This window comes from Saccoglossus kowalevskii, chromosome 1 (assembly GCF_978046115.1).
Source record: "Saccoglossus kowalevskii chromosome 1, keSacKowa6.1, whole genome shotgun sequence".
In the NCBI taxonomy this organism is placed as follows: Eukaryota; Metazoa; Hemichordata; class Enteropneusta; family Harrimaniidae; genus Saccoglossus; species Saccoglossus kowalevskii.
In genome coordinates this window covers 32,918,252-33,206,609 of record NC_140641.1, presented here as the reverse complement: position 1 = coordinate 33,206,609, position 288,358 = coordinate 32,918,252, and the positions used below count along the sequence as shown (strand labels likewise).

The window sequence follows — 288,358 nt, the reverse complement described above, 5'->3', positions numbered from 1 at the left end:
TAGCGAACTTCTTTATGTGGGGTTCGGTCAAACCCTGAGGGCTGCCATGTTTGTTTTTATGTTTGGAGGACGCTTACGCGTGTAATCGTTTCATAATTGGAATTCACATTTCCTAATATGGTAGGATGAAAAAAGCCCGTAAAATACCGCAAAATTACGGCACGCTGTATAATAATATAATATCTCCACCACTTAAAGCAGGGGAGTCGTCAACTGCGCATGCGCATGCAGACAATCGTATATCGCAGCGACGCTCGCAATGGAGAGCCTTTGCGTTTTTAGCGTGTGCTGTTACCGTAGCTTGGGACTCAATTTCCGCGCATGCGCAGGTGACCCTCTCGCTTTAAGTGTTCTCCCGGAAAATAAAAAGTTATTGTCTATCTTTCGAGAAAGTGGTGATTCTATTTAAGTGAAAGGCGATCATTTTGCCAGGATTAAAATATTTATACTACTGGCTTAAAGCGGGAGGTCGATCGTCACCTCCGCACGCACGGTAATTGAGTCCCAAGCGGTGATAACAACACACACTAAAAACGCAAAGGCTCTCCATTGCGAGCGTCGCTGCGAGTTCGCAATAGCGAAAAAAAAATAAGAGTTAGCAATGGCGAAAAAAAAAACAGGCGATTGCGAGTTCGCAATGGCAAAAGACTGACGATTGAGAGTCGCAATGGAAAAAAAAACCCTGACGATTGAGAGTTCTCTGGCAAGGACGTTTCATTTGGTGAATTATTTGAGGAAAAAACGTTGTAACAGGATGTAATTCACAGCGTTCCGCAAAGCCATTGTATTCATAGTTCTAATGACAAAACGACCTAGAACGTGACGTGCAATCTGAATCATTACAAATATAAAAACCTGGGCGTAATTTTATTTTTGTTTTCCTGTTGGTCCATGGTCTAACCATGGAGGTAGAAAAATGGAGTCAATTAAGTTCCCCGGGACAGTTGTTTATTGGAGGTGTTACTAATCACTTGCATTTGTTTGCAGAAACCCCCGTAGTTTATTTACAAGCTAACACCATATAACTTATAACGGAGCTAATACGTAACCTGTTACATGTCATATCAGTGTGTATATTTGCCATCCTCATATCGTTGAACTACGATGCCTCGGCGATGACCAGTAATATATGCACGCTCTTCACTCTCGGTCGCAGCAAAATTGTAACATTACTGACTGGCGACATAAACGCTACTACTGATGCGTAGAAATAGTAAAGATAATATATTTGAGACGATGTTTCGTGAAATTCCGTTCTATAGTAAAACGCGGTTAGAAAGCCACACATCAAAAGATCAAATTGAGTTCATCGCCTGTTACGTGAATTCACGTCTGCGATTGGACAGTCACTTGACGCGTTGGTAAGATCCAATGCCCTGTTGATAAGTTTTATTTTTAGCATATACTAGTAGTTTTTTTCCAACGATTGTTTTCTGCATATAGCCCGCGATCGATGAGATAGTTGTTGGGTGTTTACTAACTACATACTTCAAACTGAACAGGAAACATCGAAGCTACTTTTGGAATTGACCTACATTTATCTCCCGTGGTATGGGCGGAGCTTAGTTTTTTAATTCGACTGATTATTCAAGTACAGCAAATGTCAAACGTTCTTTGTGCACAGATAGTCAGCATGCGCGTTTATTGTTTATATGTACAGTTAAACTGTGTAAAGTAAAATAAAAAAGTCATTTCTGGCGACAAGGCAACTTGTGAGAATCCGAATTCAAGTCGGTTATATTCACAGTGCCATCTAGAGTGACGTGTTCTACGCTGCTGTATTCCATAGTTCAGTTTTAGGACCTGACCTCTTTATTAGTGAGCCGACACTCTCCTAAATTTGTTACACCAGTTGTCTTAATATTTACAGTAGTTCATTTACAGTTCGTTCGGATTAGATACTCTCTGGGTAAGCTGGTGAAAATCTCCCTCTGCATGTCAAAATAGAGTTTTATCATCTCTACTGAGCTATAAAATGGCTGCTTGAACATATTTTCACAAATGCTCAAATTCATATTCGGCAATGTTAAAATAGTGTGAGTATGTTATTGGTTTATTTATATTATCGCGAACTGGAACATTGTTGCCTGGCCCATTTATTTTGATTTCTATTACATTACAAACTGCAAGCTCAAGTGAAAGTGGCTGTAGCTAGTTCATGTAGCTGAAATAAGCTCACGTGGACTAGTTAACGTGTACCGCTAATTACGGGTGTACTCAGGCTGGTGTTAATCATCGAACGCGGGTTATCACCTAAAGAAAAACAAGTTACATGTCCTGTGAACATCTAAACTGTTTACATATTTCATGCAAAAATTACGGTTTGTCATGCCATAATTTTGTTGTGCAGTTTTTATTAGATACTGTTATTATGGTTCAATTCTTTTCTAGTACATATACATTGTATCAAAACTGACCAGAGGGTAAACTTGCGGAGACATACAGCGACGTCACGTTTCCGCTTGCGTTCGCAAATGAATTTAACCGCTTTGGGAATCTCATTTCTGCATCAAGCTCGAGACTGCTTAAAATTATCAATTTCGTAAAAAAGATGCATCGGAGATGAATGTCGTATATTTGAGTACTTAGTAATTTAAAATTAAATTTAAAATTAAAATTATGTGTGATCTGAGGAATACAATACAGGTCCCTTCCTGATGAAACAAACATCTCGTTATCTGGGAAATATGTACAAATTATTTATTTCTAACACAGGGAGCCCAGGAACTGTAAAAGTCAATTTGAGCGGGGGGGGGTATCGGCTGGTATCTCGTGTAAGAAATAGAAAAGAGATGAAGGCTCCAGCGAGCTCATATTTTTTAAACTGGAAAAAAAAAACAGGCGAACAGAATGAAAAATAATCATTAAATCTCTAAAAAATACCAGGTTAAAGAATATCAGTTACTCTTTCACATTTCGCCAAAGCCTGTTCAGAACTTGTCAAGAACCAATCCCAAGACTGGTTACGAACCAGTTGAGCGCGGCTAACCGAGTCGTAAACTCGGTGTGGTTAACCAGTCTTATGATAATGGTCGTTGACACATTCTGAATAGGCCACGCCTCCAACTGTGCCGTGCGTTCGGGCCAACCGTTAATTATTCATAAATGGAGTCAATTTGTGTAGTTTTCAGATGGCAGTGCAGTTTGCCGATGAAACGTACCGCTGTCTGCAGACTGCACGCCACGTTCTGGGCCGTTTTGTCATTAGAACTAGGAATACAATGGCTCTGCGGAACGCTGTGAATTACATCGTGTCACAAGGCTTTCCCCTAAAATAATTCACCAAATGAAACGTCCTAGCGAAAGCGTTTGACTTTTATTATGCCGAGTCAAATCTCTCCCCTTCATGTTTGGTACAATCACAGTCCCTCTCGCAATGGCTGTTTTACCGTACATTTACATACCTCCACGCTATGGCCATCTGACGCATGCGCAGGCGACGACTCCTCCGCTTTAATGCAAAATAAATATATTCCGCGTATAGTTAAAATTAGGATTAGGCCTATATTTTAACCTCATGTAAATTGAAATGCATTTTCCCCACAGCGAATAAATAGGGTGTTTATAGTGGTATATTAAAATACATAGTTTTCTCAGTATTTATTCAATGCTCGGCTTAGATGGTTCACAAAATAAACTATTAAACGGTAACTATTTATAACGGCGACCCAGCCTGAGAGAGCTTCAACTAGCAGTAGTATACCAGCATATTTAATAATCGTGTCCTAATATAGCCTAATATCACATAAATCAACCACGCAAAACTCCTATAAGAAGAACACGAATGCAAAATATTACATCCAACTAAACATTGAAATAATATTAATTTTCTGTATTGTATAAATCATTGACAATATTAGCTCACCATTTTGCATCATACACATCAAGGTATTCCTCTAAACTCAAGTTTGTTCTTCTGTCTATCTTATCTATGGAATGAGTTACGTTATAATATTTCAAAATTTCCTCCAAATTATCACCTGTGAATTTTGGTACTAGGTGATGGACGTCATTAATAACATCATCATCGCCGTCTTCATTATATTTGCAGACCGTAACAGCACCCATGGCGACGACACATATCACACCGAGCCATACCAAATAGTTACCCCTCGATTCTGATACAACGTGTGATTTTCGCTCCTCCCCACCAGTGTCAATACGAGGAGGCTTCTGTTTTGTTTGCCTACGTTTAACTCCCATATTGGTATTACAACTACATCAGCTTTGTTAAGTTGGTAATGGATTAGAAGCCTGGCAGTACGGCGTCAGGTGATATAGTTACTAACAGATGGCGTTTTGCAAGAGACAAATCAGCTGAGAGCGATAAAAAAATGAATATTCAAATCAGGTGATCGTTTAACATACACAAGCCATGCATGGCACAGTCCCCGTTAGTTATCGAACTTAAGATATATAGTTTTGTTTATAGTAGTATAGCTGAATTACAGCCATGTCAGGAATATGATTATGATGATTGTTTAACATTAAAATGATTGACATTTGTATCTGATCGTCAAACGAGTACTTGCCCGCATTGAGAGATATTGCTCTGGAACAGCATTAATTAAAACAAAATCATCCATTTTGAATACATGTATATATCTATAACATGATGTATAATGAATATTAAAAATTTGAACATAATCAGTCAAAGCATGTCAGAGATATGGCTCTAGAAGCCCATTCATTAAAACAAAATGGCCGTCAGTCAGCCATTTTGAATCCGATCTGAAAAATAAAATGACGTGCATCAGGAACTCGTAATGTCTAATCCACCAGAAACGCTTGATATTTGATGATTTTTTTAGCACTAAAATGGCCACTTTGAATAAGATCGTCAAACCAATATATCTGTAAATCTATGACATGATATATAATGAATATTAAAAATTTGAACATAATCAGTCGCAGCAACCGTGATAATGTTTGATTGTGATAGGTCCAGGCACGGAACCACGGACACACGGACGCACGGAGGTCAAAACATAAGTCCCCGAACGAGCACTAAATATTATTTATATCACATATATTGATATATGAAATTATGGCTAAAAAAATGTTGCACCCCCCCCCCCACAAATGCCCTGAAAATCTATTAAACATTATTGGAAATGGTGAAAAACAATCGAAACGTTATCAACAAAACTACTTAGTCATTAGAAATGAAATGACGTGTAAAGGAAATTTCGAGGTCTGATGCACTTATAACCAAAATATCATGGGTGAATGGTTCAAAGATAAAATAACTAAACGTTATAAATCATGATGAAAAAAAACAACACATAGTTCTTCTCAGGGCGTTATTAAAATATTTCATAAGTTAACTAGTAGCTTCGCGGTAAGTGGCTTTCTCAGTAAGTGGGTTTCTTATTGGATGGGTCTCACGGGGAGTAGGGCTTTGTGGCAGCAATTGGTCCTTCCATCGTTGTTGAGAATTAAAGTTTTATGTTTCTTTAACAACTTGCGCTATTCTGGGAATACCATCCTTAGAAGCTATTAATTTGGCCTTATGATTTGTGCAGTTGCTCTGGCAGGAGTTCCAAAATAAGACCCATGCTTTGATAATGCCCATAGTTCAAAGACCAAAAAACATTATCATTATGATCTTATTGGTGTCGCAAATTCATAATCCCCATAACCGTATACAGATAAATTATAGTACGTAACAAATGTATAACATTATTACTAATGCATTGCAAAACAACTAATTAAAATTGAAAGAAATTGCAATATAAAATATTCCGTCAGTAACACTTCTCAAGGTCAGTGTTATTTACAAAAATATTTGTTTAAACATTGTATAAAGTGGCTTGGCAATTCCCACCCCAATTAGATATAATGTGTACATATTTTAATAAATGAAATTAAAGATACACTAACAAAAATATTAATTATTTTATTATATAACCTGCACAAATGTAATCAATATTTTTCCTTGCTAGAATGATGTGTAACTTCATATGGGAATCCTGATAAAGTACACAGCTGACGATTTAACAATACCAGTATCAGGGATAGTCAACTTCTTGTGAATGTTATTACCTAACGTTTTTAGGTTCATGTGCTGCAAATTACAGAGCACGTACCTATATAAGCGACCGTTCCTTAGCAAAAAATTAAGCCAAGGCATTATCGATGTCGAAATCGCGAAATTCACCGTTTTTACGCAATCTGGGAAGTTTGAATTACTAAATGAAGTACAGGACGACGAAGATGAAATATCCAAGAACCAACACATACCAACAATTATATCTCAAAAGTGAACATTCGTGGTGTGTGGGAATTTGTTATTACTATAATAATAAAAACGCACGCTTTCAGTTAAAATTTGTAAAAACACACGAGTACTACGATTTGTAAGGAGGTTATGTGGCCCTCAAGCTTGTAAGAAAATACACGGTACTCTGGTTTAAAAGAAGGTTTCGTGGCTCTCTCACTTCGAGACTCCTTCCCAGGATTCCATGCGTTTATTTCATGCCTTGAAAAACAGCGTGAAGTTGGCCTCTTATTGGCATCGAAATTAGCATAGGGCTAGCATCGGCGTTTGACATAATTCAAGAACCAACGGCGACTGTGAACCTTTATAGAGTTAACCTAGACTGTCGACAGTTCTCGGGCCTAATAAAGAGTCACTTATTTTCAAACGCCGTAGACGTTTTAACGAAATGCTAAATACATTTCAAGCGAGGGCCGTAATTTCACCAGTCTACCCTTCTGCCTAGAAATTTAATTGAATGTTAGGAAGCTAACCTGGGAGATATTTGTAAATAGTAGCAGTCCCTACAGTCTGTGGTATTTCACATGGTAATTATATATTGAGAAGTGTATAGAATAAAACATGTGGTCCCAAGATACAGATTACAGCAATATTGACAGACATTCAAGTATGTTCAGTGGGGAAGTGAAAATATTATATTAATCTTAAATTAATCACCAACAATTTTTATTGACCGAGTCACAGGTGGGCATAGAATGTAAATTTGTTTGTACTTTGTACACAAATACCCTACACAACTTTATGTTAAATCAGAATTTAGTTTACAGATTAAATCTTGGCAGCAACAAATTAATCATGAACTATTTAGACGATCAATCATGCTGAGAAGAGACCAAGGAAACAGCATTGCATTTGTCTCTACCCCTGATAAAATCCTTGGTAAACAAGCCTCGATTGACAGTTTAAAGCTAACCAAATTCATGTAGCAGGCTGACATGATGCTGAAAACAGTTAGTGATAGTATTGAGCAGATAATAAACAACCTGAGTTCTTAAATTAGCAACTTCATTTACAGCCCCACATTTAGATTACTACAGACTGGGATAATCTATATTCCACTGCCACGTTGCGCCTGCATCCTCTCAGTCATTCAACTTGATTTTGGCCCAAGACACCTGTTCATTCATCACCCATCCAGAGAAGACAAGGCGGAACATCTGGGGCACATAACACAAACTACATTCAAATACCTGTTTGTGTAGCGTCAAATGAACCTAACTGTTGGCTATGAAACTTATTTCTGATTACGGGCCATTTTCAGTTTATACTATGATAATTAATTAGTAAATAATAACATATTTTTGTTTTCAAAAAGTAATTTCGTTTCTTGCAATACGATATAGATGCCTCACGACATATCCCCACACTAAGATGTAATCACACCATGAAAAATGGGTACATCAACAGTATTGTCATGAGTCAGGAAAACTGCAGCAAGAAATATCAACAAGTCAAAGAAAATCTATTACCATCCATTACTATATATTACATGCTGCAAGATGCAGTTTACGATTTTTTAGATAGTTTATTGGAAGGTGATAGTGATATTTTGGTACAAAAAACTAATGAACTGTTTTATAAAGTTGCGAAGCCTAAATTTCCATTTCATGATAATGCATGCATTTAAGGAATATCGCAATCTCTTACGCGAGAAGAAAGCTAATTTGAAAACTAAAATTCTACAAGAAATTGGACAAGCTTTAAAGGAAATCGACTCCAGAAAGTGTTTGTCTTTTTTTAAAAATAGGAGAGACCCTCAATTTAAAGGAATTAAAAACCAGGATTATTAGATCGTAGCCAATTTGAGGATTTCTGGAATGAAATTCAGGGGGGCCTTGGGTATTTATAATGAGGATATTATCATAGAGGTATTGGACCAGCCAATCACAGAAGATGAAGTTATTGCTAGTATTAATTGCCTGAAAAACAATAAATCCCCCGGTATTGATGGGATACCGCCAGAATTTTATAAGATATGTGGCCATTTATTTATTTCCTTGCTATGTCAACTTTTCAATGTAATTTTTAACACAAGCATATTTCCTGTGTCCTGGTCTGATGGGATTATTTTCCCTATTTTTAAAAAGGGTAAACAAAATGAACCAAACAATTACAATCACATTACTGCCCATCAGTAAGATCTTTACTAGAATTTTATACAGGTTGCTCTTCTGGGAAGACAATTGTGCCCCACTTAGAGAGGAACAAGCTGGGTTTATGACTGGATACACTACTGTTGATAATATTTTTTTCATACATACTCTTATCCAAAAATATCGGAGTAAACAGGGAGGTAGGTTGTACTGCGCATTTATCGACTTTGAAAACGCATTCGAACGTGTGGATAGAACAGCCATGCTTTATAAATTGGGAATTGCGAGTCTTCGGGGAAAAATGTTTAAAATATTATCCTCTATATAGCGGTTGTTCTGTTGGGCAATTAGAAATACCTTTTTTTTTGCAGACGATTTAGTTTTGACAGCAGACTACTGTTAAACTACAAAGAGTATTAAATCAATTAGAAACTTATTGTGCAAAGTACAAACTCAAAGTTAATTTTGAAAAAGACAAATATAATGGTGTTTAGAAAGGGGGGAAACACTGCTCAGCTACAAAAAGTGGCACTATAAAGGCAATCCCGTTAAAAAGCCCAGTCAGTTCTTGCAGAACAAGCCAAGAAAGCAATGTTCACAGTTATTGCCAAACTAAAAGCCCACGGAGACGTCCCTGTTCAAAAATTGTTGACTCCAAAACACTGCCCATTCTTAGCTATGGTGGAGACATATGGGGCTAAATGTGCACTAACTTTTTTCGTGTGTCCAGCCACACTCTAAATATTGAACAGGAAAGACGTTTAAATCTTCCACGGGAAAATAGGTTATGCCACAGTTGTCATGACAACATAGAAAACGAGTATCATTTTCTTTTGATATGTACTTTGAGGGAAAAGTATATTCCTAGACAATATTTTATTAACCCAAATATAGAGAAGTTTGTTCAGCTTATGTCCTCATCCAGTGTGGACACTGTGAGAAATTTTATTTTTTGCTTTCAAACAGAGAGAATACATCAGAGAATAATACTTTTTATACAGATACATTTATGTATTTATATTTAAGGTCACTAAATTGTTGTAATTTCCTTTAGCACAAAGGGCCGAAGGCCTAGGGGGTGCATACTGAATAAATTATTATTACATATCTTTTATAATCATATATTGGTTAGTTGTTATTTTGAACCTCATTTCTACTTAAATAATCTGCCCCTAGATTATGGCTACCCTTATATGCTGGTTATTCAATAGGAAAACGATTACAGGTATATAGCACATTGCATAATTCGACTAATGGGAAGTTTGGCAGTTTTCATATGGACTAGAGGCTTGTGATTGGTCTCAATACAAAGTTAATGGAGGTATAAATAGGCCTAGAATATTTTTTATTCCCCAAACTCACTCCTTTCTAATTACTGCATAATGTGACTATGCATGGCTAACCGTCTGGCTAGCCTATGCCACTGGGAATGCAACATCATGGTAATATAGCAAGCAGACCACCTCAAGACTGTTTTCAGAGGCATCTGTTCGCAACACGAAAGTTCACTCAAAATCAGCTTAAGATATTTTTGAGTTTTTCAAATGCCAGCAGATGGCAAGGCTCCCGATTTACTTTTCTAGGTTTACCCTGTCAATCCACTTGATAAAAATGTGTGTTGAAAACAGGTAATTAGTGAGTGAATAAGCGAATCAGATTATTAATGTGAATATATTGATTAAAAAATAGGGTTGGATGTTCAATACAGCATAAAAAAACAGAAAATATTCAATACGCTAATTAATACACAGCTTAATTTCAATAAAATCAAAAGTATGCAAGTACTAAAGTTTCGATCAATTTGAGTAAGCAGTTAGGATACTAGCAAAATATAGTGAAAACAGTTAATTATTATTTAAAATAGCTAAATAAAATTGATAGACAAACCAGAAACAAGCATTAACTCTGTTATGATCCAAAGTAAACAAGCTGAAATCAGTTATCTAGTATGCAAATTATTTAATCAATATGCACAGATTTATTAAAAGCAGTTATCATGTAATGATCAACACAAACATCAATCATGTACCAAGTTTCAAAGCATTTGTGTAAGCAGATGCAAAGATAAACAATGAAAATCCTAAAATTGATAATCATGCAAATTAACATGATTAATACTAAAATCTAATTAAGTCTAGTGTTCATTGAATAGTGGATGTGTGTCAAACTTAGTCAGTGGCTCTTGGGATAAAGGTGGAACAATATTTGACGGTTGGACAGACATACGGTTGGACAGACAAATGGACGGGTCTATTTGTACTTTGCACAGGAGCTAATAAAGTATGAATTACTATTTATATATATATAGTAAAAATAATCTGTATGTTAGATATTCAACAAAATAGTGACTTGTGACTGATGCTTCTGGACATATGGTTATCATTTTTTAATATTAAGGTAATGACAGACATTATCATTAAAACTGCATGTTTTTATTACAAAACTTTATTTAAGAGCTCCAGCATTTCAATCAAACTTGTTTGACAATTTGTGACAAGAGCAAAAGCTTGTTAAATGGCCTAATGTCAGCAAGTGACTGAGATTTATAGTAAATAGTTTTAAATATGACAAAATGGCTTCCACTAGAAAATAGAACTATAAATTATAAAGAATGTACACTGGCCAGAACAAGCATGTTCATTTAGTACCATTTCAGTGAAATTGTTTCAAATTCAAGGCCATTTTCTCCATTATTCCAAATGGATAAGACATCAGTTGATTATTTTTGTTTCTGACGCGTTGCTCTCAAAAGTAGTTCCTGTTGTTCCATCTCTTGTTTTCTCCTCAAATCCTGTGACTGCAACCATCGATCACATATATTCTTGACAGCAGATTGACCCGCTTTCTGGGCAGCACTAGATATCCTCTGGACATCTTCGACTCGTTCAGCCTTCACTGCTATCAGATACGCTGATTTCAGTTTACCACACAAAATAAAATTGTTGATCTGTAATAAATAAGATATAATACTTTAGAGGGGTTGGTCCAGTTATAACAAGCCATGCATGGCACAGTCCCTGTTAGTTATCAAATTTAAGATATACAGTTTTGTTTATAGTAATATAGTTGGAATATAAACATGTCAGGAATATAATTATGATTTTTTAACATTAAAATGATTGACATCTTGTACCTGATCGTCAAAAGAGCATTAATTAGAACAAAATCGGCCATTTTGAATACATCTATATATCTATAACATAATGTATAATGATTATATAAAATTTGAACATAATCAGTCAAAGCATGGCAGAGATACATTGTGTATGGCACTAGAACTGCATTCATAAAAACTAAATGGCCACCAGTCTGCCATTTTAAATTTGATCTGAAAAATAAAATGACCTGCATCAGGAACCCATAATGTCTAATGTATATAGCAAATGCCAGAAATGCTTGATATTTGATGATTTTTTTAGCACAGGTGTTGAGTGGACAGGCCGAGAGATTGATTGACTGTTCCAGCCAAAGATTGAGCAGTTATATGAATTTGTATCTGAATTTGTGATAGTGTGTCAGCTATGGTGTTGTGAACCATTCTAATGTGTTCATTCCTCTGTCAAACTTTTCCAGGGTTGTCATTACATGCTCCTCTCATATGGGCAGGAAGATTCAGAGGGCTGTCTTCAACTCCTTCAGTTGGCTAATTGAGTAGTGTTCCAGAGACCCTGGATGTGGAGATCCATTATGTGTGTCTAAGTCAGCTTCTGAGATGTCGGTCAAATGGGCACTGTATGAAAAGGGTTGTATGAACAGCATTCTGAGCATGAGGTGATCAGCTAAGGTCAACCAAACGAGCACATCCCATCACCTGACTGGTAGGCGGAATGAGAAGTCTAGGTACTAGGCTCTCTTGCAGAATTTGTGCGGTGCGTAATGAGGCCTGAGAAGCCAGAGACATCATGCAACCCTTTTCTAATGAAGTTTTCAAAGTGTGGTCATTGGCTGAAAAAACATAAAGGTTATGCCCACCCTGGAAGGAAGTACACCCATCCCAAAGCATGTCAAATTCCTAATGCGACCTGCCCAAATTGGTTATAAACCCCAACAATGTTACTGCTTTGCACATCCTTGTAAACACCTACTAGTATGGTGATGAGCAGAGTACTTAAGACTGGTATGTCATCCTTCTACTCCAAACCTCAACTGAGGTTTGCTTGCTGGGTGCATTGTTACTTGTAGGTATGCATCCTTGAGGTTCATGTCCACAAAATATTGTTTTGCAATACTGCCTGATAGCGCATGCAGTAACCATCTTGCTCCACTTGACTAGGATGACTGAGGGGTTCATAGGAAACAAATCTACTACTGGAATTGTTGGTACTAGAAACATGTTCGCATAAAAATACAGGCTCGGTTACAAGGGAATATGATTCCTTTGATTAGTAGGTTGATACCTCAGCCTGTATCGCCTTTGCCGCCTTTGCTTTGAGGGGACATTGTTGTCATGAGTTTGGTTAGTGCAGGGGTATACATTCCCTCAACGCAGGGTGTTGTTTGTTAGAGTTATACAAATGTATCACTATACTTGCTGTCATCTCTCATCCAGTACAGGGTGAGAGTTTACCACATGTGTGGCCGACTGTATGAATCCCAGAAAAGTCAGCACCGATTCCATGTGAGATGCATGGAAACTTGAGAAATAAATGTGGCTTATTTGAATTGTCTGAGTCCATTCTAATATACATGTATCACGATTAAATTGTTTATGTGATGATTTCGCAGGACACAAAGATATCATTATAGAAACATAAACTTCCAGAAAGGTCACTCGTAAGTACAGTCTCTTTATTTATTTATTTGTTTGTTTGTTTGTTTGTATGTTTGTTTGTTTGTTTGTTTTTTGTTTATTTGTTTTTTGTTTGTTTATTTATTTATTTGTTTATTTATTTATTTACCATTTGGACTGGCGATGTGTTGATCCAACAGTAGTAAACTGGATCAGCTTAGCTAGAACTGACTTGTAATGACTTTCATGTGGTGGATAAAGGCCTCTTAAGCCAGAATAACTGATAATGGTCCTCTGATACAGACCTGGGAGCAGGCATTTCAAAGCCAAAATCATACTTGGGTAATTGGTAATCTTCGCTGTTCCACCAGGATCTCCCTTTATTTAACTACGGCACCTTCTTTCTAATCGAGCAGTCAGATGAGCATAATGGCAGACTAGCTCTGCGACAATGACAATGTGTCGGAGACCCCAAAAACACAAATTACACAACAGGAGAAACTCTCACACACACAACCACATGAATGACACACAGGATGTAGGTTGTCATTATACAGATTGTGTTGACAATTTGAACATCGACATAGTGTCTTGGTGATTTCACTGGAACCATCTTGAAATTGAGAATTGACCAATGTAAACAGGTAAGTAAACTTCTTACTAAACTTTGCCACTGAATTGGTTAATGAAACAGGCACAGCTACACAGATTCTTAACAACTAAATTATTGGCACACAAATGAAAGCATTAACTGACTAGCAACTTCAAAATTTTCAGTCTTGGTTCAGACATTACCCACAATGCACCTGGTGAGTGATTGATGCCATTATTTTTTAGTTCCAGGGGTCAACTGGATGGCAGTAGAAATATCCAGATTAACATTAACTATGGTCAAAACACTTAATTGATCCAACCCTAAGTATTTAGGAGTATTAAGTTTTTCTAAAAAAAACTATGTAAAAACATGTCAGTGATTTTTCAGCAAACAAATTATGGTAGTATGTCAAATTTTGTAATACATGAGCAACTAAAATCCAGTGATTGATCAAGCACACATAGAGATAAACATTCTATATGCAGGGTTTATTTGGATTGGGAAAGTAGATTAAAAAGGAGTTAACATACATTTGTATTTGAGTGTTTTTTTAATTATGTCAAGGATTTCTTGCAAAATACTGTATATTCAGTAATTTTATGCTTACTTATGTTAACGTAATGAGTCTTACAACAATAAGGCATAATTGGAAAGGGGAAAAGTGGCAATTTGTAGTTATTTTTTATGTACCCGGTCATATCCTTATTACAAAGTTACGAGCTGGGATATTGAGGAATTTGAAAGTGTAAGCCTCACCTTACTGGAGTCACTTTTCAATAGCTTGATAAAATTCTCAGCTTCCTTGCTTTGGCTAGTATCATCAGAAATAACACGAATACAAGCGGAAATAATATCATCACATGTCTGATCATCAGAAAGACCGGATTCTCGAATACATTGTACAAGTTGTTTTATTTCTTTGTAACTATGTTGCTTTGCAAGATGCTTGGCTGTGTGTGTATACACTAACGTTGCAGGAAGTCGAAAATCCTTTGAAAGAATGACACAACATCATTTTTTAAGAACAAATTGTCTAGTACATGTAAGTGAACACATAATTATTATATTATTACAATACTATTATACCCGCGGTATAATTATAGGCACTGGAAGAAATAACATCATAAATACAATTTACCTGTATTATTCGGAAAGCAATTTTGAACCCTTCAGATATACTACTCGCTGATAGTAATATCTGAAAACAAACAGAAAATGACAGTATTTAAAATATGCTGGTTAACTGAACAGGTTAGAAGTGGCGGCTGCGAAAGTTGATCTTGTCTGGTAGTGCAATTATTAGTTGTGTGACCATAAAAACTGTTGAGGTTGAGGAAAATATTGAGGTTTAAGGTTGATAATTGTGGAATTAATTTCAGGAGTGATGCTGTGTATTCCGCACCTGTATTGTTATATGCAAAGCAGCACAGCGTGGATACACTGCATCATATGAGTCACAATCGCATCATTTAAAAAGTGTAATTCACACAGATCAATGACAGAAAATCATAAATTTATTAATACCTACCAAACTGACTAATTCAGCTTTAGTTTTATTATTACCAAACAATGTTGGTAATTGTTTTGTTGGCGATGTGACTGGACAACTTGCTCCTCCTTTACTGGACATACACTGATGAAGGTACTTGGTTACTTCAATTTGAAGACTCAAGGTATTTATATGTCTGTAGGATCAAGAAACCAACCAACAAGTAAGGTAGTATATTCAAAGACTTACACTGTTATTATCATTTAATTCCATTTACTGTAGAATGTTTTTCAGACCACAAATTATTCAGCACAATACAGAATACAAAACAAACTTAATTTAAGAAATTAATATCAAGTTGTTTTCAGCACAATATCTTACTTTGTCAGTTCAGATGGTGATAGGACCAATCTAATTGCTGTTTCACCACTAGAAGATGCCCATTCTGGAGTGGAATCACTCTTTTTCACAGGTTTCTTTATCATCACCCATTTACTGTTATCTAATACATCTTTCAAATGAGTTTTTGCATTATTCAAGTGGTTTAAACGATCAAATAAACTTGAATAATTAGTAGCACCAGTCTGGAAAAACTGTATACAAGTCATAGCAGCACGAATGTAATCCTGGACAAAGTAAACAATAAGAAGTATTATTATACATCTGTCATCGTGGCGTCATAAAGTTACAGCATGTCGTAATTTTGATTTTGTTCCAAACATTTCTGCATTCCCATGATGTATCCTTGGAAGAAAAATATGTATAATAATAAGTTTATCATGAGAATACCTCAAAGTATGCACTCAGACAGAACGCCATTGCATCGACCTCCGCTGCGTGTCGGTCGATACTCTCGCTGTACTCGCTTTGAGGTATCCTGGTAGCAACCTCTATTATCATATGAGCGACTATTATATCTGTGGCGTCCTATTGTTTTAGTGCCAGCAATAATTGATCCACATCATGCTATATTTGTTGACCCAGGCACATACAGCAAAACTCTGAATCCTTTTTTTCTGTAACCTTGTGAATTTGAAGTATAAACTTCGGGATCTTTGTCATTACTGACAAAAAAATTATGATTCAAAATATTTGATTTGTTTACGACAATAAACCAATGCTAAAAGTTGAATTTGTAACATGGCATCTTGTTTATTTTAGAATGTGCTATGGTAACGCCTAAAGGCCATTTCATTCCCAAATGAATGTAGATTCAATATTGTTTGATTTAATCCTCTCTGCTGAGGGTATTTAGAGGCATATAAACTGAAATAGGGAATATTTTAAATTAGCTTTTTAAACAAGGAGTCTAGCAAATATTACAGATCTGAACTTTGATAAGCACAATGTGAAAGCAATCAAATCTATAGTATTGAAGTTTACAATACTAAAGAAAAATTGTAAAAGCAAAATGAATAAACTGCGTGCTTTAGACACTAGAGTCAAAAACTTTTTAATTGATCAAGAACATTCTAGTTGTCACGATGAATATGAATTAAATGTTTTTAATGAAATCATCTGAATATTAATTGCTGATATAACAGTTTTCAAGACAAAAAATTGTTGATAATCAGTCACATGGGATTGCCTCAAAAAATCACCAAATACAACAGAAATGAAATCACATATCTTTGCACTGTAAAAGGAAGAGAACAATTCAGAAATTGGTCAAATTGTTTCACAGGAGCATTTTGTGCATGACTTACCTGCATAAATAGCTGGAATTGGTACAACACATGTATATATTTTCTTTTATTTAGATATCTACATGATGCATTAAGATAACTTTTCCATCTCTCTAATGTTGGATCATACATCTTCATTTCGTGTTGTAATTCAGCTAAAGAACCATTCTCCATACATGGCAGTAAAAGACCTTCTATGAACACCTCTGTTGAACAATGCTGTAAATATACAGTACACCACATAGTGAAATATGCACAGAATATTATGCACACACATCTAGATCACAGTATGATAATCTAAAGTTTGTTAATTATTTTGTTCTTGACTGTCACCGCTGTCTTTCTTGCCTTAATAAATGAACATAACAATATACTTCATTGCCTTTGTGTTTATCCATTATTCACAACTAAGCCAACCACAATATATACATGTACATCTGAGCCATTAATAGTTTCTATGATAAAAAAGATTTCATTTTATCTCAAAATTGTGCTTGGGTACATGTACATCGCATGTAAAGGGTGGTTATAAAGATGGGCCTTTCATGGTTTTCCATGAATTGGTTTTAACATGAATTGCTTTAGAAATAGTTCCAAAATAATCCATTTTTGCATGTTTTCTAATGGGTAAAATAAACCAGAAGTTGATGACTTGTTTCTATGTCAACAACAATGAAACACTTTCGAGAGGAGAGAATGAAAGCTCACAGTTTAATAGTATATTGAATATGAGGAGGCAGGTAATTAAAACCTAAATCTCAATTTTGCAAAACTTAATTTAGTACAAATATAAATCAATGATATAATACTAACCATTTCTATTATGTAGTTTACAGATTTTGTTAAATATCCATGTTTTTTATAGAATTCTACCAATCTGATATGTGTACCATAGGTTTTAAGATAATAAAGACATTCTTCCAATCGAACTCCTTCCAGTCTGGCATAGACGGTCATTCCCTGTCAAGACAAATTATGTGTAGAAATAAATGCATAATAATGTGATGCCAATGCATTATCTGTTAATTAGATTGCAGTAGGGCAAATAGTTTATCTTCCAGGACATATCATAATGGTCAAATAAGTTTATCATATTGTAATGTGTTATTTAGTATATGATAAATAGCTTATAACAAGTGATTGTCAATGACATGGTCCCTATTCAGTTTTTAGTGACTGTGTCAATTATACACAATTAAAGATGGACAGAGATTAACAGAAAAGTTGGGAAAGTATTCAGCATGTTAAAATATGGTGTTACTTCAAATGGCACCTTATCTAGAATTTAGTCAGCCAAAGTGACTCGCTCCTAGGAATAAAATCATTCTCATATTGTACAAAATTGTATAATCCATAAATAAACCAGTTGAACATTTTGAATCAGTAACCCATCATGTGTGATTTTCTTACCAAGTTTAAAAGAAATTGTCATAGGGATGCCTAAGAAATTACATTTTTTGTTTGGTGTTTCAAGGGATGAAAATAGTCATCAGTCTTAATAAGGATACAGGAAAATAACACCAACATGGTCACCAGTTGACATTTTGAATCAGATCACAAACCCATCATGGTTGATGTCGATACCATGTTTGAATGAAATCAGTAGAAGCCTGCCTAAGAAACAATTTATAACCTGTTCAAAGTATGTGGTTTTTTTTGACAAAAATGGCTGCCAGTCAACTAAATTTCCTCGAAATCTAAAAATAACTAAAAACAACATTCAACCCGTTATGTCATGTTTTTGTACAAAATTGAAATCAATTCTGTAAAAATATCTGAGAAACAGTACAATATTGTGAAAAAAACAAGCCATGCATGGCACAGAGTAATATAGTACAAGTACGTGTTCATATTGAGAGATACATGTATTGCTCTTGAACAGCATTAATTATAACAAAATGGTCACTGGTCTGTCATTTTGAATCAGATCGGCAAACCAATACATCATCATGTATAATGAATATATAAAATTTGAACATAATCCGTCAAAGCATGGCAGAGCATGCTCTAGAACCACATTCAGTAAAACAAAATGGCCACAAGTCAGCTATTTTGAATTCAATCTGAAAAACAAAATGATGTGCATCAGAAACCCATAGTGTCAATATAATACCAAGTTTGAATGCAATCCATTCATAAACAACAAGATACATGTACCGTATGTTTAAATGAGTATTTTGGCCGCCAGTTGGTAAAAGGTCAATCAAACGAAAAACAAAACATAGGTCCTTGTTTTGAAATTCATCTGACAGGGACTAATTAATAGTTACTGAGATGATAATATATTATATACAATAAATAAAGAATATTACTACTCACTTTAGTAGGATCACTGATTAATTCTCTTGCTGAAGCTAATGGTGCAAGGAGAGATTGCATCTGTATGACAAAAAAAAAACATTAACCACTGTCAAAACCACCATAATCACTACATGAGATAAACCAACCATAACCAGCTAAACTATGTGTTTTGCAATCTGTTAGCACTGATTTCGACTAATAACAGTGATTTTTTTCCATAAAAACTAGTGATTTGCAATTTTTAAAAGGCAACCCAAGTGTGGAGGAAATATTTAGACACCTTTCATGATCACACCCTATTCATGATAGTCTTGGATAAGAAAAACGATCTTCAATGACCAGGTTTAACAAACCAAACTAACATACTAATCATGATTTTTATGCAATGAAACACACTTTTTACACGCATATTGTCATATGCATGTTGTCGAAGCCTGGTAAAAACACCCTGGGCTTATAATCAAGGATGCCCTCAACTTGTTAAATATCTAAAAGTAGAAGGGTGGGCTTAATACTCGGAGAGGGATTATAATCAGAAAAGTGTGATAGATTAGGGTTACATGAGTTAGGTAGGTTATTAATAAGTAAAACATAATCATTAAATATTAAAATAAATGTTCAGTTTTATTTATATTTTATTGTGAATGGTGTTAATAAAAAGACTTACAGCACTGATGTTTGATTTAGGTGACTGCTCCAATATATGTATAATATCAACCAGTAATGGAGAAGAAGGGACGATAAGGTTTTTGTCTGCTGGCACCTACAGAATACATGTAACAATTGAATAGGATATGTGTTATCTTGTCTCAACAGCAGTTGTATGTCAAGCATGAAATCAAAATTAATTTGACTAAATTTGATTGACTTTCATGCTGTTTCTCTTTCATATCATATCATATCATCACAAATCATTTCTTGTTTGATTATCAGGTCATCTTTATTTATCAACATTTACCGTTGCCCTTTTTTCCCCTTTTGGGGAGGGATGGGAGATTTGTAGAAGGGTTTGAAAGATGTGAGAGGGAGTGATATATATTTTTTGTCACTATAATGTGAATTGTGTTAATTTTCATTTTCAACAACTGACTACATGTAAGTAAGTTTTTTTCAGAAAAGACATTCAGAAATTTGTTTTCGAATTGGCCAAGTCCTCCCCATGCTTCCAACAATTTTCCCCTCATAAAGTGAATGACTTTATAGCTTATTATTTGCATTCTTCTTAAGATTTCATGTGTGTGTTATCAGAACAAAGCTAAACAAAGGAATTAAGTATTGGTATGCTTGTAATAAACATCAAATGGATCACATGCATTTTATATGCTACATGTATTACATACTTTCAAACATCTGCTAAACTTGTCTCTAGCCTGATGATACTCTCCAGCTTTCAGATGTGCCATACCCCAAGCTAACCACACGGCTACAATGTCTAATCCACACTTAGTACTCATTTCCATTGCCAATTGTAACCGTTCATTTTCAATTAGACGATCACGAATACGCCTAGAAACAAATAATGTAGCTCATTAGAACAGTGGGAATTCACATATTAAAAATAAAAACTTATTGAAATGAAAGTACCGTATTACTAAACATTCAAGTATAACATTATGCATGCTAGGAAGTTTAATATATACATGTGATATCAGTGAGAAAGTCCATATTGTGCAGTTATAACTTTCAACATATCGGTAATCAAAGAAGGTTAAATCAGCATATGACTATGGTATACTTTGAGTGAAGAGTTTGAAAATATATTTTATCAGCTTAAATATACAACTTGATGGTAAAAATATACTCATTTCCATTATATCATGTTTAAGGTAGCAGCATATGACCTATATCTAAGCTTTCAGATCATATATATATACCTTAATAATGCTTATCTCTACTTTTGAAAACTTCCTAATGGAAAAGAATCTCAAGCACCCATGTGTGTTTGGCTTAATCATTACCTTTTTTTTAAAATTCAGTTTCACTCAAAAAAAAAACATTTTTTAGGTTTTTTCATTTAATGAAACTAAAGTGGTATAGACTAATACAGAAATTTAGTACTATACCTTGCAGAATCAGCTTTTGTAATTTCTTCAATGGTAGGAATATCTTGGTAGTTGGATGATAACATCATAGTCAATATATCCACTCTACTGAGATATGTATCACACATTGCAACACCAGAACTCTCACCACTCTTCATAAATTTTAGTTTAGCATTCATCAGCAGTGTCTGAATCATACTGAAACCAAAAATCAAGGTGTTAATTAGATTAAGTGACATCTAGGACACATTGCATACATCCAATGTACAATATTAATTAAACTATGACAATTTCAACAATACATTCAAAAATAAAAATAATGAAAAAGAAGATTCAATCAGCTGCTGCAGAGCATGGTAGTAAATTTCAAAACAATGCCAGAAAATGAAAATACATAATGTGACAGCTAAACAAAAGCTAATGTGAGCAGAACAAAATAAACTGAACAACATCGAAAACAAAATGATGAATAATTACAAAATAAAACGATAACTTTTAAAAATGTTTGTGGATTTCAAAGACAAATTCAACAAAATTTATCTAACATGAAAAGAAACACATTTATTACCTGATAACAAGATTATAATCCACTTCAGGATTGGGTATACCAGGCTTGATAGGTTTTAAATATTCAGAAACATCATGACAAAATACAAGAATTTGTTGAGCACATGCCAAAGGGTTGCTATGGAGATCCAATATGGACATACAAAGAGAAGTACTTGGTGCCTGAAAAAATATATATATTATACATTTTCTAATATTTTATACTTCCTCAGCTGACACATGCTGCATTTCTGAAGATTGAATGCAATGTTTCAGTAAAGTGATGACTCACTATGCTAATACATGTATACATTTTTTTTATTGAAAATAGTTTCTATCAAAATGTTTTCTAATTTTTGTCACCATGTAAAAAGGCAAAAACCATTTATTTTGTTTATTTTAAGAACTCTAACTTAGTAGAAATAGTTCAATCTTGATATAGTAAGAGAGACTGGAGAATAAAAGCTGTATTTTATGTTCATGACGCAAGGAATAATTTGGCTTGTGCATGTAATAATAGTATGTATGTAGGACGAGGTGGAAGCATGCATGCATGCATACAAACAAACGCTAGTATATTAGCACAAGATAACAGTCACTGTTACCACATACATGGTACATTGTAAATGCATAGAATATGTTTTGGCACAGACACAATATACATATCAGGAAATTTTAATGCTAGTGTAATGTGAAAATACCTGTTCATAATAAAAATCATCTCTGATAGTAGCATTGTACATTTCATCAGTTGTTAGTTTCAATATTTCCATATTTCCATACGGTACAGAGTCTTGTGGTTCTGGTAATTCCATTATTGTCTCAATCGGGGGTGTTATACTACTATCATGGCTGGAAATATTGGATGGTGTTTTAGGACTATGAGCATGCTGTGAAACATCTATAAAGTAAATTCATTTATTTATTTATCAGTAATCAATAAAACTGAATCATGAATTGATAACATAATATATTAAAGTGAGAGGGTCGTCACCTGTCCACACGCGTGAATTTAGTCCCAAGTGATGATAACAACACGTGCTAAAAACGCAAAGGTTCATGGGTAAACGTTTGTTTGTAAACAATAACATGCTATGGCTATCTGACGCATGCGCAGGTGATGACTCCCCCACTTTAAACACAGTACATAAAGATAATAAATTATTATTAAAATCAGAATACCTGATAATCTTTCCTTCAGTTTCCGATCCAATAAATGTGCTGCCACTCCATGTTCAGACCTAATAAAAACACCATGCCATATTGTAAACCATTTTTTTATGATTTAGTGGTGTTCATGAGAACAACATTTTGTAAAAGTTACGTTGACTTCATCACTTTAGGACTAAAGTGAAATTTGCATGGGTACACAAATTGGCCAATTTTTACTTATTTATGTATCACTGTTGTACAATGAAATATTGATTTAACAAGTTGGGGTTGAAATATTAATTTTGAGAAAATGTTGGCTCAATGTCAACTGGTACATTGGTACATGTACTCTCATCTCAAATATGTGTGCAGTCAGTGACATGCCAGTAGTACATATAGGGAAAACGCTTTATATAGCAATTGTGACAGAGTAATTTTCATTAAATTTAATCTTTTCTAAAACATAAAACATGGTCAATTTGATTTCATAATTTAGACTGATATAAAGTGGTCCAAGTTCAAATTTTCCATGAAGAGAAAACACAACTAAACATTTGAAAATTGATGTGATAAAAGCATATCATATTGATATAAACATTGCATGACTTAATAGTTGTACTTACTTATTAGTGACAAAGGCATTATAACAATCATCACATATTCTAACAGGTATATCACCATAACCGAGAACAATTGAACGTCTTTCAGAACACGTGGCACAAACAACTCTGCCACATCGTCGACAGTGATGGCGTCGATTAAACTGAAAAAGACATAAAACTGACAATTATCTGCATTAATACTTCTGAAACGAATATCATATCTACGTTGGATGAATGTGGGTGTTCGCCTTAAAGACGCTTTTATATTTCAGTAGATCTGATTTATACAAAAATATTGTGTGAATATTGTTTTGCTTTTAATTTATTTTACTTAATATTTTTCAAAACAGATACACTGCAACAAAATCAAAAAAAGACATAATTTTAAAGTAGTTTCACATGTACAAAAGGTAAATTACTGGGAAACACTATACTACACCAAAACATAAATTTTTGCTATGAATTTTGATAATGCTCCTTGAAGTTTGTTGATACAGATTACTGGGATAACAAATACAATGTATTGACAGGACAGAGATTTACTTCTAATATGTTTGGCATATCGGATAGACCCAATTGCGTTCATGCACAGGAGGAAACAGCGGTTAGCACGGGCTAAGGAACACCTAAACTTGTTAAGAATATAGAAAAATCTTTAGTCATTTTCACTATGATTACTAGCACAGTAACTAGGAAGGTATACATAACAGTGTTATGGTTATAAAACAATAGCACTTCTTAGCCTGTGCTAAGCGTTCACACACATTTTCTTAGCACAGGGCTAAGGTATTTGACCTTTTAGCCCGTGCTAAGGAGCTGTGCGTGAACGCTACTATAATTGTGCTGTATATGCAAAATAGTGTAAAATTTACTTACCATACTAAACTTCTCTACCTTACAAGCCATACAGTGAATAACAGCACTGTCAGACACCCACTCATCTCTTTTTGGTGGAACCATTGGTAGGGACAATACAGACTTTTGTGGTTTACCAGCAGAATGTGGCACACATGTTGATTTCTTCACATTTGTAGGACTATTACCCCCACTGCTCTGTCTACTCATTGATCCCGTAGGACTAAGTCTGCCATCAATGGAACCTGGAGGACTCCTTGCTGTAACCAACGTAATGCTGATATTTTAAGGGACATAATTTCCCGTTTTAAATCAGATATTTTAGTATAAAAAGAAATGCCTCATCTCAGAAAAAAAGTGCTGCATTTAGACCTGAACAGAATCAGTAAAAATGCAAAATAACAGAAAATCTTATCTGGATTTTGCCCATTTGTGCAATGACTGTATTATTTGAAAAGTAAAAAACGCCCTCTAGGAATAACTAACATGTTGCAAGCTCTGCTTTGTATGCTAATCAATTCAGCCTTGAAGTATGTACTATGTTTCTAAAGATAGTTGGTGTTCATTGGAAAAAGAAGTCAACAGTACTCTTTGCCTTCTAAAAATTTACATCTCTAAACACTGCAATCTTTGTCTTTGAAGTGTGTATTATTTCTGTGAATTTTAATTTTTAAAATTTATATACTTCAAAAAAAAAAGTTTTGTCGAATGAACTGCATGTCAAAAACAGAATCACTATTTTGAGTAAAATTTTTCTTTCAAAATATGGATGCAATGTTTTGCCTGTTACCCGGTATGTATTTTTGCCTTATATTTGTTTTCATAACTTTGGACTAAAAAGACATAAATTTCTACTGGTTTTAGATCTTGATCAAAAGTTTGGCACTCAAACGGTTATCCATAGAAGTGCTTATATCAATTATCTGACATCTTGTTTGTTTGTGTATTTTATTGGTACATGTATGTTTGCAAATGTGTATTAGACTGTGCAATTCTCTGTGTGAGTTGACATTGAAACCCAGTCTAGACATTAAAACCCAGTCTAGTATTCCCATGGGATTTGAGAGATAGATTACCAATGATATTATTACAAGATAAATGAATTACTTCACTGAACACATACAGCAATGCATATTCCCTCTGGGACCAATAACCTCTGAATGTGTATCACCAGTAATCAGTCAAATTGAAAAAGTTAAATTTTTTTTTCAAATTTTGACTGATGTTTTTACACAGGACATCTGTCATTCGCACTAAAGGAAGATTTTATACTGAAGAATTAGGTGACCAAGTTTAATAAAGTTTGGAAATGAATTAGTCAAGTAATTGTGTACACATTAACAATAAATAATGATGACAACGATGAAAGACTTTTTCTTTAATACACATTTCCTTTCATCTTGGATGATACAGGCATGGTAACAAAATGGGCACCGATCAGCCATTTTGAATATATCTATATATCTATAACATGATGTATAATAAATATATAAAATTTGAAGCATGTCAGAGATATGGCTCTAGAACTGCATTCATTAATTTAAAAAAAAAAAAAAAATTATCACCATTTGTGGTCTGCATCCAAATGTGGACTAATTAGACAATGTTTAATGTGAATATAGTGACTTTATCTTACCATATTTTACATTACAATGACTCTAAACTGTGAATGTTATGCGTAGACATCTTTGCTGTTTATAATTTCTCTATAATGAGGGTATAAATTTAACCTGTCAACAATACTAAGATTGCACCATGAAAATATGAAACACAATTGATTGTATGGTAAATGATCTATATTTTGTTTCCCATTGTAAAGTTATTCCAGTGAGTAAATTTGCATATATGAGTATTCCCATTAAATCAATAGATGCAATGATGGTTTACCTTTATCAGAAGTTTGACTTCCTTTCCTTATTGGCTTAGGCGTAGATACATTTATAATAGGTGTAGATGATAAGCTTGGTGGTGGTGAGGATGGTGTACATGATATGGCCATGGATTGCTCTAATGTACTCATACCAGACAATGATGTTGCCGTTGCACTCCGATTCAGACCACTATCTTGCTCTGAGAACAGCAAAATGTCATTAGTTACATAAACGTAATTTGTACTGTTTTTGTTACTAAACTATTCCTGTCAATTAAAAAGCCATTTATAATAAAGTCAGACTGATATAATAATTGGCTATTGGGAATTGAGATAGACGTCCTGGATGCTGACTGCAATGTTATTCAAATTGGAAATTATGTGTGTTGATTGGTTATTAAAATTGGTGATTTCATAATTGGTTATTTGCGACTGAATTGTCACATTTTGTATGCTGATTGGTTATTAGAACTGCTTGGAAAATAAAATTGTATGCTGATTGATTATCAGTATTGGTAATCCTGTATGCTGATTGGTCATCAAATTCTATATACTGATTGAATACTGTAATTGATTGAGGATTAAGAGAATGATTAATAATTTTTTCACAATTTGACAATTTTATAATCAGAGCATGAACCTTTACAAAACACCACAAAAAATATGAATATCTTACACAATAAGTGCAATACAAAATGGTAATAAAACTCATCGTTACTATTACATACATTTAGAGAACTGAGTATATGATATTTATCACAACATTTTTAATATTACATTTAGCAATTCTAGTATGGCAAATTATCCTAATTTTGAAACATGGCATGATTTTAGAAAGATACATCATTAATGCGGTCCACATATGCATATAGATGACATCAATTGGTAACAATTTAAAAAATATATAATACTATATATTTATATATGTGTGTGCAGATACCTTCTTGTTGTTGCTTGATAGCTGGTATTTCCAACGCTTTGGCTGCATATTTGGATATTAACTTATCCAATGAGTCAATTGTACATTCCAAAGACATACAGTGAGGACCAGATATATCATGATGTAAACTCTCCAACACTCGCCCAGCACACTCAATCTGACAATAAATATAATAGAAATTCAAATACATACAACAAATACAATAGGAAACACATACTGTAAAATGACTAATTTTCACTGGGTTTAAATTTCACTGATTTACCATTTCGGGCATATTCAGTGGATTTTAAATTCACGGTTTCGTCATTTAGATAATGTGTTCTATGCTAAATTTTACATATTCACTGTGTTTTAATTTAGCGCATTTTTCCAGTCAGCGAAATAAGCTAAATTAAAACCCAGTGAATAATTACCCCCTTTACAGTATTGATTTTAACAATGGTATTATTTGTCAAATAGTTCTGCATTCTATTGATTGTTTGGTATAGGAGACAACAAATAAACTCACTATAAAGAGAGAGTAATTCTGAGTTGACAAATTCGGGACAATGTTTAGTTAAATGTAATCTATTACACTAAATGTTTTATTTCATCATGCAATATTGTACAATTTACAATCATATTTGTGTGTTTCTTGTTTTTAGAAAAATATTCGGCAAATAAAAGTATTTGAAAATGTTATTATACATAAATGCCACAAAATGATTTCATGCCAACCTTGAAATGCTGTGTTGAATCCGATATTCAATATTTATATGCCACACAATTTGATTCATTCATTGAATTCAATGTTACAGTAGTGAATGGCTGAGAGCATTTTGACATACCTTCATGTTCATTAACAGTTGTTCTATCACAAGATGAGGTTTTGAAAATAGATCTTCATAGTTCATCATCAAGTCTTTGGGAAGACACAGAAGGGCCTACAGAATGCAATAGATTCAACTCAATCAGTTTATACCATTTGTAACTACATGTGACCAACCGTATTCCTGCACGGCCAGGAAAATGAATAATATGACGGCAAACATGCAGTTGTATTAGCAGCCATTCGTGCATACATTGTCATTTGAACATCATATTTTCTTATCATTGATGATACAGTATTGGATGTAAAATGGAATTCAATGAAGTGGCCAAGACTCATGAAGTGATGGAAGCATTTGCTAATGGAAGGAATATGTACTCACCTTAGCACCCATATTAATACATTGTAGTTCTTCTATTTGTTCAGCATTTAATTGTGTTGACAGATTTGATAACATGTACTGAGATAAGAACACTGTAGAGTGGCAGTTATTAGTCAAAGTTGGTAAAACCGCCTCACAAATTCTCTTGCACTCACTCTGCTCAGTAATAGCTTCAAGAATCTGTATATCAGAGAACAAAAATATTAATAACTTGTGACATAGATTAATGGATTATACTAGCTCACAGGTAACCTCAAGGGATTCACAAACCACTTAGGATTAGGGGAATTTATGTTGATTCATGACCCAATTTTAATGCATTATGAGATTATGTCATCTCATAGTTATATTGTCAGTAAGGGATCCATAAACCACTTATAATGGATTAAAGGAGATTATGTTGATTCACAGAAAAACATAATAAATGCATGACCCAATTTTAATGCATTACGAGATTATGTCAGCTCATAGGTATATTATCAGTAGGGGATTCATAAACCACTTATAATGGATTAAGAGCTAGATTATGATATCACTCGAAAAGTATTATAATTATGATATTAGTTTTCACTACATATAACACAATCATGCATTACATGGCATGGAATGTGCTTAAAATCCTGTAAAAACTACACATTTTAATTGTAAATCTTTAATTCCATTAATAGTCTCAATTTTCAAGACATAAGTGAACACAAACATACACATACAATAGCAACATGAATGATATCACAAAATGTTCAAATGTCTAAATATGGATTTGAGTATGCTGAGAAGTACCTTACCTGAAAGGCTTGCATAATGTTCTTGTGATCTCTCAGAATATGTGAAATGTACTTTTCTTCAATTGTCTATAAAGCAAAGTACATAAAATAATAATAATATCGTAATACTTTAACTGATAATAATACATGATTACTGTAAAGTTGTATACTAATTGATGATGCAATCCCATATTGCCTGCATGCAAACTTTGCAGTGTTCTCATGATAACTTTATTTTTAATACTTTTCCCCTTGTATTAATAATTTAATGTCAAAATGTTTGCTTGTGTGTGTGTTCAGTGATGGATTCTATTTCCATCAGGAGCTGTATTGTTGCCATTTTTAATGCATAAACAGTTTTTGGAATGTGATGCAAATATTATGGAAGGCAGATATTCTGGAATGTCAAATTAAGGAAAGTGGAATGGGTACATATGTCTTGGACATATAATGTGTGAAATATAGTGTATTTGGCAAAATGTGTGAACAATGAAATATGCCATACAAAGTATGAAATATGATATATACTGTCCAATGTGTCAATAGTGGCATATGCCATAGAATGTGTGAACTATGATGTATGTTAATTATTCAAGCACATTAACATGTCTGTATATTCCCTGAAAAACATAATCATTGCATAATATGGTGAACTATGGTGTATGCCATAAAATGTGTGAGCTACAGTGTGTATCATACAATGTGTGAACTATCATGGTTTATGCCATACAATGTGTGACCTATGGTGTATACCATACAATGTGTGAACTATGGTGTACAACATGTGAACCATGTTATTTGCCGTAAAATGTGTGAACTATGGTTGTATGCTATACAATGTGTGAACTATGGTGTTCAACATGTGAACCATGTATGCTATACAATGTGTGAACTATGGTGTTCAACATGTGAACCATGTTTGCCATACAATGTATACTATAGTATAAGCCATACAGTGTGTGAACTATAGTATAAGCCATACAATGTGTGAAACTATAGTATAAGCCATACTATGTGTGAACTATAGTATAAGCCATACAATGTGTGAACTATAGTATAAGCCATACAATGTGTGAATTATGGTATAAGCCATACAATGTGTGAACTATAGTATAAGCCATACAATGTGTGAACTATAGTATAAGCCATACAATGTGTGAACTATGGTATAAGCCATACAATGTGTGAACTATGGTATAAGCCATACAATGTGTGAAACTATAGTATAAGCCATACAATGTGTGAATTATGGTATAAGCCATACAATGTGTGAACTATAGTATAAGCCATACAGTGTGTGAACTATAGTATAAGCCATACAATGTGTGAACTATAGTATAAGCCATACAATGTGTGAACTATAGTATAAGCCATACAGTGTGTGAACTATAGTATAAGCCATACAATGTGTGAACTATAGTATAAGCCATACAATGTGTGAACTATAGTATAAGCCATACAATGTGTGAACTATAGTATAAGCCATACAATGTGTGAACTATGGTATATGCCATACAAAGTGTAAGCTACAGAGCGTGCCATATATGTGAGCTACAGTGTTTGCCATACAATGTGTGAACTATAGTATAAGCCATACAATGTGTGAACTATAGTATAAGCCATATAATGTGTGAACTATAGTATAAGCCATACAATGTGTGAACTATAGTATAAGCCATACAATGTGTGAACTATAGTATAAGCCATACAATGTGTGAAATATAGTATAAGCCATACAATGTGTGAACTATGGTATATGCCATACACAGTGTGAGCTACAGTGCGTGCCATATTTGTGAGTTACAGTGTTTGCCATACAATGTGTGAACTATAGTATAAGCCATACAATGTGTGAACTATAGTATAAACCATACAATGTGTGAACTATAGTATAAGCCATACAATGTGTGAACTATAGTATAAGCCATACAATGTGTGAACTATAGTATAAGCCATACAATGTGTGAACTATGGTATATGCAATACAAAGTGTGAGCTACAGTGCATGCCATATATGTGAGCTACAGTGTTTGCCATACAATGTGTGAACTATTGTATATGCCATACAATGTGTGAACTATAGTATAAGCCATACAATGTGTGAACTATAGTATAAGCCATACAATGTGTGAACTATAGTATATGCCATACAAAGTGTGAGCTACAGTGCATGCCATACAATGTGTGAACTATTGTATAAGCCATACAATGTGTGAATTAGGCGAGGGTTCTCCGAACCCGTCTATTCACATAGTTCATACCCACCATAGACTCCAGTCTACAGGTAGAAAGCGTGTAAGTGATACCTGCTGGGCTTGTTGGTAGTGCGCCGTCTGGTTGGGACATCATGTCCAGTAAGTCCGGAAGCACTGCTGGTGCTTCGACTAGCATTTCCAACAGAAGTGGAAACTAGGCCTTGCTTGGCCAATTAGGTGCAACCCATGATAATATGCGGGTGTGCACCTGTCGAAGCTTCTCCGGTGCCCGGTGAACTAGCGGGAAGGGAGGAAAGGCGTACACAACTATGAGGGTCCACGGGGCTAGCAAAGCGACCCTGGCCCAGGCTCCTGGAGTCAGCAGGAGTGTTACGTACGTCGGGAGCTTGGCGTTTCGGGTTGCGGCAAAACTGTCCAACCTTGGACCGTCCCACAGCCGAAACAGCCTGGAGGCTACCCACTGGGGTATCAGCCACTCCGTGTTCTGGAGACGGAGCCGCCCTGAAAGGGCGTCGCCAGACTGTTCCTCACCCCTGGAAGGTGGTGTGCGGTTAGCTCCACATTGTATTCCAGGCAGCAAAGGAGGATTTTGCTCCGCTAGGACTGACAACGATGGGGAATGCGTCCCCCCTCCTTCTTGAAGGAGACCACCGCTGCGTTGCCTGTGCGGAGCAGGACTCTGTGGTTTTGAACTACAGGTAGAAAGCGTGGTAGTGCTAAGTACACTGCTCTCAGTTCGGGCCGATTGATCTGGTAGTCCCGAAACTGATGCTGGGGCCATATCCTTGGGCTTGTTGGCCCAATAGATGCGCTCCCCAACCCTGGGGGAGGTATCTGTTACCAGAGTCATACCTGCGGCGAGCGGGCCCAAGGGGCTCCCCTGTCCGAGGTTGGCCAGTGACGACCACCAGGGCAGGGCTTCCTTCACTTGGTCCGAGATCGAAACCCGCCTATCTAGTTCCCATAGGAGAGCTCGGCGTTATAAGAAGCGTTATACCGGGCGGCTGCATAGTGCGGCCTGGGGAACGACCCTTCGAACCGAGGTCATCATTTCGATGACCCGCATTAGTTCACAGAGGGACACCGAGGGAACGCTGACTAGGCATTTGGCTAGGCTGCTTAGCGCTAAGCAATACGCTTGAAATAGCTAAGCCAAGCTTACCTCTGTGTCAAAACTCCATGCCCAGAGACACCAACTGCGTGTTGGGTCGAGGTGGGACTTGTCGATTTACTAACGAGCCCAACTGGTGAAGTAAATCCCGTGTTAGCCTGACGCGTTTGGCTATTACCCCTTGCCCGGGTTGTTGGTAACCGGAAGTCTGGGTACGGATTGAGGTGTACCGACATCTGGTGAAGCAGCAGCACTACCTCTGGTGAACACGTAGGGCGCTGTGCCTAACCCGAATGGAGGGGGGCACCCGAAATTCGAATACTTGGCCCAGCTGGGCGATTCGAAAGGAGTGGCAACTCGCTGGGTGCATCGGTACGTGCAGGTAGGCCCCGCTTAAGTCTAGCGGGGCTAGCCAGTCGAAACGTTAGATGGAGAATAGAACCCTGAATGGTGTCTCCATGTGGAACCGATCGAGGAGCACGTACTGATTCAGTCTGCCTAGGTCCAAAACTGGCCGCCTGCCACTTGTAGATTTGGTACTACGAACACATTTGGGTAGAAGCCTGGCCTTAGTTCCAGCTGATGTACCCTGTGTATGATTGCTTCCGCCTTGCGGGAGTCCCCTGGCAGTGCCCAACAGGGGAGACACTGACGGGGGGAAATGGAGATTTCAGCGGTATCTCGTAAACGAATGTCACCACCTGGAAAGGTCCAGGGATCGGTCACAGGGATCGGTCACAGGGATCGGTCACCCGCCGTCTCCAAACCGGACTACACCGGCGCAATCTGTGTACGACAGGGATATGTGGCCATGTGTTCGGTAGTTGCGAGGGGGGGTGTTCCCTTCCCCCATGAGGTGAGTTCCCCAAGGCCTGAAGTAGTCACTAAGTTGTGACCTGGCCATTCACCGAACACGTGCCCCCCATTCCCTGAACAAAGAGGGTGGAGGATTTCCAGTCTGCATCACTGAGGTGGTCCCACACGGGCACAGTGTTCCCCATAAAAGGTACAGTCCCGGTACACTCAAGCAAAACACGCAACTCACTTTAACCGATTTGTTTACTGGACGCGCGACCTTGCTGTGACGCGGTCAGTCTCAGCGATATTGATGGCTCTGAAAGAAAATCTCAGGCCTCGGATGCGGGTTCTATGCTGGTAAATTCTGAATATAACCACTGCACAGTCGACTCGAAACACGAGGAGACCAGAAAGAAAACGGCAGCGAGCCCTGGTGCTGTCATTACATCTATATATTGCTAAATACATTGAAAATAAAAGACGACATGCATGAGGGAAACGAATTACAGTTGTAAAAGGTGCTGCCATGAAAACCAACTAGTTACGTAGTGGCGCCGGATTTTAGTTTCTTTGTTGTGAAAAACACTACACACAAAGGGGAAAACGACAGAAGGGTAAAAATGACAAGGAAAACTTATCCTACCAGCTACAATGTCGGATGTCGTGCAGCGGCAACAACCCAAGCTATAAATCCGGACAGAAAAAAAAAGCAGGCGATCCAGCAGAGCTCGCTAGATTTCATCTCCACTCGAGGCGGAGAGAAAATCAGAGTGATGGATGGCTACCTGGGGCGCTGCCAGGTGGCCTCGGTCACGTGGGTTCGTGACGTAAGGGGTAAAAGAATCTTGAGGTCATGGGGCTTCCCCTGACCTGGATTCTATCTCTCCGTCACCGGCAGAATCGTTGATTAATGCCTACAGTTCAAAGCAGTCATTTTGACTGACAGGAGTCTATGGTGGGTAATTGAACGTAGTGAATTTATTGTATATGCCATACAATGTGTGAACTACTGTATATGCCATACAATGTGTGAGCTACTGCACAGTGTATGCCATACAATATGTGAACTATGGTGTATGCCATACAATGTGTGAACTATTGTATATGCCATACGATGTGTGAACTACTGTATATGCCATACAATGTGTGAGCTACTGTACAGTGTATGCCATACAATATGTGAACTATGGTGTATGCCATACAATGTGTGAACTATTGTATATGCCATACAATGTGTGAACTATAGTATAAGCCATACAATGTGTGAACTATGGTGTATGCCATACAATGTGTGAACTACTGTATATGCCATACAATGTGTGAACTATAGTATAAGCCATACAATGTGTGAACTATGGTGTATGCCATACAATGTGTGAACTATGGTGTATGCTATACAATGTGTGAGCTACTGTACAGTGTATGCCATACAATATGTGAACTATGGTGTATGCCATACAATGTGTGAACTATTGTATATGCCATACAATGTGTGAACTATAGTATAAGCCATACAATGTGTGAACTATGGTGTATGCCATACAATGTGTGAACTATGATGTATGTTGATAAATTAAGCACATTAACATGTCTGTATATTCCCATAAAAACACAATCATTGCATAATAATAATGTACCTGTTTCAAACTGTTTGGTACTGGATAATACTGTGTCCATTTTCTAGCATCATCAAATTCTTCAGCATTTAGTAGAACATCTATGATCCTGTCTGGATTATTCTTGATCTCCATAGCAACAAATTGCCACTCTGTACATGGACTGTTTGTTTCTATTCTTCCAGCACATTCTGTAACCTTAACATTTAAAGTAAATACACAGTTAGGCATTATATACACCTTCAGTCACCTGAGTCACAATGAGCAGTGAACAGTTCGGATTCACCACCAGACTTTCTTGTTCAAATTGTTCTGCACTTTTTTTTCTCATATTCTTCTTGGAGCCAACAGACAAAATTTGAGTCAATCTTTAGTTTTTACTCAAAAAATTTGGCTACGTTGTCCCAATCTTTTGAAGGAAATGCAGACTATAAACAGGACTATTTTGTGAATTTATGATGAAAAGAAGGAACTGGTGGTGAAAACGTTAGGACAGTGAGTCATTAGGATCTTTAGGAAAGTGAGTCACAATGACTTTTGTAGCAGCAAATATTTAATTGGGAACTTTAGGACAGTGAGTCACAGTGACTATTGTAGCAGTGGACATTTCATTTTGAATTTGACAAATTCTTTTAAATTAAAACAAAACTTTTGGAAGATGAGAAATAAATTAATTGCATATACCTTTTGATAAATTTTCATCTCTTTCAATTTGTTGTCAACAACCACCTCCAAAGATTTATTCACTGGTGGATATGCTAAAGCCTTTTCTAGCAACTCAATACATACATCGATCGGCCACTGTTTTAAACACACCAATACAAGACGAGAATACAGGTCCCTATCAGTAATTCTCAATAAATATTTCCATGGTGTCTCTTTATTGGTTGAATCATCTGTACCAGCACAGCACAGAAACAAGTCTCTCATGAGGGTTGTATCAGCAGAATGATGTAAATTATCAGAGTACAGAGAGTCTAACAGGTTGACTGCATCCTCCCAATTTTTATTACACATTATAGTATTTAATGTGTAGTGTACCAATGATTGCATCTCACGGCTATCCATACCAGACAATATACACTTCCCTAAATCTCTCTTTCGAACCTCTGAAAACATTTTAGACCTTTCCCCATCCTTCAACACAGCTAGATTTCTCTGTACATATCGTTGTAATACGGGGTACCTCTCTAGCTTGGCTAGCACCTTCTCAAGATTATATTGCACTTTTGAGTCTTTCGATTTGTCTTTACTTGGACTTTCATTCCCCAGCTCAACTGGGGACAGCAGAAAAACCAGTGATGCAAAGAGATCTGATTTGTTTTTCAAATAGTTGAAAGCATGTTCCGTCATGGCATAGATTGCACTAGATGAGCTGTTACTGGCAGGTACTGTGAATGGTGATAGATTCCTTGGGAGTGATGAATGCCTCCTGTGACCACTCTGGTTGAATGGTTTATCATTTTCATTCTCACTGAATGAGTACCCATACTGGTAGTTATACGGTGATATCTTTACTTGGAATGACATGGGCTTTTCAGACTTAGCTGGAAGTGTACCTAAGAACAGAAATATTAAATTAATACAGATATTCAAAATGAAAACTTAGACTGTATATCAAGGAGTTATATGACAAGGGTATGTAACTTTCATAACCATGTATGGTGATATTAGGTGAAGATCTCATGAAAAGCAAATTCTTGCGATTTGAAAGCTTCCGAAAGTGATCACATTCAGTGTGCATCAATCAAACACAGAGCTAACCAATCATAACACAAAATGTAGTGGGTACTTATAAATATTTGATTGTGTAAAAAGAATTGAGTGGGATTATCGTTCAATTAAAAAAATGCAAAACATACCTATTACACATTTTGTAAATAAGCAAGAACACTTATTATCAAAATGATGTGAGATGAACACGACTCAGTTCTTTCAAAGACTCAATAATTTGTATTATGATTTTTAGAAATGTAGCTTTTTCTTGGGATTCTGTGACCATCTTGCAATTTGTATGACTTCTTCAATTTGTATGAGAGCTTCATCACGTATCACAGCCTACTTGCATACCCTCATCTTATAAATCCTTGGTGTTAATACTAATTGCTTATTTGTCTTACTCTAAAATTGCAACAACTTTGCATCAGTTTTAGTATGCAACACAAGTATATCTATGGTTAGAGTACAGTGTTTCCACTCAGGGTATACATGTAAGTGGTCCTGCAAAGGGTACAGTGATCCCAAACACAATACAGCAGACCCACACAGGGCACAGTGCCAATAAAGGGTACAGTGGTCCCACACAGGGCACAGTGTCCCCATAATAGGTATAGTGGTCCCACACAGGGCACAGTGTTTCCATAAAGGGTATAGTGGTCCAACACATGGCACAGTGTTCCAATAAAGGGTACAGTTATCCCACACAAGGCACAGTGTCCCCATAAAGGGTATAGTGGTCCCACACGGGCACAGTGTTCCCCATAAAGGGTATAGTGGTCCCACACAGGGCAGTGTTCCAATAAAGGGTACAGTGGTCCCACACGGGCACAGTGTTCCCATAAAGGGTATAGTGGTCCCACACGGGCACAGTGTTCCCCATAAAGGGTATAGTGGTCCCACACAGGGCACAGTGTTCCCATAAAGGGTATAGTGGTCCCACACAGGCACAGTGTTCCCCATAAAGGGTACAGTGGTCCCACACAGGGCACAGTGTTCCAATAAAGGGTACAGTGGTCCCACACAGGGCACAGTGTTCCAATAAAGGGTACAGTGGTCCCACACAAGGCACAGTGTCCCCATAAAGGGTATAGTGGTCCCACACGGGCACAGTGTTCCCCATAAAGGGTATAGTGGTCCCACACAGGGCACAGTGTTCCAATAAAGGGTACAGTGGTCCCACATGGGCAGTGTTCCCCATAAAGGGTACAATGGTCCCACACAGGGCACAGTGTTCCCATAAAGGGTACAGTGGTCCCACACGGGCACAGTGTTCCCCATAAAGGGTATAGTGGTCCCACACAGGGCACAGTGTTCCCATAAAGGGTATAGTGGTCCCACACAAGGCACAGTGTTCCCCATAAAGGGTATAGTGGTCCCACACAGGGCACAGTGTTCCAATAAAGGGTACAGTGGTCCCACACAAGGCACAGTGTCCCCATAAAGGGTATAGTGGTCCCACACGGGCACAGTGTTCCCCATAAAGGGTATAGTGGTCCCACACAGGGCACAGTGTTCCAATAAAGGGTACAGTGGTCCCACATGGGCACAGTGTTCCCCATAAAGGGTACAATGGTCCCACACAGGGCACAGTGTTCCCCATAAAGGGTACAGTGGTCCCACACGGGCACAGTGTTCCCCATAAAGGGTATAGTGATCCCACACAGGGCACAGTGTTCCCATAAAGGGTATAGTGGTCCCACACAAGGCACAGTGTTCCCCATAAAGGGTATAGTGGTCCCACACAGGGCACAGTGTTCCCATAAAGGGTATAGTGGTCTCACACGGGCACAGTGTTCCCCATAAAAGGTATAGTGGTCCCACACAGGGCACAGTGTTCCCCATAAAGGGTATAGTGGTCCCACACAGGGCACAGTGTTCCCCATAAAGGGTATAGTGGTCCCACACAGGGCACAGTGTTCCCATAAAGGGTATAGTGGTCTCACACGGGCACAGTGTTCCCATAAAGGGTATAGTGGTCCCGCACAGGGCACAGTGTTCCCCATAAAGGGTATAGTGGTCCCACACAGGGCACAGTGTTCCAATAAAGGGTACAGTGGTCCCACACAAGGCAGTGTTCCCCATAAAGGGTATAGTGGTCCCACACAGGGCAGTGTTCCAATAACGGGTACAGTGGTCTCACACGGGCACAGTGTTCCCCATAAAGGGTATAGTGGTCCCACACAGGGCACAGTGTTCCAATAAAGGGTACAGTGGTCCCACACGGGCACAGTGTTCCCCATAAAGGGTATAGTGGTCCTGCACAGGGCTCCCCATAAAGGGTATAGTGGTCCCACACAGGGCACAGTGTTCCAATAAAGGGTACAGTGGTCCCACACAAGGCACAGTGTCCCCATAAAGGGTATAGTGGTTCCACACGGGCACAGTGTTCCCCATAAAGGGTATAGTGATTCCACACAAGGCACAGTGTTCCCATAAAGGGTATAGTGGTCCCATAAAGGGTATAGTGGTCTCACGCACACAGGGCACAGTGTTCCAATAAAGGGTGCAGTGGTCCCACATACACAGGGCACAGTGTTCCAATAAAAGGTACAGTGGTCCCACAAAGGGCAGTGTTCCCTTATAGGGTACAGTTGTCCCATACAAGGTACAGTGATTTCACACATGGCAGTGTTCAGGCCAATATATGAATATTCTGGTTACTTACCAGAAGAGAATAGACTACTTTTAGGTAACTTTGGACTCCATTTATACTCAAACTGTCTAGCAGTACTACTGTGTATCAAATTCCTTAATTTGTCACTCAGTTCCTCTGATGTGTATGGTAATATGAAAGTCAGCAGTCCTTCGTAGTTTGCACTATCCTCATTTTCATCAATAGTAACAAAATCTCTACTATACATATCTAGAAGTTGTGGAATAGTAACCTGAGAGAACATAGAGAAGCAATTATTTATTATCTTTGCAATGTTTATCTAATTATTTAGATTTTTGTTGGCATACATTAACAGTTTAAGCATGATATGGGTGAAAATCTGGTTTCCATTCGAAATATCTGACTGGGGAAGATAACAATGTGCTTTCGCTGTGTACAAAACTACTGAATACGCGAAAGACTATCTTGATTATCAGTTATATTTTAATAATAATAACTATTATAATAATAACAAAACAAAGCTATTTCTCATTTCTTTGCTTGAAAGCCAGAAACAAAAATTTGCTAACACTATGCAAAATATTTTTTTACTGGAGAACAATTATTAATATCTTATATTATTTGGATGTATTTTTTCCGTAGTTCATCATACAAAAAACACCAATACAAAATCAAGTTCATCCTCTACAGATGTATTGTCACACCTGCACAATCTTAATTCCCTAATTAAACCACTGTATCTTTAATATACAAAAGTAGACTGATCACAAATACATGTAATATACATTACCTCATATTTACTAATATCCACTGATATATTAGAATTAAGATATGTGAGCATTGCATTAGATAACTGCTCATTTAGATTCTCAGGATTCAATACCTACAATGTAAATATACATGGATGTGTTATGTCAAGACGTCAGGTCTGACAATATTGATGCACTGTATGTCAATTGAATGTGATCAACAGAATGATTGATTCCCTGTGTGATTTGATCTATATTTTTATATTATAAGTTTACAATTCCCACAAAAATAGAAGTTATTGTTACTGTTACCTGAACATGTGGAGAGGATAATGTACCGGTATTGATGACAAACAATAGTCTAGGATCTGGTGATGGTGCATATTTACACCATGGATCTGCATCACTTATACCTACATTCATATAGAAGCAAAATTAAATTAAAAAAACATGGTGGTATGCGGTTATTTATCAGAGAAGTGTGATAAACAAAATATGGACAAAAACATGTATTTACATGACTGTATATAATATTGCTGTTTGATATGGCATGTTAAGGACAAATTTGATTATTACCGTCAACTAAAAATAATGCTTATAGTAGGCATGAGCAGTGATCGTCATTGTATGTATCAAAACATTCAGTACACATATATTAGAGATGAAGATTTTTGTGGTTCATATCAGAGTTAGCATGTTATAAGAACAATGTTTTATTTCATTCAGCAACATGCAGTGTCAAACAGCAGTATTAAAATATTATGTCTCACCCATATTGCATCTTTGATGAATTAAAACTAAAAGAATAATTGATTCTATGCACATTTACAATGGTAATTATGATTAAAAATATTTTCCTTATTAAAACAATGGAGTAGATACAAAGTTAACTTACTCCATTTACCGAGGGTAATACTATTTAAAGCTTAAATGGCAGTAGTCACCATACATGTATATGCTGTGATATGGGACTCTAGTCACCATACATGTATATGCTGTGATATGGGACTCGTATAAACAAAGATGGTGACTTTGACTGTCACGTAAACCAATGAGTACAAACTGAGATAAAACTTTAACTATGTAATTTCTTTGGTGATTGGAAGGTATTGAAGAAGTCACCAGTGGTAATTGGTGTATGTTGTAGATTGGTCAAACTTGTACTCATTAGAAGAGTGCATTAGATTATGGGAAAATCAATGTTTATTAATACAAATGCCGCACATGAGCGGCACAATGACCACCTCCCTTTAAAGATTATTACTAGAATACTGCATCAGTATTGTGATCTTACTGATGTGTAAGTCTACTAAGAATGTGATCCAGTATTACCAGGGTGCAAACATTGCAGCATTCTCACTCTCAATATTTTTATTTTGGTATATGTAGACATAATGGGGTCATGTGACTAAAAGAAAGTGTTTGAATGAAGCATAAATGTAAAGCATATCACCATAGCTCATCTGTTATACAAGAATATTGTGGTAGCCAAGCCAAGCAATGCACACTCATAAGACAAAATGCAGAAAACCCACAAAAAGGTTTCAATTGGTAGTTTGGTCCCGGCTGATTAGAACATGCCAACTTAACTTCACACCAAAGAAACAGAACGATAAACCCTCCCATATGAACAGCTTCACTCTGTCATCTTCAAAGACAGCAGAGCTAAAAAAGTGAAGAAGCTTGTAGCAGATTTAACAATTATACAATTTTGCCATAAGTAAGATACATATTAAAAAGCAGGTATAGGTAGTAATTAAACCATACCCTGTACTCTGCATTGTAAGACGTAATCCAATGCACTTGGAGGTTGCCATCTATGTCTCAAAATTATATACCTCAGATCCAATACACTGTAAAATATAATAGACAAGAGTAAGCAAAACTGATTAATATATATATATAATAATATGTGTGACATGATGTATAATTCAGTTGTAAAGTTTGATTGCAATCCGTCAATGCATATGTCAGATATGTGGGTCTAGAACAGTATTTGTTAATTCGAATTGTCAAAAAAAACATATATACATGTATATATTATCTATTTGACCATGTATTAACTAACTAGTATGTACGTTTGGAAATGAAACAGTCCATGTATTTCTAAGAAAATTTGAAGGATGAATGAATAAAAGGACAGACATAGCAAACGCTGGGAGAGCTACATGTAGTACCTGTACATGTATATATACCTGTAGGCTATAATGTCACTTTGGAATCTCAGTACTATAGTTGTAAATATCAATATTTATTAAAATGAATGAAAAAAATGGCATCAGTTGTGAAAAGTTTAAACTACAGTAATTGTGCTGCTTACCTGATAATTCCAAGTTGTCCAACAGAATACGCTGTCTTTGACATCTGTATCACTTTTTCCAAAGATGTAGCAGTTACATCATACGGGGACGATAACCATTGACAATGTTCTAGCTCCAACTCACTGTTATTACCAATTGAGGCATGCTTACTATGACCTTTAGTAGTATCCTGAAATCACCACAGAATAGGTAATATAAAAGTACTTCAAAAGCCACACACATTATCTAAGTTACCTTCTATTCTTACCAAAGTCTACAAATCAGTACATCATACTCTTCCTAACAGAATGAATTAATCTGTTTATTTGATGTGGTTAATTACCTAATTATATTATAATATTTTCTTATTAATTCATAATGTCATGGCTAAAACAATAAACCAATAACAGATACATTTGTCGTCCAGATTTGATCAAAACTGCTGCATAAAGAAAAATCACTCTTGCATTTAAAACACGGTGTGAAATGAATTTAACCTTGCCATACACTTTAGTTCTAATCATCATCAGTGCATTATTGATGGATCTCTCTTCAAATTTGGCGTTTTTGTCAGAAAACCTAGCTTTGCCATTGAAGTACATCTATGATGATATGAACAACCTGTACTTTGGACCATAAATTGTGTATTAACTAGTACTCTTAGGGTATTTAAATGTCATTCACAATCCCCCATCCTCTAATACTACTTCACTAGTGACTACTTTCTGCTCAAGATGTGTTAGCTATACTTTTACATTTACTCCTTCAAACAGTTTTCACACTTGAATCCATTTAACTTGAGTACACCTCTATTACAAGACAATTGACTTATGTAAATGAGTATCTTGTATATATATATATATGTATAAAACTTACTGAAATGCTACAACGATGTACGTTGACATAGTTCAACATTGCATGTATAAACATCAAATTTAACAGGTTGGTATAAAAACATATCTTGTCATCTTTTGTGATTAGCTTTGTAAGATCAACTTCAGTAAACTGCTGTGTCTTGAACACAATGTCTTTATACTCATCTGTAGTCGAGGCATTTTGTGCAGCTCTCATGTCAAACATGTCATTATTCTTGGCATACTGGGCATGTGCTAAACATATGAAACATAAAATGTATTATTCATATTTTCTTGAATTCCACAAAGTGTGCAAAGACTAATACAGTAACATGTACAATGCAATTATTTTGTTCATCAATTGCCACACTTTCAAAAGCCAGGTACATGAAGAAAACCCCCTAAAGAAAAACAGACAGACTGGAGATGTCCAAGTTTGCATCATGAAATCATTATAGCTTTATTGGGGTCAAATGAGTAATAAATGTGTGACATATGTTATGAATAATTGCAAATTATGAAAATGTGTTGATCGCCATACATCAGTTACTCATATCAAGAGCATTTTATTTCCCACAATTCATGCTAACTCAGCCCATCAAATATTTCCCACAATTCATGCTAATTCAGGCTATCAAATATTTCCCACAATTCATGCTAATTCAGCTCATCAAATATTTCCCATAATGCATGCTAATTCAGCCCATCAAATTTTTCTCATAATGCATGCAAATTTGGCCCATCAAATATTTCCCACAATTCATGCTAATTCAGCCCATCAAATATTTCCCACAATTCACGCTAATTCAGCCCATCAAATATTTCCTACTATTCATGCTAATTCAGCCTATCAAATCATTCCCACAATTCACGCTAATTCAGCCCATCAAATATTTCCCACAATTCATGCTAATTCAGCCCATCAAATATTTCCCACAATCCATGCTAATTCAGCCCATCAAATATTTCCCACAATTCACGCTAATTTAGTCCATCAAATATTTCCCAAAATCCATGCTAATTCAGCCCATCAAATATTTCCCACAATTCACGCTAATTCAGCCCATCAAATATTTCCCACAATCCATGCTGATTCAGCCCATCAAATATTCTCCACAATCAATGCTAATTCAGCCCATTAAATATACCCCACAAACAACGTTAATTCAGCCCAAGGAATATATCCCACAATTCATGCTAATTCAGCCCATCAAATATACCCCACAATTCATACTAATTCAGCCCATCAAATATTTCCCACAATCCATGCTAACTCAGCCCATCAAATATTTCCCACAATTCATGCTAATTCAGCCCATCAAATATTTCCCACAATTCATGCTAATTCAGCCCATCAAATATTTCCCATAATTCACCCTAATTCAGCCCATCAAATATTTCCCACACTTCACGCTAATTCAGCCCATCAAATATTTCCCATAATTCACCCTAATTCAGCCCATCAAATATTTCTCACAATCCATGCTAATTCAGCCCATTACATATTTCTCACAATCCATGCTAATTCAGCCCATCAAATATTTCTCATAATCCATGCTAATTCAGCCCATTAAATATTTCCCACAATTCATGCTAATTCAGCCCATCAAATACATTGTATTCTCCACAATTCATGCTAATTCAGCCTATCAAATATTTCCCACAATTCACCCTAATTCAACCCATCAAATATTTCCCACAATTCATGCTAATTCAGCCCATCGAAATTTCACATCCCAAATCCCACACTGGATTCATAATGCAACAGTTTGTTTTTACCTTTCATGAGAGAGAGCATCCTTGTCAGCAAATCAGCAGCAATGTCCAGTGGATGCTTATTTGTATCAGTAAACTGAGAACCCGCCTTGTTAACATTCAATACGATTCTACCAGTATAATCAATGCAGGGCTGTGGTACACTGAGTGGTAAGGACAGTGGCTTTATATCGATATTTGGACAACAACTTTGGACTATTATATGTACTAAGTTTAATTTCAATTGACCAGCAACTCTTTCCAGTCTGAAACAAAAATTGTAAATATTGTAAATGTATGATTTCATATTTTAAGACATGCAAAGTAATGATAACATCATGTCGCTTTTTTAATAGTCAATGTTCTCACTACAGGTTTTAATGCATCATCTCTAAAAAATGAAAAGGATGTGATAGACAATAAATGCAGCACATTTAATATGATTATGGTTAGTTTGGTGGTGAATACTAAGAAAATAATGGCTAAAATGCTGTTAGTATTTTTTGTTTCATGATCGGACGAAGAATGGCATTCAATTTTATCCAATATTATAATAGGAAATTGCATTTTAAATTTTTTTTATTAAAAATGTTACTAGTTTTAATTTCTACTAGTCCGATTGTAAAATTACCGATCTTGGGTATACACACTAGCAATAAATAAGTTCAAACACTGGAATTACACAATATACCCCTGGTAGGTAATATATTTGTGGATTGCTCTAGTGCAGTTTAATATTCATAATTAAAAACACATGGTTTTCTCTGGTAAATATACAAACCTGGATGGAGGAATATGCTGTTCAAACATCAGTTTGCCAAGAGTGGATGTTGGTCCTTCTTCAAGGACTGTAAATGGATTTGGAGACTTCATACTTGATGAACCTAAAAAACAAACAACATTGAATGCTGGATTTAAGAAACTGACATTATACATGTACATGTACATGTACTTGGTATTAATCTATAAAATGGTGAAAACAAGCAGCCTGTCGGCTGAGATAGCTCCGCTGTTAGCAATGCACATGGCAATTAAAGAACAGAAGATATCATTAGAAAATGAACAAATCTGAGAGAGGTCCACATGTAGTACCTATATGTATAATATATCAAAGCAATTGGACTTGCGGTTTTCAACAAGAAGTCGAAAATATCACTTTTTACCAAAAATTACAAAAATATTCATCAAAATTAGAGAATTAAAGATATCATTATGAAATGAACAAATCTGAGAGAGGTCCACATGTAGTACCTATATATGTAATATCAAAGCAATTGGACTTGCGGTTTTCAACAAGAAGTCGAAAATATCACTTTTTACCAAAAATTACAAAAATATTCACCGAAATTAGAGAATTAAAGATATCATTACAAAATGAACAAATCTGAGAGAGGTCCACATGTAGTACCTATATATGTAATATCAAAGCAATTGGACTTGCGGTTTTCAACAAGAAGTCGAAAATATCACTTTTTACCAAAAATTACAAAAATATTCACCGAAATTAGAGAATTGAAGATATCATTACAAAATGAACAAATCTGAGAGAGGTCCACATGTAGTACCTATATATGTAATATCAAAGCAATTGGACTTGCGGTTTTCAACAAGAAGTCGAAAATATCACTTTTTACCAAAAATTACAAAAATATTCACCGAAATTAGAGAATTGAAGATATCATTACAAAATGAACAAATCTGAGAGAGGTCCACATGTAGTACCTATATATGTAATATCAAAGCAATTGGACTTGCGGTTTTCAACAAGAAGTCGAAAATATCACTTTTTACCAAAAATGACAAAAATATTCACCAAAATTAGAAAATTAAAGATATCATTACAAAATGAACAAATCTGAGAGAGGTCCACATGTAGTACCTATATATGTAATATCAAAGCAATTGCACTTGCGGTTTTCAACAAGAAGTCGAAAATATCACTTTTTACTAAAAATGACAAAAATATTCACCAAAATTAGAGAATTGAAGATATCATCATGAAATGAACAAATCTGAGAGAGGTCTACCCAAGGTACATATACACCAAGTATCAAAGCATTCAGGCTTGTAGTTTTCAAGAAGAAGTCGAAAAAGTAAAACATTGACACGGACGACGACGACGACGACGGACGACGACGGACAATCACTCATATGATAAGCTCCGCTCGACAAAGTCGACAGCGGAGCTAAAAAACTAAACTTACCAGACATGAGGTTATTACCATCCAATAATAAAGAAGCAAATATATCCAGGTGTTGATATAAACTTCTCAAGTATTCAGCTCTACTAGCACCATCATTGGTTTGACATTTCATCGCCATGATATGTTCGAAAGTTTGGTTGTTATCGTAAGTCTGTAAAAGTTGTTTCATGGTTTGCCTGACAAGTGAACGATTTACTGACTGAGCTGCTACTGCTATGGCACTTTTTTGGGATTTGTCCTTTTCAGGTGAATCTTCAGCTTTCCTGGGGTTCACGTCACTGTCTTCCGAGGCTCTGTATTCAGTAAGGACACTTTCCAGTTTACTAATCACTCTTTCCTGCTCTACAACACTGTTAACATGTGCTTTTATGCTAACAGACTCTATTGGAAGCACTCCAGTTATCAATACATCTTTGGCACTTCTTTCACTATACTTCTGAAAGAGGACTGGCTTAAGTAGTATGTTAGTATCACCTTTGGATAGATTCACCAGGTACCATATTTGTTTCATAAAGCTCAATGGACCCCTTAGTGAAGTTAGAACTTGCTCATTAGACTGACCAGCAGCTGATCTTGGCATTGGTGGCTGATGTAGATTACCAGCTTCAACTGCCTGGAGCTTATTATTTGCCATCTGAAGTAGATCTCTGCTGACATCCCAAGCATTGCTGCTTGTACAAGCCAAGTCCAGAATAACCAAAGCAGGCACATGTTCATTACTGGCAAATCTTCTAAGAATTGCTAGAATGCCTGCAGAATCTGTTTCTTGATCAATGAAGACCGGCAATTCAGTTGTGCTTAACATCTCATCTACCATACCAGATACTGACAGTGATGACATCCCGGCTGCAGCAACACTTGCAATACTACTGATAGGGGAACTTTTATGTGTCATTCTATTCACTGGCTTTTCATATTGCTTCTTTGGTTCAAGACTCTGTAAATTACGTACTGTTAATTCAAGGCTCTCTGCAAAGGACACCTCCTTGGCTTCTGCCTTACCTTCCATCTTGAATAATTTTACAACCTGAGAAATTATAAAAATAATTTAGAGAGAGCAAATTACAAGAAACAAGGTGCATTTGTATACATTAATGCTGTGTCAAAATGGTTTACTCAAAGCCACACACTCCACAGGGTCAGTGCTTGTTATAGATTAATTCAGAGTTAATTTCATGATATCTTAGATTTAGGCGAAGGTTCTCCGAACCCGCCTATTCACATAGTTCATACCCACCATAGACTCCGGTCAGTCAAAATGACTATTTTGAACTGTAGGAATTAATCAGCAATTCTGCTGGTGACGGAGAGATAGAATCCATGTCAGGGGAAGCCTCATGACCTCAAGATTCTTTTACCCCTTACGTCACGAACCCACGTGACCGAGGCCACCTGGCAGCGCCACAGGTAGCTGTCCATCACTCTGGTTCTTTTCTCTCCGCCTCGAGGACTTAGACCAACACGTCGGAAAGAGTGGGGAGGTTGGGGGGACCCGGAGTCTATGGTGGGTATGAACTATGTGAATAGGCGGGTTCGGAGAACCCTCGCCTAAATTCACTACGTTCAATTACCCACCATAGACTCCGGTCAGTCAAAATGACTATTTTGAATTGTAGGCAGAGTCAGAAACCGATAGGTGGCGGGTTTTTCCGAGCAAACAGAAAAAAAAAAGAAGAATGATGAAAGACTTTTCCCCAGTCCGGGATGAAAACAAACCCAAAAACCTAAGTTAAGACCCAAGAAGAGTGGTGTCTTTATAATACCTTGCCTGCGCTGTCCCCGAAGCAAGAAGCCAAAGCTGCTGTGGTGACAGGGTTCGGTGTGCCCGAAAAAGCTAGACCCAAGCCGAATTCGGGGGTGATAAGCTTGAAGTAGGACCGAAACAGTTTGCATGAGGGCGTAGGTCGACAGAAGCGAAACCTGGGAGCTTCCAGGAAGTGCTAGTGGAACAGACAATCTGCCCGCAAAAATGCCGAGACTGACTTATCGCCTATGCGCAGAGGCCCCTGCGGTCGTTCAGGCTGGGTCAGCAAACAAGGCCTGACCCGCTACGACAGGACCTAACCTGAAGAGACCCTGCTCAATAGATTGGGTGTCTCTTAGGTAGTAGTTGATGAAGACGTTCTGCGTTCTCCAGAAGCCTGCCCTCAGAATGTGTTTGAGGGGGGCACCTGAAGCTAGCGCTAGTGAGTTAGCAATCGCACGGACCTCATGTTCTCATACTTGGTGTCTCTGCAAGGTCTCTGTTGAAGAGGATAGTGTATTATAGACCTCCAGTACAGTCGCAGTAATCCACCTGGAGATGGAAGTCGGGGAAGCCGGCTTATCCTGTTTGCTAGGGCCGTAACACAAAAACATGTGTTTGGTTCCCCGTCTGGAAAACCTGGTACGGTTCACGTAGCAACTCAGCGCTCGGACCGGGCAGAGAAGCAATTCCACCTGATCCTCCGGACCGACAATATTTGCCAGCCGGGGGATGACGACCGGTTGAGGATCATGTCCTGGGATTTGGTTCTTGGCGAGAAACCCGATTCGTGTGATTAGTACAAATGTACAACTTGATCGCCCATAAAAGCGGCACAACCGTCCGAGAAGTGCACCTAGCTCTGACCGGCGCCTACCTGAGGCGAGGGCCAGTAGTAAGACTATTTTCCACATCAAAAATTTTAGTGGTGCTGATTGGAGAGGCTCAAAGGGCGGTCTGCTTAGAGCAGACAACACAGCCGACGAGTCCCAGTTGGGTGGCTCCCTTGTATGGGGTCTTGGCGTCTGGAAAGCAGTAAATAGTCTCCTAATAATAGGACAATTGGCTAGTCTTGTTCCCGTACGTTCTGAGTGGTGGGGGACAGTAGCCAACGCTCGCTGCGTAGGACAAACCCACTTCGTCAAACAGGTGGACGAAAGAGCCTGCTATCTGGCCAATAGAGGGATGGTATGAATCAATCTCCCTTCCGCTACACCAATCAGTGTATGCTTGCAGCCTAGAAATATAGGTCGCGTAGGTGGAATCCCTGTTCGCCCTGGCCAGGACGTTGGCAGTCCACTCAGATAAGGTTTTCGTATGTGCGGGTCTATTGAGAGCCTCTATGCGTGTAAGTGATACCTGCTGGGCTCGTTGGTAGTGCACCGTCTGGTTGGGACGGCAGGTCCGGTAAGTCCGGAAGCACTGCTGGCGCTTTGACTAGCATTTCCAACAAAAGTGGAAACTAGGCCTTGCTTGGCCAATTGGGTGCAACCCATGATAATATGCGGGTGTGCACCTGTTGAAGTTTTCTCCGGTGCCCGGTGAACTAGCGGGAAGGGAAGAAAGGCGTACACAACTAAGTGGGTCCACGGGGCTAGCAAAGCGATCCTGGCCCAGGCTCCTGGAGTCAGCAGGAGTGTTACGTACGTCGGGAGCTTGGCGTTCCGGGGTGCGGCAAAACGGTCCAACCTTGGACCATCCCACGGCCGAAACAGCCTGGAGGCTACTGGGGTATCAGCCACTCCGTGTTCTGGAGATGGAGCCGCCCTGAAAAGGCGTAGCCAGACTGTTCCTCACCCCTAGAAAGTGGTGTGTGGTTAGCTCCACATTGTATTCCAGACACTAAAGGAGGATTTTGCTCCGCTAGGACTGTCAACGATGGGGGATGCCTAGGTCCAAAACTGGACGCCTGCCACTTGTAGATTTGGTACTACGAACACATTTGGGTAGAAGCCTGGCCTTAGTTCCAGCTGATGTACCCTGTGTATGGCGTCTTTCCCCAGCAAACTGCTACTTCCTGTCTGATTGCTTCCGCCTTGCGGGAGTCCCCTGGCAGTGCCCAACAGGGGAGACACTGACGGGGGAAATGGAGATTTCAGCGGTATCCCGTAAACGGATGTCACCACCTGGAAAGGTCCAGGGATCGGTCACCCGCCGTCTCCAAACCGGACTACACCGGCGCAATCTGTGTACGACAGGGATATGTGGCCATGTGTTCGGCAGTTGCGAGGGGGGTGCTCCCTTCCCCCATGAGGTGAGTTCCCCAAGGCCTGAAGTAGTCACTAAGTTGTGACCTGGCCATTCACCGAACACGTGCCCCCCACCCCCACCCCCTGTTGCAGAGGTGAGCGTCAAACATGCCTCCCCTGCTGCCGGGTAGACGTCCGCCCAAAGAGGGTGAGGAGCCACCACCTGGCTCTTACCTCCCTGGGGGTGCGCCACTACCCCTCCCTCCCATGGGTATAAGCGCTTGCCTCCTGGCTGACTCTGGCTAGCGGACGACGCCCTATGGCGTTGTGTTTTCTGTGCTTGGGGTGCTCTCCGCTTGCCCATGGCAGGACCAACTGGCTAGCGGATTCGATCTGAACCCTTTGGTTCATTACACTCCGAAGCTTCGAGACTGTACCCTACATTCCCTGAACAAAGAGGGTGGAGGATGTCCAGTCTGCGTCACTGAGGTGGGGACGTACCCCGGCTCAGCTTGTCAGAGAAAACATGTGCGTCTAAGGCCGCGTCTCGTAGCACGGTAGTGGCCCTGGCCAAGAGAGCCAGGCGACACTAGGGGGTGTCGCATGTAGATGTGCGGTGGCTCACCAGTAAAAATGTTGCCTGGTCTAGGAGACTGGTGTGTTCTGCCTCCAAGGTATCCAGAGTGCTGGTCACGCATAATAATGTGCTCAAGCAACTCTGCCCTCAGGGCTGGATGGGTTGTCTTCAATTGGCAAAGACACCCATGGAACGCGGCTATCACCCTTTGCCCGGTTTGCCAAATTCGTGGTAATGGGGTCTAGGGAAGAAGCCTTGAAATCCAGTTGGGGGCGTTTTGGTCTCATCCCAAGCTATGGGGTCTGACCCCGAAACCACACGACCGGGTAGCGTTTGGTCCAGTGGGAAGTGTTGCCTAATGTTATCCCCACCCGGGGGCCTTAAGAATTACATCCTCCGCGGCTGACCAACGCCGCCCATCAACACCGTTTGTGTGCTCTGCGCCCCACTTCACACTCAGGCAGACAGGGAGAGACGTGCCAACGGGGTTGCTTTGGATCCCGACGCCTGTGATCCCATAAGCGTTGAAGCAACTTTAGGTGGTCGCTTTAGGATCAAGGGTGGGGGTATATACATCGTATCACTGGGATCGATGATACTCCGCCTCACCCCAAAAGCGTGGCTCACCGAGTCATACAGATGGAAGACTCTGAGGGACCGCCCGGAGTACCGGCTGTATCCGACGCGAGCAAACTGCATCTCCTTTCACTTTAAATAGCGTGTTCAACTGTGCATCTCATGACAGGGTCGGTTCCCTCTGGGGACGCTCGTGGGTCGGTAAGAAAGGAGTCAAAACCCACAGCGGGGACCGGACACAAGGATAAATTCGTTACCATTGTACCGTTACCGCGTGACGAACCCTAGCTGGCTGAAAGTGTGGGGGGGTCAACGTATGCCCTGCCCTGAAAGCCCTGCCCCGAGATCGAAGACTTGGCTGCCAGCACTGCATTGGCATTCAGTGCCTGAGGATCCAGAGAAGGATCGGTGCAAATAGCCTGAGCCTCGGCCACCCCCCAAAATAGTGGGAGAGCCGTGACTGGGAACGGGGGTTCCCTGGAAGAGACGTGTTTGAATGCAAACATGCTTTCGTGTCTCTTCCTGCTTGCCCACCGAGGGGACACAGTGGAGACGGCTCGCTCCGATGCGTCTAATCTACCCGGCCTGCCAGGGACGCAATTGCCCCGACAGTCCTACGACCAAAGCCCTCAACTCGGAGGCAAACCCAGCGCCGTGCGAGGAAGGGTCCACAAAGAGACCCGCAACGGGCCCCATAGGAGGAAAGCCTCCAGGGGCACAGCCTCGCTGTAGTCGGTAAAATCTGGTAAAACACCGCCTGAAAAAACAGACTGTGAGGATGCCCTCCGATCAGCGGGGGAGACCGAGAAAAATATCGGTACCTCCACCATCGGGCCTTTTACTCGACGTCCCGGTACATGAAGTGCCGGTAGCCGAGCGTGAGGACTTTCCACTCAAGCAAAACACGCAACTCACTTTAACCGATTTGTTTACTGGACGCGCGACCTTGCTGTGACGTGGTCAGTCTCAGCGATTTGGATGGCTCTGAAAGAAAATCTCAGGCCTCAGAACTCCAGTGAAAAAAACATGCTTTCACGCAAAAACCCGAAACCTGCACGTAGCTATGACAAAGTATCTCGGATGCGGGTTCTATGCTGGTAAATTCTGAATATAACCACTGCACGGTCGACTCGAAACACGAGGAGACCGGAAAGAAAACGGCAGCGAGCCCGGGCGCTGTCATTACATCTATATATTGCTAAATACATTGAAAATAAAAGACGACATGCATGAGGGAAAAAGAATTACAGTTGTAAAAGGTGCCGCCATGAAAACCAACTGGTTACGTAGTGGCGCCGGATTTTAATTTCTTTGTTGTGAAAAATACTACACACAAAGGGGAAAACGACACAAGGGTAAAAATGACAAGGAAAACTTATCCTACCAGCTACAATGTCGGATGCCGTGCAGCGGCAACAACCCAGGCTGTAAATCCGGATAGGAAAAAAAAAGCAGGCGATCCAGCAGAGCTTGCTAGATTTCATCTCCACTCGAGATGAAGAGTAAATCAGAGTGATGGACGGCTACCTGGGGCGCTGCCAGGTGGCCTCGGTCACGTGGGTTCGTGACGTAAGAGATAAAAGAATCTTGAGGTCATGGGGCTTCCCCTGACCTGGATTCTATCTCTCCGTCACCGGCAGAATCGCTGATTAATGCCTACAGTTCAAAATAGTCATTTTGACTGACCAGAGTCTATGGTGGGTAATTGAACGTAGTGAATTGCACTAATGCGTAACATGAAAACAGACAACATAATTAATCTAGTGACTGCTTGTTTTAACTTTTTCAAATTCCTGTACTTGATGAGAGTTTTGAAAAGTTATAAATGCACTTTACTTAATTTTAAACATTTCCTGGATATGAGCAGATACAGCGCATATACTGATTTTTAATTAAATAATGATGCTGTTAAATATAAATTTTTGTAAATATTTATAAATGTAGATTAAATCCAGAAACAAGAGGCTGAGATTTGTTATCAGGGTACTCTTTTGTACCACTCTCTTTGTGTAAGACTGATTGCTGATTGTACAATGCTAAGGATATTAAACAGTGTATTTCGAAATTATAATATTCATCCACACTAGTGATGTCCAAATCACAGTTGCTGTGATTGGTCAAATAGTTTACAATTGCCACTTTGAGTTTTTAAACGTTATTTAAATATTTACAAATTAACCCTAAACCACAGCCATCGGTAATCCATGAGTGTACAGTGTACATTTACCTGGTTAGCTTGCGTATAGTTAGATTTCCTTAGACAAATTCTAAGTAATGTAATAGGAGACGCTAACATTTTTGATATTATACCATTATTCTTTTTAGTAAGAAAACTAGTATTACTTCTTTTTCTCAATCTCCGCTTCTTCTTTCGTCTTTTATCTCTACTTCCAACACTTGTATCTAAATGATAAAATATTTAATTTGTTCAGGATTAAAATGTAATAGGTCATAGAAAGTGGCACATTCCTTTTTCAAAAATATCTCTTATGAGCTAAACAGCTGACATCCCAAAGAACTGGGATTATAGATTATGTGCGAGGGAACAATTTCACATAGAGGAAAATAATGCGTCAATTGAAGTTGGTGTGGTTAGTATGATGGTAGATTACATTTGTACAGTGTTTTACAGTGGTACAAGACATTATGATGATCGATATAAGACATTATGTTTTTATTATCTATTATGACTTACACTTGTATGACAGTCATGATGCAAATTGGAGTCACACAGTTTATTTGTTTGTTTTTATTGTGTATTTGTGGCATGCAAAGATATTGCTATGGAACAGTATTAGTTAAAACACAGTTTTTGTATCTGATCTGGTAAACAAAATGTGCATCAAGGACCCAATCTAAGTTCAATGAGCTTGACTTTTGAATGAAATATGTCCATGTATGACTGAGATCTGGAATGCTGTATTTTGATGAATATTTGGCCATTCTGAATTGAATCATGAAACAACTGTATATGTAAAGTTTAAATGTGACTTGGAAAGTCAGGTTAGAAATATGGCATAGCATTCATTAACAAATAAAATGACCACCATTCAGCTAGAATAGGATCATAAAAAAAAATGCATTATGCATATGCATGATGTAAAGCGTGTGTAAAATCAGAATGTAACAGAATGGATAGATAGATGGATAGATAGATAGATGGACTGAGGTGAAGTCCTTGTTGTTGTAAGATGACTAACAAAGACTTTACATTGCTTTAAATAGTACAATACAAGTCAACGAGGGAAGACATTTTCCTTTCATATATCTTCACCTTCATCTATGATGATAAATACAGGGTAAAATAAAACGTAAATGACCCAAGGTCTGTGAAATTGAGAAACAGTTTACAGCGTTGGGAAAAGGAAAAATTATGATAAAAACAAACATTATTCTTCCCCCAAACTCTGTGCAAAATTTGTATATCTTGGATTCGTCAATTTCCTTTGCTACACTTTGGCACACCTGAACATCAACAATTTATAGATATAACGTTTACCCAAAGGACAGAAGACCAATATTGATGAGAAAGAAGATGAACATATGAAAATCAACATGAGTTATGAATGGAGTTAGTGCATGATTACCAGATTGTGAGGGTTCCAGACTTTTTTGTGATCCAGTTGTGTATGAACCACTCTCGACTCCGGAATAGTTTTCCATTACTGAAATCCATGTAAGAGATTATATATTAACAAAGATTGAAACTACACATGCCGAATGCTTAAAGAAGCTACACCCATTTTCTTTTTAACAAATAAGAACAGAAAATTCTCCATGTCATTCACAAAATACATTACTCTACTGTACACCACTGTAATAGATTTTGCTAGTCAGGGAAACCATGACATTTTGTAGAAATTGTTAATGATTGAAATTGTCCTCATAAAGTTATTTAATTATCAAATTACGAAAATTAATATTCAGTGGTTTATATTATGTCTTAACAGAAAAGGTATCACCACATAATTGTGTACAGGAAACACAAATTACAGGAATATGTTAATCATCTGTACAAGACATACCTGACGATGATCTCATTCTCCTATCTGAACATAATTTTCTCTTTCTCCTTGAAATTTGTTCATCTCCCTGTGCGTAGTAAGTAATATCATCATCATCATCATCATCTCCAGAGTAGCTATCATAATTATCATTCAATGTTGGTAATACTTTCTGACTCTGTGTGACCAACTGATATCTCCACTGTGCTTCATTGATATACTGATTGAGTCTAGAGCTTCGTTGCTGCAATGTGTTTGTGGGCACTGAGCACCGGATATACTGAGACAAGCACTTGCTCGTTGCAGAAGATTTAGTTTCCCTCTCTGTGGAAGACTGTCCCAGAATGTATTTAGCTGTACTTAAATCAATCATACATTCCTTGAGCACTTTGAGGATATCTCCAACCACATTTCCTGAAATTAAAAACCCTGCCCTGTTTTCTGTAATTAGACTAGTACTACTGGTATTTGGGGATTTGGATGATTTGGTTGACTCCGACATGTATGAGTGTAATGGTAATTTGTCACCTCTCAAATCAGCAAAGACCTCTGGTGACTTCAAGTCAATTCGGTTTTGATCTTCAACAGTTATATGACAGTGTGCAGACTTATCAGTATGTGAAGTATCTTGTTTCCATGTTGTATTTCTAGCATTATCAGGTGTTGCTAATTCAAAGCTTATTTCAATGGAACGCTCTAAAACAGGAGTCGTAGGACTATCAATACTAGTAGATCTTCTCATCTCCTCATCTACAAGTCCTTCCTCGTGCTCACTACCACTGTCATTCAACACAGAATCATTAAATACATCACTGTGCCGAGAAAAAAGTAATGAAAAAATATTCTCTAAGGTTTCTATCCTATAAACAAGTGGATATATTTCTGTAAGGTGATTTTTGGCAATTTCTAACTTTTTCGTAATGTAACACTGGCAATCATTTGTGGTATCAGTTTCACATGTCTGAGCTTGTAACAGGTCAAATTTGTCCGTGTTTTGTTTACAGTATTGAATGATATCCATGAATGATTTGAGGGCACAGTAACTCCTGTACACCATAGTGTCTCTTTCTTGTTCTATACTTAGTTGATGGTCATCATCCTGGGCAGCAAATCTTACTGATTTCTTGTCAGTCCACAAACCTCTAGTAGATGATCCTGAAATTATGAAATATATACATACATGTATGGTATGATCAACTAAGCGTTGACTGAACACAACTGACATAGATCAAATATGTTCATATCACCTGTGGTAAAGTAAGACACACAAACAACTTTTAAAGTGTGTGATCGGATATAATCACTATGAACAGTGCTCCCAGTTTTGATTCAGTAAGATATTTGAGCCAGTTTATTCAGTTCTATACAGAATTACAGGTCTTTCAGTGCCAGATATAAAACCATGCTTCAGCCATGCAATCAGACTAAGTATACTTAAATAAGCCATTTACCGGTACTTTGTGTTTTTAAACATATAATAAATAGTCAACATTTTCCTAATTCTCACCTTGTACAGTAGGTAAGACTGGTCTTTCACTTAATATATCTAATATTATCTTTTCCTCAATACTTGCTAGATGCATTGACTGATGTAACACATATAGTACTGAGTGGGACTCCAAACCATGAAACATTTCACTGGCTCTTTGCAGCTCTTCTGTACTGGATATGTCAGTCTCACTTCTATCAAGAAATGGCCTACAGAGACAAAAAACACTGTCTGAGTGCATACATTGAGGTATACTCGTAATAACCTTATTATTATACATCTTTCTTCCAAGGATATACCATGGGAATGCCGAAATCCAAAATGTTCAGAACAGCATCAGCGAACTTCTTTGTGTGGAGTCCGGTCAAACTCTGGTGGCAGCCATGTTTGTTTTTACTATTAGAGAATGCTTACGCGCATAATCATTCCATATTTGGAAATCACATTTCCTGATATGGTATGATGAAAATAACCCTTAAAATACCGCAAAATTACAGCATGCTGTAACTTATGGCGTTACGATGACAAATGTATAATAATATACAATACTAGTATGTGAAGAGAATAACATTTCAGGTTGTTTCACTGGAGAAATTTACATGTATATTTATACTTAAAAATACACTAAATATAATTTTAAAACATGCAAGTGGATGGGCAAGGCAGGAACTTTCCTCTATTCTGCAAACCTCTAGCATGAGAATAAGACAGGCAATGATGATATACGTTTTGTGGACAGTATCCTAGCTTACCACCATCTACAGTTTTATTAATTCCTCTGTTGAATACGGGAAGTCACTGCATAAGCTCATAATTATGTTACTGTCATTTGAGCTTATAAATATTTAAATTTTTAAATGAATTATAACATACATGTACCAATGGCTTCATTGACCTCAGTGTATAGAAAAAAATCTATGATACATGTATGGCATTGACTAGAAAGAATAGAATTCTTATAAAAGTAACATGTACATACTGTGCCCTTTGTATACACCACTGTACAAGATGTACTTGATATGCAAGTCTGTTACATGCTTGTTCCAATACAGGTTGCGTTTTGACATCCTGAAAAACAGTACAATATATTAAATGTGCAACAAATTGTCACATGCAATAAAACTGGCATACCAATTTGTCATATTGGTTATTACTGATACTTTTAATTCATATATCAACGCTATGCACACAAATACAGGGAGATCCTGAAGTACAACTTTAATTAAGATTATTAGGATTACAAAATTAATGTACATGAGAATTGGCCATAACAAGTGATAAGTTAATGTCTGATTAAATCATACTGTGTAACCTTTGGTAATCTTAATGTCAATTTCATATACAAAGATCGAGCCAATAGGCATAGGTCATTCTGAGGGCTCAGCCCAAGAGGTGAAAGGAGAAAGCATATTAAACAACATGTACCTTGTGAGTCCACAATGCTTCAAGTAGTTTAGATGCCGTGATACAGCTATAACAATAACTCCAACCTAGCAATAAAATGAGTGGCTTCAATGGTTCATACTCGGTGGGTGATAGTAATGATGATAATTCATCAAACAAACTCTCCTTTATTAGTTCAAGAGCAGAATCCTGAAAAATATGGTACTTAACAATTAAATGCATGATGTATTGGGTTTAATTGCAAAATATATGCTATCTAGAATAAGTATGGTAATCATAGTTCCACACAAATATTTCAACAATAGCATTGATACAGCTCATCTTCTTGTTGTCATATACCTTGTATTACACGGCCTTGTGGAAAGCGTGCCCTCACATCAAGCACTAATTCCCAATATCATGCCTGGCTCGGCAAGACATATCATTTGATAAAAATTGTACATGTAATTACACCTATAAGGTACATGTACATGTATATGATAAAACCTTTATGAACTGAATAAAGCTTTTGCTGCCTTTGGTCATATATATGGCTTATGTGCCCTCATAAGCTACTGCTGCACGACCTTGGGCCGCGTATCCAGTTCATAAGGATTATTATGCCTTATTCTTACTAGTAAATATGAAACATACTTCCATTCAATAATCACAACAAGTATACAATTAAGAATAACTAGAAAGGTGAATGCAATTCAGGAGATAAGTGTGTGGCATAAGACAGCAGACCTTCCACTAATACCAAAAGATTTAGTAACTTCGCCAACAAGGACAATTTACCATTATGAAAAATTACACAAATGTTTGAATTCTTTTAGCAAAATGAAATATGCTAATACATTTTCTGTACATACATATTGATGAGTAATGTGTTTTTTGAGTTTACTCTCTGTCATTTAAATAGTGAATAATTCATTTACTACATTTACATTACATTTGGTGGTAAAAATGACACAATTGTGGTTGCCTAAATGTAATTTGACATTGGAAAATTGTTACTGGAAGCCCAGAGACTTGCAGCATTACTGACTTGGTGAATGGTTAGTGGAAGCCCAGACACAAGCAGCATTAATGACAAAGAAAGGGTTTTGATATTGCTTTTTGTTCTACAACTGAACTAAAACAAGCCATGCATGGCATAGTCCTTGTTAATTCTCAAATTTAAGATATATAGTTTTGTTTATAGCAATATAGTTGAAAGATATACACGTCAGTGATATGGATCCTGAAGTTGATGCTTGATTATGATGATTTTTTAACATTAAAATGATTGACATTCAGTCATCTTGTACATGTATACATCTGCATATTTATGACATGATTTATAATGAATTCATTGTATACTAGTATATAAAGGTTGAACATAATCAGTCAAAGCATATGTCAGAGACATGGCTCTAGAACCACATTTATTAAAACAAATGGCTGCTAGTTAGCCATTTTGAATCCAATTTGAAAAACAATGTCTAATGTATGTACCAAGTTTGAACAAGCAGCCTATCGGCTGAGATAGCTCCGCTGTTAGCAATGCACATTTCAATTAAAGAACTGAAGACATCATTAGACAAGACATGAAATGTCACAGTCCCCGTTATTTGATTATAAAGTAGTACAAGAGCATCTGCAAACAGGTGAATGAATATGTACTCTATGTGGGTACAACTCATCATAAAGTGATTTCCCATAATCTAGTTTTGTACTGACAACTAAAAACTTCCACTGACCCATGTTCAGAATCTCAGAGTACACAAGTGCAACAAAACTATTTGTCATACATGTATATTTGCTCAAGAAACTGCATTCATAAATCTGAGTGAACCTTGATGTACATGACTTCTTTGTTAATCAGGTCTTAGTATATTACCAGGACCTGGGTTTGTTTCAACATCACCACTGGGCATCAGAATCATTCTCATGTTGTCAAATACAATTTTTTTATTAATACAGTAAGGTTTATTATTTAAAATGTATTCATTGTACATAGAACAACATCTGTTAATTTAAACAATTGTAAAAGCTATGTTTTCAGAGCAAGTACATGTAATAATTAAGGAAGCCAGTAAAGGTTGGTCTGCTAATAACCTTCAATGGAGAAGTAACAATAATTGTTTGAAGTCTTTTTAGTGCAGTGATATTATTGCATTTCATCATTATTAATGGGTATAAAATACTGTAAACCATTTAATTTTCACTTCTAGATATATTCAGGATTCTATGAAATTTCAATAAAGTTCCTGACACTCCATGTTGTAGGAACCCAGAAAAAATTGCCTTGCAAAATTGAAGCAGTTTACAGCACCACTGTAAAAAAAAAAAAGTTTAAAATGAGTATTGTTAAAGATATACACATGTGGGTTCATAAGACATATGTACCAATCTGAGCGGTTCTAGAGATTAGTATCACAAGATTTTACTCTCTGTGATTCAATATCAGCCCTATGTATAACGCTGTGTTGATCAGGCGAACTAATTGACAATGGCCCTACAGGTATCGCTATGCAATCACAGTAGTTTTGTATTCTTCTTGCATTTCGACCATGGAAAAATATTTGTTTTTGAGAGTGGCCGAATTATTAGAAGAAAAACAGAAACTATTTTTTTTTAGTATAAATTCTAGTAACTGAAATGCAGGATTGGTAAAGAACAAGACAATAAGCAAGATTGATAAACCTTCAGCGAGCACTCCTGAAATTTCAGATCATTGGTACCATGTTTTTGGATACATTCAATAAAATTGGGTTATTTATTTGATGTAACGAAACATGCATTCACAGCAGACGGAAATTCGTTTGAGATGTTACTGGATTTTTGTATTCAGTTTTCCATTTCAACCACCATCATCACTTAGTATAAAGCTGAGATCATGCATAAATGCACAGTGTAGTGCCACCAGAAAACCAATTGCTTGAGAATATTTTGCACCATTACACCATTTCAAATATTATATTAATTCACAGACAACAAAATAAAGATTTCAATAACATATAAGTTTTCCCACAGTTGATGATTGTATGGCAATTACATGGCTTCACCAGTTTTACTCTGGAAGAAGTTGGAAACAGATAACAGGAAGGGGCTACATGGCTACATCTTTTTTTTTTTGAATTTGAATCAAGCATGATTTTAAAATTCTTTTTTTTTTACAAATGTCTATTTCAGGGCAACAGAAACAAAAACAATAAATGTGTAGGTAGGCATTTTAACAATTGCACAATTAATATTGGATGAAAACATCATTACCGATATAAATCATGATTCTGTTCAAATTAAAAATAAGATCACATTTAATTTAGTCAGTTTTCATAATTAAATACATAATAACATGTACTTATAAATTTGAATAAGGTTCAACGGCTTTTTCATTTAGTGCCAGTTTATACACCATAAAACTTCTGGTTTAGGTGTCACACTCAAAGAGTGAAAGGCCTTTGGTTTGGCGTCGCGAAATGTTGGAATTGAATCCCCCCAAAAATTCAGTAAAGTTTACGAAAAGTAAAGTATTTTCTAAAAGAAGTTTCGAATAAATACAAACACGAATACATTGCTTAGTTGTTACATGGAGGGGTTTATAGTTCCATGGTTGTTAGTACCGGTAACAAATGATCACGGTAGCACAATCTGGTCATTCTGTGTTTCGCAAGTGAATAACTTACTTGTTTTCGAAGTATTGCAATTGTTTATTATTATTCAGTAATGATTATAATACGCACAAAAAAATAATTCGTTGAATTTTTATGAATTGGAAGTAATATTCAACTTAGTTTCATCGTAAACGAATGATTTCGGTCGAATGTAAATGCGATGCGATATCCGCCATGTTATTTCAGTACACGTGGTCATTTAAATATGTTAATGACGGCTCAGTGACCTCGTGGTGAACGCAACAGGGGATTCACCGATGTTTAGCAAGATCTTTATGCTTTGATTTTGACGGGGAAAACGGCATGATTTTTTTTAAATCGAAAAATTAGTTGTTTTCAAAAAATAAACTGAGCATTCAAAGAATAATTTAACATTGTTCACAGAAATAACAGCCCATTGTCGAAACGAAGCTTACCCATTCACGCTATTCACAATAAACATGATACTCTTGAATATGTGTCAATGACTACGGTAAAATATAAATTAGACTCTTTTAGGCATCAGGAGTGAATGAAATATCCAAAACATTAAAAAAAAAACTGCCGAAAAAACGGGCGATTAAACGGTCCGTTCACAGACTGTGGTCCGTTGCAGACTGCTCGACCGACCGTCCATACACGTGTTGTCACTGTACATCCGCCATGTTGAATCGCACAAGATCGCCAAAATCTTCATTGCAACTAACAGTTCAATGCTCACAACATAAAAAATACGAATATAATCATAGGCAACCTGCTATTATATCATAGGGAAATTCTCCCCCCCCCCCCCGAGTTGTGAATATTTCGGAAATCGCTACACAAGCAAAAGACCGGAAAACGATTTACTGGTACTTGAAAACTATGTCCTCGTGAATTAATCGTTCGTGTACAATAATTTGACAGGGTATACAATTCACAAACTAGTTTCGTAGATTAGAGACAATTGTTTGCTTTTTTTGGTTTTTCACAAGAATATAAAGCTGGCAATCATCATAATATTCACGTCCGTACATCACGAAATGTACACCAATCGTACCCCAATAAACTGGAAAACTTACCTTTGCAAACACGTCTCTTATGCCGCCTTCTTGAAGTTCTTGAAATCAAATAAAGTTACTAGTTCTTCTAGTAACGAGTGAATGAGACCACTGAGCCGAACAGAATACATGTATAAACAGTACTATAATAAATTGCACGCAATGGAGAAATCACGTGCCGTAATAACAGCAGCCTTACTCACAGATCTAATCTACTGTAAAATATTTTATTTCAGCTGGAATTATCATTCGCTGAAAAGACTTTTTTGGGGTGTTTTGTATTGAATTTATTTTCATTGATTTTTGACAAGTTGACTGTAAAATATAAGAAAAGGGTATATTCGCTGGATTTTATTTTAACTGAAACATTCCTTCAGCGAAAATAGCAAAAAAATGTTGCAAGCAAAAATAAAGTATTTTACAGTAATTAATTTATTCTGAGCATGCGCAGACGTTTTGTCAATGTTGCCGGGAGAGGCAATTTTTGATAAAATCATGAAAAAGACCCACTTGGGATTTTCAGATCTGGAAAAAAAATTACGTGCATACTCGGAGGGGACATGTTCATCAACCTGCCAAGTTTCACTGATATCTGCTGTAGAATTTCTGAGAAAATGTTGGAGACGGAATTATGGACATAACCTGAATTATTAGTCCCCTTTTCAGGCTGCGCCTGAACGGGGACTAAAAATGAACAATATGAATAGTATCAAAGCAATCGGACTTACAGTTTTTAACAAGAAGTCGAAAATATCACTTTCTACCAAAAATGACAAAAATATTCACCAAAATAAATTAATTAGAGAATTGAAGACATCATCACAAAACGAACAAATCTGAGAGAGGTCCACATGTAGTACCTATATATGTAATATCAAAGCAATCGGACTTACAGTTTTCAACAAGAAGTCGAAAATATCACTTTTTACCAAAAATGACAAAAATATTCACCAAAATTAGAGAATTGAAGATATCATCACAAAATGAACAAATCTGAGAGAGGTCCACATGTAGTACCTATATATGTAATATCAAAGCAATTGCACTTGTGGTTTTTAACAAGAAGTCGAAAATATCAGTTTTTACCAAAAATGACAAAAATATTCACCAAAATTAGAGAATTAAAGATATCATTACAAAATGAACAAATCTGAGAGAGGTCCACATGTAGTACCTATATATGTAATATCAAAGCAATTGCACTTGCGGTTTTTAACAAGAAGTCGAAAATATCAGTTTTTACCAAAAATGACAAAAATATTCATGAAAATTAGAGAATTAAAGATATCATCACGAAATGAACAAAACTGAGAGAGGACCACATGTAGTACCTATATATGTAATATCAAAGCAATTGCACTTGCGGTTTTTAACAAGAAGTCGAAAATATCAGTTTTTACCAAAAATGACAAAAATATTCACCAAAATTAGAGAATTAAAGATATCAACATGAAATGAACAAACCTAAGAGTGGTCTACCCAAGGTACATATACACCAAGTATCAAAGCATTTAGGCTTGTAGTTTTCAAGAAGAAGTCGAAAAAGTAAAACATTGACACGAACGACGACAACGACAACGACGACGGACAATCACTCATATGATAAGCTCCGCTCGACAAAGTCGACAGCGGAGCTAACAAAATCCATTCATGAACAACCAAGATCAGGTTCCGGAATGCAAGAAATGCTTAATTTTAATGAATTTTAACACAAACATAGCCACCATTCCGCTTTTTTTAAATCGGATCGTCAAACCAATACAGCTGTATATCTATGACATGATATATTAATAATATTACTTAATCAGTCATAACCTGATAGAGATATGTCTGAAGAACCACATTCATTAAAACAAAATGGCTACCAGTTGGACACACACAGAGTTCAATCCATAAGTCCCTATTTCTCTAACGGGAACTAAAAAAATAAGCAATTAATAAACTCACCACAATCGTCTCCAGTAAATGCCTATCAGTTTGCAAACACCTGAAAAACAAATCCATCCATGCTTTCTTCTTGTCTTTCAGACATGAAATGTGTAGCCATACTCTAGTGTCATTGTCAAGCGCATCACAGTTACATGCTTCCAAATCAAATCTCAATTTCTTCTCAGCAAGTGTAAATTGTTGAAGTAAATAGATGGTGTTTCTACCAAGTAGACTGGAGTATATATCACTATGACATAGGACGGATGGATTCTTCTCAGCAAATGACAACAGTTCACAGAATAGATCACACAGTGCAAGATCTATCATGTCCCATGTTGGATCTAAGAATGACAGCATATGGCGGAGATGTTTGACTGTCATGTCCAGCTTGTTTTTGTCACCCACACATTTCAGAACCTTCAGATCATTCTGTATACTCTCTATATAAATTTGTTGAAGCCTTTGGTTATTTTCTAAATATTCTAAATTAAATTTCACACTTAAATATTCTATTATCAAATGTGCTAGAACTGGATCAGTGTTCAGAATTGTTGCTAGAAATGTTAGAGAATCTGTACATAATGACGGGATTGAATCACAGAATGTCTGCCCTTTTTCGCGTGTAGTAAGAATATGATTGTGGTAGTTGTAGAGTACCTACAATAAATGAGACATATGGTTACTACCAGACATGTATCTATTCAAGGTCAATCTTGCTTGTGGATAGCTGGAGGAGAAAAATATGAGAAATACAAGTTTAATTGGCATTAGGTCATCTCCACCAATTACTACATGTAATTTAAAAGCATATATTTTTAATGGTGTACATTGTCAACTCATATATGTATAGATCATCTTTGTACCATGAATACCACATAAATCAATGAACCTAACAAATCGAGGCTGAATGCCTTTACAGGTTAGCACTTCATGCATCATATTTTTTTGCAAAATAGCAAAAACATGTACATGTGGGTTTCTAACTTCATTATATATTTTTTTCAATTACATGTGTGGAGTGCAAATATCTAGACACCAAGGATATCACAAGATTAATATTACCTTTATAGGAAAAGTGGACACATTTTCCTGGTAAGAACATGCTGTAAAGAGGAGAAGTTTAAATTCTGTATCGCGACAAATAGTTCTTGTATGTTCCTCCTAAAATCAGAAAAACAATGAAAACAGCAGTTCAGATTTCCTGTTATATACATGTATAATGTAAAAATTAACTTACCTACTGTTTCTGCTATTCAGATACATGTAATAGAACTATAATACAAATTCACCAAAGTACCATCTATAAGAATACATAAGTGGAAAACCCACTACTTTTCCATGAACTATTCCCAAAACTGATTTAACTGTATAACAAGTTTTGACCAGGAGGCAAGCAGGGTGTAATACTAACTGTAAAATACTTTTAGCTGGAATTAATTTTTGTTGAAAAGAATTTTTGGGTGTTGTATATGGAATTTATTTTCACTGATTTTTGATAAGTTGAATGTATAATATAGGAAATAAGGTATATTCGCTGGATTTTATTTTCTCTGAATCATACCTTGAGTGAAAACAAAATTGCAAGCGAAAATAAAGTATTTCACAGTACCATAGATCCTCTATTAGAAGTGATTGCACTATTTTAGCTACATGTATTGGGTCCCAGCATCTTACCTCATTAGGAAATGTAAATTTCAAACACGGATACACTACTAAAAGAATTAAAAACCTTTATTTATCACAACTATGCCAGCTCCATATACCAAGTGGTCAGTAAATATAAATACATAATAATGTTATCTAGCAGACACAGAAAAAATAGTCACTCAGCAGTACACAGTCACGGTACAGAATAGCAATTGATACTGTACATGATTGTACTTTGTTTGCAGTAACTTCATATTATCATACTTTACCTCAGATTCATAAATCTGATTATATTCCTGTAAACACAGCCAAGACAAATTACTGGGTAGAGGGATGCTTTCTGAACCATAACTGTAAACAAATATAAGAGAAACAAATTTATATTCACATTATGATTTACCATGCATTTAAGTGTTGGATTGTTTCAGCTTCACATTGGATGATTTTAAGGAGTATTCAGAGACAAGTAGATTCATATTTAGGTATTCAGTTCCAAAGTGAAGAGTCGTAATCTTACTTTATACACTGTACAAGCTTTGAACTACTCTGTGATCAAATAACTAACCACTGACATTTTTTGTATTTAGCTTTCATATTACCCACCACAACATTTGAAGAGCTCGTTTATTTTCATAACAAAATGACATCATTCAACACTGCCCTCTTGATAATGATGGCTAACTGTTCTGCAAGTTCCTTAGGGCCACCTCACCCATAACTCTAATCCTAAACCTGACCCTCCAGTACCATGCCTGGCATAGTCACTGTTAGTTATCAAATTTAAGATATATAGTTTTGATTAAAGCACAGTCCCTCCACATTTGTGGACGAACTGTGTTTATGGTAATATATTTGGAACATAAACATGTCAGTGATATGGATCCAGAAGCTGATGCTTGATTATGATGATTTTTTAACATTAAAATGATTGACATTCAGTCATCTTGTATCTAATCATCAAACAAGTACTTGTCCATATTGAGATAATGTTCTGAAACAGCGTTACTGGTAGTTAAAACAAAATGGCTAGTGATCAGCCATTTTGAATACATCTGATATACAATGTATCTATGATACATGTATGATGTATAATGAATATATAAAACAAAAATAAAACATAAACAGTCAAAGCATGCCAGTCAGCAATTTTGATTTGAAAAACGTGCGTCAAGGAACAATAATGTGTAATGTATGTACCAAGTTTGAACGAAATCCATCTATAAACAACCAAGATCTGGTTCTGGAATGCCAGAAAAGCTTAATTTTCGATGATTTTTTAGCACAAAAATGGCCATGTGTTACCATTTCGCCATTTTTAATCGGATCATCAAACCAATACATCTGTATATCTTCATCTCTATATATAGTTAATTCGAGGGGCATATTGAATTACATTGGAGGCTGGATTGTTAAGGTTAGGATTCAGGTTAGGGGTATGGGGTCATTAAGAAACTCTTTCCAACTGTTCTGCACTGCAGGGTTTTCGTTCTGCATGGACTTGATGGCTAAATTTAGAAAGTAGGAGGTCAAAATATGACACTTTTCTATAGGCTGCCAGTCATATATATAAATACGGTAAATAATTGTTGACATGATGGCTCAATCATAGCACGAATGGCGAGCATAGCATCATCATGTATAATCATACACCATGAAATAGATCTCATCAATAAATGAAGTAGATTACACTTACCTAAATTCATAAGGACAGTCTGTAACGGTTGCAAGAATATTTTCTGTGACATTTTGATTTCCGTGGTGTTTATGCAAACCTCTCAACTGAGCTCGAGCCAACTCCCACTGACCGAGTCGCAAATTGTTGCAGAATCCCAGAAAAAGGTATTCAAGAGACGATTCTTCGTCTCCAAGATGGCGAGACATTACTGGTTTTTCTAAATGCGTTGATGGGTAAAGCGTTGTATAGATAGTTGTACGTCAAACACTTAAAATGTACAGAATGCGGAACTACAGGACACAACACATTCATTTGGTCGCCATTTTTTTGATCACCTCTCGTCGATCACATGACTGTGTTTTGTTGACCCTTGACATGGAGTGAAAAATATAAAAAAAACGGCAAAAAATAACTAGTATGATTATGCTAATTGTAAACAATAGCGTTGCGCACCACAATATTTTTTTTTATTTTGCTCATATTACTGCACTCGAGGTATTTTAATTACTATTGTATTTGAACTTTGACCTCTCCATCCGACCAACGAAGCACAATACAAGTAATGTTATTTCTTGCGGTACGAAGTAAAGCCAGAAATAAATGTTTTGGTGGCACCCGTTAGAGGGCGCATTTGGCATACCGCATTGGCTTGTAGGAGTGCATTGTGTGAGTTGGTCAGTCTTGGCGTTGCCACGTCACAGCCAGCAGCTCGTCAAGTGTATTTATTTTTTAATTATTTTCTAGCATTTCAAGAGCTCTTGGGTAGCATGCATTATTTTTTCTTTTGTTCCGCTTAGAATATATAAGGATGAAACCCGCCACCCTCCCCCAGGCGCATTCAGCATGTGGCGGGGGTAGATTTCCAGGCTTATTTTTTCCCCTTCATTACGTGGGTTTTTTAGCCTTGGTTTTTTCTACACAGCTTTTTGCGCCGGTTACAGGGCACTTGGTGTAGTTATTTATACATTATATTATTGTATTGTAAATAATGATCATTAATAAATGGCGATTAGCTCGTGGCAGCGTGAAAACACTCTGAATATTCGGCTGTGCCTACTTTTTTGTTAACCTCTGTTGTAAAAACAAAACATCGTATTTGTATGCAATTGAGTGTTGTTCGGCGCAAAATCAAATCGTTTTTTTTTTTTTTTTTTTTTTTGTATCGTTTTAGTCCGAAAAGGGCATATAATAATTATGTTACACACACAAAATACAGGAATTTGTATTATTTTGTGAATAACCGAATACATGTATTAATAATTAACTGAGACACGTTACAAATAATGTCTTTGTATATTATCTTTTTGTGATCAACAATTCACTACCATCATATCGGGATCGTATTTATTTGTTACGTGTGTATTACTAAAGTTACTATTAGCATATTAAACATATTCCACCAGAAAAAACAAAAAAAACAACAACATATAATATATTTACATTCCCTTTCCCGAAATATTCAAGTTCAGGTGTATTTTTTTGTTTTGTAATACTGCAATTGCTACAAAAGAATAACATAACCTAATACAACATAAAATTCTATATACCGACGAATAGAGTCATTGGCAGTAAACGTTTTCTATTTTAAGTATCGCCTGCTACGATGTATCTTTCCTAAATCTGAACATCTTGATTGCAATTGGCTAGTTTGATTAATGGAGAGCGGGGGTCGATAGTTACAGTCGTAGATACGGTCACCATGGTTATGGCGCAAGAATCCACGAGGGAAACAATATATTGCCACCAAGCGTCAAAATACTGAACGCCCCAGTATGCAGTATGCATGATATACGTAGTCTATTGAGCATTCACGTGGTAGCTGTCATGAAGCATTTCATTTCGAATTCAAGTAAAAATTAGATATTGTAGGAATTGGAGCAATATTCGCCCTGATTTATGACGAAAGTGACATTTCCAATAAAGCACCTGTGTTAGTTTTTTAAAACCAATATTTCATAACAAAACGTACACCATCGGGCATGATGATATTTAATTTTTCCCCTTACACCTTAAGCCTACAATTTGAGATATTGGCGCGATAATACTGACAAAATGGCCGTCATTCACTGAAAAACAGCCATAATTTTCAAAAATTAAGTCGTAATCTAACTTCGTTATGTCAATATTCTTATATTGGCCGGAAGTACTGAAATAAGATAAATTCTGCATTTTTTTCATTCAAGAGTTGATTTACCTTAACATAACCAATCAGAAGATAGCGACTAGATAGTCAATGACGCATTCCCCACTTTCTCATAATTCGTCGGCATCTGTCGTTAATAATACTTCCCCGGTTGCATACTAATAATTTCCTCGCCCACTCGGCTTATACCCAATAGCTTGCTGTGCAAACACGTCTACGTCGGCCTCTCGTGGATTGTAAATGGGACAATGCGTATCGTGCCAACCACGTTGTAGTAATAAATGAACCATTATGATAGCTTACGGCACTATTTCTTACGCAAATAAGTCAGATTGATATTTCACGATCTGGGGGTCGTTACTCTGAATTAGTCTTAGGATTATCATAGGTTCCCACTGTTCCACTCAGGGCCACTTCCTAGGATTATTACATGCCTTATTCATTAAGGAAATGAAGAAAATTAAAAAATAACGGAAATAATTTTTTTCTTATATTTTTTTTTTCCTAAATGAACGTATGTAAACTCTGATTAACGTGACATATATGATTTTCACCGCCACGACGGTGTGAGTCATATTCAGTCGGCCATGGCGTGCAAATTTCCATACATTCTTTGTAATTCAATATTGATTGATATTATTCATCATAGGTAAAAAATAAAATAACCATGTAACCGATAATATAATCACTGACTGACTTCCCCGAAAACAATTGAAGATATTTTCAAGAAACCAACTGTGAAAAAAAGTTGTTGTTTCTCTTGCACAGCGTGCGTGGCTTTGATGAAGGGTTCGATACAACAAAATAGGTTTATTTAGCACACATAGCGATCATCATGCATTGAGTTATTGCAGGGCTTTGTATACAACAAAATAGCGATCATTGAATTACTCCAGGGCTCACATATACAATAAAATAGGACTGTTTGGCACACAGCGCACATGATTTTTTTGCAGGGCTCAATGCAACAAAATAAAGTTATGACACACACAGAGGACATAGTTTTATTGCAGGGTCAAATGCAACAAAATAAGTTGGATTGTTACTCAGCGAACATGACATTATCATAAATTACAACAAAATATCAAATGAACGATTGTATTGATTGGCCAAATAGTTTTCTATAGTCGTTTACAGTTAACCGTCGACGTGCACGTCAGAAAACGATAATACTTTTGACATTTCACTATTCAATGCAAAACAAATTTCAACAGATCGCGAAACAAACACTTTTACCACTTCAAGTTCTACACCCACATATTCACTTAGTGATTGGCATTTAGCACACTTACGTGTAATGTCCTGAGTATGGAAATAGTAGAGTGCCATGAAAGCCCGACTATCTATTGTGACATTAATTTATTGTTTATGCTAGAACCCCACAGGTTGAATGAAGTTCACGTGAAATAATGGTCCACACGTCGTCATGACGATCTGGTTTATTACTCTAGCAAAGACATTATACATAAAGGTCATCGTCTTGTAACTGTAAATTGAATTTAATATGTGTAGTTATCTATCAGTATAGCCTTGTCCACGCAAAATTACAATCTCACGGACTAACAATGATTCTATCTGATACGATGTTAATGTAAGCCATATAGGACGTGCAGGAATTCTAACCGATATCGTGTGTGTGTGTCAAACTATAACATTAAAATCATATCAATACCATGCGAATGACGTAGATTCAGTCTGAATTGCGGGAAATGGTCTATGCGTGCACATGTACCCTTACAGATCACAGGATAGCAGGTCAAATAGTACGTTACAATTTTAATTAGATAGTTTGAATAAGTGATATAAAATATATACATATATTGCGTGTGGGTGTTTACATGCCTGATTAACACCGGTAAAATATATATTGATAGAATGATAATACAATTCAAGACCAATAAGGATTCAGTGTAACGCTCAATAACGAGAGTTTAATCTGGTAGTGACGTCACTGCTACTATGGATTACTAATAAAATTACAAAGAAAGTTTTTGCTAAGCATATAATTGGCAACTTCACTTTTCAGAATGTTTTATTGCATGCCAACACGACTACGCCGCCACTTTTGCGTCAATCATAATAGTTTTATTTATTTTTTGCTCATTAATCAATATGCATTAGTTTATTATTAACTTAATATTCATTATATGAGGTTATTTATTTATTTTACTTAACTATTAATAATCATAATGTATTGGTTTACTTTTTATACAATTCATTATGATTGTTGTTTATCTATATTAATTCTAATAATTAAGCATTAGTTGTATTCAACTGCAACTCCCGCTAATGCTTAGATCGAGCTAAGCGCCCAAAACAACTTTGTATTCATTGCCCAGTTGAAATATTTACTATTAAATTCATAACTATTATTTACGGCATGCCAATTGGTACATGAAATCGATGGGAACACATCCTGAGACATAATTCTCAAGAAATAAATGGTATGACGACGAAACTCTGTACTACTTTCTACTACTCTGTAACCTGAACTTTTATAATTTGTATTGTTATTCTTTTATAACCATTTAACTAACATTTATACATTATTATTGGAAACTGTATGAAACTGATTTGTAAATTTGTATATTCTCGTGCTAACTGTTTTTATGGCAATTAGATACTGGCCGATATGCCGTGACGTGACTATTATGAATCGGTTTGTTTATCGTTTTACTATTTACTTGTTTATATTTATTTATTAATTTATTAGTTTTTACTTATATTCATTGTGAGTTGTTATTTAATAATTTTCTATTTACTAGTATATATATATATATACCAAATATGAACAGCGCCCTCGTCAGTTCAATGTATTCTATCAAAATGGTTGATTGGGGATCGATCGATCACGGCCTAGGTATATGGGCAGTTTTTGGTTCTTTTTGATCAATTTATAATGTAAATAATAATAAGGAGAAATTGTGTCAGTCAATCGTGCTTGGTAACCTCCCAAGGCACCCTAGCAGAGCTGAATGCATGTATGCATACAAATATACAAGTTATAAATGTTTAAATTATCATTGACAAATTCTCATGCTACATACAAGATTAGCTTAAATCGTAGCCCATACTTAGCCCGGTATAGCCGGAACCCGACCCGACCCATTCCCTTTAGATGCCAAAGTAAACTCTCTTTAATTAATCTCAAATTAATCCTTTATAAAACAAAATGCTAAAAAGTGACACCGAATATTTGGCGAGAAAAACTTCAAACGCTAACACGCATACTCAACCCTCTGACATACACGTCACAGTAATGTACAACCCGTTCCTACAAATTAAACATATTGACCAACTCGCCTCCGTCTCAGTCATTTCAATTTGATTTGAATATAAATACGTACAGCGTAACATAAGAGTCAGAAATGCTTAAAAACATGCCATGTAACCGATAACATTACCATTGGCAATCTAATGAATGAATAAGTATTAAAATAATACACAAATATTACCCGGAACTTGTGTGTATTCTAAAGCAGTAGGCAGAAGTCTCTGGATACACACTACGATTTGTGCTCACGTATTTCATGTCATCGATAGTATGCAAATCATCACAATAACATTTTTGTCTTTAATAGGAATGACCTTTCACAAATTGTGGTAATGTTGCTCCTTTCACTCGCAAAAAAAACGTAAAAAATACTCCCGCTAGGAAAAGCAGTATCTATTATTTATACTTTGCAAATAGTTTGCCCCAGACCTTGACAATCCACAAGTCAATTGAGTTTTAACAAGACATGCTTCCATGCGTGTTATAACCCATATTAAAGTCAAGTCACGGATTGTTGGGATCACGGTAAATTAAAAACAGATGCCTGTTGGTTCTTGGCAGACAGTTTTAGACCAATTGCTAACACGCCATACACCCGCTGGGAGTGAACATAGACAAAAGATGATCTCATTGAACCTTTAGTTACGTTACAGTTAACTCAGGTTATGGAAACCCCACAATTCCAACAAAATGTAAAAACAAGTTACTGACGATGAAGATTCGGGAATATATTATGTGTGGCGTGTGATGCAACGATATCTTACATAGATAACGATTATAGCGTGGGATCTGTATTTATTAGATACATAGTATCGACTCGGTTAAAGGGCCGTACAGACCACTGAAAAACAAAATCAAAATCATTTCCTCCCAATTTAGAATATTTTTCCTGAATTCTTTCAAAAATGCAATATGAACAAAACATATTTTGTTTAATATTGTTGTTTGATACTCAATAACGTAGACCATATTAACTATGATTAACCCTAAGTAAAAATGTTACGGTTGCAATGAAACACCCCAGTATTCGTTAGAAACATTGCAACCACGTACGCATCAAAACAACTAGTGCACATGCGCATTATATAATTGCATTGTTACATAGAATAAATGTATTTCAATTTCAAGTATTGGTGAGTATTATAAATGGTCATCTAATGAGGCCACGTGACCAGCTATTAGTATATCCAAACTTCTTTATTCATTTAATATATAGTTGGTGGTAACTGCAGGGTTTAATAATCTATCAAATAACCACAAAGCAACCCGTCGAAACAAAAGGGCTCCCCGAAGAAAGTTGTGTACGTACGCGAACGTAATCCGAAGAATCGGCGTCACGTGATTGTACTGGTTAGTTGCTGTGCAAGTGAACGTATAACAATTATTTAATGTTCAAGAAAATTAACAAAGCAACAATTTACTCATCCCATGCCCCCTGCACTGTCTGGACACTCGACAGAAATTTTAATTATAAATGAAATCCTCACAATCAGGATTAGAAATATGCCATCAATATGCATAGATTAATATGCACGTATTGTCAAAGATATGTTAGTTTCACTAAAGTGTGTTGAATCTCAGACCACTTCAATTCTTTAGTGGTCCCATGTTGCATGTTGGAAATGGAAAAAACACTACTGATTATACAAATTAGGTAAATAATATTTATTGGTTATATCTCATATACCAATCCGGTCTGCACCATATTACAGGGGATATATGTTTCAAGTTTATATTTAGTGGAGATTGCAGCAAAAGAAATTAAAAAACATCCCACATAATTATGCTAATTACGTTATTAAATAAGGTTTAAAAGTTGGCCTTAATAACTAAGAAGATATTCATCTTCAGTCCACTAATGGTCTTCAGAAGGGCGAATATTGTACATTTCTGGTGGATGACTCAGGTATTACCAAACGATTACTAACGTGTTCTAGATAAATATACTCATCGTGCAGTAACCTACATCTTGAAACAATGCCCCAGGGATACCAAATGAGCTAAGAAATGTACACTGTAAATATTGCGAGCACTTTGTGGTAATTAAGCACATTGTAAACACACAAAAGTACTTCTTTCAAAAAACACAAAAATACACTTTTTCAAAATAAATCACTGTGTTTTATAGGGACATAAAATGTGTCATTAAAGTGTTTATTGATTGAAAATTTATGGATTAAAGCAACCGACTTTTGTGCAAACAGTACTAACAAACTATAGTCTAGGACTCGAACTGAGAACTCGTAAGTAAGCATTATGGTATATATGTCATTGACCTAACTAGACGACTACTAATTCTACGCATAATGAGTTTGTCATGACATTACTTTGTAGAAATAATTTTATGCTTTATGATGTTACGAGTAAGCACCAGGTTGTGGAAATGTTAATTGTAGCTACTCTGCATGGTTTTACAACTGGAAATCAAGAAGTACCTCGTAGCCGTTAATGGATTTGACACTCTGCATTTGGTGAACGGCGGTGAATGAATGAATGAATGAATGAATGAATTTATTTCACAAAAAGAATGAGTTTATTTCACAACAAATAAACAAATAAAAATCAGTGTTACATTACTAATAGAATATAAGAAATTTGTGGTGGAGATCACTGAAATAGTTCTATTGATGGTGGTTCCACTCACATGTGATTTAAACATTTTTCTCCCAAACTGTTTATTTTGAAGCACTTCAGAAAGCAAAATCACCAACGATGATTCAACCCAAAACACCAGACTTTATGTTTCACAAAGTTCTAATGTATAAAACACATTTGCGTTCATGGGAGTAAATAAAACACTTTTCTTCCAAACTGTTCTTTGAAGTACTTTAGAAAACAGACACTCATTTATTCTCAATCTAAAACACCACACACTACATGTTTCATAAGTGTTTTCTGTATGCGACATGTACACGTTCGTAAGCTGGATGACGCAGCGCTAGATAGACGTTAATTCCATGTGATCTAATTAATAAATTCATATTCTTCTTAGCAATTATTCTATTGGCGGAGCCCCAATGGATTCCATTGGATCCATCTAATATCGTGATTACCACACACCCGTGCGAATTTGCATATGATCTAAATGAGCCACTCTGAGGCTTTTAATACATTTTTTTCACTGTTATTTAGAGATGTTATAAACAAAATACAATGTGAAAACTAATATTCAACAATAATTTGGGCTGCCAATTCTTTTTGAGATACCTTTCGTAAACGACAGTATTTCCGATGAATACTATTATATGTTGCGTGTCCAAGTAGCTGTTAACTTGCGCCGTTCATTCAACCATGGAATTATACCGTTAGGCGCATGTGGACAGGTGGCATATTGATTACAAAAGCAACAACAACTTGAACCGAATGTTATTTAGAAGGGAACCGCAAGTCTTCCTAAATAAACTTGAAGGTATGGTGACATTGTTATTCTCTTACGAAATGTATGGAAAGTGTAATTGATAGAACCAGCGTCGGCAGCTGTAAACTGTATTATCATTTGTAGTGGACACCATTCATTTCACAATGTTTGGGTTGGTAAGATAACTCATTTAACTCAAGTTCATGCATTTACAAACCAGAGAATTCCATACTGCATAACTTCCTTGCCAACATTCCTCAAAGATATGATCTGAGTTATCAAATAATATTATAGAAATTATAAGCAAAATATAACAGGATCATACAGTTCAAATTGTGTCAGTGTTGAGTGGTCTTATTTTCGTTTCCACTTTACATGTGCGTTCTATTAACATTTACTTTATAACAAATTTAATGTTTCACATCACATATTTCTGATTATTTAATTAATTAAACATTACTCACTGGATTTTGATAATATTGTATTTTTCATATTAAAAAAATGCAGCGGAAGAGACAAATATGTCTTTCAATATAGATAATTGTTGGTTCAGTGTCATTGTCCTCTGTGCCAGGCGAACTCTTTTTAGATAAATAAATGCTATACTGCCCGTTTAAGGGGGTGATTTTAAAGTGGTGGAAATTAGCAATTAAACAATTAGACGGATAGAAAGTGGAAGGTGTATGGAATAGATTGAATGTAGAGCATATATGCAGATTCGTGAATTAAGTGAGGATAGGATTGGGATAGAGTAAATTTGTTTCTAGTGAGCATGTTTCTCTGAAATTAGTGATTTTTTATTTGCCCTTCTATTTTTTGTTTTTTTCCCCCAGGAATTTGGTGTCTACTTGGAGAGACTAAAGATACATGTCTAGTGAAATCACTTATAAAAGTGTTGTGACACTGAACACTTTTCAGCACATACTCCTGATGGAAATGTTTATCTAGTAAAACACTTTTAAAAAGCGTTGTAATAATAAACACTTTTCAATACATGTTCCTGGTGGGAATACTTTACAAAATGTATGTTTTGTAAAAGCACTTTTAACAGCGCTGTTACTATAAGCACTTTATAATAATGAGTTATATGCAAAAACATTCCCAGCATTTCCAATACACTGACTAGTGTTTTCATCATATATACTTTTCTTAATTTTCATGTCTTTTATTCGAAAACAGTAGTGTTTTGAATAAACTAATTTGCGTTTTTAAGTGATTTTGAGTGAAGGTGGGACAAAAATGTGTCATATTTAAAAACAATACAGTACAGTGTACACCCCATAGGTAGATGAGAGTGGGATACATTTGTAAAGGTGAGAAAAATTGAAATAATTCCTTACGTTATATATTCTGCTAAACCAGCCGTGACTGTCACACGCAACGTAATATTACCGTAATTGGTATAGTACAGGTGTGATGGTTCAAATACCAAAATGGCAACAGTAACAGAAAGACTTCCCTGGCGGCGATGAAAAAATACGAACACGGAGCCAACAGATGAGGTTTCAACCGGTACTGGTATTATTATACTCTGCAAACATCAAGTACAATAACGCGGTAAAACTCCACTACTCCAATAACTAGATACTTAAACTCCAATACAATTCAACGAGATCTCCGATCAGAACTCAGTGCTGAACAACTCCCCTATATATACCCACACTGTCTATAAATAGACCATTACATCAGCATACATAATGAGTCTGGAACTTACTACCAATTTCTAGAATGTTCCATTACCTTCAATTGCCTCCTACAATGTTCTATTACCTATTCAACCAGTTTCTAAACAAAATCTAGAATATTCCACGCAGACACAGTACGGTTCTAGAACATTCTCAGTGACACGGAAGTGGTACATAAGTCGTATGCGACATGCCTCCCCTCTCAAGAATATTATAAGATATAATATTACATGACTAGCAACGACGTCAATAATACGAATACGATAACAATTTCAAATAAAACAACAATACAACATATCAAATCGAACTGAATAAAGCTCTGAATACATAAATTCGAAAATCACATACAGTAGAATATAATAAAATATGAAATACAGTCATAAACGAATAACATTCTACTATACTGTTCAAAAGTTCCTCAGTCCATCAATCTACCCAGGTAGTCCGCTACCACATTGTCCCGTCCAGGAATATCCTCAACACGATAATTATATTCTTGCAGAGTCATCGCCCATCTCATCACTCGGTCATTTGCAAACTTGGCTTTATCCAGGTAAGACAATGGTTTATGATCCGTCTGCAAAATGAACTCCACACCGGCTAAATATAGGCGAAATTTATTCACGCCCCATACAATGGCTAAACATTTCCTTTCTACAGTTGAATATTTCTTTTCTGCATCGGATAACTTCTTACTTGCATACGCAACTGGATGAAGCTTCTCACCATGATTCTGCATAAGTACTGCTCCAATTCCTACCTGAGACGCGTCCGTTCGCAACACAAATGGTTTCTGTGGGTCTGGCAACTTCAAAATTGGTTTGCCCAATAAGTATTCCCGCAAAGTGTTATATGCTTTCTCCTGGGCCTCTCCCCATACAACTTTGTTGGGTTGTCCTTTCCTTAGTAGATCACTCAGGGGTGCTGCAATAGTTGCGAATAAGGGGATGTGGTCTCTGTAGTAATTGACCAGCGAAAAGAACGATCGGACACCTTTCTTGGTCGCTGGTCTTTGCGCTTCTCGAATTTTTTCCATGTTGTCGTGACTCGGACTCACCCAATTGTGTCCAATTTCATGACTCAGGAGTTCTACTGATATTGCACCCAGAACACACTTGGATGGTCTAGCTGTTATGTCCGCTGCCCTTAGTCTTCGTAACAACTCAGATAATACTTGAACATGCTCATCCCAGCAGCTTGAATAAACTATCAAGTCATCTATATAGCTTCCAACCCCCTCCATACCTGACAATAATTTCCTGATTCCCCGCACCAGAGTAGCTCCCGAATTCTTAATTCCAAATGGCATCCTTAAAAATTCACAAGTTCCATCGGGAGTAACAAATGCTGTCTTTGATATATCTTCTTCAGCTACTGGTATCTGCCAATAACCCTTAAATCATTTTTTGACAGGAACTTACTATTATGTAGCCTCTGAAATATGTCCCCTGTTATTACCATTGGCTCAGGGTCGGTTACAGTGACCTTATTTAATTTCCTATAGTCTACACATATGCGATTCGATCCATCTTTCTTCTTTACAATCACCACCGGTGATGCATAGGGTGATGTAGACTTCCTGATTACTCCCATTTTTAACATATCTTCAATATCTTGCCCAAGGCTCTCCCTTATTGCATATAGTAGTGAGTATGGCTTAGATCGTATTGGTGTATCATTTGTCAGGTCAATATTATGACTGATTATCTTGGTCTTTCCTGGCAAGTCAGTAAACACCTTATCATAAGTATTGATTAAACCCACCAGTTCTTTTCTCTGGTGTTCTGTCAGGTCTGTACCAATTTGAACATCTTTACCTGACTCCTTTGGTTCACAAGTTCCTAACTCTAGAAGATCATCTTCGTCTACAGCATTCTCTCCATCTGACTCGTTGCACCCCGCTGTAGCTGCGCGCACAGCATTCATCAAGTCTATGGCCGTATTTGGTGAGTAACTTGTCTCACTTCCATCTGGTTGAGGTGACGTCTCCCGCTCAACATACAACTTTAACATATTTACATGATACGTCTTCACTTTGTCACCTACCCTCACTCGATAATCGTTTTCGCCTATTACCTGCTCCACCACATAAGAACCCTTCCACTGCATCAATAGCTTGTTGTTGTCAGTTGGCAGCAAAATTAACACCTTATCTCCTTCCTTATCGGTTCTGTGCCTTTTGTAATTCCTCTCGAGCAATCTCTAAAGTCTGTTCTAACCGATCTCTCAACTCAAACACATACTGATAAGTATTAACTATCTCAGGAGTATCGCTCTCTTCGGTCCATAACTCTTTAAGGATCTTCATTGGGCCTCTAACCGTTCGACCATATAATAGCTCAAATGGGGAAAAACCAGTTGACTCCTGTGGTACCTCTCTATATGCGAAGAGTAAAGCACTAATATACCGATGCCATTGCCTTGGTTGTTCATGGCACAACCGCTTTAACATTTTCTTCAAAGTACCATTAAACTTTTCCACCAGTCCATTACAAATGGGGTGATAGGGCGTAGACATCAGTCTCTTAATGCTGAGCAATCTTGATACTTCTTGCATACATTCTGACACAAACTGAGTCCCCATGTCACTTAGTACTTCTTCTGGAACCCCCAATCGGCTATAAAAGTCAATCAACGCCTTGGCTACAGTCTCCGTATCTATATTTTTAAGTGGAACCGCCTCTGGATACCGAGTAGCATAGTCCACCATAGTTAAGATGTATCGATGACCCACGTCACTTGCTGGCGTAATTGGTCCAATCAAATCTATAGCCACACGCTTGAATGGCATATCAATTAAAGGCATCTTACCTAAAGGGGCCTTCACAACTGATCCCTTTGATACAGTCTTCTGGCACACATCACACGACTTACAAAAACTGGTAACATCTTGATGTAGCCCAGGCCAATAAAAGCTAGTCACAATCCGGTCTTCTGTCTTCTTTATCCCCATGTGTCCACCAAATATTGAATCATGGGCAATCTCCATAAAACGAGTCCTCAACAGTTTCGGCACAACCACTTGACGTACCGTCTTGCCTCCTGAAACTGAACGATCCCGAAACACACGATATAGCAAGCCTCCATATACCTGGAACTCGGTTGTATGGTGCCCTCTCACTTCTGGTTCTCTCTTATTATAATATTTCTTCAATGATGTGTCTGCTTGCTGCATCTCGATTAATTTGTCTTTTGTTACATGTGCTCCAGTCTTTACATCACACACTTTGAGCGGCTTCACCAGATTTCTTCACTTGCGCTCTGGTTGTTACTGCTCCACTCACATTCCACACTGGATCCGGGTCATCTGGTGGTCTTGCTCCGGGGACATTCCCAACAATTAACTCATAGATTGGGTCCTGCACACATAATGCTTCAACCATGCCTCTCAAATATGGCGTATCAATTCCCACCATGGCGACTGGAACCCTTCTTAAAGTACGATCAACCATCAATATATGACCCATCTTTTTTGTATACTGGTCATCTAGTACCAAGCTCTTCTTGACTATAATGCCATTACACCCAGTGTCTCTCAACATGGTCAAAACTGTGTCACCAACCTTCCCTTGACCCACAGGCAAAGTCCTGCCCTCCACAACGCCACCCTGTTCCATACATGCACCATTCACAACCTTTAACTGCTTCCCCGATGCTAACAACAAATGGTCCTTCTCAATCGTTTTAGGCACATCACTGTCAATTTGAACAGCACAGCTAGCACTGATATTAGACTCCTCTTTAACCACTGCAGCTGCACCAGTAGTAGTGCTGGGTTTGACACTCTTTCTTTCTTGACCCTTGTGTTGTCCACTACGGCAGAACTTAGCCACATGTCCTATGTCACCACACTGAGGGCACTATTTACCTTTGTCATGGTTGACATCAGTAACGCGGGATGGACATTGTGCTGCTCGATGACCAACACCCTGACATACATAACACCAGATACTACTACCCTGTCCCACATCAGTATTTCTAATGGCAGTCTTATCGTTACGCTTCACCTGGTCCTTCGTGGATAACTGTCGACCATGTGCCACTAGGTACTGCTTTGCTATTACTGCCAACTCATCTAAATCTGTGGTTGCTCTTTCTTTAAGATAAACTGCAAGATCTCTTGTACAGGCACCAATAAACTGCTCCTTCACCATCAAGTCGATAACACCATCATATGTGGCTGCAGTGCCTGACAACTCAACCCATTTAGCAAAATAATTCTTAAGCCGCACAATTAACTGGTCAGGACTCTCGGAACTTTCAGGTTTAATTTCACGGAATCGCTTCCTGTACCCATCCTCTGTGAAATCGTATCTTGTCAATAGCGCCACCTTCACACGATCATAGTCAACTGCATCAATGTCGGACATCCTGGAATATACTTCCAGTGCTCTACCAGTCAACAGCGCACTCAATTTTGTGGCCCATCCATCTCTATGCCAACTCGCATTCGTTGCAAACCTCTCAAACCGCAATAAATAACTATCAAATTTCGTCCTTACCATCAACAAATGCAGGCAACTTTGGTGACTGTGCATCACTGACCACATTTCATTGACCGCCAAAATCAGCCTGTTGGAACCGCGGCATTGCTGCTTGAAGCTCTAATCTCCTCAACTCAAATTCTCTTTCCTTTTCTCTCTTTTCTGCTTCCGCTTCCAGTCTTTTCCTTTTTTCCTCAATCTCCATCTTCCTTACCTCTGCTTCTCTTTCCTTTTCTCGCTATTCTGCTTCCGCTTCCAGCCGTAACTTCTCCTTTCTTTCCTCAATCTCCATTTTCCTCACCTCTACCTCTATTTCCATTTTTGCCTTTCTCTCTTCCCTCGCCGCTTGTCTGTCAGCCCGCTGAGAACTCAGTTGCTCGAAAATAAATTTCCTTTTGTCTTCTCCAGTCATTCCCAGTTCATCCGCCCATTCCATCAACTCTTGTTTCGACATATCTTTTATCTCGCTGGCCATGTTGTCTTCTATATGCCTCCACTGTTCCCGGACGAGCCTCCAGATGTCACACGCAACGTAATATTACCGTAATTGGTATAGTACAGGTGTGATGGTTCAAATACCAAAATGGCAACAGTAATAGAAAGACTTCCCTGGCGGCGATGATAAAATACGAACACGGAGCCAACAGATGAGGTTTCAACTGGTACTGGTATTATTATACTCTGCAAACATCAAGTACAATAACGCGGTAAAACTCCACTACTCCAATAACTAGATACTTAAACTCCAATACAATTCAACGAGATCTCCGATCAGAACTCAGTGCTGAACAACTCCCCTATATATACCCACACTGTCTATAAATAGACCATTACATCAGCATACATAATGAGTCTGGAACTTACTACCAATTTCTAGAATGTTCCATTACCTTCTATTGCCTCTTACAGTGTTCTATTACCTATTCAACCAGTTTCTAAACAAAATCTAGAATATTCCAACCAGACACAGTGACACGGAAGTGGTACATAAGTCGTATGCGACAGTGACTAATCGCGGCCATCGCGAGAATATTCGATGTTCGAGAATATTCGATCTCACATAATACACACTAACCCATTTGAGTGTTCACGGTTTTATCAATGTAAAAGCGAATGCGCTCCTTTCGCCTATTTGACATATAACGAATAATTTCGTTGCATGCATGCATTTAGCCAAGCAGTCACGAATAGCGCCCACCAAATATGAACCACGAATATATGATATTACGCATCCTTTTGACCATGTTGATGTTTGATTTATTCAAACAGAGATTTACCATTAAAACTAGAAAAAAAGGCAGGGAAAATTTCATTATAGAAATTGAAAAAAGTAACACATTTCTTAAAAGAAAAGCATTATCAACTTGAAAGGAAATCAAACTCAAAACTGCAGCACAACTTGTTGTTGGTGAAACCAATATTTTCTTCATAAGGCCGGCGTACTTCACATTGAACCGCACAAAATGTTACGAACAGTCTCTAAATACGCCTATTTTGTTTTCTATGTCAGTACATTTGTAGTTTCTTGCGTGACTATAATTAACAAGAACTATATTATTATATCTCGGATTGATACAGCAGGTAACACACGTACGTAAGCTGGATGTGCTTTTCTCCAAACAGATTATCCCCATCCTTCGGCTTTATGTCTTGATTACTATATATCGTTCTGTCGCGTAATATAAATTTGTTATCATATGATTCGTATCACTTTACACAACACGGGAATTCCAATTCAAATGTGCGGATTAATCGTTAAATATGTATGATGGTATTATCCATAAATAATAATAAGGTAAAAAAGAAGCTAAAAGCTGCATTCTGTTAATACAGCATTGTATCAGATATTCTCGACAATTCTTGGAATATTTGATTCATATCTGTGATTGTGCTGCGTAAGGAGTTCTTGCAATTATATTATGAAAACAAAAGCCTTCTCAAAACAGTGACGAGTTTAAGTTTTGTGATTATGTCTGATGCTTCCGGCGTAGGCTATCGCGACCATAATATTCGGTTTTTTAATGCTCTAATGCGAATTCTTAAATGGGCACTTACAGAAAATAATTGTAGTATGGTTCATCAAATTGGAGTAGAAAATATTTGTCGTCGCCGAGTGTTCACACCCTACTTAGAGCAGAAATAATTCATTTGCTCTGTATCTGTATTCAGATTTGAATTGGACATTATAAAAACACAAACCTGCCTCAAAGCCCCGCTTCATCCATCCCATTCATAACAGGAAAAAAATGATCACGAGTTACATTTTTAGAATGGTCACTAATTAAAACGTTTCTTGCAATTAGAATGAACTCCTCACCTTTCCTCCAACCCATCCCACTTATGACTGAAATAATGTTTACAAGTTACTTAGTGATATGATTTGAATTGTAACAAGACATGCTATTTCAGAGATGCTAAATACAGTTGTCGATTTCACTACTATGGCTGCGAGACATGTCAACTCGTTAATTTGGTAATGCTGGGAATACACTTGTACATATGCTCCCTTGTTTTTTTGACAGCGTATTAATTAGGATAATATTCTATGGACGGTCAACCAGAATTTGAACACTGATTCTTCACTATGTCGTTATTACTTTAATTTCTGTCAAATCCCTACTACAGTATTATCAGCAAAAATCCAAGAAATGAATCCATCGTCATAGTAAACCATTGCAATACGCTACGATAATTTAATTTTCGATTAAGTAAATATTTTGCCACACATTAAAAAGATTATATGAGTGCCTTATATAACATCAGACAAATTGTCTATCAAAGGACACAAAGATATAGACCTGGGATTGTTAATAATACTTATATTTGAGATTTAAACTTTAATTATAGCTCATTTACAAATACAATTGACGAAAAAGACAAGAAACACAACAATGTATTACAACTTCCGCTTTAAATTAAGCCCTACAACATGGCAGCACTAATTTAGTACGTTAAACTAAATATTCTGACGTTAACGATTGTGTCGCACTGTACAAATGCATTCCGTGCGTGTGAATCTAATTTTGAATATACATAACGTCAAACACTTAAACTCTCATTTAAGAGAAAAGCACACTAGCAATTATTTCGCAATTACAGCATTAACATGGTGGGGGACAAACTCACTTAGCAAAACTCAATTGTAACAACTACAACTCAATAATTATAATGACTGAAATACACTCAGTGAATATTACAATTCTTTATGCGACTAATACAACTCAATGCACACAGTGACAATTATAGTTCTTTTTGCAACAAATACAAGTCAATAATTATTAACTGAAATACACAAAGTGCCGATTACAATTCTTGTTAAGACAACTACAGGTCAATAATTAATAACTGAAATACACTCAATGACGATTACAAGTCTTTTTGCGACAACTATAACTCAAATATTAATAACTGAACATTCATTGATAATTACAAATCATTATGAGACAACTACAACTCAATCATTAATAGCTGAAATACACTCAGTAACGATTAATAACTGAACATTCATTTACGATTACAAGTCTGTTTGCGACAACTACAACTCAAATATTAATAACTGAACATTCATTGATGATTACAAATCTTTTTGAGACAACTACAACTCAATAATTAATAACTGAAATACACTCAGTAACGATTACAAGTCTTTTTGCGACAACTACAACTTAAATATTAATAACTGAAGATTCATTTACGATTACAAGTCTTTTTGCGACAACTAAAACTCAAATATTAATAACTGAACATTCATTGATGATTACAAATCATTTTGAGACAACTACAACTCAATAATTAATAGCTGAAATACACTCAGTAACGATTACAAGTCTTTTTGCGACGACTACAACTCAAATATTAATAACTGAACATTCATTGATGATTACAAATCTTTTTGAGACAACTACAACTCAATATTTAATAACTGAAATACACTCAGTAACGATTACAAGTCTTTTTGCGACAACTAAAACTCAAATATTAATAACTGAACATTCATTGATGATTACAAATCATTTTGAGACAACTACAACTCAATGATAAATAACTGAAATACACTCAGTAACGATTACAAGTCTTTTTGCGACAACTACAACTCAAATATTAATAACATAACATTCATTGACGATTCCAATTCGTTTTAGCTCAATAATTAATAACTGAAATAAACTCAGTGACGATTACAATTATTTTGGCATCAACGACGACTCAATAATGAATAGCTGAAATACACTCAGTGACGATCACAACTCGTTTTGCAACAACTACAAGTCAATACATAATAACTGAAATACATTCATTGCCCATTACAATTCTTTTTTTCTCAACTAAAACCAAATAATAACTGAAATACACTAGCTGACGATAACAATTATTTTATGACAACTACAAGTCAATAATTGATAACTGAAATGCACTCTGTGACGATTACAATTCTTTTTTTCTCTACTAAAACTCAATAATTAATAACTGAAATGCACTAGCTGACGATTACAATTCTTTTTAGACAACTATAACTCAATAGTAATTAACTGAAATACTTTCAGTGACGATTACAATTCTTTTCGAGACAACTACAATTCAATAATTAATAGCTGAAATACACTCAGTGACGATCACAATTCTTTTTGCAACAACTACGAGTCAATACATAATGAGTGAAATACATTTATTGCCAATTACAATTCTTTTTTTCTCAACTAAAACAAAATAATTAATAACTGAAATACACTAGCTGACGATTACAATTCTTTTATGACAACTACAAGTCAAAAATTGATAACTGAAATGCACTCTGTGACGATTACAATTCTTTTTTCTCTACTAAAACTCAATAATTAATAACTGAAATACACTGAGCTGACGATTGCAATTCTTTTATGGCAACTACAACTCAATAATTAATAACTGAAATACACTCAGTAACGACGATAATTCTTTTTGCATTAACGACGACTCAATAATTAATAACTGAAATACACTAGCCGACGATTACAATTCTTTTATGATAACTACAACTCAATAATTTAGAATGTAAATACACACAGTAACGACTAGAATTCTTTTTGCAACAACTACAAGTCAATACATAATAAGTGAAATACATTCATTGCCGATTACAATTCTTTTTTTCTTAACTAAAACCAAATAATAACTGAAATACACTAGCTGGCGATTACAATTCTTTTATGACAACTACAAGTCAATAATTGATAACTGAAATGCACTCTGTGACAATTACAATTCATTTTTCTCTACTAAAACCCAATAATTAATAACTGAAATGCACTAGCTGACGATTACAATTTTTTTGTGATAACCACAATTCAATAATTAATAACTGAAATACACTCAGTGACGATGACAATTCTTTTTGCATGAACTCGAACTCACTAAGTAATAACTGAAATACACTCAGCGACGGTTACTATGCATTTTGGAACAACTACAAATCAATAATTAATAGCAGAACATTCAGTGAAAAACTACAAATCTTTTTTCAACAACTACAACTCAATAATTAATAACTGAAATACACTCAGCGAGCGTTACTATGTATTTTGTAACAACTACAAGTCAAACATTAATTGTATATTCTGGAATAAATGGCCAAAGCCTGATATATTTCTTATCTAAGAAAATGTTATGTGATTTGTCGCATAGAGACATGGGGTACTACTAATGACACATTTTCCCTTGATGGGTATAAATCCTTATGTAGTATTCGACCCAAATATTGTCACCTTGGCAGGTACTGTAGTGGAATTCTATTGTTATACAAAACGCATGGTCGTCAGTCAGTAAATCAACTGTATAGCAAGTCTGCGGATATAATGTGAGTGAAAATGAAAAACTAATGATAATTTATTACTTGTCATTGATATTGTATATTTAAATTTGTATATTTAAATATGTATATTTAAATATGTATCGGTTTTGGTTTTGTTTGGTTAAAGCAAGGCATAGAAGTTAATTGTTCGTTTTTGTCACTATTCACTCAAAGAGTCCAAGATATGTATAAACAAACTCGATTTACAGATCTCAGCAACTATCCTAAACTTGATAAATACAGAGATTTTTAGATCGATTTTGGGTGTGAAAAATATTTGCATTTAATTAAGGATAACAAGTTACGTTCTGCGCTATGTCAGCTTAGAACCTCATCCCACAATATTGAATCTGATAGTAAATTAAAAATAGTGAGAAATATGTAAATTATGTAATTTATGATTGGTAGAGGATGAATACCATTTTTGCATTGTATGCCCACGTTATGAAAATCTTAAGAAAAATATTTACCTCTATTTTATCAGTCAAATCAGATTTATAAAAACAATCTTCGTTAAATGCAGTTTGACAACTTATCTGTATTCGAAATTTGTATTCTACGCTTCTAAACACAGAGAAAATCTACTTAACCAGTTGTGACTTGTAGATTCAATGTTTATTTAAAGGACTCCCTCTATGTGTATTTTTCTATTTTTTGATTTTTTGTACGATAGGCCCAAGGTCATTGTACTGAATGGATTCATATCATATCATAACATATCAGATCAGAAACAAGTACAATTATTTTACTCAATAATAAACAAGTGAAATACGATTACAATTATTTCATGAAAACTCATAGCACTATCACTGTGGTCTAATGTGCTAAATGTGCTTCAAAACAAAGCTGACATTATACAACAAACAAGAATACAAATGGCTATGATATTGAAATACAAATTATTTATGTTCGAGCAGATAGGGCAGACCTACTCACAGTTGCACTCAAACCTATAAGAAATAGTGTTACTATAATTCTTTGTTAGCATGAACACAAATAATTGGAATCTGGGAAGTGAGTAAACGAAAAACGACTATTTAATGTGTTGAAATATAAACTGTGAAAGTTTATAAAAAATAATAGTATTTGTATTTGCCTAAAACGCTGGATCACTCTTGACTATGTACCCCTACAATTTGTTACACACCGTACATTGTCGTGGACGTCACCAAATCACACTCAAGTTGTAAAAGTAGTGACTGTTTACCATTCGAATAACCAACAAGACAACAAAATGTCCTTTCCCCAGAAAGTGAGGACCACAATCCACGGGAAGATATGCGGCTCGTTGTTAAGCTACAGTTAAAGTATATTGTTATTTTTAAATAGTGATGACGTCTTATATAATAACTATGTAGCACAACGTACATGAACTACCCTCATGTTATTACCAGAATCACACTAAGCCTAATCGCTTTATTGCAAATCAATGGAATTTAACTGCACTGTCCATGGATCAATAATTTGTGCGTTTCTGCTTAAGGTCAATATAAAGTTCACGTTTACAGACTCACATTGATCGAGCAGCAGGGTGTTTCAGGTATTTTTATCAATGACTCACGGGAACATTGTAATGGTCAGTTAATTGACTGTTTTTATTAGCGATCTAGTATTTTATTCGTCATACTATTGTCATTCGTTTTATGAGCTAATGTCTATTAGAAGTGAGCACTACTAGATAAGATCAGACTACATATTTGTAAGACATACTGCTCATCGGGGATTCATTCAAGAATGTTCTCAGTTTACGCACTAATATTTGAAGTATATTTTTAGTGGGACACGCTCAACAACTGATTGAGAATACTTCTTTTTCTTGAAATGATGATTTTTAAGATTTTATATTCATGCACCCATCTATATGAAGTATGTACCTATTGCATTGCATTGCATCTATTGCATTGCATCTATTGCATTGTATTGTATTGTTTTGCAGTGCAGTGCAGTGCAGTGCAGTGCAGTGTTTATAAAAATTGACTTGACATTGAAATATTAATTAAGCGTTAAATACCATCTGGCAATTCAGATACATAGGGAGGGTCATTATGCAAATTACCAAACATTTGCTGTAATTTGTTTCAAACAAATCGAAATTTTGATTGACTGTTGAATCAAAAACAAGCAAATTTCCCCGACAACGTCTTTATCTTCGTGAAAAAAATATTTTGAATAATACCAGTTATATGAAATTCGCAATAAAATAGTTTAGAATAATTCAGTCATTATTTTGGCCAATAATATCAACATTTCTTTCCTGGATTCAGTTGCAATGTATTAGCCAGGCAAAATATATTCCCTACATTAAATTTGTTTGATGCAGTGCTCGATCACTGTGCAGTTCATAATTTTATTCGTTGGTTATTGCACTGCCCAGTGAGTGTGTGGGATTTATTCATGAAGGATTTAATGTTTTATGATAATTATGATAGCTGAATATAATATTCTGCATTCTAATAACCGGCTCTGCCCAACGGGGTTGTTAGTTCAGTATTTTTCGAATGTATTGCATATTATTAAATGTATAATTACATTTCCTAACTCACTCGCATAATCCTGTAATAAATATGCAATCTCAACGCGAGCCAGTAGAACAGCAGTGTGAAACTCATTTACTAGCTAAATTATATAACAGGGGTCAAATAATACATCAACAGATCACACATCACAATCTCGTGCTTTTTGGTTCGGGAATGATGTGATTTTTTTCTAAGTATGGTCGAATGTCCAATGCAGTGTCAGTAGAGATCTGTGGTAAATACAAATAGCTGTAATGATCTATTGTCTCTTAGAAGATCCATAATGAATATATATGTGATATGCACATTCCTTAGTTACATATGTAATATGAAGTTTAGTATACCAACTAATTTTATCATGACAAGGTTATTTACAATCTTCTCAAAATTCGATGGACATGATGCGTTTTTCTTTATTTCCAATTAATAGTATCTACTGTAATTTTAAGTTAATTAGCTATTGGTCTGTAGACTACTACAACTTTTGCAGATATTCAACTAGTCGTGTCCATGTAGTTTTATGATATAACCACCTAGAACATGCCCAAAAGAGTTTAGTATGAAACATAAAGCTAATGCCAATTACATTGAGATGTTTATTTGACATTTAACTACCCAAGTAATATGCGTATACCAAGTTCCAATCAACAATGTTATGATACACAGGAAAAAATGATCCTGTTAATTTGTATTCAAACAATTTCTGAGAAAATGTTAAAAGAAGATACTTTGCCCGAGTTAGTCGTTGAAGACCAAGAATGTAAGTAGTCGCGCTGTATTACTAAATAGCTAAATCTAAATCTTGAATGGTTGGGAACTTGAGACTATTTCGATTTCCGGCGTGTGTACGGTGCAGCATATTTCATCTTCCTGAGCGCCCTCCCGTAACAACGTGTGCTAACCTGCTCTTTTATAGATATACCCAACATGTGAAAACGAAGGGAGCATAAGTTCCACAATCCGTAGAGGAGAGTTGTTACTAATATAATAAAAAGCACAGGGCATAAAGTTTGTGACTCGCATATTGTCAACTGCTGACACTACAAAAGCTAATAGAACTTCAGCTGGAACTCACTAATAGCATCATACTTTAGCGACTAACCACGCATGTCGTCTAATGACCAAGTCAGTCATCCGATTATTTCAATACAACTGAAAATTGGGCGTAAAACTAAATATGACGATGTACCGGAAAGATTATAACTAAATAATTACAAATAAGACATGTTGAAAAGGTAGAAAATAATTAATGGAGGCTATGATAAATGCTGACGACTAATCTGCGACGGTCATTAAAAGATGGCGACAATGGATCATGATTACATTCACAGATTAACATTATCAATCTTAACAGTCATTATAAATTTAAAGATTTATCCCATGCAAATACTATAGTTGCTGGCAAATAAGTTGATGTTGTTAAAATTATGTTTAATAAATCCGGACATATTTTACTCATAATAACTACTACTACAGCTGCCTTATATATTAATAAATGACATTGCGTAAAATATACATGTAGCTAGTATAATAATGTATAACAATGGGTGTGGGAATAATGACTGTATATCACAAACACAAATAAATTTCAGTTGGGAGTGAAAGCACATGACGGGGTGCACCATGTTTTTCATTATTTCTGCTGTTGGCAGGGTGGCTGGGTTAGAATAGAAAAACAAATCTGCGGGTGATATCAAAATAATTTAACGTACGAGACCTCCTGGTGTGGAATGAAATTAACACAATGTGACTCTTCAAAAACATAATGACCCATTCCTACTGTGATATGCGTTACGATCTGATCCAATGTGTAACCATGGCGACACCAATATATTTTACAGTTTCACTGTAGCTATAGAGAATATTCTCTGCCGACCGATGAGAGTAGCACACATATATCATTATAACAGCAATCTGAAATGTACATTTGTTTCTACTGATTACTGGATAACCTAATATGTCTGGCCGGTCTTGTCTACTTCGCCGTGAGTTAGAGTGCAAGGCACGTCCGGCAACATATCAAGTGTGATTTACACAGTATGCATAATATGGTGTTAAGAGAGTATTACTTCAGTAAACGTGTTTGCGATGATCTAAACATAAAAGTAGTCCCACGTGTACCATGTGTTTCAGAATTACGAGTGGATGGTTAACACCAATAGAAATTAGTCACATGCCAATTACTATTCATGTAAAATGAATCAGTTTCTTTCATATCAATGCGCGTACCGAAATTTTAAATGTCGCATACACTCCGTGTATTTGATATTCGCTTGCCCGTCTCAAATTATTCGTAATTTGTTGAATCATTAATCAAAACAGTGAAATTACCATCTGTGTGCTTGCTATCAAATATCACTGACGTAGGTTTAATTCAATATTCAGATACTCGGAATGACGTAAACCAGTGGAAGTTTGTTATCTCAGGTAATCGAGTTACGTAGGCCAATGACCAACTATTATACTCTTATGTATCCAAATTATATACTGAGATGAATTTATAACAATATTGAGACACTACGTCATAAGTATAGATCTAACTCATTAATAAAATTTACATCTTTATATGTTTAAATGTATTCAAACGAATAAATGAATATGTAATAATATTGCATTTACTGATCTCTATACACTCATATACATAATATATTAAATAGTACCGTGTGGATTACAGATATATTAATATATTTCAGATAAGACGGTTCATTACAACAACAAATTGGGAGTAATTAATTTCCATCCATTTTTCTGGTAATATTAAAAGTTTCGCAGAGAATGCAATACAGTGCAGTAATAGAACTTAACCTTTAGATACTTATGCGTCATAGTAACGATCAGTACGAGATTATCTGAGAGCTCGAGGAACCGACAATTTTGTAATAATAATAAAATAGCTCTGAATTAGCTCAAAAATGGTGTAAAAATCATTCTGTTAAGTTCATTTTAACAATATTGAATAGCTCGAAGTCAGACGTATGTCTAGCCTGTCTAGGAGGGAGTGTATTACATGATTCTTATGTAAGGAATTATTAATGTAGGTCACAATATCAGGTTTTCGAATTACTAATATAAGGTAATGGTTGTCTACAGTATTGAATATGTCCCTTGAGTCACATAGTAATGCATACATATATATGTATGCAGTGTTGATGTGCATGTACTAGGTTTATAAAACTTTAAAGAAAGGTTTTATTATACCTAATAACATGTATTACAATTGACCATTATTTTAATATTGAGAATATCTCCCAGTTCTCGAGATAACAAAAATACGAGTGAGACCAGAAACGAGTGCCCCCTTAAACTTATCTCTCAGCCCGACCGCATGGGGTCGTTCACGTCTTTAAAGTGTATATATATATATATATATATATATATATATATATATATATGTATATATATATATATACACAACATACTACTAACTGCATAGTATTTTAATATTGTAAAATTTTGTAATACTGTCCTACTTGATAGAAAAGACGCGATCCCATATTTATAGGCGGCTGGAGGAATACAAACATGACAACTCTCAGATAATCATCATGGCAAACATTTAATCATAATAACATACATATGATATTAAAGGGCGGTAGTCGCGCGAGATGTATGGTCTCATATAAACAAAAAAGGCGATTTGACTGTTGCGTAGATCAACAAGTACAAACTAAGACGTTACCAACCTTTAATTAGGTAATTTTAAGGGATTTGAAGGTATCTAAGGAGTCACCGGCGGTAATCAGTGCAAATCGCGCACATGTCAAACCTCATACTTGTGATTTTCATTTGAAGAGCGCATTGGATTGTAGGAAAATCAATGTTTATCAACACAAATGTCGCACATGCGCAGCGCGACGACAACCACCGCGCTTTAACATTGTGATGCACATTTTACATAATTCCGACGCTCACACATAAGCACACGATACTGGATAGAAATGATCATACGGTATCCCATGCGACTAGATACAGATGTTCATGTATTATCCCATATTAATAGATTCAAATGCTCACATTTTCACATGTTGCTAGATACAGATGTTTATACATACGAGACCAGTTGCATGTGCCCATACTTTATGACATTATGTATGGAACACATACATTGTTAATAGCAGAACCCTATGGGCATTTGGTTCTGATCATAACAGGTACTGTGTTGCCTGAATCCTGGTACTAATGGTGTTTTTTTAAAATCGACTTTGCCGTGAACTTCACACAAATTAAAATATTTTGAAGAATATTTTTACTTTTTCACAGTGATGGCTATCTGGTTCTGAGACTGTGGATTAAGTTATTTATTTGATATTGTCATTACCAGGTACCAACATAACCATAGGCGATCAAAAATTATTGATGAGAACCTGCAAGACTGGGATGTAAACTCATTGGCTGTGGGTTCTTGACACTTGTATCTATTTATAGACATTGGCGTTGTGCCTGGCGAATTACACAGCTTACTCAGTAATCTATATGCAGTTATTCTGTACCCCAGGTAACTCGAGTTTATGTGATTAACTTCTTGTCTTACCGATGGCGTTATTGTGTCTATTTGCATATTTATCTCCACTCGGCATTATCAAGTTACATTGAATTTGGGCATATTCGTGTTTTACTGGTCTAGTTACCTGTCACAGTGCAAACTCATAAATAATTCTCTTTATCTGTGGCGTACACCGCGTTCACTATGGTTCTTTCATTGCTACTTTGATTCACCAAAGTTATATATTGAGCAATATATATTTCATGTCTTTTTTTTTATAAATCTCAGATTTGATTTTAAATCTCTAAGCACCGGCACTTTGTTCCCACACACATCAGTCGTATCCATAGCCGCACCAATAATACATAATATAATTTACTAGAACATTGAACAATAGAAGCCAGGAAGTTACTCCTACATGGTTCATCGCTTTTTATTTTGTTATCGCTGCAAAGCCACATTAATTTTGAAAACTAATAACTGAGTTGTTTTCTATGTGTTTAAGTCATATAAATAACTCACAAAATATACAGATTGGTGGTTTTATTACAAATTACAAATAAAATAAGAGGCATCACATCAAGACCGCAGCACTTTTCTATGACATTAGTAGTAGTATTAGTAGTATTAGTTCATGCATTGTCCCTGATTGCCGGGTTTGCATATTTTAACAGTCGATCAAATTGATTTGGTTTCATCTTCAATTATCCTTTACTGTAATTTACTTAAAAGCCACACGTGCCAATGGGGCGAGTCGAGATTAAATTATCTCTGTATCGCAAATTTGAATATTCTATACACGACATGAGAAATGAAGTTTCTTATTTTTCTGTTTGCTGTGCTTAAGCTTTGGGGCTAACTAACTATAAAATCAACTACCTACATATATAGTATTTACCATTATATAGCAACCCATTACGTCATCGACTGGGTAATGTCTTTATGGCACGTTCTTATCAAGGAAGAGATGAATAATTTACCTTTCTTCAGTAAATACGTAAATTATATAATACCTTCAACACCTTACAGTGCTACACTGAATCTTTCCATTACAAATGTTTGATGTTATACATTTGCAGTGATACAAATTACAAAAATGCTGTAAAATCAAGACAATCAACTGTTACATCATTAGACTTGAATACTGCATAATTTACGTTCTTTTAAAGTATAGTTTTGGTTTTTGTCATAATGATATACATTTAATATTAAACGTGTTCTTTATTGATTACATTTTCCTGGAACGCCATTGCCGGAGATCTAGCGAATGAGAAGCAAAGTCAATTATTGATTGCCATTGTTTTATGTAGCCATAAGTCAGTTATATTCTCCGTTGGGGGTAGTTACAAATGTAATCTCCAACACACAGATACATGTTACACTCACGGAAAACTACTAAATATACTGGAATACAAATGCTGTAACGATTTTATCATAGACTCCTTAGGAGAATGATAAGAAACACTCATGAAATAGAAATCATGATGTATTCTGTAAAATGTAAGTTTGTACTTTCTTTAATTTATAATTGGATTTTCAGATTATAGAAGAGAGTCAACATGTGCGCATGTACAGTGGTGCTAACAATCACATCGTATACCCACTTTCAATAAAACAAGAAATAAGTCATGCGTTTCTCAAGATCATTGACATCAATTAGCAGTAAATTATTATAAAGGATTACAAGCGATATTAGAATAGAATCGTTCAGATGATGATGATTGCCTTGAGCCTACGTACACTATGGTCTCATTCCTAGTAAATAGAGTCGGCGTACGTAGTACTCTGTATAGTATGTATAATTAGTTATGTAATATACACATCAATATGTAGAACTTTTATTTGAATCAATTTTTTCAAATTATAACTGTTATTCTAACATGCTAGATGCTCCATATGTGTGTGGACACCCTAATCCACCGACAACAAAAAGTAGACCTCGCGGAAAGATTTAATGATGTAATGCAAATCTACTCACTTACAAGCATATATAGTGTTAATACGGGTTCGATTACGTCAGTGTGTAAATTACATTATTGTAGAATTTCTTATACAAGGCAAACCTTTCGCGATGTCACGGATTATTCTACAATAGTTAAAACAAATCGTTGTGTATAGGCATAAATCATGTTTATGTTCACATGAACCCAATCACCACTCATTTAAATAAAATAACTATGCGCTTGGGAATTATTGTAAATGCGAATCGCAGTTTTATCCGCTGTTGACGAATCCATTCTCCCCTCTAGCAGCTATTTCTCTAGAAGCTTTTATCAGCGGGCAGTTTATATCCATAAACTACCTTATTATTGAGAGCTCGGCGGATATATTCATGCAAACGTATCGATGTTGGTATAACTTATGTTGAGTTTATTGTATGTGCACATACCTTTGGGGGTTAATACTACATATCGTGCCAAATAATCCATGATTATGACGTTTCCACAGCATTATATAAATATTTCACATGAACTAAGCTCTTTCGCATTCATGTCGGTGACTCAAAAGTACACTAATTGAATTACTGCAAAATATTCCCATTTAATCTGCTGTCACAAATAATTATCCTTAAGATGTATTATTAGTTATATATTTATATACATATTCGACCTGATTAAAAAAAATACAAGATGCAAATTGATCAAACGTGATCCGAATCATCTAAAATTTACATTTGTACTTAAAGGATTAGGTAGCATTTTGTTGATGATGTACCCATCTATTCATGGTTTCAGTAGTATTGGTGTCACACAGTATTAACATATATTAAAACATATCAGTCAATCACAGTTTCAGTAAAGATACGGACAAATATTATATCGATCTACAATGGGAGACTAAACATCTGGAAGGGGTATTAATGTTTTCCGAAATTGTTTTAATGGTATATTCATTTTTCACATTCTTATGTCTGTTAGGGGTTGGCATCTTTGATCACTGGCGACGCACCCTAATTATTCTTCCAGGGCACCAGGGCTTCATGTATAGGGAGTCTGTTTCAGCAGGGCCACAGACAGTTAAGTTCATTGCACATTGCAAATAAACCTGCCAAATAAAATCCGCTACATTACATTTATCTTACATATTAGTAGTGTGTTAGGTTGTGAACCCCACATGTATTTGAGGTAAAATCTGAAAACATTTTAGTAAACATTTATTTTGATCAATTTAACCAACAATCACTTGTTGCAATTTTTTTCCCATAAACCTAAGAGCGGCCATTTTGAATTTCAAACTTTCCGCCAGCTACTATTTGTTTGCGATATATGAATTTCTAAACACTGCTTTATAGCAATGCTATGCACCTATATCAATGAATTTCAAAATGGCCGCGAAATAATTTACCGTGTCAGTATATTTTGCTTTATATACCCACTAGATTTCTGATTCTGATATCATAAATAAATCTGTTAGTCATTTCTCTAGTGGTTTTAGAATAATCAATTTAGTCATGAAATTAAGGATGTGTTTGATATGATAATATATTGCATGGTCTAAGTACTCTAGTCAGGTCAGGTCAGGCCAGGTGTGTGTGCTCTTTTCATTTGATGCATCTCACCCCTCTTATACAGGTCACATCAAACTTCCATCGTATACAAGTCACATAACACATTCATTTTCACATACCTCTTATGCAAGTCACATACAGACTTGAATCTCGCATCTATCCTATACAAGTCACATAAAACCTTGATTTCCACATTGTCAAAATGCAAGGCCTGCTTATCGCAATTGAGAGGGCCACCCACAGAACTCTGGACAGGGGATTGTTTCACAGCTAGAAATGAAATACACATACACCAAAATATCAAGTTCATGCTCTTGGCTTTAATACCTCTCAAAATAATTACAAAAAATAAAGCACAGACAAATACAAAGAATAAAATCACTAAAATAGGGGATTGCTTAGGGAAGTGTGCATTGGTGATAACTCACAGTTCCAGGATGTATTAATGGATGACAGTCAATGGCTTCTGCAACACAACGACGAAATACAGGAGTCTTGCTTGCGGAGGAACGCTGGTATTCTGGAGGGCACCGCTGAAAACAGGAGATCACAGAGCAGTTCATACAAGTCTCACAGAATGGTGGTTGTAGCCTGTATCGCTTGTCAAACAATATCGTAGCAGAACACACGGGGAAGCAAGTTGAATTCACGGACACTAAGTTGAAATGATCGACCCAAACTGTCCTGAGTCTGTCCAATTTATAGACATGATTCAGTGTCACCGCCTGGGGTTTCACATAAGCCAATCAGAATGTAATCTTGCTAGCAGCTGTGTCACGTAAGCATCCTTTGTTATTCAAATAACAGCACACCCGGTAGATTCTAATTCCTTCCAAAGTAGTAAACACCCTTTGTTATGTAAACTACAAGCACACCTGTTAGAACCCACTGTCCTTCCAAAGTTGAAAATAAGTATGACCTGTCAATCACCTTTATGACAGTTATCACAAAACACCGCTTCTTCCCATGATTCCACTTGCAGGGTTTGAGGTAATGTGACAAAAACATGAAATAAAGGATGCTGACACACATCATTCCTATACAAGTCACATAAAAACCTTGATTTCCGCATCACTCCTATACAAGTCACATAAAACCTTGATTTCCGCATCACTCCTATACAAGTCACATAAAACCTTGATTTCCGCATCACTCCTATACAAGTCACATAATACCTTGATTTCCACATCACTCCTATACAAGTCACATAAAATCTTGATTTCCACATCACTCCTATACAAGTCACATAAAAACCTTGATTTCTGCATCACTCCTATACAAGTCACATAAAACCTTGATTTCCGCATCACTCCTATACAAGTCACATAAAACCTTGATTTCCGCATCACTCCTATACAAGTCACATAAAACCTTGATTTCCGCATCACTCCTATACAAGTCACATAAAACCTTGATTTCCGCATCACTCCTATACAAGTCACATAAAATCTTGATTTCCACATCACTCCTATACAAGTCACATAAAACCTTGATTTCCGCATCACTCCTATACAAGTCACATAAAACCTTGATTTCCGCATTACTCCTATACAAGTCACATAAAACCTTGATTTCCACATCACTCCTATACAAGTGCCATAAAACCTTGATTTCCGCACCACTCCTATACAAGTCACATACCTTGATTTTCACATCACTTCTATACAAGTCACATAAAACCTTGATTTCCGCATCACTCCTATACAAGTCACATAAAACCTTGATTTCCACATTACTCCTATACAAGTCCCATAAAACCTTGATTTCCGCATCACTCCTATACAAGTCACATACCTTGATTTTCACATCACTTCTATACAAGTCACATAAAACCTTGATTTCCGCATCACTCCTATACAAGTCACATACCTTGATTTTCACATCACTTCTATACAAATCACGTAAAACCTTGATTTCCACAGCACTCCTATAAAAGTCACATAAAATCTTGATTTCTACATCACTTCTATACAAGTCACATAAAACCTTGAATTCCACATCATTCCTGTACAAGTCCCATTAAATCTTAATTTCCGCATCACTTCTATACAAGTCACATAAAACCTTGATTTTCACATCACTCCTATACAAGTCCACGTCCTTTGTGTACAAGAATACACACATATAAATCCAAGAGTAAAATCTCTCGGCCAGCATGGTCAGAATTTGAGACATATTTTCACTGTACAAGGAGCATTGGCAATGTACTGTGGTGTTTAAGTAAATGTGTATGTTAAATATATTATAGAAAACAGCATTTACCGATCAAATTGAATATTCATATAAAAAATGCCGAAGATATTTTGGGATATTTTGCGCTAAATCAAGAACAGTTAAAAGGAATCATTGGTTATCGTCTGCATAGTCGACTAGAGCTGGCATACTTTCATCATCATGTGCGATAAAATTCCAATCTTTACGACGGATATTCGCCTTATCGAACATCATTTGGTGTAGTGTGTAGATAAAGTGACCGCGAATTCTACCAGTTGAAAGAAGTACTTTTTGACTACCGACTACCTTAACGACGCCGACTAAAAGGAAGCCAAGCTCGGCTGATGGATTATGCTTTTCCGCTAATTATGTGAACTGTACAGTTGCTAAACGATTCACACAGAAAGCATGTCCGATCCATACTGTGTTCATAATATATGTATAGGGAGCATGGATGAACTTGCTGAAGGTCCCGTAAAACTGAACACTGTAATCAGAAAGCGTGGTCTTATAGTTTCACTTATGTGCGTCCATCCACACCTGTATCTAAGACATGCCTGGGATTCATATGCTACTTTACTCATGATTCAAAGGGATACTGCATGTTACATGCTAGGGTTGCATTTCCAATAGTGTAGTAAAATGTAGTATTATCGTACTATAATAAAGAATTTAAAAGTGAAAATTCATTTCAATAAATTGCACACTAAACTTGGACAGAAACATATTTATTACTAGTTTCGTACCAACTCCATCCGGGTACCAAAGTGCACATATGTGCGAAAACTGTAAATGTGTCTACTCTTGGTGGAAAGGAGAGAAAATATTCAAAGATCAAAAGTAAAGCGTGTTTTTCATGTTTGTGAGTACACTGCAATCATGTGTAGTAGTGTAAATGATATGGGTCGCCATGATTGTGTCATAAGCGTCAACTCTCTGGTAAAATAGAGTCCTCGACCATTAATTACATCCACTTCGATCGGTAGTTTATTTCACACATGGGTTTAGTGGCCTCATTGTGGCAGTACAGCGTCTGGGAGTCGCCAATTTGAGATTTGTAAAGTTATTTATATTTTATAACTTCTTAAAATATCATGATTATATATGCTTAAATATGGGTCGTTAATGATTCTTCTTTTCTTGTATTATTTTTGATATGGTTTTTAATTGTGCAACTTGCCAATCAATGTCAAGAAATTAAAAATGTCCTGTGCGATTTTGCAAATATCCTGCTATATATCCATGTTAATGTTCAAAATTCATAAAATCTACAAGCATTTTTGTATATCTGGAACGTTTATGTTATTCAAATTTAATACGTACATTGAATTTACAGGAACCTTTAATTCATGCAATATTTTCTCCCAGATCTGGGATTCAAAATTGTTTTTAGGACAATGCGCGAAAATCGTTCTGTCCACAGGAAGCACCACATTCACGCGCTTTCAACATAGAACTAGTGATATTATTTACAATGGACAGGTAAAAGCGATGTCAATGTGTCAAAGTATTCAAACATTTTGAAACCATCATCACCAAAATGACGTATATTATAAACCAACTGATTTTGTTAATTAACCTTAATTTATTGCCCAAAATAATATGTAAAAATAGACTGTAAATAGACACTGTCATGTTTTTGTTTGGCCATGTGGTTTATGTTATCATCATACTAGTATATACTCAATCTATTTTATAGATACTGTTTTTTGCCTTTGCATAGTGCTGTATAATGAATGCATGGAAGATTCAAATGTTCATGTAAAACCTGAAAAAACATGTATCGCGTTGTTAACACGTTGCGCTTGAGACCACTAAGATTGGGACTACACGCCGATTTTAGATTTGCATTTAATTATTGAATCTATTATTAAGATGAAAAGGCCTAATTGTTAAAATTCTCAGATTTTGAGAATTATATAATGACTGCGTGTCGCACACTGCTACAAAATACATCTGATTTGCATTTAACATGCTCGATTATTATCATTACTCCCAGCATGCAACGTACTAAATGGCGTTTACTTGAGACCACTCTGTCACTCCCACTGTTTTCTAAATTCAATCGCTGAGTAATACTCAAGTAATACGATATGACACCATATACATGTATTCACACTTTCGTAAATTGAAAATGGTAAATAGTTCTTGTCGCATAATGATAGAGGGTGAGGACAATCTGTGTTCACGCGGTCTGATCATGTTAATTGTGTGAACAGGGACCCTGTATCTATTAGGGTTAACAATATAATAGTTTAAATATAATAATTTTTAAGTGGTTTTCAAAATTCTTCATTATATTACAAAAACTCGTCGACAAAATAATACAATACAGAATGAGACCATCGGTGGAATGACGGATTGTATTCGAGTATGCTTTAGCGCTGCAGTCTTATGAACAAAAACAGTTTACACATTGTGAATTCGTCACAGAGGACTAGACGTGTTGAGAAGAGTTGAGATGAGTCGGAGCGTGTCCAGTCGGGCAGTGTGGCTTTAGGAACATGTACTCCACTATTACTCAGCCATTGAAAGTTGGTTCCGGCTACATCACTATTACCCAGACAATGTAAGTTGGTTTAGTCACGCCTTCTTTACATATACCCAGCCAGTTTAGATTGGTTCAGGTACTTCTGCTATACACGGCCGGTCAATAAATTGTAAATTGTTTATCGACATTTACTTTCGATTTATATGAGCAGCTGTATTGTTTCAGTTATTTTGTAAATGTCACAACAATGAACTGACAACAGCCAAATAAATACGGAAACTATTGCACCATTGAATGCCGAGAAATGTATTCATTTGTATACAGATATATTTAGTCAGTCCATTAATCAATCAATGTGCAGTGGATGTATATGATTTTCATTGTCGATGCAAAGTTTAGAATTCAATTTCGGTAAAAACTTGTCAATAGTTTGGGGAGAAATCTAATTTCTTTTTAATCCAAACTGATGTTAATCTGCATGAAAACTAATTATATAATATGCTAAGTTACTATAATACGTACAGGAAAGACAGTGGCTCACATGACCAAGAGTAATATTAATACCTCATAGCTTATAACCAGAATCAATTCCTTCAACACATCACGCGTGTTTCTAATTTCTAGCACATTGGGACATTGTATTAGTAATCTATAATTATAGAGATGCATTAACAAATTTACGATTAGGATTTCAACAGATTCTAAAATACTGATATAACACAAGAGTGGGTTTCTATTTATGCATATACCTCTTACAAACAAACAGAAATAATTTGTTTTAAAAACTGAAAACAATTGAATGATAGAAACCCTGATGTTATAAATTACTGAATACATAGTATTATCTTATGTTTGCTATTGCGTTTATTCGATTATTCCATTCTTGATATACTACATTTTGTTTTAAGCATGAATGAGCACACACGTCACTTAATCTTGGTATTTTCATTATAAGTACACAATTCGCAAGAAATTAATTGTCCTATTCAATTTAATTATACCCCAATAATATCAAATAACCGCTTCAAACAAATTAGATGACGTTGAGTTTAAATTAGATCCCAAATAACCTTGCAACATTTGACCCCTCCTAATTACTGTAACAAGACATCTGATGCCATATTACTGTACTTCATAACATAAATTAATATCTGAACGAAATCATAATTAATGACAGGCGAGAAATGTGGATGTGAAATGTGATACAAGCATATATCTTGAAATGTACAATTCTGCTCTAGTATGTTTTACAGACAATGTGTTTAACTCGGGATTCGCAATTCGGCAAAATACCACAAACAATTGCATTGTGTCAAGCAGAACAAATGTTCGTCTCCACATTTTTCACGAAAATGTATTCTGTAGTTACTGTATACTGTGAAAACGACTCACAAGACACTCATTCAACACTCTTCTTAACACAGAGTAAGAGTCGGTCCATTCCTGGCTTTTTCTCTAGTCACTCAGCATGGCCGCTCAAATTGTCCGTTGTACTGTGCGATATACCCTGGCATGACGATGTCCTCGTAAATTGCAGATGGTTTTCAGGTTGGTGTTTCTATTTAGATTTTAGATTATATGTTTCGGCATTCTAGTCGAGACTTCTCCTTACCGTATGTGGTCAACTAGTCCTTATCGTCGGACGATACGTCATGATCAGGTTTTCCTGCATAATAGAATATTGCAATGAGACTTGACCTGCCATTGCCTGTGACCCCTGTTTGATTGAAAGATGTTGGTTAACAACATGTCTCTCCATATCGCTAGAAATACGATATAGTTCACTCAGTTACTTCTGATTTGTTATTACTGCAATATTACTACTAATTTAATAACTGACTGATAGTCACTTTGGTTAAGTATCTGCTATTAATTATACATATACAGACATATATATTCAATATCTGGCCAGACCAAACAGTTCGTCTTTAAGCCATCAATCAATCATTCATATAATTCAGTTCCAAATGAAATAATTGCGTGTTCTGTGTAAAATAATATTGGACAAATGTTCCACGGTTTATACACACGCCATATATCACATGTATATTATCTAGATAGATGATTTACATACTACCAGGATCACAGTATCTTTTGAGGTTAAACGTGATACTTCCAGACGAGATCACACAATATAAACTACAATTAAATGTATACATCATTATTGTAATCTTAAGAAATAGAGTGAAACGTGTTAAGAATTGCTCTGTGATTTAGACATTCTCTAAAAGACACTAAGCATGCTAATACCTATACATCACATGAAAGCTTAGTTATAGGCGAATAAGGCAGTGCACATGTGCTACTAATGATGTTCAAGGGATGAAGCTATTCGTTTGTTGGCTATTCCGACAAATTAACAATTTTAATCATGCGAACAACCTGTAAATTGCACAGAGGCACTGAAGGCTAGAGGATTACGTCTCGACCCACAACTACAGCAAATAACTAACAACTAATTTTCCGGTAGTATTTTTGTAGTTATTTTGTCATAGCTAGAAAACAAAGGCAAATATATTAAAACCGAGGACTCGATCGTTGAGCTTACAAACATTCGCCTATATTGAGGCTTTCAGATGCTACATAGACTATTGTAGTAGCATTCTCAGTAACTTTGTCTGAACCAAAGTTCAACTTTTGACATTTTTTACCCCTCTTGCTACCTTGAGGTGAGTACAGTTTCCATTTTCAGATTTATCGACATGTGATTGGGTAATGCATGTTGATGGAGATGTGGCGCCACCAGCTGCATCCACAACATTCTAAAGATATGCTTTTACACAGAAAACCTAAAATACAGCGTTAGGGCATATTCATACAGCCTAACCCGAATTAGTGATTTTAAATAAGAATATAAATAATATAGAAGTGAATTTTTTTATAGTTACAATAACATGGCATCCGTATTCTGTCTTAAGTTTGTTTTCACTAGTAAGAGTATACATATATTGGAAGAGTGCGCTGGACACATATAACAGGTACTCTTGGGACGTTTTGTTTCAGAAATGTTATTTGAGTAAATGTGTTGTGTAAATAAATGCGACATGGATGTTTAGTGTAAATTAGTAGAGGATGTTTCAATGGTGCTACTTGTCAACTTTCCCCATACCACTCACTATATAATAATGTTAAAACTGTTATGCTGACTATACAGTTGTCGAATATAATTATCATCAACCATAAGACTATTCGATTAGTACACCTTGCCGGCAGCCATTCGTTCGACTATTAGTAACGCAGATCTATATCGACTTTAAAATCTGAAATCCTAACTACATTCATCACGTCATATGATGCACGTTCGATGATCGTCCAATCAAGGAAGATCTGATCAGAATTGTGCTGCTCGATTCCGCTCTCACCTGGCAATTGAAGATTAATGAGCGACGTGTCACGTGACCAATCGCATTGTGCGCACTGTTCTGCTTCTGTTCTTACAAAACACGGCCTGCAGTCGGTCGTGACTCGATAAGGTGTATATACTCCGTCCAGACAACTGATCAGATTACAGTATATTGGTAGGTACATAATTATTTACTTCGGCATTCACAGTAATTAAGTAGCGATTGCGAAACACATTTGTTAATGTTCTGTAACATCTAATCTCCTATTTGTTAATATACATAATAGAAGTACCCGTGTTTTAAATGTGTATTTTAGCACGCATAATTAGCCCTTAGATTTAATACCTAAAACGTATGCGGTATGTGTGGTTGTCGATGGTTGCCTGGATGGCAGCGTTGTTCGTACTTGGCATGTTGCCGACTATCGTTAGGTTGTAATATTTCTACCATGATGTGTGTGTTTATGTGGCTGCAGCTTATAGTACTCAATATCATGTTATAAACGAGAATATAATGTTCTTTGTCAACTTTCCCGATCATCTGTTTTTATAAAGAAAATGGGGAAACCGCAACTACTCTAATTATGAATAAGTATTCCTACTCGTCCAGCGTGTTGAATTATTGATATCCTGTTCTGTTCTGTTTTATGAGATGTATTGACAGTTTGCCGCTATTTTAAGGCATATCGACCCAATGAAACTCAATATAGAACACTTACTTGTCGGCACGTTTATTAAAATACGTCATAATTCATATTAATACATTGAATGAAAAATGTATTACTTGTGAATATTTAGTGATATATAAATATATCAACGCGTTGTATACATATCTCATTCGATTGGTATGCATTTTAGATAGTAATTACAACGAAGATTATGTTAATTGTGTTGCCTTTACAATTGCGAATACATATAATGTAGTTTATTTACACCGCGAGTGTTTAAATCTATAATGACCCACATTAAACATATCATAGCAATTTACGTAACCGCCAACAGGCTGTAAACGAGTGTAATTATTCAGAATTATTTATGAACAATTGTGATGCCTGAGTAAACTAATTAGAAAGCATAACACCGATAAGCCGTTGCGCAAAGGAAAATTACAAATCTGTGTGCAATCTGGATTATATGGCTGGTCGAATCCATTACATTACCAAATGTACAAGCTTCTTTTACGCCTGCAACTGTGGTGTAAGTGCAATTGAATAAACGCTACTAGTAAAAAAAAATACAGGAACAGTCTCATGTCACCCAACACCTATTTAGTGAAGGGTGACAATTGATATATCTGCATAATGTTTTATTCGTGACGCTGAAACACCTTGGAAAATAATGACGCGCTACAAGTACGAAATAGATTCACAGGCGTGAGTCAACTATTGCATCATAAGTGTTGTATGTTTTAAAATGTCATGTTAGTCGAATACTACACATGTGAATGACCGTACTGATATATTATCCACTGATGGACTCTGTGAATATCTCCTTAGATTGTCTCAATAACAATGCACGATGCATCGGCTGCGATGTTTTATGTCCTATTTATCAAACGAATGTGTACATGTACAACTACCTGCCTCATGACGGTATAATCTTATTGCACGCTTTCTGTGGGTTAGTGACAATTGTGCTTCACAAGAATAGGAAAAAACAACGTTGTCATGAAACCTGCCATGTACTTGTCATTCCCCCCAACACATATGTGCTCTTAAAACATCTGACTGGACTTTTACTAAATAGTTTATGATGTCGTCCGCGTAACAGCATACTAAACAGAAACATTACACATAAAGTATGTTGTTATATAGAGAATAATAGGTATAATTAGTAGTTTTAATTTGATCCTTTAACACACAGTTATACACAGCTAGGGATTGTCGCCACCTGACAATGACTCGCATATAAATAATATATTGATGTAGCATACTAAAGCAACACTGATACTTTCCATGTTTATCTTGCTGACTGAAGTACAGACACTCGCCACAAACAAGAACTAGTAGTTTAATTCCAGCGTTGTATTCCGCGTGCCATGCACCTATAACCTGGATCATGTATAATAATTACACATAAAATACACGAAAATAGACTCATGAGACTCGACGAAGACAATTAATCCACCACAATTATCCATGTAACGTAAAATAAAAGATAACAAAACGACATTTATTGGACAGTGAATCAGTAATGTGCACATGATAATACATTTTATATAAGGCAATATTTCATTGTGACAATACCTCTTAGTTCATGTAACGATCTTGGCTGTGTGTGTGGCGGGGTGTACATGTACAGCCAGACGAGATTTATTTTTCATCTTGTTTCTATACTGTTTTTTATTCTCATTTCTCTATTTATCATTGTGATATTTAATGATAACAGTATGCATCATTGTGTAACACGTATATTTGTTGACAATGTGGCCAACATATTCTGCATCCGCGCCCCCATATTACAGTTTATCTAATGTATTTCATTAATTCGCCCCTTAACCAATGCGTGGTTCCAAACTATATTATCCTGCTGGTATAATGTTTGTCGTCACAGTGGGTCATAATTTCGATGTTAGTCTCCATTTCTGTCGGATCCACATTCAAGTTCATATTAGTGAACTTACCTGGCTATTGACCGAGTGCATGTATTGGCACCTAAATCCTTCAAAGGTTTGACGCACCCCGAGTATAGTATAGTATTAAATAAAATCATCATAATTTACTCAACGTATCTCCTGAATCCGGATTGGCTGTATTGTCGAAACACATTTCAGAATCTGCTCTATAATGATGAAATTATCTCCCGATCAAAATCATATATTAAAACCATGCAGATTATACCCATAATATAACAATATTAGTAATGTGTGTCCAAGATTTAATTCACCACAATCCTTACTGTGTAATTGCACGATTATTCAGTACTCGTTTTCTGATACATCTTGCACTGTAACCTATGGCACTGAGCGCTACAATATTTTGCGTTATTGTACTCTGTTTGACCTCTCCGCCTGATCAATAAAAAATACAATACACGTAATCGCGTAGCATATATGCCAAAGCGTATGATATACGAGAAATCAAATTCCTATATTTTGTTAGTAACCTTATTATTGCACATTATTTTTTTAAGACGCCGGAAAGAAAGGGTCAGCGAAAAAATCGCTTTGGTTTCAGAACCAGTTTACCACCAGGCGCTGTCATTGACGTGTTTGAAATTTGCATAATCGAACGCACCACAAGCCTGCAATCCACTAACTCAAATTATGGGCGCTCGTTTCATACTCGATCTGAACCTCTCAATGCATTCATAAAAGCTATACAAACTGTTTAGCAAATGTATTTGTACAGTCACATTACAAATATATTCAGAAAGTATCGTAACATGTATTATTATACATCTGTCACAGTAACGCCATAAATTACAGCGTGCCGTAATTTTGCGGTATTGCACTGGGTATTTTCATCCTACTATTTAAGGAAATGCGAATTTTAAATATGGAATGATTACGCGCGTGAGCGTCCTCTAATAATAAAAACAAACATGGCTGCCATTGAAGTTTGACCGGACACAAAGAAGTTCGCTGATTCTGTTCTAACTTTTTTTTGGATTTCGGCATTCCCATGATGTAAACTTGGAAGTAGAAAAGATGTATAATAATAAGATTATTACAAGAATACCTCAAAGTATTCATTCAGACAGTACGCCGCGCATTGGCCTCCGCTGCGCGTCGGTCGATACTGCCGCTGTACTGTCTTCTTGCATACTTTGAGGTATTCTCGTAATAACCTTATAGTAAGGACCAAAAGATGTAATCAATATTGAAGATCAGCAGTCTGAATACTGCCGCCTTGAGAATCTCTTTTATAACCACTGCTGGGATTCCCTTGTATATAAATCATTGATTTGTTTTTTTCAAAAGTTCTACAACAGCACAATAAAGTTCTGTGTTTTGATAATCCCGATCATTAGTCCCAGTACGGCATTGTTCTCGGCGTGAAATACCTTCGCTGTACGATAGACGTAAATTACGGTATTTTGTGAATAACTTCATTTTACACTATCTTCGGGAAGTTTGTACTACACATTTCACAGAACCCTGCAACACCCAATAGATCATAATGTGTCTATATAATAGAACACACTGCAGCTTATATTGTGACAGCTCCCTCTTAAGTCTACACGTCACTATCATTACACGTCCGAGTCTTCTTATGACTTGCGTTTTCTGAGTTGCCATTCTGACGATACGATTCCCATGAGAATATATAATGTTGTCAACACCTTTCAAAGTGCTTATATTCATATATATTTATATCTTTATAGTACATACACAGAGTCTCATTACATTATTATCGATGCCCCTTGCCGCCACAACTATCTACTCATTATTTGTTATTCAAACCTCCGTATTGATACCACAAATTTATCTGGATATTTTTTTAAATAAAAATGTTTAATTCTGATAGTGATGATTTATAACAACAATAATGAACCAAGGCGAGATAATTGTTCGGCTTCGCCTTATACATTATCTTGCCATAGACCATTCTATTCATCAAATATGGCGCTGTAGAATGAAGATTCGTTGTTGTTCGAATAACAGGGCGAGCACTACAGGCAGAAACAGGCGTCTTGCTTGCACCACAGTCTCGCTACATACAGGGAAGTTGTCTATGCATTAATTGCTCCATCCCCCAATGAAATGAACATTATCAAAACAAGAGTCGACCTTTAGTTCTCTACAATCCGAATCGGACACCCGGAGGTTCGAGATTTTCATGCGCTTGAACGACGATTCCATACCCCATGCAACCAAAAATGCAGACATCACAGGTCACACTATTATCGCCACAGTTTCTTCCAAAATCCAAACACACGTCATGATTATCATAATCCCGCTTTTTACCATCGCAACAATGACAATGATGTTTGCTGGGAACAACAAGCATGCTTTTGGTTCGTGTGGTACATCCATAATAACAAGTCTTGATTAAATAACACCAATGATAACCCAATTATGACAGGGACTTTAATATTGAGAATGAGCTTCAAATATGAGCGTTTAAAACCGATTAAATATGGCTTAATTTGACGCTAAGGTCACATACACACCAACATCATGGTTTATTCAATCAGATATAATTCTATGAATATTCTCAACTGAGTTCTAAGTATTATGTATTGTATGATTTAGTTCATTCCTTTCGGTTTCCTGTATAAAGGTACAAAATGATGTACATGCAAAATGTAGCAATCGTATTTGTACATTATATGGACACATAAACCCCCCCTGATCTAAATTACAGTTTGACTTAGAGAAAATCGTTCAAACAACCACTATGAACTGTGCGTCGATGCTTGACTTAATAGTCGGCCACCAGTGTAACATTTCCATTAGTGTTGTCAAAGAGAAACGACGAGGTTGAGATCAATATTTTTATTTGTGAGATTAGATTACAACTGTCTTTTTCCGTCGTTTTTGTGCGTAAACGTCGTAGCAGTTGGTTTATATTAGTACATATATGTTTCAGAAATGCACAACTACGGGGTGGTGGTGGAGAAGATAGTGGTGTTGCATTTCGCGTGTCAACAATGAATGTGCGTTACGATGGCGCAACTGTTTTGAAATTCGTGTTTTTAAGAAATACCGGATGTTTTTTGGAATAATTCAGACCATTGTAAAAGGGGGCGAAAATGTTATATGATAATCTAAAAGTTGGGTAATGAGGGTGTAGCAATGTCAAGGAATAATGCCTGCTTATACGAATAAGGGGCTAACAACGTATTGTAATAACGTATGCTGGTAGTAATATGGAGATAGACGCGTTTTGTAATAATGCCTTTAGTAATAATGGGAATAATTGGGTAGCAACGTATTGTAATAACATATGCCTGAAGTAATAATTGGAATAAGGAAATAACAACGTCGGCTATTAACATATGCCTGTAGTAATAGTGGGAATAAGGGGGTAACAACGTATTGTAATAACGTTTGCATGTAGTAATAATCTGAATAAGGGAGTAACAACGTCTTGCAATAACGTATACCTGTAGTAATAATAAGAATAAAGGAGTGACAACGTACGGTACTAATATATGACTGTAGTAATAGTTGGAATAAGAGAGTAACAACGTATTGCAATAACGTATTTATGTAGTAATAATCTGAATAAGAGAGTAACAACGTATTGCAATAACGTATTTATGTAGTAATAATCTCAATAAGAGAGTAACAAAAAATTGTAATAACGTATGCATGTAGTAATAATCTGAAAAAGGGAGTAACAACGTCTTGTAACAACATATGCATGTAGTAATAATGGGAATAAAAGAGTAACAACGTCTTGTAATAACATATGCCATTAGTAATAATAGGAATAAGGGAGTAACTACGTATTCTAATAACGTATTTATGTAGTAATAATCTGAGTAAGTAAGTAACAACGTCTTGCAATAACGTATGTCTTGAGTAATAATGGTAATAAGCGGGTAACAACGTCTTTGTCTGTAGTAATAAGGGGTGGGGGTAAGTGAGTAGCAACGTCTTGTAATATTGCATGAATGTAGTAATAATATGAATAAGGGAGTAACAACGTCTTGTAATGACGTATGTCTGTAGTAATAATGAGATTAAGAGAGTACCAACGTCTTGCAACAACGTATGCATTTAGTAATAATGGGAATAAGCGGGTAACAACATCTTTGTCTGTAGTAATAAGGGGTGGGGTAAGTCGGTAGCAACGTCTTGTAATATTGCATGGATGTAGTAATAATAGAAATAAGGGAGTAACAACGTCTTGTAATAACGTATTTATGTAGTAATAATCTGAGTAAGTAAGTAACAACGTCTTGCAATAACGTATGTCTTGAGTAATAATGGTAATAAGCGGGTAACAACGTCTTTGTCTGTAGTAATAAGGGGTGGGGGTAAGTGAGTAGCAACGTCTTGTAATATTGCATGAATGTAGTAATAATATGAATAAGGGAGTAACAACGTCTTGTAATGACGTATGTCTGTAATAATAATTGGAGTAAGGGAGTACTAACGTCTTGCAATAACGTATGCATTTAGTAATAATGGGAATAAGGGAGTAACAACGTCTTGTAATAACGAACGTCTATAGTAATAATATGAATAAGGGAGTATCAACGTCTTGTAATGACATATGTCTGTTGTAATAATGGTAATAAGGGGGTAACAACGTCTTGTAATAACGTATGTCTGTAGTAATAATCTGAATAATGGAGTAACAACGTCTGGTATTAACATAAGCCTGTAGTAATAGTTGGAATAAGGGAGTAACAACGCATTGAAATAACGTATGCATGTAGTAATAATGGGAAGAAGGGGATAACAACGTCTTGTAATAAAGTATGCATGTAGTAATAATAGGAATAAGGGAGTAACAACTTCTTTTATTAACATATGCCTGTAGTAGTAATGGGAATAAGGGAGTAACAACGTCTTGCAATAACGTATGCCTGTAGTAATAAGGGGGTAAGGGGGTAGCAACGTCTTGTAATAACGTATGCATGTAGTAATAATAGAAATAAGGGAGTAACAATGTCTTGTAATAACGTATGTTTTGAGTAATAAGGGGGTAACAACGTCTTGTAATAACGTATGTCTGTAGTAATAATGGGAATAAGAGAGTAACAACGTCTTGTAATAACGTACGTCTGAAGTAATAATAGGAATAAGGGAGTAACAACGTCTTGTAATAACGTATATCTGTAGTAATAATGGGAATAAGGGAGTAACAACTTCTTGTAATAACGTATGTCTTGAGTAATAAGGGGTAATAAGGGGGTAACAAGGTCTTGTAATAACGTATGAATGTAGTAATAATAGGAATAAGTGAGTAACAACGTCTTGTAATGACGCATGTCTATAGTAATAATGGGAATAAGGGAATAACAACGTCTTGTAATAACCTATGCCGGTATTAATAAGGGGGTAAGAGGTAGCAACGTCTTGTAATAACGTATACATGTAGTAATAATAGGAAGAAGTAAGTAACAACGTATTGTAATAACGTAAGCATGTAGTAATAATAGGAATAAGGGAGTAACAACGTTTTGTAATAACGTATGCATGTAGTAATAATGGGAATAAGGGAGTAACAACGTCTTGTAGTAACGTATGCATGTAGTAATAATAGGAAGAAGTAAGTAACAACGTATTGTAATAACGTAAGCATGTAGTAATAATAGGAATAAGGGAGTAACAACGTTTTGTAATAACGTATGCATGTAGTAATAATGGGAATAAGGGAGTAACAACGTCTTGTAGTAACGTATGCCGATAGTAATAAGGGGGAAGGGAGTAACAACATTTTGCAATAACGTATGTCGGTAGTAATAAGGGGGTAAGGGGTAGAAACGTCTTGTAACAACGCACTGAAATAACGTATGCATGTAGTAATAATGGGAATAAGGGGATAACAACGTCTTGTAATAAAGTATGCATGTAGTAATAATAGGAATAAGGGAGTAACAACTTCTTGTATTAACATATGTCTGTAGTAGTAATGGGAGTAAGGGAGTAACAACGTCTTGCAATAACGTATGCCTGTACTAATAATGGGAATACGGGTGTAACAACGTCGAGTATTAACATATGCCTGTAGTAATAGTTGGAATAAGGGAGTAACAACGTACTGGAATAACGTATGCATGTAGTAATAATGGGAATAAGGGGATAACAACGTCTTGTAATAAAGTATGCAAGTAGTAATAATAGGAATAAGGGAGTAACAACGTCTTGTAATTACGTACGTCTATAGTAATAATATGAATAAGGGAGTAGCAACGTCTTGTAATGACACATGTCTGTAATAATAATGGTAATAAGGGGTAACAACGTCTTGTAATAACATATGCCTGTAGTAATAATGGGAATAAGGGAGTAACAACGTATTCTAATAACGTATTCATGTAGTAATAATGGTGATAAGAGAGTAAGAACGTATTGCAATAACATATGCATGTGGTAATAATGGGAATATGGGAGTAACAACGTCTTGTAATAACGTATGCCTATTGAAATAATGAGAATAAGGGAGTAACAACGTCTTGTAATAACGTATCCATGTAGTAATAATCTGAATATGGGAGTAACAACGTCTTGCAATAACGTATGCCTGTAGTAATAAGGGGGTAAGGGGGTAGCAACGTCTTGTAATAACGTATGCATGTAGTAATAATAGAAATAAGGGAGTAACAATGTCTTGTAGAAACCTATGTCTGTAGTAATAATGGGAATAAGGGAGTAACAATGTCTTGTAGAAACCTATGTCTGTAGTAATAATGGGAATAAGGGAGTAACAATGTCTTGTAATAACGTATGTTTTGAGTAATAAGTGGGTAACAACGTCTTGTAATAACGTATGTCTGTAGTAACAATGGGAATAAGAGAGTAACAACGTCTTGTAATAACGTACGTCTGAAGTAATAATAGAAATAAGGGAGTAACAACGTCTTATAATAACGTATATCTGTAGTAATAATGGGAATAAGGGAGTAACAAGATCTTGTAATAACGGATGAATGTAGTAATTATAGGAATAAGTGAGTAACAACGTCTTGTAATGACGCATGTCTATAGTAATAATGGGAATAAGGGAATAACAACGTCTTGTAATAACCTATGCCGGTATTAATAAGAGGGTAAGAGGTAGCAACGTCTTGTAATAACGTATGCATGTAGTAATAATAGGAAAAAGTAAGTAACAACGTCTTGTAATAACGTAAGCATGTAGTAATAATAGGAATAAGGGAGTAACAACGTTTTGTAATAACGTATGCATGTAGTAATAATGGGAATAAGGGAGTAACAATGTCTTGTAATAACGTATGCCCGTAGCAATAAGGGGGGTAAGGGAGTAACAACATTTTGCAATAAGGTATGCCGGTAGTAATAAGGGGGTAAGGGGTAGAAACGTCTTGTAATAACGTATGCATTTAATAATAATGGGAATAAGGGGATAACAACGTCTTGTAACAACGTATGCCTATTGTAATAATGAGAATAAGGGAGTAACAACGTCTTGTAATAACGTATGCATGTAGTAATAATTTGATTAAGGGAGTAACAACGTCTTGCAATAACGTATGCCTGTAGTAATAAGGAGGTAAGGGGGTAGCAACGTCTTGTAATAACGTATGCATTCAGTAATAATCGGAATAAGGGAGTAGCAACATCTTGTTATGACATATGCCTGTAGTAATAATGGTAATAAGAGGGTAATAAGAGGGTAACAGCGTCTTGCAATAACGTATGCATGTAGTAATAATGGGAGTGAGGGAGTAACAACGTCTTGTAATAACGTATGTCTGTAGTAATAATGGAAATGAGGGAGTAACAACGCCTTATAATAACGTTTGTCTGTAGTAAGGGGATAAGGGGTAGCTAAGTCTTATAATAACGCATGAATGTAGTAATAATAGGAATCAGGGAGTAACAACGTATTGTAATGACGTATGTCTATAGTAATACTGGGAATAAGGGAGTAACAGCGGCTTGCAATAACCGTTACGTATGTACGTAGTAATAATAGGCAAAAAGAAGTAACAACGTCTTGTAATAACGTATGTCTGTAGTAATAATATGAATAAGGGAGTAACAACGTCTTGTAATAACGCAAGTCTTGAGTTATAATGGTGATAATGGGGTAATAAAGAGATATCAACGTCTTGTAATAACATATGTCTGTAGTAATAATGGGAATAAGGAAATAACAACGTCTTGTAATAACATATGGCTTTAGTAATAATGATATAAGGGAGTAACAACGCATTGTATTAACATATGCCTGTAGTATTAATGTAAATAAGGGAGTAACAACGCATTGTATTAACATATGCATGTAGTAATAATGTAAATAAGGTAGTAACAACGTCTCGTAATAACGTATGCCGGTAGTAATAGTGGGGGGGTCAAGGGATTAACGACATTTTTGTAGTAACGTATGCTGGTAGTAATAAGGGGTAAGGGGTAGCAACGTCTTGTAATAACATATGCATTTAGTAATAATAGGAATAAGGGAGTAACAACGTATTCTAATAACGTATTCATGTAGTAATAATGGTGATAAGAAAGTAAGAACGTATTGCAGTAACATATGCATGTGGTAATAATGGGAATATGGGAGTAACAACGTCTTGTAATAACGTATGCCTATTGTAATAATGAGAATAAGGGAGTAACAACGTCTTGTAATAACGTATCCATGTAGTAATAATCTGAATATGGGAGTAACAACATCTTGCAATAACGTATGCCTGTAGTAATAAGGAGGTAAGGGGGTAGCAACGTCTTGTAATAACGTATGCATTCAGTAATAATCGGAATAAGGGAGTAGCAACATCTTGTTATGACATATGCCTGTAGTAATAATGGTAATAAGCGGGTAATAAGAGGGTAACAGCGTCTTGCAATAACGTATGCATGTAGTAATAATGGGAGTGAGGGAGTAACAACGTCTTGTAATAACGTATGTCTGTAGTAATAATGGAAATGAGGGAGTAACAACGTCTTATAATAACGTTTGTCTGTAGTAAGGGGATAAGGGGTAGCTAAGTCTTATAATAACGCATGAATGTAGTAATAATAGGAATCAGGGAGTAACAACGTATTGTAATGACGTATGTCTATAGTAATACTGGGAATAAGGGAGTAACAGCGGCTTGCAATAACCGTTACGTATGTACGTAGTAATAATAGGCAAAAAGAAGTAACAACGTCTTGTAATAACGTATGTCTGTAGTAATAATATGAATAAGGGAGTAACAACGTCTTGTAATAACGCAAGTCTTGAGTTATAATGGTGATAATGGGGTAATAAAGAGATATCAACGTCTTGTAATAACATATGTCTGTAGTAATAATGGGAATACGGAAATAACAACGTCTTGTAATAACATATGGCTTTCGTAATAATGATATTAAGGGAGTAACAACGCATTGTATTAACATATGCCTGTAGTATTAATGTAAATAAGGGAGTAACGACGCATTGTATTAACATATGCATGTAGTAATAATGTAAATAAGGTAGTAACAACGTCTCGTAATAACGTAAGCCGGTAGTAATAGTGGGGGGGGGGTCAAGGGATTAACGACATTTTTGTAGTAACGTATGCTGGTAGTAATAAGGGGTAAGGGGTAGCAACGTCTTGTAATAACATATGCATTTAGTAATAATAGGAATAAGGGAGTAACAACGTATTCTAATAACGTATTCATGTAGTAATAATGGTGATAAGAGAGTAAGAACGTATTGCAATAACATATGCATGTGGTAATAATGGGAATATGGGAGTAACAACGTCTTGTAATAACGTATGCCTATTGTAATGATGAGAATAAGGGAGTAACAACGTCTTGTAATAACGTATCCATGTAGTAATAATCTGAATATGGGAGTAACAACGTCTTGCAATAACGTATGCATGTAGTAATAAGGGGGTAAGGGGGTAGCAACGTCTTGTAATAACGTATGCATGTAGTAATAATAGAAATAAGGGAGTAACAACATCTTGTAGAAACCTATGTCTGTAGTAATAATGGGAATAAGGGAGTAACAATGTCTTGTAATAACGTATGTTTTGAGTAATAAGTGGGTAACAACGTCTTGTAATAACGTATGTCTGTAGTAATAATGGGAATAAGAGAGTAACAACGTCTTGTAATAACGTACGTCTGAAGTAATAATAGGAATAAGGGAGTAACAACGTCTTGTAATAACGTATATCTGTAGTAATAATGGGAATAAGAGAGAAACAACGTCTTGTAATAACGTACATCTGAAGTAATAATAGAAATAAGGGAGTAACAACGTCTTGTAATAATGTATATCTGTAGTAATAATGGGAATAAGGGAGTAACAACGTCTTGTAATAACGTATGTCTTGAGTAATAAGGGGTAATAAGGGAGGTAACAAGGTCTTGTAATAACGTATGAATGTAGTAATAATAGGAATAAGTGAGTAACAACGTCTTGTAATGACGCATGTCTATAGTAATAATGGGAATACGGGAATAACAACGTCTTGTAATAACCTATGCCGGTATTAATAAGGGGGTAAGAGGTAGCAACGTCTTGTAATAACGTATGCATGTAGTAATAATAGGAAAAAGTAAGTAACAACGTCTTGTAATAACGTAAGCATGTAGTAATAATAGGAATAAGGGAGTAACAACGTTTTGTAATAACGTATGCATGTAGTAATAATGGGAATAAGGGAGTAACAATGTCTTGTAATAACGTATGCCCGTAGTAATAAGGGGGGTAAGGGAGTAACAACATTTTGCAATAACGTATGCCGGTAGTAATAAGGGGGTAAGGGGTAGAAACGTCTTGTAATAACGTATGCATTTAATAATAATGGGAATAAGGGGATAACAACGCCTTGTAATAACGTATGCCTATTGTAATAATGAGAATAAGGGAGTAACAACGTCTTGTAATAACGTATGCATGTAGTAATAATTTGAATAAGGGAGTAACAACGTCTTGCAATAACGTATGTCTGTAGTAATAAGGAGGTAAGGGGATAGCAACGTCTTGTAATAACGTATGCATTCAGTAATAATCGGAATAAGGGAGTAGCAACATCTTGTTATGACATATGCCTGTAGTAATAATGGTAATAAGAGGGTAATAAGAGGGTAACAGCGTCTTGCAATAACGTATGCATGTAGTAATAATGGGAGTGAGGGAGTAACAACGTCTTGTAATAACGTATGTCTGTAGTAATAATGGAAATGAGGGAGTAACAACGTCTTATAATAACGTTTGTCTGTAGTAAGGGGGTAAGGGGTAGTTAAGTCTTATAATAACGCATGAATGTAGTAATAATAGGAATCAGGGAGTAACAACGTATTGTAATGACGTATGTCTATAGTAATAATGGGAATATGGGAGTAACAGCGGCTTGCAATAACCGTTACGTATGTACGTAGTAATAATAGGCAAAAAGAAGTAACAACGTCTTGTAATAACGTATGTCTGTAGTAATAATATGAATAAGGGAGTAACAACGTCTTGTAATAACGCAAGTCTTGAGTTATAATGGTGATAATGGGGTAATAAAGAGATAACAACGTCTTGTAATAACATATGTCTGTAGTAATAATGGGAATAAGGAAATAACAACGTCTTGTAATAACATATGGCTTTAGTAATAATGACAATAAGGGAGTAACAACGCATTGCATTAACATATGCATGTAGTATTAATGTAAATAAGGGAGTAACAACGCATTGTATTAACATATGCCTGTAGTAATAATGTAAATAAGGGAGTAACAACGTCTCGTAATAACGTATGCCGGTAGTAATAGTGGGGGGGTCAAGGGATTAACGACATTTTTGCAGTAACGCATGCTGGTAGTAATAAGGGGTAAGGGGTAGCAACGTCTTGTAATAACATATGCATTTAGTAATAATAGGAATAAGGGAGTAACAACGTCTTGTAATAACGTATTTCTTGAGTAATAAGGGGGTGGGGTAGCAACGTCTTGTAATAACGTAAGTATGTATTAACAATAGGAATAAGGGAGTAACAACGTCTTGTAATAACGTATGTATGTAGTAATAATCGGGACAAGGAAGTAACAACGTGTTGTAATAACGTATGTCTGTAGTAAAAATGGGAATAAGGGAGTAAAAACGTCTTGGATATCGTATGTCTTGAGTAATAATGGCAATAAGGGGGTAATAAGAAGGTAACAACGTCTTATAATAACGTTTGTCTGTAGTAAGGGGGTAAGGGGTAGCTAAGTCTTATAATAACGCATGAATGTAGTAATAATAGGAATCAGAGAGTAACAACGTCTCGTAATAACGTATGCCGGTAGTAATAGTGGGGGGGGTAAGGGATTAACGACATTTTTGCAATAACGTATGCTGGTAGTAATAAGGGGTAGCAACGTCTTGTAATAACATATGCATTTAGTAATAATAGGAATAAGGGAGTAACAACGTCTTGTAATAACGTATTTCTTGAGTAATAAGGGGGTGGGGTAGCAACGTCTTGTAATAACGTAAGTATGTATTAATAATAGGAATAAGGGAGTAACAACGTCTTGTAATAACGTATGTATGTAGTAATAATCGGGACAAGGAAGTAACAACGTGTTGTAATAACGTATGTCTGTAGTAAAAATGGGAATAAGGGAGTAAAAACGTCTTGGAATATCGTATGTCTTGAATAATAATGGCAATAAGGGGGTAATAAGAAGGTAACAACGTCTTATAATAACGTTTGTCTGTAGTAAGGGGGTAAGGGGTAGCTAAGTCTTATAATAACGCATGAATGTAGTAATAATAGGAATCAGAGAGTAACAACGTCTCGTAATAACGTATGCCGGTAGTAATAGTGGGGGGTAAGGGATTAACGACATTTTTGCAATAACGTATGCTGGTAGTAATAAGGGGTAAGGGGTAGCAACGTCTTGTAATAACGTAAGCATGTATTAATAATAGGAATAAGGAAGTAACAACGTCTTGTAATAACGTATGCATGTAGTAATAATGGTAATAAGGGAGTAACAACGTCTTGTAATAACGTATGCCGGTAGTAATTGGGGGAGGGGTAAGTGAGTAACAACATCTTGCAATAACGTATGCCGGTAGTAATAAGAGGGTAAGGGGTAGCAACGTCTTGTAATAACGTATGCATTTAGTAATAATGGTAATAAAGGAGTAACAGCGTCTTGCAATAACGTATGTCTGTAGTAATAAGGGTGGGGGTAGCAACGTCTTGTAATAACGTATGCATGTAGTAATAATCGGGACAAGGAAGTAACAAAAGTGTTGTTATAACGTATGTCTGTAGTAATAATGGGAATATGCGAGTAAAAACGTCTTGGAATATTGTATGTCTTGAGTAATAATGGCAATAAGGGGGTAATAAGAAGGTAACAACGTCTTATAATAACGTTTGTCTGTAGTAAGGGGGTAAGGGGTAGCTAAATCTTATAATAACGCATGAATGTAGTAATAATAGGAATCAGGGAGTAACAACGTATTGTAATGACGTATGTCTGTAGTAATAATGGGAATAAGGGAGTAACAACGTCTCGCAATAACCGTTACGTATGTACGTGGTAATAATAGGCAAAAAGAAGTAACAACGTCTTGTAATAACGTATGTCTGTAGTAATAATATGAATAAGGGAGTAACAACGTCTTGTAATAACGTATGTCTGTAGTAATAATATGAATAAGGGAGTAACAACGTCTTGTAATAACGCAAGGCTTGAGTGGTAATGGTGATAATGGGGTAATAAAGAGATAACAACGTCTTGTTATAACATATGTCTGTAGTAATAATGGGAATAAGGAAATAACAACGCATTTTAATAATATATGCATGTAGTAATAATGTAAATAAGGAAGTAACAACATCTTGCAATAACGTATGTCGGTATTAATAAGGGGGTAAGAGGTAGCAACGTCTTGTAATAACGTATACATGTAGTTATAATAAAAGGAATAAGAGAGTAACAACGTCTTGAAAAAACGTATGCATGTAGTAATAATGGGAATAAGGGAGTAACATCGTCTCGTAATAACGTATGCCGGTAATAATAGTGGGGGGGGGGTCAAGGGATTAACGACATTTTTGCAATAACGTATGCTGGTAGTAATAAGGGGGTAAGGGGTAGCAACGTCTTGTAATAACGTATGCATTTAGTAATAATGGGAATAAGGGAGTAACAACGTCTTGCAATAACGTATTTCTTGAGTAATAAGGGGTAACAACGTCTTGTAATAACGTATGTCTGTAGTAATAAGGGGTTGGGGTAGCAACGTCTTGTAATAACGTAAGCATGTATTAATAATAGGAATAAGGGAGTAACAACGTTTTGTAACAAGGTATGCATGTAATAATAATGGTAATAAGGGAGTAACAACGTCTTGTAATAACGTATGCGGTAGCAATTTGGGGAGGGGTGAGTAACAACATCTTGCAATAACGTATGCCGGTAGTAATAAGGGGGTAAGGGATAGCAACGTCTTGTAATAACGTAAGCATTTAGTAATAATGGTAATAAAGGAGTAACAGCGTCTTGCAATAACGTATGTCTGTAGTAATAAGGGATGGGGGTAGCAACGTCTTGTAATAACGTATGCATGTAGTAATAATCGGGACAAGGAAGTAACAACGTGTTGTAATAACATATGTCTGTAGTAATAATGGGAATATGCGAGTAAAACGTCTTGGAATATCGTATGCCTTGAGTAATAATGTTAATAAGGGGGTAATAAGAAGGTAACAACGTCTTATAATAACGTTTGTCTGTAGTAAGGGGGTAAGGGGTAGCTAAATCATAACAATAACGCATTAATGTAGTAATAATAGGAATGAGGGAGTAACAACGTATTGTAATGACGTATGTCTGTAGTAATAATGGGAATAAGGGAGTAACAACGTCTTGCAATAATCGTTACGTATGTACGTGGTAATAATAGGCAAAAAGAAGTAACAACGTTTTGTAATAACGTATGTCTGTAGTAATAATATGAATAAGGGAGTAACAACGTCTTGTAATAACGCAAGTCTTGAGTTATAATGGTGATAATGGGGTAATAAAGAGATAACAACGTCTTGTAATAACATATGTCTGTAGTAATAATGGGAATAAGGAAATAACAACGTCTTGTAATAACATATGGCTTTAGTAATAATGACAATAAGGGAGTAACAACGCATTGCATTAACATATGCATGTAGTATTAATGTAAATAAGGGAGTAACAACGCATTGTATTAACATATGCCTGTAGTAATAATGTAAATAAGGGAGTAACAACGTCTCGTAATAACGTATGCCGGTAGTAATAGTGGGGGGGTCAAGGGATTAACGACATTTTTGCAGTAACGCATGCTGGTAGTAATAAGGGGTAAGGGGTAGCAACGTCTTGTAATAACATATGCATTTAGTAATAATAGGAATAAGGGAGTAACAACGTCTTGTAATAACGTATTTCTTGAGTAATAAGGGGGTGGGGTAGCAACGTCTTGTAATAACGTAAGTATGTATTAACAATAGGAATAAGGGAGTAACAACGTCTTGTAATAACGTATGTATGTAGTAATAATCGGGACAAGGAAGTAACAACGTGTTGTAATAACGTATGTCTGTAGTAAAAATGGGAATAAGGGAGTAAAAACGTCTTGGATATCGTATGTCTTGAGTAATAATGGCAATAAGGGGGTAATAAGAAGGTAACAACGTCTTATAATAACGTTTGTCTGTAGTAAGGGGGTAAGGGGTAGCTAAGTCTTATAATAACGCATGAATGTAGTAATAATAGGAATCAGAGAGTAACAACGTCTCGTAATAACGTATGCCGGTAGTAATAGTGGGGGGGTAATGGATTAACGACATTTTTGCAATAACGTATGCTGGTAGTAATAAGGGGTAGCAACGTCTTGTAATAACATATGCATTTAGTAATAATAGGAATAAGGGAGTAACAACGTCTTGTAATAACGTATTTCTTGAGTAATAAGGGGGTGGGGTAGCAACGTCTTGTAATAACGTAAGTATGTATTAATAATAGGAATAAGGGAGTAACAACGTCTTGTAATAACGTATGTATGTAGTAATAATCGGGACAAGGAAGTAACAACGTGTTGTAATAACGTATGTCTGTAGTAAAAATGGGAATAAGGGAGTAAAAACGTCTTGGAATATCGTATGTCTTGAATAATAATGGCAATAAGGGGGTAATAAGAAGGTAACAACGTCTTATAATAACGTTTGTCTGTAGTAAGGGGGTAAGGGGTAGCTAAGTCTTATAATAACGCATGAATGTAGTAATAATAGGAATCAGAGAGTAACAACGTCTCGTAATAACGTATGCCGGTAGTAATAGTGGGGGGTAAGGGATTAACGACATTTTTGCAATAACGTATGCTGGTAGTAATAAGGGGTAAGGGGTAGCAACGTCTTGTAATAACGTAAGCATGTATTAATAATAGGAATAAGGAAGTAACAACGTCTTGTAATAACGTATGCATGTAGTAATAATGGTAATAAGGGAGTAACAACGTCTTGTAATAACGTATGCCGGTAGTAATTGGGGGAGGGGTAAGTGAGTAACAACATCTTGCAATAACGTATGCCGGTAGTAATAAGAGGGTAAGGGGTAGCAACGTCTTGTAATAACGTATGCATTTAGTAATAATGGTAATAAAGGAGTAACAGCGTCTTGCAATAACGTATGTCTGTAGTAATAAGGGTGGGGGTAGCAACGTCTTGTAATAACGTATGCATGTAGTAATAATCGGGACAAGGAAGTAACAAAAGTGTTGTTATAACGTATGTCTGTAGTAATAATGGGAATATGCGAGTAAAAACGTCTTGGAATATTGTATGTCTTGAGTAATAATGGCAATAAGGGGGTAATAAGAAGGTAACAACGTCTTATAATAACGTTTGTCTGTAGTAAGGGGGTAAGGGGTAGCTAAATCTTATAATAACGCATGAATGTAGTAATAATAGGAATCAGGGAGTAACAACGTATTGTAATGACGTATGTCTGTAGTAATAATGGGAATAAGGGAGTAACAACGTCTCGCAATAACCGTTACGTATGTACGTGGTAATAATAGGCAAAAAGAAGTAACAACGTCTTGTAATAACGTATGTCTGTAGTAATAATATGAATAAGGGAGTAACAACGTCTTGTAATAACGTATGTCTGTAGTAATAATATGAATAAGGGAGTAACAACGTCTTGTAATAACGCAAGGCTTGAGTGGTAATGGTGATAATGGGGTAATAAAGAGATAACAACGTCTTGTTATAACATATGTCTGTAGTAATAATGGGAATAAGGAAATAACAACGCATTTTAATAATATATGCATGTAGTAATAATGTAAATAAGGAAGTAACAACATCTTGCAATAACGTATGTCGGTATTAATAAGAGGGTAAGAGGTAGCAACGTCTTGTAATAACGTATACATGTAGTTATAATAAAAGGAATAAGAGAGTAACAACGTCTTGAAAAAACGTATGCATGTAGTAATAATGGGAATAAGGGAGTAACATCGTCTCGTAATAACGTATGCCGGTAATAATAGTGGGGGGGGGGTCAAGGGATTAACGACATTTTTGCAATAACGTATGCTGGTAGTAATAAGGGGGTAAGGGGTAGCAACGTCTTGTAATAACGTATGCATTTAGTAATAATGGGAATAAGGGAGTAACAACGTCTTGCAATAACGTATTTCTTGAGTAATAAGGGGTAACAACGTCTTGTAATAACGTATGTCTGTAGTAATAAGGGGTTGGGGTAGCAACGTCTTGTAATAACGTAAGCATGTATTAATAATAGGAATAAGGGAGTAACAACGTCTTGTAACAAGGTATGCATGTAATAATAATGGTAATAAGGGAGTAACAACGTCTTGTAATAACGTATGCGGTAGCAATTTGGGGAGGGGTGAGTAACAACATCTTGCAATAACGTATGCCGGTAGTAATAAGGGGGTAAGGGATAGCAACGTCTTGTAATAACGTAAGCATTTAGTAATAATGGTAATAAAGGAGTAACAGCGTCTTGCAATAACGTATGTCTGTAGTAATAAGGGATGGGGGTAGCAACGTCTTGTAATAACGTATGCATGTAGTAATAATCGGGACAAGGAAGTAACAACGTGTTGTAATAACATATGTCTGTAGTAATAATGGGAATATGCGAGTAAAACGTCTTGGAATATCGTATGCCTTGAGTAATAATGTTAATAAGGGGGTAATAAGAAGGTAACAACGTCTTATAATAACGTTTGTCTGTAGTAAGGGGGTAAGGGGTAGCTAAATCATAACAATAACGCATTAATGTAGTAATAATAGGAATGAGGGAGTAACAACGTATTGTAATGACGTATGTCTGTAGTAATAATGGGAATAAGGGAGTAACAACGTCTTGCAATAATCGTTACGTATGTACGTGGTAATAATAGGCAAAAAGAAGTAACAACGTTTTGTAATAACGTATGTCTGTAGTAATAATATGAATAAGGGAGTAACAACGTCTTGTAATAACGCAAGGCTTGAGTGATAATGGTGATAATGGGGTAATAAAGAGATAACAACGTCTTGTAATAACATATGTCTGTAGTAATAATGGGAATAAGAAAATAACAACGTCTTGCAATAACGTATGCCGGTATTAATAAGGGGGGTAAGAGGTAGCAACGTCTTGTAATAACGTATGCATGTAGTTATAATAAAAGGAATAAGAGAGTAACAACGTCTTGAAAAAACGTATGCATGTAGTAATGATGGGAATAAGGGAGTAACAACGTCTCGTAATAACGTATGCCGGTAGTAATAGTGGGGGGGTTAAGGGATTAACGACATTTTTGCAGTAACGTATGCTGGTAGTAATAAGGGGTAAGGGCTAGCAACGTCTTGTAATAACGTATGCATTTAGTAATAATGGGAATAAGGGAGTAACAACGTCTTGTAATAACGTATTTCTTGTGTAATAAGGGGTTACAACGTCTTGTAATAACGTATGTCTGTAGTAATAAGGGGGTGGGGTAGCAACGTCTTGTAATAACGTAAGCATGTATTAATAATATGAATAAGGGAGTAACAACGTCTTGTAATAAGGTATGCATGTAATAATAATGGTAATAAGGGAGTAACAACGTCTTGTAATAACATATGGCGGTAGTAATTGGGGGAGGGGTGAGTGAGTAACAACATCTTGCAATAGCGTATGCCGGTAGTAATATGGGGGTAAGGGGTAGCAAAGTCTTGTAATAACGTATGCATTTAGTAATAATGGTAATAAGGGAGTAACATCGTCTTGCAATTACGTATGCCTGTAGTAATAATGGGAGTGATGGAGTAACAACGTCTTATTTATGTAGTAATAATGGGAATTAAGGAGTAACACTGTATTGTTATAACGTATGTATTGTAGTCATAATCGGAATAAGGGAGTAACAACGTATTTTATTAACAGAAACATCAAGTAATAACCAATGGTTGTTGTAACAAGAATAGAAACGTCATGTAATAACCCATGTGTGTTGTAATAAGAATAGAAACGTTATGTAATAACCCATATGTGTTGTAATCAGAAACGAAACGTCATGTAACAGCCCATGTGTGTTGTGATAAAAATAGAAACGTCATGTAATAACCCATATGTGTTGTAATAAGAATAGAAACGTCATGTAATAACCCATATGTGTTGTAATAACAAAAGAAACGTTATGTAATAACCCATATGTGTTGTAATCAGAATAGAAACGTCATGTAATAACCTACATGTATTGTAATGAGAATAGAAACGTCATGTAGTAACCCATATGTGTTGTTATAAGAAAAGAAACGTCGTGTAATAACCCATATGTGTTGTAATCAGAATAGAAACGTCATGTGATAGCCCATATGTGTTGTAATAAGAATAGAAACGTCATGTAATAACCCATATGTGTTGTAATATGGAATAGAAACGTCATGTAATAGCCCATATGTGTTGTAATAAGAAAGGATACGTCATGTAATAACCCATATGTGTTGTAATAAGAATAGAACGTCATATAATAACCCATATGTGTTGTAATAAGAAAAGAAACGTCGTGTAATAGCCCATGTGTGTTGTAATGAGAAGAGAAACGTCATGTAATAGCCCATGTGTGTTGTAATGAGAAGAGAAACGTCAAGTAATAGCCCATATGTGTTGTAATAAGAATAGAACGTCATATAATAACCCATATGTGTTGTAATAAGAAAAGAAACGTCGTGTAATGAACCATGTGTGTTGTAATAAGAATTTAAACGTCATGTAATAGCCCATGTATGTGTATTGTAATAAGAATATAAACGTCATGTAATAACGCATGTGTGTTGTAATATAAATAGAAACGTCATGTAATAACCCATATGTGTTGTAATAGGAATAGAAACGTCATGTAATAACCCATATGTGTTGTAATAGGAATAGAAACGTCATGTAATAACCCATATGTGTTGTTATAAGAAAAGAAACGTCATGTAACAGCCCTTGTGTGTTGTGATAAGAATAGAAACGTCATGTAATAACCCATATGTGTTGTAATAAGAATAGAAACGTCATGTAATAATCTATATGTGTTGTTATAAGAAAGGAAACGTCATGTAATAACCCATATGTGTTGTAATAAGAATAGAAACGTCATGTAATAACCCATATGTGTTGTTATAAGAAAGGAAACGACATGTAATAACCCAAGTGTGTTGTAATAATAACAGAAACGTTGTGTTATAACCCATATGTGTTGTAATATGGAATAGAAACGTCATGTAATAACCCATACGTGTTGTAATAAGAATATAAACGTCGTGTAATAACCCATGTGTGTTGTAATAAGAATAGAAACGTCATGTAATAACCCATATGTGTTGTAATATGGAATAGAAACGTCATGTAATAACCCATATGTGTTGTAATAAGAATATAAACGTCGTGTAATAACCCATGTGTGTTGTAATAAGAATAGAAACGTCATGTAATAACCCATATGTGTTGTAATAGGAATAGAACCGTCATGTAATAACCCATATGTGTTGTAATAAGAAAAGAAACGTCATGTAGTAACCCATGTGTGTTGTAATAAGAATAGAAACGTCATGTAATAGCCCATGTGTGTTGTAATGAGAATAGAAACGTCATGTAATAACCCATATGTATTGTAATAGGAATAGAAACGTCATGTAATAAGCCATATGTATTGTAATAGGAATAGAAACGTCATGTAATAAGCCATATGTATTGTAATAGGAATAGAATCGTCATGTAATAACCCATATGTGTTGTAATAAGAAAAGAAACGTCATGTAGTAACCCATGTGTGTTGTAATAAGAATAGAAACGTCATGTAATAACCCATATGTATTGTAATAGGAATAGAAACGTCATGTAATAACCCATATGTATTGTAATAGGAATAGAAACGTCATGTAATAAGCCATATGTATTGTAATAGGAATAGAATCGTCATGTAATAACCCATATGTGTTGTAATAAGAAAAGAAACGTCATGTAGTAACCCATGTGTGTTGTAATAAGAATAGAAACGTCATGTAACAGCCCATGTGTGTTGTAATGAGAATAGAAACGTCATGTAATAACCCATATGTATTGTAATAGGAATAGAAACGTCATGTAATAAGCCATATGTATTGTAATAGGAATAGAAACGTCAGGTAATAACCCATATGTGCTGTAATAAGAAAAGAAACGTCATGTAGTAACCCATGTGTGTTGTAATAAGAATAGAAACGTCATGTAATAGCCCATGTGTGTTGTAATGAGAATAGAAACGTCAAGTAATAGCCCATATGTGTTGTAATAAGAATAGAACGTCTTATAATAACCCATATGTGTTGAAATAAGATAAGAAATGTCGTGTAATAACCCATGTGTGTTGTAATAAGAATAGAAACGTCATGTAATAGCCCATGTATGTGTATTGTAATAAGAATATAAACGACATGTAATAACGCATGTGTGTTGTAATATAAATAGAAACGTCATGTTATAAGTCATATGTGTTGTAATAAGAAAAGAAACGTCATGTAACAGCCCATGTGTGTTGTGATAAGAATAGAAACGTCATGTAATAACCCATATGTGTTGTAATAAGAATAGAAACGTCATATAATAACCTATATGTGTTGTTATAAGAAAGGAAACGTCATGTAACAGCCCATGTGTGTTGTGATAAGAATAGAAACGTCATGTAATAAACCATATGTGTTGTAATAAGAATAGAAACGTCATGTAATAACCTATATGTGTTGTTATAAGAAAGGAAACGTCATGTAATAGCCCATATGTGTTGTAATAAGAATAGAACGCCATGTAATAACCCATATGTGTTGTTATAAGAAAGGAAACGACATGTAATAACCCATGTGTGTTGTAATATGGAATAAAAACGTCATGTAATAATCCATATGTGTTGTAATAAGAATAGAAACGTCATGTAACAGCCCATGTGTGTTATAATAAGAATAGAAACGTCATGTAATAACCCATATGTGTTGTAATAGGAATAGAAACGTCATGTAATAACCCATATGTGTTGTAATTAAAATAGAAACGTCATGTAATAACCCATATGTGTTGTGATAAGAATAGAAACGTCATGTAATAACCCATGTGTTGTAATAAGAATAGAAACGTCATGTAACAGCCCATATGTGTTGTAATAAGAATAGAACTTCGTGTAATAGCCCATATGTGTTGTAATAAATATAGAAACGTCATGTAATAACCCATGTGTTGTAATAAGAATAGAAACGTCATGTAACAGCCCATATGTGTTGTAATAAGAATAGAACTTCATGTAATAGCCCATATGTGTTGTAATAAAAATAAAAACGTCATGTAATAACCCATGTGTTGTAATAAGAATAGAACGTCATGTAATAACCCATATGTATTGTAATAAGAATAGAAACGCCATGTAATAACCCATATGTATTGTAATAAGTATAGAACATCATGTAATAACCCATATGCGTTGTAATAAGAATAGAAACGTCATGTAACAGCCCATGTGTGATGTAATAAGAATAGAAACGTCATGTAATAACCCATATGTGTTGTAATAACAATAGAAACGTCATGTAACACCCCATGTGTGTTGTAATAAGAATATAAACGTCATGTAATAACTCATATGTATTGTAATAAGAATAGAAACGTCATGTAGTAACCCATATGTGTTGTAATAAGAATAGAAACGTCACGTAATAACCCATATGTGTTGTAATAAGAAAAGAAACGTCATGTAATAGCCCATGTGTGTTGTAATAAGAATAGAAACGTCATGTAATAACCCATATGTTTTGTAATAAGAATAGAAACGTCATGTAATAACCCATTTGTTTTGTAATGTGGAATAGAGTCGTTATGTAATAATCCATATGTGTTGTAATAGGAATAGAAACGTCATGTTATAACCCATGTGTGATGTATTAAGGAATAAAAACGACATGTAATAACCCATATGTGTTGTAATAAGAATAGAAACGTCATGTAATAACCCATATGAGTTGTAATAAGAATAGAATCGTCATGTAATAACCCATATGTGTTGTATTAAGAATATAATCGTCATGTAATAACCCATATGTGTTGTAATAAAAATAGAAACGTCATGTAATAGCCCATGTGTGTTGTAATAAGAATAGAAACGTCATGTAATAACCCATATGTGTTGTAATAAAAATAGAAACGTCATGTAATAGCCCATGTGTGTTGTAATAAGAATAGAATCGTCATGTAATAACCCATATGTATTGTAATAAGAATAGAATCGTCATGTAATAATCCATGTGTTGTAATAAAAATATAATCGTCATGTAATAACCCATATGTGTTGTAATGAAAATAGAAACGTCATGTAATAGCCCATGTGTGTTGTAATAAGAATAGAAACGTCATGTAATAACCCATATGTGTTGTAATAAGAATAGAATCGTCATGTAATAACCCATATGTGTTGTAATAAGAATAGAATCGTCATGTAATAACCCATATGTGTTGTAATAAAAATAGAAACGTCATGTAATAGCCCATGTGTGTTGTAATAAGAATAGAATCGTCATGTAATAACCCATATGTATTGTAATAAGAATCGTCATGTAATAACCCATATGTATTGTAATAAGAATAGAATCGTCATGTAATAATCCATGTGTTGTAATAAGAATAGAAACGTCATGTAATAACCCATATGTGTTGTTATAAGAAAGGAAACGACATGTAATAACCCAAGTGTGTTGTAATAATAACAGAAACGTTGTGTTATAACCCATATGTGTTGTAATATGGAATAGAAACGTCATGTAATAACCCATACGTGTTGTAATAAGAATATAAACGTCGTGTAATAACCCATGTGTGTTGTAATAAGAATAGAAACGTCATGTAATAACCCATATGTGTTGTAATATGGAATAGAAACGTCATGTAATAACCCATATGTGTTGTAATAAGAATATAAACGTCGTGTAATAACCCATGTGTGTTGTAATAAGAATAGAAACGTCATGTAATAACCCATATGTGTTGTAATAGGAATAGAACCGTCATGTAATAACCCATATGTGTTGTAATAAGAAAAGAAACGTCATATAGTAACCCATGTGTGTTGTAATAAGAATAGAAACGTCATGTAATAGCCCATGTGTGTTGTAATGAGAATAGAAACGTCATGTAATAACCCATATGTATTGTAATAGGAATAGAAACGTCATGTAATAAGCCATATGTATTGTAATAGGAATAGAAACGTCATGTAATAAGCCATATGTATTGTAATAGGAATAGAATCGTCATGTAATAACCCATATGTGTTGTAATAAGAAAAGAAACGTCATGTAGTAACCCATGTGTGTTGTAATAAGAATAGAAACGTCATGTAATAACCCATATGTATTGTAATAGGAATAGAATCGTCATGTAATAATCCATGTGTTGTAATAAGAATAGAAACGTCATGTAATAACCCATATGTGTTGTTATAAGAAAGGAAACGACATGTAATAACCCAAGTGTGTTGTAATAATAACAGAAACGTTGTGTTATAACCCATATGTGTTGTAATATGGAATAGAAACGTCATGTAATAACCCATACGTGTTGTAATAAGAATATAAACGTCATGTAATAACCCATGTGTGTTGTAATAAGAATAGAAACGTCATGTAATAACCCATATGTGTTGTAATATGGAATAGAAACGTCATGTAATAACCCATATGTGTTGTAATAAGAATATAAACGTCGTGTAATAACCCATGTGTGTTGTAATAAGAATAGAAACGTCATGTAATAACCCATATGTGTTGTAATAGGAATAGAACCGTCATGTAATAACCCATATGTGTTGTAATAAGAAAAGAAACGTCATATAGTAACCCATGTGTGTTGTAATAAGAATAGAAACGTCATGTAATAGCCCATGTGTGTTGTAATGAGAATAGAAACGTCATGTAATAACCCATATGTATTGTAATAGGAATAGAAACGTCATGTAATAAGCCATATGTATTGTAATAGGAATAGAAACGTCATGTAATAAGCCATATGTATTGTAATAGGAATAGAATCGTCATGTAATAACCCATATGTGTTGTAATAAGAAAAGAAACGTCATGTAGTAACCCATGTGTGTTGTAATAAGAATAGAAACGTCATGTAATAACCCATATGTATTGTAATAGGAATAGAAACGTCATGTAATAACCCATAAGTATTGTAATAGGAATAGAAACGTCATGTAATAAGCCATATGTATTGTAATAGGAATAGAATCGTCATGTAATAACCCATATGTGTTGTAATAAGAAAAGAAACGTCATGTAGTAACCCATGTGTGTTGTAATAAGAATAGAAACGTCATGTAACAGCCCATGTGTGTTGTAATGAGAATAGAAACGTCATGTAATAACCCATATGTATTGTAATAGGAATAGAAACGTCATGTAATAAGCCATATGTATTGTAATAGGAATAGAAACGTCAGGTAATAACCCATATGTGTTGTAATAAGAAAAGAAACGTCATGTAGTAACCCATGTGTGTTGTAATAAGAATAGAAACGTCATGTAATAGCCCATGTGTGTTGTAATGAGAATAGAAACGTCAAGTAATAGCCCATATGTGTTGTAATAAGAATAGAACGTCTTATAATAACCCATATGTGTTGAAATAAGATAAGAAATGTCGTGTAATAACCCATGTGTGTTGTAATAAGAATAGAAACGTCATGTAATAGCCCATGTATGTGTATTGTAATAAGAATATAAACGACATGTAATAACGCATGTGTGTTGTAATATAAATAGAAACGTCATGTTATAAGTCATATGTGTTGTAATAAGAAAAGAAACGTCATGTAACAGCCCATGTGTGTTGTGATAAGAATAGAAACGTCATGTAATAACCCATATGTGTTGTAATAAGAATAGAAACGTCATATAATAACCTATATGTGTTGTTATAAGAAAGGAAACGTCATGTAACAGCCCATGTGTGTTGTGATAAGAATAGAAACGTCATGTAATAAACCATATGTGTTGTAATAAGAATAGAAACGTCATGTAATAACCTATATGTGTTGTTATAAGAAAGGAAACGTCATGTAATAGCCCATATGTGTTGTAATAAGAATAGAACGCCATGTAATAACCCATATGTGTTGTTATAAGAAAGGAAACGACATGTAATAACCCATGTGTGTTATAATAAAAATAGAAACGTCATGTAATAACCCATATGTGTTGTAATAGGAATAGAAACGTCATGTAATAACCCATATGTGTTGTAATTAAAATAGAAACGTCATGTAATAACCCATATGTGTTGTGATAAGAATAGAAACGTCATGTAATAACCCATGTGTTGTAATAAGAATAGAAACGTCATGTAACAGCCCATATGTGTTGTAATAAGAATAGAACTTCGTGTAATAGCCCTTATGTGTTGTAATAAATATAGAAACGTCATGTAATAACCCATGTGTTGTAATAAGAATAGAAACGTCATGTAACAGCCCATATGTGTTGTAATAAGAATAGAACTTCATGTAATAGCCCATATGTGTTGTAATAAAAATAAAAACGTCATGTAATAACCCATGTGTTGTAATAAGAATAGAACGTCATGTAATAACCCATATGTATTGTAATAAGAATAGAAACGCCATGTAACAGCCCATATGTGTTGTAATAAGAATAGATCGTCATGTAATAGCCCATATGTGTTGTAATAAGAATGGAAACGTCATGTAATAACCCATATGTATTGTAATAAGAATAGAAACGACATGTAATAACCCATATGTGTTGTAATAAGAATAGAACGTCGTGTAATAACCCATATGTGTTGTAATATGGAATAAAAATGACATGTAATAACCCATGTGTGTTGTAATAGCAATAGAAACGTCATGTAATAGCCCATATGTGTAGTAATAAGAATAGAAACATCATGTAATAACCCATATGTATTGTAATAAGTATAGAACATCATGTAATAACCCATATGCGTTGTAATAAGAATAGAAACGTCATGTAACAGCCCATGTGTGATGTAATAAGAATAGAAACGTCATGTAATAACCCATATGTGTTGTAATAACAATAGAAACGTCATGTAACACCCCATGTGTGTTGTAATAAGAATATAAACGTCATGTAATAACTCATATGTATTGTAATAAGAATAGAAACGTCATGTAGTAACCCATATGTGTTGTAATAAGAATAGAAACGTCACGTAATAACCCATATGTGTTGTAATAAGAAAAGAAACGTCATGTAATAGCCCATGTGTGTTGTAATAAGAATAGAAACGTCATGTAATAACCCATATGTTTTGTAATAAGAATAGAAACGTCATGTAATAACCCATTTGTTTTGTAATGTGGAATAGAGTCGTCATGTAATAATCCATATGTGTTGTAATAGGAATAGAAACGTCATGTTATAACCCATGTGTGATGTATTAAGGAATAAAAACGACATGTAATAACCCATATGTGTTGTAATAAGAATAGAAACGTCATGTAATAACCCATATGAGTTGTAATAAGAATAGAATCGTCATGTAATAACCCATATGTGTTGTAATAAGAATATAATCGTCATGTAATAACCCATATGTGTTGTAATAAAAATAGAAACGTCATGTAATAGCCCATGTGTGTTGTAATAAGAATAGAAACGTCATGTAATAACCCATATGTGTTGTAATAAAAATAGAAACGTCATGTAATAGCCCATGTGTGTTGTAATAAGAATAGAATCGTCATGTAATAACCCATATGTATTGTAATAAGAATAGAATCGTCATGTAATAATCCATGTGTTGTAATAAAAATATAATCGTCATGTAATAACCCATATGTGTTGTAATAAAAATAGAAACGTCATGTAATAGCCCATGTGTGTTGTAATAAGAATAGAAACGTCATGTAATAACCCATATGTGTTGTAATAAGAATAGAATCGTCATGTAATAACCCATATGTGTTGTAATAAGAATAGAATCGTCATGTAATAACCCATATGTGTTGTAATAAAAATAGAAACGTCATGTAATAGCCCATGTGTGTTGTAATAAGAATAGAATCGTCATGTAATAACCCATATGTATTGTAATAAGAATCGTCATGTAATAACCCATATGTATTGTAATAAGAATAGAATCGTCATGTAATAATCCATGTGTTGTAATAAAAATAGAAACGTCATGTAATAGCCCATGTGTGTTGTAATAAGAATAGAAACGTCATGTAATAACCCATATGTGTTGTAATAAAAATAGAAACGTCATGTAATAGCCCATGTGTGTTGTAATAAGAATAGAATCGTCATGTAATAACCCATATGTATTGTAATAAGAATAGAATCGTCATGTAATAATCCATGTGTTGTAATAAAAATATAATCGTCATGTAATAACCCATATGTGTTGTAATAAAAATAGAAACGTCATGTAATAGCCCATGTGTGTTGTAATAAGAATAGAAACGTCATGTAATAACCCGTATGTGTTGTAATAAGAATAGAATCGTCATGTAATAACACATATGTGTTGTAATAAGAATAGAATCGTCATGTAATAACCCATATGTGTTGTAATAAAAATAGAAACGTCATGTAATAGCCCATGTGTGTTGTAATAAGAATAGAATCGTCATGTAATAACCCATATGTATTGTAATAAGAATAGAATCGTCATGTAATAATCCATGTGTTGTAATAAAAATATAATCGTCATGTAATAACCCATATGTGTTGTAATAAAAATAGAAACGTCATGTAATAGCCCATGTGTGTTGTAATAAGAATAGAAACGTCATGTAATAACCCATATGTGTTGTAATAAGAATAGAATCGTCATGTAATAACCCATATGTGTTGTAATAAGAATAGAATCGTCATGTAATAACCCATATGTGTTGTAATAAAAATAGAAACGTCATGTAATAGCCCATGTGTGTTGTAATAAGAATAGAATCGTCATGTAATAGCCCATATGTATTGTAATAAGAATAGAATCGTCATGTAATAATCCATGTGTTGTAATAAAAATAGAAACGTCATGTAATAACCCATATGTGTTGTAATAAGAATAGAAACGTCATGTAATAACCCATATGTGTTGTAATAAAAATAGAAACGTCATATAATAACCCATATGTATTGTAATAAGAATAGAATCGTCAAGTAATAACCCATGTGTTGTAATAAGAATAGAATCGTCATGTAATAACCCATATGTGTTGTAATAAAAATAGAAACGTCATGTAATAACCCATATGTGTTGTAATAAGAATAGAATCGTCATGTAATAACCCATATGTGTTGTAATAAGAATAGAATCGTCATGTAATAACCCATATGTGTTGTAATACAAATAGAAACGTCATGTAATAGCCCATGTGTGTTGTAATAAGAATAGAATCGTCATGTAATAACCCATATGTATTGTAATAAGAATAGAATCGTCATGTAATAGCCCATATGTGTTGTAATAAAAATAGAAACGTCATGTAATAGCCCATGTGTGTTGTAATAAGAATAGAAACGTCATGTAATAACCCATATGTGTTGTAATAAGAATAGAATCGTCATGTAATAACCCATATGTGTTGTGATAAGAATAGAAACGTCATGTAATAACCCATGTGTTGTAATAAGAATAGAAACGTCATGTAACAGCCCATATGTGTTGTAATAAGAATATAAACGTCGTGTAATAACCCATGTGTGTTGTAATAAGAATAGAAACGTCATGTAATAACCCATATGTGTTGTAATAGGAATAGAACCGTCATGTAATAACCCATATGTGTTGTAATAAGAAAAGAAACGTCATATAGTAACCCATGTGTGTTGTAATAAGAATAGAAACGTCATGTAATAGCCCATGTGTGTTGTAATGAGAATAGAAACGTCATGTAATAACCCATATGTATTGTAATAGGAATAGAAACGTCATGTAATAAGCCATATGTATTGTAATAGGAATAGAAACGTCATGTAATAAGCCATATGTATTGTAATAGGAATAGAATCGTCATGTAATAACCCATATGTGTTGTAATAAGAAAAGAAACGTCATGTAGTAACCCATGTGTGTTGTAATAAGAATAGAAACGTCATGTAATAACCCATATGTATTGTAATAGGAATAGAATCGTCATGTAATAATCCATGTGTTGTAATAAGAATAGAAACGTCATGTAATAACCCATATGTGTTGTTATAAGAAAGGAAACGACATGTAATAACCCAAGTGTGTTGTAATAATAACAGAAACGTTGTGTTATAACCCATATGTGTTGTAATATGGAATAGAAACGTCATGTAATAACCCATACGTGTTGTAATAAGAATATAAACGTCATGTAATAACCCATGTGTGTTGTAATAAGAATAGAAACGTCATGTAATAACCCATATGTGTTGTAATATGGAATAGAAACGTCATGTAATAACCCATATGTGTTGTAATAAGAATATAAACGTCGTGTAATAACCCATGTGTGTTGTAATAAGAATAGAAACGTCATGTAATAACCCATATGTGTTGTAATAGGAATAGAACCGTCATGTAATAACCCATATGTGTTGTAATAAGAAAAGAAACGTCATATAGTAACCCATGTGTGTTGTAATAAGAATAGAAACGTCATGTAATAGCCCATGTGTGTTGTAATGAGAATAGAAACGTCATGTAATAACCCATATGTATTGTAATAGGAATAGAAACGTCATGTAATAAGCCATATGTATTGTAATAGGAATAGAAACGTCATGTAATAAGCCATATGTATTGTAATAGGAATAGAATCGTCATGTAATAACCCATATGTGTTGTAATAAGAAAAGAAACGTCATGTAGTAACCCATGTGTGTTGTAATAAGAATAGAAACGTCATGTAATAACCCATATGTATTGTAATAGGAATAGAAACGTCATGTAATAACCCATAAGTATTGTAATAGGAATAGAAACGTCATGTAATAAGCCATATGTATTGTAATAGGAATAGAATCGTCATGTAATAACCCATATGTGTTGTAATAAGAAAAGAAACGTCATGTAGTAACCCATGTGTGTTGTAATAAGAATAGAAACGTCATGTAACAGCCCATGTGTGTTGTAATGAGAATAGAAACGTCATGTAATAACCCATATGTATTGTAATAGGAATAGAAACGTCATGTAATAAGCCATATGTATTGTAATAGGAATAGAAACGTCAGGTAATAACCCATATGTGTTGTAATAAGAAAAGAAACGTCATGTAGTAACCCATGTGTGTTGTAATAAGAATAGAAACGTCATGTAATAGCCCATGTGTGTTGTAATGAGAATAGAAACGTCAAGTAATAGCCCATATGTGTTGTAATAAGAATAGAACGTCTTATAATAACCCATATGTGTTGAAATAAGATAAGAAATGTCGTGTAATAACCCATGTGTGTTGTAATAAGAATAGAAACGTCATGTAATAGCCCATGTATGTGTATTGTAATAAGAATATAAACGACATGTAATAACGCATGTGTGTTGTAATATAAATAGAAACGTCATGTTATAAGTCATATGTGTTGTAATAAGAAAAGAAACGTCATGTAACAGCCCATGTGTGTTGTGATAAGAATAGAAACGTCATGTAATAACCCATATGTGTTGTAATAAGAATAGAAACGTCATATAATAACCTATATGTGTTGTTATAAGAAAGGAAACGTCATGTAACAGCCCATGTGTGTTGTGATAAGAATAGAAACGTCATGTAATAAACCATATGTGTTGTAATAAGAATAGAAACGTCATGTAATAACCTATATGTGTTGTTATAAGAAAGGAAACGTCATGTAATAGCCCATATGTGTTGTAATAAGAATAGAACGCCATGTAATAACCCATATGTGTTGTTATAAGAAAGGAAACGACATGTAATAACCCATGTGTGTTATAATAAAAATAGAAACGTCATGTAATAACCCATATGTGTTGTAATAGGAATAGAAACGTCATGTAATAACCCATATGTGTTGTAATTAAAATAGAAACGTCATGTAATAACCCATATGTGTTGTGATAAGAATAGAAACGTCATGTAATAACCCATGTGTTGTAATAAGAATAGAAACGTCATGTAACAGCCCATATGTGTTGTAATAAGAATAGAACTTCGTGTAATAGCCCTTATGTGTTGTAATAAATATAGAAACGTCATGTAATAACCCATGTGTTGTAATAAGAATAGAAACGTCATGTAACAGCCCATATGTGTTGTAATAAGAATAGAACTTCATGTAATAGCCCATATGTGTTGTAATAAAAATAAAAACGTCATGTAATAACCCATGTGTTGTAATAAGAATAGAACGTCATGTAATAACCCATATGTATTGTAATAAGAATAGAAACGCCATGTAACAGCCCATATGTGTTGTAATAAGAATAGATCGTCATGTAATAGCCCATATGTGTTGTAATAAGAATGGAAACGTCATGTAATAACCCATATGTATTGTAATAAGAATAGAAACGACATGTAATAACCCATATGTGTTGTAATAAGAATAGAACGTCGTGTAATAACCCATATGTGTTGTAATATGGAATAAAAATGACATGTAATAACCCATGTGTGTTGTAATAGCAATAGAAACGTCATGTAATAGCCCATATGTGTAGTAATAAGAATAGAAACATCATGTAATAACCCATATGTATTGTAATAAGTATAGAACATCATGTAATAACCCATATGCGTTGTAATAAGAATAGAAACGTCATGTAACAGCCCATGTGTGATGTAATAAGAATAGAAACGTCATGTAATAACCCATATGTGTTGTAATAACAATAGAAACGTCATGTAACACCCCATGTGTGTTGTAATAAGAATATAAACGTCATGTAATAACTCATATGTATTGTAATAAGAATAGAAACGTCATGTAGTAACCCATATGTGTTGTAATAAGAATAGAAACGTCACGTAATAACCCATATGTGTTGTAATAAGAAAAGAAACGTCATGTAATAGCCCATGTGTGTTGTAATAAGAATAGAAACGTCATGTAATAACCCATATGTTTTGTAATAAGAATAGAAACGTCATGTAATAACCCATTTGTTTTGTAATGTGGAATAGAGTCGTCATGTAATAATCCATATGTGTTGTAATAGGAATAGAAACGTCATGTTATAACCCATGTGTGATGTATTAAGGAATAAAAACGACATGTAATAACCCATATGTGTTGTAATAAGAATAGAAACGTCATGTAATAACCCATATGAGTTGTAATAAGAATAGAATCGTCATGTAATAACCCATATGTGTTGTAATAAGAATATAATCGTCATGTAATAACCCATATGTGTTGTAATAAAAATAGAAACGTCATGTAATAGCCCATGTGTGTTGTAATAAGAATAGAAACGTCATGTAATAACCCATATGTGTTGTAATAAAAATAGAAACGTCATGTAATAGCCCATGTGTGTTGTAATAAGAATAGAATCGTCATGTAATAACCCATATGTATTGTAATAAGAATAGAATCGTCATGTAATAATCCATGTGTTGTAATAAAAATATAATCGTCATGTAATAACCCATATGTGTTGTAATAAAAATAGAAACGTCATGTAATAGCCCATGTGTGTTGTAATAAGAATAGAAACGTCATGTAATAACCCATATGTGTTGTAATAAGAATAGAATCGTCATGTAATAACCCATATGTGTTGTAATAAGAATAGAATCGTCATGTAATAACCCATATGTGTTGTAATAAAAATAGAAACGTCATGTAATAGCCCATGTGTGTTGTAATAAGAATAGAATCGTCATGTAATAACCCATATGTATTGTAATAAGAATCGTCATGTAATAACCCATATGTATTGTAATAAGAATAGAATCGTCATGTAATAATCCATGTGTTGTAATAAAAATAGAAACGTCATGTAATAGCCCATGTGTGTTGTAATAAGAATAGAAACGTCATGTAATAACCCATATGTGTTGTAATAAAAATAGAAACGTCATGTAATAGCCCATGTGTGTTGTAATAAGAATAGAATCGTCATGTAATAACCCATATGTATTGTAATAAGAATAGAATCGTCATGTAATAATCCATGTGTTGTAATAAAAATATAATCGTCATGTAATAACCCATATGTGTTGTAATAAAAATAGAAACGTCATGTAATAGCCCATGTGTGTTGTAATAAGAATAGAAACGTCATGTAATAACCCGTATGTGTTGTAATAAGAATAGAATCGTCATGTAATAACACATATGTGTTGTAATAAGAATAGAATCGTCATGTAATAACCCATATGTGTTGTAATAAAAATAGAAACGTCATGTAATAGCCCATGTGTGTTGTAATAAGAATAGAATCGTCATGTAATAACCCATATGTATTGTAATAAGAATAGAATCGTCATGTAATAATCCATGTGTTGTAATAAAAATATAATCGTCATGTAATAACCCATATGTGTTGTAATAAAAATAGAAACGTCATGTAATAGCCCATGTGTGTTGTAATAAGAATAGAAACGTCATGTAATAACCCATATGTGTTGTAATAAGAATAGAATCGTCATGTAATAACCCATATGTGTTGTAATAAGAATAGAATCGTCATGTAATAACCCATATGTGTTGTAATAAAAATAGAAACGTCATGTAATAGCCCATGTGTGTTGTAATAAGAATAGAATCGTCATGTAATAGCCCATATGTATTGTAATAAGAATAGAATCGTCATGTAATAATCCATGTGTTGTAATAAAAATAGAAACGTCATGTAATAACCCATATGTGTTGTAATAAGAATAGAAACGTCATGTAATAACCCATATGTGTTGTAATAAAAATAGAAACGTCATATAATAACCCATATGTATTGTAATAAGAATAGAATCGTCAAGTAATAACCCATGTGTTGTAATAAGAATAGAATCGTCATGTAATAACCCATATGTGTTGTAATAAAAATAGAAACGTCATGTAATAACCCATATGTGTTGTAATAAGAATAGAATCGTCATGTAATAACCCATATGTGTTGTAATAAGAATAGAATCGTCATGTAATAACCCATATGTGTTGTAATACAAATAGAAACGTCATGTAATAGCCCATGTGTGTTGTAATAAGAATAGAATCGTCATGTAATAACCCATATGTATTGTAATAAGAATAGAATCGTCATGTAATAGCCCATATGTGTTGTAATAAAAATAGAAACGTCATGTAATAGCCCATGTGTGTTGTAATAAGAATAGAAACGTCATGTAATAACCCATATGTGTTGTAATAAGAATAGAATCGTCATGTAATAACCCATATGTGTTGTAATAAGAATAGAATCGTCATGTAATAACCCATATGTGTTGTAATAAAAATAGAAACGTCATGTAATAGCCCATGTGTGTTGTAATAAGAATAGAATTGTCATGTAATAACCCATATGTATTGTAATAAGAATAGAATCGTCATGTAATAATCCATGTGTTGTAATAAAAATATAATCGTCATGTAATAACCCATATGTGTTGTAATAAAAATAGAAACGTCATGTAATAGCCCATGTGTGTTGTAATAAGAATAGAAACGTCATGTAATAACCCATATGTGTTGTAATAAGAATAGAATCGTCATGTAATTACCCATATGTGTTGTAATAAGAATAGAATCGTCATGTAATAACCCATATGTGTTGTAATAAAAATAGAAACGTCATGTAATAGCCCATGTGTGTTGTAATAAGAATAGAATCGTCATGTAATCACCCATATGTATTGTAATAAGAATAGAATCGTCATGTAATAATCCATGTGTTGTAATAAAAATAGAAACGTCATGTAATAACCCATATGTGTTGTAATAAGAATAGAAACGTCATGTAATAACCCATATGTGTTGTAATAAAAATAGAAACGTCATATAATAACCCATATGTATTGTAATAAGAATAGAATCGTCAAGTAATAACCCATGTGTTGTAATAAGAATAGAATCGTCATGTAATAACCCATATGTGTTGTAATAAAAATAGAAACGTCATGTAATAACCCATATGTGTTGTAATAAGAATAGAATCGTCATGTAATAACCCATATGTGTTGTAATAAGAATAGAATCGTCATGTAATAACCCATATGTGTTGTAATAAAAATAGAAACGTCATGTAATAGCCCATGTGTGTTGTAATAAGAATAGAATCGTCATGTAATAACCCAGATGTATTGTAATAAGAATAGAATCGTCATGTAATAATCCATGTGTTGTAATAAAAATATAATCGTCATGTAATAATCCATATGTGTTGTAATAAAAATAGAAACGTCATGTAATAGCCCATGTGTGTTGTAATAAGAATAGAAACGTCATGTAATAACCCATATGTGTTGTAATAAGAATAGAATCGTCATGTAATAACCCATATGTATTGTAATAAGAATAGAATCGTCATGTAATAATCCATGTGTTGTAATAAAAATAGAAACGTCATGTAATAGCCCATGTGTGTTGTAATAAGAATAGAATCGTCATGTAATAACCCATATGTATTGTAATAAGAATAGAATCGTCATGTAATAATCCATGTGTTGTAATAAAAATAGAAACGTCATGTAATAACCCATATGTGTTGTAATAAGAATAGAAACGTCATGTAATAACCCATATGTGTTGTAATAAAAATAGAAACGTCATATAATAACCCATATGTATTGTAATAAGAATAGAATCGTCAAGTAATAACCCATGTGTTGTAATAAGAATAGAATCGTCATGTAATAACCCATATGTGTTGTAATAAAAATAGAAACGTCATGTAATAACCCATATGTGTTGTAATAAGAATAGAATCGTCATGTAATAACCCATATGTGTTGTAATAAGAATAGAATCGTCATGTAATAACCCATATGTGTTTTAATAAAAATAGAAACGTCATGTAATAGCCCATGTGTGTTGTAATAAGAATAGAATCGTCATGTAATAACCCAGATGTATTGTAATAAGAATAGAATCGTCATGTAATAATCCATGTGTTGTAATAAAAATATAATCGTCATGTAATAATCCATATGTGTTGTAATAAAAATAGAAACGTCATGTAATAGCCCATGTGTGTTGTAATAAGAATAGAAACGTCATGTAATAACCCATATGTGTTGTAATAAGAATAGAATCGTCATGTAATAACCCATATGTATTGTAATAAGAATAGAATCGTCATGTAATAATCCATGTGTTGTAATAAAAATATAATCGTCATGTAATAACCCATATGTGTTGTAATAAAAATAGAAACGACATGTAATAGCCCATGTGTGTTGTAATAAGAATAGAAACGTCATGTAATAACCCATATGTGTTGTAATAGGTATAGAAACGTCATGTAATAGCCCATGTGTGTTGTAATAAGAATAGAATCGTCATGTAATAACCCATATGTATTGTAATAAGAATAGAATCGTCATGTAATAATCCATGTGTTGTAATAAAAATAGAAACGTCATGTAATAACCCATATGTGTTGTAATAAGAATAGAAACGTCATGTAATAACCCATATGTGTTGTAATAAAAATAGAAACGTCATATAATATCCCATATGTATTGTAATAAGAATAGAATCGTCAAGTAATAACCCATGTGTTGTAATAAGAATAGAATCGTCATGTAATAACCCATATGTGTTGTAATAAAAATAGAAACGTCATGTAATAACCCATATGTGTTGTAATAAGAATAGAATCGTCATGTAATAACCCATATGTGTTGTAATAAGAATAGAATCGTCATGTCATAACCCATATGTGTTGTAATAAAAATAGAAACGTCATGTAATAGCCCATGTGTGTTGTAATAAGAATAGAATCGTCATGTAATAACCCATATGTATTGTAATAAGAATAGAATCGTCATGTAATAATCCATGTGTTGTAATAAAAATATAATCGTCATGTAATAACCCATATGTGTTGTAATAAAAATAGAAACGTCATGTAATAGCCCATGTGTGTTGTAATAAGAATAGAAACGTCATGTAATAACCCATATGTGTTGTAATAAGAATAGAATCGTCATGTAATAACCCATATGTGTTGTAATAAGAATAGAATCGTCATGTAATAACCCATATGTGTTGTAATAAAAATAGAAACGTCATGTAATAGCCCATGTGTGTTGTAATAAGAATAGAATCGTCATGTAATAACCCATATGTATTGTAATAAGAATAGAATCGTCATGTAATAATCCATGTGTTGTAATAAAAATATAATCGTCATGTAATAACCCATATGTGTTGTAATAAAAATAGAAACGTCATGTAATAGCCCATGTGTGTTGTAATAAGAATAGAAACGTCATGTAATAACCCATATGTGTTGTAATAAGAATAGAATCGTCATGTAATAACCCATATGTGTTGTAATAAGAATAGAATCGTCATGTAATAACCCATATGTGTTGTAATAAAAATAGAAACGTCATGTAATAGCCCATGTGTGTTGTAATAAGAATAGAATCGTCATGTAATAACCCATATGTATTGTAATAAGAATAGAATCGTCATGTAATAATCCATGTGTTGTAATAAAAATAGAAACGTCATGTAATAACCCATATGTGTTGTAATAAGAATAGAAACGTCATGTAATAACCCATATGTGTTGTAATAAGAATAGAAACGTCATGTAATAACCCATATGTGTTGTAATAAGAATAGAATCGTCATGTAATAACCCATATGTATTGTAAGAAGAATAGAATCGTCATGTAATAATCCATGTTTTGTAATAAAAATAGAAACGTCATGTAATAACCCATATGTGTTGTAATAAGAATAGAAACGTCATGTAATAACCCATATGTGTTGTAATAAGAATAGAAACGTCATGTAATAACCCATATGTGTTGTAATAAAAATAGAAACGTCATATAATAACCCATATGTGTTGTAATAAGAATAGAATCGTCATGTAATAACCCATATGTGTTGTAATAAGAATAGAATCGTCATGTAATAACCCATGCGTGGTGTAATAAGGAATAAAAACGACTTGTAATAACGCATGTTTGTTGCAATAAGGAATTTATCGAATGCAATGTATATGATCATGACGTTATGTAAGTGTCACTACACAAACCACGTACACACACTCACACATTCCTCACACAGTTTCTAGCTCGAATAATTCAACTTTTGAATTCTTTGTATTTTTCAGGAATGGCCAGTTTAAATTTTGGAGAAGCATGTGTATTAAGAGTACAATCATTACCCATGATGCATCATAACTATATGTTACTCATTGTACACCTTTATTTCTCACGTTATATTGAGATCAGATTTATATATTTCAGGTATAACACGTAGAGCAGGATGTGATCACTCTTTTCGTAACACCTAATATCACCTCTAGAAATGATCATTGTCCAGTTAATACACTTAATACTTTACTGCTATCTGCCTTTGAATCCAAATAAATATTTTAGAGAACAGTGTTCATTGCCGGAAGCACGTTATTACTAATTACTTGCTACGTCATACAATATTGAAGTGTGAAAATAGTAAAGTACACGCGTGCGTCATTCAGTCGTTTATGTTTAAAGCGGGGGGGGGGGGTCGGAACCTGCGCACGCGCGGAAATTGAGAACCAAGCGACGATAACAACACACGCTAAAAACGCAAAAGCTCGTGGGTAGACGCTTGTTTGTAAACAATGACACGCTATGGTGGTCTGACGTATGCGTAGGTGACGACTCTCCCGCTTTAAAGCAGTACTTCGGCATTTGTGGTAGATTACCTGAATGTTGTTTGGAATTCTACTTTTTATTACATGCCTTCATCTGCCCGCCAACAAACACACACTTTAGAATAGGAACATCCGTGGATTCCAGTCAGCCATGTACGGACCGTCGTCAATAGCAACAGAGAGGTCCAATGATCAAAGAAATTCCCGGAACTACGTTCGTTCGCTTGGAGACACATTATAAAAAATAAAAAGGACAGTCATGATGATGTTAATATTCAATATTTTAATAAAAGTTTGCAACCACACACAGATCCATCACACATGTTATAGCACGCAGATTCAGTCGTATACGGGTTATTGACACTAGCTCAAAATGTCTTCGAGGCACCGCAATTCTCCAGTATTCTGAGTTACAGAATCGGTACAGCGATGTCGGGCAAATGACGTACCTGCGCTCGGGCACAAACGCCCATATTCGGGCAGTAATATATAACATTACGATTCAATACCCACACAATTCATATAGTGATCCCTATATTTTGATTTATGCAAAATCGTGATCTGTAGATCTCCAAGTTTGAAGTTGTATATTGTATTTACGGTGATGTTTTATGTTTTTTGTTATGTAACCTGTAATTTTTATTTAGTTGCCTTTAGCGTGTAGTGCCAACCATGTTATAAATATATAATACCACAAATTTTCTCTCTCGTTTGCGCCTACATTCACCCCTAATTACTACCTACACTCAACCTTTATTACTGCAAGATTTGCACCAATCCTCCCCCACAGCTTGGATTTATCGTAACATCATGATATTATTCATAATTGGAACAAAATGCGATCATGCGCATATACACGTTGTTCTTGTAACGTAATACTTCGCAATTTCATCGTATCACTCTCCGCATATGAGCCAAAAAATAGTTGGAAGTTTTAATGTAGTTCGTTCATATTGTCATTCTTTTGATTTTCCTTCATATGTCACGCAAAACAGGAGATTTATGAAAGCCAACATGTATTATGTAGCTTTTATCTTCAACTTGAGTTTAACGAGATGTTTGACAAGAAAAGTTGCAGACAGTGTAGTTATTTTTCATATGTAACCATATGACCATATTATTCATCCTCATACACCCCATGTATAGTACAGGTTCTGAAAACGTAGCTTTTTTAGCTACCGATATTGCAATATCTGTCAAATATTTTAAAAAATGGATTAGATTACTAAACAGATTAAAACAAAAATTTAAATTTAAAGTTGAAGTTTAATATGAAATTGAAATTCACTCTTGTAAATAAATAAAGTGGTGAAACTGCCATAAACGGGTTTAAATGTGCATATTCGTTGACAAATTACAAACTGCAAGATTATGATTGTGAAACTGCACGTACAAATTATGGCAGAAAATCAAACCGCAGTGAAACATGTATTACATTTCTGAGGAGGTATTCAAGAGAACATGTCAACGGATGACATTTGTTCCATGTCACTATATAGAAAGGTTTTATTTTCTGTAAGTAAACTATTTCCCAAAAACGTAGACACGTGGAAATGTCAAATATAAAATTCAGTAGTCACGTTATCTTGGTAACATTTCACATATATTTTATATTTGTGTACATATTTGCTGTAAGCTTAGGGACGACGTCAAAAGATCGATGTCGGATAAAAAACTTAATTCCTTTAGTTTTTTTTCAACCCCACCCCACCCCCACTGAAACTTAATTGATAAATATTGGTCATGGCGTCAGACTACATTCACCATTAAATACAAATTGATAATCGGACAATAGTATGACATAGCAGTTGGTTGTCAAATAACTTTACAAATGCATCTCATTTGACGCACATATTTACACTCGGACCAAACCATTTTTTCGTCTTGGATGTTTTTTTTTTTCATTTTCTGTTATTTCTGTCCCTGATTTGGATAGAAAAAAAAAACGAACTACAAATACTCCAAGATTGTTTTGACTTCATTAAAAAATAAAATCGTTTTTGTAGGATGTAAACTTTTTGAGGTCAAAACCCCCCACCCCCAAACTAAATCAAATAAGTTTTTATCCGATATCGATCTTTTGACGTCGTCACTTATCAAAATACTGTAAATGAATATCTTTTCGTAACCAGAATGTGGGAATTCACAATGTGAAAGCACATTTTGTCATAATAGAACGAATTGATTTGTTAAACTGAACAAATCAAATTAAATTTGTGCTGATTGACTTATCGGAATTTAAAAATGCAATTCTGATTTGAAGAAATACACAGAATATCATGCACAGGCCTATTATATTGGAATTTACGTTACATAAATTCACCGAGCTGTTTGGCTAAAAAGTACTGGAGCCAAAAACCTCGAAACTTGTGATAAAACAGTACTGCTCTTGTATTGTTACTTTCGGCAACATTTGAAAAGAAACGTTTGGCGTTGCAACTGCAGCATTTGTTGGACAACTTTGTATTACAGGCAAGTTACAGATTGCTTAATGTATGCCTGCCGTTACTAAATTTAACGTTAAAAATGCTTTGCTGGTGGATAGGACGCAATATAGCAATACGCTATCGTCTGAGATTGTACAGGAATAACGTAAGATGTTCAAATTATCTATGCAAACTTAAGGCACAGAACAGTGAGTTAAAAATGATTTATGATTGTAAAATTCAAAAGCTTATAAAGGCGAATACGGCAGTGCATATGTCACAATTACAATATTAAAATGCATCGAGATCCTATGATTATCTTGGTTAAACTGAAATATGATCAGATGTTATTGTCGTATATAAGATAAGCTCATTTCAATTATTTAAAATATGAAACGAAATTCCCTTAAATCCCCGAGGTTTAGAATAGTATATATAAAACATATCTCGATACTTGTTCTATATCCCATGTGACCAATGTGGATATTAAACTATTGATATAATCATTCGACTCGTATTTTTTTTAATAAACCTGTTTATATGAATTATAATGTTACTCACACAATATAGGAGAGTATATGTTACTCACACAATATAGGAGAGTATAAATTCAGAACTGAAACAGAAATGCGTTTTAAATATTATGTCAAATATAACATTTACAATCTCTAGATCCAGTATTGTAGCTTGTGAAAGCGTCCGACGTAATATTCCATTCAATGCCAATACTAGACTATACTAATATTATATCACATATGTGTTGTAATAAGAATAGAAACGTCCTATAATGGCCCATGTGAGACACTAACTAAGCAAAAAAATTAAATGTTTTTATTCATCATATAATGATTGAAATTAGTCAAATAAATATAAAATACACAACGTATAAATAAACCATGGTTTATAACAATAACATACATCTAAACTAATTGAATCCAGTATATTGGAATTGATTACGGGTTTGTGCTATCCTAGTGAAATAAAGATTGTCATCAAAGTCCATCAATTTATTCATTTCAAAGCATTCTAATTTTGGCAATATTGACACATACAAATAAATATAAATAACTCCTTCTAGTACTGGGAGATGACCATAACGAAATTACAAAGAAAAAACAGCACAAATACAATGGATCAAGACAGTCTATATGAACGATAAATTCCAATTAAAAGTCATAGAGCATGAATCCATCGGATCAAAGAATACTGAAATTGAAAGATACATCATTAATATTTTGCGATACCAATCATAGATATAGTTATTGAGCATTCCATTCCAGACGTCGGGGTTAAGGTAGCATTATGATATTGGACGAGGGATTAAAGAATTTACTATGAAGAATCACAATGCTAGATACAGAGCGTCACATAAATATAATGCTCTAAAAAATTGCAGGAAAAATAACGATGTCTCATAATGAATAGACCATTGAGTGAGATTAATCTCTCAAGTATAATCACGTGCAATTACGGTGACCTTGTAGCTGAAATTGATGATGCTACAGTGACATTTAATTGAACGAGTCGCTTGAGCGGACATCGTTCTTTTGTCATTAAGCCTGAACTTTGATCTGACTATAACCCTTAATAAACTGCTTGTTTTAAAGGGTTATAGAACAAATAATGACTAATTTATTTGATAGCAGTGATAACGTTTAGATATATGCATAAAAAGCAGTGCAAATGTATTCATGTGACATGATATTGCTCTGTGTTAAATATATTGCTACTGAATCGCACACAGTGTATGTATTTTTTTAAATGAAATCTTGCTAAAAGCAAACTCCCCATCCTCCATACATATGTAAATTTACAGGTGACACCAGGGCGAACGAATGTGAATGAGACGTGCACAGTTTAAGAACAGTTATATTATTATTATTTATTATTATCATTATTTTATTTCCATTTCTCTAAAGAAATATACCCCACTAACCTGGGGGAACAGGTTACAATGCGAAAGTTACAGGCGTGACTTTAATCGCCTCAATAAAATAAAGTATTATAATATATATATATATATATATATATATATATATATATATATATATATATATATATATATATATATATACATACATACATACATACATATATACAACTCATCTATTGGAGAACTCACACTAACAAATTATATCTAATCTGAAAAGCTGTGTATACACATCTTCCAATACTTTGGGTTATATTATGACACCCCGTCACCTAAAGGACTAAAATCACAGACAGGTGACTTCCATGAAATGCAATATTATAATCAGTCCATTAATGCAAAATGCTGAAGTTCAAGCATAAGAACCCACTACATATATATACATACATATGTCACATATATATTCATTGATATCTTACAATGTTGTTTGAATTCATAATAAAAAGATACAGTTAATGATATTCATTAAAAATAGAAGCGCAAGTGATGGTCATTTACAACATCTTCTATGCTTTGTATCTAGATTAACATGATAATGCTGAGAAGAATGGCACTTTAAGCCATCCGTCTATGACTTGTATTAAAAAACAAATTGTGGGTAATTGTATTTAAGTATGGCTTACTACCTTTGCATATCATGAATCACAAACTGGAATGGGTAACGCGAGGAAAAGGAAAAAAAAAGAGTTTCACTTATCTTAATGCATGTAGAGCAGCTTATTTGGTGACTCGGTAATTATTAACGTTGCACCTTAATAAGTAGTTCATGGTCATATGGGATTGTACATTCTTATAGATATCCCGTGTAAAAGTTTATAAAAGCGTTATAACTGCGCACATGTATTACTTTGAACAGTCAGTAATAATTACCAAATAAAACTAAAAAAAAACAGGTTCAGAAAATTGTATTTGTTATCACAAATTACTTTTAATTTATTTCGCTGTCTATGTCAATAGTGTTTAGTGTATAGTGTGTGCGACGAGACTTTGCTAACTTTCGCTTTCTCGACATATATACATAGATATATAATCAATGATTTGCAATATAAGAATTGTAATAATAACGAAAACACTTATTCCAATATGTGATATTTGCTATTTGATATATAGCGAGATGACAAAACCCCAATATTGAATGTGTTAAACAATATTATTTTAATTAAAGCGAGATAAATATCTAAAATCTAGTTTTGGAACGAGTAAATTCTATAGCTACATAATATAGTTAGTCAGATCACACCATGCGTTGGCCGCATACAACACAACGCGCTACGCTACACATATTATTCACAGACATAGTAATAACAAGCAGGAACCCATCTGATAAAACCTGCATATATTCTATTGTATCGGGGATATTGGCAACTGGGGCTTCCTTCCCATGACATTTAGCATTACTCATATCCTCGAGCGAGTTGTGTGGGTTCAAGTTTCCAAGCTAACTAATCGTCAATTCGCAGTATACACGTAAATATCAAACAACCTGCACGTGATCTCATCGGAAATATTTTTTGATGACGACACCATGGTAATATAGTGATTACACGTTGATTTGATCCTGAGAATTCATATTTTGATTTTAATGTAGTTTAAATAGTAAGGTTATTGGGTTAGTGAATTAATAGTGAAATTTATCTTCATAGACCGATTATTCACCCCAGGGTAATGTGATTGATATTTGTAGCATATATACGGTGTGCGAGTGATGAGAGCCACAGTACATATTTAATACATACCACTAGTATTTGCACTCACCTTCAAACTAACGCATCAAAGTAATATTGAATTGCATGTTGTAGGTTTTCCCGAGATTAAGTGACCCTGTGAGCCTTAGAATTACCTTAGACGAGCTACAATACGCAGGTTATTAGCTGATTTAATACTAGTTACTGTTAAGGGGATTCATACTACTGTCTAATTACAACATCACGCTAGTAAGACAATTGGTAAAGGTTAATGTTAAGCTATAAATAATTAATTAATTGATTATCCATGTATAAATGGATTAGAATCACGTGTTTTTTGTGTGTTTTATTCTCAATCACAAATGTTTGCATGTGCAATTTCTCAAACTCTATTTTGGAGAGAATGATTGAAGAAACACTAATACCAATCAATCACGAACTTAAGGTCGCTGTGATAGGTTCATAGGAAATGCAAAATTTAAGTATGACCAAGACAAACCACAATTAATCTCCAAGTAGTTTGGAAGTTAGTTGCGCCGACGATAAAACCGATTTTGCTCTTTTATTACTTTATATATTCTACAAGATTATATCTGTGATATATAATTCGCGTACACAATGGATAGTTCGTATATACCTTGCCTTCTCATCGTCTCATCCCGGATTATTCAAGTTGAAATGTTACCATGTATTCATCAAACAATAGACTCCAGAGGGACAGATACAACGTAGCCTTGTGTGAAATGCATGGATGACTGCTTTTGATGTGCCCAACATTATTTTCCTATTGCGTTTTGCGTCATGCAAATCGATATTGGAGATTATACATAGCGCTAGTTATGCACTGGAGATTACATACCACCTTTATCGTTCTAGATGCGTTCTCCTTGGCAGAATACATTGCTACAATATATATAACAACTTTACCGTACAATTTTACAATAATGATTTCGCTTTAATGGCATTGGTAATTGACTCTTACCCAACGTGTATAACCGCAAGCTTGCTTTAGGGCAGAATACCTGTTTTACAGATTGAATTATTTTAGCCAAGATTTATTATTATTATTATTATTATTATTATTATTACTATTATTTGTGCCAGGTGATATTTCGACACATTATATTCACTGCTGTCTCTACTGACTAATCTCCTTCGGTGAAATACAAGGAATACAAATTGATAATCAAGAAGTAATAAGTGCATCCTTTGCAGATGACTTAACATGCCTCCTCAGGGATGCAAAAACAGCTAAAAAATAATCACTTTCTTAGATAGAAAGTTAGAAAAATAGCTGGGCTGCAACTAAACAAAGCACCCAATCAATATGTTAAATGCAGACAGTTGTATGGAGGGGATGGGCAAAAACAAAACTTGGAATTTGTGCAAAGTAAAGAAATTCCGGGATTAGTCTATTTGAGATGGTGACACGCCAAAAGTGCTACACCAAACAGGATCAGAACATTTTAGAGATAGAATAATTCAAAAACTAAAACGTTGTACAACCAAAATCATTAATCAAGAAATAATTGGCAATGTCTTTGTCTAACCTAGATCAGAAAGAAACTTGATTCATCTGTTTGGCAATGATATTGACTGTTGGAGGAGTTTTAACAGCTGCAATGTAAAATGTATAATGGATGCAAATATAAGGGAATTTCAGTTTAAACAACATCTTGGTAGTCAATGTGAAACGTGTAAAATGTCACCTCCTAAGGTTTAAAATTCTCTCCGTACATTCTGTAAAAACAAGATAAAATATTAAATCATCTAATGTACGACAGTCATTGTGTGCAATAATTCAGGGAGACAACATCATATTGGGAGGCCCAGGAGCTTCTAGTCTGGTAAACTTATATGTATCTAGATGACAATATAAGTTCCGAGGAATGTATAACATTACAACACAGTAGTGTAACGAAATATTTAACCCACGAGATATAATACCCTCAGCTGCAAGACATTATTAACAAGTCTAGTTTGCTGCCAGAGATACGGCAGTTGAAGGTTAAAAAATGTTGTATCTTCATATTTTTTCCAGTCATGTGCTTTTCTAGGAATTAATGTTTTCTTTGGACATAAAAATGGTTGAAATACAAAATCGCCTAAACCAAATACATGGGCAGACTGTTCTCATACTGTCCAAACATAAATTTTTACTACTACTAAAATTCAAATTGTTTGAAACCTGCTTCTACATACCAACGCGCTAGACACCATCAGCATCGACCTTTTTCCTGCACCAAATATATTGACTAAAAACATTGCACGTGTGCATCAAAGATACTGATATTTGAAAGTGCAAAAGCACCATTACCCAGAATTATCCAAAAGCCTCAGTGTTAAATATATTAAAATATATTGTGCTAGACAACAATCTATGTAGATGCTGATCTGTGCTAGATTTAGATTTAGAACCACAAAATATACATCAATGTATAATATGACCTTGACTTTTGATCCAAAATTGTCGCCCGGTCATATCAATCGTAGTCATTCGTCTCTTGTGCTCCATACTAACAAAACATATAATGTGACATTGTTCTTTGTCCCGAAAATATACAAAGGTCTTGTGAGTCCCATTGGGACATGTGTGCCAAGTTTGAAGGCTCTAGCAATTTCTCTTCTGTAGTTATGTAACGAACATAAATAAACCCATACTTGTGAATCACATGGGGAATATATGTGAATTTGTGTCGTACTGGCTATTTGACTCTTGTATTTGTATTTAATAGTACCAAAATACGTAATAATAAACACATACTGGGATCTTGATTTTTGTCCTTTGACATATTGTGTCTATGAATTTGTCATGTTCCGTCGGTTACATGTGTTCCATGTTTTAAGTTCACAGCTATTCTCTCTTGTAGCTCAATAGTGAACATACAAAAACACATACTGTGACCTTAATTTTTAGCCCTTGGTCCCGAAAATGTATCTAGATGTCACAATGGAAACGCGAAGAAGGCCCTGGTTATTTTTCCCCTTTAGTCATATAATAGAAGTACATAAACTCATACTGCGATTTGACATCTGGCCTCAAAATATTGCTGTTCTGTGTGGGTGACATATTCAACATTTGTGCCAAGTTTGAATATTGTACCTATTTTTTGAGTTATAGATGCATACATACAATAATTACATTACATTAAACCGTTATGACATTATGTGATGGTTATCAAAACAACATTTATCGCCCCGCCCCTACGATTATCAGCGCAATTGTGAATCATGTGTCAACTCCATCTTTGTCGCTAAATGTTATGCCAACTTTCGATAATACCTTCGATAATACAGAAAATACGCGTCCAATCAGTATAGCCAAGCAAGTAGAGTGTGATATATTTGTGTTGTATCGCTGCAGTTATTCGTGATATGACATTGTTACTTCCACATAAATGAAACCGAAAACTGAAATAATAATTTTCCATTCATGGGTTATAGGTCAGATAATACCTATTCAATCATATAGCTCATGCACTTGATTATATACGTCTTCACACATAAATAATAAACAAATTCATAACATGCGTATTGATCTAAATACATAATATTGGGAAACTAGTGAGGCAATGTTACCAAATAATAATTATTGCACTTTTTGGCAATATTAAAATATTTAATAATATATTATTATTATTATTTAATTCTATTACTGTTGTTTGGCGTCTCCATACTATGTAATAATAATCTCGGTAATATGATTGGACGACACAAGTAGATTGAAATGTTGACATCATGGCTGATTAAATACGTCAGTATGGTGGTTGTTTTACACAAAATGTCTTGAAATATTTTTAGGAAATCAGTTATTTTAATATTTTATTAGCAATATCTCAAACACATGCCCCTACAAAATATTATATTTACAAAATGTACGAAACCCGTGTAGTAACTTCACTACATATATAAATGTAGTAGATTAGGGTCACTCATAAGATACCTGGATAGACATTATGTCGGATCGAGTAATGACACTCTAATGGCGTGATTATTTTTATGAGTTTCTGCATAGATTCACCTGTAAACTGAATTGTATACACTTCGAATAAGAAACGGCTGCATCTTTTCATTGAAAATTGTTGCGAGGGAGATATTGCAATGACTGTTGTAAAATTGTTTGATTTTTTAATTCGGTCACAGTCGGTATATAGTCTGAACTCATCATGGAACAGTGAGGTCACGATTCATGCGCAAAGAAACTGAGCACTACATTTCTTATGTGTAATTAATAACGGTTCAATATTATACAGACATATTATACATTATTCTGTTTTAAGGTAATGTTTCTCAAACATAATTTAATGTCGATAAGTTGTGCCTTGTTCATTGCAAGTTTCATATTGTTAGACTCATTATTTTTCCGTTTACTAGTATTTATTGTCTCCACAATGAATCCCGTCATGCATTGCTGTTTCGAAATCTGTCTTGGTGCGCGGCGAATACAACTAAACTGGGAAGTACATAGTGTACAATGTTTGCACGGACGCAGTGGTAACATGAGTAAAGTGGTCGTCCTATAAATACCAAATTGGAAGGGGACCTATTGTATATACAGAAAACAACTCAAGAGTCTAGTGTCATCTAATCTTAATGGAAAAAACTTAACATCGGATATTGATTTTTGTAGTCCATATTCGATATTCGAACAAAGAACACCGCGTGCAATTCGTTGACTTGTTGACATCTTAAGATTCTAAGAACTCAATCACAACCGAATCTACGGAGCTGCTCGGTGATGTTCGCCAATGAGCATAAATTAAATGTCGCATGTATTATTTTCCGCGTATCAATTCACGTACATAATTTTGCCGACAATACAACTCTAATGTTTCGAAAGTTTTCACAACATGTGTTGGATACTTTCAAAAAACCACTGTATGCTGGAAGGGTGTTGAACACATCTTGATACATGCGTTGGTTTGAACAGGGAATAACGAACACACTATCCCACCACGCAATACCACATAGACACAGTGCTTGATCTGTGCAATGGAAGTGCCGGACTACGTCATGAAACGCGTACAACGAAATATCTATTGCGCAAATCTTTAATATGTTTATCTAAAATAAATTAATCTTCAAATCACAATACCTGCATTTTCAAACCCAACACTTACTCTGAAGCAGAGAACTGAGGTGACAATATTGAAAAGTATACATCATTGTTAAATGATGAGCAGGATCGTTATAAGAAGAGAACCTACATAAAATAAATAAACACAGACGTTCAATTCGACATTGAGTCCAGACTAATAGCTATGGAATTGCTAGAAGGCAAATCATTGATCACGAATACGGTGTATGACACACATCAAGTAATTACTAAGGCTGTGTGATGTTTATATAGTCTCTGTTAGTAACACTTTTCGCAATATGCACTGCATATATATAAACCCCGTAGTCATAATATATACTATGAATCAGTGTTTTCTCTTAGTCACCTTAAAATCGATTTCACGTCGTTAGTCAGTGAAGGGTTATGTATGAAGGCTATTACTTAACCGCTTAACGTGGAAATGGCAAGTAATCTCATATCATGTCATAGGTAATAGGATACAATTATGATTGCGTACTAGTGAAAAAATAGAATAGAATAGAATAGAAAAGAATAGAATGGAATAGAATAGAATAGAATAGAATAGAATAGAATAGAATAGAATAGAATAGAATAGAATAGAATAGAATAGAATAGAATGATTTTGATTCTTGTTGTCCATTACTAAATTAAGAATGTGTCTCATGTAATTTTGTCATTGAAAAAAAGATATAATTGCTTCAATCAAAAATTATGTTTTTTCGTTCTCAATATACTCACAGCATGGCCATGCAGGGTTAGTATCGGCCATGAGTGGTATATATGGCAGAAGTCACGTTTCATTTTGTTCAAATTGGCCCATGGCAAAGCAAATTGTAGTTTTTAATAATTATTCAAAATAACTATTTATAATTTTCAAGCAATAAGATTACATAACATATTGATAATATTCGTCGTTTCAAGCTTATTTATCATTTTTTTCCATTTCATGATTAAATAAAAATCGACAACAAGACGCACATGTAAATCTGCACACCATGAGTTTAGGATTGTATAACGATATGCTATTCGTACAGCATATCCCGTCCTCGAACTTGAAAATAACATGTCATGTTTGTAAAAAATAGTCCGTAGTTTAGAATACAAATTGTCGGCATATTCAAATATGGCCTGTTGTGTGGGAGTTAATAGGCTGGGTTTGAGTTAACTGTAATGGAATTTAGATGTGCTTTGGTATGAGACCAAATTTTTGTTAATGGTTCACTAGTTCGGTAATTTTGTAAAGCCGTGATGTCGTACAATGATTTCGTTATGACTTGATGCAGGTAATATATATATGTGAGCTAAATGTGATTTGTTTATTCTATAATGTTATAGAGATACACTATTTAAAACGCCCTCAATGTACGTCATGCAGTCATTACCATATATTTACACTAATTCCAATGTAGCTGTAATTGTCGGGAATGGAAAACGTAATGGCTTCCCTTTTAGTAACCCACACTCCATACACGGATGAAGTGATTTCAAGTATGTATGTATGTATATACATATATATATATATATATATTCGCTAATAAACCACACTATTTCTGGCAGAGTGTTTCACATAAACCATTGGCGAAATTAGTGACAAATGGGAATAATTTTGTAATTACTGGTATTTTATAAATGATATTTGAAAGATATTATTTGATAAAACATAATTACTGGTGAATTGAAAAGAAAAAACAAAGAAAAGCAATCTCAGCATATCTATAACGACACGGCTTTGAGCACTTTTATGGTAAATTCGAATGATATGCTGAAATGACATAACATTCTAGCAAATACATGAATGTGGATATGTTTAATAAATTAGCAAAAATACTATATTTAAATTATTTGTTATAGAGTTGTCTAGCTAGACACTGCGGTCGGCAATATATCATTTATAAAGAAAAATAAGAGGAGCGAACACAAAATAGAGACCGGGGGTACTAATATAAACAAATATGTGAACAATTATACAGCCGACTTAGTTTTTCATATATCTCGATTATTTAATTTAACTTTACCTAATAATAATAAATTATGGAATAAAAGCGTAACGAAAAAACTTCCCCACCCATTGAATTGAACCATCGAGTTTTTACTTTTTCGTCGACTGTGGCGCTTTAATTTATAGTGGAAAATATATCAGAACTTCGGGTCAACCATCACCACCCCCAATTGCCTCAATAAGAAACATTTATGTTGTTCAATAAAATAATGTATTACATAAACATTATTAGAACAATCCTCTGAGGGCACTCTATCATGACTTGTGATACGAATATGTAGAATACTTTAAATTTATTTGTATTTGAATTTGTATAATGAATTTGACACACCCATATTTGCCAGTGGTTCTACCAACAAACAGCATTTGAGCCAATCTTTCGTGTTTTTAGTATTTGTTTCTTCGTGTACGTTCCGTTTCATTTTCAAGTTGATTGTCTAAGATGGCGAATAGAAATTGTCCATTAGGATAACCATTAACATATAGTAGGCATGTCTGCAGAGAATATAGGGCTTATTATAAGTGTATACTGGTGTGCGCTATGCCGTGGGTTTCTAATGCTACAACATATCATAATTTTCACCAATGGCACTTCGGATTAAACGCTGTGGGCAGTGCGTGGTGGGATAGTGATCGGTACAATTGACGACGTCATTCTCTTGTTGAAATATGATTTGCGCAAAGTCCCACATTCCCAGCATACAGTACTTTGGAGTACAAATCCATAACTAAACGCGCCCTGAAACGTTCGTAGCCTTGTATACTAATACGATTAATGAGCGCATTTTATTAATCGTACTGCAGGCAGAACTCCATTTTTCAAATAATAATCCATTGCCAGCCGGGAATGGGTTCGGTGCATCATGAGTGAGATATGATTAATGGCGAGGTTTTCTTGTGAATGAAATATTAGTTATCCGGTCTTTTCGATATTAGATATATTATGCTGTACAGTTTGTCAAGTATTTGAACAATGTATGAACAACGTAGGAGACTAAGAGTTATCGCATATATGTTATACTTGTCACTACCCGGGACAATACGATTCCTAGTCGAAGGCAACAGTTACATATTGGATATAACGAATTACAATGTGTGACTTTATTTTGTCCCTTAATAATCATCGGACATCGCGGAAATATTATGAGAAAAACTCACATCGGTTTAAGCACAACTAAGTATTTTTTAAAAATTTTCGAAACTGTCAACACGCATTCGGTTCGTGTTATAACCATTTCGTGGCAATGCCCATTATCTCTATATGACCTCCCAAGCCCTAACTTTGTGTATTTTGTTATATACAACACATCGTCATGTAATGATTGCTCGGTATCTGATAACGTGAGGGTCGAATGAATAACCATTTATGTCAGTAAGTCAATAAATTATTACTAACGTGGTGTCATCACACATGCGTCTAACTAGGATTAGTTGTTTTAAATGGCTACAGTTTTGACCACTGCTCGCAAAAGCTGACGACAAATTCCACGTTTTTCTCTGTTAGAAAAGTAATTAGTTGACAATGTATTCACAAATAGTCGCCGAAATCCAAAGTAATATTCGTCTGTGTATGTTCGGGAATTATAACAGTGTTAAGATGGCAGTACGAATCCTTAGCTGATATGTGTATGTATGTATGTATGTATGATACTCATTAAAGCAGGAGTAATGTTTGTGATAAGCATAATATTTTAGTTAAGGCCAGATCTGATCATGAGTACTGACCATGTTACGTATATATGCAATATCATCATTGAAGAGATTTGTATCACCAAGCAACTCACTGAATTAAACTGCAATTTGTTTAAAAGTTATAACAATATTAGGATTAATATAAAAAATAATATATGACTTTTTTATTCTATGTCCGGGAGTAAATCTTCGAGATAAAAAAAAGTCTTACCATAGGAAAGGGGCAAGAACACAAGTTCTGATAATGTTTCACGATATAACTTGTTTCTTTGAAAAGTCGCCAGTAACTCTATTTAAAAAAAAATCAAATTAAGTATCCTAAATGTATTTAATCAATAATAATAAAAGCATGAATATGGCGAACCTTTTTAAGTTTACTTGGTCTTTTCAATTCGTTGGCCATGTTATGTTATTATTGTTGTTATTTTCCACTCCAGTGTATTGCCAGTTAATATAACATTCATAATGTTTTATAAATTTAAACACATATTGAGTGTCTGATATATTGGGGCAATACTATATTTGCCATCTTGTGAGTCATCTAAGTGAGAGTATAATGTTTACGAGTTTAGCGAATATAGTGCTGTTATCGGGTGAACCATATTGCTTCGGGCAAAACAGACGCTTGGTATTGCCTTTGAAAAACATATTTATGTTCCACTGAGAAATTCAGAACGAATTCAGGCACATACACTGTATGCCAACCAATGAGCTCTTATGAAATGAAATATGTAAAACACGCGAAACACTAAAATTGAATTATGTGGTAGTGCCACGAGCCGGCTTCAGGTTTGTGTATCTCAATCACTTGTGTGGATCACATATTAATGTCGATATCGGTATCACCACTGATACTGTTTCTTAGTATCGGTTTAGATACAAATAGCGAAATTGACTCGACGAAATGTAATTGACGCGACGTTGGTTATATTTCAAACTATAAAACGACGTTCCAGCGGATTCATGTGTTCCAATATCTGTACCAATTGACGACGTTCATTTTATTAGTATGCTCAATCGGCCAGCTATGGTAAAAGTCAGTTACATCCGTTTCACTTTATTTTTTTACGTCACGACAGTTGTATTATTAATCTATATTTTGTAAACTGTATATTTCTAAATCACTGCTACAGTCAGGATACAGGATATCCCGAATGACTGAGAGTACGGACTAATAAACTTTGTAATCTTGGCATAAAAAGTCGAATGAATAGAATATACAATTATCTGTTAGCATATCAGACTTTGGCCATGTAAATCACAAATATACATCTATTATTTATTTAAATACAAAGGAGCGCGTTGATTTACATGTTTCTATTTATGAGGCAGAAAACTCCCATTTTTCGGCGATCTAAGCATGTGTTCATGCAGAAAATACAAAATCAATACATTGATTAAAGTAGTGTACTCGAGTAGTTCAAAATGATTCACTGGATGACGTCATGAGTAAAAAACGCAAACGACACGTAAACGCAGCGGAGCGTGGGTTTAAAGTAATAAATCGCATATCTGCGACATAATCACCTGAATGGAGTAGCTAAAGTTGCCTTTCTACTGGGCCGGGTTCAGATAACCAGATATATGATGCACATTGCTTCATACATTATTGAAACACAATCTCATGATCAACAATTCCATCGGTATCAAATGACACCCTGAAACATCAGAGCAAAAGAGAACGCGTGATACGTTACAAGCCTTCTCAAACTTAACCAATAGAAATAAATATTGTCAAATCTGGTGTCCAGTCTGTGCTTACAATGATTGGTACAGCATGCCTGTACGCCTTGCATAATTATCTCTATATTCAGATTTATTGCAATATAACAATGCATAATTTGACTACAAAGGTTACACATTGCTTCTCCACAGCAAATGCTTGGGTGATATAATATTCACTGCTTGTACCATGTTCAGCTCACGCAGAGTAGTTAGTAATCCATACATTCATTATACAATGTGTACTATCGTGTTGTTTGTTCAAACTGGTATATTCGTTTTTTATGTTGCACCTCGCAGAATGTAATGTGGTATCATTTTTTAAACAACATAAATAGTCAGAATGTACTAAAAATAAAGTACATGACTATAGGTGTCTATGAATACGATCCGGTCGTTGAAGTGTCGAAGTTGCGAAGCTAGTAAAATGTTTTATTAAGTTGGTTTATTTGGGTCAAAGGTATGATATGTTCAATATTGTAAATGTTCAATACAAGTCAGACACACCTATGGCTACACTTTCCGATAAATTAGCATAAATTAGCACAAATTAGCATGTAGAAAGGCAGTAGTATGGCTATTTGGTAATAAATCACATATAGCAAAGTAAAGCTTGGAAAGGCAGTGTAATTGTCATTTAATACCAACTATATAAGACAGATATTTTAAACAAAGATATCATGTAATTGTTTCACTACATTACAAGTCTACGTGCCCGCTCCCTGACATTGTACCCAACTACTTTAATGAAACAAAGGGAAACACTTTTTGTAAACTATTAATAAAATATTAATGTAATCGTATGAAAAACAAATAAATGTGAGTTACAACATTGCATGGAAGATCTACTTATTGATTACTGGCATCCATTATTGACGCTGACTTTACATAGCACATTGTCCATTGTCGATATAGGTGTATCATTCAATGATACTTGATGCCAATGAGGTTGTGTTTATTTCGGCGTCTCACTGTCTGTCACAATAAGTAAACATTCCGATTTTGGAAGACGTATGAATTTTTATATCTCGAACATTTTTTCAGGTTAGATATTTTGGAAGAAATGTGGGTTTGGTTACCACAGAAGCAGCAATATCTGAAAAGACGTTATTTCAAATAAATATTTTTAGGAGGGGTTGACCATAGCGCAAAAATAAATCCATTAGATTTTGTAAGAGTTCTGGGTTTGTTTGCGATAGAAACAATGGTTTCAGGAATGATTCATCATTGATGACTCAATAAATCAAATTTTCTAATATGAAGTACGTGTTATTGCCCGGTGGAAAACATCAGTCTAATTGTTGATTACAATATTAATGCCATCATCAGAAATGAAACCATGGCTGGAAGAATGTGTAGTGATGTGATGAAAATTTACAAAAGATGAGTGAAATTTAGATTGCCTAGTGGATCTATTGCCACGGTCTATGATTAAAACTAAACTTTCAAAAAATGTAGTGAAATGATATAGTCACATTTTATAGTCTAAATTATAGAAAATGTCATTATTACAAAATAATGAGTGATGAGTAATTTGTCTCTATCGGTACCATAATTGAAATAAAACCTGTGTCAACATTGTTCTTAAAGAACTGTAGTGTGTCGTCTGCGTTTCCGCGTTCCGACGCTGCTAGCATTTGCAATGCGTTACATGCTACGCGTCGGTCGGTACCACGATATTTAGGTACTACCCCCCCCCCCAAACAAACTACCACACCTAGTATATTGATGGATAAGATAGACAACATGAAAAGTGCATGTGAAATATATACTAGTAGTTCGGTCTCTCCTTACATACAAGGTGTTACATTACATATAATGTGTTGAATCATAAATGAACAATATTCGAACAAGTTATGGATGTATGTAACTGTTTAATTTAATACGATACCATAATAAACAAGTAGCAGCCTTGTGGAGAGAATTTGTGCAAAAATCAACTGGTTTTGAAATGGGGAACAAAAGTAATTTTGAAACTAAATTAGAAAATGTCATTTCACAAAATAGCAACTTGTATCTGAGATAAAAGGACATTCGAAATAGAGAATGTCATTGTAAAGATAGTTCAAACTAATGTTTAATCGCGATACAACAAATATGTAATCAACACCCATATCTGTTTCCTGAAATGAGGTCATATCGTTGCCAGAGAATGTGAGTGAAAGTAGTATCTATCAATATCTCCTGAATGCAGCAAAAAACTTAAAATATTGCTTTACAATTAAAACTAAAGCCGATGTACACCATCAGTGTATTCAACAATTAGCAACGCTGTTTCTATCGGTGTTAAAAGTCGAATCCGATCTACTGACATGTTTTATCGTGATTTCCAATAATAGATCGAACAAAAGAAAAACACTATTTTTAGACCAATCGATATATGAGACACTGTTCATTACGCTTGCAAACGTGGGTTACTATAGGGACAACTTTTAGCAGTAATGATTAGAGGTTCAAGGGTATATATTCGTTTAAATAATAAGTACACCATTTGGAACACTGTGTATAAAAGAATAAAAATATGTTAGGATCGAGTGTCACAACGTATTGCTTTATTTTGATGATCACATAATTGCTTAATACATTCATTTGACGAATGTCATGAAACTAATATATTTTAAGTGAGACGTGGATACAGAGGATCATCTGCGCTTTGTTTGTATACAGGTGTATACATTCTATGCGCGTTTCTGTTTGCATATATCTAGCGAAAGCTCTAACCAAATTATCATCGGTACTGTAACTGTTGTATTGCCATTAAAAGGTCAGTCGGTATTCCTTGTGTACATAACGACATTGCAGTTCTAAATTACTTTGTTGAATGTTGATATGAGCGGACTTAAATTGATTTGTATTTGTCTATATATGAAGCTTGCGTTCTGCTAATGTGACATCATACTGTTTATACGACACTTGATGAGTGAAATTGCTCCAGGCATTACAGGAAATAGTATAATATTAGTAAGTGAATCCCCGTGTGTTAGAATTGTATAGTGACGTGTGAACACGGCTTAACACTCTATCTAGAGTTACTGATAGGTATTGCTTTAATATGCCGCTTTTATTAATAGTTAATCTCATAGTCCTCTTTGAATGCAATTTATTACAGGTGAATCAGACAGATAATAGGCATTACATGCAACAGACAACCCCATTACAATATATTGTATTTAGCCACAGTCACAAGCCACGCGTCTTTTCTCTTAAAGTTGACTCCTTTCAATATGGATTGATATATGTATAAATAGCGACTTCCTGTAAATCTTATCAAACACAATGACTTTTCTGATACTGCAGGTTTTATTCATTTCCAGGGAATAAACCAGTATATACAATATATTTAAAACCTCAAAGAGATTTGACATTAATTAGAAACTAAAATGAGAGTGTCTCACAGGGCAATCAGTGACATTTATTTCCGTGTTATCCGAATAATAACATAAGATACAGTATGCGCAACACGCTTGCATTTGAATAGATTGCTGTATTCATTTGAATGAATTGCAAAAAAACGTGTGGTAGAGATGCAACAAGATGTTAGAAGAAATGCTACAAGATATCAGAGGCAATGCAACAAGATGTCAGAAAAACTACTATATACTTATAAAAAAAATGCAACAAACAATCAATGGAACAGTATAGAACTAAACAAGGTTGCACAAGAATTACAAGGCAATTGTAACATGTTTCTTGCACTAAAATCACAAGCTTTCAGTACATCAAGCTTACTGTAGAATTGCAATAAGTTAATAGTAGAACTCCACCAAGTTGACGGTATAATTGATATGATCTTAAAGTGAAATTGCTAACACGCTAACAATAGTATTGCAATTATCTTGCAGTATAATTACAACAAGGATGAAGTAGAATTACCACATCAGGTTTGCAATAGAGTTGGGATTGAAGTCAATGTTATATGATAAAATAAACACTAATTACAGGAGGGATTACTACCAGTTGTTGTACTCACATGGTTATTTCCTCTCACTTAACCACGCCATGTGACCCACGTGCCAATAATCTGTTCAAGTGTATGTTTGTTGATAATTGTATAATTCGCGGAATTGATTCTCGATCTCTCAAATTATAATGACATGTGTGGTTTATCACATAAACAGGTGCATATTGTATAGTCTTTTGGTAGATCTGACAAATGATCATTTAATAATATTTTACACAAACGAATTCGTTGAGATACATGTACGATGAACAGCATCGTCTAACTGGAACCATTATTTTATTGCTCAATGATAATACCACGCCGATCTCCGTATACGAAGTTGATCATTTATGACGTGTTTGTCTTTCTGGTAAACGTTAAAAGTAGTGTATCAATGTCAGTGTCACTGTTGTATCAAATGGAAACGGGCGCTTTTCCACGCACTTGGTCCGCTTACGACAGTAGTAATCTAAATAATTGAAACAGACTCAATCAAATGGTATAGTTTTTTTCCACGTATCTCACTGAATTGGTTCATCCCACTCCTACATATGATGTCATGCATTTAGTAAACACTAAATGCCCTTATAATCCGGTTATTACACATCCTGCTTCAGCATTCGCTCAGTAATAGTAAATCGTGATAATGAGATTTATTAAAACTAACCCCCAAGAAATACTATATTATTACCGCAAAGTAACATAAATCACAGCGTATCAATGTCATTGCAACATTTTCAACATAAAGAGAAAAATAAATAATGTGATCGTACACAATGTTAATTAATTGAAATATCAATTGTTGTTGTTGCACGTGAGTTTGTATGTTTGCAGTTAATATGTAATATTAATATAAAATTATATGTAATGTAATACGTTTGTTGTATGCAGCATAGAGCCATCTAGTGTTCATTTGTGCACCATTGTTTCCTACACCAGTGTTACCTATACATTAATACCTACACTATGGAATACATTCAGTGTCTACAATAAAAAAAATGTCAGTATTTTATTTCGTACATAAATCCTATAAATTCTCTGCTATATAAGTATTGATGAATGATAACAACATAATTTATAGTAAAAGCTGAAAATGAATCTCGCCGTACTGTACTAGAATACCAACCGCTGCCGGCCTACTCATCGGAACTTCCGGTGTATGGCGTAAATAATACTTAACGTCAATTGTACGACTGTCACTGTTCGTGAGACTGTAATTCGCAAACATATATGCATGCATTAATTATGCATAGTGGCGTGTATATAACATTGGATAACACATAGACATCACACCAGAATATAACCAAGACTATCAACGATTCAAGGAATCGATTTTGAAAATTGATAACACGACGTTGTCAGGATAGAGGTACGTGAATTTTCCGATTGGACTTACTTATTCGTCCAAAAGGAAATACTACTATAAGATATATATTATGTTCGACTAATGAGTGACGTTTATATTTGGAATTTGGGTCGTAGGTTACCCTTCGATTAGTTTAAAACGCGTTTCCAATGATGATCAATTTAGTTATGTCACTTGGAACTATATACATACATTTAAGATATTAGCAAATTTCCGAATGAGTCAACTAACATGAACTCCAAAATATAAGTTCCATTCCCCAATTAAAAGTGTAACTGGATACTGAAAATCTATAGAGTTTATGCCGAATCGTTAATTGTCAGCTTTCAATAATATATGTATATTTACATACAATATATTTGTTATATTACTTTAATCTAACTTAAAACGAGCGTACATATTAATCACAGGTGGACTATATAATCGGGTACATTGTGTGAAAGGGATTAATTTATTAACCGGAAATGGCTATCAACAAGAATAATGTATAATAAAGGTGTTATTTTTAGACGTGTCATTGTCAATCTTTTTCATTCATAAACTTAGATTTCTAATCAATAGAATTGAGAAGGGTTCGTATTCTTTTAATGTTATACAAACCACTGTTCTATGTATTCACGTCATTAAAGCCACTGACATCATAGAAAATGAACTGCGTGGGTTGGATTTTTTCAACTTGTTGCTATATGTAGTGGCAACACAAGCTTTCACAATCTTATCGCCGGAGAGTATCAAGATTAACTACTTGTCATACATTCCAGTCGAGGCTGTGTAGGTAGGTTACAATTCTTTGTGTTACATGCATCAACAGTTGAGTTCATAGCCATGATCTCCGTATTCACATATTATTCAGTTTTGGATTTCGAATAAACATTGTAGTGTAAACGTACCTGATTCTAATTACCACCAAGTAACACTACCACATCGAATAATATTACGTTACCAGTGATAGTACGTTTGTTGACATTTGTAGACAGCATTTTCGCCTATGAAACTGAATTGTAACCTATTTTATTCAAAAATGCCTTGAATGAACTACGGGGCCACTATTCGTTTTCTTATGTGTCATGCAACAACTGAATGACAGAATACAAATAATCAGCTTCTTTCAAATGATAGTACTTGGTGGATACACCTGACGTCCTCCTCGTCATTACAAGTTTATTACCTTCTTATGTTATAAAGATATATCAAGATTTAACAAAATATATTTTCATTATTCTGAAAATCAGGATCTATATCAGGAAATTGGTGATTTAGTTTTTTGAGTAATGAGATATAAATATTAATACATGGTGATAATTCATTTGTCAGTAGAAGGATTTTATTCCGTTTATATTAGAAATATTATTTTTTTGCACAAGGTTGTCCTTCTCACATAGTGTAACGCCATTTTTAATTCACAATTCAAAATGGCGATATGTGTTTAAATCTTTCCAGTGATATTATAGGCTTTCTGTAAGTAAAATTGAGGAACTAATAACAGTTCACATATCAAAGGAAGCATTATGTGCCTTTAGACCGCCACGAGACAGGGAATTAGTATTGCAGCATTTAGTTACGTAATCATGAGGGACATACTTCGTTATATGTATATATGTTATATTAACGAATGATAAAACAACTGACAGTATTGTACCTACTATTTTGTTTGATGTACAGTATACTCGTATTACAATAATGTATATTATCAGGTTAAGTGACATGTACTCGCATACATTACTGTAACACCTCAACTAATGCGATGTAAGAAGTATTAGTATGTAACAATGATAGCCCCTACCTACTCGTGTATCAAAATAGAGCGCATTTATATATATCACGCAGATAAAGTACATTATTACAGTGAACGTGATTGTTACTGCAGTAGTACGACTCTATATACTTGTACCATATAGGGAGTAAGAACCTTACCATGACACAACTGTCTGAGCTCACATGACTACAACTGTAGAATCTGTATATTCGTGTTACAAGAAGAAATGATAATTATGGAATACATGAATGAATGAATGAATGAATGAATGAATGAATGAATGAATGAATGAATGAATGAATGAATGAATGAATGAATGAATGAATGACAGATACTGACATCAAATGACCAAACAGTAAAATAGAAGGACGTGATTTTAATAAGGTCATACAACTGTTTGAGTTGTACTCGCTGCTTCAGGGACTCCACTAGGAATAAATTTCAGTCGTAAAGCAACAAAGCAAGCACAAGTAAATACAGTATTATGGAATAACTAACCAACCAATCTAAAAATAAACAATGTAAGGCATAATTCAATTTATCAGTTAATTGGACAGCTTTTAAATGAATTAATAAAACAGAGTGACTGATCAATTAATTGAACAATAAAACTACCCACTAACAATGAGAACGATAGCAAATGAAGAATTGCATGAATGAAGTTGAGTTATAATATGAGTGCTGTTGGTGTTCATATGAAGATCGATTTATATGGGGAGGTAACATTTGTCATTTATTGTAGTCATAATATTTGTAATTAATCAATGGGTTTAATGTGATATGGTGTGTAAATGATGTGATGTATTATAAGGTGTTATCATAGTGTAATGCATTCTATAGTCATGTGATAGTGTAATGCATTCTATAGTCACGTGATAGTGTAATGCATTCTATAGTCATGTGATAGTGTAATGCATTCTATAGTCATGTGATAGTGTAATGCATTCTATAGTCACGTGATAGTGTAATGCATTCTATAGTCATGTGATAGTGTAATGCATTCTATAGTCATGTGATAGTGTAATGCATTCTATAGTAATGTGATAGTGTAATGCATTCTATACTCATGTGATAGTGTAATGCATTCTATAGTGATGTGATAGTGTAATGCATTCTATAGTCACGTGATAGTATAATGCATTCTATAGTGATGTGATAGTGTAATGCATTCTATAGTGATGTGATAGTGTAATGCATTCTATAGTCATGTGATAGTGTAATGCATTCTATAGTCATGTGATAGTGTAATGCATTCTATAGTCATGTGATAGTGTAATGCATTCTATAGTCATGTGATAGTGTAATGCATTCTATAGAGGTGTGACAGTGTAATGCATTCTATGCCGATGTGATAGAGTAATGCATTCTATAGTGATGTGATAGTGTAATGCATTCTATAGTCATGTGATAGTGTAATGCATTCTATAGTCACGTGATAGTGTAATGCATTATATGTCCTTGTGATAGTGTAAAGCATTCTATAGTCACATGATAGTCTAATGCATTCTATAGTCACGTGATAGTGTAATGCATTCTATGCCGTTGTGATAGTGTAATGCATTCTATAATCTTGTGATAGTGTAATGCATTCTATAGTCATGTGATAGTGTAATGCATTCTATGCCGTTGTGATAGTGTAATGCATTCTATAGTGACGTGATAGTGTAATGCATTCTATAGTGATGTGATAGTGTAATGCATTCTATAGTGATGTGATAGTGTAATGCATTATATAGTCACGTGATAGTGTAATGCATTCTATAGTCACGTGAAAGTGTAATGCATTCTATAGTCACGTGATAGTGTAATGCATTCTATAGAGATGTGATAGTGTAATGCAATCTATAGTCATGTGATAGTGTAATGCATTCTATAGTGATGTGATAGTGTAATGCATTCTATAGTCATGTGATATTGTAATGCATTCTATAGTCATGTGATAGTGTAATGCATTCTATAGTCATGTGATAGTGTAATGCATTCTATAGTCATGTGATAGTGTAATGCATTCTATAGAGGTGTGACAGTGTAATGCATTCTATGCCGATGTGATAGAGTAATGCATTCTATAGTGATGTGATAGTGTAATGCATTCTATAGTCATGTGATAGTGTAATGCATTCTATAGTCACGTGATAGTGTAATGCATTATATGTCGTTGTGATAGTGTAAAGCATTCTATAGTCACATGATAGTCTAATGCATTCTATAGTCACGTGATAGTGTAATGCATTCTATAGTCATGTGATAGTGTAATGCATTCTATAGTCATGTGACAGTGTAAAGCATTCTATAGTCACGTGATAGTGTAATGCATTCTATAGTCATGTGATAGTGTAATGCATTCTATAGTCATGTGATAGTGTAATGCATTCTATAGTAATGTGATAGTGTAATGCATTCTATACTCATGTGATAGTGTAATGCATTCTATAGTGATGTGATAGTGTAATGCATTCTATAGTCACGTGATAGTATAATGCATTCTATAGTGATGTGATAGTGTAATGCATTCTATAGTGATGTGATAGTGTAATGCATTCTATAGTCATGTGATAGTGTAATGCATTCTATAGTCATGTGATAGTGTAATGCATTCTATAGTCATGTGATAGTGTAATGCATTCTATAGTCATGTGATAGTGTAATGCATTCTATAGAGGTGTGACAGTGTAATGCATTCTATGCCGATGTGATAGAGTAATGCATTCTATAGTGATGTGATAGTGTAATGCATTCTATAGTCATGTGATAGTGTAATGCATTCTATAGTCACGTGATAGTGTAATGCATTATATGTCCTTGTGATAGTGTAAAGCATTCTATAGTCACATGATAGTCTAATGCATTCTATAGTCACGTGATAGTGTAATGCATTCTATGCCGTTGTGATAGTGTAATGCATTCTATAATCTTGTGATAGTGTAATGCATTCTATAGTCATGTGATAGTGTAATGCATTCTATGCCGTTGTGATAGTGTAATGCATTCTATAGTGACGTGATAGTGTAATGCATTCTATAGTGATGTGATAGTGTAATGCATTCTATAGTGATGTGATAGTGTAATGCATTATATAGTCACGTGATAGTGTAATGCATTCTATAGTCACGTGAAAGTGTAATGCATTCTATAGTCACGTGATAGTGTAATGCATTCTATAGAGATGTGATAGTGTAATGCAATCTATAGTCATGTGATAGTGTAATGCATTCTATAGTGATGTGATAGTGTAATGCATTCTATAGTCATGTGATAGTGTAATGCATTCTATAGTCATGTGATAGTGTAATGCATTCTATAGTCATGTGATAGTGTAATGCATTCTATAGTCATGTGATAGTGTAATGCATTCTATAGAGGTGTGACAGTGTAATGCATTCTATGCCGATGTGATAGAGTAATGCATTCTATAGTGATGTGATAGTGTAATGCATTCTATAGTCATGTGATAGTGTAATGCATTCTATAGTCACGTGATAGTATAATGCATTATATGTCGTTGTGATAGTGTAAAGCATTCTATAGTCACATGATAGTCTAATGCATTCTATAGTCACGTGATAGTGTAATGCATTCTATGCCGTTGTGATAGTGTAATGCATTCTATAATCTTGTGATAGTGTAATGCATTCTATAGTCATGTGATAGTGTAATGCATTCTATGCCGTTGTGATAGTGTAATGCATTCTATAGTGACGTGATAGTGTAATGCATTCTATAGTGATGTGATAGTGTAATGCATTCTATAGTGATGTGATAGTGTAATGCATTATATAGTCACGTGATAGTGTAATGCATTCTATAGTCACGTGAAAGTGTAATGCATTCTATAGTCACGTGATAGTGTAATGCATTCTATAGAGATGTGATAGTGTAATGCAATCTATAGTGATGTGATAGTGTAATGCATTCTATAGTCACGTGATAGTGTAATGCATTCTATGTCCTTGTGATAGTGTAAAGCATTCTATAGTCACATGATAGTCTAATGCATTCTATAGTCACGTGATAGTGTAATGCATTCTATGCCGTTGTGATAGTGTAATGCATTCTATAATCTTGTGATAGTGTAATGCATTCTATAGTCATGTGATAGTGTAATGCATTCTATAGTCATGTGATAGTGTAATGCATTCTATGCCGTTGTGATAGTGTAATGCATTCTATAGTGATGTGATAGTGTAATGCATTCTATAGTGATGTGATAGTGTAATGCATTATATAGTCACGTGATAGTGTAATGCATTCTATAGTCACGTGAAAGTGTAATGCATTCTATAGTCACGTGATAGTGTAATGCATTCTATAGAGATGTGATAGTGTAATGCATTCTATAGTGATGTGATAGTGTAATGCATTCTATAGTCACGTGATAGTGTAATGCATTCTATGTCCCTGTGATAGTGTAAAGCATTCTATAGTCACGTGATAGTGTAACGCATTCTATGCCGTTGTGATAGTGTAATGCATTCTATAATCTTGTGATAGTGTAATGCATTCTATAGTCATGTGATAGTGTAATACATTCTATAGTCATGTGATAGTGTAATGCATTCTATGCCGTTGTGATAGTGTAATGCATTCTATAGTGACGTGATAGTGTAATGCATTCTATAGTGACGTGATAGTGTAATGCATTCTATAGTGATGTGATAGTGTAATGCATTCTATAGTCATGTGATAGGGTAATGCATTCTATAGTCATGTGATAGTGTAATGCATTCTATAGTCATGTGATAGTGTAATGCATTCTATGCCGTTGTGATAGTGTAATGCATTCTATAGTCACGTGAAAGTGTAATGCATTCTATAGTCACGTGATAGTGTAATGCATTCTATAGTGATGTGATAGTGTAATGCATTCTATAGTGATGTGATAGTGTAATGCATTATATAGTCACGTGATAGTGTAATGCATTCTATAGTCACGTGAAAGTGTAATGCATTCTATAGTCACGTGATAGTGTAATGCATTCTATAGAGATGTGATAGTGTAATGCATTCTATAGTGATGTGATAGTGTAATGCATTCTATAGTTACGTGATAGTGTAATGCATTCTATAGTGATGTGATAGTGTAATGCATTCTATAGTCATGTGATAGTGCAATGCATTCTATAGTCATGTGATAGTATAATGCATTCTATGCCGTTGTGATAGTGTAATGCATTCTAGTCACGTGATAGTGTGATACATTCTATAGTCACGTGATAGTGTAATGCATTCTATGCCGTTGTGATAGAGTAATGCATTTGATAGTCATGTGATAGTGTAATGCATTCTATAGTCATGTGATAGTGTAATGCATTCTATAGTCATGTGACAGTGTAATGCATTCTATGCCGTTGTGATACATTCTCCTTCCCAGAGATCCTTGCGGTTAGATCACCGAAAGTATCTCTGCCACCACACACCGCCATTTTGTGGTGAAACACCACAAGACTTTTACTACGCGTGTCATTTGCGTATTTTTGTTATTAGAGGGCTCTTGTGTTGATTTATTCTTACCGGAAAAAAAGTTTTAAAATATTTTATCTATAGCTGATAACGATTTTTCCGTAAATGTACTGTCAAGGGTGAAATAGTTATATTTTACAAAAGAAAATAATTTCATCGCGGAATAACGGTTACTAAGGTGTTACTCGTTTCATCAAACTGACCGTACTGTGGATTGCCAGGCGAAGAAATATAAACAAATGAAAGCACTTCGTAGTATTGACAACTAAATCGAGCTACTGCCACACCGTTTGTGCTATGGAAAGTAAATATTAGCTTCTCAATTTAAAACTAACCAGAATCTACAAATGAAGCGTACACTTTCGTCAGATTCTTAAATCGCATTGCCATGCCTGGCAATGTTTCGTTGGGCGTCTTTGTAAGTAGTTCCACTGTGACGCATCGACCAATCAACGACGAGCATAATATCACGTGGTGGCAGAGATATATTCGTGGAATAGAACTCTGCGTGGGAGATTGGTTGTGACAGTGTAATGCATTCTATCGTCATATGATAGTGTTCTGCATTCTATAGTCATGTGATAGTATTCTGCATTCTATAGTCATGTGATAGTGTAATGCATTCTATAGTCATGTGATAGTGTAATGCATTCTATAGTCATGTGATAGTGTAATGCATTCTATAGTCATGTGACAGTGTAATGCATTCTATAGTCATGTGATAGAGTAATGCATTCTATAGTCATGTGGTAGTGTTCTGCATTCTATCGTCATGTGATAGTGTAATGCATTCTATAGTCATGTGATAGTGTTCTGCATTCTATAGTCATGTGATAGTGTTATGCATTCTATAGTCATGTGATAGTGTTCTGCATTCTATAGTCATGTGATAGTGTTCTGCATTCTATAGTCATGTGATAGTGTAATGCAGTCTATAGTGATGTGATAGTGTAATGCATTCTATAGTCACGTGATAGTGTAATCGTTCTATAGTCATGTGATAGTGTTCTGCATTCTATAGTCATGTGATAGTGTAATGCATTCTATAGTCATGTGATAGTGTAATGCATTCTACAGTCATGTGATAGTGTAATGCACTCTATAGTCGTGTGATAGTGTAATGCATTCTATAGTCATGTGATAGTGTAATGCATTCTATAGTCTTGTGATAGTGTAATGCATTCTATAATCATGTAATTGTGTAATGCATTCTATAGTAATGTGATAGTGTAATGCATTCTATAATGATGCCATACTGTAATGCATTCTTTAGTTATGCGAGTGTAATACACCCTATGTTGATGTCATTGTGTGCTGCATTCTATAGTGATGTGATAATGTAATGCATTCTATAGTGATGTGATAATGTAATGCATTCTATAGTGATGTGATAGTGTAATGCATTCTATAGTGATGTCACAGTGTAATATATTCTATAGTGATGTCAAAGTGTAATGTATTCTATATTGATGCAAATTTAATGCATTCTATAGTGATGTGATAGTGTTCTGCATTCTATAGTGATGCCATAGTGTTATGCATTCTATAGTGATGCCATAGTGTTATGCATTCTAGAGAGATGTGATAGTGTAATCGTTCTATAGTGATGTCATGGTGTACTACATTCTATAGCGGTGCCATAGTGTTATGCATTCTATAGTGATGCCATAGTTTTATGCATTCTATAGTGATGTGATAGTGTAATGCATTCTATAGTGATATGATAGTGTAATGCATTCTATAGTGATGCCATAGTGTTATGCATTATATAGTGATGTGATAGTGTAATCGTTCTATAGTGATGTGATAGTGTACTGCATTCTATAGTGATGCCATAGTGTTATGCATTATATAGTGATGCCATAGTGTTATGCATTATATAGTGATGTGATGGTGTAATCGTTCTATAGTGATGTGATAGTGTAATCGTTCTATAGTCACGTGATAGTGTAATGCATTCTATAGTGATGCTATTGTGTTATGCATTCTATAGTGATGTGATAGTGTACTGCATTCTATAGAGATGCCATAGTGTTATGCATTCTATGATGATGTGATAATGTACTGCATTCTATAGTGATGCCATAGTGTTATGCATTCTATAGTGTTGCCATAGTTTTATGCATTCTATAGTCATGTGATAGTGTAATGCATTCTATAATGCTGTCATAGTGTATTGTATTATATAGTGATGTCAGTGTAATGCATTCTATAGTGATGTGAAAGTGTAATATACCCTATGTTGATGTCATTGTGTACTGCATTCTATAGTGATGTGAAAGTGTAATGCATTCTATAGTGATGTCACAGTGTATTGTATTATATAGTGTTGTCAGTGTAATGCATTCTATATTGATGCAAGTGTAATGCATTCTATAGTGATGTGATAGTGTTCTGCATTCTATAGTGATGCCAAATTGTTATGCATTCTATAGTGATGTGATAGTGTAATCGTTCTATAGTGATGTGATAGTGTAATGCATTACATAGTGATGTGATGGTGTACTGCATTCTATAGTGGTGCCATAGTGTTATGCTTTCTATAGTAATGCCATAGTGTTATGCATTCTATAGTGATGTGATAGTGTTATGCAATCAATAGTGATGCCACAGTATTCTATAGTGATGCCACAGTGTTATACATTCTATAGTGATGTGATAGTGTACTGCATTCTATAGTGGTGCCATAGTGTTATGCATTCTATAGTAATGCCATAGTGTTATGCATTCTATAGTGATGTGATAGTGTTATGCAATCAATAGTGATGCCACAGTATTCTATAATGATGCCACAGTGTTATACATTCTATAGTGATGTGATAGTGTACTGCATTCTATAGTGGTGCCATAGTGTTATGCATTCTATAGTAATGCCATAGTGTTATGCATTCTATAGTGATGTGATAGTGTTATGCAATCAATAGTGATGCCACAGTATTCTATAGTGATGCCACAGTGTTATGCATTCTATAGTGATGTGATAGTGTACTGCATTCTATAGTGATGTGATAGTGTTATGCATTCAATAGTGATGCCACAGTATTCTATAGTGATGCCACAGTGTTATACATTCTATAGTGATGTGATAGTGTAATCGTTCTATAGTGATGTGATAGTGTACTGCATTCTATAGTGATGTCATAGTGTAATGCATTCTATAGTAATGCCATAGTGTTATGCATTCTATAGTGATGTGATAGTGTACTGCATTCTATAGTGATGTCATAGTGTTATGCATTCAATAGTGATGCCACAGTATTCTATAGTGATGCCACAGTGTTATACATTCTATAGTGATGTGATAGTATAATCGTTTTATAGTGATGTAATAGTGTACTGCATTTTATAGTGATGTCATAGTGTTATGCATTCTATAGTGATGCCATAGTGTTGTGCATTCTATAGTGATGTCAGTGTAACGCATTCTATGATGATATCATAGAGTAATGCATTGTCATAAATAGTACTGAATCTGTCTAAACATACATCAACTTCGACCTCAACAAACCTGTCGTTTGTATTGCTTACACCAATCAGAGCGCTACGGATAACCACACACGAGGCACGTGCGAGCCGCAGTCGAGGTGAATAAGCGACACGTCAAGTCGGAGAATCTTAATATACCTCGAAGCTTACAGTTATTATTTGTTCTGTCATCTCAAAATCTTTTCAAATTCGTGTGAATATTTGAGTGTCCGTGCTCTCAATGCTTACCTCTCACTTGCCTCTCAACACATCAGTGTGGCGTGTAACATCAGAAATGTCTGGGACAATAACATTGTATGAGGCTATAGTTATTCTGTTTTAAATAACATGTAGTATTGTGTTGAATCGGCTACCGACGTACCAAGTATTGGAATTAAAAGTCAGCGCGTGGTTGATTCACCGCTCTAGTTACCAGTCTTCTGATTGGTGCCTGACAAATTCTAATTAGGCCACGCAAACAAGTGCGTAGGTAAAACCGAATACACCGCCCAGAATCCGTAAATAGAATCATTCAGTTTCTAAACGATTACCGCTGGAACTTTTACCCCTCCATGCCAATTTCTTACACTAGATACTAGTAATTAGCCTCTCCCGCCTGTCACTGCAAAACAAAACAATGTCAAGCGGTTCTGAAGCGTGATTGGATTACACTTACTAATGCGCAAAGCCGTTCATTTAAAATACACGGAAAGATTAATAAAGTTGACATGTTAATTAGCAATTCGAATAATCGCTAGAGGTATGTAAAACCACAGACACGGTAACACGACGAAAAATACCATCCTGTATAAATGTTAACTTTCAATGGGTTTAGGTTTGATTTCAGTTGTGAGATTGTTGAAGTAAGATACAGTTCACAACATTTTAGGACTATGATTTCAAAGTAAATGTTTTGACGTATATACAATAGCTATACTTAGCCTGAAGCTTGATATCTATTATCATCACACCACTACAACTATTACACAGTGGGGTCCCTTATATCACCATGGTAACATGTAATCACGGGTTTAATTTTCGTTATGGAAATTTGAGTTTATTTCTTTTTTGTGAACTCATCTAAAAACGTGAGATGACAATCGTATTCACCGTAAGTAATGGATACCTGCTGACAATGGTTTCGCCGCCTTTGAAGACAACATATCCTCTGAGGGACTCTAAACTGCATACTTTATTTTTACTGATTACGAACATTTATTCTTGATTAGTTTTTTTGAAGAAGAAGAAGAGATACACTACACAACACAACACTACACTACACTACACTACACTACACTACACTACACTACACTACACTACACTACACTACACTACACTACACTACACTACACTACACTACACTACACTACACTACACTACGCAATACTACAATACACTACACGAGCCAAACTGACATTAGTTGTAATCTGCTCTAAACGCAGCATCGCAGTGATAAGTAGATATTAAAAATAACATATCATTCAATAAATCCTAGCAGTTATTAGCTGCATTGTATTCTATCTTGTGTTTATGTTATACAAAGGCAATCACGACCAACTAAACATAACATAACATAACATAACATAATGTATATTAAACTTTATAACCACAAATGTGTTGACATTTAGTAAAGAATCGCTACTGTATATAGTATGGGCAGTTGTGTATTAGGTACATATTTTATAAATAATATTTAACTACTTCAAAACATGTTTCCATTAGCATTCACTAAATTGTGGATGTATGTCAATGATGACATGTTTGATTACAAAGGCTATTCACTGCATAATAGCCTCGTTGAGCAGCCGCAATGCGATCCTAGCACAATACAGAAGGTCTAACATCTATTAAGTATACTCGCACTTCCGGCATCTAATTTGACGCTTATCTGCTTTCCCAGAATTCATTGCAGTTGGGTTAAGCGTGATAGATGTGGATGTTGATGTAGATCACATTTTGTATAGTCTGAAGTTCCGTAGATTCGTGCGTAGGTAAGATTATTTCTATCTGTATATCTGTGTGAAAATGGCTGCTGAATGTGTTTTGTATCATGAGTCAATTAGGCAAACGTGTGTGATTGTTTTATTTTCTAAATCTGGTCAATGAAATAATAATAAGTTCCCGTTTTGAAAATGCTATTTAAAAAACCAAGTTACACTGCTCAGCGAGTGTATGATATAGAATGACAGTCATTATTGAACTATTACAATACACTAATGTAAACGTTGGCTTTGAAATAGAATGTTAGATTTGTGTATGTGTTGTGGCGCACATGGTGTCTTATTGCTTATATATCCCCAAAACGCCGTGACGATAGCATATACTGCTGTTATTAACATAATGCATCACAACTTGTGTCTGGGTGACACATGTATCGCTTCAATAACGTGGATGAAGGGAATATGTAACATAATCAAGAAAATTACAAACATTCGTAACATTGCATGTAGCTAACGCGACAAAATAATCTGTTGAATCGGTTATAGTTCAGTTTTATAGGTTTATCTAAATTCCTAAGGTTAGTAAACTGGTTAATATTTGTTATACAGTTAATGGTGATATCGCAATCTGTGTTTTCTGGATTTTTGGCAGAATAATTCACAAGAACTGTGAACACATATATCCATTGTGTACAACTCATTAAGACCGATAAATATGCATAATTCAAATCAACATCCGGGGATTGAGCCATGTACATTGTTAATATGTACGTCAAACAAGACGCTGTTTCTTTTCATTAGTTTTATCACTAATATGCTAATAATTCTAATTGCTGAGGCATCGTCTTGGAGGTATTGAATACATCAACCTGTTATTGTTCGTTGTTAACTTGAATACTGTTGGCGTATGACATCCAATGAGAACGCGCCGTTTCAATAAGGAACATTTAAGTAACACAAATAACACACTGCTGAGTTTGGGATGAATGTTAGTTCCAATGTATTGGCTACATAGGCAGTGATAACAAAATTTGTCTATTACTAAACGTGTCTTCATTAAAATACAATCGCTTCCTAAATTATCGGATCACTGATACTTTCTTATTCGCCACAAGATATTAACAGATTTATATAAATAGTAGATATATTTGGTATAATCGGATTACATATTGTTTTCCATTTCATATTTTACCATTAGTTATTATGACATATCTATCCATATACAGAATATCATATGCGTGATCCTACAATATCAAATTTAAACTCGTAAAGTAAGTTTTATTTGTGTCTTGTTTATTCCATATATTTGTAACATCTAACATAGTGGTCGTAATGTAGAGCGCCCTGGTTTGCAGATCGCCGTTCATGAACATCAATTGCTGTTACTTTACCCTATTGCGATTAAGACATGTAGTCAGGTTTTGGGCAATCACTATATTAACGCCTCCGGTGATGAATTAATAACACAGTTACTAATTTTCAAGTCATTTAAATCCGTGGTCTTTTCAAAATCCGTGAACAATTTTGTAAAACAAATGTCTGTGCGAGGAGAAATTGATGTTGCGAGAGTTTGAAATCACGTCACAGAAATATTCATAATGATATCATTTCTAATAATAATTCGATACATAATGAATTATTGGCGACTTTTGAGATAGGCAGACATGTATCGAAAGTTCACCGTAATTTATATGACACGGTATTGAGATATAGTTCTTTATGGCATGTATATTGCAGAGCAGTCGCATAAAACCTTGAAATATTTCATTTTACTTATTCACTGCTTTATTACACTGAACTGCTATGCTATATGAGATTACATAATTGATAGGAATAACATACGTGACTTTGTGTCAATATTTGAAAAACATATGCAGTAAAATAAACATAACAAAAGGAGTGTGTATATATAGCGTGCGTTGATATGGAAACAATGGCATCCAGATCTAATACATTGATTATCCATGTGTATATTTCATTACCATTATTATAGTTCAACATAGACAAATCACTCACTGCCTGCAACGTAGCGGTCCACTGAAATGAATCAATCACTTTCGTATCAAGCGAGACATTTCCCTGTTTTTTTACATCTTCCGACAACATTATGTGATCGAGGAAAACCTTATATGTGTCCACAGCATTTGTTATCAATGGCTGCGAACACGATATGGATATTACAATGGTTGATTTGATCGGTCTATTTAGTGAAATGCTGCTCATGTATATTACTATGTATCCCACTGTTAAACGCACCATTAGAGTGCCTAGGTGTGCAGAAAATTTGAAATTGGGGTCAATTCTATTCAATTCAACAATAAATTGCCTGAAATAATAGCCGAGCTGGCATCACTGATCGATCTACATGATCAATCTGATCTGATCTGATCTGCGATAATCAATGAAAAAAAAATGCAATTCATTAGTAATTGGTTAGTATATTAATTCTATATATTTCTAGACATTGGGCATATGTATCCAATGCAGTATGAAAGTAATTTGTGTAAAGTCATTCAAGGGTTAATAGCCACATTCATTTACCTTCCTTTAGTTGACGGCACGTGTCTGACATCTTTCCGTTCTACTAAACGCATTATATACACACTCGGTATCATGTAGTTCAAATGCACTGAGTAGAGTACGTTAAAACGCATTAACAGAAAACACGAGTAATAAGCCACACATAGACAATGCATTGTCATCCCTATCAATTGTAAGTTGATCACCCAGGTTTGATGACATTAAATTATGTCGGTGTGCCACAGTCGTAAATATGATGCTTCGAATAATAATTACGCTATGTGAATACAATTTGAAATGAAATATTACAATTATACATATTTATAGTGCTGTTTATATAATTCAACCTGTGTGTTTGGCTTATTCAGAAAACCTGTCACAGAAAAAATCGTTGATGTGTATGTGCCCCATCCTATCTATAAAAGTAATACAAATCCAGATAATTATTACGGGTTTTTGTATGACTATATGTTGTTATTAATGACTCTGTAAAGTTGCAGTGCTTCAGAGATCAATAATTAGAAACTAAAAAACGGCACACTGCCCAATATTGCGTGATAACAGGGAAATGACGGTGATGTGGGCAATAATAGTCGGGACGCAGTCGATTTCATTATTTGAGCAAACACCCCCGTCCGTTTAGTTATATTAACCTCGAAATGCTTGTGAAGAGAGAAATCGACAGAGTGATTGAAGTTATGCATAGAACGTTCACCAGCAAACGACAGCAGAAAACATACTCAGTGATGTTCAAAATTTAAAAAGAAAAACGACCAGGATTTTGAACATGGCGGGCTGAGTTTGTCTGAAACCCTAACCCGTACACAAGTGAAAAAAAAACTAAATATGTTTGTGAATTAAACTCTAAAACTGCCCAGTCATCATCTGATAACATGCTGCACGTGGTACGGATTGACCAATGAGAACGCGTCGTTTCAATAAGGAACATTTAAGTAACACAAATAACACACTGCTGTAATTTTGTTGATTTATACTAACTGCTCGAAAAATATTTATGCTTCAACATTTGCATTTTGTTTCAGAAAAAATAACTCGTTTTGTTATGTCTTTACAGGTGTACATTATCACTGCAATGGGGATGGGGATGCATTCGCCGTTACAGTGGCTGACAATTGCTTTGATTTATATATTACTTCTCGAATCAGTCATGTGTGAAGCAAGGTTGGACGATAGGACACTAAGACAATTGAAGCTGAAAGTACGTACAGCTTGTGAAAGTGATTCGACCAAATATCAATATCCTCTGTTATGCTCTGCAGTACAAAGTGGTACTTCACGTCAATCAATCAGAAAGAGACAAGGTGAGATATGAGAACATCAATATTGCTATTCTTTCATGTTTGCCGTTGAAAGCTGCTAATTATATATAGATGTCGAAGGGCAATTGAAGGTTTTACTCTGCGAGAACCACTGTCGACACAGTAACAGAAAAACATGTGTCACAAGTTAATATTCATTCTCCTCAATAATAATTGCAATAAAATCATATATATATATAAATCACATTCTCCATGTGCAATTCTTCCGTAGCTAGTTTGAAGACGTTGCTCGTGCTTGTTCGTTTCGATTTTAAATAGAAAATATATTCAAAGTCACCTACCTTGTTTAGTTAGAGTGGGAAAACAAATTGTTGGGCATACAATTATTAAATAATCACTGGACAATAACAATTATTAGTTGAGGACCTGTGGAACTTTACTGATAGTCCATATAATTAGTATCCTATATTGTACAATATTGACACCTGAGTTGAAAATTTTCTAATAATTGTAAATTGATTGAACTACAGTACTGTTGAGTGGCAGAGTTCATAAGACTAGCAAAATTATCAATAACGGAAATGACAACTTTAACGAATAATCAACAAGATTATGCCATCACTATGATCTGCCATAATAAGTATCAGAGCTGTTTGAACCATTAAGCAAAGTATTTTAGATAATTATAGAATTATATGAAATGAAGTTTGTTGAAAAAAATATACATTTAATATTACCATGGTCCGAAACGTTCTATCAAATGGCATTTCTTTTCTGCTTGCTTCAACCCAAAAGCTAACGTCCTAATTAGTTAGATATCACAATAGACTGTGTAGTTAAATGTTTTGTGGGTTGACAAATACAAAAGTGAGTTGGCATGCCAACCGATTTATGGCAACACAATATGTAAACAGTACGTCAGCACGTATTAAACGCTAATCACAGCGCTTTAATGGCGTAATTCTGTTTGGTCTTGGGGCATATTTCACATGCATACAAATCAAACAGATCTAAATTTGGATAATTTTTTCACCAGCAGGCTCTGCTTTTTCTGGTGTTGAGCATCTTCGTCGACTTCTACTCCGCGGATTGTTGGGGAAACTGTGTGAAGCTGGACTATCGTGCAGCCCAGAAGATGTCACCCTCCCCCCGTCGCATAGAAACGATTATCGAGACGACTTACTACGACACGGTGTGACTCCAGTCAATCGCCTCGATATGTTTCCACGGCAGTAAAGGATATCATTGCTTTTTGTAGATACTTGTTTTTTTTCTGTGAGTGTAACAATACCATGATAGTACATGGGTTATTACTGACGCGAATCGGAGTACAAATTAGTTGCTTCTTAAGAGCCTTTTTTTCAATTGTACTGCTTTCACACATGGCGAAAATTTACATTGATAGCTTGTTGAAACGTCGCTAGTGAGTTTCTTTTGTACACCTCCCTAATGATTGCCGTTATTCCCAGCAATTGCCGTCACCTTTAATCTTTGCTTACCTCAGAGCGTATACACCGCTCCCATTTTAGTTTCCACTGCTTGATAAATAATCGAAACCGCAAACAGCCTTTTTTAGTCTCTTTGGATACGTGTCGTGTAGAGTATTATCGATGTATTTTTTCGCCGTTTAATAAACTACGTGACTGGGTGTTGAATGAATACTTGAAATCCGATCCCAAAAGCTGTATTTCTGTTGTTGTTGCATGAAGGGATGCGGATGATATGATTTATTGCTTTACTTAAAATAAAAGAATTGGTTATTAGTCATTGTACACGCCAGGAAAAACATCCACTCTCCCATAGTTTGAATAGTTATGTTGTGAGACTGTAGTTGTATAACGATGATATTACCATGCATTTATCGCATTCTCATTGTTAATGTAGACTGAAGGTAGTGACATAATACTAACTAGGTTTATTTAAACAAAATTATTTTCATAAACAGGGTTGTTCTATCACTATCAATGATATAAACAGCATTTATAATATGTAAGACTCTTTATCACGTAGATACGTATTACGGAATTCAATAAGAGCTTCTAGCTCTGCTAACTTAGTTTCAAGTAGGCGAAATATTTTTTTAGATCAAACATATTTATTCACTTTATTTCACTATTGTCATTATATATATTCTCATCTGTGTATGCATTATATACAAAACAACAAATAACATATATAATGTTCAAATTCAGTATTTTTTTATTATAAAAATGACATTAACAATGCGAATGCTTTAATCTCGTGAATTATAAAGATGCGTGTTTTTATCAGACCGATGCCAATTGTACCTATCGCCCTATCTATCAAAAAACAAACCACGATCCTGATTGATTTTGTCATAAATCAGAAACTACTTGAATGCTTTTCCCCTTCATTCAAAATCGATACTTTTTCAGCCTAATGATCAAACTGGGATATAATTTTAGAATGAACCTATGTATATTTAATAGGCGAATTTCGCCTAAAAATGTTGTATTACTTTATATTAATCAAGATGTAAACTATGTTATATTAGCCTTAATGAGTCCGATTACGTCAATTGAAGTCTAGATATTAAACATATTTCAGTCAGAATATTCCATGTAGTGTGCATTGTGTTTTTGCTCTTCTATTGATCATTAAACTATTTTTTCAACTTTGTATGGACGTAGTACCCTCTCTCATTCCCACTATATCGATTAATTCACAAACGTGGTTAGTAGGAACGCTGGAAAAGCAATCGAATTACTTGTTATTATGACATAATCGTCATAGTTTAAAAGCAACGTGGCAGTATAAACGAGTATTATTTAGTTAATATGTATATAATCCAGACGCTAAAGTCACTTTCGATTACATAGAGGTATATTATATTAAATAAAACCAGTAAAGAAAGTCTCAGGAAGGGATATATTCAAATTCAAATCTTCTTTGTAGTGTACAAAATAGGAAATTGGAAACAGAGAAAACGGCAATCGACTATTTTTTATCATCGCCGATGAAAAACACACAATTCCTATGTGAATACAAACAATAACAACCGTCCCAGGGTATCAACACGACATTGGTTTATGTATGCTAGTGTCTGAACATTAGAATACAAATAACCGTTTGTCACCTATCAACTAGTATATTATGCATTATCAGATCGTTTTGTGATTCATGTAATTTTACCATTTACGTACAGATGCTGAGTCGGCATACAAAAACATTTTATGTCGGTTGCTCACGTTTCGAAACACCTGACACCACTTCATGTTTACAATGGAGTCTGTGTATCTTTCTCTTACTGACTTGACTATGCAATGTAGCGTAAGTTGTTTTGTTCTTGTGCAAAGCATTGTCAATTGTTGTCAACCTTTTGAACTTTCCCTATACTATTTTTGTATAAAAATCTAGGGATATTATTTTCACTTAACAATGACAATGACAAGTCTGCAAATATTGCCTTCTGAGTGACAATATTAATGTCGTCTTGTGCCGTACTCCCTAGGTTTCAGCTACACAATCACTACTGTAACATTGTTTGTTTGTTATTCCACGTTTATGTCAATCAAAGAATTTGAGTTTAAACTATATCAAAACATTCTGAGATATCACACAGTAGGCCAGGGAACAATCGGCAGCATCAACCTAGAAATTGTAGTGGAAACCAGAAACTGTATCATGTTACATCATTGATAAAAAAATGATTGGTTTATGTCGTCCTGAACAATGGTACCTCCCGGTAAACATGCATACTAATTCATGGCCCGAGTGCCTAGCAAAAGGAGGGAGATCTAATTCAACGCGGAATTGAAAAATGATGGAGGTAACATGATCGCCGAAGATCGCCTAAGGTAAAAGGAAAATGTGTGTCAGCTGTGGCATAATTACGGCCATCATAAGCTTTAGATCATGACAATATGTGTAACTGTAACCATATACTTCATGGCTGGTAGCTATCTATATTCAATCTTCAAATTCAAAATACGTCTTACTATTTCTGTCGGCCAGAAATTCGTTTGAATCATATCAGGTAGTTTCTTTGGGATTATGATATATGATCGGGTTTTTTGCTACTGCTCACATTTTATTAGTTCTTTACCATTATATCAAAATATTGAGAAAAAACGTGTAGTGATTTGTCAACATATCCCTTATTAAATTATATTACCAGTTAATCAGTAAATGTTATTATAATGATATGGACACGATAAGTTGTAATGTTACATTAGGAAGAAACGTGTTTGCTGTGCTTATGTGATATAAGGTTTTATAGTAAGGTAAGGTGTTATCTACATTCGATGTGTTTAAAATGGTGTCATGATGATCACACGGACTATTGTAATTTGACATTGATTTCATCGATATCCAGAATGATTTAGTAATATAGTAACCGCATAGCGGCGAAGAACGTATAATAGTTTTTACACCCGCACACACAGTGTCAAAAAAAGCTGCTTTCAAGTTTTCTAAATGGATCACAAATTCACAACTAAATCGCAAAATGTGCAGCTCTCTTATTTGTAGTAAATTGTGTGTGAAAGTTGTGCTCTATATACATACTTGTAATTCAAAGATACTCATCTAAAAACATGCTATAAATGCTCTAGTCGATGTGTGGTCGCTGATGCATAGATGCATGAAGTACGATGAATGTTGATGTTCGCCTTGACATTCATGTTAACAGGGTATTGTCGACGTTTCATCACGGTTACTGTATGACTCTTTGTAGTGTAGACCCTCATCTAAGTGTGAACTAAAGAAAAAATAACGTCCGGCTCCCTCCCCAATAAAGCCCCATTCCAAGATGGCCAATGTCATTCACCAATAAATACAGAAAATATCATACTTCTCGAACTACTTGGCTAACATCAATGGCGGTAGTTTTCAAGCATGACTAATCTGTGGCAATATGCTTCAAGTCAATATTTCAAGGTCAAAGTGACACAATAAATGCAAATTTCTATTTTTGTTGACCTTTCAACACTAATAAATGCAGATTTATTGTATTAGAAAAAGAGTTTTTCCATCATAGTTTTGAACTAAGCACTCAAAACTCTCAATCTCGCAATTGGCTGTACTTTTTCAGGCATGACAACAGTCACCAACGTTTTGCTTGTGTTCCCTTCACCCAGGAATGGAACTCGAGTGGTGATAGGGTAATAACAGAACAGGTATGCATTGACCCAGCACTTCTTTGAGATGTCAACAAATTTATCAAACTTAACACATTGACAAATATTGATTGAAAGATATTTTTTGTCTTTTTTGGACAGAGTGCACCATGTCGTCCACGAGCCACAAGATACATAACAAGTGTGAGTGAATGAAATGTGACCGATATATTTCAGCTGTGTAGCTTTCACAACTACCACTTGCCTACATTACATCATATGCGTTTCTGCCTGATAAAAGCAATGACCACTTCGTCACGAACCACCAATTTCATCTCATTTCCTCATTTATCCAGTGACTTCTGCTTCAGTGAAAGAGTAATGTCATAGTAATCAAATATCATAATAAGCACTTCATCATATTACTAATTCTGCTGACACATGCTTCCTTGAAGTTAAGGATCTTCTTCGTGCTTCTTCGTTTGATTACACTGAAAATATCATCACTAATAATGGCACAGTAATGTTAACAGAAATGTTAAATCAATAAGAATGTTCTGGATATCATGGGCATTGTTTTCACTGGCTTTAGACTGGTGTATGTACAGGTTTCCCGGGTGGCACAGATTGGATGGCCTTTGTTGCTTCAACATATAATATGGATGCTGTATTTGTTGGGATTATTGACAGAACCATCTGAGGCAAACATTGAACATGGCGTCGCTGCTATTTTAACATGGGCTGAAAATCGTGATTGTTATCTTCTTCATAGTATCCCACACAGATTTGAATAATTCAGACAGAAGTCATTGACATACTTTGTTTCTGGGCACAGATGAGGTGATGTTTTTCAATTGTTCCCTGCTAACGTGTTTCTCTCACACTGTACAATTGGTGGTATTTTACGGCTTAAATTCATTCCTTGTTGAGCGTAAAACAATCAAACCAAGGTGCCAGAAATGTTTTCTTGACAAGTTATTTTGACAAGATATTGAAAATGCTTGAAGCCGATCAATTACAATAAGATCTATTTAGAACATTGTGTCATGTCCACAAAATATCCAACTACTTCTTTATTATATATTAAGAAGTCTGTAGTGTTCTTATTTTTCTGGTGAATACTGGCTTTAAATTTCCTGCACAGTTTCCGTACCATCAGAGATATTCTCTAATGTATAGCATCAAACATGAAGAAGATTTAGATAAGTGCATTAGTGATATGATATTCAACTTCTATCCTAAATGGGTTTCCTGTGTACGTGTCACGGAGGGTGACCGGCGAGTAAATGCCTGTCTCAGTAGCTAATGTACCTAGCTGTCTTTCCCTCAAGACTTCCTGCCATGTGTATGCAAGGAAGCGCAAGAAACATGTAACTTCTCTGTTCTGAGATTCCATTGATTATTTCTCACTGATTCCTGGATCTTGACAGCTCATTCGTAGAAGTCAAGTGTGTGTGCTACAACTTAACTGTTTGTATGATTTACATAATTATTCTTTTGACATGAGGAGTGGCTATGTAGCAAATCATGTGGGATGACTTCAGTTTTCTTGAGTTTCTCCATTTTTTTTTTCTTTTTTTGTTTCACATTACGAATTAATTTTTGTTATGGTATGTGACAGCATCTTTACTACTTGGGACTAGTTTATGGGCGACATCATGGAAATATTTTCACTACTTGTGGCAAGTTCATGTCAAGCTCATGGGTTCATTTGCATTATCAGTGTTCTTGTCCCATTGTACTGGTATTATGGCTCTCTGACAAAAATGTTTTTAAGTTCAAGTAATTTTCACATGAAATTGCGTTGATGGATTAGATAAAAATGCTGAATTAACGCGCATGATAATCTAAACATCTTAGATGGAGCACAATACAGCAATAGTAGTTATAAATTATTAAATATTTTAGTATTATTAATTGACACCAGAAAACAACATAGGAAAAATTAAATTCATGCCATATGTCGGCGATAGAGAACGTTTAGTGTTAATAGCCGCGTATTGGATCTGGTTTGCCCCATGAGACACGCTGTTACAAACGCCGGTGTCATGACGATGTTTACTGTTCACGCACGTTCTTAAACAAGTATGGCACCGCTAAATTGTGCCAAGCTAGGTGAACGGTGAATGGTGAACGGTCTTGTTCAGAGGCAGGATTCGAAACTTCGTTGTAAGAAATGATTTTTATGTTGTCAAAATAAAAAATAAATTAGCTAATAAAAAAAATAAAACGCTGTAACTATTGATTTTGGTTCATGGCTTAATATAGAGTGTATGTTAACGACTTCAATTGCGTTTAGCGAATAATACAGCATGGTGATAAAGAAGTCATAGTGCAGTCTAGCACCGTTGACGCTATTAGATTATACACAATTACCCTGCACATTACACCATCAAGTGCATACGAAATAATTTTTCTCGTAATAAAAAGAAAATCCGCACCATTTGTATAAGTACACATCAATTTAGATGCTACCCACACATCTTGTGCATATATGAAATCTTTAAGCATTTATTCAAATCAGATGAGGAAGTAATTATACGAAGCCTGGGGATTCAATATCATGATCATTATATAGTTCGTCAGACATTAAAATTAATTCTAATGTAAATCTCAAATACGTCAGTGGATCCAATCGATATACTCATATTTATCCCTAGGCAGTACCACTGTGACACCATTACACCATTAGTTAGTTCATATTTCCGTGGGCTTTTATCGACTGTTGTATTATAGAAATCGACAAGTCAAAATAAATCTGAGTTGTACGTCACTGTAAATGAAATAAAATTGCAGTCTTGAATAGACAAATGCATATAAAAACACTTGTTGTATTTAACCTTACTGTAGGGTTTTTTAAAGGGGCACCTTCCAGTTAAGCCTAATCACACAACAAATTTACTTTCTGGATTAAAATGACAATAGATAACAAAAGATAGATTAACATTGTAAACAACATAAACAATAGTGTCCCATGATTCTTTGGTGCAATCCATGGGATTGAGCGGTTCCCCTTTAAACAGATTGTATATATAATTGCTAATACTGCAATTTGGTGAGAAGACAATAGAACTCGGTGAAACAGATCAATGTCGAACAATGGTTTCTCGGTGTTTACGCCAACGCATCAAATGTGTTATTCATACGGTTAATACCGCATATTTTGTCCGTTTTGCGTCCAAAAAGACGAATGGTGCATCACACAATGGCCCGGCCTTGGTATGTGAACGGGTACTTCTCCCTACGCTGAGACGGAATACAGAGTAGATCTTAAACATGCAAATACATGTAGAATATATACATGTGTGGTTCATGTAAATTATAGTGTAGAATACAGAGTTACATTATACGGAAAACTATGTTTTGTAAATGTTATTATATAATGTTGAAGCCATTGAAGACTGCAACATTTGAAGGACTGTTGCAAAACTATTATTATAAATAACCTGTCCGAGCTTCATTGGGATAGTTGCTGCTTTAAGAGTGATGTTATGTAGACAGAAGACCGACGCAGATTCTGTGTGAAATTATGGTTTTACAGCAATCACTTCATGACGTCATAACACAGAGTAAATCAGGGATTGCATGTAGTTTGATATATTTTTTTAATGTCTATAAAACAAATTCACGTCTTCATGAAGTCCGGAGTATCGCTGATATGATATATAAAATACAATACAATGTGGTGGCAAGTAGTGTTTTCGCTTCATGGGTTGTGTTGATTCTTTTTGGGTTTTCACTTTTGGAAGATCGGTACGTGCAACTAGGTTTGGTTGCCTTTATTGCATTTGTTAGTAACTTCTTCTCTGTTGTGTTTGTTGGCTCATGTCGATTTCTTGCCATTTTAAGGGGTCTTTTTCTTGGGATTGCAACGGCGTGTTGGGTCAACATGGCCGACGCTGCACATGTCGGGTCTTTTGGCCGTACATCATTTTGCAACCGAACAAGAAATCATGCGATACGTTGTCAATGCCTTGAAGAGGTTTTGGTACAAGCATATGTGGAGGCTGTGGCAAATATTGTGGCAGCGTAAAGAATGAATAGATCGGTTATAGATCGCGTTTTTCTCTGATGTTTCATGGATTGACTAAGTGTGGTTTTGATGTCGCTTGCCAACACGTTGTCAGCAAAAAACAATTGTATCCAATGATGATGAGTTTATTCATCGTACACTCAATATGTATGGGCGCGTTGAGGGATATATGCGATTACTTCCCACGGGGTGCAAACGAACGTAGTTTAGACACGTAAAATTATTTCGAAGAGAGATGTATATTAATTCGAAAGAGCTGGGAAACTTAAGTGGTTTAAGTAGCGCTGAGTCGAATAGGTCATCTCAGTGCTATTCGTCACATGTGACCGATTCTCTCACCCTCTCAGGTGAGTCTGACTGGACAGACAAATCGTCTAAGAATTATTTGGTTGCAAATAAGACCCCAGGAACCACGTCGGATGTTTTGTGTTTTATTCCATCGTCACCCACTCTTGATTTTACTGTTCAATTGTTGCTACCCTCGAACAGTCCATAAAACCTAAACAATCAGAGACCTTAGCGAACAGTCACTGGATTTATGTAAGGTGAAACCACCACCTCCGTCAAATAAAAACACCGACAATTTTGAAACTGTGTTTGAGGGCATCGGACGATGAAGAGTCCGCCATGTTTGTAGTTATGCAAACATCTGAAATACAAAAATCAAAACTGTCCACGCTTTACTCACGTCAATTTATTGAAAGATGCTTCGAACTTCATAATTTAAAAAGCTGTAATTCTCGGATGTTGAACGTGTTTTGTCGCGCAAAATCAATCTAGTACGTTTAACCCAGACATTTAATGTATTGAAAAGTTCAGTTTCATGTAGTGAACTTTATATTATGGAAGCACCAATATCACATTGATGGGATTTTTTTGCAATCAAGTCTAATATTGCAACAATATCACATCGTAAAGTTGATCTTGGACACAAGAATTGCGCAGTTCTCGTCTCCACATCTCTATTCTACAACGCTTCAAACTGTGCGACGGAACCTTCACAGAGAAAACGTCAATGTCACGTTGATGAGGGACAATACCCTGGTGTGGTTAGACAAGTTCTACACTTCTAAACAGACGCGAAGCAGAATTAAAGCTGTAAATATCCAGAATGATGCACGGGTTTTCTGACCACTCCCGTGTCTACATCAAAATTTCACCAGGTAACATAAAAAATAAGACCCCTGTAAGGTACATGAACAGTAACATTCTAGATGACAAAGAATACGTCGTGTCCTTGATCACAGAGATATGGGTTGAATGGCAAAACAAAGCGCGCTGTGTTTGAAAATATTCAATCTTAGTGAACTTCGAAAAAAATAAAATCAAACTTATTACTCAACTGTATTTTCGCATTTAACAAAATGAACACAAACAAAGTGGATGTGGAACACAATCCCATCCCCATCTCCCATTTTAAGGAAAACTGAAGGCCGATCACACAAGAAGGAAACAAAAGAAGCTGCCCGGTAAAATCACGGTCCTAAATAACCCATCTCTTGAAACAAATTATCAATAAAAAACACCTATTTGTTAACTGCAATGTTGTATATAGACTATAGAGACAGTTGAAAAGTGATTGCACACTCATTGCTAATATTTTTTGCAATGTCAAAAATATTATTAAAGGTCTATGTGAACCGGAAAATATATTATTAAATCATTTTATTTTATTATTTAAAAAATATGTATATACCTTCACGGTTCAAAAGGTTCATCTAATGAAATATGCATATAACAGTTGGACCAGGGAAAAATAGAAATATGGAACTACAAATCGCAATAAACAAAAACAAAGAGCTCATCCATTATCAGAAATGGAACCATTATATATTTGGCTAGATAATGGGCAAATCGTTTTTATTTTATTTTATTTCTCTTAATTTTCTTTCCTTATACCACTATGTAATGTAATATGTTTTGTTGTATGTTTATATTATTGAAACGAAATAAAAGCATTGTTTAAATAAAAAAAAATAAAAAAACAACATTTAAAACATTTGTCTAAGCATCCGATATCATTGTAAAATCAAAACCTATCATTGCAACATATCATATTATATGCATTATTAGTATATCAATACAGATTTGATTCTTGAAAATGTCAAAAATAGATCAGTCGCTCACTTTAAAACATAATGTTTGGTGCCTTGCATACGCGTTAGTAGATTTCTGTAAGTGACCTTCCCCGAGGAGGGAGCTAATATGCGTATGCGTAACTCCTTCATCCAACGACATTTGTAACGCTTTCTTTTTTGACCTACGTAACGGGCCTAAAAATCGATTGTACATCACAAACGACATGATGACCCCGATGAGATTCGAACTGGTGACCCCGCTGAAATTCGAACAGGTAACACCACTGAGATTCGAACTGATGACCCCGATGAGATTCAAACAGGTAACACCACTGAGATTTGAACTGGTGACCCCGATGAGATTCGAACTGCTGACCCCGATGAGATAAGTAAAATGGCACGTGACTTGTACAAGCAATTGTAAACTCCACAGTGGGTGTCACCTTGCTTCCAAAGAAAGAAGATTTAACGTATGGGGGTGAGCACACATCGCGAACAGCCACTATATAATTTAACATTTGTTCGAAGAACTCATTAAATTATTCCATTTTGAAGGATGACGATGTCAAAGACAAATGCACAAAACATTAAGAAATGATGCGATATGAACGCAAACCTCCGAGGTACTAGTTGCTGTAGGCGAGGTTTTCATTGTTTGAATAATAGACTTGACTCCGCCCGCACCTGCGTATATACCATGTCGGTCTTTAATCTCGTGCTCCCACATTGTCGTCATAACCAACCCACAGCAAAATTCACTGTGTTCGTATTTACTCGAACGATCTCCTAGGAGATCAGGCCACTTTTGACACGAAAATTTCTCCTGACGAAGTAGGGGCTCACTTTTGATATGCCGCAGTACTAGTGTCAATCTATTCAGTCTATGTGATGCCATCGATTTTGCCAATATCACCAGTTCACCCTTAGGCATCCTTGCCTTGGCAGAATCCATCTCACTTATCTGTTTTAGTTGCTACATGCATTAAGTTTCGGGCACGGTTATCTCCTCTACTAAATTGATTTATTCCAATACTTAATCTTTCATTCTCATAAATAGCGCCCTCGCGCCACCTTTCAATACGTTGGGGGAATAAACTAGGATGTTTAGGATCTCCTCGAGCTCGACTTTATGTTTTAGCCATCGAAACCATTCATGACCATGTCCAAAATTATGAGAACATCTAAGTTATTGTAATCGCAAACGGAAAAGCTAACAGTCAAGCGGTTAAACTAACTTTGAAATGTTCGTGACTCGTGTTCGGGATTTTGACAAAATTGCAGATTGGCTTACAATCTATGAACGAGCTTCATACACTAAAGTAAATCTAATACAACCTAAAGGGATGTTACTGGTAGTTGACACAAGCATATAGACTTTCCATTGAATATTAAATGGAATAGCACGGGTCTGAAACTTCTGGAGGTCTTTTTGGAAACGACTAAACTGTCTCCATTTACTGGTCCATCAGACAGTTTTAGAACGCACACCCACATTTACAAACGGAGTCCAAATGCCAACTCGATGTTCAACTAAAAAATAAACCGGATCTCGAGTTACAAGCAATATATATATGTTGTTCTTGTTTAACGTTTACGTTTAGTGGCCCAAGCTTTAATTAACAGTTAATTGAACTTCGAGTCAGTAAATCCTGCTTTAATTAACAGTTAATTGAACTTCGAGTTACAGGCAACCTGTTAACTGTTAATTAACGTTCGACATTCTTAATTGAACATCAGTTATAATTTGGGCGTTGTTTTCTAAAAGGGTTATGGTTTCTAAAAAAAGAGACTTGGTAATTTTTGTACTTGAACTTCGTTTCTTTTGATCAGCCAAGTTGTGGGGCAATCATTTTACTGACTACGCTAAGCAGGTGATAGATGAGAGAATACAATGAGTGGTAGGTGATTACAAAATCATTTTATCAGGTGTACATCCAGATCGTGTTTTCTGAATTGATCATCGTCCTGTTGTTCATCTACATCTAACATATACAAGCAGCAATCGTGATGGGTTTTGTAGGAAATTCATCAAATACTGATTATCTCATGCAGGTTCACCATGAAAGAACAACTTCGGCCTGAAACTGTCTGAATAACCAGTAAACGAAGACGGTTGAAATGAAATAAGGATATTATATTCAACAGCTGAGTATTTTGGGGAATCAATTGCCTAACTATTAATATTTATAGGAAGTACAACTTTGATATTAAGAGACACACTGTAAAATATTTCAGGGACTAGTTTGCTCAAACTGTGTGTTGAAAATTCACCTTATTTTCCAGAGATTTGGACATGTAAATAGGGGGCCAGTGTGGTGGACTGATGTTATAGCTACTACGTCACTGTATCAAAAGATTTCTAGCTTTTATGTTGGCGACTGATTGTTATTGTTATTGCTATATTTGGTCAATAACATAACTGGAGAAGCTGTTATAGCATTATATAGGTACTCACCGGTTAAATAGGACGAGAGGAAAGAACACATATTTATGGAAAAGATAATGTCGAATAAGAGGGAATATATTTTTAGTCATGTAATTTCCAGTAAGGGAAACGCAGAGTAGAATAGAATTTAGGATGATCGTATTGACCATATTTTAAGAGGAGACGAAACGAAATGTCCAATGCCTTGAATAAAATATTAAAATGACAAATCCCCTGTACTAGAAGGCATTACCAAAGATTTCTATAAGTCTGCCAAATGTTCATCTTGAATGCTATTTTTGACGCAGGAGTCTTTCCAAACGAATGGTTTAAAGATATAATTGTTGCAGTACACAAACAGGGTAGCTTGCGTGATCCACATAATTGCAGCGGAATGACCTTACTGAACTCGCTGAATAAAATTATTACATCGATATTTAATACAAGAGTGTCAGACAGTGTTTCACAGGGATTATGGTAAGATTTATAACATATTTATACTACATGTCATGATTCAAAAATATTTGAGCAAATTAAAGAGTAGATTTTATTTTGCATTCATGGATTTTATCATTTGATTCAGTCAACCATAATTTATTATATATTAGTATGTATAGAGGGTATTAGTCAGGAAAAGATTATTATTTTGAAGCCCATGTAAAAAGACGTCAAAGCATGTCTTAAGGAATAACAAAGTATTAAAACATATTTCTCTTGTCAAGTTGGGGTATGCAGGGTATGCATTATAAGTTGTTGTTTTTTATTGAGAATATTGACCAATTGAATACTATGTTGGAAAATTCAGACAATGGTGGCATTCAAATCTTCCAGGCGTTGGGCACTTTTGACATGAAATCAAAGACTAGTTTATCGGTGACATGATCATTGTATGTATAATATTAGGGCATTACACCTCAATTGGCATCTCCAATTCGTGGTATATCTCAGCCAGGAGAGAACACACAATTGATCCCAATCCATGAAGAATCGTTCTACGTTAATTTCCCAATAAACCGATACAGTCAACAATAAATGTGAGCGCATACAGGTAACAATATATCGCCACCTAGCGGTGATTTTGTGTGAGGATAATCTGAATTCTCGCGGGTTTCTCGTAGGATGACATTTTTCAAACCAGTATACCAGTAGATCTCATGTCTCTATGAATACTAATAATATATGTAAAAATAGATATAACTGCCACGTGTAAATATTATGTATAAAATCAGATATAAAACAAAAAAATAACACGACATGGGGTAAATTATGATTTAAAAAACACGTGACCTCTTACATAAACGTAGTGTATACAGTATATTTTTATTATTATCACACCACTTCAACATTTTCATTTTCAGCTGCCATAAGTACACCAATTTTCGTTCCTCATTTGACACTTGGTAGTCAAATCGAGTACCGTAGTACTACATATTGCCATGGATACCATGGTTCTCATTATTCCTGTTCCCGGCGAAATACCATATAATCCTACCAAAAAGACCATTTTACTAGCAAAAGCTGTATTTTAAGCTCGGGTCAGTGGTGTTAGTAATATGTGCCTGACAATGTTCACAATGGAGGCTTTCCATATACAACACAGACTGGAAAGTATTTTGTATTATTTCAAGCACATGTACAATCCAGCATCACAGCTGACAATGTGACACTACTTTACAACTAGAACAAAGTTTTCCGAGTCACATATGTCAGTGACTATACCTGGGTCAGTGGCTAGGCATTCTCACTGCGTCTGTGAAATACTTTATTTTGGTCTTTGATGTCTGCAGGTATGAATTGAACTCTGGACTTATCGTTGCGACGTAATAATCAGAGACGAATGTACTATCAATCATTATTCCGGGTGACATTTCCTCACATTGCGCCATCAAGCAACCCCAAGCTGAATACTACTGCCCACTTTTATTTTTGTTGGATGCACACACTGTGACCTCTACATTTAAAATATATGTCCCTGATCTAAGACTTGTATTGGCGTATCAGTGCTTTATTAATTTACATAGCGTTCATAAAGTCACTACGTCACAAAAACACTTAGTTCTTTTTTCTGGTGTATTTTACAACATTACCGAACTTCATATGGGTAAATATTGATGCAAAGGGTGTAGTTACTTGTTACGTAACCACTCATTCTGTTATCATATGTTTTAATTATGGAAATTGGGCGTCATGGTAGTTGCGCGGGAGTAGTTGCTGTTTAGTAACTACGTTTGTTACGTGTTATCATTGTATATGCATAAACGTTATTCCGGAAACATGCATCAATATCCGGGTTGTGTCTTGGATTCGACTCGCGACCTGCTCAGTTTTCAGAACAAGAACCATGTAGTTAGCTCGGTTGAATTAATTGGTAAATGTTTAGTATATGATGCAAAACCCTGTCTTATTAACACGACTTGTAATATGTAATACAGATATACTGTAAATTACTTTATTTTATCTGAAATTAATTTTCGCTAAAAAAAGGTTATTTTTTTTTTTTTTTTATGGAATTTATTTTCACTGATTTTTGATAAGTTGAATGTGAAATATAGGGAAAAAGGTATATTCACTGCATTTTCACTGAATCACACCTTCAGCGAAAATAGCGGAAATAAATTCCAAGCGGAATAAAGTATTTTTAATACAGTAATTCGTACATACAGATATCGCCACCTAGCGGTGAATTTCTGAGAGGATTGTATGAACTCTCGCGGGTTTCTCGCATGATTAGATATTTCAAACGTAGTATACCAGTAGATCTCATGCCTCTATGAATCCTGATAATATATGTAAAAATATTAATAGCTGCCACGTGTAAACAGTATGTATGAAATCAGATATAAAACAAAAAATAACACGACATGGGGTAAATTATGATTTAAAAAACACGTGACCTCGTAGATAAATGTGGTGTATACAGTATGTTTCGATTATTACCATACAACTTAAACACAATGCAAACTGAATAATAGTACTCATATCAATTTTACACTCGTTACACATTTTATTATTAATATATAGTTACAGACTTCAAACTTGTCACAAATGTTGCATATTTCACCCACACGACACAACAACGTTTAGTGACAACAGATCAAGGTCACAGCATGTGTTTACGTGTTTTATATTTTAACTGCATAGAAGCAAATAGCCAGTGCCATGAAAATGTACACACATGTTCCACGTGCGATTCCCAAGACCTTGCTACATTGTGAAGTCTTGAGACAAAGGTCACAGTACGTGTGTATTATACATCACAATGGGCGAATACTAGGATCCAATATTGGTTTCCTGTACAACTCGAATGACCTGGTTACAATTTCGAGTCAAGCGTCAATATAAGTTTTTGAATTTTCTGCGGCCCTGGATATGAATAATGAAGAGATTGAATTATAGCACAGGTTGTTTTTTCTTTTCAATATTCATCTACCTAATAAATATGTTATAAGTATCAGTAAAATATTGAGAAGCAACGTCATCAAATATGATCCCCGAGTATTGTTTACTGAATATGCTATCGTACCTCAGCGCGTGTACTAGTTGTAGCAGTGTACATGACACCGAATAATACACCAGCCACAACAATTTGACGTGTAAACAACACCCAATAAACTGAGTATTAAGGCAACGTGCTTAAAATAATATGAACAAGATTAGCACACTGGTTAGAAGCAATATTTGTATGTACTGCAAATACCTTTCAATACCGATATTACCTGATTTACAAGTTAAAACCATCTTTACCTACTCATTTTTTTCGACAACTTCGTTATGTTTTCAGAGATTATGGTTCATTTTACTGTGTTGATTCACGAGTAGGTGTTATTTACATCACCAAAACCGACCTGACGTCATTCAGGCGTAATGTTATGACAGACATACATATTCGTGATTTTATCCAAATGTTCTATAATTGCAAACCAAAGCGCAGAATAATCTATAGTACGATCCATTCCAGGCCATATGCTGTGTGTGTGTTTCCATATTACGATCCATTCTAGACCGCCTCACTGCTCTCTGTGTGTTCCCATATCTATTTTAGACCGCATGCTCTGTGCCTGTTCCCATAGTTCAATTCATTCTTGACCGCCATCACTCTGTGTGGTTCCACATCTATTCTAGGCCGTATGCTTAGTTTACCTTCCCTTAGTACGATCCTCTCTATACCGTATGATCCGTGAGTGCACCCATAGTTCAATTTATTCTTGACCGCTATCACTCAGCGTATTCCTATATCTATTCTAGACCGTATTTCTGTTTGCCTTCCCTTAGTACGGACCATTCTAGGCCGTACGATCTGTGAGTGCGCCCATAGTTCAATACATTCTTGACCGCTATCACTCAGCGTATTCATATATCTATTCTAGGCCATATGTTCTGTTGCCTTCCCTTAGTACGGACCATTCTAGACCGTACGATCTGTGAGTGCGCCCATAGTTCAATACATTCTTGACCACTATCACTCAGCGTATTCATATATCTATTCTAGGCCATATGTTCTGTTGCCTTCCTTTAGTACGATTCATTTTAGACTGTATGACCTGAGCGTGTTCCCATAGCATGTGTACGTGTAATACATCTGTATTAACTTAGGAACATTTTTACAACAATGATTATTCCTTATAAATTTCGTAATAAACATCGAAATGCTACTGGTAAAATGTGGTTTCTTAAAATACCAAGGATAACAAACGTATCATCAACGCGCTCACTCACCGTTTTGTAAAGAGAGATAATTTAACGTCTTATTTGTGATAATGTGCATTACATTAGCGTGCGTCACACATATGGTCGATGACGCCATGTTGACGATATATTTCGTAGTAAATAGAACACTTTCTTGCTGTGGGTTCGTTTAATTTTTTTACACACACATTCTATAAGAGGTTTCAGTAAGTGTGTTCATCACAGAAGGCAATGCTGTCTAAGAAATATTAATCGTATTCGTAAATCATTATCCCAATCTGATACTGAAAAGTTGGTACATGCATTCATATCTTCTCGCTTAGACAGCTGTAATTCATTATTGTCTGGTCTCCCTGTAACTAAGATAAAACCTCTTATTCGTGTACAAAATGCAGCAGCCCGCCTTGTCACTCGTGCTCGAAAATATGACCACATTACAGACATTTTTATTAAACTTCATTGGTTACCAGTTGTACAAAGAATCAATTTCAAATTACTTTTACTAGTGTACAAATCTTTGTATGGTTTTGCCCCAAATTATCTATGTGAATTAATCGAATTTTATGTACCTAGTCGTAGTTTAAGATCTGAATCAAAGTTTCTTATTAAAACTCGTCAGGTGTGTAGTAAAAAGTCCAAGGTGTTATACAAAGACCGTGCTTTTGAAAATTTAGGTCCTAAACTTTTTAATGAATTACCTCTGTCTGTTCGTTCTAGTCCTTCAGTAGACATTTTTAAATCCAGACTGAAAACGCACTTATTTAAATGTGCTTTTAATATTTGACTGATTGTTTATTGTATCAGCGCCTTTGATCTTCATATGTTGGAATTGTTGCGCTTAATTAAATAAAGTTATTATTATTATTATTTATTATTAATGCTAGCTCTGAAGTAACGATCTGAATAGAAATGAGCTTTATGCAGTATTTGATGAATAACCAGTTTGGTGAGGGCCTCTCTGTAATATATTAGAAGTTCTCATTGGGGTCGCAAAGTTCACAGTTTATGATCAAATGTTTGTGGGCTATTAAAAGGAGTGGTTTTACGTGATAGATGGGTCGTGTGTAACATGCGGCGTGCGACGTGGGTTAGTTCTCAGTGTTCCAAACTACTCGAGTGTTTAGTCATGTGACACGTTATTATCATTGCCACCCAAGGCGTCCCTCGTTTCTCCAATACCTGCTTTACTTTTTTAAGATGACAAACAAAGCCCACTGTCGTAAAAATTATGGCTTTATGTTGAAACATTCACAACTAGTAAATAAACGGTTAGTTGGAGTTCAAGTCGACGCCAAAATGTTTTACGACCAGTTTCTGCTCGTTCAGTATGCCAAGCTTTTGAAAATAGAAACAGTTATTTTGAGTTCGATTCGTGGTATATACGTTTACTGGAAAACTGGTAAGTTATATTAGCAGCATATCAAATAACTTCAGTATTATGACTTTTAATTTCAGTTAGCTTTTTCAAATTGCGCAAATTTATACCGCGTTTATGTCATATAACTGCAAATTGAAACAATATTAATATAATAGTAGACTTAGTCAAATAGTCTTCTTTTAATAAAATATTCGTATCGGCCGTGAAACAACACTGTTTAGCAGTGATATTCATACGACTACGGCTGTATTAGTTTGGTATCATCTAAAATTCCAATGCGTGGCGTGGCGTGGCGTGCCTTCATATGTTTGTATTGACAAATTGGCTGTTTCTATTTTACTGTTACTAAAACTGAACTAATTATACTCTGGAAATAGATACGTGAATCGCATTCGTACTCAGTATCGTGTTTGTATTGTGTGACGCAGAGCGTTATGTGGTACACAGGCACACATATCTTGTTTCTCTGCTAGCCGTTATTCGCGACGGTAAATCGTGCATCGGGAGTTCATTTGTCATTCAGTATTTAGATTACTCGGATTATCTACCACGCGAACATCTGATACAACTACATGTATTTACCATATTGATGGTATTGGTAAGACCATCCGTCACTTGTAACTATATTAAGTTTTATATGTATAACTAGGTAGTCAATGAGAGTGAAGTATTAATTTTCGTTCGAATAAAGTGCGAAACAGTCTGGGTAGCAAATAATTTGAATCCACCTGTGTACCATCTTGTCACCTTGTTACTCAGTGGTTGGTTCTAGGGGCAACCATTATTTCAGGACAAGTACCCAGACTCAATAGATTGCAGACACATAATAGACAAAGATGGCCAAGGACTGACTGCTATTGTAAATATATTGAAAAACGCGTGTTTTTAGATGACATTTGTCCAACTGTTCCTGCTTTCTTTAAACTTGACTTTTGTTGGGAAATAAGCGCATTGTCAAGGTCACGGATACGGTTAATACCAAATTCATTAACCGTGAAATTGAAGGTAGATTGTCTGTCCACTGTGTTGAGTCTTGTTCATATTACCATAAGAACACAGTGTGTTCTACGGAACCTCGAGTCCAGGGAGTGTACATTTCACGTAGATAGCTCGTACGTGTAATGGAATAAAGCTAATAGTTATCCGGGTCTAGATAACACACAGTCAATTGTTGTCGCTTAGATGTGATTCTTGTGCACACACTCGGTATCCTTGATATTGTGATTGCAATGCCCATGACCATGTAAACATTTAACATACTAATTACGTCATTTGATCCACATTATAAAACATGTAAATATAAATAATACGTAAGGTCAAATATTGAATTACTTACTCGTGTCAACTCTAACAAGAACACCATTCTTTAAGGCAAATGTGAAATCTATGAAGATATAACTATTTATCATTTTTAGTGAATGCCTGCTCCCTTCTATTAGTAAATGGATTTTTGTGCCTTCAACTGTAATAGTCTACAGGCGGGATCCTAAAATTAGGATTTGTTTTGTGTAATATAATGGAATACATGACAGTGTCCTGAGGCTGGGTTGACATTTGCATAAAGGTACCAAGTTATGGTATTGGGTAATTCAGTGATTTATGAGTGCAGTTCACTTGGTAACAATGAAAGGGGCAAATAAATGGAGAGGGGAAACAGCGCAAAATAATTGGGCTACGGTAATGCTTTGAATTGGTTAGTTTGTTGCACTTGGATGGTTACGAATGTGATCAGTTGCTGCTTTGAGCTAAAACTATTGATAGCTATAGCTAGAAGCAGAAAAGGGCGAAGTCGACGAACGTTTAACTGTTTTAGTAAAGTTTGCATGCGATACTGTGCTGTGCACTGGAACAGATAGCACCAACTAGTGAATGTCCGCTGGGGCCACTGTACTGACCTGCTATATAATGCTTCGACAACAAGTCACAAGGAATAGTGGAGATTACGTCAATTGCTAAACAATATATAAGAAAAAGTGAAGAATCAGCATAGACACTAGCATCCTAAAAGATTATGGGCGTCATCTACATGCCGTAAATACTCAATATAAAGATTTCAATACTGTGTCTGCTTTGAGAAAATCACGTATTGACCTGCTGTGAGTTGAATACTAGCCAGTTTTTAAAGACAGTGTTGTTCCCAGGCTCTGTAGATCCCTCGTATGCTTCAGTGATCGCACCCAATCTGTCCAAGATTCGCTTCAACTGGTATGTATACTTTTCAAAACATGAGATAAATAATCTCTAGAGTACGCAAATCACATGATAATCTGTATTTACTCGAAGGAAAATGACATTTTGGTAATAAGAGGAGCTAAGTTTCCCACAGATTATCAAAATATGGTATTGTTGAACCAATGAATACTAGCAATGCGCTCGTAAATAAGGAGTGTTATTCAAGACACTACATAACACGTTTGCATAAGGCGGACTTCAATGGTCATTTGCCTTGTCATTTATGTGTATTAGCAAGCAATTAAAAGTAAAACACGGTTAATTTTATGGTAAGTTTACTTAGCGCAAACTTTATGGTAGTGTGCATGGGGGAGGGGGGTAATGCTTTCTGACGAAGACACTTTAAGATAGTTGTTGACAGGAAATCATATAAATACACATCGTTCCACCTTAATGTTATCTCGTATCTAGTGTGATCAGATTTACAGGAGCCTAGACAATTCGGTCTGCGAGACAGTGAATATAAAATGATTCCCATCGATCCTAGTAGCGAAATACTCCTCTCTGTCCCATTTTGACCAGACCAGTGATTGAGTTGTAGTTTTAGATCCAGCCTTGCTAATAGTGCAAACTTCCCGCATGTACAGCAGTGAGAAATGCCATGATTTTTTCTAGTTACTCCGCGAAAGTGTAGTTGTCCAAGAGCAAACAAGAGTACTAGGCTTTTATTGACCAACGCAAGAACAGTTTTCACTACGCAACAAATATCTACTTACAGCAAAATAAAGAGAATATCAGAATGACACATGCTAAGTCATCTGCAAGATATAACACACTTGAATATTTAGCATACGATTTCACCCTGGATTCTTGTTATCCCATTTCTATTACGCTTTCACTCCGGTTTCCAACCCAAAAGGCAATTAACGACTACTTCAAATAAAATAACTGGTGCATATTACGCCTATTACTTTCAGTTTGTAACAGAACGGAGTTCATGCTCAACCCTCCGTTAATTCGACTATGTACGAATCGATAATATCACCAGGGGGAAATCCAGTAATGTCACGAGTGACGAGTGCATAATAATTCTTTTCTTATAGATAAAATTTAACTTTAGATTTAATTTGCTGCTATATATGCTCGTCACAAAACTAATGTGTTTTTATAAAGACAGAACAATACGGATTTGCATGTGATCATGGTTTGAAAATGGAGCAGACTTGTTGGAACTAATTTAAAATGTTCGCTATTTATAAATATTTGCCACTGCTTCACATCTGTGTTGCACGCACCGGATCACAGTGGCCATCAGATGGTAATAGTACGCATGCGCAGTAAATTAATTGTAATATAAATTACGACTATAATGTAGTAGATGGTATTATTAACTAGTGTGTTGCCATGTGCTGGTGATTCATGGTTATCATTCCCAATTTTACTAGTTAACTATAACGTGAATATGAGTTGTGTAATAATAATAATAATAATAATAATGCGCTTGACAATGCTACTAGCATTACATCATATAAAAGGAAGGGTCAGAGAGAGAGAGAGTTCGTAGAATTTAAAAACAAATATTTTCGCTAACTGTAGTATTGCTAAACCGGCACTGACGCCATCAAGCCATGTAAAATGGAACAACTGGAATAAAGCTCACTGGTACAACACAAAATTGGTAAACAAACATTTATATTGGTAATAAACTTGAAATAGGAATACTTTTTAATGGTGTAGTAATAATTTCAATATGTTATACGATTATGCATATTTATTACACCAATAGGGGAGAAATATGCAAATGAGGACCAGATGTCGAGTATTTGAGTGAAAATGCTCTAATCTACCTAGCTTAATATACAAGCAGACATTGCAATGAAACAAATCCCCAAACCAATTATTTTTATATCCTATTTGCTTAAACCGGGAATTATCGATGTTGACCCCAATTCCATATGCTATGTTCGTACACGGCGCAAAACAATCGGCGTTGTGGGTATTGGCGATGTTGACCAATACGCGCCACTGACACTCTTTTATAAAGTCGCTCTCAAAACCCAATTCTAACCATCAACACAGTATCGCTTTCTATTAACCCAGAGTGCAAGACATACAAATAGGACAAATATTGACACATCATACATGGTGTATTATCAGCTATTTAGACAAGTGTGAATTTACCAGTACAGTTTATATAGACCTATTCACTGAGTAACAATTTACACAACAACGTATGACTTGGCAACATAATACCAAAGATCTAAGCCTTAGTTGACAATTGTTGAATTATTAGAAGTGACCCCAATCCTCCGCAGTATTAAATAGAGTAATGTTTTGCGAGGACATCTGTTTCAGATAAGCATTGATATGGACACTATAGCTATACAACCGTTGTATTGTAACACGTACCACAGAGCTTTGTTCTTTTTTTTACCCAATACAGTACTCGCTTATAACCTTCATTTGCATATTGGCATTGGTGTCAGCAAATTGGTAATAACGCCATTGTTGTTGTCACCGCATCGCCAAACGAAGATAGATGAAAGCAGTGGTCCGCTGTCTCTGTATTTGGAGAAAATATTCACGTACATCGGTAAACTCATACGCGTTGGACTGTGTTGCGCTTAAAAACAGCACCATTGATTGTTGGCTGCAGTTTACCAAGCGGACGAGCTTTCTTATCCGGTCTCTGTGTGGCTTCTATGTATGTGCCTTTTTACTACTCCCCATGTTCAGTAAACTGAATTGTAAGTATATTAGTCCTCGATTTTATTTAGAGGATGAATGAATCGAATTGTATTTTTGTTTTGAATTGCAACGTTGACGGTATTGGCAGGGCGGGTGCCCACGCAATATCCATATACGCTGTAAACATTTATGACACTGTATCCACTTTGAGAATCACACCTTAACCAAACGAGTCCCTTCGTTAGAAAAGTTAACACACAGTTTCAATTATTCAATGTATTCATCTTTTGTTGTGAAGTAAAGGTGTTTCTGAGTGATGTTTACAAACAAGTGTCAGACAAGTGGGATATTGAAAGTAAAACATCTGACCTAAATACCAGTTAAATTTTAATATCACTATGAAATATACGTTTTGTGAATAGATTAAGCAGATTAAAATGAATTCTAATTTCGAAGTCATCGTAACGTGATATACGCAGTAAATCGCGGTACTTGGGGTAGTCGTGCCGGAATATAAATTACTGGTAAAAATTATGACACAGCTCCCCTGTAAACGTATTCAAATTGCCAAACTGTCTTTTCTTTCCAGTCTGGTGGTTGTTTTTTTCTAATTCTTTTGCGGGGAATCTACATTTTCCTTCTTATGATGTTTACCTGATGACGTCAATATTAATTACAAACCCAGCCCTGGATCTATAAACGGTGCATGGTCAATTTATCAACTTAACAAGTGTAGCTAAAGTGACGGTGGGAGCAGTGACTCATAAGGTTCAAACATATTATGGTTGCCTTTCAATAGCCTCATACATTCGAAATGTCCTGAGATGGCTTCTTAGCTTTGCACGTAATGTCAAACTAATTATTGACCTAGAAAGATTCTGGTTTCTTTCAATAAGACTTGTCCGTCAAAATAACAGTAGCAACATTGAGGTCTTTAATGTGTCTTTAATAAAATTAGATCTTTTGAAATTTACCTCCAGTTCAGCGAGTAGTGTTGTCTCGGCTAGCGCTGATCAATTGTATTGTAGCACAAAGCATGTGTTAGAGCTAGCGTAAACAAGTTACGTACCGGCTGCGTTCATTGAGGTCGTTATACATTGTAAGACGTTTCTCATCATTATTGGGATAATGTTTATTAAGAAAATTTTTCAGCACATTACACCGATGCAAATAGCCACTTGATGTTCACTTAGTAACTCTTGGAAATCCAATGTCTGTTTTGATGGGGAACCTAAGACACACTTCACTCTGTGGGTAATCTGAAGAACCAGACATTGAAAGAGACCCATTCACTCTGTGGGTAAACTGAAACACCAGACATTGAAAGAGACCCACTTCACTATGTGGGTAAACTGAAACACCAGACCTTGAAAGTGATACTCTCCACTCTGTGGGTAATCTGAAGAACCAGACATTGAAAGAGACGCACTTCACTCTGTGGGTAATCTGAAGAACCAGACATTGAAAGAGACGCACTTCACTCTGTGGGTAATCTGAAGAACCAGACATTGAAAGAGACGCACTTCACTCTGTGGGTAAACTGAAACACCAGACATTGAAAGAGACCCACTCCACTCTGTGGGTAAACTGAAGAACCAGACATTGAAAGAGACCCACTTCACTCTGTGGGTAAACTGAAGAACCAGACATTGAAAGAAATACACTTCACTCTGTGGGTAATCTGAAGAACCAGACATTGAAAGAGACACACTTCGCTCTGTGGGTAATCTGAAGAACCAGACATTGAAAGAGACATACTTCACTCTGTGGGTAATCTGAAGAACCAGACATTGAAAGAGACATACTTCACTCTGTGGGTAATCTGAAGAACCAGATCATTAAAAGTCATATTACGAAGAATTGTGAAAAAACATGACGCAAATAATAATATATAATATGGTGAGACAAATAGTTCAAACGGAGCATGCGCAAAATTACTTATATGTTTTGTCTACTTTAGTTAGTGATCATTTTGTTCATCTGAACGTATGCATTGAAACGTAGCGGTCTTAAACTAATATAGTACATTGCTATTTACTCTAAAGCTCTTTTTACTCGTCGAATCGGAATATATTAATGTCGATGAAGTTCACATTTGCATTACATTCATCGTTATGTGAATTTATCTAGGGAATTCACGGTGAACGCCGCATTCACGCGTGTTGTCAATACATAGTCGATTCTGTCGAGCCATAGGTCAATGAATTATTTTTTTCCCTCTACTCATGACTGGTTGTAAAGAATGATGTTACATTTTACGGTTAAAGAAGTTGTTTTATCTTGTTTTCTGAGTGGACATGTAAATGTACAATAATGATTTCATTGAAAAGTTACCCACGCCGAAGGCTATGTAAAGAATAGCATTGGCAGAAACGAGGTTCACAGGTGAAAGGGCTTGCTATAAATCATGTCTTGGACGATCAAGTCGGTATTTGACCATGAAACAAACGTAAATTCATACACTGTGCAAAATCACTGATGTAAATCGCTGCAATATTTGCCGAACTTGAAACATAACATCATTCCGTTAGTTTTGAAGTCGTCGTTTTGTGACGATTAAACCGGCTCGAGATGCAGTCAACTCAAACTTCGCGTACTCATAATATTGCATTGCAATTAGCAGTTTTAGCACGTATTTCAAATGGGATGCGAACAAGTCTGTCACCAATCGCCCTGACCCACAAATGCATTGATATATCTATGTTCAGTTGGTATTGCGTGTATGACGCTTATAACTCACTCCAAGTACGCGTTTCGCTATGTATAAAGGGTGAAACAACTTCACTTTTCAGCATATTTTTGTTTTCTGATAGTGACCCTAAAATATAGCTTAACTCGTCAGTTGTTGATATGATACTGTGTCATGTATTCTCGATGTTGTCACGCCTGAATAAATAACGAATGGGTTATTAAATATACAGTATGCTTTAACAATACTCGTGGATTAATGCAAGGGCGCGGTTGTGAACTGAATAGATCGAACAGTCCTAGAAACACATTCCCATTAATGTTTCAAATTGAGAATGAGACAAATTAATACTTGAATGAGGTGATCACATTGACACTGACTATATTAGGTGGAGCATTACTTGGGTGGGTCACTAAGATAAAATAAAATACAACTATTATCGCCGTGTAATTACCGTGTAAGTAATTAGCAAAATTCTAATATACCCTTAAATTCTAACGACCTACCCCACTGGTCAATTTATTTTCAAAAACCGCATCTTCACCAGCCATGTTTCAGGTATTGGGCCGTCGCCTCACCATTCCCAGAATTCCCACTATAAACCTGTATTACTGTCGACGAAATCAAACACAGTGGCGTGTGCTCTGGTGCGTTTCCATGGTGAATAAAACACGAAGTCAGTTGTTGTGGTTCGTTTTCGGGGAGGGAAATAGAACTCGGAATCGCATGTTTCTGTCAATAAATCTATAACATATTAAAAGACAACAAAATCTATTTGTTTAAATTTGAAATCGATGTGAGTTGTTGTTACAAAAGAACGATTGATTGATAGATCCAGCACATTCATTCATTCAATTTAACTGAGGTCAAATGCAGCTTTCCCTAACATGCACGGGTTCGTAGGGTTAGCCATGGAAGGTCGACTTCAGAGACACCGTACGAATCGAACAATGCCAAAACCGGTGCGCGCGACCTTTTTTTATTTTGATTTCAAAATTTTCATTATAATTGTGCTCGTATTTTTTTTATACAATTATAATTTTCTTCCAGTTTTTTTTTTTATTTCTGCCAAAAAATCCTAAGGAAAATTTCTGGAGCGGGCTTTTTAACTGTCGCTAACATGTCCACTAACATGAAATTTGTTTCTTGACGCGAAATGTGCTCATCGAAATTTGTATTATCCGTTATTATGAACGCATGCGTTGTTATAGTTACATGCTTACTTCTTCGCAATTTTACTTGTATTTGCTTTTATATTATATACACGATATGTGTGAACAACTTGGCTCTATTTGAACATTTATTATACAGCGTGGGTATTTTCTTCAAATTTACGATCGTTTGGTTTCCTATTTGAATACATTACTATAAGAGGTTAATGATGTAGGTCTGTCATAGAGGTTGGATTCGAAGAAGAACGGCAAACATATTTGAAGGGATACCTGCTTTGGCATGGTAAGAGCTTTTCCCATGGGTATCGCGTACTGTATTTATTGTCTAAACAGAACCTTTCGTATTTAACAAAGTGGATCAAGTGTCCGTACTCTGAGATGATTTGTGTATCGTTTCCCTCACCTTTATTTCAAGTACAATCGATACAACCCCTAGGCACTTCGTACTAAATGGAGTTTTTTTCTTAATCATAGAGTACATCTCACTCTATATAGATGCATGCATGCAAAGTGTGAAAATATATTTCGCCAGAGTGTTTTCATTCTTCGACGTACCTAGTAATCAGGCAGTGACTGTACTTGATGTTTATTGTTAACTTAGTGGATTCAACATGAAATATGTTTACGTTCAGTCAAGTGAACGAAACACGTGGAGGTCGTGCTAAACAAATGCAGTCAAAAGTATAACTTGCTACACACACATGTACGTATGCACATGTGTATGCACAGAAAATAATTTTCAAAAATCGCAGCGATCGAGAAAATCATAAACTATATGTGCGGAACGTGTCATTATAATGTGATACCGTGAATGGTTCAATTGAAATATGTGTATACACAGCAATACATCATGTATATTTCATATTTATTGCGTGTGGGCGCAATCAGATGTTTCATGTTAGATTATTGCAAGCTGCAGACATGAATACTTCGGTCTTGGGTCCTCGTCGACATAGAACAAAGAGTGATCGGCGTCTCCTGGACTCGCATCACTCATCTTAAACCGACCTTGTCGCTACAATGTGTCAATATTTTCATTCATTCTAATACACCAAAGCAAGAATGTCATTGTGTCGAAATAAAAGACCGTGCATTGGGACCAGACTTATATAGGAATGAAATGTTTACATGTGCATTAAAAGCCATACCGATCACCACACCCCGTGTAAGTCAACACACTAGAAATATAATTAGTAAAAATTTTACAATGCAAGGGCAATATTCAGTGTCATTGACCCAAACACGAGGCTGTACCATTTGTTTTTCTGGTCTTGACCATCGAATAATTGAGATAAATGATAATTATTAATATCATTATTAATATTTGAACTATTGGTAATATAATAATAATCGAGACGCATAAGAAATCTACAAAGTGGATATCCATATGCGTTTTAGCGCCACCAGCGACGATTAGTCACAGTCAGTATACATAGATTTCTTGGAGCCTGGAGATTGATATCTGGTTTAAAATTTAAATATAATATATTGTCCGTTATACAAGTATCATTTATTTACAATCTGATTTAGGTATTTCGTAATCTACTGAATCCAATTTATAGCAATCGGATTGTATATATATATATTAAAGTCAAACATTGTGAATGACCAATGAAACATTATGTAACAACGTGTGATTACTTGCGGTGAAGTATGTCACAAACAAAGGCACTTTCCATAGATACAATGCGTGTATCACGACACAGCCATCTCACTTTCTTCTAAATGTCAAATAACGCAGTAAATCTTTTGATGACGCACTGTATATAATGGCCTACTAACAAAACTACAGCTCATTGAAACTGAAAATATTTAATATGCTGCGATTTCGGAAGTTTGTTATGACTGATATGCCCTGGTCAACAGAATGAATAATATTCTTTGATTTGATACTATGAATTACATACATTAACCCTTTGTGTTATTCTTTACATGAACTAGGTACATATGTAGTTTGTTAAATCAAGCTACTCATGAGTGCAGCTTAGTACGCTGGGGTTGACCTGGTTCTTACACAGCATGCATTGGGATGTTACGCAATAAACCATTTTACTATATAGGCTTTCTTAAAATGCTGTTCATTTTACGAGCTTGGCGAACAATCTGGCTATTGTTTGAGTGCGAACTCGGTCAGTGCGTGTTCACGGATATTCGTTAAATTATCACCACTCGTGTAATATGGAGTGTTTAAGTTCTACTCCAGCCAACAGTAGTGGAATGTTTTTAAAGTTGTTTTTAAGAGAGCGCAGCATTTAGGTTCTCACGATGAGATACTAAAATAACAATTCAAGAGACAAGATGACAAGAAACAGGATGATTACTGATTGTCAGTGTATTGCAGTCGTTGTCTGCAGTGTTTGACGTCAACGTGAGTAGCGTACAGTTGACTGTGTATTGTTGAAACTTGACAAAGCCCTTCCTCTATATAAAAAAAAGTCCGAAGTTTGTAAACTTCCTGTTATGATCCGCGAAATCACAAATATTTCGATATGCAAGTTCATTGATGTAACAAATCGTTGTTTACAATATCTAAACAAAAATAATCATGTTTCTCAACGGGTTGATGTTTATTTGGCGACCAGAAACCAAGGACCAAAATATACCTACGGTACTTAAAGGATACCACGCAGTGGTCTAAAGCATGAAAAAACAAACCTGGTTTCCGCTCAAAATAGTCATCCAGGCACTACGGGTTTTCAACATTAATATTGTAATTTTTCGTGCAATTAAAAAGTGTTGTCGATTCTTCGATCAAATTAAACTGCTGGATTCGTGTGCAGTACAATATGCGATTGTCTTTAGCTATTTTATCAATAGGTTTCTGTTATATTTGAATTTTGATTTCATCTGAATATCGATTTTGTGTGCGATCATTCCGACTGGACTCGGACTGGACAGGTTTAATGTGGTCGGCATGTGGTCTAAAAGGAATATTGACTATGGTTGTCACGAGTTCCATCAAATTAAATTATATTTCATCCATTGAGCATGTTTATTTGTGTTAACAATTATTTTTAAGTAATAAGAAAACAACAGTAGTTGCCAATCACACGTTAATTAGCCGGCGATGCGCGGTTTGTTTACTAGTTAACCAGCTCTGAAGCGCGATCAACAGGTTGAATTCATGCATGCAGGGCATTGCTTGGGTGATACCATTTATACAGCAGGTGCTCTGAGTGACACGGGTTAAGATTAAAAGAAGATTTCTAACGCCGAGTCTACTTCAGCAGACTGTTTGTTGTAAACGCCAAAGGGTAGAGTTCGTGTTGCCAATGTTCTTCCTTTTATTCGAAATCCTATGGTTTTGTCTTTATTCAATTACTCAGGTTATTTACAAACTCATCGTGGCCATTCAATGACCTTTTTCACACTACCTACCATAATTGACAGTCTTCATATTGTTTGGTTGCAAAATGACGGCCATTCATGATCGCCTCTTTGTTGTGAAGTGTCCCTTTTATAGCGCTGTGAACACTCTCTGTGATCATATCTTTCATCAGGTTATTCTGGTAAACATCGCATCCTCCATTCCGTCAGTATTGGGCAAGACTGCCGCAAATAGATGTTCGCATAATTATCACTAACTCGAACAGGACTGCACATCGTAGCAAGTTAATTAGATTATCATATGTAACAATTTCAATGCATGGTAAGTAGTTCTTATTTAATTGGTTAACAATTTAATCAATGGCACCGTCGGTGAAAGTATCCAGCTTGCGTAGGCATTGTTCTCAATGTGGTGCTTGTGTCCCTTCTTAGAGAAGCCGGGCGATAATTTACAACATCTGATGGGCTTCGTATGGTGCTTGTGGATAGCCCAGTACTACGCTGCAATAACACGCTGGGGTCAGTATGGTGCGTGTCGGGGTAATTGTGTATAAATTCAGTGGGAGTACATTGGCAACATTCCGATATTACTACTGCAGTGGTATCAGTGTGGTACCTGTCGCGAGTGCTTTGGAGACAGTCCGATTTTACCACTGCAGAGGGATCAATGTGGTACCTGTCGTGAGTGCTTTGGAGACAGTCCGATTTTACCACTGCAGTGGGATCAGTGTGGTACCTGTCGTGAGTGCTTTGGAGACAGTCCGCAAGGCCGTAGGAACCGTATCGGCCGTACCGGCTATGGCCGGACCACTTCTGCACGCCCCCCTCTAGCAGGCATGGTCCTTCGGCCCACGTCATCATACGCCTCGGGGCCCACGGCCCCCGATGGATGGCCGGACGAACTAATTTTTGCTTCCTACAGCCATGGTCCGATATTACCACTGCAGTTGTATCAGTGTGGTACCTCAGGCTGTCGTGAGTACATTGGAGACAGTCCGATCGCGCCACTGCAGTGGTGTCAGTGTGGTACCTGTCGTGAGTGCTTTGGAGACAGTCCGATCTTACCACTGCAGTGGGATCGGTGTGGTACATGTCGTGAGTACATTGGAAACAGTCCGATCTTGCCACTGCAGTGGTATCAGTGTGGTACCTGTCGTGAGAAAATTGGCGACATTCCGATTTTACCACTGCAGTGGTATCAATGTGGTACCTGTCGCGAGTACATTGGAAACAGTCCGATATTACCACTGTAGTGGTATCAGTGTGGTATCTGTCGTGAGTGCTTTGGAGACAGTCCGCAAGGTCGTAGGAACCGTATCGGCCGTACCGGCTATGGCCGGACCACTTCTGCACGCCCCCCCCCCTCTGGCAGGCATGGTCCTTCGGCCCACGTCATCATACGCCTCGGGGCCCACGGCCCCCGATGGATGGTCGGACGAACTATTTTTTGCTTCCTACGGCCATGGTCCGATATTACCACTGCAGTTGTATCAGTGTGGTACCTCAGGCTGTCGTGAGTACATTGGAGACAGTCCAATCGCGCCACTGCAGTGGTAACAGTGTGGTACCTGTCGTGAGTGCTTTGGAGACAGTCCGATCTTACCACTGCAGTGGGATCGGTGTGGTAACTGTCGTGAGTACATTGGAAACACTCCGATCTTGCCACTGCAGTGGTATCAGGGTGGTACCTGTCGTGAGTACATTGGAAACAGTCCGATCGCGCCACTGCAGTGGTATCAGTGTGGTACCTGTCGTGAGAACATTGGAAACAGTCCGATCTTACCACTGCAGTGGTATCAGTGTGGTACCTGTCATGAGTACATTGGAAACAGTCCGATCGTGCCACTGCAGTGGTATCAGTGTGGTACCTGTCGTGAGTACATTGGAAACAGTCCGATCTTGCCACTGCAGTGGTGTCAGTGTGGTACCTGTCGTGAGTACATTGGAAACAGTCCGATCGCGCCACTGCAGTGGGATCAGTGTGGTACCTGTCGTGAGTACATTGGAAACAGTCCGATCTTACCACTGCAGTGGGATCAGTGTGGTACCTGTCGTGAGTACATTGGAAACAGTCCGATCGCGCCACTGCAGTGGTATCAGTGTGGTACCTCATGCTGCCGTGAGTGCTTTGGAGACAGTCCGATCTTACCACTGCAGTGGGATCGGTGTGGTACCTGTCGTGAGTACATTGGAAACAGTCCGATCTTGCCACAGCAGTGGTATCAGTGTGGTACCTGTCGTGAGTACATTGGAAACAGTCCGATCGCGCCACTGCAGTGGTATCAGTGTGGTACCTGTTGTGAGTACATTGGAAACAGTCCGATCTTACCACTGCAGTGGTATCAGTGTGCTACCTGTCGTGAGTACATTGGAAACAGTCCGATCGCGCCACTGCAGTGGTATCAGTGTGGTACCTGTCGTGAGTACATCGGAAACAGTCCGATCTTGCCACTGCAGTGGGTCAGTGTGGTACCTGTCATGAGTACATTGGAAACAGTCCGATCGCGCCACTGCAGTGGGATCAATGTGGTACCTGTCGTGAGTGCTTTGTAGACAGTCCGATCTTGCCACTGCAGTGGTATCAGTGTGGTACCTGTCGTGAGTACATTGAAGACAGTCCGATCTTACCACTGCAGTGGGATCAATGTGGTACCTGTCATGAGAACATTTGAGACAGTCCGATATTACCACTGCAGTGGTATCAGTGTGGTACCTGTCTTGAGTGCATTGGAAACAGTCCGATCTTGCCACTGCAGTGGGATCAGTGTGGTACCTGTCGTGAGTACATTGAAGACAGTCCGATCTTACCACTACAGTGGTATCAGTGTGGTACCTGTTGTGAATGCTTTGTAGACAGTCCGATCGTACCACTGCAGAGGGATCAATGTGGTACCTGTCGTGAGTGCTTTGTAGACAGTCCGATCTTGCCACTGCAGTGGTATCAGTGTGGTACCTGTCGTGAGTACATTGGAGACGGTCCGATCTTACCACTGCAGTGGGGTCAATGTGGTACCAGTCGTGAGTACATTGGAGACAGTCCGATATTACTACTGCAGTGGGATCAGTGTGGTACCTGTCGTGAGTACATTGGAGACAGTCCGATATTACCACTGCAGTGGTATCAGTGTGGTACCTGTTGTGAGTACATTGGAGACGGTCCGATCTTACCACTGCAGTGGGGTCAATGTGGTACCTGTCGTGAGAACATTGGAGACAGTCCGATATTACCACTGCAGTGGTATCAGTGTGGTACCAGTCGTAAGTACTTAGGCGACAGTCCATTCTTGCCACTGCACTCGGATCAGTGTGTACATGCCAGAGTCTTAGAATACGGTAAGGCTATTTATCGACGTGTAATTATTTGACTGCATGCACACGTGGTGACCGTCAGTAATACGGTATTTCGGATCTCGAGAACAATAATTACAGATATATACAACCATTATGTTGCCAGTTGACTGAGTCTGAATAAAATGGGTTTGCATTTATTCTCACGGTATCGGACTTCTTGACAACATAGCTACCTTGACCATTACAGAAAATGTTAACGATATCAATAATTATTCTTGTATATGATCAATCAATGCCATATGTAGTTCGTACAGTAAAGACAATTGGTAGTTGTATGTGTGTATGGGAAAGCACTTTGTATTCGGGCGCTGTTTGTGTATTTATGTGTGTTTATGCCAGTAACTGTTATTGTCAGACAAGTGCATGTTACTACAGGGTGTTGGTGAGATATCCAGAAGGAAATGATTCCACGTAAACACAAATCAACAACATTTCTCTCGATAAATGCCTAGGTCATTCACCAGTGACATCAACAAAATGAAACGACGATATATCCTAATAGTCATGGGATGAGTGATGTGATCAATAAAGATTAACGAGACAGAAACTGTTCATATAAGGTCACTCACCTTATATCGTTGTGGTTAGACCAGGTATTTATTGATCGCTGACCTGTTTGTGATGCGATCGAACAATAAAACCACTACTCATCTCCCTATTGTTAATAAACATCCGTACAATGGAACTTGTGCAGCCATGCAAACGCACCAAGTGGCTAGCACGCCCTCAAGCGTGGAATTCAATGCGGAGTCAATGACCCTTCGCATTCAGATCAAAATCAAGTTCGGCCATAAGGATGTTTAGTGTATGGAATAGAAGAGAGATTAACGTTCGATGTTGAGAAACCCTTTCTTAAACCGCGTGGGAAGATGCGTACATCTGGGTCAGACATTCTGCATAGAACCTTGAAACATAGAACAATCCCTATTCCCACTAAATAATCGATGCTCAGCCTTGTACTAACTGTGAATTACTATGCACATGTTTTAACTTTTAATTCGTGCCGAAGATATTCAGCAACGTAAACAAATTGGTGAAGTTCATTGAAACTCTTTGACTGAAAGCCTAATATAGACAAAAGTATGGGTGGGTCATTGACTGGCAAAATACTTGTACCACGTGATTCATGATGCTACAATTGTCTCGAGACGCCAGGTCACGCGAGAACTTACTTTCTTTCACTTTCAAAACAACCTGTTATCTATGATGTCATTCTTGAAAACACGAAGGATTTTAGGGAAACCAGTCGGTTTCAAAATGGAGGAATTACTTTCAACTTTCTTTTAGTAGTGTCATTTTACTCATAACGCTTTAACAACTAGTTTGTGACATATGTCAAATACCTGTATTTTACGTCAAATAGCTACATTATATGTCAAATAGCTATGGTATATATCAAATAGCTATATTATATGTCAAATAGCTATAGTATATATCAAATAGCTACATTATATGTCAAATAGCTATATTATATATCAAATAGCTATATTATATGTCAAATAGCTATATTATATTTAAAATAACTATATTATATGTCAAATAGCTATGTATAAATCAAATAGCTATGCATATGTCAAATAGCTATATTATATATTATATGTCAAATAACTACATTATATATTATATGTCAAATAACTACATTATATGTCAAATAGCTATGTATAAATCAAATAGCTATATTATATGTCAAATAGCAGTATTATATGTCAAATAGCCTTTTATTTCACAGTGTTAAATTATAGACCAATATTACACAGATTTATTACACCGAACTGCTATTATATATGGGATAAATGTTGTTATTTCACGTCTTTTTCCTTTTATACCATATAGATGATTCCAACATATATCACATTCTCCAGTGGTTGGTGGCGCTGTTAGCCGGGGGAGTTAAATGTAACAGTTGTTACAATGCGATTTTACTTGAACTTCTCTAAGAATAAAGATTGTCAGTTCTTGTTGTTTGTGTGCAATGCTTTTAACTCGCGACCTCCCCCGTGTGTGGTATGTAGGACCACCTCTGGTGATGTAAAACGAAAAAACATTTTAAGATTTTTGTTTGACAATCAACTCAGGTGAAATGTCTTTCATATGTATATTAGATACCGTGTGTTCTATGCCCGATGGACTGTGTGTCTAGCATAGAAATCCCAAGGGAATTTTACTGGTGGAAAAACACAGTTCTATCCGGGAGAATCAGTATTTTTCTGTGTTACCCCGGTATTTAGGTGACTTCCGTTGTTCAAATTGCGTGTAAAATGGTATGTTTTTGTGTGCGACGTTCTGCTACATATCTGAGTTGCTTGGGTTAATTGTTGAATATAAGCTATGTATACTGAAGTAACGATGTCACGCCAACTAGAATCCAGCTATGACACCATTAATTCTTACGCTGTCTCAAGATCTGTGCACCTTACTTAAAGGGACATACCCTCATATCAGACATATCAGTTGTACTGATCTACTGACTCAGTAGATCAGTGCGAACATCACTATTAGTAATAACATACATCTTATAGTCGGTCTTATATATTGATGTTTAATTCCAAACAAGTTAATTATAAATCATTTGACTAAGTGTCCTGTTGATAATAGCTTAAATAGGCCGATATTTGTAAATGTGTTGTTTAGGAGTTAATTGAGTTCAGCGCCGTTAGTGGTGTGTGAAAGAAGGTACAAATGTAATCTGACTCGTCATTGTGTACGTGAGTCACTTACATAGTTGCCCCAGTCAGTATCGTTGGAGTTATGCGCCAGGCTCACAGTCCAGTGACTTAGGCGACTTCCACCTGTATCACGTTAGTTTGGATAACACGGTGTTCGTGGATGGTAGCTGTGTCAATCAGTTAAGTTTTATAGCTTACCTCATTTCCACCCAGGTGAGGCGAATAATATATTGATTTGCTTATCTGCACTTATTTAAGTGTTCACAGAATGACTAATATCCTTATCGACTAAGTCGGACTGATTTACGGGGCAGGCAAGGCATGTGCAATGACCTCAAAGTACGTTTGTGTATGAGGTCAAAACAAATTCCGGTGTTGTCGGTCGGGTGAAGTTTGCACGAGATTTGACATATTGGGAGTCTAAAGACTGGCGCTGACGCAATATTTCAATACATAACCGAGTGCACGCGTTATTGAACCAACGGACCGTGTTTGTGCAACACCACATCGTTTCACTCGTATAGCGTGATTTCGTGATAGCCACATTCAAGGTAGGCCACGTTGCAGTAAATATATATATATTTGTTTTCTCATTTTGGATCCCTTAAGTTGCTATATGGTATAATCGCACATCCAGCATCGTTGTGCCAGACACAATAACAGTATGTATACCACCCCACCCCGCCGTGTGTATTCAGTCGCGGTTCTATCCTGATGAGTGTTTCGTTCATATGATCCGCTGTAATTGAATATTATACGTGTGTTATCAGGCCGGGTATGGTATCTATCTACCGATTAATATAGTACATTGTTTTAATTCACGTACAAACTAAGTTGTTCTATGTTTTAGTTCAGACGAGGTATATTTTGATAAATACAAGCTATGATCCTGTGATGATGGGTATCGCCAATCTGTACTGAAAATTGTAATATCCAGACCTGCTTTGAAGTGATGCGATTAAAGATAACACACACAATTGTCACCAGTATCCAATTTGTAATGGCGCCCAATCTATTAACACGATCTCATATAAGCATACCAGATTTAACATAGCTGATATATATTAGACATAGTCTGTAGTAAATTAAACATAGGTCTGTGTTTTATACAACAAAAAAAATTATTGGAAAACAAATACAATTGTAGCAATTAACCGACCTGTACGAGATACGAAATATGACGAACTGGTTGAACGGGACTGAACAACTTAAAAGTTACAGCTAATCTAAATATAAAATGTGACAGTTATGCCTAACTAGTAGTCTAACTAAAGACGGTTATAGTTAGTCAAACCTTTGGGGTGTCACACGACTGCAAATGGCGTTATGGGAACGTGCCTTCGAGGTCGGTATTTTTCAATACTGATCCAATGGGAGCTGTGTTTTTTTAATTTCTAGCTCTCGAGTTTGTTAAGTACTTTTTTTCTCAAAATCTTTATCGAATAGTCCAGGATCGATCGACAACATGACCTGAGCTGACCCGAGCTATAACACCTTGAGTCTGTTTAAGTTATTTGATCGAAGTTAGGACAGTTATGACAGAATCCTCCATTTGGTTTTATATTTTACTCGCGGTCAGTATAAATAAGTTTGGGGTCACCAGCCTATTTTCCGAGGAAATGGTGGATTTTAGTGGATGGCGGCCATTTTGTCAATATTAGAACGTTTTTTATCAGTCAAGAGTTGACAACATGAGATGAATAAATGATATATAAATACTAAATCTGAGTTTTGAAGTTATAAACGATGCCATGTTGCCATGTCTATTGAACTGCTTTAAAATTGTTAATTTTGTACATAATAACATAGTTATGTGACTAATGACCAACTTTCTTAAACATTAAGCTGGCTGACCCGGGCATATTCAACATTAGTTAAAACTGACCTAGGCAATTAAACATTCAACATTAGCCAACCGACCCAGTAAACTTGACAATATTGATATATACGTATAAATTAAGCTGACGTGAGCTAAGCAACATTGACAGTTTTAAGATAAGTCGGATAGCTCAACAGTTATATTATTTCTATGCCGTTGTTGTTGTTGTTGCGTTGTAATCAAATATATCACTAGTGTTACATGTAGAGTTCATTTGTTTGTATTTTCATTGCATGTACTTTGTTATCGGATCTCGTCGAATAGCAACACAGTTAATCACTGAGCTCCCATTTCTTAACATAACCGCTGCCCCAGAACTGAGATATTAAATATCAATGTGTCCATTTTTGTGTCGTTGACAACCACAACATTCGTCGACGAGGACACTCCCATACGAGACAGTGGCGCAAGAGAGCATTGACGTAATGTTTTTGTTCAATTGACACACTTCGGTATATTTACTTCAACACTAGTATGAAAACCGTGGACTAGTTTGTCGACTGCCTTGTTGAACTTTAGCAGTGCAAATAGGTAGAGATTTCATCTTCTTTCAAATGCTAAAAATTCCGTATTCAGAGCCTGGATTGAGACAAGCTATGTATGTATGCACGGTTGGCCAAGCGTGACGTGGCTACAGGATGTCCATTTCTAAACACACCAGATACATCAACCGTTGTATGACTATACTTTGTGTCTGCTCCCACCTTCTCATCGTATTTTTTGCTAATCAAATCATGATTCCAACTCCAGACATGCAAATAGTTATCACGATACCTCGAAATCGCCAAGCCCAGAGTTACGTCGATATTTGTCACAAATGATGTGTTTTGGGTTTAAGCTGACTTACACTACATTCAGAAAATCACCATATGTAATCTAGTATTAAAATTAAAATGTTGTTATCTGATCCACATTATGTGTACAACCATTACCATAATTATGTTTCTTGGAAACGCTACGATGTCACTTATATCAATGTTGAGTCTTTTCAAATTCATAATCGTTTGTGCAATATTGTGAATGACCAATATGTGACAGTATTAATAGGGTTTTCAACCAGAGAAAACCGTAGTCTGGTTCTGATACAGCTGCACTTACTGTGCCCATTGTGTAAGCCAGATGTCATGAGAGTAGGTCTAAACAATGGTGTTTTCATTACCGGGCATCGCTAGGTTTCCAATTGGAGTAACTGAAGTTGTCGACAAACAACTCGTCGTTAGTTCTGACCAAACCAACCCTGTGACCGGTAGCCCACCACAGTGTACTGTACTGTATTGCTGTGGATCGTTGAGAATCGCTTATAACTAAGTTTAACTAACTGCCAAATTCAAAACTGAACAAAACGGACGTAATATTGTGTTCAGTGTTGGGTCATTCTTGATAACCAGGCTTCTTTATAACTGCTATGAGCGGATATATAGCATTGTATTGGTGGCCCAGTATTCAAACCTTGGCAACCAGGCCTCTATATAACTGACGGACTGCCACGGGTTAACACCTCGGCTGTCTCACCTAAATAGTCAACCAGTCACGGAGGGTTACATTATATACAGAGGATTCAAATCACTAATCTTGTAGAGGCGAGAGATTTATGGGAAAATCGACAGACATTGGTTTATGATTTATCGCATTGCGACTTCCTTGGGGATGTGTGCCGGTACCAGATATACGTGTACGCGACTTTAATGATCTCCACGCTGCACTACAATGGGGCACGTGGTAGCATATCATGGTGGTTCACTTCATTTCAGTCAAACTAGTACATTTTAATGATCTCCATAGCAGACATATTGATCGAATTGGTGTCTTGGTAATCTGGCTCAAGATGCGGGAGCATTATTAAAGTGCGGTAGTCGTCGTGCCGCGTTCTGTTCGATATGGAACTCATATCGACGTATACAACGCGTGTAATAATACATTGTTTATTTACATGAAATTCGAACACGCGCTGCGCGACGACCACCAACCTTTACTGCGTTTTCATTCACTGTGTTTGAAGCCAACACCAATAATCATACTCTTGGTCTGAGGTAGTTACACAGAGTAAGAAAAATGTAGAAAATGTATTAATTATGTTTATTCGAGAAAATTAGTAGCGATGAAAACGAAGTAAAGCCGGTCCAAAGGTGAATTGATTGACATTACTGCCTCTTTCTAGACTCGTTACACGACATAGTGCACATTTATTGTATCTAAAAAGCGAGTACCCATGAGAAGAAACGACACGAAGTTACTCCATCATTGCCATTGTCAATATAAATAAGACGTGCTTATAATACTGTCATGATATGATGTTGATGGATTGTCTCATTGTGTCAGTGGAGGCGTACGAGTGTTTGGAATTGTGGAAATAGGCGGCTAACATTGCATTTCAAACTTCGGTCTAATCCCATGGATCTAGTTTTGCGTGGGTTGAGTTTTTATGTCATCTTGATGGGCTGTAAAATTTGTACAATGGGAATATTGTTTGACACAAACTGCGAATTCTGTGCAATTGGTGGCATAGCTCGGTTTACTGCAAGTAATAAAATTCAGCTTCTAATAGATTTGAAAACCCCGAGTCTGAAAATGTATAAATGTATGATAAAATGCATGAAAGTACACATTAGCATGGCAAGCCAATGACCACGGTTGTAATGATCGCATGTGATCGAATAAACTGGTCACACTCTGATTAATCACGGAGTCTTAGTTCAACGTATACACAATATGTAAGTTGATAATTAATAGTCCGAGGCGCGTGACAAACATATTTCTATGCATTGTTGTAATTTTCCATTTGTGTCGTTGAGCACGATTATAGAACTCTCCATAGAACGTTACCCCCTTACAAGGTGATGTTAAATACTTAATTTACTCGCAAATGACAAAAATTCTACTCGTTTTTTGAACCTTGGTGACAAGGTGCGTTTAAAAGTGTCTCTACAGCTTTACAACTCTTGAAACAGAGACTCTTGTTTAAGAATTTGGCGTGACATATATGTATACATGTATAGATGACAGCACGGTGTGCTGAGTAACGAACACGCAATGGGATCAGAATACCATAGTGTTAGTTGTCAGGCAAATGTCAACATCAAAGCTTAACAACTTTCCTTGAGTCAATATTTGAGCTTGGGTGTAGTGGGATATTCGATGACATGTCCCACTTGGGCGAGTAATTCACACACTCGCCGGTACGACACCCACGATATTCCATGCTCGTTCTTCAGTGCATCGTTTGAACATCATCGATATATTGGAAATTCTGCTTAGATATCTTTCAGTTAAAAGTGTTATTATTGTTTACGACATATAAGTCTTGTGTGCACGACATCTGGGAGGTAAGACGATTTTGTTGAGAGTTCAAGTTTAAAACTCGAGGTGATAGGCTGAGCATTGCAAACTGCAGGCCATCTCAATGATGATGTTAATTTTATTAGCGACATCCGTTTACGTTTAGAGTAGAACCACTTGTTGATGGACGATACGAATAGATTGTTTATATATACTGTTTAGAATCATAATTATGCTAGCAAAGTAAAAAAAGGTTCTTCGATTTTGGGATCAACTATTGTGCTGGACTCGTGTCTGAACTGGCGAATGAGTAATTGAACACATCGGTTCAACTTATTTGAAATACCCACAATAGTTCGATGCATTCGTTTGAAATGCTTCTCTAAGTTGCTTTAATTTTCAACTAAATAAAATATCTATTTACCAAACACGGATAAAAAATTGAGGTGTGATTAAACTTGGCCGTCAATTATCAGTTATATGACCTACTTGTATGACCATATCGATGTTAAGGGGGAGGGAAAGTGCATCCAACTTGAAGTGAGATTGATCATCAAGGCTATGAATAGGTCACGTGTTGAATTCATATGCGTCGAATATGCCACCATTCGATTGCAATATACAACGTTCAAGTAACTCATTATCCCATGAAGTGATCTGTCACAGCGATATAATTTTCATAACAAAAATGAGGCTATTTAAAGTGCACGATTTATTCTTTTTATTCAAACAAATCATTGCATTGTTTATAATTATTATAATGGAGAGGTGTTATCAAACTTCTCACGGTTTTGAATAGAGCTTTAGTCATACATGGGGACATGAAGTGTTCAATTGTACTGTGTGTACGTAGGGAGAAAGCAAGTGACTGGGCAGTGTATCGACAGTGTTAGCGGCTGTAAACTACAAATAATCGATATCATTGTGTACCTACTGTACAATGATGATTGCACTGTGCGTGTTGATATTGGTTAGCTTTGGGTTGTAATGGCCGAACACTATTCTCAATATTGACTTTTCACACTGTATAATAAACCACTTTGTCGCGCGTTGCCAACGGCGACAACGGTATTCACGATGCCAGCGAGGATCCTTCTAAAGTTGGTTATATAAATTGTTTTGCATAATAACATCACTTTTTCAATCTTCCAGTAAAATATTTATATTTGCATACGTCAATGTTTATATACACTGTAAACCTCGCGTGGAGCGAGTATACTATGTTTGGGGATACTCACCTAAGAAGGGATGATAAACTAAAGGAGACTTTTGGAAATTTAAGTGAATTGGAGTTCTGATTGAATGAGTTAGGATACTCTGATTGAATGAGTTAGGATACTATCACTGAGTGTGTCAATATTCTCATTCAGTGAGTTGGAATTCTCTTATTCAGTGAGTTAGGATACTCTAAATGAGTGAATGGAATACTCTCATAACGTGTATTAGGACACTTTCATTGAGTGAGTAGAAATACTCCTATTTGAAGATAATCCCATTGAATGAGTTAGGACACTCTCATTGAGTGAGTTGGGATACTCTCATTGAGTGAGTTGGGACATTCTCATTGAGTGAGTTGGGATATTCTCATTGAGTGAGTTGGGATAATTCTCATTGGGTGAGTTGGGATACTCTCATTTAGTAAATTTGACACTCTCATTAAGTGAGTTAGGATGCTCCCATTAAGTGAGTTAGGATGCTCCCATTGAGTGAGTTAGGATTCTCTCATTGAGATACTCTCATTGAGTGAGTGGAGATTCTCTCATCAAATAAGAGAGACATCATTCATTGAGTGAGTTGGTATTATCTCATTGAGTGATCTTGGATTCCCTTGTTAAGTGGGTGTGGGTACTCATTGAGTGGGTATATTTTCATTGAGTGAGGGGGTATTCTCATTGGTTAATTGGCATGCACTCATTGAGTGAGTTGGGATACTCTCAGTGAGTGATTGGGATAGTCTCATTGAGTTGGACAAACGCTCTGGCGATGTAAGTTCGATGCGCTCAGTGGATCAGACGCTCTTGGCGTCTCATCGTCGTTTACAGTAAATATAAAAAGAATGTACTGTGAATTCTTCACAGCAACTTTATCTACAAGGTGTGGTCTTCTAATACTTTTACCAACATGCTAAATTCTACAGGAATTTAGAACACAGCAGCAGGCTGAAGTTTTGAGATGGCATACTTTTTATTAGGCTCTAAACTTTTGTCCGAGATGATTTTAATATTTTCTTTATACCACTCTAGAACGATAAGAAAGGTTAATTGTGATATTCTTCCATGGTAATTTAAATACTGGCATTCTTCTGTTGTCGTTTTTTAGACGTGGGCGATTTTATTCCACTCTATATTGGTCTAGCATTTCTACTAATAGAGACAATGTATGTGGCCTTCGTCCACACCCTTTAATGTCATACATTAGAGAGGTGGCTTTATTCCAATGCATGCTGGTATTTACTCTAAACTTAGTGAACATTTTAATTCAAATTACAAGGAAGAGTGTACGAAATACTGAAATAAGGGACATGTACCATGACGCCACTGTTTCTATTAATAACACATGCACGTGACTAATACTGTTTGTATGTTTGATAACGTGTAACGTGATACACGGGGAGGAACAATCAGTATTCAGATCGTAGGTCTGATAGTGATGACACAGTCCAACCCCTAGTGTCAGCTACAATGCTACCTAACTGAATGTTCTTTATCAGTCGATCTGAACGCATCACTCATGGTCCACCTACACCGTCCATGTCCCCCTACGCTATTGACTACTTAAGGGTTGTCTAGTGGAGTGGAGGAGTTTCAAATACAGTGGTTTTACCCGCTACTTCCGCTAATTCAACGTTCCTGTAAAAACCATTGTCCGAGTCACTGGTTGATTGGTGAAAGTAGTTCTTTTTATAGCAGTTCGCTTTACGTATTGTTGCGGTAAGTGCTGTTCTGTTATGGGTCGGTTTTATACCATGTTGTACGTTACTGCATTGTGGGACGATTTAAAATCATTACTACCGCCACAGTTGATTTCAATGGTAGCTGTGATACAGACAGATAAGATATTTAAAATGACGACAGCATAAATAGCCTGGGATTATTTACGACAAACCTTGAATTACAGACGTACTCGTTGTTTCGTGACAGCTCTTCTCATCTGTGGCAGTCAAAAATCAATTCAAAGTAGAAACTATGGCACATGAGATGCTGTTGTAAAAATAGATTTAATTAGTTGTCTTCACAGCGTGGTTTATTTTTATACATTGTCTAAAACATCAACCCACCACGATGATCAATAATAATGTGAATGACTGACACGTACACTGAAAAAATAAAATCAGTATATTGGATTGATTCTCACAGAGAAGAATGCACATTAGCTAATAATAGTTTGTGAATATATTGCAGTATTTTTTCTGACTTCTATTTAACGTGAAGTGCAACGTGCTAATATATTTAATTTGGACGGCAGTAGGGACGAGGCGGCGGAATGAGATGATGAACGAGCTGTTTAATATACATACGAATCAATAATATGTACTGAACGTCTTAATCAGAACGCAGCTTGTGTGTGCTGGGGTTGTCTAACTTTGACTAAATTGCCATCGACACTGACCAATTCATCGAGCAAAACTACAGTATGTTCTTCCTGTTGAGTGCCATATATTCATCACGCATTCGCAAAATAATCAAACACGATCCGAATTAAAAAAAGAACATCAAAGAAAATGAATTTACCAATTAAATCGATATATCGATTTACGTTCATTCAGATCGATCTGTAGTATCATTGGGGACCTAACTAAAGTATAAGCCTGGCCCGCGGCGGTCACATCCGGCGGTCACATGTAGCAAATATTGCCCTGGGGATACGTATGTTATGGTGATTATGAAAACACAGAGAAGCATGTCGATATTATAGGCGTAACTGACCTTTTAGTTGTTTTATGCATGGTTAATTATTAACACGCAGCGAGAAAATGCTTTTAGCAAGAGAATGTACAAATTTGACTATGTAGACCTGCGGAGACTCGGTGTAGTGTATTAAATTCAAACAGATGTAACATGTCTTTTACTCATTGCACCGTGACAATATTGTGTTCATCAAATTACATTTATATGTATTATTTGATTCTATATTATCCTTTATACATAAATACCACAATAGCTGACACTATATTGGCCTTTATACATAAATACCGCAATAGTTGATAACTATATTGGCCTTTATACATAAATATCACAATAGCTGAGACTGTATTGGCCTTTATACATAACTACCGCAATAGCTGAGACTGTATTGGCCTTTATACATAACTACCGCAATAGCTAATACTATATTGGCCTTTATACATAAATACCGCAATAGCTGATACTATATTGGCCTTTATACATAAATACCACAATAGCTGATATTATATTGGCCTTTATACATAAATACCGCAATAGCTGATACTATATTGGCCTTTATACATAAATACCACAATAGCTGATATTATATTGGCCTTTATACATAAATACCGCAATAGCTGATATTATATTGGCCTTTATACATAAATACCACAATAGCTGATACTATATTGGCCTTTATACATAAATACCGCAATAGCTGATATTATATTGGCCTTTATACATAAATACCACAATAGCTGATACTATATTGGCCTTTATACATAAATACCGCAATAGCTGATACTTTATTGGCATTTATACATAAATATCACAATAGCTGATATTATATTGGCCTTTATACATAAATACCACAATAGCAGATATTATATTGGCCTTTATACATAAATACCGCAATAGCTGATACTATATTGGCCTTTATACATAAATACCACAATAGCTGATACTATATTGGCCTTTATACATAAATACCACAATAGCTGATATTATATTGGCCTTTATACATAAATACTACAATAGCTGATACTATATTGACCTTTATACATAAATATCACAATAGCGGATACTATATTGGCCTTTATACATAAATATCACAATAGCTGATATTATATTGGCCTTTATACATAAATACCACAATAGCTAATATTATATTGGCCTTTATACATAAATACCACAATAGCTGATATTATATTGGCCTTTATACATAAATACCACAATAGCTGATATTATGTTGGCCTTTATACATAAATACCACAATAGCTGATACTATATTGACCTTTATACATAAATATCACAATAGCTGATACTATATTGGCCTTTATACATAAATATCACAATAGCTGATATTATATTGGCCTTTATACATAAATACCACAATAGCTGATATTATATTGGCCTTTATACATAAATACCACAATAGCTGATATTATATTGGCCTTTATACATAAATACCACAATAGCTGATACTATATTGACCTTTATACATAAATATCACAATAGCGGATACTATATTGGCCTTTATAGAAAAATATCACAATAGCGGATACTATATTGACCTTTATACATAAATATCACAATAGCGGATACTATATTGGCCTTTATACATAAATATCACAATAGCTGATATTATATTGGCCTTTATACATAAATACCACAATAGCTGATATTATATTGGCCTTTATACATAAATACCACAATAGCTGATATTATATTGGCCTTTATACATAAATACCACAATAGCTGATACTATATTGACCTTTATACATAAATATCACAATAGCGGATACTATATTGGCCTTTATAGAAAAATATCACAATAGCGGATACTATATTGACCTTTATACATAAATATCACAATAGCGGATACTATATTGGCCTTTATACATAAATATCACAATAGCTGATATTATATTGGCCTTTATACATAAATACCACAATAGCTGATATTATATTGGCATTTATACATAAATACCACAATAGCTGATATTATATTGGCCTTTATACATAAATACCACAATAGCTGATACTATATTGACCTTTATACATAAATATCACAATAGCGGATACTATATTGGCCTTTATACAAAAATATCACAATAGCTGATATTATATTGGCCTTTATACATAAATACCACAATAGCTGATACTATATTGGCCTTTATACAAAAATACTGCAATGGTTGATACTATATTGAATTTATATATAAATGTCACTCTATTTCATTTGTATTTACCTGTATTCATACATTTTACAGTGTTTGTATATATTGCATTTATTTGTTCATTAAATATTGTGTCACTTGTATGTAAACACACGAAGCATGTAACAGATAAAATTCCTTATCGGTTCGTACAGTTTGTTTTGTTTTTCCATGTTCAATCAGTGAAATTAAAATCGAATGTGCCATTAATTTTGTTATTTTATTCGTTTTTCGTGTTTGCTGGTTTGGATAGATGGCTGATTGGTTTGGTATAATGCCCCTCCCCCTGTTTGGTTCGTGCCTACAAAGGTGTGGACGGATATGCTATAGGCAACATCGTGTTCGGAGTCGTGTCCATTTCAAAGAGAGGTCCTCTCTCAGTAGGACGTGCAAATTAAAATAAAATCGATGACTGTTTATACGTGGGAAACGGTGATGGCAAATGGGATATAATACTACTAGTAATTATAGGTGTCCATATGACTTCCATTGTCAGTGACTGGAGCGATGTATTATCATGGATTCCTCACGTTATTCACCACAAATGAATTTAATAACTATGCATGTCTAATTTTACAAGCAGAAATTTAACTCTGCTATAGGAAGCGTCTTCTCAACACAATCTTAAAATATGGTGGTCCCAGTGCGCTTTCATTTTATGAAACAGTAACACGATAGGTTTCGATAGCAAAATTATATCGAGGACATCGCATAGTTGCGACGAACATTTATCTTAAAATATTATCCGCGCTCTCCGCTTCAAAGTTTTAAATTCAGACATTTGTACAATTGATTGGCAGGTTTCACATCAGTTAGGGAATGCCACGATTACCCCAACACTCCTTAACCCCCGGCATGCTTAATAAGAGTAGCTACTTGTGTGTTGATATATGATCGCTAACATCAAGCAGTGCCTCTTTCGTAAACAATCCCAAATTTCACGTGGTCTCACTTAATTGTAAATAGTCCACTGACCCCATGGCGCCCCTGACTCGCAATCTTCCAATGCTTCAAATTTAAACTCAAAATTCCTGACATTTTAGTCTACTGGGTATTGGAAACAAGCAAATAAACATTTTTGTGCAAATAATTCAACAATGGTCGTCAATGGCTACTGGAAATGAAAAAGGTCCTTTTTTAAACTGTATTAACGTCGTTTTTATGTTTCGACCAATGTGTTGGGCCGTACTACTTACTACCCATGCGCCTCGTCACCACATGGGGCGTGAACATCCCGATTGGTGTGTAATTAGTGATCGAGGTTATTCGTGGCCAGAGTCGTATACCACACATTCTTCTATAGATTGTCTTGATGGGGGAAAACGACGAATATACTACTAACCTATAGTCAGTGTTCACCGAGACTGTTCTCGGTTTCTGGTGATATTACCCTCGACGGGTCAGGTTTGCTACCGGTAGATATAAATAAAAAGGATCGTTTTCCAATTACAAAGCAGCCGTGTTGCACAACTTGGCATTCCAATCGTAACTTAAAACGATAACCAGATGGGGAGGTTGGACGTACAACCTTGTGCTTGGATCGAGTGTCTGTGTATTTCAAGATATCCACTCGGAAACGTTACCTTCGGGTGTGTATGTCGGGCTATACTGTAGGCACCCACTCGGGATAGTTACCGATCGCATCCACAGAGAATGTGCTAATCTGTTCTGCCCATCTTTTGGGATCACCTGTTTACAATAATCAAGTACCTAACAGCAGCGTCTGACATGACCATACATGATACACGTATTCATCGCATTCAGCACTGTGTAATCTTTCAATGGTTCTCTTGATATTTTCTCACAGTAGCTTTAATGGACACTGTGTAATTCTAAAATTGGCAACGATGGAAAACAAATATCATAGCCCCAATCTTAACTTCTGAAAACAAACTCTTTGTACCTTCACTCGAGATTCTGTCCGTGCATATTCACTACATGTCGAGAATTAAACACGTCGGTGATTTTGGTCGGGTAAAATGGAGTATTGCGGGTTTACCGTTCGGAACAGTACTCCGTTATGTTTTCATTTCTATACAATTTCCTATTTTTAGCAAGAATTTGTTTACAAAGGATTCGTACAGCCCCCACCAATACATATAGAACGACATGGACAAAGGTGGATATTTACCCTACAATGTTGTACTATAATTTGATCGATATTTATATGTTTCTCGTTAGAAAGAACTAAATAAACTAACTGTAATTATCATACTCGTATCAACGAGCCCACATACACCAGCCTATAGCGAAATGACGCACTATCATATAGGCAATTGTTTACAAATTACTTTATATTTATGTGTTGGCGATTAACTGTCAAGACTTATCTGTTGATACCACTTGAAACTTGCGTGCATGGTCAACACTTATACTAGTATAAACCAATCAAACTTGTATGTACTTTGTGTTATGCTTTCCCAGGCTAAGCTGATTAGGTCCCGGTTTAGAACACTTATGCAAATATGCGGTAATTATATTGCCCAATCATTGTGAATGATATAAGTCACGTGGTTCATGTTGAGTGTACTGAAACTCGTATTACGGCGTTAGTGTCCCACTGATTGCTTCGTCGTTTACAATACCACATTATGTACTACCCAGACGTCTTCAACTGACATCTACTGTTTTTCTTGTTTAACAGAGGTAACATGGGTGAGATTGCTGTCTGGATCGATGGAAGGGAAAAGCGTGTGGCTGGTATGACTAAGAAAACCACGTGTGGAGAGGTTGTCAAAACTTTACTGCGTGTGAAAAACAAGGATCTCAACGACGAACAACACTGCCTGAATTTTACGCTGTTTGAAAGATGGCGGGACTGTGAAAGACCGCTGCCTGCTAAAACGAAAATCTACAAAGTGTGGAAAGCATGGGGGAATGAACAGGAAAATGTCAAATTTACTCTCAAGAAGTACAAATCTTCGAAGTCAGGTAGTGATAACGGTAGGTCTTACAGGCCAAACAATGATAAGCGTGAACGATGCGGGGACGAAAATAGGAACAAAATATCAAGATCGAAGCACAGGAATAGTCAACACCGAGGGGAAGACGGTGATGACCCTGAGTCTAAACATGTGTTGGAAACTCTGGAAAGTCTGATCCAGGTTGTGATTGCACAGGATCAACGTATACAAGAATTGCTAGAAAGGATAGAAGACACGGATGAGGAAATCGAATATTATGAAACTAGAATTCATATTGAAAGACTGAAAGAAAACGGTAAGAACTATGTACAGGATTCTTATCTGACGGACGCGGACGATGCCGATAGCGCAATGGGAGGGGAGAATATAGAGTCCTACATCTCAGCTTGCGAGAATCTCCTACGATTGGACCAGGACATTGAAAACAACGAAACAACAATTGAGAGATTGACTCAACAATTGGAAGAAGAGTCGCTTTCTTTGTCTTCCTTCAATGAAAATAACAATAGCTGTGAGGCTTCTACGCTGAATCCTGAGAGCGAGGTGGATATGGCGGTAATTCTAGAACTAAACAAGCTTCGTCAAGAGCTGGAAAAGAGCGTGCGAACTGGACTACAACAGAGAGGACAACTCTGTAAGATAAAACAGGAAAATGTGAACTCTGACACTGCATTGGAAAACAAACGCAAGCAGATAGAATGCTTGGCTTTGGAATTGCAGTTATTGAACACTACAGATGAACATCACAACACTGACAATATCGACGTTACTATTGATGACATCATAGAAAATACGGACATTCTTACAAAAGATGTTAATTATAGTAGCAAAGATGCCTATGACAATGAATCAGATGCCGATACAGGTTTAAGTTCACTACACAGCCAAGACGATGACTCACCAACTGTTGTAGAAACATTAGTTTGAACGGTCTTTATTATTTAGCAAATCTATAGAGGGCTCCCTCATATTGGGAAGAATTACCAGTCATCCCCAGTACTTAAATTCCGAGGCAGTATAACAAAACATATACGTAGCTGATGATCTGCAATACTAATTCCTACTACTCACTGTCACATATTTTGTTTTCATTTATTTTTGAAGACATTAATACATAAATGCAAACACTAATACCCTCTTCCGTTCCGATAATGAATGCATGTAATAACATCAGTACTAGTGTGCCTACTATATAATTTGTTAAAACTGTTTTCATCTATGCCATTACTATATTGGATTGTTTTGTTTTGTTTTTAGTTCTTTTATAACCAAAAAATTATGTTCACCTTAACCAATGGAAAATATGCCAATATTTATATAAGTGTTATAAGTTAATTAACAGTACAATGGAATGTCGAACGCCATTACAGCGCGGTTGTAATTCTACGTTTTGTCTATTGTTTGATGTATAGCCAGTTCACTGTAGCAACCTGGCATTATTTTATTTATTTATGCTTGTTTTGTAGCTATGTTTACACAGAAATCAGAATTTTAAAAAATGTATCATTTTAAATGCTGTATTATTTACTAACAAAAAAGCTGCCAAGTAATCTTTCGCAAAAAATCCTCATGTTGACCTCGCCTGCTGACTTGGTCCCATCTGAGTTGTGTTTATGAATGATGCATTCGGATTAAACAGTATTACATTTCACTCTGTAAATACATTGTAATCTGATAGAAGTTTCAAAAATGAAAACTAAAAAGATGAAAAGAAATGTGCCAGCTTACTCTGTCGGCACAATGTTATATACTATTCCCCAATTGACAATATTTATAACGATTTATAACATACTGTAACTATATATCAAATATATCAACAATGCTCGCTTTGTTTTTTGTGTCACGATCACACACAGTCATGGACTATTTAACTACTAAACCATGTAATATACTTTACAAAAGCTTCGGGCAATATCAACTGCTTGACCCTACCCTGGCAACTGAACTGTACTTATTAGTATCGTACATATTTTGGGGAGTCAGGTTTTAAGTTTTGTTGTTGTTGTTATTTCTTCACCGTTGCTAGATGAATTCTAGGCGCCCTCATCATCTATGTTTGTTCTCAATTTATCAATTACATTATAATGCTGCTTGAAAGAACTTTTCATCTTTATTTCAAAATAGTATGTATGTTTGGTTTTAAGAATGCCAGTATCCAGCGCATATTTAAATATATATTCCATCATATAATATTCAATATATCGTAAGTATGTTGCACTCTATGCACTGAATTGCTACATTTATGGTTGTTTTCCATTTGCGGTTTAAATGAATGTAACTTTCCATCAATCACGTGACTCAGGAACATTTTTAGCGCAATATGTAATTTAATAATATCTACCAATTTGTGATAAAACATATTTTATGAATTTTATATCCATGAAATGATGGTCTATACGATTATTGAATAACGACTTCTCTGATTGGAAGAGAGTCCAGCTGTGTGTGGAATAGTAACACAGTGAATCATGTGCTAATACGAAGATTAAAATAGAATCAATAATGGACAGTTTGGGTATTATTACTTCATAAATACGTCATTGTAATTCGTTGTCTATTAATATTGACTGTCTATACAAGTCAGCTATCTTAATAAAACAATATACAATATTTTAATATGTGTTGAATAAATGATGAGTCCCTCTCCAACGAATATCAAAGATTTGATATACAGTTTATTTGAAGAAATTGCATCTCGATGACTGAAGCATACCTACTATTTTGCACAGACTTTCCAGCAAAACACAAATGTCAAGCCAACGTATAAATCTTGCTTGTCAAAAACTAGTGTAATGTGTTCCGGGTGTAGAATTCAGTGTCCATTTACGCGATGCCTCGTTTGTTTTAAGCAGATGTGCACTGACTATCATTATGTATACAGTGTACATTCAACCACCGTAATTGTAAGACTTAATAACTCCGAATATTCCAACATTTAAGTAATTTCCCTTCCATTAATTTCTGACACTTGGAATGGCATGGCAATTAACCTTGACCGTTACAATACGCCAGTGTAGTCCCTGTATACAATATACAATAGTGAGAATGGTCATTGACCTCGGAGTATTAATCGAAATTCCAGTGCGTGTTCCCCGACCTTCCCATTCATCATCCTTTGTCCATATATCGTCAATAAGATATACCCACCCTCCTCCCGTTTACTGTTCTAATTAAATACCGCCAATTTGCAATGCACGGCCCCACGGTGGGTGATCCAATCAATGGCCGACCAAGTTACGTGATATTTTCGGACTTGAGTCCAAGTGAGAGAAATGCCATTTTCAGATATACAAATCAAAGTTTATATATTGAATTTGTAATGGAAAATCAGTTCGAAAAAATATACCAGTGTTCCGCGTGTATCAATACAAAAAGAGCGCACGATATTACACACAAATAGTTGGTAAAATATCACAATAGACACAGACCACCCAATTGTTTTAATGATATTGTGTTACTCGTAAATGCCTACACCACAGACACTAGTATATATTGCGGGGGTTCTCTTGTCATCTTTAATTATAAAACGAACCGCGACACAACTACAGATCTTCGCAACGTGTTTTAACAACGATAATTTACAATCTGTTTATTAAATCATTGCTGTGGCGTTTTGTCACCAAAATCGATGCATGACACATTTGATTTAAGACAAGTTGTGTGGCTTATTTCCCTAATAAAAAGGCTCATAACGAATAACTTGTGAAACACATGTTTCAAACAGGAAAAGATCTGAAGATTGAGGAGTAAAATAAGCGAACTTCCGCTCATTGAAACTGGAATAACCTGCTGAATGAAATGTTAATAACAGCACGCAGGGAATAATATATTGATGTACAGTAAGCTGACTGATTACCGATATTTAATACTTGGGCGACCATCTTGAATCCGTTTTTCAAGTCCAGGCAAGATTCAAGATGGCTGCCATATTAAATACATTAAATATCGGTACTATCGACACAACACTCTTGTTTTTGCATTCATTTATTTCAATATTTATAAAGTTCAGACTGAAACAAGAGATTTTTAGTGGCCAATAGAATAATTACTGGTAGAGTTGGGTAGATGCTAGAGGTAGTGGGGCTGTGGTAGTTGATGAGGTGGGGCTAGTGGTTGGCGTCGAGGTGTGATTGGTCGTTATGGTTTAGGTGGGAATGTTTGTTGTGGTTGTGATGGGGGCAGGTGTGTCGAAGTATTTAGGTATGCGTTAATGACAATTATGGCGGTTGGAATCAGGCAGGTGGCGGTCAGGCATTTTATTCATCTTGGCGGTAGTGGCCAGTTGGTTTGGCAATGATCGATTGATAGTTGGTTGTTTGTTTGTTGATTAGTTTTCCAATGGTCCGTGGTTTATTACTTGTAGATGAATTTACCGTAGGTAGGAGGTCAGTGATGGCCATTCTGTGAGTTGGCTGTCATTGAATGTCCATGTGTTTGAATACAGTGTTTGTCAGTCGATACTAAACTGAATAATGGGGTTATATTAATCGCATTTGAGCACTGCTTGCATTTTTATATGTCTCTGTCGAAAACTACTGAACTTTGACATTTCATAATGGACAACATGTGCTTCATTTCTAAGGAATTCATGTCTTGACAACCGCAAAACAAACTCAACCAATTGTCCGATATAGTAAAGATGATGTCAGTGAGGGCAATGTATGAGAGGCTATGCAATTTGTGTTCGATAAAAAAAGGTCAGTCACATCTAGGAATGCTATTACTACAATAAACCTGAAAGATCCCATTCACATTTGTGAATATCCCTATTAAAATTAGTATATTGAGTAATGGCGTCGGTTTTGCCTAGGGCATGCGTCTAGACCAGCTTCTCAAGGGGCTACAGATATCCACTTTTTACATGTACAGCGCGTAATGATGTGACACAATGCGCAAAACGTGGTGATAATATTGTGATTATATCCAAAGAAAAGAAAAATGGAGGCAGACAATATTCAACTATGTTCCTTGATAAGTCTTCATCTTCAAGACTGTACGTCTGCGAAAGGTCAGCCACTGTCCTCTAACAACAAAATTAGTGGCCGAATAGCTCGTTTTCGAATACAATATAATTGGATGAAAAGGATGGGGGATACTATAGGAATGTCTGATCTCAGTTTAACTGCTGTGTATAACACTCATTCAACGTGCGTATTCTGCCATCTTTTGTACTTATTCAGACTATACCAGTGAAATGAACAATAACCCTGGTCATTATCTTGTCAGTATACGTACATACCAATAGAGACAGACAATCTGACAAGTGATGGACAGCCGTACAGAGAATTAGGGAGGGTATCACGTACGCTGAATGACTTGTCACGTGTAAGATGTACAAATCATGGTCAATGCTGTCTTCCTATTTTATGTGGTCATGTTACATGTGTAAGAGCCGTGACACGCTGACGTCACTGGCTAAAATACATCACGTAATAATGATGATATAACAATATTATATTTAACATGAACTACATGTACTAATTAAAGTTTATTTAATTATATTTAAGTATATGTATGATAAGATGCTAGTCTGATTTATCCCGCAAAAACTGTACCGTTGATCCAAAAACGAGAGAGTGTTTCAAATCAGAAACATTGATGCCATATAATCTAGTTTTATAAGATAAGGTAACATAGTTGGTACCAAAGCAACTTTTACTAGAATTTACCTTGATATGAATACACGTAAAACAGGAAAAGCATACGCCGCGCGTAAAACATGTTAATTAGTATCATATATTTAAATCCATGTAATGAGCTCTGGTCAGTAGGCAATTTAAGTAGGTTTAGATAAATCATTTAGACGTATCATTATACAATCAATTGCCACTATTGAACTTTGATTTTAAAATATCCATATTAACACAAACTAGTATAAATTCCTAATACAGTTTGCTGAAATGCATGTAACACAGTCTTAGGACTGAATGAATTTAAACAGTATTTACAGTCCAATAAATGTATACGCAGTAAATTTTGTTAATAAAAGTTGCAATAAAATATACACATATGTTCATTTCCACTATATTTGTAGACGAATAGACCAGGTAGGGATTATCAAAACAACGTTCTTCCTATAGGTGTTCGTCGCTGCAGTAAACGTACACTGCATTGACGTTACGGCGCTACAGACGTTGCAACGCGTTCTTTTCGATATGGGATCCATAGCGACGTATACAACGCGTTTAAAACACATGGTTGGTTCACTCTCCTTCCCAGAAGCGCACACAATTCGGACGGGCACTGCCCAACGACCGTGAAGATTCAATGGTGCACTAGTTTATGTGTGATTAATTGATACGTTTGTTTAATTAACACAGTTTCTGTCAGTTTCTCATGACTTTGTTAAGATTAAATGGAAACAAAGAACCTGTTTCAGTTTGTGTTGAAACTTTTTAGAATAGACTGGAAATCACGTGACTTCAACTTGATTATCAGAGAAAAATTAAATATCAAGGCAAAATCATTATTCTGCTTTTCATTCCAATTTTATTTGTCTTCAACTATCCGAATTCACATAGTAAATCAAATTATGGTTTCATTGTGTCATGTGTTTCAGAGAATCCATTCAGTTCCTATGTGAACTCCCCGCGGAGTCTTCTTGTTACCTTGCTATGATTACAGTGTTGAAACAAACGCGAATAAATCAAGTTAGTAAAAGTAATGGACGCTATTCTGATCGCCCGGGGTGCTGCGAGGAACTTATATGGTGTCCACAATCTGCCGCCGTATGCGACCAGTGGTGATTGTTTGACACTGTACGGTGATAATGAATACCCGGTGAGTTCCATTGAGCGCTGTGCAGAAATAGTTGTTATTGTTCAACGGCTGGGAACTCTTTAGAATCAACGTCGATTACATTGATGTAGTAGTGTTTATAGGCGGAGTTCTCAAACTCAGACTCAGGATAATTGGCATTTTTGCTGCCATGGACGAACGCATTTTTTTTTTCACCTTTGGTAATACCTAAACACGTGATTGTTGTTTTTCTAATACAACAACGCCCGCTAAAGGCTGGAATGGTGCTCGAATACATGGATAAAGTATAATTCTCTGAATATAAGGACAATGTTGCCATGGCGATCCCATACACAAATAATTCAGTGCGATTGTAGTATATAATACGGAGAGTGTGTTATGATATTACAGTTCCGAATCGTAATATTGTTCACTATTGAATCCCCTACACGCACCCGGAAGATTGAACTTCCGAGTTGACATGTTGTTGTCATGCGCGGATTTAGAGGGAGGCGCACTAGCCCCCCCCCCCCCCATTCAGCCCGCAAAAAAATCAATTGACAAACCCAGCCCACCGGAGGGGCGCTGACGTCAATAGCAGCGCCCCCATTACTGAATTTCTGGATCTGCCAGTGGTTGTTGTTGTTGTCTAACAGTCTTTTAAATGCACATACGCCACAGATGAGATAGAAGTTCTAACTACACGGTATATATCGATGACTTCTAAGGCATATGTCGAGGTTTAGCATTTGATGAATACTGTAATATCCTGACATAACAATTCACATATTTATTCATATCGATTCACTATTGTTTGGCCAGCTCGTATCATTTTATTACGTTTTCAGTTTTATTAAAACATATCGATATACAAATACATTCTTTCTCATTTAACGTCATTGTCGCAATACATGAACAAATGTTTAACAAATCCTTCTACATATTTCGCCATTCTGACACAGAGGGAGACATTTTCTGTTCTGCAAACTACAACGGGTCCAAGGCGTTTGTTTTGTCCAATCATCATGATTCACGATTGTGCTCGCTACGGTCAATCACAACCGTGAGTAACGATGGTAGCCATATGACATGCGGCTCTCAGCAATGAGCGGAATGGTGTTCAACAAGTTTGAAATGTAAAATTGAATAAAAGTATGATGAAAAAAAGTCAATAATGAGGTAACTAATCATACTCATGATATACTAATGTCTTATTTTAAACGGTGGCGGCGCTATAACCACCAAATTTTGAACACTCTGTCTCTATTTGAATGTGCACGTATTACATTCAGGCTTCAATAATATTCATAAAAATTCAATTCAATGTTCACCGGATATGTATGGTTACTAACTCGTGAACCATGCTGTATATTTTCAGGTAATTATTCATAAACCAGAATTAAAGTGTCCGTGAAACGTTGTTTCCTCCATGTTTGAAATCACTTATTTGTATATTAATATTATCATAGTTTATATTTCTGAGCATAAAATAAATTTTAATTAAAAAAGTGGCTGTCTATTATCAGTCATTTATTTCACTACGAGGTTCCTCATTAGTATTCTCATTTTAGCACTCTGGTGACGTCGCCAGGATATTGCTGCACAACGTACTGTATATATGATAGTGAGACTCTAGGGCGGCTATGGAGAAAGCTTCAGGTTCAAGATTACTGTTTATTTTATTTATTTATTCATTTATTTTTGACAAGTATTACGCATTAATAGTACAGTAACAATTTGATTCATTTGCGGGAGTTCAGACCAATTTCTCGTATGCGACCTGTCATTGTGGCTTACAATAGTATATTTTCAATTTGTTCTCTGTTTGATCCCTAAAATCAACGTAGAATTTATCTATGTCAAGCGTGTCGTACAGTTAAACTTAAATCAATTCACACACGACATAAACGCAACTATAGATGTATGGTAGTATTAATAATTATTGTACTTGCCTTGAGGCAATACTTTGCTTTTTACACAAAATTGGGTCAACATGTCAATTTCTGAGAACTTTTGATTATTTCCGTGCAGATTTTTCTCTATAGAAATTACTACGCGATTGACACAACAATAAACTGCAATTACTATATAAACAATTTAATACTACACGTGTTCTCTAGGTCCGGATGCCCGCGAATGACAGATGGTACCGTAGAGGGCGATGTTCTTTAAATGCGTTATGTAGGGAGGGGTTCTTGGGGTCACCCCCCCCCCCCCGTTGTTTTTGTATAGAAAAAAATCATTAACTTAGTCTGGCGATTTTAAAGTTTGGGACCCCCCCCCCTAAAAAAAAATCTTGTATCCGCCGCTGATGTGTATACATGTTTTCGTTAGAGGCTAGAATTGAAACCTGGAACAATATCATAACCGGGAGCAATGTAATGCAGGGATTTTATGTACCATTTTGTGAACATGCGCAATGGCGACGAACGGTTTAAATTGTGGCCATAGAGGGCGATCCTTGTGTTACACGTAAAACAGCTAAAGTGGACTGTTGTCTTTCATCGTTAAATTTCTGCAGTCTAGCTTCTTGGTTTGTTCAAAGACATGAAAAAAAGATGTCTTTGGTTTGTTCTCTGTGTACATTGTCTGATGGGGTGTACTCAATTGGAGCATTTTCTTGTTGGCCTCCAAATTTTAGAATGCCCAGTTGATGTAATTTTTTCCCTGCTGTGTGAAATCCTCTTTGCCCTATTGATTTAGATCCTGAACAGGTACGTTGGTAGGGTTTTTATTTCTTTCTTTTTTTTCAATATCTACATTTTTTTACATCACATGTGAAGAAAAGTATGGCTTATTAAATGTTTGCTTTTTATTTGCATAAACTTACCAAATATATGTACATTAAACTCGGCTGAAGCTAGCAGACACTCCCCAGCAGACAGTGGAAGCTAGCAGACACTCCCAACAGACAGTGGAAGCAAGCAGACACACTAGCAGCCACAGTCTATCAGGCATAACAATGCTTTGAATCAAAGTTCATCACATCTTTTTGCATCACGTAATCATAGTTTGACTTCAATATATTAGTGTAAATGGCTAATATTCATTTAAACAGAGAAATTCTAACAATTGTATTAATGAAAGTGTATTTCTATATGCATGTATATAAACACTATTCCCAATATTTTATTAAAAATATTGAGTGTGCACCTTACACATGTATTGACTACAATTTGTGATAGGTTTACATTTAATAATTAGCAGACAATTTTAAAATACGCAAATCATAATTATGGTAGAAGTACCCTATTTGCTAGCAGACACTAATTAAGTCACTAATTACAGTGAAAATATTGAGTGTGCACCTTATTAACTTATGTTGTATGAAACATACATATATTGACTACAATTTGTGATAGGTGATATTTAATAATTAGCAGACAATTTAAAAATATGGAAATCATAATTATGGTAGAACTGCCCTATTTTCCAGCAGACACTAACTAATTAAGTCACTAATTACACAGAAAATATTGAGTGTGCATTGAATGTGGTATGAAACATAAGTGGCATTTAATAATTAACCGTTATTTTAAACTCCATGCCCATGTCATGCCCTATATCATATATGATAAATTATATTTTGATCAATTACATTAACATTTTGTATATTCACTAATTTGTATATCCTGTTCTGCGGAACACATGATAATATGGGTCTAAATATGAAAATGTTAATGTTTTATGTTGGGACTACTTTATTGCAATGCGTCAGAATACATACTTTTGTAATGGTGTTATATGTCATCTGATCACCTGAGTGTATTGATATGTAAAAAGTAGTGCTGTTGGTAACTGAAAATGGTGGAATAAACAAGAAGTTAAACTTGAAAGCTCTCTCGTTTCTTTGATGTTTTATATGTTCCTGAGTCAATACATCACACCCATATTTGAACACAATTTCCAATTTTAAACTGCCAGTCAAAAATTTAGCAAAGTTTGAAAAAACTCCTATTGACAGTGAAATATCTGCCACATCCATAATTAAGATTTAAAATTAAAGTTTTTTTCTTGATTTTTTTTTAATTTATTTACATTCAATTAAATGACAGAGCAAGACAATACAAAAATAAAATTGAAATGCAAAGTAAGTTACATCGACAAAATTAAAACGCGGTGGTCGCCGCGCAGCACGTGTTCGAATTTCATGTAAATAAACAATATTTTACACACGCTGTATATGTCACCCATGTCCCATATCGTAGAGGACGCGGCACGGTGACTGCCACCCTATAACATTTACACACAAACAAAACACCAAGTATGAGAATCCCAAAAATGCAAATCACTTCAGACTTCAGTCAGTGGGCCCCACTTCAAAATAAAAATTATTTTCGCTTAGGATTTCTCTTTCAACATTCATCTTCATCTTTACATTTCTGATAAAATATGTTATAGAAGGAGTTAAATTTGTATAGCGACTCATATATAACAAGTAAATGAGGTGATTCAATAGAGTACCTTCCTCTGGAACCCTGTAGTTTTAAAATTCCACCAATTTTGAATTAATTTCCCAAAAAATTTGCAATTTCGCATTCCCAGAAGAGGTGGTCCATTGTTTCCTCTTTTTTACAATTAATATTTACATTCATCATCTAAGTTTGTTCTGGAAAAGGTAATAATTTGTAGCAAGAATGCGATGTAAAATTTTTAATTTCTCATTTTTTCTTTCATTGTAGTTATGAATGGTAATTTCCAAATTTGTTCCCAATCTGAACGATTTGCATACCCTACATCATTCCATTTTGGGATTGATGCAGGACGCTCATACCATGCTTTGACCAACAAATTTTAAAAATAATGTGTTTTCCCTGTAAAATTAAGATCAGAGGTACTTTTTTTGTACCTGCTCACATGTATTATCTTCCCGCAACATTACCTTCCAAGATCTTGGAATTGCATGCAATATGTTAAAAAGCCTGTTTTGATTTCATATTTTTTTGTAAACTGTTCGTATGACATTAGGTGACCATTGTTGTTACACAGATGATCCATGTATTCTATTCCATGACATAACGACTGTCTATAAAATAGTGAATTTCCACCTATTAATATATATCTATTATTCCACAAAATTTCCGATCTCACATCAACCAGTAATAGTTCAACTCCTTTCAAAAATGCACAATATCAGAGTGAAAAACCGACAAAAAAGTTTAGATGTGTCGTAATTACATTTTAATAGAATTTTTAAGCCCCCATATTTCCAAAAATAACTTTTTGGGATTACTCCCCAGGAAGCATGTGTTTCCATAATTCGCAATTGCATATGCAAGTTTAAATGCCTTGTTTTGTAATTCTAAATCAATCATTCTCAAGCCACCGTCATCTTTATCACCTATTAGAAATTTCTTTTAATATGGTGCCTTTTTCCATTCCAGAGAAAACCAAAACATTTCGACCTTGCATTTTTTATATATTTTGATAGTATTCATCACAAAGAGTAAATATGTAACCCCAAAAACCTTAGCTAAAATTACTTTGTAACTTAGGGTCAGATCACACAATCTCCATATATTCAACTTTTCACACATCTTTTGCAGTTTTAGGTGACAAGTTAGTTAATATTTTTGCTTTGATCATACCCAGCAAATATTCCAAGGTATCTAATTTGTTTTTGGGTGGAGGCTAAAACATCCATCTGTTGCCAACTGTGACTTAATATCCCTAGAATCGGGAGTTCTGTTATTAATGTTCACTTCTAAGTCTGAAAAACTGTGAAAACTTGGTTTCCTAGAGTTAGGGTGGTGTCACCTGCAAAACCTGAATATTTATGTACAAGAGAATTTGGTAGGTTTATACCATTAATTTGATCATTAGCTCAAATGACATTACCTAACAATTTAATTGCGATGACGAAAAGCGTAGTAGACAAAAGACAACCTTGTCTGTTACCTCTTAAAATTTAAGAGTTTATAAACAATATACTTATGATAGAGAGTGATGGATATTTTGAAATTTCGGGTGTCGCCTCAATAATAAGTAATGACAGAATGGTAGCTGACTTATAATTTTTATAATTGATATAACTCATTAAGATACCTTTTTAGTTTTGTTTTTCTAACTATACCTTGTTTTTATTTATTTATTTTTTATGTTTTCATTTTGTCTTAATTTGTATTTTGTCTTGCCATTTTGTATGTATCTGAAACTTTATTGTATTTTAAAAATCCAGATCCTGAACAATTCCTGATAGGATTTCAATAACAGAATTATTCTTACTCTGTCCCTATGACCAATCAGACCCATGTATTTTAGTTCATGGCAGACATACTCTGTCCCTATGACCAATCAGATCCATGTAATTTGGATCATGGCAGACGTACTCTGCCCCTATGACCAATCAGATCCATGTAATTTGGTTCAGGGCAGACATACTCTGTCCCTATGACCAATCAGATCCATGTAATTTGGTTCAGGGCAGACATACTCTGCCCCTATGACCAATCAGATCCATGTAATTTGGTTCAGGGCAGACATACTCTGTCCCTATGACCAATCAGATCCATGTAATTTGGTTCAGGGCAGACATACTCTGCCCCTATGACCAATCAGATCCATGTAATTTGGTTCAGGGCAGACATACTCTGTCCCTATGACCAATCAGATGCATGTAATTTGGATCATGGCAGACGTACTCTGTCCCTATGACCAATGAGACCCATGTAATTTGGTTCAGGGCAGACATACTCTGTCCCTATGACCAATGAGACCCATGTAATTTGGATCATGGCAGACGTACTCTGTCCCTATGACCAATCAGATGCATGTAATTTGGTTCAGGGTAGACGTACTCTGCCCCTATGACCAATGAGACCCATGTAATTTGGATCATGGCAGACGTACTCTGTCCCTATGACCAATCAGATCCATGTAATTTGGATCATGGCAGACGTACTCTGTCCCTATGACCAATCAGATCCATGTAATTTGGTTCATGGCAGACATACTCTGCCCCTATGACCAATCAGATCCATGTAATTTGGTTCAGGGTAGACGTACTCTGTCCCTACGACCAATCAGATCCATGTAATTTGGTTCAGGGCAGACATACTCTGTCCCTATGACCAATCAGATCCATGTAATTTGGATCATGGCAGACGTACTCTGTCCCTAAGACCAATCAGATCCATGTATTTTAGTTCAGGGTAGACATTCTCTGTCCCTATGACCAATCAGATCCATGTAATTTGGTTCAGGGTAGACATACTCTGCCCCTATGACCAATGAGACCCATGTAATATGGTTCATGGCAGACGTACTCTGTCCCTATGACCAATGAGACCTATGTAATTTGGTTCAGGGCAGACATACTCTGTCCCTATGACCAATCAGATCCATGTAATTTGGATCATGGCAGACGTACTCTGTCCCTAAGACCAATCAGATCCATGTAATTTGGATCATGGCAGACGTACTCTGTCCCTAAGACCAATCAGATCCATGTATTTTAGTTCAGGGTAGACATTCTCTGTCCCTATGACCAATCAGATCCATGTAATTTGGTTCAGGGTAGACATACTCTGCCCCTATGACCAATGAGACCCATGTAATTTGGTTCATGGCAGACGTACTCTGTCCCTATGACCAATGAGACCTATGTAATTTGGTTCAGGGCAGACATACTCTGTCCCTATGACCAATCAGATCCATGTAATTTGGATCATGGCAGACGTACTCTGTCCCTAAGACCAATCAGATCCATGTAATTTGGATCATGGCAGACGTACTCTGTCCCTAAGACCAATCAGATCCATGTATTTTAGTTCAGGGTAGACATTCTCTGTCCCTATGACCAATCAGATCCATGTAATTTGGTTCAGGGTAGACATACTCTGTCCCTATGACCAATGAGACCTATGTAATTTGGTTCATGGCAGACGTACTCTGTCCCTATGACCAATCAGATCCATGTAATTTGGTTCAGGGCAGACATACTCTGTCCCTATGACCAATCAGATCCATGTAATTTGGATCATGGCAGACGTACTCTGTCCCTAAGACCAATCAGATCCATGTATTTTAGTTCAGGGTAGACGTACTCTGTCCCTATGACCAATGAGACCCATGTAATTTGGTTTAGGGCAGACGTACTCTGTCCCTATGACCAATGAGACCCATGTAATTTGGATCATGGCAGACGTACTCTGTCCCTAAGACCAATCAGATCCATGTATTTTAGTTCAGGGCAGACGTACTCTGTCCCTATGACCAATGAGACCCATGTAATTTGGATCATGGCAGACGTACTCTGTCCCTAAGACCAATCAGATCCATGTAATTTGGATCATGGCAGACGTACTCTGTCCCTATGACCAATGAGACCCATGTAATTTGGATCATGGCAGACGTACTCTGTCCCTATGACCAATGAGACCCATGTAATTTGGATCATGGCAGACGTACTCTGTCCCTAAGACCAATCAGATCCATGTATTTTAGTTCAGGGTAGACATTCTCTGTCCCTATGACCAATCAGATCCATGTAATTTGGTTCAGGGTAGACATACTCTGCCCCTATGACCAATGAGACCCATGTAATTTGGTTCATGGCAGACGTACTCTGTCCCTATGACCAATGAGACCCATGTAATTTGGTTCAGGGTAGACGTACTCTGTCCCTATGACCAATCAGATCCATGTAATTTGGTTCAGGGTAGACATTCTCTGTCCCTATGACCAATGAGACCCATGTAATTTGGTTCAGGGTAGACGTACTCTGTCCCTATGACCAATCAGATCCATGTAATTTGGTTCAGGGTAGACATTCTCTGTCCCTATGACCAATGAGACCCATGTAATTTGGTTCAGGGCAGACGTACTCTGTCCCTATGACCAATGAGACCTATGTAATTTGGTTCATGGCAGACATACTCTGTCCCTATGACCAATCAGATCCATGTAATTTGGTTCAGGGTAGACATACTCTGTCCCTATGACCAATCAGATCCATGTAATTTGGTTTAGGGCAGACATACTCTGTCCCTATGACCAATGAGACCTATGTAATTTGGTTCAGGGTAGATGTACTCTGTCCCTATGACCAATGAGACCTATGTAATTTGGATCATGGCAGACGTACTCTGTCCCTATGACCAATGAGACCTATGTAATTTGGTTCATGGCAGACGTACTCTGTCCCTATGACCAATCACACCCATGTATTTTAGTTCAGGGTAGACATACTCTGTCCCTATGACCAATCAGATCCATGTAATTTGGTTTAGGGCAGACATACTCTGTCCCTATGACCAATGAGACCTATGTAATTTGGTTCAGGGCAGACATACTCTGTCCCTATGACCAATGAGACCTATGTAATTTGGTTCATGGCAGACGTACTCTGTCCCTATGACCAATGAGACCCATGTAATTTGGTTCAGGGTAGATGTACTCTGTCCCTATGACCAATGAGACCCATGTAATTTGGTTCATGGCAGACATACTCTGTCCCTATGACCAATCAGACCCATGTATTTTAGTTCAGGGTAGACATACTCTGTCCCTATGACCAATGAGACCTATGTAATTTGGTTCATGGCAGACGTACTCTGTCCCTATGACCAATGAGACCCATGTAATTTGGTTCAGGGTAGATGTACTCTGTCCCTATGACCAATGAGACCTATGTAATTTGGTTCAGGGCAGACGTACTCTGTCCCTATGACCAATCAGATCCATGTAATTTGGTTCAGGGCAAACATACTCTGTCCCTATGACCAATCAGACCCATGTATTTTAGTTCAGGGTAGACATTCTCTGCCCCTATGACCAATCACACCCATGTATTTTAGTTCAGGATATACCATACTTCACCCCTATAACCAATCAATTTCACCTGATGTATGGTGACGAAAATCATGGTGAGCTTATTTGATCACCAATTAAAGCAAAAATGAAAATTTGCTCACTGAATCAGATTACACATTGGGAAAAAAATAAGCTATCGATTGTCCTACTTTTATAATGACTGGATAATGTGGATCTAAAACTGAGATTATTCTGAAATAATATTGACTGGCATTTAATAAGACATAAATGTGTTTTATAATGGATTCCTCTGTATAATCAGGCAACAAGTGTTAGGTCATTCTGATTGTGATAGTCGTAGCATAGTACAAAAATGTATATAGAAATGATTGAATCAATCAGCAACGGCATTTTATATGCAAATCATATATTATATTCACCATTTAGTTGGATTAATTATTATCTTACTTGGTAAGCAAAATATTGCAACTATTTTATTGAATTTAAAATGGAAACAATTTATCCACATCGTCAATATTCTAACTGAGTCATCCACCTGTACACGAACACATATTGTGCACGTCAAATTCAATAAGGATTGAAATATATTTAGTTGTATTCATTTCTTATATACTATATATACATCATATAGAAATGTCTATCCGTATTTTGCTATACTTGTGTCTTGTACCCCTCATAAATAAGACAGTTGCTGTGATTGGCCAATAAACATAATCATGTGATTGTGATCATTGATAAATATCGATCTTCACCAGGGAAGGTGAGATTGACTGTGAATGTGTTATCTTTTACTCAATGATGTAGAAAAGTCTGCAGTCGCAATACTCAGTTATATACTGTACAACCAGGTTTAAATCTGGGGTAGCTGCTCATTTGCATTCCTCAGAGGCAGTGAGTGGGTGTGCCCCATTGTAACCAATCAGCGCTGGCCACTTTAAATAAGTAAACATAGCTTACGTTTGCCATTACATTGGTAATCCCTCTCAGTGCACAGCTAGCAAGGCATGCAGCAATCAGCTGATTTTTATGTAGTGCCAACATTTTTGCCCCCCCCCCCCAAACCCATTTGGAATGGCGGGTAGCTCTTTGTTTTTTTTGTTGTTGTTTTTAGACGCTTTGAGTTTTGTTATATTTTTCCTTTTTGTATTTCAATTTGCTGCTTTACAGTCGCTTTGAGTTTTGTAATGTTTTTCCTTTTTGTATTTCAATTTGCTGCTTTACAGTCGCTTTGAGTTTTGTCATTCGTGCCATTTTTCTGCTGTTTATTTACTTATTTTCTTCATCCAGGGGTTTTAGTTTGTTTTCATTGTTGTGTTTTAGTATTAGTCTTAGTTTGCCATTGTTTGGCCATATTTCAGCAATCTTGGGTTGCCATGGCAACAGATTTACTCAGCAGTGTCTCTTTATTGGCCAAACTCTGGCCCCCTAGTTTTGTTATTTATAATAAACCTACCCCTATTGGATCCCAGACACTTGTGTGTAATTGTGCATCGTTATTCACCCCCTTGTGGTATGCAGCCCTATTGCAACATGGATTTAAATATACTGTACACAAATGCAGAAAATAGAATTCAATAGTATTTATAAAATAAATCCAATTTATCCAACCAGTAAACAGAATAATTATATACATTTTGCTTTTGTTTTGGTTCTGAAGTCATAACATCCGGGACATCAACAGTTTTAGATACACATGACCCTGAGCTGAGACCCTGATATTAAGTAGCTTGACCTTCCTTATGACCCTGAGCTGAGACCCTGATATTAAGTAGCTTGACCTTCCTTATGACCCTGAGCTGAGACCCTGATATTAAGTAGCTTGACCTTCCTTATGACACTGAGCTGAGACCCTGATATTAAGTAGCTGAGACCCTGATATTAAGTAGCTTGACCTTCCTTATGACCCTGAGCTGAGACCCTGATATTAAGTAGCTTGACCTTCCTTATGACCCTGAGCTGAGACCCTGATATTAAGTAGCTTGACCTTCCTTATGACCCTGAGCTGAGACCCTGATATTAAGTAGCTTGACCTTCCTTATGACCCTGAGCAGAGACCCTGATATTAAGTAGCTTGACCTTCCTAACAACTTCATTAGTCCCTCTACTATCATATGTACTATGTATAAATTAGTATGAGGTATTCTCGTAATAACCTACTGTATTTGTCTTCAATTAGGCGCCACTTTGTTACACTTTCATTTCATGGTGGCGCTTATTTGTGGTTAAATTTGAGCAACTTTGTTTCAAATGGTAATTATTATACATCTTTTCTTCTCAAGGATACATCATGGGAATGCCAAAATCTAAAATGTTTAAAACAGAATCAGAGAACTTCTTTGTGTGTGGAGTCTGGTAAAACCCTGGTGGCAGCCATGTTTGTTTTTATTATAATCATGGAGGTAGAAAAGAGAAGGAGTGAGGACACTATTGTTTCCGCTGGTTTCATGATGCTTGGGAGCTGTTTACTTAGTACTCATTTTAATTAGTTGGCAAACATGATGTCAAGTGTCACCGTTAATCGGCACCGTGTTTTTGCTATATTAGGAAGTTTCATGAAGATTCTCGACACACTGCGCATGCCCAAACAGACAACAATACAGATTACAGCAAAAGATAAATAAACATGTACGCTGCATGTTTTTAATGCCACAAAACCATTGCAACACAGGACGCAATTTTCAACATCTGCACATTACTGCACACCGATGAAAACTGCCTTGTCAAAACATCTTGTTATAAACTTATCATGTATCTTTAAATTTGATTGCGGAAATTTGCAGAATTTTTTTTTATCAATACCTAAAGTTGGACGACTTTTGCGATGAAAAATATCAGGAACGAAGTAATCACTCACCAGACGAATGTATTCGTCAATTTCCGTTTATCTCCAATGACAGCGCAACACAAAAGTGATTTATAAACTTACATCAGCAGTGAATGTGGTTTGTTTTTTAAAACACAGGAAGCTTTTAATTTTTGAAAGATAAATTGAGCAAGGTGATAATAAATATTGTATTTTTTAATAGGTGTCGGCGTCTACAAAAAAATCTAAATTGTACTCCAATTTAGGCATCAGGAATAATTGAAATGTTCCTATAGTGACACCTATATTATAAATATTTACGGTATTGTATGTTATATTTATTTTGTTGCATTAAAGTGCATTCAGAAATTGGATTTTAGAAGATTATGATTTTGGAAAACGATGTAGCGAAAATGAGTGACAGTAGAGACCATGTTTTTTCTCAGCATGCCTTGCAAGTTTATACATTTCACTGTTTTATTGTGGTGACACAATCATTTTTATACATATTTTTGTTCACAACGAAACACTCATGAACATATTCCTCACCTGATATTTATGTGTGAAGGTTGTTCAAGAAAGTTATTCCAGGGGTTGTTTCCTGGCTGCTGGCTTGAAGGAGACTAAGTGAGAAGTAAAAAATGTTAACCGGTATAGTTAATCTTTAAGCAAATGGTGCACAAATTACACTATCTTTCATCATGAAATAGGCTAAACTAGCAGCCTGTCAGCTGAGATAGCTTCGCTGTTATCAATGCACATTGCAATTAAAGAACAGAAGATATCATTAGAAAATGAACAATATGTATAGTATTAAAGCAATCAGACTTTTTATAACTTTTTATCAAAAATATTCATTAAAATTAGTTAATTGAAGAACAAAATCATCACGAATTGAACAAATCTCAGAGAGGTCTATGTACCTGTAGTATCTATGTAGTATATATAATATCAAAGCAATTAGACTTGTGGTTTTTAACAAGAAGTCGGAAATATCACTTTTTACCAAAAATGACAAAAATATTCATGAAAATTAGAGAATTAAAGATATCATCACGAAATGAACAAAACTGAGAGAGGACCACATGTAGTACCTAGATATGTAGTATCAAAGCAATTGAAAGCGGTTTTTAACAAGAAGTCGAAAATATCACTTTTTACCAAAAAATGACAAAAATATTCATGAAAATTAGAAAATTAAGGATATCATCACAAAATGAACAAATCCGAGAGAGGTCCACTTGTAGTACCTATATATGTAATATCAAAGCAATCAGACTTGCGGTTTATAACAAGAAGACGAAAATATCACTTTTTACCAAAAATATTCATTAAAAATAAGACAATTGAACATATCCACACAAAATGAACAAATCTGTGAGAGAAGCACTCAAGGTACCTTCCTAGAAAGTTTCACTGCTATACAGTTTGTGGTTTTTAAGAAGAAGTCGGAAATGTAAAGTTGACGACGGACGCCGACGGAGACAATCAGTAAAGTGGAATAACTTCGTCAACAGCGGAGCTAAAAATTTTGTCTCTGTCATAGACTTTTCTTTGAGCTATTGTTTTTGAGTTATTGACACAAGATCATGGATATGAAATTAAGTCTAAAGTTTGACTGACTATCTTCAGAACTATGAGACGTATATATAAATTTTTCGAAAATAATCATCTTTTAAAGTAACACTGGAAGAAAAAACACAAATCGACCAACATTACATCATTGAAAAGAATTCATTGGAACATTTGTAACTTAATCTATTAAGCAAATATTAACACAAAACTTACACGATCCATCAATCATATTCTCTTGTATCTCAGCTTTATAAAAACATGTACATTGCTTAATAACTGGGAGGGAATGTCCTAATCACAAACTATTACTAGTTTTTCCTTTCTCACTACCTTAAACCCCTTTTTCGAGTATATCAGAGCAAAGAAGATCACAATGTCTCTTATCAGATTACAGGCAACATCTCTGAAAAGAGATCAAGTATACCTGCATATTTCATAGTTACAAAATCAAAAACCTGTCTTTTCAGCAATTTACACCTATGAATACTATAGTACTGATTGTATGCCAAATTCATGATTACTTGGACATTGGTTAGCTCCATGGTTAGTCTGACATGTAGGAGTGAGTAGTCCCTCACTGGTCGACGGCATCAGACCTTGCTGCGCGACAGAAAAATGTATGTCTGGTTGGAAAGTTCAATACTGTCAATTCGCAAAGTGCACGCCTTCTTGCAATGAGTTTCACTGAATATTCATTTTGGTGGTCATGTTAACACCATCAATCAAAGCCGTGTTTGCATCGTCAGCAAAAATCACAGACACATAACAAATAAACTTGTGAATGGTTACTCTTTGATGGCTGTCACTATCTGACGTTCCTGCAACTTAATTGGTACCAACAAAAAATCGTTCGGGGAGGGTGAAAAACTACACTGTCAGACGCATGTTGGGTTTGGAGCACCGTGGAGGGTGCAACTCGCGCAACCTCGTCTGGCTAGACATTGGTCAGATTTCTTTAAACCTAGTAAAGTCTCCTGCGAATAAAATCATGTCAATAACTTATGTAACCGTGACGATAAATAAATTACTTTTCATTAACCGATTATAAACAGGCTACTAGTATTTACTTATACACTGTCTTAATTTGACAGACAGTTGGCACTCTGAATTTGAATTGCCTCACCTTTCTAATTCTGCCCTTGGTGCTTCACAAATGACTTTAATGGAATTTATATGTCATAGTCTCTAGGGGTTTTATAATTCCCTGTATATTCATACAGACCATGCAAGAGTTTTGATTTGCTTGTAAATACTAAAATTAGCAATGCTAATACAAATGTTTGAATACACCAAGTCTGACTTGAGGTACACGAATTAACTGGTTCAGTTAGATCATTATGCAAACTACGTTCCAACCAATATTTTGTTTTCTCCAAACAAGGTAGAAGTGTTTGTTTATTAGATGGTCAATTTCACAGAGCCGTAAACTGGTTTTAGATTTGCAGTGTGCTTTAGCATTTTAAGTCTACTTTTCACATGTTGGAATTGCAAAGGAAATTACCAATGATATAGGGGAGGGAGACATTCAACACAATAGCTGTTGTGAACTGAAAACCTGGAGAATAGACATTTTCACATCAGCTAGTCACACAACAAATTAGCCAGTCAAATTTTGTAATAAAGATATTTTATTGTGTTCCACAAATCTAACTATAACTACATCCACAAAGTAGGATTCCAGACATTGAAAATGTTGACAATTCACAGCTAAAAAGCTTTCAAATATAAAAAAGAACACACCATTGACTAAAACACTAGAAAAGTCTACAAAGACAAGTAGTTAAAAGACCAGATACAACCATGCATTCAGCTGCTACAGTTTGTCACGCTGTCCGACAAAACCCAGGACTGAATAGGTGGTCAGATTGGGCAAGTCGTTACTTAACAGGTACACTCCTGCAGTATGAAACAAAATAGGCAGTCAGACATGGCACAAAACGGCCATTTTTTGTAACCTCTTTGGAGGAGACTATTATTAGGTATTTATGCAGCATTTAGTATTTAGAACTAATAAGAGGAGAGAACACATTGTGATTCTTTTATAGCACTTATCCATCTGTTGAAGATGGATGTACTTTTTACTACAAAACCCAATGTTAATCTGATCAAAGTGAGCCACCCTGCATTATAGTACCAGGTACTAAATATCTGAACTGACGGCAGTCAACAATCTGTAGCACCTTAAAAATAATAATTGTATCTAGTAACAAAGATATCTTGTATGTATTTGGGGGTGAGAGGTTACTGTACAACCCATCCAAGTCATTTCAGTTTTAAATGATCTACACAAAACACACGTAGGCTGTACATATAATACGCAAGCATCAAATAATGCCGAGAACATTTGCATTCCAAGTGAAACTAGTTCAACATATGTAAGTCTTTGATAAGAAATGCTCAACACTACTGGATTATTAGGGAATATTATTTGCAAGTTGTCAAGGTTATATCTCGTCATGGTTTGACATCACTATTGAGAAACTAAACCAGTTTTTCCGCTAAGCAGAATCAGCACATACTGTAAAATGACTAATTTTTACTGGGTTTAAATTTCACTGATTTACCATTTCAGGCATATTCAATAGGTTTTAAATTCACGGTTTCGTCATTTAGATAATGTGTTCTATGCTAAATTTTACATATTCACTGTGTTTTAATTTAGCGCATTCCCAGTCAGCGAAATAAGCTAAATTAAAACCCAGTGAATAATTACCCCTTTACAGTAGTACAAAAAAATACTTAGAAGACCGCTACAGTAAAAACAAAGTCGGCAAGCAAGTAACAGTGCAATTTAGTCTCTGGAACAGCGGAATAACAATGACTGGAGTTGAAAAATAAAAATATACACACTACATTGCTGAGTACAATTGTTTACAATGATATAGTATGTTGCTATCTAAATACTATCCATGTGCCATAAGAAATCTGCAGTATGCACTCTGGGGTCATGTGTTCAACAAATCGCATCAAAACATGGTTCAGATATTCTAGTGTGGATGCGATGACAATTTGTTCTGTCAAAACATGCTTTCAGTAGCATCAATTGTGATAGAGGGACACACATCTCTACAATCAAGTGCAGCATCAACTTATACAAGATACAAGCATTTCAAATGGATGTATGAAAAAATAATGTTTATAATTCCGAACTTAAAAACCAAATTGCTTATCTCATCAACACTTACAAAATGACAATTAGTGGTTGATGTGATTATTACTACACGAGTTCCCACAAGTCCAAAAAATGCATTTTATATAGAAAAACTTAATTAATTATGGGCACAAAATTTGAATATGCAAAATAGCTATGCTTATATTTCACCCAAAATAAGGGTTGCCTCAGGAAAAGTCAATTTATTCAGAAAGGTAATGCAAAATTAAAACATGGCACTTAGCCCTGATAAAATTCTTTTGTGGAAGAACCCTAAAACTAAAACTGATGACTGCAAATTTATCAACATATTCTTTTTTTTTTGAAAAAAAAATCACTGAAATAGAGGAACTTTTACAAACTTTAATGCAAATAATTTAAACCAATGTTCTCAGTACACTGGGGGAATTTCAGTCTTGCACAGAACAAATTTAATTAAGAACACCATGCAATTCATTTGCCTATTTTTTTCTAACGAACAAAAAGTCTGTTCATTACAACAGAGAGACAAATTTAATGAAATTAGATACCAGTGCAGAAGGAGCTCAACACTAAAACATTTTGTGAAAAAATAGTGAACACCGGATCAACATTTGATTAAAGTCTGATTTAGGATAAAAAGTTCTAAAATTGCAAATCTGTATATGACAGATTCTGTAAAAGTATTTGATACAATTCCATTAATACAAACATAAAATTTTAGTGTACTTGTAACAATAAAATTGGAATGAAAATTGTCTATTCTGTTGTTTAAAATGAACCACACCAGAATACAACTTTCTAATAATCAACACTGGATAAATGACAGTATATAGTATATTCCATTTTGTTCCTGTTTGTAGGCAAATTAAAACATACTGAGAATTACATAAGTGAAAAAATAAAATCTTTTCAAATTTTAGGCAGTGGTAGCAGCAACTACTCCATCGCCCTCACCTGTTTTTGTTTCAACGTCGTTGACGCTAACTTCACTGACAGGTTTAATTTCAGTAGCAGCCTCATTTTTCTGAGATACTGGTGTTACGTCAGAATCATCTACTAAACCACACTGTGAAACATCAGGGTCACCATTTTGGCTGTCCGACTGGTCAGGTTGGGTTGGAGGAGAGGCAGCAGTATTTGACTGAGTAGGGGTAGATGTGACTTCTGGTTCTGCTACTTTACCATTGGTAGTACTATCAATAGGAACAGCTGGTTCAGCAACAGCCTAAAATGCAATTGAAGAATTGTTAAATTTGATGTCATGTACTCATTTATCTTCACTAGTATTTAATTGCACTACTGTGAAGTACTTTATTTTAGCTGGAACTAATTTTCGCTGAAAAGGCGTTTTGGGTGTTTTGTATAGAATTTATTTTCACTGATTTCAGACGAGTTGAATGTGAAATATAGGGAAAAAAGTATATTCGCTGGATTTTATTTTCACGGAATCATCCTTTAAGCGAAAATAAATTCCGATCAAGAATAAATTATCCTACAGTATTTTGAGCATATTCACAGGGCTTTATTCTTTTCACCACCAGACTTCCTCGCCCAAATTTTTCAGCACTTTTTTTTTTATATTACTGGAAATGAACCATACTTTTTGAACCATAATTTTGCAGCCAACAAATAAAATTTAAGTCAATTTTCAGTTTTTAATCAAAAATTTGGCCTATTTTTGTCTCAATCTTCTGAAGAACAGACTATAAACAGAACTATTTTGGGAATTTGAATTTAATCACATGAATTTAATCTAGCAGATTTTACTGTTTACTGTGATAATAGTGAAATTAAAACACATTGAATAATTAATGCATTTACAGTAGTTATTTTTACAAAGTAAAGTTGCTGCTTCAACATGAATCAAACTTGACAGATTATAAAGCAATGCAAGGCAATGCTGACACGTTGACACATTTTGACAAAGCCATGGTCACACATCCAGAATGTTAATACTAAGAGGTGATAATATGCAAAAATAGATGCCCTGATTTCTTAAGAGTGTGAAATGCACCAAAGATACTTTCCCACATGTTGCACAGAATTTGAAACTATTGCAAGTTTAGCATTAGTTCACTAGTTGCAAAATAAAATATTCATAGTTCTAAAATACACATATTTGGGCATTTATTTGTTCTGACTTTTGATTTTGTATTCGCGTTTGTGCACTATTTATTGTGGGTGCAATTTTTTTTGAAAAGAAATGCATTTGAAAAACAAAGGACAGGACTATAAATTATCAACATGTATAGGATTTAGGCACAAAAAACAACAAATGTTTGCAGCCAGAAATGGCATAAAGTCACTTACCCCTACATAATCAATTCTTTTTTTACTACTACAAAATTGTAAATTTAAAAAAAAATTGTCTGATTAAAGACTATTTACCCAGTAGGTTCTGTGCACTGGAATACTGGTACTATAAAACAATTAATTTTCACTGGCATTAAATTTCATTCTTTTGAAGGGTTTCAAGTTCACAAACTTTGCCACGGAAAAACAACAAGTTCTATTGTTATATTCAATTTAATTTAGCAAATTTTACCGATTGAAAATAGCAAAATTAAAAACAAGCAAATAATGTGTTTACAGTAATTTTAAATAATTTTTAATAAGCGACAAATTACCTGTGTGGTCTCTACAGAATCCACCTGAGTAGTTGGGACTTCTTCTGTGGTCGACTGAGGTGCAGGATTTTCATCTGTCGTTGGTTGAGGTTCTGTAGTTTCTTGAATAGCAGGGGATTCCTCTGCAGCTTTCTGTGATTCTTCTGCACTCTGGACTTCTTTCACGGGTGACTGTGTTGATTCTGTTGTGCTAACCTGTTCAGGCTTGGTATCATCATTTGTTGTCTCTTCTGGGGAATCTTTAGTCGTTGATTCTGCCTCTCCAGGCTGTTCTTCTGTTGGTGGAGTCACCTCAGTTGTTGGCACTGGCACCTCTGGTTCTGTTTTTTCTTCTTCTGCAACTGGTTCTTGGTCTTCTTTTGTCTCTGGTGGAATTGATTCAGACTCTTTTTCACTTACTTTACTGTCTTCTGGTTCTTCTTCTTTCATTTCCTCATCAGAAGTAGGTTTCTCGTCTACGGCATCTTCATTCTTTTCATCTTTCATTTCTAAATCTTGTGTTTTAGTTTCAATTGGTTCTTTAACTTCTTGTTCTTCAGCAGGTTCCTCCATTTCTACATCTTTTGATTCAGCTTCAGCTGGTTCTTCAACTTTTTCTTCTTTTTTAGATTCTTCACTGACATTTTTCTTTGTTGGAGGTTTATCGTCTGGTTCTTCTACAGCTTTTCTTTTAGTCGCACCTCTCTTTCTTGGACTTGCTTTTACTACAACCTCTTCTTCTTCTTCACTCTCTTCGGGCGGTGGCGATTTAACTTTCCTTGCCCTTGCACCCCTTCGCGGACTAGCTGCGGGTTGGCTGATTGCCTTAGTACTTCTACCTCTGCGTTCTGGTGTTGTTGTTGCAGATTTTGGAGACTTCGCTGGCTTCGGCGTTGTTTTTACCCGTTGTGTGGTTGCAGGACTTGAAGCTGGACTAGGAGTTGCTGCTATTCTAGCACTACGTCTTCGTTGTTCGGGTGGGGGAGAACTAGCTTTCTTTTGCCTACGAGGCATGATGACCTGGAAGTAAAACACACACATACGCCGCATGTAAGCTACTACATTGTTCCAAAATGCAAATAAACGACATTTTCTTTCCGGTATAAAGCAGGGTTTTAACTCCTATTTCGACTTACTTCCATGAATAAAAGTGATATACACAGCACTTACCTTACAGAAGAGATTTTGAATATGAATCTATATAATAAAAATCACCCGATTCGATGAAAAGGGCCTGAATTTTCACTGCAGTATTAGTCGAAACACACACACGCGCCGGAGAGAGTACCTACAACACTGCCTCGTTTTCGTTTGCAGGGGACTTCCGGTTTATTCACACCGCGCCCTCTGTGGCCACTGACTGTTTTGCTTTTCCTGGCCACTTTTCCGAATGCACAGATCATTCACAGACTTTATAAACTAGAAGATAGAGCGCATTTTTACTTTTCACAAATAACAGATTATGCAATTTTTTTCTAATGAATTAAACACAACAGTGATCAGTCTATTTTTTTCTGCGATTCATCTATAAAATGCTGAAATGATCTTGACAAAAATTAATAGTTACTGTGGGAGATCATCAGCCGTAACAAGGGTAAAATCATGGAGTCAACAGTCTTGAAGAAAACATCATAATTCAAAGATGCAATTTTCCATGTCAATGGCTATACATGCCTTTCTTGCTTCATGTGTTAAATATGCTATCACAGATGTTCATTGCAACCTACAAGAAAATCAAATATATTCATAGTCTGTTTTTAGTTTTAGTATGCCTTTTATAAAACCATTTTACAGGTTTAGCCAAGCACCCCAGCTTTAATGACATCAATTTCACTAAAACACAAAACTTAGAAATGGTATCATAAATTTCACTGAAACAAAGAATGATTGAATCAATTACATTGTTAACAATGTCTTGGTTGTCTTTGTTGGTGGACGTACAGTGTATCTATTGTTCATCTCAGTTTGTACTGCCAGTGGTCCAAATTACATAACGTAATAATACATATACATTGTAATAATGAAATACATACATCAAATAATTCTGACAACCGTTTAAGGTAGCTAGAAGGAAAATTTTCATTTTTTTTCTAGATTTTTCAAAAATTGATAAAAAAAATAAAAAACGGTTACTTTAGACCTTAATACAACATCACAGCTTTTCAAGGAGTTTAAATTTCGGAATGATACTGCTCAAATTAGTGTTTTAAATGCTAACACAAGTAACTACAACTGCCGTTTCGTGGATATTTGCATAATGTTTATATGTTGTTGACGATTCTGATATAACGCCCGGCGGGTGGATAAGCTTTCTGTCGAACTTGAAAAACTGCGTGTTTATCTAACTTTGTGCAACTTTCTTTTAAATTGTTTTATTTTTCAAGTCAACATTCTATTTCACTAACATCGTTTTACTGACGCGATGACAAGGAAAAGAAAGAAAGCGAAGACGCCGATGACATACAAGGCACTGGCAGAGAACATTCTGCGACTCAGTGACGCGGGGTCATTTTATTACCAACCAACGAGTGCTACAAAGGGGGGGGGTGAACTATCCGCATCCACGCGAAAGATTTTCAACTAAACCGATGACGGTACCGATACATCAAACGATCAAGCGAGTACAAGAAATCTGTTGCTTGTCGATATCAGCCAAATAGACAAAGCTTTATCGTTTATGTTTACTCAGAGATATTGTCTAATTTTCCGTTGACACTACCGTTTTAGTTTTCTTTCCTCAGCAGTGGTTCTTTCAATCCACTGTTTTACGTGTTTTCAAATTTACATCAAATAAAATCATCAATTGTATAAATTCCTCTCAGCGGTGGCAAAAATAGTGGTAAATACTTTTTTTTCTGAAAGTATCAAAAAGAAAACACAAACACAAAATACTCATTTTCAATTTCATGCAGTTTGTATGATTGATTTCGTTCTACATTTTGATTTTATTTAGTTTCTTGATATACAATGAGTGGCAAGAGTGACAGAAGTATGATACCATTATTCGATGTAAAGGAATATTAACAACTATTAAATGTTAAATAAAGTTCTGGTTTTAAGGCTGTTTTTAAATTACAAACTATAGAACGTCTTTAAACCTGTAATAAAATGTACAAACGAAAACACGTGTGTTTTACTTCATGGCTATGCCATGATTCTGTAATTTACACAACATAACTTGTGAACACTTTGAGTAACGATGATTGGGAATGTTTATACATTTTTCCAGTATTTTTTGCATCTCTTTGCTGTCGATAAATCCAAGTCTGGATAATGGGCTCAGTCTCTAAGAACAGCAACATTTAGTGCTACACTCAGATATATTGTACATGTGAAAATTTTCAGATATTCATACTTCGGACCATAGGTTAGAATAAGCATAATTATGGTAACAACTAATATATAAAATATTTTTAAATACCTCGTTGGAAAAATGACCGAGCCTGCCAATTTTAGTTGAATTACACATAGGAGACTTTATTTGCAAATTTATTCGAGGTAATAGACTACTTAAGCTGACAAGAGCAAATAATACACAGCTATTTATAATACAACTCGACCATCTCTCTATTGAAAGACTCTTCTTCATTTCCACTCTTCATAATATTCATTTAACAGTCGCTGTAAATCTGTAATACTATAAGAGAATATGACAACATCGTCTACAAACAGTTACCTGTACGAGCGTTATCATTTCCCGCCACAATAAACATACACTTCGGACAAAATGAAGGCTGCATGACCAGCTCATTTCAGACAATCAATGTTTGTATCCGCTATATAAGGAAGTTTGTTCTAGAACAAAATGTCATTATCAACGTTAAAAGTACTGCCCTGAATAAATAACTATATACAAACTTGGAGATGGCAATTCTGAACTAGAGCACTAACACTCGAAATGGAAACTCTCTCCCCAAGTAAATTGGAAAAAAAATTATATTTCAAAAATCGCACATTCCATGAAAGAAATCTAGTAGAGCTACATGGACAGTCTGTTAATTTCTATTCGATTGCCCACTTGTTTGGGATCTTGTCTTAGAGCCGGAGCGTTGTGATAACTGATGAGTTGGAACCTTATTATCAAAATCGCCTTCTCCTGTCCCGATTATCTTGGCCGGTTAATATCTATAATAAACATTGCCCCTTTCTTGGTACCACCACGCTTTACTTGCCCTGTGTTAGTGCTTTGTTTTCTCTGGTATAGTCGACGTTACCGATCCCGATACTTCACTTTAACTTCAAAATTATAATAGGTTGAAAACCGCCGATGACCAAAGTTGGGCAACAACTATATCACGACTTTTCAACGCTTCACTCTCAGTATAGATGTTTAATATAGATATTATTTTTTCTTACTGTCTTTAGCTGTTTAATTCTCAACCACGCGATACCGTAAAATGTAACACTATCTCGCCTTGATCTATTCTCAAGTTTACAAATTTCATTTAAGTCTTTGGCATATAGCTAACAAAACACGCCGGAGTATATTATATTAATTTCCCCAATTTTATTAACTTCCGTCTTGGCATTATCAAAAGTTTTCCGTAAGTCAGTAAATTGGTCCTTTAAACCGCCACATTGATGCCGGTAATTTAGCTATCTTGTGATTTACCAGTAGTTTGAGACCTAGATATTAATTACGATTCCACGGTACCATCACTTACGAACTAAAATTAATCTAATGCAGCGTTGATCACCACGTTTGTTTTTAGTATAGTTGTAAAGCGGCAGCTTACAATGTTGGAATTGGACAGCTACAGATAGTACATAAGCTATATAGCGACAATAAAATGGCTACTGGATTTATTGTTAATATCCTCGATGTAGGGAATGGATTGATAGTCGAAAGAATCACAATGTGTGAATTTTAAATACAAGTTATACTGAAGCAAACTTATCGGTATGTTGGCAGATCATTGTTGCACACTGAAAAGAAATTACCTCGAAAAAATAAAAGTTGTTTAAAGATATTTCTGTTTTTTTGTGAATAAATTACGTACACACTTTAAAGCATATTTCCATCTGATATTAAATAAACAATCTCGATAGCTTATATCGCTTCCATATATCATTGGCTGATTTCTGTGCACGTGGTATTCTATCCGATTAGATTTCACCGTGACGGGGATCGTCCAAAGATGGATTAGAACGTGCACGCTCACCTGCGCCTGATTTCCCATACTTTCACTAAGAGGACTACATTTTTTATCAAGACTTTATGCAGTGATTCAACTCAACGTGTTTGTTAATTGCATGGTAGTTGCATATATGGAAGACTGGTTTAGTTGTTTTAACCAGAATAGTTCCAACACGAACGAACACTTGTATACACATATCACGCGATACTGAAAAGCGCCACCAACGAATACATTGTGTTTTAAATATCACTACTAATTTGAACTTGCTTAACGTACAAATCATGAAATGGACATTAGTCAACAATGAAAAATTGAAATGACGATCTTCATAATCAGAATGCGACAGAAACGTATTATCCTTAATATTCCTCATACAAGTCGAACGCACTTCTGATGGCAGGGTATTAACTAAGGATCAATTTCTGACACACTACTAAATTGTAATTGGCGTCCAACATAAATCGTGGTTGAGCTAGGTATCAAGAATATATGATGGTTTAGTAAAGTGTCGGGGATATATCATAGCAATGATATATCATGGTTCAATTAAATATCAAGAATATCATGGTTGAGCTAAGTAGCAAGGATAAATCGGGATTGAGATAAGTAGCAAGGATAAATCGGGATTGAGCTAAGTAGCAAAGATAAATCGTGGTTGAGCTAAATATCAAGGATAAATCGTGGTTGAGCTAAGTTTTAAGAATAAATCGTGGTTGAGCTAAGTAGCAAGAATAACTCCTGGTTGAGCTAAATATCAAGGATAAATCGTGGTTGAGCTATGTATCAAGGATAAATCGTGGTTGAGCTAAATATAAGAGATAAATCGTAGTTGAACTAAGTAGCAAGAGTAAATTGTGGTTGAGTTAAGTAGCAATGATATATCGTAGCTGACCTAAATTTTAAGGATATATTGTAGTTGAGCTAAATAACAAGGAAAATTGCTGTTGAGCTAAGTAGAAACCATAAATCGTGGTCCAGCTAAGTAGCAACGATAAATTGTGGTTGTGCTAAGTGGCAAGGATAACTCGTGGTTGAGCAAGTAGCAAGGATAAATCGTGGTTGAGCTAAGTATCAAAGATATATCGCAGTTGAGCTAAGTAGCAAGGATAAATCGGGATTGAGATAAGTAGCAAGGTTAAATCGGGATTGAGCTAAGTAGCAAGGATATATCGTGGTCGAGCTGAATATCAAAGATAAATCGTGGTTGAGCTAAATATCAAGGATAAATCGTGGTTGAGCTAAGTTTTAAGAATAAATCGTGGTTGAGCTAAGTAGCAAGAATAACTCCTGGTTGAGCTAAATATCAAGGATAAATCGTGGTTGAGCTAAATATCAAGGATAAATCGTAGTTGAACTAAGTAGCAAGAGTAAATTGTGGTTGAGGTAAGTAGCAAGGATATATCGTAGCTGACCTAAATTTTAAGGATATATTGTAGTTGAGCTAAATAACAAGGAAAATCGCTGTTGAGCTAAGTAGAAACCATAAATCGTGGTCCAGCTAAGTAGCAACGATAAATTGTGGTTGTGCTAAGTGGCAAGGATAACTCGTGGTTGAGCAAGTAGCAAGGATAAATCGTGGTTGAGCTAAGTATCAAAGATATATCGCAGTTGAGCTATGTATCAAGGATAAATCGCGGTTGAGCTAAATATCAAGAATAAATAGTGGTTGAGCTAAATATCAAGGATAAATCGTGGTTGATCTAAGTAGCAAGGATAAATCGTGGTTGAGCTAAACATGAAGGATAAATCGTAGTTCAGCTAAGTAGCAAGAATAACTCGTGGTTGAGTTAAATATCAAGAATATATCGTAGTTGAGCTAAATATCAAGGATATATCGTAGTTGAGCTAAATATCAAGGATAAATCTTGGTTGAGCTAAGTAGAAAGGATAAATCGTGGTTGAGCTAAATATCAAGGATAGATCGTGGTTGAGCTAAATATCAAGAATATATCGTAGTTGAGCTAAATACCAAGGATAAATCTTGGTTGAGCTAAGTCGCAAGGGTAAATTGTGGTTGAGCTAAGTGGCAAGGATAAATCGTGGTTGAGCAAGTAGCAAGGATATATCGTGATTGAGCTATGTATGAAGGATAAATCTCAGTTGAGCTATGTATCAAGGATAAATCGTGGTTGAGCTAAATATCAAGGATAAATCGTGGTTGATCTAAGTAGCAAGGATAAATCGTGGTTGAGCTAAACAGGAAGGATAAATCTTAGTTCAGCTAAGTAGCAAGAATAACTCGTGGTTGAGCTAAATAGCAAGAATATATCGTAGTTGAGCTAAATATCAAGGATATATCGTAGTTGAGCTAAATATCAAGGATAAATCTTGGTTGAGCTAAGTAGCAAGCATAAATCGTGGTTGAGCTAAGTGGCAAGGATAAATCGTGGTTGAGCAAGTAGCAAGGATATATCGTGATTGAGCTATGTATGAAGGATAAATCGCAGTTGACCTCTCTATCAAGGATAAATCATGGTTGAGCTAAATATCAAGTATAAATCGTGGTTGAGCTAAATAACAAGGACATATCGTAGTTGAGCTAAATATCAAGTAAAGATCGTGGTTGAGCTAAGTAGCAAGGATAAATCGTGGATGAGCTAAATAACAAGGACATATCGTAGTTGAGCTAAATATCAAGTATAAATCGTGATTGAGCTAAGTAGCAAGGATAAATCGCAGTTGAGCTAAATATCAAGTATAAATCGTGATTGAGCTAAATATTAAGGATAAATCGTGGTTGAGCTAAATAACAAGGACATATTGTAGTTGAGCTAAATATCAAGTATAAATCGTGGTTGAGCTAAGTAGCAAGGATAACTCGTGGTTGAGCTAAATAACAAGGACATATCGTAGTTGAGCTAAATATCAAGTATAAATCGTGGTTGAGCTAAGTAGCAAGGATAAATCGTGGTTGAGTTAAGTATCAACAATATATCGCAGTTGAGCTGAGTATCAAGCATAACTCGTGGTTGAGTTAAGTATCAAAGATATATCACAGTTGAGATATGTATCAAGGATGAATCATGGTTGAGCTAAATATCATGGATAAATCGTGGTTGAGCTAAGTATCAAGAATAAATCGTGGTTGAGATAAGAAGCAGGGATAACTCATGGTTGAGCTAAATATCAAGGATAAATCGTGTTTGAGCTAAGTAGCAAGAATAAATCGTGGTTGAACTAAGTAGCAAGGATAAATCGTGGTTCAGCTAAGTATCAAGACTATATCGTGATTGAGCTAAATATCAAGGATAAATCGTGGGTGAGCTAAATTTCAAGTATATATCGTTGTTGAGCTAAGTATCAAGGACAAATCGTGGTTAAGCTAAGTAGCAGGAATAACTCGTGGCTGAGCTAAATATCAAGGATATATAATGGCTTAGTAAAGTGTCGGGGATATATCATACAAATGATATAGCATGGTTCAATTAAATATCAAGGATATATCATGGTTGAGCTAATAAGTAGCAAGGATATATATTGGTGGAGCTAAATAGCAAGGATATATCGTAGTTGAGCAAGGTATCAAGGTTATATCGTAGTTGAGCTAAATATCAAGGATAAATCGTGGTTGAGATAAGTAGCAAGGATAAATTGTGGTTGAGATAAGTGGCAAGGATAAATCGTGGTTGAGCAAGTAGCAAGGATAAATCGTGGCTGAGCTATGTATGAAGAATAAATCGCAGTTGAGATATGTATCAAGGATGAATCATGGTTGAGTTAAATATCATGGATAAATCGTGTTTGAGCTAAGTATCAAGAATAAATCGTGGTTGAGTTAAGTATCAAGGATAAATCGTGGTTCAGCTAAGTATCAAGAATAAATCGTGATTGAGCTAAATATCAAGGATAAATCGTGGTTGAGCTAAATATCAAGGATAAATTGTCACGTTGGTTGAGCTATGTATCAAGATCGTGGTTGAGCTAAGTAGCAAAGATAAATCGTGGTTGAGTTAAGTAGCAAGAATAAATCTTGATTGAGCTAAATATCAAGGATAAAACGTGGTCGAGCTAATTAGCAAGGATAACTCGTGGTTGAGGTAAATATCAAGGATAAATCATGGTTGTGCTAAGTAGCAAGAAATACTCGTGGTTGAGGTAAATTTCAAGGATATATCGTAGTTGAGCTAAGTATCAAGGAAAATTGTGATTAAGCTAAGTAGCAGAAATAACTCGTGGCTTAGCTAAATATCAAGGATATATCGTAGTTGAGCTAAGTATCAAGAAAAAATCGTGATTAAGCTAAGTAGCAGGAATAACTCGTGGCTTAGCAAAATATCAAGGACATATAATGGCTTAGTAAAGTGTCGGGGATATATCATACCAATGATATAGCATGGTTCAATTAAATATCAAAGATATATCACGGTTGAGCTAATAAGTAGCAAGGATAAATCTTGGTTGATCTAACTAGCAAGGATATTTCTTGGTAGAGCTAAGTAGCAAGGATATATCTTGGTTGAGCTAAGTAGCAAGAATATATCGTGGTTGAGCTAAGTAGCAAGGATATATCGTGGTTGAGCTAAGTAGCAGGAATAACTCGTGGTTGAGCTAAATATCAAGGACGTATTGTTGTTGAGCTAAATATCAAAGATAAATCGTGGTTGAGTTAAGCATCAAAGATATATCGCAGTTGAGATATGTATCAAGGATGAATCATGGTTGAGATAAGTGGCAAGTATAAATCGTGGTTGAGCTAAGTAGCAGGAATAACTCGTGGTTGAGCTAAATATCAAGGACGTTTTGTAGTTGAGCTAAATATCAAAGATATATCGCAGTTGAGATATGTATCATGGATAAATCGTGGTTGAGCTAAATATCAACTAAACATCATGGATATATCATGGTTGAGCTAAATAGCAAGGATAAATCGTCGTTGAGCTAAGTAGAAAGCAAGAATCGTGGTTTAGCTAAATATCAAGGATACATCCTTGTTGAGCTATGTATCAAGGATAAATCGTGGTTGAGCTAAATAACAAGGATAAATCGTTGTTTAGCTAAATATCAAGGACAAATCCTTGTTGAGCTATGTATCAAGGATAAATCGTGGTTTAGTTAAATATCAAGGATAAATCGTGGTTTAGCTAAATATCAAGGACAAATCCTTGTTGAGCCATGTATCAAGGATAAATTGTGGTTTAGCTACATATCAAGGATAAATCCTTGTTGAGCTATGTATCGAGGATAAATCGAGGTTGAGCTAAATATTAAGGATACATCCTTGTTGAGCTAAATATCAAAGATAAATCGTCGTTAGGCTAAGTAGCAAGGATATATCGTGGTTGAGCTAAGTAGCAAGGAGAAATCGTGGTTCAGCTAATTAGCAAGAATAATTCTTGGTTGAACTAAATTTGAAGGATATATCGTAGTTGAGCTAAGTAGCAAGGATATATCGTGGTTGAGCTAAATATCAAGGATAAATCGTCGTTGAGCTAAGTAGCAAAGATATATCGTGGTTGAGCTAAATATCAAGGATAAATCGTGGTTGAGCTAAGTAGCAAGAATAAAATAGCAAGAATAAATCGTGGTTGAGCTAAATATCAGGGATAAATCGTGGTTGATCTATGTATCAAAGATAAATCGTGGTTGAGCTAAGTAGCAAGAATAACTTCTGGTTGTGCTAAATATCAAGGATAAATCATAGTTGAGCTAAATATCAAGGATAAATCGTGGTTGAACTAAGTAGCAAGAATAAAATAGCAAGAATAAATCGTGGTTGAGCTACATATCAAGGATAAATCGTGGTTGAGCTAAACATGAAGGATAAATCTTAGTTCAGCTAAGTAGCAAGAATAACTCGTGGTTGAGCTAAATATCAAGAATATGTCGTAGTTGAGCTAAATATCAAGGATATATCGTAGTTGAGCTAAATATCAAGGATAAATCTTGGTTGAGCTAAGTAGCAAGGATAAATCATGGTTGAGCTAAGTGGCAAGGATAAATCGTGGTTGAGCAAGTAGCAAGGATATATCGTGATTGAGCTATGTATGAAGGATAAATCGCGGTTGACCTCTGTATCAAGGATAAATCGTGGTTGAGCTAAATATCAAGTATAAATCGTGGTTGAGCTAAGTAGCAAGGATAAATCGTGGTTGAGCTAAATAACAAGGACATATCGTAGTTGAGCTAAATATCAAGTAAAGATCGTGGTTGAGCTAAGTAGCAAGGATAAATCGTGGATGAGCTAAATAACAAGGACATATCGTAGTTGAGCTAAATATCAAGTATAAATCGTGGTTGAGCTAAGTAGCAAGGATAAATCGTGGTTGAGTTAAGTATCAACAATATATCGCAGTTGAGCTGAGTATCAAGCATAAATCGTGGTTGAGTTAAGTATCAAAGATATATCACAGTTGAGATATGTATCAAGGATGAATCATGGTTGAGCTAAATATCATGGATAAATCGTGGTTGAGCTAAGTATCAAGAATAAATCGTGGTTGAGATAAGAAGCAGGGATAACTCATGGTTGAGCTAAATATCAAGGATAAATCGTGTTTGAGCTAAGTAGCAAGAATAACTTCTGGTTGAGCTAAATATCAAGGATAAATCATAGTTGAGCTAAATATCAAGGATAAATCGTGGTTGAACTAAGTAGCAAGAATAAAATAGCAAGAATAAATCGTGGTTGAGCTACATATCAAGGATAAATCGTGGTTGATCTATGTATCAAAGATAAATCGTTTGAGCTAAGTAGCAAGAATAACTTCTCGTTGAGCTAAATATCAAGAATAAATCGTGGTTGAGCTAAATATCAAGGATAAATCGTAGTTGAACTAATTTGCAAAGGTAAATTGTGTTTCAGTTAAGTAGCAAGGATATATCGTGGCTGACCTAAATTTTAAGGATATATTGTAGTTGAGCTAAATAACAAGGAAAATCGCTGTTGAGCTAAGTAAAAACCATAAATCGTGGTCCAGCTAAGTAGCAACGATAAATTGTGGTTGAGATAAGTGGCAAGGATAAATCGTGGTTGAGCAAGTAGCAAGGATATATCGTGATTGAGCTATGTATGAAGGATAAATCGCAGTTGAGCTATGTATCAAGGATAAATCGTGGTTGAGCTAAATATCAATGATAAATCGTGGTTGATCTAAGTAGCAAGGATAAATCGTGGTTGAGCTAAACATGAAGGATAAATCTTAGTTCAGCTAAGTAGCAAGAATAACTCGTGGTTGAGCTAAGTATCAAGGATATATCGTAGTTGAGCTAAATATCAAGGATATATCGTAGTTGAGCTAAATATCAAGGATAAATCTTGGTTGAGCTAAGTAGCAAGGATAAATCATGGTTGAGCTAAGTGGCAAGGATAAATCGTGGTTGAGCAAGTAGCAAGGATATATCGTGATTGAGCTATGTATGAAGGATAAATCGCAGTTGACCTCTGTATCAAGGATAAATCGTGGTTGAGCTAAATATCAAGTATAAATCGTGGTTGAGCTAAGTAGCAAGGATAAATCGTGGTTGAGCTAAATAACAAGGACATATCGTAGTTGAGCTAAATATCAAGTAAAGATCGTGGTTGAGCTAAGTAGCAAGGATAAATCGTGGATGAGCTAAATAACAAGGACATATCGTAGTTGAGCTAAATATCAAGTATAAATCGTGGTTGAGCTAAGTAGCAAGGATAAATCGTGGTTGAGTTAAGTATCAACAATATATCGCAGTTGAGCTGAGTATCAAGCATAAATCGTGGTTGAGTTAAGTATCAAAGATATATCACAGTTGAGATATGTATCAAGGATGAATCATGGTTGAGCTAAATATCATGGATAAATCGTGGTTGAGCTAAGTATCAAGAATAAATCGTGGTTGAGATAAGAAGCAGGGATAACTCATGGTTGAGCTAAATATCAAGGATAAATCGTGTTTGAGCTAAGTAGCAAGAATAACTTCTGGTTGAGCTAAATATCAAGGATAAATCATAGTTGAGCTAAATATCAAGGATAAATCGTGGTTGAACTAAGTAGCAAGAATAAAATAGCAAGGATAAATCGTGTTTGAGCTAAGTAGCAAGAATAACTTCTGGTTGAGCTAAATATCAGGGATAACTCATGGTTGAGCTAAATATCAAGGATAAATCGTGTTTGAGCTAAGTAGCAAGAATAAATCGTGGTTGAACTAAGTAGCAAGGATAAATCGTGGTTCAGCTATGTATGAAGGATAAATCGCAGTTGACCTCTGTATCAAGGATAAATCGTGGTTGAGCTAAATATCAAGTATAAATCGTGGTTGAGCTAAGTAGCAAGGATAAATCGTGGTTGAGCTAAATAACAAGGACATATCGTAGTTGAGCTAAATATCAAGTAAAGATCGTGGTTGAGCTAAGTAGCAAGGATAAATCGTGGATGAGCTAAATAACAAGGACATATCGTAGTTGAGCTAAATATCAAGTATAAATCGTGATTGAGCTAAGTAGCAAGGATAAATCGCAGTTGAGCTAAATATCAAGTATAAATCGTGATTGAGCTAAATATTAAGGATAAATCGTGGTTGAGCTAAGTATCAAGAATAAATCGTGGTTGAGATAAGAAGCAGGGATAACTCATGGTTGAGCTAAATATCAAGGATAAATCGTGTTTGAGCTAAGTAGCAAGAATAAATCGTGGTTGAACTAAGTAGCAAGGATAAATCGTGGTTCAGCTAAGTATCAAGACTATATCGTGATTGAGCTAAATATCAAGGATAAATCGTGGGTGAGCTAAATTTCAAGAATATATCGTTGTTGAGCTAAGTATCAAGGACAAATCGTGGTTAAGCTAAGTAGCAGGAATAACTCGTGGCTGAGCTAAATATCAAGGATAAATAATGGCTTAGTAAAGTGTCGGGGATATATCATACAAATGCTATAGCATGGTTCAATTAAATATCAAGGATATATCATGGTTGAGCTAATAAGTAGCAAGGATATATATTGGTGGAGCTAAATAGCAAGGATATATCGTAGTTGAGCAAGGTATCAAGGTTATATCGTAGTTGAGCTAAATATCAAGGATAAATCGTGGTTGAGATAAGTAGCAAGGATAAATTGTGGTTGAGATAAGTGGCAAGGATAAATCGTGGTTGAGCAAGTAGCAAGGATAAATCGTGGCTGAGCTATGTATGAAGAATAAATCGCAGTTGAGATATGTATCAAGGATGAATCATGGTTGAGTTAAATATCATGGATAAATCGTGTTTGAGCTAAGTATCAAGAATAAATCGTGGTTCAGCTAAGTATCAAGAATAAATCGTGATTGAGCTAAATATCAAGGATAAATTGTCACGTTGGTTGAGCTATGTATCAAGATCGTGGTTGAGCTAAGTAGCAAAGATAAATCGTGGTTGAGCTAAGTAGCAAGATATGTCGTGGTTGAGCTAAGTATCGAGGATAAATCGTGGTTCAGCTAAGTATCAAGAATAAATCTTGATTGAGCTAAATATCAAGGATAAAACGTGGTCGAGCTAATTAGCAAGGATAACTCGTGGTTGAGGTAAATATCAAGGATAAATCATGGTTGTGCTAAGTAGCAAGAAATACTCGTGGTTGAGCTAAATTTCAAGGATATATCGTAGTTGAGCTAAGTATCAAGGAAAATTGTGATTAAGCTAAGTAGCAGAAATAACTCCTGGCTTAGCTAAATATCAAGGATATATCGTAGTTGAGCTAAGTATCAAGGAAAAATCGTGATTAAGCTAAGTAGCAGGAATAACTCGTGGCTTAGCTAAATATCAAGAATATATCGTAGTTGAGCTAAATATCAAGGATATATCGTAGTTGAGCTAAATATAGAGGGATAAATCGTGGTTGAGCAAGTAGCAAGGATTAATCGTGATTGAGCTATGCATGAAGGATAAATCGCAGTTGAGCTAAATATCAAGTATAAATCGTGGTTGAGCTAAGTAGCAAGGATAAATCGTGGTTGAGCTAAATAACAAGGACATATCGTAGATGAGCTAAATATCAAGTAAAGATCGTGGTTGAGCTAAGTAGCAAGGATAAATCGTGGATGAGCTAAATAACAAGGACATATCGTAGTTGAGCTAAATATCAAGTATAAATCGTGATTGAGCTAAGTAGCAAGGATAAATCGTGGTTTAGCTAAATATCATGGACAAATCCTTGTTGAGATATGTATCAAGGATAAATCGTGGTTTAGCTAAATATCAAGGATAAATCATTGTTGAGCTATGTATCAAGGATAAATCGTGGTTGAGCTAAATAACAAGGATAAATCGTGGTTTAGCTAAATATCATGGACAAATCCTTGTTGAGATATGTATCAAGGATAAATCGTGGTTTAGCTAAATATCAAGGATAAATCATTGTTGAGCTATGTATCAAGGATAAATCGTGGTTGAGCTAAATATCAGGGATAAATCGTGGTTGATCTATGTATCAAAGATAAAAAGTGGTTGAGCTAAGTAGAAAGAATAACTTCTGGTTGAGCTAAATATCAAGGATAAATCGTAGTTGAGCTAAATATCAAGGATAAATCGTGGTTGAGCTAAGTAGCAAGAATACAATAGCAAGAATAAATCGTGGTTGAGCTACATATCAAGGATAAATCGTGGTTGATCCATGTATCAAAGATAAATCGTTTGAGCTAAGTAGCAAGAATAACTTCTCGTTGAGCTAAATATCAAGAATAAATCGTAGTTGAGCTAAATACCAAGGATAAATCGTGGTTGCGCTAAGTGGCAAGGATAAATCGTGGTTGAGCAAGTAGCAAGGATATATCGTGATTGAGCTATGTATGAAGGATAAATCGCAGTTGAGCTATGTATCAAGGATAAATCGTGGATGAGCTAAATATCAAGGATAAATCGTGGTTGATCTAAGTAGCAAGGATAAATCGTGGTTGAGCTAAACATGAAGGATAAATCTTAGTTCAGCTAAGTAGCAAGAATAACTCGTGGTTGAGCTAAATATCAAGAATATATCGTAGTTGAGCTAAATATCAAGGATATATCGTAGTTGAGCTAAATATAGAGGGATAAATCTTGGTTGAGCTAAGTAGCAAGGATAAATCGTGGTTGCGCTAAGTGGCAAGGATAAATCGTGGTTGAGCAAGTAACAAGGATATATCGTGATTGAGCTATGCATGAAGGATAAATCGCAGTTGACCTCTGTATCAAGGGTAAATCGTGGTTGAGCTAAATATTAAGTATAAATCGTGGTTGAGCTAAGTAGAAAGGATAAATCGTGGTTGAGCTAAATAACAAGGACATATCGTAGTTGAGCTAAATATCAAGTAAAGATCGTGGTTGAGCTAAGTAGCAAGGATAAATCGTGGATGAGCTAAATAACAAGGACATATCGTAGTTGAGCTAAATATCAAGTATAAATCGTGATTGAGCTAAGTAGCAAGGATAAATCGCAGTTGAGCTAAATATCAAGTATAAATCGTCATTGAGCTAAATATTAAGGATAAATCGTGGTTGAGCTAAATAACAAGGACATATCGTAGTTGAGCTAAATATCAAGCATAAACCGTGGTTGAGCTAAGTAGCAAGGATAACACGTGGTTGAGCTAAATAACAAGGACATATCCTAGTTGAGCTAAATATCAAGTATAAATCGTGGTTCAGCTAAGTATCAAAGATATATCACAGTTGAGATATGTATCAAGGATGAATCATGGTTGAGCTAAATATCAAGGATAAATCGTGGTTCAGCTAAGTATCAAGACTAAATCGTGATTGAGCTAAATATCAAGGATAAATCGTGGGTGAGCTAAATTTTAAGAATATATCGTGGCTGAGCTAAATATCAAGGATATATAATGGCTTAGTAAAGTGTCGGGGATATATCATACAAATGATATAGCGTGGTTCAATTAAATATCAAGGATATATCATGGTTGAGCTAATAAGTAGCAAGGATATATATTGGTGGAGCTAAATAGCAAGGATATATCGTAGTTGAGCAAGGTATCAAGGTTATATCGTAGTTGAGCTAAATATCAAGGATAAATCGTGGTTGAGATAAGTAGCAAGGATAAATTGTGGTTGAGATAAGTGGCAAGGATAAATCGTGGTTGAGCAAGTAGCAAGGATAAATCGTGGTTGAGCTATGTATGAAGAATAAATCGCAGTTGAGATATGTATCAAGGATGAATCATGGTTGAGTTAAATATCATGGATAAATCTGTTTGAGCTAAGAATCAAGAATAAATCGTTGTTGAGTTAAGTATCAAGGATAAATCGTGGTTCAGCTAAGTATCAAGAATAAATCGTGATTGAGCTAAGTAGCAGGGATAACTCATGGTTGAGCTAAATATCAAGGATAAATCGTGATTGAGCTAAATATCAAGGATAAATCGTGGTTGAGCTAAATATCAAGGATAAATTGTCACGCTGGTTGAGCTATGTATCAAGATCGTGGTTGAGCTAAGTAGCAAAGATAAATCGTGGTTGGGTTAAGTAGCAAGATATGTCGTGGTTGAGCTAAGTATCGAGGATAAATCGTGGTTCAGCTAAGTATCAAGAATAAATCTTGATTGAGCTAAATATCAAGGATAAAACGTGGTCGAGCTAATTAGCAAGGATAACTCGTGGTTGAGCTAAATATCAAGGATAAATCATGGTTGTGCTAAGTAGCAAGGATAAATCGTGGTTGAGCTAAATAACAAGGACATATCGTAGATGAGCTAAATATCAAGTAAAGATCGTGGTTGAGCTAAGTAGCAAGGATAAATCGTGGATGAGCTAAATAACAAGGACATATCGTAGTTGAGCTAAATATCAAGTATAAATCGTGATTGAGCTAAGTAGCAAGGATAAATCGTGGTTTAGTTAAATATCAAGGATAAATCCTTGTTGAGCTATGTATCAAGGATAAATCGTGGTTGAGCTAAATAACAAGGATAAATCGTGGTTTAGCTAAATATCATGGACAAATCCTTGTTGAGATATGTATCAAGGATAAATCGTGGTTTAGCTAAATATCAAGGATAAATCATTGTTGAGCTATGTATCAAGGATAAATCGTGGTTGAGCTAAATATCAGGGATAAATCGTGGTTGATCTATGTATCAAAGATAAAAAGTGGTTGAGCTAAGTAGAAAGAATAACTTCTGGTTGAGCTAAATATCAAGGATAAATCGTAGTTGAGCTAAATATCAAGGATAAATCGTGGTTGAGCTAAGTAGCAAGAATACAATAGCAAGAATAAATCGTGGTTGAGCTACATATCAAGGATAAATCGTGGTTGATCCATGTATCAAAGATAAATCGTTTGAGCTAAGTAGCAAGAATAACTTCTCGTTGAGCTAAATATCAAGAATAAATCGTAGTTGAGCTAAATACCAAGGATAAATCGTGGTTGCGCTAAGTGGCAAGGATAAATCGTGGTTGAGCAAGTAGCAAGGATATATCGTGATTGAGCTATGTATGAAGGATAAATCGCAGTTGAGCTATGTATCAAGGATAAATCGTGGATGAGCTAAATATCAAGGATAAATCGTGGTTGATCTAAGTAGCAAGGATAAATCGTGGTTGAGCTAAACATGAAGGATAAATCTTAGTTCAGCTAAGTAGCAAGAATAACTCGTGGTTGAGCTAAATATCAAGAATATATCGTAGTTGAGCTAAATATCAAGGATATATCGTAGTTGAGCTAAATATAGAGGGATAAATCTTGGTTGAGCTAAGTAGCAAGGATAAATCGTGGTTGCGCTAAGTGGCAAGGATAAATCGTGGTTGAGCAAGTAACAAGGATATATCGTGATTGAGCTATGCATGAAGGATAAATCGCAGTTGACCTCTGTATCAAGGGTAAATCGTGGTTGAGCTAAATATTAAGTATAAATCGTGGTTGAGCTAAGTAGAAAGGATAAATCGTGGTTGAGCTAAATAACAAGGACATATCGTAGTTGAGCTAAATATCAAGTAAAGATCGTGGTTGAGCTAAGTAGCAAGGATAAATCGTGGATGAGCTAAATAACAAGGACATATCGTAGTTGAGCTAAATATCAAGTATAAATCGTGATTGAGCTAAGTAGCAAGGATAAATCGCAGTTGAGCTAAATATCAAGTATAAATCGTCATTGAGCTAAATATTAAGGATAAATCGTGGTTGAGCTAAATAACAAGGACATATCGTAGTTGAGCTAAATATCAAGCATAAACCGTGGTTGAGCTAAGTAGCAAGGATAACACGTGGTTGAGCTAAATAACAAGGACATATCCTAGTTGAGCTAAATATCAAGTATAAATCGTGGTTCAGCTAAGTATCAAAGATATATCACAGTTGAGATATGTATCAAGGATGAATCATGGTTGAGCTAAATATCAAGGATAAATCGTGGTTCAGCTAAGTATCAAGACTAAATCGTGATTGAGCTAAATATCAAGGATAAATCGTGGGTGAGCTAAATTTTAAGAATATATCGTGGCTGAGCTAAATATCAAGGATATATAATGGCTTAGTAAAGTGTCGGGGATATATCATACAAATGATATAGCGTGGTTCAATTAAATATCAAGGATATATCATGGTTGAGCTAATAAGTAGCAAGGATATATATTGGTGGAGCTAAATAGCAAGGATATATCGTAGTTGAGCAAGGTATCAAGGTTATATCGTAGTTGAGCTAAATATCAAGGATAAATCGTTGTTGAGATAAGTAGCAAGGATAAATTGTGGTTGAGATAAGTGGCAAGGATAAATCGTGGTTGAGCAAGTAGCAAGGATAAATCGTGGTTGAGCTATGTATGAAGAATAAATCGCAGTTGAGATATGTATCAAGGATGAATCATGGTTGAGTTAAATATCATGGATAAATCTGTTTGAGCTAAGAATCAAGAATAAATCGTTGTTGAGTTAAGTATCAAGGATAAATCGTGGTTCAGCTAAGTATCAAGAATAAATCGTGATTGAGCTAAGTAGCAGGGATAACTCATGGTTGAGCTAAATATCAAGGATAAATCGTGATTGAGCTAAATATCAAGGATAAATCGTGGTTGAGCTAAATATCAAGGATAAATTGTCACGCTGGTTGAGCTATGTATCAAGATCGTGGTTGAGCTAAGTAGCAAAGATAAATCGTGGTTGGGTTAAGTAGCAAGATATGTCGTGGTTGAGCTAAGTATCGAGGATAAATCGTGGTTCAGCTAAGTATCAAGAATAAATCTTGATTGAGCTAAATATCAAGGATAAAACGTGGTCGAGCTAATTAGCAAGGATAACTCGTGGTTGAGCTAAATATCAAGGATAAATCATGGTTGTGCTAAGTAGCAAGAAATACTCGTGGTTGAGCTAAATT

General features: G+C 35.6%; 5 protein-coding genes across 19 annotated transcripts in view; 2 read left to right on the top strand and 3 right to left on the bottom strand.

Annotated features, from left to right (window-relative positions):
• Nucleotides 1–4,285, bottom strand: part of LOC144344481 (uncharacterized) — a 12,972-nt gene extending 8,687 nt beyond the window's left edge. The window contains exon 1 of the mRNA XM_078006407.2: nt 3,866–4,285. Within this exon, the coding sequence (XP_077862533.1) occupies nt 3,866–4,203 (338 nt within the window). The 5' untranslated portion in view covers nt 4,204–4,285. The remainder of the gene's footprint in view (nt 1–3,865) is intronic.
• Nucleotides 4,286–10,783: 6,498 nt separating this feature from the next.
• On the bottom strand, nt 10,784–81,346 carry LOC102806360 (zinc finger FYVE domain-containing protein 26-like). Its single transcript, XM_085497590.1, has 43 exons — nt 81,238–81,346; nt 68,979–69,177; nt 67,555–67,636; nt 66,701–66,799; nt 65,657–66,295; nt 59,074–59,241; nt 58,628–58,716; nt 57,667–57,857; nt 56,181–57,314; nt 55,743–55,820; nt 54,383–54,558; nt 47,070–48,096; nt 45,647–45,749; nt 44,890–45,131; nt 43,133–43,365; nt 42,277–42,446; nt 41,724–41,809; nt 40,269–40,369; nt 39,998–40,090; nt 39,259–39,478; nt 35,559–36,433; nt 34,896–35,072; nt 29,155–29,220; nt 28,370–28,549; nt 28,007–28,102; nt 27,180–27,336; nt 26,257–26,439; nt 24,391–24,629; nt 23,536–23,675; nt 22,943–23,001; nt 22,462–22,661; nt 21,783–21,943; nt 21,236–21,412; nt 20,513–20,678; nt 19,840–19,935; nt 19,191–19,250; nt 17,685–17,831; nt 16,893–17,090; nt 15,568–15,812; nt 15,226–15,382; nt 14,836–14,895; nt 14,454–14,687; nt 10,784–11,320 (listed from the first exon to the last, which is right to left on the bottom strand). Exons 1-43 carry the CDS (start codon nt 81,344–81,346, stop codon nt 11,093–11,095), a joined length of 9,540 nt encoding a protein of 3,179 aa, XP_085353716.1. The 3' UTR covers nt 10,784–11,092.
• A 27,014-nt stretch (nt 81,347–108,360) lies between these two features.
• Nucleotides 108,361–192,061, top strand: LOC100373377 (uncharacterized). Of its 7 annotated transcripts, none has more exons than XM_085493436.1 (4): nt 108,404–108,461; nt 185,582–185,672; nt 189,217–189,463; nt 190,458–192,061. In XM_085493436.1, the coding sequence occupies exons 3-4, from the start codon at nt 189,235–189,237 to the stop codon at nt 190,655–190,657; spliced, it is 429 nt and encodes a 142-aa protein (XP_085349562.1). In that variant the 5' UTR covers nt 108,404–108,461; nt 185,582–185,672; nt 189,217–189,234; the 3' UTR covers nt 190,658–192,061. The 7 variants fall into 7 exon arrangements, with proteins under 7 accessions (XP_085349630.1, XP_085349576.1, XP_085349562.1 ...); XM_078011761.2 differs by having other exon boundaries at nt 108,412–108,461; nt 190,461–192,061; XM_085493443.1 differs by lacking the exon at nt 108,404–108,461 and adding an exon at nt 173,726–173,775.
• Nucleotides 192,062–211,212: 19,151 nt separating this feature from the next.
• On the top strand, nt 211,213–243,962 carry LOC100373782 (ras association domain-containing protein 10-like). 8 transcript variants are annotated; one of them, XM_078011762.1, is made up of 3 exons: nt 211,213–211,304; nt 221,321–221,469; nt 241,067–243,962. In XM_078011762.1, the coding sequence occupies exon 3, from the start codon at nt 241,074–241,076 to the stop codon at nt 242,271–242,273; it is 1,200 nt and encodes a 399-aa protein (XP_077867888.1). In that variant the 5' UTR covers nt 211,213–211,304; nt 221,321–221,469; nt 241,067–241,073; the 3' UTR covers nt 242,274–243,962. The 8 variants fall into 8 exon arrangements, with proteins under 8 accessions (XP_077867888.1, XP_077867893.1, XP_006820156.1 ...); XM_006820093.3 differs by lacking the exon at nt 211,213–211,304 and adding an exon at nt 213,756–214,018; XM_078011767.2 differs by lacking the exon at nt 221,321–221,469 and having other exon boundaries at nt 211,217–211,304.
• An 8,481-nt stretch (nt 243,963–252,443) lies between these two features.
• On the bottom strand, nt 252,444–269,306 carry LOC100373630 (uncharacterized). Of its 2 annotated transcripts, none has more exons than XM_085500906.1 (4): nt 269,146–269,306; nt 267,997–268,995; nt 266,324–266,594; nt 252,444–252,466 (listed from the first exon to the last, which is right to left on the bottom strand). In XM_085500906.1, the coding sequence occupies exons 2-4, from the start codon at nt 268,987–268,989 to the stop codon at nt 252,459–252,461; spliced, it is 1,272 nt and encodes a 423-aa protein (XP_085357032.1). In that variant the 5' UTR covers nt 268,990–268,995; nt 269,146–269,306; the 3' UTR covers nt 252,444–252,458. The 2 variants fall into 2 exon arrangements, with proteins under 2 accessions (XP_085357032.1, XP_002737761.2); XM_002737715.4 differs by lacking the exon at nt 252,444–252,466 and adding an exon at nt 261,229–261,284.
• Between the last annotated feature and the right edge of the window lie 19,052 nt (nt 269,307–288,358).

Excerpts from the sequence above, each read along its gene's own strand:
- LOC100373377 (XM_085493450.1), top strand. The coding sequence starts at position 189,235 with ATGGGGATGGGGATGCATTCGCCGTTACAGTGGCTGACAATTGCTTTG. Across the intron at positions 189,464-190,457 it reads ATCAATCAGAAAGAGACAAG|CAGGCTCTGCTTTTTCTGGT; the intron begins GTGAGATATGAG and ends TTTTTTCACCAG.
- LOC100373630 (XM_002737715.4), bottom strand. The coding sequence starts at position 268,989 with ATGCCTCGTAGGCAAAAGAAAGCTAGTTCTCCCCCACCCGAACAACGA. Across the intron at positions 266,595-267,996 it reads ATTCTGTAGAGACCACACAG|GCTGTTGCTGAACCAGCTGT; the intron begins GTAATTTGTCGC and ends ATTGCATTTTAG. Across the intron at positions 261,285-266,323 it reads CGACGTTGAAACAAAAACAG|TCTCCTTCAAGCCAGCAGCC; the intron begins GTGAGGGCGATG and ends CTTCTCACTTAG.
- LOC100373782 (XM_078011762.1), top strand. The coding sequence starts at position 241,074 with ATGGGTGAGATTGCTGTCTGGATCGATGGAAGGGAAAAGCGTGTGGCT.
- LOC102806360 (XM_085497590.1), bottom strand. The coding sequence starts at position 81,346 with ATGAATGCTGTGCGCGCAGCTACAGCGGGGTGCAACGAGTCAGATGGA. Across the intron at positions 69,178-81,237 it reads TTGTGAACCAAAGGAGTCAG|AAAAACCAGTAATGTCTCGC; the intron begins GTAAAGATGTTC and ends CAACGCATTTAG. Across the intron at positions 14,688-14,835 it reads TTGCTTTCCGAATAATACAG|GATTTTCGACTTCCTGCAAC; the intron begins GTAAATTGTATT and ends ATTCTTTCAAAG.